The 285,309-nt window shown below is 39.9% G+C and overlaps 3 protein-coding genes, 1 long non-coding RNA gene, 1 other non-coding gene and 5 pseudogenes across 10 annotated transcripts; 5 read left to right on the forward strand and 5 right to left on the reverse strand.

The window, feature by feature from the left end:
- Positions 1-3,164: 3,164 nt before the first annotated feature.
- On the reverse strand, positions 3,165-197,283 carry LAMA4 (laminin subunit alpha 4). 6 transcript variants are annotated; one of them, XM_063724955.1, is made up of 39 exons: positions 197,001-197,283; positions 153,787-154,122; positions 110,335-110,436; positions 101,022-101,146; positions 95,610-95,690; positions 85,613-85,827; positions 83,138-83,233; positions 81,481-81,632; positions 79,245-79,355; positions 72,348-72,459; positions 69,538-69,705; positions 66,844-67,037; positions 59,388-59,504; positions 52,890-53,038; positions 49,691-49,832; positions 48,979-49,075; positions 44,645-44,761; positions 42,320-42,499; positions 38,620-38,759; positions 35,957-36,130; positions 35,195-35,340; positions 34,597-34,759; positions 33,589-33,722; positions 32,957-33,128; positions 29,959-30,090; positions 28,305-28,447; positions 27,201-27,339; positions 26,608-26,745; positions 24,830-24,963; positions 23,748-23,912; positions 22,802-22,955; positions 15,954-16,141; positions 14,259-14,448; positions 13,143-13,298; positions 11,738-11,897; positions 9,861-9,991; positions 8,676-8,769; positions 8,120-8,239; positions 3,165-3,618 (listed from the first exon to the last, which is right to left on the reverse strand). In XM_063724955.1, the coding sequence occupies exons 2-39, from the start codon at positions 153,979-153,981 to the stop codon at positions 3,473-3,475; spliced, it is 5,472 nt and encodes a 1,823-aa protein (XP_063581025.1). In that variant the 5' UTR covers positions 153,982-154,122; positions 197,001-197,283; the 3' UTR covers positions 3,165-3,472. The 6 variants fall into 6 exon arrangements, with proteins under 6 accessions (XP_063581025.1, XP_054414018.2, XP_054414020.2 ...); XM_054558043.2 differs by lacking the exon at positions 197,001-197,283 and adding an exon at positions 154,618-154,765; XM_054558045.2 differs by lacking the exon at positions 197,001-197,283 and adding an exon at positions 154,290-154,583 and having other exon boundaries at positions 81,481-81,638; positions 83,165-83,233.
- LOC112133972 (U6 spliceosomal RNA) lies at positions 90,437-90,543 on the reverse strand. The gene has a single exon (XR_002915569.2). It is a non-coding gene; the product is annotated as a U6 spliceosomal RNA (small nuclear RNA).
- On the forward strand, positions 136,468-204,853 carry LOC129060031 (uncharacterized). The gene is made up of 3 exons (XR_008526366.2): positions 136,468-136,510; positions 136,651-136,788; positions 204,464-204,853. It is a non-coding gene; the product is annotated as an uncharacterized LOC129060031 (long non-coding RNA).
- A 21,015-nt stretch (positions 204,854-225,868) lies between these two features.
- LOC100441910 (PIN2/TERF1-interacting telomerase inhibitor 1-like) lies at positions 225,869-226,865 on the reverse strand (annotated as a pseudogene).
- A 16,233-nt stretch (positions 226,866-243,098) lies between these two features.
- LOC100442278 (ret finger protein-like 4B) lies at positions 243,099-247,071 on the forward strand. Its single transcript, XM_009242168.3, has 3 exons — positions 243,099-243,177; positions 244,967-245,095; positions 245,379-247,071. Exon 3 carries the CDS (start codon positions 245,480-245,482, stop codon positions 246,269-246,271), a length of 792 nt encoding a protein of 263 aa, XP_009240443.3. The 5' UTR covers positions 243,099-243,177; positions 244,967-245,095; positions 245,379-245,479; the 3' UTR covers positions 246,272-247,071.
- On the forward strand, positions 243,100-265,926 carry LOC112133907 (ret finger protein-like 4B). The gene is made up of 3 exons (XM_063724956.1): positions 243,100-243,177; positions 263,822-263,950; positions 264,233-265,926. Exon 3 carries the CDS (start codon positions 264,334-264,336, stop codon positions 265,126-265,128), a length of 795 nt encoding a protein of 264 aa, XP_063581026.1. The 5' UTR covers positions 243,100-243,177; positions 263,822-263,950; positions 264,233-264,333; the 3' UTR covers positions 265,129-265,926.
- LOC129059827 (NADH-ubiquinone oxidoreductase chain 1-like) lies at positions 248,964-250,127 on the forward strand (annotated as a pseudogene).
- On the reverse strand, positions 251,003-253,219 carry LOC129060032 (cytochrome c oxidase subunit 2-like; annotated as a pseudogene).
- A 4,278-nt stretch (positions 265,927-270,204) lies between the features above and the next one.
- LOC129059828 (NADH-ubiquinone oxidoreductase chain 1-like) lies at positions 270,205-271,198 on the forward strand (annotated as a pseudogene).
- Positions 271,199-272,367: 1,169 nt separating this feature from the next.
- LOC129060033 (cytochrome c oxidase subunit 2-like) lies at positions 272,368-273,031 on the reverse strand (annotated as a pseudogene).
- Between the last annotated feature and the right edge of the window lie 12,278 nt (positions 273,032-285,309).

Here is a 285,309-nt window from a genome sequence, read left to right on the forward strand (position 1 = left end):
GGGACTGTAAACTAGTTCAACCCTTGTGGAAGTCAGTGTGGCGATTCCTCAGGGATCTTGAACTAGAAATACCATTTGACCCAGCAATCCCATTACTGGGTATATACCCAAAGGATTCTAAAACATGCTGCTATAAAGACACATGCACATGTATGTTTATTATGGCACTATTCACAATAGCAAAGACTTGGAACCAACCCAAATGTCCAACAATGATAGACTGGATTAAGAAAATGTGGCACATATACACCATGGAATACTATGCAACCATAAAAAATGATGAGTTCACGTCCTTTGTAGGGACATGGATGAAGCTGGAAACCATCATTCTCAGCAATCTATCGCAAGGACAAAAAACCAAACACTGCATGTTCTCACTCATAGGTGGGAATTGAACAATGAGAACACATGGGCACAGGAAGGGGAACATCACACATCGGGGCCTCTTGTGGCGAGGGGGAAGGGGGGAGGGATAGCATTAGGAGATATACCTAATGTTAAATGACGAGTTGATGGGCTCAGCACACCAACATGGCACATGTATACATATGTAACTAACCATGTTGTACCCTAAAACTTAAAGTAAAAAAAAAAAAAAGACATTAAAAGGATAAATAGAGTTTTCAGCAGTATGAATTCTTTAATTCTTTAGTCTTCCAAGGCCTTTACCCTGAATAAATTGCCTTCCCACATTTCTTACATTTCCAGGTGTAAGCTTTCTGTAAGGGAATATTACAAATAGGTCCTAGGGCAACCTGGTGACACCATGCTTTCATAACCTTCCATCTGGCTGACCTCAGCTCATTAATCAACAGTTTTTAGACAGGATCATTTGACAACATGTTCTGTTGAGGTTGCTGGTTTAGCTCTCTGTAAACTATGGTCTGGCTGGGCTGGTGAGGGACTCAAGCCTGAGCAGCCACCATCACTACACTTGAGAAGTTCCTTAAGACATTCAACTGTTTCTTCTGGCTGCTAGGGTCATGCTACATTCCACTTACGTTTCTGCCTTCCTGTCCCATGCTTTGGCAGATCATCAGGCTTTCACCCCTAATCTCATCTACCTTCTGCCCACCTCATCCTGCCCTCTAGCAGTCTTCTCTGGGAATGGTGTCCTTGGGTGCTGTGACGTTTAGAAACTGAGTGGTCCTATTCATGGTAGCCAAACTTCTTACCTACTTTTTCAGGACTTGAAAGGTTGTCAGAGACCTGAGGGAGTGCTTTTTGTCTCTCTGAGGACTTCAGGCTTCTCTCCCACACCTCCCTCTCTCCCTCAGGCTTCTCCCCGCACCCTCAGGCAAGCCAGAGATTTCTGGGGCTCAGTTGAACTCAGATGGAGAAGTCACTGTCCGTTTTTCCCTTTTCTCAGACTTCCAGAAAATTTACAAGTCAAGTGATTGCCTTAGGAGGTGAGATGAGGGGATAACTTTATGGAAACTAGGCTTCCTTTAAATGCACTCATTATGAGCATATATTTACCTGCCAGGCACTGGTCTCAGCTCTTACAACATATCAGTGAATAACACAGATGAAAATTTGTGGTGCTTACATTTTGGACAGGGGCATGTTCAGTTGGCTTTCTATACTCTACATAGACTCTGTGTGTGCATGTGCTGCAGGTTTGTGTGTATGGTGTTGGGGGCATCATGGTGTTGCACTGCCAGTTGTGCTGAAATAGTTTCTCTCACCCAGTCCTAAAGAAGGGATTGGCCCCTAGAAACCTGCTGCTCTTCTAGGTGAGTCAAAACAAGTGCACTTTTGATTTTCCCAGTGAGACCCTGCCGGCTCACTACTTTATGGTACCTCTCTGGCTCTGGTCAGCTGGAAGGCAGATAGTCTTTGGAGGCAGGGAACCAAGGTGACAATCATGCTGCCCCTGGAGGCAGGCAGTCTTGTTTCAACTACCGGCTTCTTCGTCCAGCTGAATGACAGTGAGCAAGTTATCTGAGCTGCAAATATTGCCTCAAAGGATTAGTGGAATGAACAAATAAAAAAATTAACTTTAGTTTATCACGGTGGCTGGCACTTAGTAAGTCCTCTGTGAACAGACATTAGCTATGTTTATCGATATCTTCAACATTATCATTATTTGTATATTTCAGAGAGAAGGGTAGCAGGGGATATATGTAGGTATGGACATATATACCAATATGTAATATATATATAATCATTTCAAGGTAACATTGTTTTATTCCCCTTGGTAATTCCTCAAAATATTTTATATCCTCTCCCCTCAAAAGTTACTCCCTTTATGTATTGTTAATTCTGTTGATATCAGGGCCTATTTTCTCTTTTTCTGTCTTCTGAGTTGAGGTTTTTAGATATAATTCTTTTATTTCATTTCTATATTTTAATATTCTACCAGCTATTCAAGTCCATTTTTTCTAGACTTTATTAATGTAGCTACTTGGAAAAAAATTATAACACTTTAGAAATAAGACTAGTTGTGTTGCAGGTATGTGGGGAGCACACTTTGTTTTTGAAACAGGATCTCACTCTGTTGCCCAGGCTGGAGTGCAGGTGCAGTCAGCAGTCATAGCTCACTGCAGCCTTGAACTCCTGAGCTTAAGCAATCCTCCCATCTCAGCCTCCCAAGTAGCTGGGACTACAGGTGTATGCCCATGTACAAATTTTTTTGTAGAGATGGGATCTCATTATGTTGCCCAGGCTAGGAGCAAACGTTTAATAAAAGGACTTGTGTACTCTTAAATTGAGTTTTATGATTTTGTCCTACTGTTTTTACTGCGATATCCTCAATGATTCCTATAGAACACACAATAATAGTAATAATGACCTACAGAAGCCTCCCCTCATGTACAATTTTATTTTTCTTTGAAGGGGAAAAAGTAGTTTATTTCCTTTGTTTCTTATTTAGAAAAAATTAAATTATACTGCATTTTTTCTAGTATTCTGTTAGAAATTTACTTTATTAAACCTTGATAACTTCAGCTATAAACCTAAAATATTCTTATACTGATAGACCAAACAAAAAGGCTAAAAACAAATCTATCATCTAATTTTAGATTATATGTAAGTTAGTAAGTCTCTTCAAAACAAAGAAAGGTAGTTTTAGGACAGAGATTTTTATATAGATTGAAAGTTATCTTCCCTGGAAGAAAGGTGAATCTGAGAATCTAGCCGCATTTCAAAAATGTGTGCAAGTGTTTATTCGGAATCCCTTCTATTTTATTAGAAACAGAAACAGTAATTTCACCAGTAGGAATTGCTTGTGCTCTCAATACAAGTAAGTTTGCCACTCCTTCAATTGTTGTCCATTGCAGACACTTTGGACTCAAGGTTAAGAATCCAAATGAGAAATAAGAAATATCCAGTCCCTGATGATTCGTTTAAGTCCTGTTCAACTCGATGAAAGCTTCCACCAGAAGGAAGAGTTACTGTTCCTCCTGGCTGGCTTTGTGTTTCTTTCAGTGCTCTAAAGAACTTTGTATTTGGGCAGCTGTGCTCTGTCGTGTCAGGCTGCTGGACAGGAGTTGATGCTTACGGCGCCGCTGACCAGGGCTGCTTTACTGAAGCTCACTGGGTGTCCATCAATCACAAAGTGGCGTATGCAGCCTGTGAAGGGTTTGCTGGGGGCCAAGCGTGGTGTCAGTAGAGATTCTGAAAAGAGCAAGAAATAAAAACAAAGATTGCAATTGAGGTATTCCAAGCCCAAATATTACTTCCTGGTAAAAGTATACATATTTGCTCATATCATCAACATGATTTACATTTCAAAAATAGAACATAGTTATAATTGACTCATTTCTCAGTAACATTATTTGCTTGTGAAGTCCTATGGACATGTGGTAATTTTAATGTTTTACCATGTTTTCCATGATCACATTTCTGTGTATTGTAGCTGTCTTTCAAGGCTGAAATTTACCACTTACATGTAAAGCCTCAGCAGTGAATTTTCATGATCTACCTATGTTTTTTAAAGTTAATTTCACCTGGGCCTCACTTATAATGTGTGCTTTGCTAAGAAGGAGGAAAGAAATTTTAGCTTCCACACTATTTTTGGACTTGGTTAATATTTCTGTTTAATTCATTACCCTTCACCCTTAAGCCTCTACATTTTTGCCTGTTCATAAAATATAATGAGAAAATAATGAATTCGAATAAACTAAAATTCAATTTTTCTGAGCTCAGGGTTTAAGAACTATAAATAGGATAATAATAACTCGCTTAGTCTTTGTGTGGGCACAAGTGCCCTGTGGTATGCCAAGGGAACTTTCTCCTCTTATCTTAATTAGAAATCTAGAAGAAGCCTTATGCTTATTAATTGCACAGACACAATTAAATGTGTTAGGATGATAGAAGCAATATAATTTAAAGCAATTTAGAGAGCTTAGAAATATCATAAAATTAAAATCCATTTAGCCAAAGCTTATTATTATTTACAAACAGCTATGTGAGCAGTAGCAGATAAAGGATGGAAAACACTTAGAAACCAGTAATTCAGGAAAGAACATAGAACAGCAAATGAAACGTCAGCAAGCAGCTGTAATAAGTTTTCTAAGCAATGTAGGGTAAGAATATGCAGAAGCCGTGTACTGAAAATAAATCATGGAAATAGCATTTTATATTTAGAATGATAATCATAAAAGTTTTAGATTTGGAAGGGGCCTGAGAGATCAATTCCCTTTATTGTCTCTAGATTAGTGTGACTATTCTTCAAGCCTGCTCAGTGTACTTCATCATTTGGGTAAGAAATGAGTGAACGGGAATGCTTATGAGAGGTAGAAACATCTAATACTTCTGCTTACTTTGGAGACCAGACTTAGAACATAGGTTTTGATTCTGCCCAAGCTTACCATCCTTTGGCTTATGAGGGAAATCATCTGGAGGTAATAATTCATGTAGCAATTAGTGGTCTGAATAATTCACCACACAATTAATTGTAGGTAGTGACAGTACAGTGCCCTAGGATCCTAAGTAATTGATTAATGAAATTAATGCATAATTTGTAGAGAGAATGTTTCCCAGGTTGAATGCTTGACTATATACAAATAATGCAGGATTTTCAGTGGAGGAATGAATGGTTAGACCCATGGGTGGGCTACATTAACAAAACCTTTTTATTTTATTATTATTATTATTTTGAGACAGAGTCTCACTTTGTGGCCCAGGCTAGAGTGCAGTGGTGTGATCTGTGCTCACTATAGTCTCCAGTTCCTGGGTTCAAGCAATTCCCCTGCCTCAGCCTCCTGAGTAGCTGGAGGGATTACAGGCACTCACCACCACACTTGGCTATTTTTTGTATCTTTAATAGAGACGGGGTTTCACCACGTTGGCCAGGCTGGTCTCCACCTCCTGAGCTCAAGTGATCCACCCACCTTGGTTGGCCTCCCAAAGTGCTAGGATTACAGGTGCGAGCCACCATGGCCAGCAGAAAAAAAATTCTTTGATTTTTAATTTTGATTTTAAAACTATCACACACTAAAGTTGACTTTTTTGGTGTGTAGTTCTAGGAATTTTATGTGTTAGCTTTTTATGGATAGAAATAATGAGTCACCAGAGTTCTGAGTGGTATTCTTGGAGAATTCAGTGCATTTAGGGGTTTTATTTAGCCTAATTTCTTTAGTTATCCTCTTAATGCCTGGTTTCTGATGTGATTTTAGTGGAATTAATCTTGAACAGCTCAAAATGATATAATTAATTACATTTCATCTTAAATTATAGTTGCTTTTATTCTAGGCTTGCTGGCATAATTCTTAGATGGATTTAAAAGCCGCAGTGGTGCAGTGGGCTGGTGGTTATGCCCTTCTGGCCTGCTAGCTCCTGTGCTGGCTCATTAGCTAAAGTTTGGTATTCATTCTATGTTTCAGGCAGGTTGAATTTGGCTTTAGGTACATCTTGCCCGTCCAGTCTGTAAGGCTTAGCAACTCTTGTAGTGAGGGATGATGGCAGTGTGTGAGGCTGGGATCAGACTGTGAAAGCAAACAAACAAACAAAAATCAAAGAGAAATATCTGTTCGAAAGATGTAGTAAGCACGTTGGGTGGCATAGTGAAGGACAAATACTCCAACTTCCATGAGGGAGGGCCATGCTTGTTTTGTCCACCTCCCAAAGCCTAGCATAGTGCTTAATAGACAATCCATGCTGTGTGTTGGATATAGTCATGTTCTCTGCCATCAAGGAATGCACTTCTTAGTTTCAACAATATTCTGTGCTAAGTGCTACAACAGCGGTATGTGTATACATCCTAGGGGGAAAGGGGCGTGTTGTAAGTAAAAGTCTGAGCTGAGTCCTAAAGGTCAATAGGAGTTAGAATGGGGAGGAATAGGAGAAGTTGTTTCTTAACAAAGGCACTAGGGGAGGAAAGGAAGAACATTTCCCAGAAATTGAGGCCCAGTTCCCTTATGCAAAGGCCCGGAGCAAAGAGACCATCGTTGAACATTTAGGAACTGCAAGTCCCAGAAGGTGTGGGGAGATCCCGAAGGCAGGGACAAGGAGGAGACAGATGATCAAGGAGCTTGCATGCTATGGTGAATTTAATCCTGGAGGCCCTTGGGAACCTGTGAAACATTTTAAACTGTGTTGTGATTTCTGGAGGGAAGCAATGTGCAGAAATATGCACTGATGTGAGACTTTTTCATGCTGCACCTGCACGAAGTGCAGTGCTGGCCTTTGCCAGAATCTTTTCAAAGCTGAAGTCAGGAACAGGGAGAGGACTGGGGAATGGAGAGGGGAGTGGAAGTGGGAGACAAAGGAGGAGAAGAGTTGCTTTGCGAGGGTCTCAAATATTTCTTTTCACACCGGGTTACCATTATTGTCAATACTAGTATTTGAAAAATTCAGACAAAGAAAAGTGCTTTGTTGTTACTATTTTTGGAGTACCCAAGGTCAGATGCTTAATTTTATCTGTGCTTTCTTGCTCTCTTCTTTAAAGCATTGTCTGTCTTTATGGGTCAGTCTAAAAATAATCTATTAGAAGATTATTAAAATCCCCACCAAGCCAAGCACTGAAAGACAAATGTCATGTGTCCTCACTCACATATATGAGCTTAAGAAGTAAATCTTAAGAGGTAGAGAGTAGTTGGTAGTTACTAGAGGCTGGGAAGGGAAGGGGGAAGGAGGAGATGAAAAGAACTTGGTTAATGGGTACAAAAATACAGTTAGATAGGAGGAATAATTTCTAGAATTTCATAGTACAATAGGGAAATTATAGTTAAGGATAATTTATTGTACATTTCAAAATAGCTAGAAGAGAAGAATTGTAATGTTACCAACACAAAGAAAAGATAAATGTTTTAGGTGGTGGATGTTGCAATTATCCTGATTTGATCATTACACATTGTATACAGGTATCAAAATATCACATGTACCCCCAAAATATGTACAACTATGATATGTCAATTAAAAACTCCCCACCAAGTTCCAGCTGCAAAAGCTGGGTTCTTTCCCTTTTAAATCCCACTCCCCAGCCGTAGCATTCAGGTTTTCCAAGTTAGTGAAATGTGTAAAAACAAATGCATTCAATATGAGGACATGGTCCTTGCTTCAGAGGTTTAAAACAATTGGGGTGTTTGTGTGTTGTCCATAAGTGTCCTGTCACCATCCTGGATTAACCATTCTTGGCAGATGACAGCAGCAGTGACTGATGATGTTTACAGAATTGCAGCTGGGAACCTCTCTGAGGGAATGTCACTACCAATGGACAACAACTTATGATCTGCAGCTGTTTTTGCAGTTCAGACTAATCATGGACAGAACTGTGCATTTTTTCCTACTGAGGAAGCGGAGCAACTAACAGCAAATTTAATCCTCCAAAGTTCTCAGATCCTACTGTAGTGTTAGTCAATGAGTTTTCTTTGTGTTAGAGATAAAATAAGAGTATTCGTTTCACTGTGTGTATGTGTGTGGCGGGCACTTAGAAGGGAAAGGAAAGAAAAAAATAAGCAAATATGGCAAGGGAGAGTAATAGCCACTGGCTGGAATGCTGGGGTCTAGTTCTTACATGTCACTTTATTGTGCTTTTTCCATTTAAACAACACTGTATATAAAATCCGTTGAGTAACTAGGTGCATCATGAAAACACATGGCTCAATTCTACAATAACAATTATGAGAACTCAGTTTTTTGGATTGGAAACTTTTCCTTTTTAAACAACACTTACCTGGAACACCTCCAACAAACACAGGCTCCCTGTGATCAATTGGTTTTGGATTCAGGGGTCCAACCACGTGGTTCACTTCAGAGTCCACATCCAACTGAACCACATTAGAATCTCTAATAACTGAAATGCAGGGCAAAGACTGGTCATAAGTGGCACTGGAGTGATGAATTTTTAACCTGAGAAAGACTATTTATCACAGCAATTGCTTTTATTTATTCCAGAATAAAACCCACACTTTCTTCTTTGTTATTAAAATCATCAATGATGTCTAACAATGTCTAACCAAGAGATTATTGTAACATTTTCCTTAGAAAGGGAGAATATTTAGAATATTCTTGTGCTACTTTTTTTTTGCCCTATAAGTTATGCATTATTGAAGCAACGCTTTAACATAATTTTGCAGTATTCATATTTTGAAATCACATGTGGATTCAGTATACACATAATAGTATAATAACATGATTTTCTTTTCTTGGATACTTTTAGACTGTCATGCATTACCTATCATATAAGTGATAGCCTAAGTTCTGCCAGGTCATAATCTTAGTTTTCTCACCTGTAATTCTGTGCCATCTGCCATCACAGAGACTCTGCTTGGGTGTTACTGAGGTGGAAAAATCTCTGATGCCATTATTGACTTTCACTATGACCTGCAAAAGATAGGACACATTGTATGATTTAGTTTGTCCTCATTGTGATAAAACTGAATTTCTTAAATAATTTACCACAGTGAAATATTCACACATGGTTAGCTTTGCAATTTGAACACAAGGGGTCACTCTTTGGCAGCCTATAGAAATAGGTCCAACTGGGGGTGCTCTTCGGGGAGAGAACAAAGTGACTTCATAGGGGAGAAAATAGCGAGAGAGGGACAATAAGAAATAGAATAAATCCCTTTAATTTCTAAAGATTGAGTGTGTTATACAAAGCAGGTTGAAGTATTGGTGAAGAACATGGACTTTGAAGCTAGACAGCCAGTCTCCTATTTAACTTACTCTCTGCCCCAGTTTTCTCATTTGTAAATTAAAAGCGATACTGTTACCTACATCATGGAGATAATTGGGAGGATTAAATGAGTTAATCTAGGTAAAGCTTAGAATAGTACCCAACAAATAGTAAACACCAAGTAGGGATATATTTTATTGTGATGGCTCAATATAATTTAATAGAATGTACTAGAACCCAAATAAAAATCTGTTAAGTTAGCAGCATCAATGAAAATATACTTTTTTCTTAATATTTATTTGAATACTTCCATGAATATTCTTTAGTAGTATCTTAGGATGAAAGTGGCATTACAACATAATTTTTTATTTCTATCAATTGAGCATAATATGTATAGTATATATACATATCTAGTACACATACATATATCTGATATACATACATATTATAGATATTTAGAAAGATGTTTTAGTGTTTGTTGATTTTGATAGTTACGTTTGCTGATTCCATTTGGTGAAAAAAAGTGCTTCTCATTCTTCTCTTAAAACTATATTGTTATTAGTGATTTTTTTGATAGTTTTGCCATATTTTCATGACTCTTTCTTTTAACCAAATCAACTTTCAACATAGGAAGCTGAATCCAAATATTGCCCACATTTACATTTCATGTTATAGCTTTCCTATATTTCTTTTCAGTTAGGAAAGATTGATGAAATAATTCTGTGAAATAAATCTGCTTCAGATCTAGAATCCAAGGTCAGATGAGACAAATTGTTAAACATTTTTCAGACACTACCTGTCCATTTTTCATGTGAACATTTAGGTACTCCCCATTGACACTGTGGCCGTGGACCAGGGTTCCGGAACTGCTTCTGGGACGGACTTCAAATGCAATTTCAAACTTCAATCCAATATTGAAAGATTCATCTGTGGAGAGAAACACTATAAACTCCCAAGAACAGCAAGATCATATTTGTAACTATGGTGTGATTTTGTAATTATATATCTTTTTATCTGTTTTTGAAAGTTTGATGCATTTTTTAACAGATAACTAGAAAGTGGCTTTTCCATGTCAAACTCACTGTGGAAATCTCTGTGGGGAACCAAGATAAGTAATGCATCAATCCTGTTGTGGGGTGTGAGGCTGGCAACAGCACACAAAATATGTGTTATGGGAGCTCAGGGGAGGAGAAATTAATTCCAAGTAGCAGCAGCACTACTGAGTATTTCACAAGTGAGGAGGACAGGGCAATCTGCGCAGAGGAAGTAGACTGAACACAGGTACAGAGGCTGGAATGCTTGGAGAGCACTGTGAAGGCCATCGTAGCTGGACTGTCCCTGCCAGGGGAGAAGGAGGCATGGTGAGTGGGAGCCACACTGGGAAGGGCTCTAGTGGTGAAGTATGGAAGTTAGGCTTTATTTTACAGTCACTAAGCAAGACAGCTGTCTTGATTGGACCTGTATTTTAAAATGATTATTAAACAGAAACCTAACTGGTGCCAGTGCTGTACAGCATTTCAGAGGAGAAAGAGCAGAGAAAGTATTTAGGAGCTGTTACTGAGGTGATCCAATAAAATTCTTATTAAGAATAGTTGTGTTTACTCCAAGAGACTCATTGCAAACCAGGGCATCTAAATAGTGTTCATTTAATGTATCCTATAAATCATTTAAAATTTTTTCCTGTTATTAGTTAATGCTCATGGAGTAGTATATAAATTGTGCAGTTTGCTCTGCATTCCCAGCTGTCCAAACCATTAAGAGTTCTTATCACTGAAATTCCATGAAAGGCTGAGAATTGTAAGTGTAGGTGTTTTAGTGTAGGGGTAAAGATGGGTGAGGCAGGAAAGTAAAATCATGAGCTAAACAGAGAGGAAATACTACCTCTGGGTGTTCTGCTGGATATGGTGGTGGTTTAAAAAGTATACTTGGCTGCAGTATAATTTCTTTATTCAGGGGATGTGCAAAGTACCTAAGTGCCTTGAGAGCAGGGAACATGCAGCTTTATACCCTTTCCTATCCCAATTCTGGGCACTTATTCTGGTGTCTTCCTCACACCCAGCAATTGCTCCATAGAATATTCTTGGAATGAATTAGATGATGATTGTGTGTAGTCTGCTAGGATTTTATTTATTTTTAGAACTGTTATGTCCCATCATCTGGCATAGGGACTGCCTTACGGGAGGCATACAACAAAAACTGAATGAGTGAGAGAGTAATGGTCAAGGAGAATAATTAAAAGCCAGAAATAAAAATTTCTGAAGGATAACGTTGTCTGCTGGTGTTGCAAGTCATGGGGAGAAAGTGGGACTTCCTTTAGTAGGACAATGGTTCATGCCAAGAAGGAGCAGAGCAAGACCTTGAGGAGCAAGGTGGCCAAAAACTGACATGGGTCAGGCCACGGAGCAGCATAGACATTCTAAAGGAGCCCAGGTGGTCTTCATCCAGAAGTTTGGCAGCTGTGGAGAAGCCTGGTCAGGGAGAGTATACAGGGATGGGGACTGCATGTATGGTTTGGAGTGCAGGAGGGAGAAAAGGTGGTTCTTGTGGGAAGAGGTCATCTTCTAGGGCTGAGTTTGGCATTCTGAAGTTTTAACTCTGGGCCTGATATTCCCTGTTAGCCATCTCCAGGAAGAAGCATTTCATGACTCGTATCTTTAACATGACTAATGTTACCTAGAACCACGTATCCTCCTTCTGTTGAAAAGTAAGTTCCTGTTTCCATGGGGCCTTCAAAGCAAGGGGTCACACTGAATGTCTGAGAAGCAGAGGTGATGGAGGCCCCATTGAGCTGGAGATTGCTGAGACAGCCACTAAAACTGTAGATGGAGTTAATCTGAGGGAAGAAGATATTTCTTAAAATCAATTTTCTCAACACAGATGCACCAAGGGGAAGCAAAATGAGGGGGTTTGAGTCCTGAAGGAAACCACGTAATTCCTTGTTTTATTTATTTCAGATATCTGAATGATCAGTACTTTCCTGGATAGTTGCTTTTTAACTGGTTGTTTGAAGCTGGAATTTTGTATTTGATAATGTCAACCTGTAGTAATTAAGCTATGGACATTTTTATGTTACACTTTGACACAATAAGTTGCAGCTGTGGTTTTCAAACTGCATATTTAGTAGTATCCTAGTTTTCCCTCAAGAATGACAGCTGTGCCAAGATCACCTAAGGCTGATGAGGGCTAGCAAAGTTCTTTACTTAAATCTACCATAGCCAAATAAACAGCAGAAAGCTTTCATTTCTGGTTTCATGAGCTGTTTTTGTGGTTGAGAATTTATCATATCACAGGACATGAAACTTGGGCCACTTAAGATAACTGATTTTGTACTGCATTTGGACATTTTAAAAAAGAGATTGCCATGGAATTGGGGCTGCTTATCTAAAATCTAATTATAATGTAAACCATCTTTTTTGCTTCATCTACATATATTAATAGGTCTTAGAAATTATTTTTAACATTGCTAAAATCCAACCTATATTTATGTTAAGAAAAATTTAGTCCTTTGATGCATTCCTTTTATTGCTAAATTTTTTTATAAGTGCAATATTTTTAATTTTAAAATTACACAAATGATATTTTTCTACTATATTCTCACTTCTTCCCAGGGTAACCACATTTCCTTATACATTTACAAATTGTGTGTGTGTGTGTGTGTGTGTGTGTGTGTAAGAAAAATGGGATTGTAGTTTGCATAATGACCTGAAACTTTTTTTTCACTCAATAATGTATAATGCAATGATTTGCTTTCTTTTTTGTTATGACTTTACATTAAAAGTGTGGGTACTTCCTGAACAAATAAGATCCCCTTGAGACATAAATTTTCATGATAATTTATGCCTCTGAAACTTTTTCATTTCACATCTACCTTAGAATTGAAAGATTACTTCTGACTTTGTAATGCCACAGGGCAGACAGGCAGCCCATAAGACAGTACTTACTTTGATATCCCATTTCCAGAAAACTACAGTTTTACTGGTGCTAGTCTCCAGTTTCCTAATCTGTGAGACGAGGGCCTCAATTAGATGATCTTCTGGCTCTAATGGTCAGTGGCTCTACCTGGTCATGCCTGGCTTACCTGAACATTTTTCACAGCCTTTCCAGGAGCCACACCTCCCAAATAAATGGGACCCTTGATTTTCCAGGTAGCTTCAGTAGGAGGAAGACTTTCTTCTAGGACTCGAAGACCATCAATTACCAGTCGGCCACTGCTCCTTTCTCGAATAAATATCACCTGGATGAAGAGAAGGAAAATAGCACATCTCAGGTACATTCTAAGATTGGAGAAAAGGCTGTGTTTCCTCTTCTTCCAACTTCGCTATTGCAATGCTGTGGGAAATCTTCAGAAAGTTTATTTTTAAAATGGCCCCATCTCTGAAGGTCAGGAGTTTATCTCTTCTGTTTAGTAGGCTTCTGGCAATGTGGTTTTTGGAATGGCAGAAACTTTATCCCTCATTTGATTCTGTTTTGTTATACAGCATATGCCTTTATTGTGAGTTGTCTCCAGGCCTCTTTGCTTTGTATGCATAGGTGTATTTTTTTCCTGCTCATCTTCCATTTACCACTTCATGTATTAGAGGAAGTGATCCATGTATTTTCTGACCTCTAGATAGAATGATTTAAAGCTTAATTTCTGAATATAGCTTACGTTTTTCCATGTTCTCTATGAAGCTTTTCCCAGTTAACCAGCCAGAACAGGCCATATGTTCTCTCCCACTTAAACTTCTTGTGATTAATTGTAATGCATGTTACATTGCTTACTCCTGACATTACATACCCACCAATTTCTTTCAGTATTTATCTGCTCCCACTGTGGTATCCTATCTTCCTAACTGATTTACTATTCACTTTGTATCTTCCACAGCTTAGCCAATAAAAGACACTCAATAATAATTGTTGAAAAGTAAAAACCTATTGGCAGTAGAAAATAAGTGAGAAATCATTAAAAACCAAATTTCAGTTTATGTTGACCACTGATCCTTTGGTTAAAATAATTACGCTCAGCCTGTGTCTCTTTTTAAATAGTATGCTTCAAGACTTTTATAAGGAATACAATTTTTTGAAATTGAATTCTGAGTGTGCAGCAGCAGAATTTTAAAATGGATATTTCTAGAGAGAGTAATGGAGGCCCATTAGTGTCCATTTGACAATGGTAGCTATTTGCTGATAATGCTGTTCTCTGCCTTCAACTTACATCGTGCCACAGGCCATCATTGTATTTCTCCTGGCTTCTAATCTTCAGTTTCTTGTGACCAACATTAAACATGTAAACCAAGCGGCCATGGGCCAAAAATAGAGTCATGAAGTCATTCTCTTCTTGATCTGAGACATAGAAGATCATGCCATGGGAGGAACGAGTTCTCAGACGAATGGAAAACTGAGATCTGGTAAATGAAAAGAAAGGGATTACCATATGTAAAATGAGACTGAGGATAATCTCTAACTTCTTAAAATAATACAGTGTAAGGAAGAATAAATAAGTAGCCATTTTATCTAATCCCAGGCAACATTATTCCACACTTAGTATTATTAATGAATATTAAATTAGCATGGCTAGTTCAAAAATGTAAATTCTTCTCTACTTCCTTATACAACAAGGATGTATCCCACATTTGAGGAAATGTCGTTTCAGTTAAGGATCTTACTGTGTCTTGCTTTGAAAATATGGTTGCAGGCTGGGTGCCATGGCTCAGGCCTATAATCCCAGCAATTTGGGAGGCCAAGGCAGGAGGATCATTTGAGCCTGGGAGTTCAAGACCAGCTTGGGCAACATAGTGGAACCCCGTCTCTACAAAAAATTTTTAAAAATTAGCCAGGGATGGTGGTGCACACCTGTAGTCCCAGCTACTTGGGAGGCTAAGGTGGGAGGATCACTTGAGCCTGGGAGGTTGAGGCCACAGTGAGCTATGATCATGCCACTGTCCTCCAGCCTGGGTGACAGAGCAAGACCTTGTCTCAAAAAAAAAGGCTGCAATTTAGTAAAAATATGTATGTTAAAGAAGCTTATCCATGTGGACAAAATACTAGTGAGTAATACAAATAATATCAGTTGTGCACTATCTAAAAAAGACTAAAATTTTTTCCCAGTAAAAATTAATTAATGGATACCACATGTAGAAAGCAGCCACCCGAGTGTGTAGAAATTAAACAAAACCTTCTAGAAATTTAGCCCCAGGCTATGGATAAGATACATTTATTAGGTTAACTTCTAGTTTGATTAACTCTAAATTCTTCCTGAAAAATACAAAATACTGATTCTGCCTATTAGGCAGGTAGCAAATTATACGGTATTAGAGATTTCTTATTGAATACTTTGCCTCTATGAATGTTTGACAGAGCTATATAAGATCTATATAAAAATATTTGAGTGCTAAAACTGCAAAAATAATTCTTCAGTAATATCAGATAACCTGGAGATTTGTGAAATACTGGAAAGAGGCGATGGGGTTGGAGATAGCTGGAGGGTCATAGACATACAAGCGTATTTGTATTTTCAATGCCTTTCCTTATTAACCTTCTAGCAGTTCGAATGCACTCCCATTTACAATCTGAAAGCAATTTGTATGGGAGAGGGAGGGGGATATCAAGGTTAGATGATGAGTCATTTGAAACTTGCTCCATCTTCCTTTCCTTGATTGTCTTTTCTTTTTGATCAAATACAGTATCCTGGAAGAATACTGTTTTATGAACCTTACAATTGGAAAGTCACAGAGAATATAATTCTTTTGATAGCATAAATCATGTACTATTTAGTATTTATTTCGATGATAACATAATAGGATTAAGGTGGCACAGAACGGAAAGATGGGAAAAAACGATGACATGTGAAAAACAAAGATGTAGCCCAGCCATGTCATCAGGAGTCTAGGAGTATAGTGTGTTACTTTACTTTGCACCAAAATCTCCTTTTAAGTGTTCAAACTCTTGGCGGCTGTTGGCTGTTCCTCCATATTGATAGGCGTGCTCTATTGCTCTAGGGCTGTTGGAAAGGTGGCAATGAGAGTTTCTTGGAGTATTCCGCTCTGGGAATTTCAGGGCAACAGGATCCCATGAAGGTGCATCTTTACTTTTCCCTCCCTATAAAAGTAAACCAAATTAAGGGAGAAAAGTGACATACTAGCAGCAAAAAATAATTTGTGATGTCCTCATCATTAATAAGGATAAACAAATTGTATATTATTTGTGCATTTTCCATTCATGGAACATTAGGTCCCCTCTTTTCCCTACCTCTAGCACCATGAGCAAATGACAGCAGTAGCTGCAGCAGTAACATCAACAACATAACATGTTAACTAACCCCAAATTCTTCCGCATGGTAGTAAAGCAAAGTTAAACTGAAGCTATAGAGACAACTGCTCTATCATTTAAATTAAGTGCACATCTTAAATAATAGTGAAAAGTGGCAAAGTTGGCAATTAAAATGACCCTGAATCAATCAACAAAATCCTCATATAAGAAACAATATTAATATTACTTTAATACACAGATTATTACTTATGCATGTTGTGTAAAAAGTTAACATAGCAACATCTTCAAAATACTTAAGGATATTTTTGGTGATAGGATATGTAGCAGAATTTTATGTGACAGGATATAGAACAATTTTTAAACATATTGTGCTCTTAAAATTGCATGGCCGATGCTAAAATTTAGAGTTGTGCAAGTATAGGCTAATATTTAATTATTATTTACTTTCAATTTCTGAAGCAAAATAAAAGTAAATGCAAATAAATTCAAGTATGTAGTCATTTATTCAAGCAAATGTTTAGTGACTATTGAATGGGTAGAAGTAAAGGGGAAGGAAATCCATGATTATACATGCCTCCCGTGGGTGGCATGTAGTGGGGAATAGAAAGTGAATGAGAAATGATTCCTGTTTTTTAAGGAACTGAAAATTAATTTGGAGAAACAGTTATAATAGCAAATTGGAAAACAGGTTGGTGCCAGATAGGACCTTAGATGATTGCTGGAAGTTTTGTTTTTTAGGTGATGAGGAGCCACACAGGCTTTGAAAGCAGGGAGGGAGTGGCCTTCTCTGACCCACCTAGGAAGACAGCTTGTAACAAGTAAGGCCTGATAGAAGAGGAAATGTGTAGTAGCAGGGAGGACAGAGGCAGGATTAGATACGAAAATTCAGGATTACTGAATGCGCACTCACAGGCAACAGACAAGATGAGAGAGAGGATTAGATAAGAAAAGTTCTGGTTCAGGATTACTGAATGAGCATAAACCTTTAGTCCCCGACTCCCAAAATCTAGGAGGGTTTTTACTGGCAGAACCAAGCCGTGTGGAATTTCTGGAAGAGATAAAGTAGATTGGAACAGATGGACAATAAAACCCTTAATCTTATAAGGGCAAAAGACAAGACCCCCCCCCACACACAAAAAATAGTGTTTTAGCTAAATCTCAGAATTACTTTCAAAATCTAGATCTGATTTTGGGCAGAGGGCAGGTTAATTCATTAAAGGACAGACCAGCTGTGCCAGTGTCTCTTGCTCTCAGGGCAGCAGCTCGTGCAGTTGGATTTTGGCAGTGGAGGATCTCACAGTGGTGGTTAGGTTGGAGAGAGATGGGAGCTCATAGACTCTCATGTCCTAAAGGAAAGCCCACCTGGTTCCACCATTCCCTCTTCTCTTCTTTATGCAGTTGTCAGGACTCATAACCTGATTTTTACAGCCACAGAAACAAGGTTTCTCTTGGATGGAGGAAATATACCCAGCTACCAATACTTTTTGGTCCAGGCTCTCACCTACAAATAATGGCCATAGCTTCAAGCCGTAGGTGGGCAGAATGGGCTGGAGTAGGGCTGCCAGGAGATTCTTTAACTCTAATGTCTTAGGAAAATTTCCCCAAATCCATGCTCTATTTCAATCCCAGTGGAGTAATGTGCTTTATGATAGGAGACATGATCACCTTTGTCTCAGTGAAAGGCCCAGCTGGAAATACTTTGCACAGGGCCTGTAATGAGGGTGAGAGAACAGAGTGAGAGTGAGGGTAGAGGACTTTCCCCAACTCTGACTGCTTCCTGTTTTCTCCATTTGGATGGAAAGGATCTCACGCTTTCTTAGTCAGTGTATCCACTTAGCTCTAGGTGCTCAGTGCAGCACAGGGTTATTTGAAACAGAACAATCTCAATTTCCCAGCCTTGCCTTACTCTGCTTCAATGTGGGAATACATGACTATGTAGGCTGCGTCACTCATCTGCTGCAAAAATCAATAAACTCGGGTGTCTTTATATATGGCAACCAAATATGCTGATTCTTCTGCAGATATACATTCACACTCTTAGTAATGATAAAATAGCCAAGTTATAACTTAATTACTTTATACCATACAACACTGAGACTCAGTTTATTATCCTAAGATGGGTATGTGTATGGTGATTCTCAATGAACTCCACTAGACTTTGGCTTTACCAGTATAATTTTTTGTTTTCTCTGTGGGCCTATTAGTTGCAATCCCACTGATAGTACCAGTTCAATTTAGCAAGATTCTTTCGTGTCAGATAACAGCCAAGCTAGTTGAGCTACTGAAGAAAAAGACGGCAATGTGTTATAAGGACATAGGGGTATCTTTTTTTTTTTTTTTGAGACAGTTTTGCTCTTGTTGCCCAGGCTGGAGTGCAGTGGCGTGATGTCGGCTCACTGCAAACACTGCCTTCCAGGTTCAAGCGATTCTCCTGCCTCAGCCTCCCAAGTAGCTGGGATTACAGGCATGCGCCACCATGCCCAGCTAATTTTTGTATTTTTAGTAGAGACGGGGTTTCACCATGTTGGCCAGGCTGGTCTCGATCTCCTGACCTCTTGATCCGCCTGCCTTGGCCTCCCAAAGTGCTGGGATTACAGGCATGAGCCACCGCGCCTGGCCAGGGTATCTTAAACAACCTAAGATAAGATAGTATTGTGGGGTCCCAGCAGGGGCTAGAATCAATTGGAAAGCTAGAAAGAATCAAGGCACTCCCTTTCTGGAGGTTTCTGGTTTCTCAGAGCATCTCTTTTCATTTTTCTTTCTCAGCAGGATAGCTTTTTGCCTTTCACTCTATGAAGGAGCTTTTTTTCCTCTGTGTATAATTAACATAATGCCCTTAGGTTTACATGTTTTCTATTCAATGGCCAGCTCAGGCTAATCTCTCTAGGTTCTAAGTTTCCAAGGAAGAGAATCTGATAGCCCAGCTTCGTGCACGTGATCTACCCTGGTCCAGTGATCTATATCCAGGGAAGTGAGGTCGTGCATCTAAAACACAGGGCCTCCCTGCCAGGTCAGAAATCAGTTCTTAGAGAAGAGTGGTTTGCCAGATACCTTAGCATGATGTCTGTTACAATACCTGAAATATTCATTATTAAACACCAAATGAGAAACTTTTCCCAGTTAAATTTGAAACATAAACATTGTTAAAAAAATTTAAGGCTGGAACATAGGTGATAAGACAGGTATTCACAAATACCATAGGGAACTAGAAATCAATGTTACCTTTTTGGAAAGCAATTTGCCTTGATTCAGCAATTCTGCCTCTAGGAATCTATCTTAAGGATTTGTTCAGCCATATACTCAAAGATTTACCTACAAAGATCTTTGGCTATAAAAGGAGAAAACTAGAAGCAACTGAAAGTCTATTAATGGTTAAATGAATATAGTAAGTGAATAAAATGGGATATTAGGAAGTGATTGTGAAAATAAATTATTACAACCCCAATTGCTTTGATGCAGCCTTGGTGAAAATTTAGGTCAGAGGCCACACATTTTTCTTGGTAGCTATTTATGAAGCTGTTGAAACAAGGGTAAATATAAGAAAAGATTAGCAAATGTTGACATTCTAGTTACCATAAAATATAATTGAAATCTATGGTGATTCTGTATCTTGTTATTACAAAGTTAAGTTTCTGTCTAACACTATTTACCGTAAAGGTTAACAAGTTTCCTATAATATGGAAAAGCTTGTGTTAGTAGGGCTGTTGATTATAACCTTGAGATTGAATGTTTGTTGGGAAATCACATTTGATAGACAACTTAATTTAGAAAACTGTGTTTATTTAAAGGGGTAACTGTGTTTGCTTGAGAAGGTTGATGTCCCTCATCAGCCTGTAATGTTAATCTGCTGCCTATGAACCTCTAACCAGTGTTCAAGTGTCAGATAAAAAAATTTGCAGGATAAATCTTTTAGCATCAATGTATGAGGGTAACAGCAAGACTCTATTAGAATTTTATAGTATACTCTGAAAACTCCTTCATAGTATCTTCCAGCAAAATCCTTCATGCGAATCAATGAAATTATCTGTCTTCCATGTCAAACTCAGACAGAGATCCTAAGAAACTACTAAGTTTTAATTATACACACACAAAATTATTTTGTTGACATTGATAAAGCAGTCATGTATGAACAAAAGAGAAGTTTCAAGAGGATTGAAAAAAGTAGTCCACATATGCTCAAATATATGGAAAATGTCAAGATATAATGGTCAGTGAAAAACCATCAGAATGGAGAAGCTGGTGGAGACACTTCCCTCTTGCTGATGGTCCAGAAGCCAGCCTTGGAAGGCAATCAGTTCTTCCCCAGAAAAGATGTTCAACCTCACTAGCATTCAGAGAAATACAAACTAAAACCTCAATTTGTCCATCAGAATTGCAAAATTATAGAAATTTGATTATATTCATTGTTGACAATAGTGGGGGACAATATGTTCTTTCAAATGCTGTTTGTGGGAGTGTAAATTGGTATTGCCTCAATATTGAAAATGCATATTCCCTTGAGCCAAGCAATTTTACTTTTAGGAACCAGTCCTCCAGAATACTCACAAGGCTCTATAGAGATATAACCACTAATATTCACTGAATCTTTACTATATGCCTTGCGCTATGCTAAGTGCATATCATTTCATGCATTAACTCATTTAGTTTTTGTTACAACCCTATGATGCAGATAGCTGTGTATGTATTGAATACCTATTATATGCATTGTTCTGAGTGCTTATTATACGTCAGGGAACAAAATGAATGAGCTTTCATTTTAGTAGAGGAGACGGACAGTAAATAATAAACATAATAAAGAAAGCATGCTAATAAATTAAAATATAAGGACTACGAAAAAAGAATAGAAAGAGGCAAAAGAGCAGTATTACTGGTAGGAGGTAGGAGATAGGCTGCAGTATTCAATAGGGTGTCAGTGTAGGTCATTGAACAGGTGAGAGTCGAGCAATTGTAGAAGGAGGAGAAGTTGTCTGTGCAGGTACTTGGGAGAAGCGTGATCCAAGCAGAAGGGAAGCCTGAATAAAGAACCTAAGGTAGGAGTACACATGGCCCATTCTAGGAATAGTTGGGAGGCCAGTATGGGGAGAAGAGTGAGGGAGGTGGGCAAGTAGGAGGAGATGAACTCAGGGTAAGGCATGGATCGCATAGGGCCTCTTACGAATTGTGGTGCCTTGGGCTTTTACTCTGAGTGTAGTCGGGGGGCCATTTGAGCACAGTAGTGACATGATATGATTTATGTTTATAAGGATCTGACTGTAGGGTTGAGAATAGGCTATCAGGGAACAAGGTGGAAGCAAGGAGACCTGCTGGGAGGTGATGCAGTTACTCAGATGAGAGTTGGTGGCGTGGGCCAGGCTGGGAACACTGACACCTGAGCACACTCTTAAAATTGGATCATGAAAGAGGTGGGGAGGGTTAAACTGATAGAATTAGAAGGGATTAAGGGTCCCACTTGTAATGAAGGCAAATAATGTACACAGTTGAAGTAAATGAATGAGAAAGAATAGTAGTCAGGATGGAATTTTAGAACTCAAGATTTTGATAATGGAGTAGCTTTAGCCGATGTCACAGACCAACTGTGCATGTGACTGGTTGAAGTGAAGGTCCAGGAAGGAGGGGAAAAACCAGGGTAAGATCAGAAACTTGAATAATTTCCATGATTGTGACAAAAGGCTAAAATTGTTACACAAAAGCAAATGATACTAGAGAATTATAGTACTAAATAATATGTATTATTTATACAAACTGTTAAGCACAGGGACGTTTCAACCATTGTAAGGGAAACCATTGTAAGTTGGAAGTATGAATAAATAGCTGATTCAGACTGTTCATTGGAACAAGAACTGATGCAACAAACACGGATGAGCCTGGAGGACATTATGTTAAGTGAAATAAGGCAGGCACAGAAAGACAAATACTGCATGTTATCGTAAGTGGGAGCTAAAAATGTTGAGTTCACAGGAGACTAGAACTGTGGTTATCAGAGGCTGGGAAGGGCAGCGGCGGGAGGAGGATAGGCTGAGGTTGGTTAATGTGTACCAAATTACAGCTAGATAGGAGGAAATTGTTCTGTGTCTCTATAGTATGGTAGAGTGACTATAGGTAACAATAATTTATTGTATATTTCCAAATAGCTAGAAGAGATGATTTTGAATGTTCCCAACACAAAGAAATAATAAATGTTTGAGATAATAGACATGCTATCACTCTGATTTGATTTTTGCACATTATATATATATGTATTGAAAGATCACTCTGTACCCCATACATTTGTGCAATTATTACATGTCAATAAAAAGTAAAAAATGCTTCTATAACAAAGAATTAACGCAACAAATCTGGTAAACTAGAATATATGATACTGCAAGAATCCCATCTTTCCTATGTACGTAGTTGCAAAGTATGAAGTAAATTCTCTAAAACAGCAGTGTCTAGAACTGTGTGCATTGAAAATGATGACAATTAGGAAGTCAGAACGGCATTGTCTTTTACCTTTTTATTCTGACTTGCTTTAGGCTTGGATAAATTTTTTCCTTTTTTATGGAGGAGAAACAATGGTGAAGACTCAATGGGACACTCATAAAGAGAAGTGTGGACCTTTTCAGTATACCGTTGGAAATCTTCAACCTCCACATCTCTATCCACCCTGTGTTCGTAACAGAGGAAAAAATAAATATTAAAAATATTGTTCAGAATTACATGATGAAAATTATGGAAGTCAAACAGCTTTGGCAATTAAAATGTGTGTGTGTGTGTGTGTGTGTGAATGTGTGATGGGTCCTTACCCATCAACCACTCTTAACCAGAACCCTTTAAATTAACATTCAACCTGTCAATAACTATGTGCCTGGCATCACACATTTATAATAATGAACATCTTTTCCCTCAACACACTCTGGATGATTGGAACTACCTCTGTTTCTTAATCTATATTAAATTCCTCCCTTGCTTGTTCTTGTACTCAAGGAACCCCTATTGTCTTTGTTAAGGACCTAGATTAATAGCTTTCTTTAAAATCATGCATTAAATTAAGACTTTTGTAAACCTCTGGGTATGTTACTCTGTCATTAATGATAAGTACAAAAATAATTTCATCTAATATTTATAGCTTGCTGTATTCCAGACCCTGTACAAGTTTCTTTATGTGCATTATCTTCTCATTTACGCCTCATGACAAACCTACCAAGCAGGCACTATTATTATCTGCATTTTCAGGTGAAGAAATGAAGGCTTACTTAGTCAAGGTCATATGGAAATTAAAGGGCAAAGAACCTACACAGAAACCCAAGTATGACAGTTTCTCAAGCACATACAAGCTTTTAATTACTATCCCCTAATGCCTCAGATACATTTCATAGTTCTCAGTTTTAATATTTTTGCTGTTGTCTTGATTTTATTTATCAATCATGCAGATTCATTAATAATAAAAATATTATACCTGGTAAAGTAGGCATTACTTATGCAGCCAGTGAAATTAGCATACTGAGCACTGATTGGTGAGCCACCGAAGTAAAACTTCTTTTCACCTGCTTGTGTCTGTTCTATTTTCCCTTTGGTAGGATTCTTACTCCCAACTCTGCTTTTATCTACTATCAGTTCATATCTGCAAAAGAAAAAGGCTTCTTTACACACCACAGAGCTAGCATTTTACCTTGACCCACTCTAGGCTGGATAAGCAGGTTTTCTCATGAAATTGAAATGGAACATGTGGTTAATGAAAAGACAGAGAGTTGCCAAACTCTTCATGAGGCCCAGGATAAAATGGTTGGATATTTCTGTATGCAAAAAAAGATCCTCCAAACCAAGATTGGAATTTAAACCCGTACGGCAAGAAATTCAGATGACTAGTCATCAGCATTATTTGTGTGTGTGTGTGTGTGTGTGTATAAAACAGAGCATACCTTATGATGATCACTTAATCACATTTGTGGAACACCATTTTCATGGCAAAGCACATTAGATTATTTTGATCCTTACTGGAAGTGGGGCCCAGAAAAAGCCTACTCATGTTTTCTATGTCCACAAAAGTGGACATAGGATAGCAGCAGAGGTTCATTTCTTATTCCAGAGAACTTTTTTATTATGAAAAATAAATTCAGTATTATCTATTTTAAAGATGAAGTTTGAGCTTTTAAAATGTGGCCATAAATGTTGCATTCTCAATTGTTTGACTCAAGGTCTAAACAAGACCAATATTTGCTGAGCTCCTTCTATGTGCAAAATACTGCACTCCGTTCAGTAGGTAATATTAGTAGGCATTTCCCTCAAGGAGATTATAACCTATTGTTTTACTGGAAAAAGAACCCTTATATTTACTTTAAGAAATTTCATAGCGATTTATTTTTTCATGTCTTGGAAACTAATAGCAATATTTTTTTGAGGAAGGTAAGTTGTTCCTTCTAGCATTTTTGTTTTAACATTAGAAAATGTATAGGAGAGCCTATTATTCATAGTGGTTTTTGACATAATCATGTCCCACAAATAGACATGGTGGAAAGAATACGAAGTGAGGAGCTGTACCTTGTGGGTGAGACAGAGGTAATGACGAAGTGGGACAGCCCATCATTGTACTGCTTATCTATTGACTGAACTTTGATTCCCTTTACATCCATGACGACAGTACCGTTATCCAGTGAGATGGAGAACACGTCTGACTGAAATGCAAACACAGGCATGTAAGTAGGGAGTCTAGGGATCCAAAAGATGGAAACGTTTTCAACATTTACTGAATGGTATTGCTTAAAGGCAATATAGTGTGTAGGAAATTTTCTTGTAAAATAATTTCTATAAATAACAACCAAGAATACCTTATTGCTTGTACTGGTATTGCTTATAAAATTAGACACATTCCAGTAGAAGAATGTATCTCCTATATTTCCAACTGAAAATTTTTGATGACTTTGTTATGCTGAGAGTTGTCAACCCAGTCTCAGTTACTTTCCTACTTTCAATCTCACTTTTAATCCCTTCGAATAGATGATATTTGGGTCTCCTTGGGGATGTAGCTAGATGGCTAGGCAAGGGTTAATTTGTTAGTTTGGCTTTTAAAAATCTTTCACTTTTTCATCTAGAGGCAGAAGACACATTTTTAAAAGCAAGTTAGCTCTTCTTATCTGAATTTGCTTATTGCTTGTCTTAAAATATTTGGCAAATGTTAATCTTGCTTCTCTTGTATGGGCACCAACTTCTTAAGTCTGCCCTCAAAATAGACTACTTTTTATGGGCAAAAAGTGTTATTTAACTAACCACGGTAGTCTGAGGCAGGTTTGGGTCAGAAGTTCTACAGAATGCTTTGGGTAAATTCTCACAAATTCTACTGATTCCAATTAAATTGGATATAAATGTGTCAGATGCAGGTAATATATATGAGAAGTGAAAGCTGCTTTCAGAAGTTATATGATGACCTGGCACATCAGTGTATATATTGATGATGACCTTTTCAGAGACCCATCAGTTGGATCTTACAGTCACCAATCCTCTACAGACCTTAGTTTATTCTTGAAATAACATATCTTTATAAGCTGAGCTCAAATGCTCTGTAGCAAATCTAAGAGAAGTATGTATGTTCTTTTTACTCTTTTATAAATTAAATCACAAATGTGTCTGTTCATTGCATACAAACAGGGACTCTTAACAATTTTTGTGCCAGAAACACCTTTGGCATTTTGGTAACACATAGGGACCGCTTCACAAAATAATGTTTTTAAATGTATAAAACAAAACATATAATAATACAAAGGAAACCAATCATATTGAAATACAGTTTTCAAAATCTTAAAATAATCTGTGATATTATTATAACTTTTTTATTAAGGCACTAAATAATAAGATTCCATAGCAGACCTAATAACATTAGAAGTAGCAATGAGCAAAAATGACATTCTGGGATTTCTGTGACAATTGTAATGTGAAACAAAAGAATCTGTGATTTCTATTAATGACAAAGTCACAGGTACTGGTAATACTACTGTGGTGTGTTGCCTAGAGTCATAATCAAAGAAAATGATCAATTTCAGTGAGAGAAAATAAAGATATAATCTTTTGCCATTAAGTCCACAGACCCCCTGAATCTATCCATGAACCCTTGGGGGTGGGTCTATGAATTCCCGGTTAGGAACTTCTGATATACAATACATATAATCTTTTATAAAGTGTTTGAAATGAGGCATTCTGTGTGTCTACGTGCAAGTCAAAATTAATCTGAATAGAAAATCACTTCTAACATGCATTACAAATTATTTTTAACAGGCAAAACAATTATCACAAAGAAGTTTCCTCAGAGAAAAACAAATACTTACCCCTGAAGCATAGTAGAATAGTAACCCATTTGGTTGTAATGTTCGGAAATTAAAACCTCCTTCAAAGCCATCAAAGAAAGATATTTTCTGAATTGAAGAAATGAAGCTCTGTCCATTGAAATATGCTCTGCGAGATATCTGTGTGCCAAAACAAGTAGAGATAGTGTTTTTGAGAATTATCAAATGCTTAAAACTATCAATGTTTCACATACGGAGGGCCTTGCCTGTTAGTTTCTACGTAAATAGTTTATTTTCCCACTTCTGGTCTATGTTGGAATTCAGGCATACACCAGGAGCTCCTCTGAGAGATGGGGTTTCATCTTCTCCACTGACTCCAACCTGAGTGAACAATGATGCTAGCACACCCTCTCTGGGTGTTAGATGCCCCACCCATGGAAAACTGAAGCAAATGAACAAGTCACAGAGGAACCCCATGCACAAGAGCCCTTCTAGCTTAATGGTTCTTTCTGGTGGTGGCAGAAAGGAACCCAAGGTGTACCTAGGATCAGAGAGAAGCTGAAAAGAGCTTTTCCAGCTTTTGAGAGTGATAAGTATTGTGTCTATTAAAAAGCTTTTGACTGAGTGGTTCTTACAAGAGAGTCTTCTGGGCATCCATAACCAACTCCCAGGGTTTCTGTCTGCTCCAGTAAATTGAAATCTTTCTTTTGGAACTGGAAGCCCTTCATGCATCCTCTGAAGTTGATATCTAGGGGAAGGTGTGCTCTGAGGGCCCTGGAAAAGAAAGTCAGCCTCACTGATACAGTCATGATGATGATGTTACCCTGCATATGTAGGCTATGGAATTTGCATTTAATTATAGTCATTTGTAATGGCTTTATAATCACTCATATTCTCATGCTTTCTTTGATAGGCACACAGCAATGTCTAATCTTTGCCTATAGAAGAGTTTTGTTCTGAGTCAAGCCAATTTGTTCTTTATAGTTTTCAAAATGCTTTAACTTATATTATGTCACTTTATAACAATTCAGTGAAATAGATGGAGATGCTATTATTTCCCTTTAGCAGTCGATTATTAGGTTGAATCATAGGGAACTGACATGTTACATGTAAATATAATCAATTCTTAGTAATTTCACAGGGTTTAACCTATAAAATGAAACTAAGAAATAAATTATTCTCTTATGTCACAAGCGATGTTAGGATTTGAACACAGGTCTTCAGACTTTTATTAATCCACGTTGTTAATGAATCCATTTTGGCATTTTTTGCAACAAATCTGTAATCAAGAAAGTTTAGGGGAGTGTCTTAATGTTTCATTATACATAATACACAACCCTTTGGATAACCTTAAAAATCTGTGTAGCTCAGATGCTCTTGGAGAGTTCAAAATGGGTTTAAGGCTAAAGCAAAAGTAAATGGACAAATGCTGTTTTGTCTTCACACAATACACATGTTCCACCGTTCCTATTATTGATGAGAAATATTGCATTAGATCATGTTCTAAGAGTAATACAATAATTGAAGAAATCTGTGATTACATCTATGCGATGCTAATTTCAGGAGGTCCTGAGGACTGACTGCAGAGGGCCTGAAGGTACATGAATGTGTGTGCCTGTGCCTGTCCCTGTGTGTAAAAGTAGCAAGTAAGGGTGCGTACACTGTTACTAGACCTCTCCTGGATGTTGCCAGCCCAGTACATTGCTAGGAACAAACAGCTACTTAACAAAAAGCCTTACCTGGATTGTAAGATTTCTAGGGGAGCTCCTCCAATGTATATATCTGTAAAAGGTATTTTCATCTTTTCATTATCCATGCTCTTGACATGCCTTCTGTCAACTACCAAGATCATTTTCTTATCATTGTGGTAAATGATTGAGATCTGGGAGAGATAATATATAGTAAGCCTTGATTAACTATTTAATATTCAGTTCTTTGATGACTTCTATATATTTTAATTCTCCTGGCTATACTAGCTGTTCTTCCATGCCTTTGTGCTTGTTTGTTCACAAAATGGGGAATAGATAGATTTTCTTTTCTCACAGACTTGAAAACTCTTGCTTCTACAAGCAGCAGTTCACACTTTCTGGGAAAGGAGGTCTGTATGAAGAGGGAGCCAGCCCAAGAAAAATTTTGCGATTAGACCTATTGTTTCCTCCTGCTCCTTCTGAGAGAATTCAGGAAAGAACCATAAACAGGTGCCACCGTTCTCTTCTTTTTTAAAAACAACTTTATTCAAGTCTAGTTGATATACAAAGAACTACACATATTTTATGTATACAATTTGATGAGCTTGGACATATGCAAACACTCATATCATCCCACAATCAAGGTAAGAGACATATCACACATTTCCCAGCATTTCCTTATGTCCCTTTGTGGTGTGTGTGTGTGAGCATGTGTGTTAAGCACACTTAACATGAGATCTATCCTAAATAAATTTTAAATTAGTTTTAACTATAGGCTCCATGCTGTACAGCAGATTTCAAGAACTTACTCACCTAGCACAACTGAAACTTTATACCCATTGAACAGCAATTTCTTATTTCCCCATCTCCTAACCCCTGGTGACCCCTATTGTATTCCCAAGCAGGTGCCTTCTGGAATCTAGATTGCATGTTACCAGGTGTGATTTTTTTTGGTGACACAGTGAGCAGTTCTAATGAATCTGCAAAAATGCTAGTCAGAGAAATAGTTAAAATATTCTTGTATTGTAAACCATTCTCATGAGGCTATGCACTTTTAACTGAAAAGGGAAATACAGTCTCCTACCCTTTGCATTTTGGTTCAACTTACAAGATATTATGCCTTGTATACACTTTATTAAATTGTATATTTAAAATAGTTAATGAAAATGGATGAAATATATTTTCAGTAGTCTGCACATCTGTTTCAAAACTAAAGGGGATTCTTTGTGAGTTCTCTTTATAAGGAAAACTGTGCTAGTATTTTCTAAATTCTGGATAAGTGGTTTAAAAGGAAATTCTGTATTTACTTATATGTATTCTTGTTAAATTTGGTGGGGCTCAAAGGATAAGCAGAAAAAAGGCTATGTATCTACACTCTGGCTCATTCAACAAATGTATAAAAGTATTCTGTAGGAATACCAATTGAGATATTTAAGATTAATAGAAGCCTTCTGGTTAATTAAGCAATTAAAAGGAATCTTTCAGTGATTTTTAAATTGGAACATCAACAGGACAAATACATTCATTGTTTTAAAGCAAATGTTTTCCTGGGGTTGAGAAGATGAGGGTCCTTCAGTTGCTCTTTAGATATGGAAGTTCTCAGTTTATTTACCATCCTGCCTGTCTCATTTGACTGTCTGATTAGATTAACAGATCTAAGTATAAAAAACAAAAACAAAACCAACCAAACTACAATGATTTGTACCTCATGGTATTTTGCATCATTAATTTGAGCTTTCTTTAATGTATCTTCAAGATGCACAGGGCCACTGCTGAATCCAAAATCATAGAACACATGTAGGTAACCATTGCGCATTTCCAGTCTGAAAAACATACTCTGAGGAGAGAAAGAAATTGGAAGATAGGAACATCTGTTATGCGAGTAGAGTCAGATTTAGCTGAATTTGAGAAATAAGACTGTATTCTTTATTATTGGAGCTATTTGAAGACTAAGAAAGTCTCATGAAATTCTTATGAAATAAAAGTGACAATGGCCGGGAGTGGTGGCTCACACCTGTAATCCCAGCACTCTGGGAGGCCGAGGCAGGTGGATCACTTGAGGCCAGGAGTTTGAGACCAGCCTGGCCAACATGGCAAAACTTTATCTCTACTAAAAATACAAAAACTAGCCAGGCATGGTGGTAGGCACCTGTAATCCCAGCTACTTGGGAGGCTGAGGCAAGAGAATCGCTTGAACCCAGGAGGCGGAAGTTACAGTGAGCCAAGATCGTGCCAGTGCACTCCAGCCTGGGCTACAGAACGAGACTCTGTCTCAAAAAAAAAAAAAAAAAAGTGACAACTACTTCCATATCAGCAGCTATTTCTCTTCTTAATACATAAAAGTTAATATTTATACACAGTGTAAAAATTCTTTAGTTTTCATTCTACTTTCTGAATTAATGGATGAAGTTTTAAGTCTACATTATTGCCCTTTAAGAAAATCTTGAAAATAGAGTATAGTATACCATGTTTATTCAACTGCCTTGTCTTTAGGAAACTTTTAAAAATTATAGCAGGCCAACAGATGTGTCTGCATTTATTTTAGGTGAAAATTAGTAAAATTAAAAAATAATTTCAAGGTATTCTGAAAAGAATCTTCCATATTATCAGCAAATATGGATTTAAAAAAAGAAGGTCATTGCTGTATTGTTTTGAAACACTGGATTTATGTAAATAAATATAGAATTATTATGCACTTGGAACACATGATGTTTAAGAATCAAAGAAATTTTGTAACACTCAAATAATTTACTGGAGGTTTGCTTGTTTCAGAAGATAGTTCATAGATACAAGAAGTCAATGGATTTGAAAAATAAAGCATTGTGGCAAAGTCCCTATTCTATAGGAAGTGATCTCCTGAGTGGAGTTTGTACATTCCTGGGAGTGTGGAAAGCAACCTGCTGGAGTTTAGGAAGAAAATATTTCAACTTCTATTTATACTAATTTAAAAAAACCTAAAATAGAGAAGAAAATATTTCAATGTCCATTTATACTCACTAAAAAATCTAAAATAGAGAAAGAAACTAACTTTTAATATTTAATATGTTAACTATTGACTCTGGGCCTTCATTTTATCCTTTTGTCAGACTTTCACAAAATTCACATAGTATGTGTGGCTTCCCAAGAGGGGTTCCACACTTGAAGGGTTGAAGGTAGCTCCTCATCCATTTCTTTGCTTCTAGCCTATTGCAATTTATTGCAGTTTACATGTGGCTAGTTACATGGATTTAAGGGGGATATAACCGAAATAATAGAATATTTACACTCATTTTGTATTGAGATGTAGAGTGATGTAAAAACATTTTGAGACACACAGATATTTGCTGGCTATTTCCTACAAATTTCTGAAAATGCTATCAAGTTTATAGAAGGTTACACATTTTTCTTTGTAACATGAATTATTCTAAATTTGTTGAACTTTATGTGTGATAACAAATGTCTGACAGTAGTATGAATCCTACTAGTTATTTCAAAAAAGAAACATACTGTCACATCAATGTAAGGGTATTATCATGATAATGGATGAGAAAGTAACTTCTTCTCTTTTTTTTTGAGGACAGTTATACTGTGGAGAGATGGTTTTTAAAAAATATGTTTGGGAATTTTTCTATTGTTGCTTTTGTTGATGGGAACAATGTAAATGCAATCCCACAAAAACTCTCCTATCAGCTCTATTAAAACATTTGAGGGAAGAAATTTCTAACCTTTAGAAAAATCTTTCAAATAAAGATTTTCAATAGCTTTGTACCCTTTTATTAAAGTTTACAAAATGATATCTGGTTAGCTTATAAGAACTAATATTAGAAAAAAGGAAATATACCAGTCAAATCTCAAAGACAACCTTTGCCACTTGGTGAATGTGATTGAAAACTATTTGAGTTAGTAGGCACAGCTAATGATATGCTTCTTTCATTTTTTATTTTTGTGAGGTATCTTGTCTAGTTACAACCACCAATAAAATTACTGTTGAAATAAACTGGACTTAGGACAAGACTTTTGAATCACTGTGTCACAAAGAGTTTAAGGATTTTCAAAAATATTTAGCATACTTAATTATATTTTCTCACTAAAAGTATTTTCTTTGAGCTGTACAGTAGATAAAGTACTATTAAAAATAATTTTTAGTGAGAGAAAAACATTTCTGTATCATTAATAAATAAGTCAATTTAATCTTCATTTTAAACATATATAATCTTTTATTTTATCTTTATATAATTTGTCCTTTATTACAAGCTTTGACTCTTTCATACTATATTTATATCTGTTTATAGTACACATATATCATTTATAAACAAAGATATATATGTGTGTGTACATACATATATACTTACATACACACATACGTATATACAAAGCATGCAAGCTTTGCTTTAAAATTGATTAGGGAATATGATTTGGAAAAGTTAGGAGCCCAGTGCAAAATTTCTGCAGACACACTGTTCACCTAGATCTTGGTTCTAATTTCCTCAAAGTTCCCTTAGTTTATTGATATCCAAAAATGTACTGTGGGGAAATGCATCTCAGGGTTGCTTTTATTTATTGGTGTCATTACTTTCCTGAAGAAGAAAATCCAATCTGACTTTCTAAACTAGAATTTCAGTTTGATGGCATGACACACTAGACCTGGGAGGGTTCCTGGAAACATGAGTAGCAGAAAGTAAAGGAAATAAAGGAGAAGTAGTAGGACTTGTATTTTTACTCACTCCATTGACCATCAGGAGAATAAGGCTGTTGTCAGCTGGTGTTCGAACTTCTATGTCAAAGCGAGTCACCTGACCAAATTTCCCTCTCCTTGTGATGTCTCTCACTACGGCATAACCGGAGCCATCGAAGAAGTAACTGGCAGCCCGACTCTGAGTGAAGGCCAGCTTATCTCTGAAATGGAAACACAAGGGTCATTTGAACACTAGAGTTTCTGTAATGCTTTTCAAGTGAAGCCCTTTTAACCCATTCTTCTAACATCTTCTGTGGACCTTACAACATTTAAATGAAGTCCTGATGTCTGAAAGGAAGAGATAAAGAGGTATTTGTAGGTACATTAAATGGATTGTTTTCTTCTCTATCCTGTGTGCTAAGACAACTGAAGTCTCCAGGGACACCCTAGTCTCTGGAATCCTAAATCAAGGCTGCAAACAAGTTGTTTAACACTTGATACTTGGGCATGCTCATCTATGATAGAGGACAGGTGAAGAGTTTTTTGCAGGTATGACTTACGTAGTTTCAAAACTGGTTTCCCCAAAGAAAAGTTTGAGAACCTGAATATTGACTCATACTTGTTCTATCTGCTGCTCTTGCATGAATATCCAAGTCTTTAGTACTCTCAACTGTCTCTTACCGGGCACATGGCACTGATGTGGAGGGGTCCATATTATAGATGTGCTTAAAGTTGTACAAGCTGATCACATCATTATTCAAAGTGGCCAGTTCCAGGCAGCCAACGAAGCCAGGCAGGTTTAAGCTGGCAGGGAGCTATGCAATAGAAAAAGTAAAACCACCTGTCTCATGGTCATATTTTACTCAGACATCACAGAACAGACAATGCAAATAATAGTAGGTCAAGGAGACCTACCCCTTTGTAGAAATATCTTTCTAGATCCGAGTGTGTTTATGCCAAATCATTTAGACATGGAGTAACTTGTCAGTTGTGCAAATCTTAGCAGAGAAAGTGGGATTTACTGAGCATAGATTATGTGCTGGTCATAGGCTGGACAGTGAATTCCTGACAAAAATCAGTCCTTACACCAGCTTTGTGAGGTAGGTATTCTTGTTCTCATATAATGAGAGGGAAAATAATTCTCAGATAAATTCCAATTATGTGCCCATAACTAGTAATAATAGTCCTGAAATTGGAACCCTAGATCAACTTCCCATCTTCTTCGATCTTTCCTTTATCCCCCTTCATCAGATTTCATACTCTCTCCTAGGTCCCACCCCCTCTCTCATCCCGGATACTTTATTTCATACCTGTGTTAGGTGAGATAACTGAATTTTTGAAACCTCCACTGCAAAGCTGAAGATTACATCTAAACTGTGGTGACACCACAAGCTATGGACATTCCTGTGGCAGGTGGGGGTAATATTAATTACATATGCATGTATCAGAATGAATGAACTGATCTTCAGGAGTTAGCTATAACTTGAAAGCCTTTGACATTATGAAAATACGAGTAGCATAGACCAGATTTACACATCAGGTTTGTAGATTCTGGTTCAGAATTCTACTCCCCCATGAACTAAGCTCTTAAAGTGATATCAGCAATCCCCAAGTCATTATAGGTTTATGGATTTATAAAAACAATTACCGTAGATTTGTAATAGGTCAAAATATAGCTGTATGGCTGACCTTGAAGTTGGAAGGCACTCCACCAACATAAAACACCGTGTCCTCAGGGTCCAGGTCCAGCAGAGAGTCATCTCCCGAAAATTCTCCCTTTTTAATGAACTTTTCCTCTGCTGTGCTACTTAGACTCGGGACTGTTAGAAACACCTTTCCATGTTTTCCCACCCTATTGAGATAAATAATTTTCACTTGTTATTATATAATTTATAGAAAATACTTTTTAAATGTCAAAATGTTAATGCTCCCTCATCACAAAATGGGTAATTTTGTGACACTAATAAGCATTTATAAAATACCACAATCAATGAGAAAGAGAAGAAAGACATTCCATTTTGAAATTAGTTCATGGATTGACCAGGTAAAATCTAATAATCAGATTGTGATTTAGAAATGACTTTTTTTTTTCTTTCCTACTAAGGTGTTTGGGAAAGAATACAAGAATAATGGAAGAAAACGGAGCAAGAATAAAGGGAGGAAAATGCTATTTATAACATCCACAGGAAGACTATGTATGTGTGTGCGTGTGTGCATGCACATGTGCACGTTCAACAGGTTTCTTGTGAAATGTGCATATATGCCCTGTGTCATGGATTCACTGTACCTTTCAATCTTGACGATGCTGAAGTAAGCAGGCCAGGAACTGACGGGCTTGGAGTCCAGGGGAATCTCCACATCTTTAGTTCCCAAATTATAGACGTATACCAGGTTATCATTTTTGATTGCAAGACCCATATACTCTTTTTTGGCCTGAAATATCAAGAAGTAAGAAGTCACTTAAATAAAATTCATAGGAATGAACAGCATCTTTTTTAAAGGACAATCAGAAATCCAAATACTTGGGTATATACAAGTGACTTCTGGCCTGAATTATTATCCAAAGCTCCTGTGAGCAGGCAGTGGCTCTTCCTTTCCAGCCTCCCTGTGGCCACATCAGAGTCTGCTGGCCCCATCCTTGCTCAGGCCTGTGGAAATTTGTTGGCTGCCCGGAATGGGCTAATTTTGTGAGGCTAACCCAGGAATATAATACAGCCTGACAGTACCGATCACTATGCATCTCCAAACAGGATTCAGCATCAAACAGAATAGGCTTCTGTCTTTCTGAAAGTCTTTGAGGTGTTCCATTCAGACTCATCAAAGTTAGTAGTGTGATGGTGATAGGAAACAATCCCCACAATATCCCACACAGAGAAGAAATTACTTATCCTTGAGTCATTCTTTTAATTTTGCCATTAAATTGAGATCTTCTGAGTTACCAGAATGGGCATTGTTTTGGTTTGTTTGCCTAGGTGGCTTTATTTTAGGCAAGAGAAAAAGCAGCTTTCCTTGTAAATATTATTCCCTCCTTTCAAACTCATGTGCTTACATTTTTGCTTCCGAGGTACAGGATAAACTGATCTGCAGTCTCGGTCAGTTCTGGCTGCTTCACAGGGGGTTTCATGTACAGACTCAGAGACGTGAAGGCCTTTAAGTCATCCATACTGGTTCTCGAGTGCACTTCCACAGCTGACTGGCCATCAAACATCATGGAGACTTGGATCTGGAGTGACACAATGGTTTCATTAAAAGTGCTTTGCAGAAATGGGCAGAGTGCTTTCCCGTGGTTCCCTCATTCGTGACAGGGGCCTCTAAGCTCTTTCCACCTCCATACCTTTAGTTATTTACAACATCCTCCCCTAGTTGAAGAGAAGACTTAGGGCAGATTGTGACACAGTAGTTTAAAGTGGGGTGAAAGCAAAAAAAAAAAGTGGTGACTAAGTAGATCCAAGAATGAGGATAAATATGAATTCCACCATGAACGGTATACTTGGTTTGGGTGAATTAAACAACTTGCTCAAGTTGTCTGGTCAGTATACAATTCACAAGGCTCATACAATTTATACAAAACTAATTGTTTGGGAGAAGTAGAACTAATTTCAGTTACTAATACAGCTGGGACTTTGTCCCTAGGGTCCTCATAAAAGGGGCATGGGGTGAGGCTGTGAGCAACATCCTTGCCCTTGTCTACACAGTTGGGAGGGGTCTGGACTAGCTTTGCAGTCTCAGACCAGGTGGGCTCTGCCACTTCCTAACTATGTAACTTTGAGCAAGTCACTTAACCTTCAGTTTCCTCATCTGTGAAATGAGGATAATAAATTTGTTGTGAGCATGAAATACAATAACTATAAAGTGCTTTCCAGTGCCTGGTCCTACCATTACAATAACTGTAATAATGAGTTCATAAGGTGCCTCTTACGATGGCTCACAGAAAGGCATCACAACAAAGCACAATTCAGTAAGTGCATTTCCAAGAGGCCCAATATGATATGCTGAACTGGTCTGATTCAGGGGTAATTTTTAGAGTATTTACAAGTGGATGGATTGTGTATACTTATGTCATTTATCTGAATCTTTCCAAATGATTAGGCATCTTTATATTAATTTATTAATGTTGATTTGGCTAATGTGGGTGGTCAGTGAGCTCAAGGCTCTATTTCCAAATGACTGGAGTGCAGCTATCCTATGTTACCAGTTGAGTAAAAACTAATACTTTTTTTTTTTTTGAGACACAGTCTCACTGTCACCCAGGCCGGAGTGCAGTAGCACAATGTCATCTCACTGCAACCTCCGCCTCCCAGGTTCAAACAATGCTCGTGCCTCAGCCTCCTGAGTAACTGGGACTACAGGTGTGCGCCACCATGCCCAGCCAATTTTTGTATTTTTGGTAGAGACAGTGTTTTGCCATGTTGGCCAGGCTGGTCTCAAACTCCTGGACTCAAGAGATCTGCCCACCTTGGCCTCCCAAAGTGCTGAGATTACAGGCATGAGCCACCGCGCCTGGCCAAGACCAAAACATCTGAATAAACAAGAAGTGTGGGGGATTAAAGTCTTACATTAATAAGTGAGAGTCTGAGAATAGTGCATGTCTGCATGAAAACCATCCCACTTGGGGGCACTGAGTGGGCTCCCAACTCCCAAAGGTAAGGCTAAGTCTGTCTTTAGCAAATGGTCTTAGGTGATTAAGGTCCCAAAGTCATACTCTTTATAGAAATAATATTACAAGAAAGCACTCACAAGAACCTAGCTTTTAGAATGCCATTTCTTGAAGTACCTTTAGATAAACCTTTTTTGAAAATGTTCACTGGGGGCATCTAAATAAGGTAATTTGTCACAAGGGACCATTTGTCATCATTTAAAAGTCAGGTCTATTTACCAAGAATAATCTTCTACATTACAAAATGTTGATTTCTAACTCTTCTTTCTGTCAGTAATTAAGACCAGTAGTCTGCTCAGGCAGATTCTTAACTGAGAAAATAAAACCATATACTTTGGTTATAAAAAGTGAGTCTGGTCTATGAATCAATTAAAAAAATTCAAGAGGTCCAAGAACAAGCTCCACTTTGCCACACTGAAAAGTAATTGCTATGTCAGGAGATGTTCCTACAAATGCCGGCTCTAGTTATCTTCTGCTAGGTTGCTTCTGTATGTGTCCCAAAACAGTGTCTTTGTTGAGTTTATTCCTCTTAGCCAGTATGTGATTCCTCAGTCAACCCTGCGGGTGGTCAGTAAAAGCTTCTGCATAATTTGTGTTGTACCAGATAATTTCTTGAAGGGGTAGGACAGATGGGATAGATTATTCCATTATGGTAATTGCACTAAAGCAGCTGTTAAAATAACAAATAAAATATAAGAATGCATTGAGGCTTTTATTGAGGCTTTACTTCTTTTGCTATATTAGCTTTATTGACTAGTTTAACTCTGTGGTTTTTAAACCTGGCTACACATTAGAATAACCTGGGAGCTTTAAAGAACATACAGGTACTGAGCCCTTTCTCTACAGAGTCTGATCTATTGCTTTCAGGTTGGGACCCGGAATTGGTTTTGTTTTCAGTGTTCCTCACGTGTTTCTAATTAGCAAATGGGGCTGAGAACTACTGAGTTGGCGAATACAGCAGAAAGGTCCAGGCTCTGGAAGCTGCTCAAGCAGTTGGAGCTCAGCTTCGTGTTATTATTATCAATGACTGACTGATGAGTCTTTCCATCAGTTACCTTGCTGGCAACACTTCTGGTCTGAGCAATGAGCTCTCGGATCCTCTGGATGCTGGCAGAAACGTTGCTTGCAGGCCGCTTCTGCTCAACCATACGAAGCTGATCCAGGAGCTGAGGGACAACCTCTGTCAGATTTCTTACTGCAGTTAATAAAAATTAATCACTTCAGTAAATATCTCAATATTATATTTCAAGAATCAGATGCAGACAACAAACATGGATTACATATGGTAGAACTATGAGAAATTATTTTTAATCCTGCAAAATTAATAGTAAAGCCTGTAAGGTACACAGATGTGCTTTGATCAGGTAATAGGTTGAGGCAGACATCTGGGCCAGACGGACTCAGCCAGTTTAGGGCACAGATGCATACTCCATTTGTTATATAACCTGTTTGTGTAAGCTCATACTTGGCTCAGAGCCACTATTGTTTGAAAAGGTATAACTGCCCTGTTGATGCCATGCACAGGATGCATGCTCTTGCGCCTAGAGAAAGAGAGAATGCCAAGGCCGCCTGTCTTGCAGACGGACAGAGGGAGAGCCAGGGCTCAACATGGCTCAGGCGTGCTGGTGCCCAAAGAGAGAGTAACGCTACTGACCCCTGTAGGGGAGAGCCAGTTGCCTTGAAGGCAGGCATGGGGGAGCCAGGAACTGGCTTGTGCCTGGAAAGAGAGAAAGTTAAGCTGCTGACCCTGAAGGCAAGGGCGAGCCGACTGCTCAGCTGTGTGTGGGAGCAGCCAGAGCAAGCAGCTGAGACAGAGCAGACAGTGTGAGAGAGCTTCTGATGAGAGAGCTGCTGAATAGAACTACATTTCACCTTTCTACATCCCCCAAGTGTTCTTTCGGCCACCCACCCACTCCACTCAGACCTCAGTATGGGCTCGAACCTGGCCCCGAGCATGACATTTGGCATAGTCGTGGACCTAACAAAGCCCAAAGCACAATTTGTTTCTATTTTTGTGACATTTATAGTACTTACTGATCTAAAAATTGTATCTAGAGCAGGCTAACTTTTTCTAAAGGGCAGGGTCCATGGTATATATACAAATGTTCCTTTAACCATATAGCACAGGTTCTGCTTGCATTTCTAATATAACTGATATAACAGGTCAAGAGGAATACTGGGAAAAAAGGTGGGAAGATTGTTTTCCAGAATGTCCATGCACACATCATGCTGCTACCATCCCAGAAGACAGCACTAGATGGAGGAAACAGGTAGCACCCAGAAAAGTGGCAATTGTGCCAAGGTAGGGGTGGGTGGCCATGGTCTGTGGGCACAGACAAGGGTGATGCTACAAGCAGATCATAGTGACCTTTTATTTCTTTTTACTCTTGGACATCTTGCTGGAGAACAAAACAACCTCTGAGTGTTGGGGGTTGAGGGATACAGCAAAAGAGGAAGTGGACGGAGCGGGAGATGAACACGCCCCTTGACTCAGTCTAGTGCAGCTGTGCCCCTCAAGGCTGCCACTGACTACTTCTTACATCATTTTTTTTTTTTGAATGCATAACTTAAACATAGAAAAGAGCACAAGTCAGATGGGCTTGGTGGCTCATGCCTGTAATCCCAGAACTTCGGGAGGCCAAGGCTGGTGGATCACCTGAGGTCATGAGGTTGAGACCAGCCTGGCCAACATCGCAAAACCCCGTCTCTACTAGAAATACAAAAATTAGCCAGGTGTGGTGGTGCATGCCTGTAATCCCAGCTACTTGGGAGGCTGAGGCAGGAGAGTCGCTTGAACCCGAGAGGCAGAGGTTGCAATGGGCCAAGATCGCACCACTGCACTCCAGCCTGGGCGACAGAGCAAGACTCTGTCTCAAAAAAAATAAAAAGCACCAGTTACAAGAATACAGCTTGATGAGATAAACTCAAAACAAAGAGAACGGCATAAATTTTTCCAGAGTTTCATTGACTGAACAGTGGTTCTTAAAGTGTGGTTCTCAGACAAGCAGCAGCAGCATCAGCAGGAACTTGTCAGAAATGCAAGTTCTTGGCCCTGTCCCGAGCCCACTGAATCAGCAATTCCAGGAGTGGGATCCAGCAGTCTGTTTAACAAGACCTCCAGGTGATTCTAATGCACACTAGTATTTGAGAACCATTGGCTCAGAGACGAAATCCTTTTGAGGTATTCTCTTACCTAAGGGCAGGGCCATGGTCATTAAGCATTAGTAGCTGGGCAAGAGCAAGCCTCTTCCTAGAGAAAAACTAAACTCAGATTCAGGAGACTATGTCAGTGCAGATCAAGGAAACATCCCTTCTCTGTACTTAGGACACACAATGTTTCTCCAGCACAAGGAACAGAATTAAGTAAAATAATAGCAACTATCAGTTTATTATATCGATTAATACAGAGGTAAATATTTATTGTTTGGATCACTGACAACAACATTTATTTTAGAGTATACTAGTCTTTAAAAACTAGAGATAATATACTTATGAATTATGTTAGATATCGATTATGGAAATGTTTATAAGACAGAGTCCCCCTGCTCCCTGCAATCAATTCTCTCAGAGAAAGGGAGCCACCTTATGTTAGAGTACTTATAAAGTTTCTTACATTATGGTATCCTCTTTCATTTACTTTGTTTTGAACCACAAAATGCTATTTGAGGAAAGCACAGTAAACAATTTCAATTTTTTGAAACTTCTGGATGCTTATTGGAATCACTTGATAAGACTGGTGAAAAATGGAAAAAAAAATGTAACACAGATTTGGTACATATTCCCGAGGCAACATCATTATAAATGTAATAGTTGAATTTCAGATAGGCAAATCTTTTAAAGACAAAATTTTAAAAGCACTTCCATGAGTAGTTACATGGAAGAAATGAACATATACTTAAAAGATCATTATAAAAGAGCTATTGTACTGTTATGGGAATGGGTATTTGTAAATTGGAATAAAATTTGTAGTGACAGGTCATATATGGATTTATGACCTTTCTTAATTCAGATACAAGTGAAGGTAATATTGTATGCAAAACCATATTGGAGAACAGAAAGTTCTAGTCATGATTTGTCATGATATTGACAGACATTGCTGTTTAAGAGGTTATGAAGGGGTTGGATAAAAATGTGAAAATGGAAAAAGCGAAATTTCACAAGTACTGCCTGGTTCTAATACCTACAAAATAAGTTAGGTAGACATGAAAATATTTCATTTTCATTTCTATAGAACTGTATATTCAAGTTGGCCAACACGCTGTTCTTAATAGAAAGCTGGAGTTATGTTTGGCCGTATTCAGTACTTGTTGGTAATAACCTGCTTTACTCAGATAAAGAAAAAGCAATGTTGCCTAGTAAAAGCAATGCCATTTAGTAATTTTTTTTTCTAAAAGCTAAACAGTATTTTGTTAAGATTATTTACCCAACATTTGATTAAACTTGTTCCCTAAAGGATAAGTCTTACGTTGATACAATTGCTACCATAATTTCACATAGAAAAAATTATGACTCTTTACCAATTCATCTAGTGTTCATGCAAAATATATGTATGTTTCTCATAAGTATTTAGACAGGTATAGATAGATAGATAGATAGATAGATGAACAGTGCAAAACCTTTTCTTTTTCTAAGATAACTTCTATAATTTTCAAATCCAAAACCCAAATAAAGAAAACTGTTTTTTGACAAAAGATATATAGAGTTTAATGGCCAATTCCTTAATTAGATTCAAATTGTGAAATTTCTAAGTGATACCTGCATCCCTAGCAGAGTTCACTGCAGTGTTGTAAGCAGAAGAGTCAAAATGTTGAAGATTCTGTGACCAGTTGGTTAGATTGTTGGCCATGGGGGCAGTGGCCTGCTGCACCTCCATCGTCGTCCTGTTGGCTTCCTCGGTGATCAGTCTAGACTGCCCCAGGCGCTGCTGGGCATCCCCTTTACACAGAGCACAGGGTCATTCACTTTGCAGAGAAGCCGGACATTTGTTGGGGAACATTAACACCCCTTTAACCCTTGAATGAAACAGATCTCACATTTTGGGCTCTCAAGCAAAAGTAAGATTTTTAGATAACCATGTGGCTCACTGAAAACATTTCCAAATTAAGAGGTAAATTTAAAAAGAAGAGTAATTGTATTTGCTGTAACCTGGTGAGAAAGCCATAGAAAATGCATATGAGATTTTAACTCATAAGAGGTTTGTGTCTGAAATTAATTGCAAATATCACTGTCTTTTATGAAAAAGTAGGCTTGTGGAACACTTTTGCCATAAAAATGATTCTATAGAAGTTAATCAATAAAGAAAGGTATTTTTAATAGGAAAAAAAAGCAAATTCCAAAGAGTTTTAGTAGTGAATTCCCATTTTTGTTAAAAATTACATCTTTAAAATAACCATGATGTAAATTTACAACAAAAAATTTTGTCTAGGGGATGGGATTATAGGTGACTTTCTTCTTTTTTTCTTATCTGCATTTTCTAATATTTCTATAAGAATTATTTATTATTTTTATAAAAATAATTATAATTCATTTAGGTGACTTTATAACTTCAAATTTTATAAATTTGAAGTTATGCCCTAATTTGGTTATTGGATTTCTTTGGCCCCAACTGTAATGTAATTAGAACTGTCAAACAATTATAAATTTGAAGTTATACCATCACCTAAGTGAATTATAATTATTTTTAATATAAAAATAATACTTAATTTAATAATATATAAATAATAAATAATTTATTAAAGGGAGGATATATTTCATTTAGCCTCACATATTCTGGATTCTGATAAATGCTAGTTTCAATCCTGAATCTGCTTCTTACTGGCTGTGCCTGTTGCAGCAAGTTCCCTAACCTTCATGAACCTCAGGGTTCATATCAGCCTGAAGGCAATAGTGGTACTTATCCCCATGACATAAAGTATTAATATGGTTGCCTGTGTTCCCACCCAAATCGAATCTTGAATTGTAATCTCCATAATCCCCATGTGTCATGGGAGGGATGGGTGGGAGATAATTGGATCATGGGGGCAGTTTTCCCCATGCTATTCTTGTGATAGTGAGTTCTCATGAGATCTCATGGCTTTATAAGTGTCTGGCATTTCCCCTTTGCTCAGCAATCATTCTCTCTCCTGCCACCCTGTAAAGAGGTGCTTTCTGCCATGATTGTAGTTTTCCTGAGGCCTCCCCAGCCATGCAGAACTGTTAGTCAATTAAACCTCTTTTCTTATAAATTACCCGGTGTTGGGTATTTCTTCATAGCAGCGTGAGAACGGACTAATACAGCTATGTTGAACACTTAGGACAGTGCCCAGCTCACACTAAGCATCAATAAACAGTCATTCTGATGATGGTGATGATGAGGCTTCTCTGTGAAGGACCACTCTCCTGGCCAGAGCTTTGGTGCACTGTAGCACTGTAGCTAGGATTCGCTCATTCTGGTAAAACACCCATATGCTGCGCTAGTGTTTTAACTTTCACTGCGCCAAGGAAGGCACATCTGCTTCCAATTGCATCTATCTAAGATACCACTGCAGTCCCAGATTAAGCAAAACGTGTGCTTTTGTTTCTCTGTTTGGGCTTGTTGGTCTCCCTGGTTTCTATTTGGTCTCTGGGCCTGTTGTTTATATGATAAGAATGACTTGACATGTAACAGAGGGAAGCTGTTTACAGCTGGGCCAAAGAAATCCAATAACCAAATTAGGGCATATTGTTATGAGGAAGGATGTTCATAAGAAAGCCATTATCAAACACTATAAACAGCATGATCCCATTAAAAGACACACACACATGCACACACACACACACACACAGACACACACACACACAGACACACACAGAGGAAATGCTGGAAAAAAAGGCTCTCAAATCTAAAGGTCACCTCTAGGTGGTGTGATTACAGCATTTATATTTAGTTTCTTCTTTTTATTTTCTAGAACTTTTTTTTGTGATGAACATATTTTGTCATCAGAAAATAACATTTATGTATAAAAACACTGACAAATAAAGAATTACCTAATCCTTCCTTGAAGGTTTACCTTACACTCCAGTGAACCAACAGATGAGACTTCAATTCTCTCTGATGCTTACCTCTCTCTGCTGCTTGTAGTTGCTTAACGGCATCGCTGAGTCTGGTTTTAAGGGCAGTTTTCCTTGCTAGGGCTCCACCCACACGCCTGCTAGTGTCAGCCACTGCTTCATCACTGCCTGTGGAGAAGCAGCAGAAAGAAGTACTAGTGGAGCCAAGATGCCTGGAAAAGGATTCCATTTCAACAAGGAAACTTCTCATTTGTACGATGCAGTCATCTGCAGTATTTGCAGTATTCTGAATACTCTGAACATAGATCAACAATTCTGGAAAGTAGCATTTAAAATTCGAGGTACAGAATTGCAGAACACTTGTAATACTGCTTGTGAGTGACTTAGGATGCCATCATGGTTAATTTCTTTGATTGAAACATATAGCCCCGCCGTGACTAATAACACCAAACAGCACAATTGTTAAAGAGCTGAAAAGAAAAAATCTCTCTCTCTCTACATATTATATGATAATGATTGGTTATAAAAATAATCCTTGTTTTCTTATTTGTTTCAATAAAATTTTAATTGCAATATAACATACATCTAGAAAAAGCCATCCTTTATAAATGCACAGCTTGACAAATGTTCACAAAATGAACACAAAACATAACCAGCATCCAAGTCAAGAAAATAGAAACTTATTACCACCTTTGAAGCTCCCTAGAGCCCCTGTGATGACCCGAAGATAATAACTTTTTTGAATTCTATCTCCATCTGTTTGTGTCTGTTTTTAAACATTATTCAAAAGAGAGGATATGGTATTATAATCTTTTATATCTGTCTTAATTTCTATATAGAGCTATAATACATCTTGATAATGTAGTTTGTCTTCCAGCTTTGTTTTTATTCTTCAAGACAGTCTTGGCTATTCTTGGCTTTCCCCTCTCATTTCCATATAAATTCTAGAATATTCAGTTCAGGTACTTTAATTAATACTGAATTAAATCTGTAGATGAATTTGGGAGAATTGTCATTTTTACACATTTTAACCTTCTACTCAATGAATATGGTATTTATTTATCATTTATATATAAATTCTTGTTTAGATCTTCATTTATTTAGATCTTTATGTGTAGCAACCTTAGCCTCTTTTATCAGATTTATTCCTATGTATTTGATGCTATTGCAAACACTGTTATTTTAAAAAGTTAATTTCCCATTGTTGTATATAAAATTAAACCGGATTTTTACACATTGAATTGGTAATGTAGGGTGTCCTTGTATTGTTTCTAATATTAGTGGAAAAGCATTCAATATTTCCATTTTAATTGCTGAATATTATTTTATTTTTCAGATTATGGAAGTTTCCTTCTATTCTTAGTTTGCTGAAACTCTTTTTTAAAAGTCAAAAATGGCTATCAAGTTTGTTAAATAATTTTTCTGCATGTAGTGAGATGATTGTATGAATTTCTCCTGCATCCTATAAATGTGACAAATTACAATTGATATTTTAGATGTTAAACTATTCTTGAAATCCTAAAATAAACTCAAATTGGACATCATATATTGCACTTTATAGGTGTGCTAGATTTGATTTGCTAATATATTGATTAGAATTTTTGCATCTTTTTTTGTAAGAGAATTTGGCTTATAATTTTCCTTTTTAATAATATCCCTATGTGATTCAAGTAACCAAGTTTTGTTGGCTTCATAAAACAAGTTCGAGAGTGCTTTCTGGTTTTCTATTTTATAGAAGAGTTCATATAAAAGTGGTGTTATTTCTTCTTTAAATGTTTAAGAATTCGCTGGGGCAGCCATCTGAGCCTTGAGATTTCTTTGTGGGTAGGGATCGATTAATGGTTAAATTTATTATACATACGTGTGTACATACAGTTCTATCAGATTTTGTATTTGCATCAGTTTTGAGAGTCTTTTGCTTATAAAATTGTTCTTGAAAGCATACTTGTGGCACAGTCACTAGACTGGGGTTATCTTTGAGCAAATCCCAACAGATCATGATGTAATTACCTCATCATCTGAACTAAAGGATCAACTTTGCCAGTAATTCTTTGTTTCTGTTTGTGCTTTAATTCCAAAGCACTGAGAATTTTGTTTCTTAACAAACAGAAAAATAGTTTTATCACTTCTAATTATACTTTTCTCTTTCTCTCCAATGGGATTGTAAATATACACTCTCTGACGGCGCCCTTTTGCTGTTCTATTAGGTAGTCTTGATGTGATTGGTTTATTGTTATCTTTCCCTCCCAAATATGTGTATAATGAATGGGTGGTGGTGTCATGAAGTACAGTTAACCAAATACAAGCACTTCTTTCATATTTTCTCTGGGTAGTGTGGAGAATTTGCATTGCACCCTGCCTCCTTCCTCTTTCTAATTTCAATTTCCAAACATTATAATACAAACAATGTTTTAGCTCTTATTTTGGGTCTCATGACTGCAAAAACAAAAAAAATACCGCCTGATATACTGAGAAAGAATATATTTAACTCTATATTTGGAGCTTTTGATAAAAAGAGGAGGAAGAAAATCTATTTTGGGCTTGATGTTTATAAGAAGAAATGTTTCATAAGAAGTGTGTTCTATTTGGAATTTACTGACTTGCATAAATATTTTTCATTTTGCAAATGAGTTAAGTAGAAGATTCATTTAAATAGCAGCTTCCTGAGATTATATTGACTATCAACTATTTGATATATAATGAAAAGGAAAATTGGGAAATAAAGATTACTGATCATTGAAAGGAATTTGGAAGGAAGAAAAGGTAATCTGAAATTATAACGTAATTCAGTAGATGACTATGGTTTAATTTGAAAACCTGAATGTACATCACAAATGTGTGTATTATCAAAGGAAGACAGTCCTATAAAATTCTAAGCCACACAGTAATAACTCCCTGTTGTTGTTCCTTTTGCAAATAAATGCAGGAAGGGATTTGGCCAAATGAGATCATGAAATAGGTGAACAGGTCTGCAAAATATTCAAACAGGCTAATGCAGAGAGGTTTATCAGACATAAAATATGGAACTTTGAAGAGATGTGGGTAGGGATCGATTAATGGTTAAATTTAAAATAGAAAAGTTGCTTTTATGAGGTTCAATAACTCAATAATGACAAGACTGAGAGAATATATTACAAGTTATCAAAAAGAATAAAATATTTAAGTCACTGTGTCATGAAGACTGACACATTCTGATCTTCACAACACAAGAAACAAAAGCAATACATAGATATAGCAACATTTATTTAAAAATATTTTACTGTTAATATTGTAATTCTTCACTGCTGATATTCTAATTATTTTCCATAGAGTATGTTCAGGATAGACTTACATAATAAATTAATTAGACATATAATAATTAGACTAGAGAAACAATGACCTTTTTATTGCCTTTGTTTGCCCAGAAAAATAAAATAACAGTTGTTTTATGGGAAATAAATAGTTAAGTATCTGTGTATGAAAAGCAAAGTGCATTTATCTTCTCTATGTAATGGCTCTTTGCAAAAGAGAAAGAAAATGCATGGTTAAATGAGATTAATTACTTTAACAAAATTGGGTGAGGTTTTTAGTTTCAAACTTGGCCTTTGTTTTTAGGTGGTAGGTAGAAGTTCGCTAGATGATGAATTTCCAACCTCATTAGTCGATGTTCAAAAATCCTTAGGAATTAGTTCATTATCTCAGAGATGAATAATGTTTAGTGAATTTCTTAGTCCATTCAATTGTTTTTAAGAGTAACTCACAAGATTCAAAATTGTCTAATGCGATTTTGCTTTTATTTTTCCTTCCCTCCCTCATCCTTGGATGTGCACACTTTAGCAGATGCAAACACTGGCCTTTGGAAATGCTTCTTACCATATGGTTGTTAGGTCTGTCCTAAATACAGTAACCTATGTAGAACACAAACTACAAAAAAAAAAAAGGCAAATAACCAGATGGCTTTGCGGTACCCTGTCATCCTAATTGACTCACAGTGATGACCCGTTCCTTCATGGGAAACATTTTAAAAGGCCTTCGAAATTGTTCAAGAAAGAGGAAATTTTGTGCAATATAGTTTTAGTGTTAAGTGTATTTTACGACATTTTCCCCTAAAAATTGGTATTTATGGTAAGTTTCTATTAATCAGCCTATTTGATTAGCAGGAATAGCCACAGTATGTGAGATAGCTATATGTTTCCATGTAGTTTACTACATAGCAGTTTTTTTTTTTTAAATCACACTTTAAAGTATCAAATCTTTGCTCTTTTGTAACTTGACTCTGAGCAGGAACTACTGATATGTTATTTAGTTATAATACTATTCTTTAATCCTAGATTTGGAAATCTCTCTCTACGTGTATGAAAGGAGGGAAGCAGCTATAAGGGAAATAGCAAAGTGAAGATATTTACTAGACTCTGCCTTTGCTTGCAGTTCTCTGGCTTGATTGAGGAGGTTCTCACTTTCATCTTTATGGTAAATGATTTGAGTGTCAATCCCACTCACTGCCTACAAAGGAATTGAGAGAAGAGGGTAAAAATGACAGCAGAAGAAATCAGCTATTCATAGTTGAAGGATTTAAATGACACAGTTTATCTGCTAAACACCAAGCAAAATTCATTCAGCTTCATTTTCACAGCTTAAAATTAAGGTCAAATATGTGACCAAGAGGAAGTAATGCCTTTGGCATTTTCAAGGTAATGTTTTTTTTGGAAAGATTCAGTGAACCTAGAACAAAGCCCTGGCCAAGGCCCCACCAATGTGCTTGCCACGTAGAAGCCACGCAATAAATAATTTTGAGTTGAAAAAAATCTAAATGAATGCGTAAAGTATCTTCTCTATCAGCAGGAACTAATTTTAAATACATTCTTTTTTTCAGGGACTTTGGCTAAAAAAATAACCTGTCAAAGGAACTGGCATTTGCTGACTGGACTACAGCACATCTCAAAGAATCTGCAGACTGAAACCTTCAAGGCATTCATGAAATGGTCTTTCCTTAGTTCCCCTGCCCTTTCTACTCTTTCTGCCATTTGGATTTCACACTGGAAGTTCAAGAGATGACATCAGAAAACAGAAAAGCCAGTGGGAAAGGCAAGGTATAAAGAACTTTAAGGGAATACTCACATCATAAATTCGGTCAGTGGTGTTCAAAGCAAATTCTGCTGTTTCATTGGCTTCACTAACATAATTAACAATATTTTCATAGACATTTGATGCATCCAAAGCCTTCTGTACCAGCCCGTTCATATCTGAACTGTGCAACTTCCTGTTAACAAACAAACATTATTTCTCCTTCTTACCTTCTTGGGGAATGGGGCCATGTTTAATGCTTGCTTTTTAAATACTTCTAGGATCACAGATGCTTCCTTCCTGTTATTCAAAGTCACCTAGTGTGGCAAGGTTTTCTTGAGGGTCACACCTCCTCTGCATTCTTCTGTCTTTGCTGAACAGCATTTTGGTTCTATGACAGCTGCCTGTCTGGCAGTAGCAGCAGGAAAAGGGAATGATGATTTAAAAACAGCCCTCCGCACCTCTTCTAGCAGGAGTTTGTTTATGTGATGGAGGTCAGGCAGAGGAATGAACCCATTATGATGACTACGTAGTGTTTATCCAAATCAGCATTGTTATTTCCTTTCTGTAGAGGAAGCCAAGGCTCCAGGAGAGTATGCAGAGCTTGGCCAGGGCACATATTGTCAAGGTTTGTTTCACTCCTGAGGCCTGGCTGCATTCTGGGCCTCAGGAGTGAGACAGCCCTAGCCCTTCCTCAGCACACCGCCCCACCTCGGCCCACCCTCACCCCTGCCCTTTCACATCATAGTCTCTGCCTTTGCCCCTCTCTGGCCAGTGTAACGTTCATCCAACATTTACTGAGTACCCATCACGCAGGGTACTTGCACACTTGCACACAGGGGCTAATAATGTGAGATATAACAGGAATAAAATATAGAAATGCTTGGTATACCATGCCTGGCATCTGGTAATCATCAGGGTTTATTATTATACCTACACCATTTCCTGAATTGGGATTTTAAAACTCTACATGTACCTGCATAATTTATTTTATTGACAAATACTTCTACTGCCTCCGTAATATAAACTCTAACCTCCACTTCCGCAGTTCATCTAAATCCTTTGTCTTAATTTTATTCAGTTTTAAATCCACCAATTCTTTATTTTTTTTCTCAGTCCCAAACATCGATGATTAATATCATCACCTCATTTGTCAGTAACTTCCAGAAGGTCCTCTTCTGGACCTTCCAGTATATAATATTGCAGATCTCACACTGGCTCCTATCTTCAAACCGCCTGACCTGTTGAGCTCGGTAATTGTTCCTCAATCTCCTGCATCCAGTTCCAGTCCCTGTGTGCTCCCTTAGAAGGACTTTCTCTATATTTCTTTGGCTACTTCCCTCTCTGTTAACCAAGTCTATCATCACTCTACCTCCTCTACAGAAGGGCTGACTCATCCATTAGGCACAGCGTTTTCATTTTCATTTTTTTCAATCAGAAGAAGAAAATGAGGATAACAATAATAATGGTATTAATCTTTATACCAATGCAGACATGAAATAAAGGTTTTAATTTTTCTATGGAGAAAGGAACCCACCAAGGCAAAAGTGCCTAGGGCCTGTAGAAGTCATGGGGCTCTGCTCTACAGAGGGGAGTCTAATCTAAATACTCACTACCTGTTCCTCCCCACAACCCCTTCTGAGAAAATGGCCTCAGATAGCAAAATCTGGGGAAGGCAAACAAGAAAATATTTTTAAAAAAAGGGACAAAAGAAACAAAATGTTACAAATATTTATTAATATTTTAAAATTTTGCTGGTGAGAGTGGTAAGATGTACCAAAGAGCATGAAACAAAGCCTTTATTACTTTGCTTTTAATTACTAGGCACAGAACAAGTACTACCTCAGTATTCAAATTAAACATGTGCTATTGAAATGGAAGCTTCTTAATGAATTTTGTTTATCTTTGTTCGAGCATAGCACGTAAATCATTGTGTACACCAGACAGATGTGGAAGGATATTCACAATTTGAATGAAGATGTCTCTAAGTTGAAATGCTTTCATGAATATATAGTCAGAAATATTCTAAATACAAAAAGACTTGAGGGTGATTGATATTTTGGATCATGTTTCATGTAAAGCATGTAGTAACTGTCTTAGAATCATGCTGGAACACTGTTTGCTGCAGAGTGGCATTATACACAGAAGTTATATTTTGGAATCCCAATGAATGGGATGTAGTTACAAAACGACAAAAGAATAATGAAGAGAGCCATAAGATGGATCTCAAAAACAACATTCTGCTAATATAGTATATTATCAAAATAGTGTTTTTTCTAAGCTCCATTTTATTGCCTTCATCAAAAGCTCATTTTTCTAGGGCCATGATACCAAGCGGGATATGGCACTGTCTCACCCACTGACACATCAAGATTTTACATGACCTCTCTCTTTCTTTTTTTCTCTCTTCATAGGAGATTTGGAAGAGTGTTTGAAAATTTTGGCAATCAAGAATAAGAAGGTGATTTGTATTTTGAACAGAAGTTAATATTGGTTCTTATTTTATTCATGACCTTTACTGGTCCTTTTTTCCTAGTCTTTCTCTGTAATTATCTCATTATTTGCCTATTATTTCAGGATCATGAATTCCATTCTGATCTTTCAGTACTTTTCAGTTAACATTAATTGAGTGTCCAAGAGGTGTGTGACTCTATTCTAGGTGCTGGGAGGAAAATTGCCAATTGATTTTCTCTTAACAGATGTTGAAATCAAATAGTTCCTGCTGGGCACTGTGAAGTATTTATCAGAAGTCAGTTATATTGCCAATTCCCGACCAGCTTTACTTAAGACACTTGGGTGTGGAAAGATAATGCTGTCTATGAAATAAATAGGTAATGTTAGAATTAGACCTTCTAAAGGGATCTGATTTATTTGATAATGTTTTATACAACATTTATGCCCCTAACCAAAACGTCTTTGGTCATCCTACTAATAATTGTGGAACAGACACCCCCTTCTTTCCAGAACCCAGGCCTTTAATATGACAGATTTTTTTAAAATAAAAAAGACCAGCTCCCCCAAACAATTGCAATGAACGATGATGGACTCTCAGATGGACCAACCAACCAACCAACCAACCAACCAACCAACCAACCAACCAACAAACCAACCAACCAACATACCAACACATAAGCATACCCAACCTTAATCAACCTGGTAAAATTGTATCCCAGTAGCTCTAACATATGGAATTGAATAGTAATATTTTATTCACCCCATGTAGATATTTGCATTTCTAAAACCAGGATATTACCTGCTCAATTCATTAGCTTCTTGTTGAAGTTCCTGTGCATGGTCAATAGCTTCTTGGACTAAATCATGGCTGAGGTTACTTAGGTTAGATAGTTTTACTTGTAGTTCATTTTTGGCTCCATCTATTTCTGCATAAATCCCTGACGCATTCTAAAGAAAAAAAAATTTTAATAAATAAATTGAATTTAGAAGAACTTAAAACGTTTTTCCTAAGCACCAAAGGATAATCTCTATTCTTTCTTATTATGAAGGTCAGTAAATTTCAGTGCAGGACCACATAAGTCTAAAATGCTATAAGTAGATGTCTATTTATCCCTCACTGCCAGCTCTTTCTTCTGTACTGATTGCTTCCCTAGCATTCACAACCCAGAAATGCTCTACCATTTCAGACCTAAAAACTAAACTAAACTAAAACTTTCAGTTATCCACACATGTCCCTAATGTTACTACAATACTTTTCTGCTCTCTTCATAGCAACATATTTCAAAAAATGGTAGTTGTTTATATATGTTGTCTCTATTTTCTCTCACTTTATATTCCCTATTTTGACCTAGTCCTGTCTGATTTCTACTCCATTACTCTACCAAAAGAGAAGTTAACTTAATTACATCTAAGTTACTAAATCTAATGGACATCATTCAGTTTTCATCTGACCTTTCAGCTACCTTTCAGGTGACTGACTACTTCCTGAAAATCACCTTGTAACACAGGCTCTCTTGGTTTTTAATCCAACCACAGACCTACGATTTTGCTTAAAGATCGTGCAACTGTGTAGGCGGATGTTCCTGCAAACCCGTGAGTTTCAGCCTTGGCTGGCCCCTCAATGCTGCAAAGAGATTTGTTCTCCTAGTCACCCAAATAGTGAATCTAAACATTGTCATGATTCCTAAGCCAACACTTCCTTCACCCACCCCCATCTGATTCTAAACAGATCACCTTATTTTCTTTTTTATTTGGAGGTCATAACTGTTAGTGGGGGACACTTCTTCCACACTTCTGATGTCTCCTCTATATGCAGGGAGACCAGTGAGTGAAACTCCAGACCTCTCTACCCCTTTCCTCCCTCTACTCCTGTAAGAGGGGAGTGGTTGATTTGATGGGTAAATTTGGGAAGAATAACTCTATAGGCTCTGCTCAACTCCACCCTTCTTCGTCCTGGGAGCAAGCTGCCAGCAGAAAGCCTGAGTTTTCCTGTGTTCCTCCATGTTAAAACTATTCTGGGCAGAACCCCCATCTAAGCCTTACGGTGTTGCCTGTCTGGGTGGGCACAGCTGCCTAATACTGGGACTGAACGTCAGCTACCCCACTTGGCTAAGAGACCTAAACCATGCCTGCTGCTTAGCTGCTTCAGAAATAAGGCAACCTCCTTGGTCTCTGTATTTACTATTTTATTTATGTTTCCAGCTGTTTAGAACTTGGATTCTGGAAAGGGGCACTATTTATTGGTTAACTCCCTCAGAGACTCCAAAACCAATGAACAGGTATTTCCCCAGCTTTTTGCAACCAGCCCCCAGCCCTTCCCCGCAAACTCTATAGATGTATTTATGGCTACACCTACACATAAATTTTGCTCCAATTTTAAGAGGAAAAGTGTTCATTTTCTGTATAAAGCATGCTGCCCCATTGTCTTGGTAACCCCGTTATTCATTCTTGCTTCCTAGCTACTGACTCTTCTCAGATATAAACATGCTCAAGTATCTCCCATCAAAAAACAAAACAAACAAACAAACAAAAAACCTTATTCTTTCACTTTAGGCTCCCTTCTAGCTTTTTCTCTTGCTTTGACACAGTGCACTTTACAGAAATGTTTCTTGCCAAGATCACCAACACCTGGCCCCAAATCGCCAGATCCACTTGACATTTTCCCATCCTTATTTACTGGATCCATCTGTGGTTTGCTACAGTGTTGGTCACTGTCTTTGCTTAAAACTCTTTTCTTTTCCTAGCTTCTGTGACTATGCTATCTCCTGGGTCTCCTCTTTCCCTGACCAGGAAAGAGACCGTGAAAGTTGGCGTTTGATTCCCAGCACTTTCCTCTCCCCTGAGTGATCTCACTTCCTTCTCTGAGCGAAGTCTTTGAGTATTCTAATCCATTCTTTACTAGCTTGCAGGAAAGGTAATCTTCCTATTAAGAAAATCTGACCATGTTATTTCCCTTCTCAGAATCAGCCAGTTGCTTTGCAGGAATGAGTCCAATTTCTAAGCATGATATCATCAGCTGACCACTCTTCTCTCACCAATTTCATCAATTCTCATGACACCCAACCTGCTATATCCCATGGTCTAACCTTGACCAACTGGTTGTTGTTTTAATGCCCCACAATTTTTTCTGGTCTCTTACCTTTGCATATATTTTCCCTTTCTGGAATAATTTTCTTTTATTTTCTGTCTAATCTACCTGGAAAGCTCTACTCCTCCTTTCAAATTCAGCTCAAATATCACTTCCTTTTTGAGGCCATCCCTAACCTCCTCAGGATGAGTTAAGTGTTGCCATGTGTTTTTATTACTCATTCATGTGTCAAATGATTGTAATAATTTTAAGTGATTATTTAACTCATCATATCATACAATCCTAGGAGGCAGGAACTGAGTTTAACTTATTTTTGTAATCCCAGAATGTAGCACAAAGGGTTTGTAGTACAAAGGGTTTACTTTTATGGAGGCGGTATTAAACCTCTAGCCATTTTGGTTGGTCATCCGGGGAACAATACTTTGAAAAAAATGTTTTTAATTGTATAAGTGGAAAATAGACCATGGACTTACCACTTTTACTCATTCATTCAATCAACAAATATTCCCTGTGTGCCCATTACGGACCAGGCACTCTTTTAGGAGGTAGAATACCTTTGAACACAGTCTCCACTTTCAAGGAATTTACAGTTTAGTGGGAGAGATACAGATAATAAACAAGTGATCAAACAAGCAAACAAGCTAATTTCAGGGAGTAAAAGACATTTTGAATAACATATGACAGGTGGGGTGGGATGAGGAGTGAGTGGGGTAAGGGGTTCATTTGGATGTAAGGGTCATAAGGACACCAGCCATTTGAAGATCTGAGGGCAGCAGGTGCAGAGATCCCGAGGCAGGAAATAAGTATGGTATGTTTGAAAAATAGAGAGGAGTTTGTTGGGCTGGAGTGCAGTGAGTGAGAAGAGAGTTGGGTATGTGGTCAGAGAAGCTGGTCTGAGCTGGGTCATGTAGGGTCTCACGGGCCATGACAAAATGAGCTTGTTTCTTACTTTAAGTGCCACTGGGGAGTGTCTATAGTAGAAATAATGTTGGTTATGTTTTTAAAGGATTGTTCTGCTGCATAGAGAGTATGTCTTGAAGGACAAGAGTGGAGACAGTTGGATCAGCTAGAAGGCTCTGGTGGCAATTTAAACTGTAGATGAGGTGACTTGGACCAAAGAGCAGCAGTAGAGACAAGGAAAGTGTTCAGAAATCAAGATTCAAGGCCCGGTGTGGTGGCTCACGCCTGTAATCCCAGCACTCTGGGAGGCCAAGGCAGGTAGATCATCTGAGGTCAGGAGTTCGAGACTAGCCTGGCCAACATGGTGAAAATCCATCTCTACTAAAAATACAAAAAATTAGCTGGGCATGGTGGTGGACGCCTGTAATCCCAGCTACTCGGGAAGCTGAGGCAAGAGAATTGCTTGAACCCAGGAGGCAGAGGTTGCAGTGAGCCGAGATCACACCATTGCACTCCAGCCTGGGCAACAAGGATGAAGCCACGTCTCAAAAAAAAAAAAAAAAAAAAAAAGAAAGAAAATAAAAAAGAAAGAAATCAAGATTCATTTTAGAGATAAGGAGAAAGGAGAAAGCAGTAGTGACTCGACTCTGGAGTTTTGATTTGAGCAATTGGGTTGTGCCATTTATTGAGATGGGGAAGACTGGGGAAGGAGTGGGTTTTATTTAAGACATGTCAAGTTTGGTATGTCTATTACTAATACATGGTAGATGAGATTGTGACTTTATTACAATTGTACTGAGTTCTGACTTGAAAATGTCAAGTAAGCGCTAGGATATAGGAGATTGGAACTTCGTGGAGGTGTCATAGCTGGAGGTATAATTGTGTAATCATCAGTGTATAATTGTTCTTTAAAGCCAAGGGAGTCAATGAGATCAGCTAGGGAGAGAGTATAGGTAGAAAAGAAGGCCTAGGACCAAGCATAGAGCCATTCATTATCCAGAGCAGAGATCAACATGGCCCAGTGTCAAGTGCAGCTCAAATCTTTTTTTTTCTTTGAGACAGCGTCTCACCTTGTCACCCAGGCTGGAGTGCAGAGGCACCATCACGGCTCACTGCAGCCTCCACTTCCCGGGCTCAGGTGATCCTCCCATCTCAGCCTCCTGAGCAGCCAGGACTGTAGGCATGCACCACCATGCCTAGCTAATTAAAAAAAAATTTTCTTTTTTTGTAGAGATGGGGGTCTCACTATGTTGCCCAGGCTGGTCTTGAACTCCTGGGTTCAAGCACTCTCCCCCAACCCTGGCCTCCCAGAGTGCTGGGATTAGAGGCATGAGCCACTGCACCCAACCAAAGCCTGTTTTTATATAGCCCGGAGCTGAGAATACATCTTACATATTTAAGCGGTTGTAAAAAAAATTTAAAACAAACAAAAACCAGAAAAAAATAAGAGACAGTGGTTGTACGTGGCCTGCAGAGCCTAAAATATTGACCACTTAGAGGGTGTGCAGAGGCGAGGCTAGCAAAGGGGGCTGGGAAGAAACCGCCAGCCAGGGGAGAAGCCGTGAGCCGTACCAGAGCAGCCGGGACAAGGGCGCCACCTGGTGTTTAGAGGAGGGAGGGCTGAGAAAGCCCGGGAGAGACAGGCGACCCCAGTTTTCGCTACAGGCGGGTCGCTGGTGACCTGGACAGGAACAGTCTCAGTGAAGGGGATGGAACCCCCTTCAGAAACGGCCGACTATAGGGGACAGTGGGAGTCTAGGAGGTAGGAACAGCAATGATAAGTCACTCTTGAGACATTTTGCTGTGAAGCTGAGCAGAATGGTAGGGCAAAAGTTAGAGGGGATGCAAGCTTTGTAAAAGATTTTTTTTACAGGGCTTTTTTCTTTTGATATTTAAAAGATAGGAGATAGTACAGCACGTTTGTATGCTGATGGTAATGATTAAGTAAAGAATAAGAACTGGATGATTCAGAAGAAAGAGGGCATAAGTTGAGGAGTGAAACCCTGCAACCTGTTTTCAAGGTGAGGAAGGATGGGGTTCGGAGCACAGGAAGGGGCCGGGCAGGAGAAGGAATGCTTATAACGGAGGGGAGGCAGAGGTTGTGGGTGCAGATGCAGGCTGGCCGGCGGATTCGGGGAAGAAGGATGAAGGGAGTTCTCTTCTGTTTGTTTCTAATTTTTCAGAAAGCAGGAAGCCAAGTCACCAGGCAGAGCTGATAGCATGGGAAGTGGGTTCCCACCAGTCGCATGCAGCTGCTCTGGTATGGCCATGGTGCTGGGGATGAGTCAGAAATCTCAGGTAGGTACAACAGAGGAACAGGCAGATATGGTAGTTAAGGGTATTTTGAAAGAATGATTATGTTGATAATTTGAGCTGCTTAAGGAGGGAAGAAAGCACATGAGAGGGGTAGGGTAAAAAAGGCAGGGAGGTCTCCATGTGGCCAGAGAATTACTGGAGTGGGCATTCTAGAGTGAGTGAGATAGGAGATGGTGCTCCGGGAGGGAGGTGCTTGAAACTAGGGTTTGGGAGGAGGTACTGTTACTGAGGGCAAGATCTGGGTATGGCCATAGGTGGGATAACAGAGGTGGACTGGAGGATAAGCTTGCTGGAAAGGGCAAGTTCAAGGAGCTGGAGGTCAGAGAGTCAGTGACTTCATCCATATGGATTTTGCTGTCACCAAGGATAGTGATGGGAGTCAGCCTGGAGAGAAAGACAGTTTGGTGCTGAAATAGTCAAAGGATGAGATGACAATCAAATGACCTTAAAGTGATATCTTTAGAAAGGTAATAAAAATGAGCTGAGAGTAATTTCATGACAATTCGGTTCACTGCATTTTATTGGAAATTTTCTACTTTTACAAAATGTGACTTTTATTGATTTTGAATGCCAGATTTATCAAACACAACTTTATGAGTGAAGAGTGAGTAGGATGGATCGAGAGCAGCACTTTCAATAGAACTCTCTGCAAGAAGTTCCACTATATTCAGTGGCACAATGCCTGTTTCTGCACAATGCTTGTGCCACTGAATATAGTAGCTGCTAGCTATGTGGCTGCTGAGGACTTGAAATGTGGCTAATGTGACTGAAGAATTAAAATTTTAATTTTATTTAATTTTAAGTAATTTAAATTTAAGTAGTCATATGTGGCTAGTGGCCGTCGTACAGTGCAAGAAACTAAAACATTCAGTCATCTGATCTTTATAATGCCTGCTCACTGGATAGATTTGAATTCATTATTATTCTGTGACACTGAGCTGCTGTTGTAACCTGCCAGAAATACAAACCTGAACAAGTCATGTGCGTCCTTACCTTTATTATATCATCAAGTTCTGAAAGAGTTAGCCGAGGTGTTGTCAGAGAGTCCGCAGATGTGCTCAGAGACACGTTCACCACTTCCAATTGTTCCCTCACTCTTTCCTGTTGTTTCTGCAGGAAGGAAGAGTAAGGGAGAGTGAAGTGAATATGTCTTTAGGGAAAGCGTTGGGGAGAGCAGTAAATGTCAACTTGCTCTCTTTGGACTCAGACAAATCTCGGTTCATATCCCAGCTCCATCTTTGCTGTGTGCCTTCGGGGAATGCTACCTGTTTGATGCTGCTTTCTCATTTATAATACGGAGATAACAACAGTAAGAATCTTGGGAGATTAGACGCAGGGAGGATCATTATAACACCATCATTGCAAAGAGAGCTAGCGCCTTAGAGAGGGCATTTGTCTCTTTTTCCCAGAATATAAAGGAGGACTATGGAGAAAGGATTGAACACAGGCTCTCTGTTTGCAGTGATTGGAATATGAATTAATTCAAAAAGTATTTACCATGTGCCAGCCTTGGGCCTGACACAAACAGCCCATTTGACAGGAACAGAGAATATACAAAAATAATCTTAATTAATGTCCCTTTAAAAATTAAAAATGGCCCTACTATTAAAGCATCAACTTTTAATCTTGCTTCATATCACTCAGAGCTCTTCATTGTAAATGCTCAGATGTTTTGAGAAGGGAAAGTAAATACTAATACATGTTTTGATGAGTACTTTAATTTCTACCTTCACTTTTAGGTTCTAGAGGCAGGGACATTGTGATTCTGAAGAAATATTATGGGGCTTCCAATGAGTTTAGAGTTTGAAAGAAACATAGAAAGAAACTTTAGGAGGGAAAAGTAAAAGACTCATTTTACAATTTGAGTGAAAAGTGAGTTGAAGTTACCTTAGAAACAGTAACTTAAGTTACATTTGAAATATACATTATAGTGTAATCTAGGATATCATAGAAATAATTATAGAAGCCTAGATAGAGAAGGAAATACTTTAAAACTTTTTAAGTTCATCTTAGTGTCCTTTTTTACTCTCTGCAGTCTTTCCTGACTTAGTGAAAAGGAAGAATGGAACCCACCTTCTCCAAATATGTTGCTATGGGGTAGATGTAGGTCTAGAGACAGAAAAGAATCACATTTGAACATCCTCTTAATGCAAGAACATTTTTACAGAATCAATTTCCCCTGAATATCCATCAAGCCTAATACAGTGTGACTATCTCAGATCAATTATCCTTATCTTTACAAAGACTGGGAGTTATATAGCTGTGGACAAAAGCAATACTGTAAAATATGTGTATTAAAGTATGTAAAAGAAGGGAGTTGAAAAAAGTTGGTTATTATTTACCTCTCACAGAACTGTTTTCCTTTTACAGTGTTCTTTACCCCTTCTGTAAGTTCTCTCTGGGTGACTGCGGGAGAACACTGCTAACACCCTGAAGTCAGAGACAAACTTCAAAGCTGTGTGCTAATAGCACTGTATATAAGCTTATTTGCAGTAGATGAAAAACAATATGCTTCAAGTTAATGAGTTTCTCTCACTTACCATATATAGCATTAGACAGAAATGAAAAAATTAGCTTTGAAACAAATATATTTCCACAGAAAAGTGGTCAACTTGAACAAAGTAAAATGTTGAAAACTGATAATTATGAAAATGACATAATTGTCACTATTCAGCATGCTTCATTGTGCATATTACATATGCAAAAAAATAGAAAAAGTTCCATGGTCAAAAACAACGACAGCAACAACAACAACAACAAAAACAACAAAAAACAGTCCTGGGAAGGTAAAGCTTGGGTATATAATAATCCCTAAACAGTGCTTTTGAAGGAGTATTTTACTTACTTTTAAACTATACAATCTCATGTTCATCTGATAAGGTTTTAATCATTCTGTTACCCTTTGGGGTTAGAGGAAAGATGACAAAATAATGTAATTGCTAGTTGTATGGCTACTGTTGGCACATGTCAAAATGATTAAGCTCTGTGGGTACTTTTTTGGTTTTGTATGATAACTGAAATTTGGGGATTATTCTTTTCTAGCCCATGCTGTAGGTATAATAGTGAAATGTAAAATTAAAACAATTAAATTTGGGCCAGGTGTGGTGGCGCATGCCTGTAATCCCAACTACTCGGGAGGCTGAGGCAACAGAATTGCTTGAACCCAGGAGGTGGAGGTTGTGGTGAGCTAAGATTGTGCCACTGTACTCCAGCCTGGGTGACAGAGTAAGACTGTGTCTCAAAACAACAACAACAACAAACCCACTTAAGTTTGTTTTCTAAAACACAGAGTCAAATTCCAGTAAGGTCAGATCCATTCAAATCTATTTGTCGTAGGAAAGACTATAAATAAAACATTGGATTTTAAATTTTGTTGGAAGGAATTAAAATTTCATGATATTTTGCAAAAGTATGCAAAAGAATGGTGAAAGTAGTGTTTAGTAATTTAGAAGTCCAAGTTAATATGAAATAAATGAGTATTTGTAATCATGAAGAACCAGTGTACATAAATCAAATCTGTATTACTTGAGAGTGCTCCAAGCATTTGTCCATCCATCTCTTCATCAACAGATGTAACAAATGCAAGTTATCATGTTTGGTGCTAGGAAGATATAATTTGCGCAAGGCCGGAGTGCCGCCCTTGGATGCTCGCGGTCTAGTGGTGTTAGACTAGATGCATACCATCACACACACACACACACACACACACACACACACACACACACACACACACACACAGTTATGCATTCAGCAATCAAGAGTGACTCCACCGGGCGTGGTGGCTCACGCCTGTAATCCCACCACTTTGGGAGGCCGAGGTGGGAAGACCACAAGGTCAGGAGATGGAGACCATCCTGGCTAACACGGTGAAACCCCATCTCTACTAAAAATACAAAAAATTAGCTGGGCGTGGTGGCGGGTGCCTGTAGTCCCAGCTACTCGGGAGGCTGAGACAGGAGAATGGCGTGAACCCAGGAGGCAGAGCTTGCAGTGAGCTGAGATCGTGCCACTGCACTCCAGCCTGGGCAACAGAGCGAGACTCCATCTCAAAAAAAAAAAAAAAAGAGTGACTCCTAGACAGGAACATAGAAGAATATATGCTTAGTGTGATGAAGCCTGGTGATCATTCCAGTGATACAACCAATGGCTGCACCAGTGGAGAGGAAGGAAGGACTCCTTCTGGCAGCTAGTATTCTTTTTTTTTTTTTTTTGAGGTGGAGTTTCACTCTTGTCACTCAGGCTAGAGTGCAATGGCACAATCTCAGCTCACTGCAACCGCTGCCTCCCGGATTCAAGCAATTCTCCTGTCTCAGCCTCCCAAGTAGCTGGTATGACAGGTGCCCGCCACCATGCCCGGCTAATTTTTGTATTTTTAGTAGAGACAGGGTTTCACCATGTTGACTGGGCTGATCTTGAACTCCTGAACTCAGGTGATCCACCTGCCTTGGCCTCCCAAAGTGCAGTGATTACAGGTGTGAGCCACCGAGCCAGCGTTCTTAACCCAGGGTTAAGGCGGACTACCTGAACTTGCCTGTCAATCTTATACGTGCGAACAATTGCACATTTTTCTCATGGCAGGGATATGTATGTGTGTGTGTGTGCATGTGTGTCTTTGTGTGTGTCTGTGTGCCTGCATATTTCATAGTTTTCACTGAATTCTCAAAAGGATATAAGACTGCAGGAACCACTGGACTCGAATGAGTAGGCGAGGCACTCTACGGAGGGAGACACTTAACCTGGCTTAAAGGCTAGACAGAAGTACTCATGGATGAGAGAGATGAGCAAAGGTGACACCATGAGCAAATGCAATAAGAAGAAAATGTGCATGGTCTCCAGCGGCTAAGAGGCAGAGTTTGTAGGAAAGTCAAGAAATGCCACTGGAACAGTAGATGGACTCAGATCATGGGTGGCTGAGGAAGTTACCTTTCTTAAGTAGGAAGCCATTGAAGGCATTTGTTGAAGGTTGATTACATAGTTTCTTTACATTTAGAGATACCTTGAAATCGAATCTGGCAGTAATCTCAAGGGGAGAGAAGCCGGGAGCCTAGGCAGGGGGCAGACCAAAATATCCACAAGTGAGACACAAAGGAATGGAGAAATCACTGGAGAACCCAGAGCAGGAGGGGCTGACTTAGACCCTGGGGACTTGGAAGGGAGAGGAGAACCCTGGACAAGAATGAGAAAGAATGAGAAAATAGGAAAGCAAATTGGAGGAGAAAAACTGTTGATTTTCAGCAGGTAATAGCAAGGCTAATCCACGTGGCTATTCCTGCAGACAGACACAAATATGAAAGTTGTACTGTGGGGCTCAGTTTTGAATAAGGATGCAGACCCACAGATAAACCCCTTTTAAGGACTGAAGCAGTGAGATTGGGTGAAGCCGCTGAGGGAGGAGATGGGGCAAAAGGGGTGCAACTGTGGCTAATGCCAGATCCAAAGGTCAGGAAGAGGAAGGAGAACCGAGGTGGAGCAGGACTTTCAAATTCCTCAACAGCTATGCTGTTCCCTTCCTGAAATCTTGCTCATGCTGTTCATTTGTACGCAGTAGAAGGGTCTGTTTGGTAAAGTTAAAATGAGCACCACCATCTGTCTCAATCAAAAATGCCAAATTTTTGGTAGCCATATGCATGAAGTTTAAAAAAAACTGTATAAGTTTATTTAAAAGCTATTCTGGCAATCGTTCACTTTTAGAACTGAAGTCTCTTCATATAGGCAACACTGTCCTCTTGCTTGCTACATTTACAAAGTCCACTGTGTTCTGCACACACTCTGACATTTACCAACCACCAGCAAATCGGCTGGTTTGTGCCTATGCAGATACTTTGGTTCTCAGTTCATTGACTGTGTGCTCCCCTTCCTGATTATAAAATTTACAAAGGACTTTTGGAGGTAAGATCTATTCCTAAAAATAAATCAGAAGAGAATTGAACACGTTAACACACAACATATGTGTTCTCTAGCACAAGGCTATGTAGAAGACAAAGCACTTGGCTGAGATCGAGAACTCACAATCTAAAATGAGAACCAAATACAGTTTATCACTATCGGTAGTATTAATAATAGGTCTTGCTTTTTTCTCAGCAATAAACATTACTCCCTGTGGCTAAGGGCACAGCTGTGGTCTGGCTGGGGTCTCCTGCAGGCCATTGCTTGCCTTTGTCCTACCAGGACCGGTCTGGGTTGGCAGGTCCACTTGTCATTTCAGGGCTTGCAGTACTGAACACAGTTCTGGGTCTTCATTGGTGAACCCTGGGAATTGTTGCATGAGGTTGCAGTGTTGTTTCTGTCTTACTTAAATGCTCTTAATCTTCTTTGGGACTAGAATGGTGTTATCCTGCAGACTAGGGGTATGGGCTTAAATCTTTCAGGATGAGAAGAATCACTTATTACTTAGCACTGAAAACGCATCTTCAATAAACGGGCACAATCTGACAAAACTACAGGATCCCCAAAATGGAAAGTCCTTAAGGTTTTCATTACATCAACACATTTTTTACTGAGTTGTTACTTTGTGTCAGGCATTGTGCTAAATGCTCCATGATTCAAAGACAAAGAAGACAGATTCCCTTACTTTTTGGAGTCCTGAGTTCAGTAAGGAAGACAGATTCATTAGCAGATGATCACAATTCAGAAACAGAGCTGTGCAAGACATGTTATGGGATTGGAGTATAGGGTAGGTCTCCTGGAGGAAGTAATGCCCGAGGTAAGACTTAAAAGATGAGTGAGGTTAGCCAGATGAGTAGAAAAGAAAAAGCGGTCTCCATGCCAGGCAGGTGGGATTACTGGTAGTGTGATATTGCCTGAATCTAATGTGTGAGGAAGAGAACAGTAAGAGGTGAGGCTGAGGAGGCTGGTAGGGTCAGATCAGAAGGAGTCCTGAATGACACATGAAAGAGCATAGGCTGTCCACAGGATAGTGTCTTTCAGAAGTTAATAGTGAATTATACGTTGCAACCTGGTACACATACATAAGGCAGAACTGTGATGAAACCACACCTTACTATATATGTGTACTTCGATATTTTCTATTCCCTTGATTTCATTTCCTTTTATCTGTCTCTCTTTTTTTTTTTTTAAAAAAACTACTGGTTACAACCCATGAAGCTTATTTTCTAACCCGCGAAATGGCTCACAAGTTGCAGCGTCAAAAGCACTGTTACAGGTGATGAGGAGAAATGAAAGGATTGATGAGCACATGCAGTTGCGGTCAGACTGTGACTAAGGTGAGCTGCTCTGGCAGGGTGGAGAGGATGGCTTGGAAGGACGCAAGAATGGAGGAGAGAGAAGGGGAGACTGTTTTGGTTGAGAAACAGTGAAAGCCAGAACTAGAGAAGTTGTAGAGGAATGGAAAAGAAAGAAGAGAGCTAAAACATGACAGATAGTAAACCTGGGAGGAACCTGTGGTGGACTGGATGTGGAGGAGGGAAAGGAGGACACTTCAAGGGTAAGGCGAGTCCCAGCGACTATCTTAAAACAGTATTTTGTGTTATACTTTTATTGTATAAGATAATCATGCATTCATTTAACAAAAAAAAATGTTATCCCAACTGTATTATTCTAAAAAATATTGGCTAGGGGTTTGCTCCCATTAGAAAATAGTGGTGATGAGTGTAATTAACTTTTATGGAAGAAATTTTACAAGGATTCTTAGTGAGGGGTAATGATGGCTGAAAATCAGGCTAGAGAGCCTAGTTTAAGTGGCTTTTGTCACAATAGTACATAACTGAATTCGTGAATTTGCTCATAATTGGTTTCTATTTGTTCATAGTATTCTTTTCTCCCTGATCTTTTAAAATATGTTTGAACATGCATGTGTCATCCTATCAAAAGATGGCCCCTCTTGATGCTGGTGGCTGCGAATACATGCATTGCTTGAAGTGGACACATGACCACTACCAGTTCTCAGCTCTGTAGGTGTGGGCATGCACAAATTCTGGCCCCATGAGATGACCATCTTTGCAAGCTATGATCATGTCTGGGAATCCTCCTCACCTTCCTCTTTGCATTTGCATGGCCTTGGCAATTAGTCTCCTTATCCCTGCAGCTGCTGACCAGCTAGACTGTGAGATCTGCTTATTGTGCCTTTCCAAAAATTACACATACCCAGAACACGTGGTTTTGAGATGCTTTGGCCTTCTAGTGCTTTCAGTGTAAAAAAATCTATGCATTGCTTACCCACTTGCAAGAACAGCAGATCATACACAATGGACACAAGCACCAGAACTACTGCATTCTTATCAAAGCAAGAACTAGACAATTATCCTAGTTTCAACTTGATTTTAGGAACACACACGTTAGTAATTTATAGCAGCAAAAAATACACCAATATTTTAAAATATAACTATTTAAATATACTAATATTTTTTAAAAATTTGTATCAACTGCCCTTTCTTGGTGTACCACCACACTGCTGATGCTGAAATGCATTGATGGTGAGTGTCCACTGTACCTCGTGGTCCCGCTGCCTGGCTGCTGTGGCCCTGTTCATGTCTTCGGCATCCCTGACATGGTTAAGGGCCTGGTCAAGTGCTTCCTGGAGATCTGACAACTTAGCATTGTAATCATCCAGCTGCTCCAGGACGACAGGAAACAGAGTGCGGGTCTCATTGTGCAGCCGCTGCCAGCTCTCAGCCTGGCTCAATACTGGGAAGAAATGGAGATAAAGGCTCAGTGTGGCTTTCTCCTGTTTGCTCCCATTCCTCCCAGCATTTTGCAAAGTTGCAAAATTCTCAGGCCATGCTTTCTTTAGCAATGGAGATTGCAGTTATTGTTCACAAAAATAGCTCCACCTTTTGGATTTGAAGCAAAAAATGCTAGTTTTTAGGGTTTGGGAGTCCCTGGTTAACTGTCAGTTGAAAGAAGGGTTTGATTAGTTTTCCTACAGAGGTTGCGCTTTTTGTGAAAACCATGTCATTATACTATGCTTATTATTATCCAGATTATTAATAATTTTACTGTGTAAAGGGGACTTGGGTATAGTATGGTTTTTACTATTAAAAATAACCAAACTTATCTTGTCAGTAATAAGGCAAAATGATGTTCATAACCACTCATTTTCTGTAGTTTCTCTAGGCAACCGTTTTTAGTTAGCCCTACTGGGTCAAATCCAAACCATGATTTTGGTGGAAAAAAGATTAAATGGCAATGACAGGATATTCTTAAACTTTGCATGTGTCTTTTATTCTCTGCTCAAAGGCACGTATGTTGAATATGTTAATTTCTGTTTTCTTCAGGGAATATTAGTTTGTCTTGTTGAGATTTTCTTCCATCACTGTAAGCAGAACACAAAAGTTCCTGGCTGAGTATAGAAAGTGTTGGAAAATGCATTCTAGGTGGAAGGAGGCCGAGTGGGAGACGTGATTGGTCCCACTTCTCCAGGGAAGCCTTGTTAAATTCCACAGGAGGGAACAAGTTTGGAAACATCTGGCATTGACTGACATCTGAGCTCCAGCCTTTCTGAGTCTGACTCAGAACTGGGGCCTGAGATTCTTCTTTGGTTCTTACTGTTTCTAAGACTTTACATATTTGCCACCATAATAAACCTGTATGTCAATAATGTGTTTCTACAGTATCCACAATAATTGTTAGCAGAATTGATAGTGACAGTTGTAGGAAAAGGACCTACTGCCCTTTAACCCTTTTTGTGTCATTAGTCCCCTTGTAATTGAATGAAGCCTTCAGACCACTTCTTACAGTGTGTTCTAAAATGCATAAAATAAAATATATAGAACTTAAAAGGAGATTAATATATTTAAAAACCAAACATAATATAATAATGTATATGCTTCTTTACTAATCCCTTAACTAACAAGATCTAAAGGTGGATCTAATAGTTACCATAATTTTGAGTTATTGGTGAATTTAAACAGTGTTATGAGATATCAGCAGCAGCTAAAATATAATATGCAAATTTGTGATTTCTTCCGTTGATTGTGTAGATTAAACCATTTGTTTGCGGCTCTTCCAATCAAGAGTGGAGTCTGTCTCTCTACTCCTTGAGTCTGGGCTGGTCTTGATCAGTAAAATGGATGTGACATTGCTGAGCTCCAAGCCTAGGCTTAAGAGACCGTGTGCTTTTCATTCTTGCCCTCTTAAAGCTGCTGTTACGTGAACAACCTGGACTAGCCTTGTAGAGTTAAGACCCCACATGGAGGGAGAGGCCCAGCCTTCCCAGCCAGCCCCAGACATCTGAGTGAGCTCAGCCAATACATGTCACATGGAGCAGAGATGAGCTGTCCAGGTTGAGTCCAGCCTGAATTGCCAACCCATGAAAGCATGAGCAATAAATGGTTATTGTTTTAAATGAATACATTTGGGGTGGTTTTTGTTTTGTTTTGTTTTGGGACGGAGTCTCACTCTGTCACCAGGCTGGAGCACAGTGGCGAAATCTCGGCTCACTGCAACCTCCGCCTCCCGGGTTCAAGCGATTCTCCTGCCTCAGCCTCTGAAGTAGCTGGGACTACAGGCACATGCCACCACGCCCAGCTATTTTTTTGTATTTTTAGTAGAGATGGGGTTTCACCACACTGGCCAGGCTGGTCTTGAACTCCTGACCTTGTGATCCGCCCACCTTGGCCTCCCAAAGTGCTGGGATTACAGGCATGAGCCACCGCGCCCGGCCTGGACCTTGTTATAATAGTAATTGATCACTGATACAGTGATCAAGTGATAGATTCAATAATACTGCTGTGGTTTGGTGCCTACACTCATTGCTGAAGGAAATGTTAAATTTCCACTGGAGGCTAGAAGATATTAAAGTCATTCATGGTCTTCACAACATGAATGTTTCTGGGCTTGTAGCATTCCTGCCTTCTCAATAAAATTTCTTTTAATGTAGTTCTGGGAATTGGTTTCCTTTAGCCTTCCTTCTACTGTTTTATATGTTTTTCACCAACTGCTATAGATTCCTTGTGGCATCTCAGCTGTTTCTCAGGGGCTCAAAGTTGGGCCTGAATCTAAAAATCTTGGTTATAAAGTCAAGTTGTCCTGAATGATTCCCTGTGGCCACATGTAGATTCTAAATAGTTCTGAACACTGGAAATTGATTGCTTTGACTATATGTTGCCCTAGGTTTAATGTCTGCTCTTGGACCCACAAAGAGGGCAAACATGTGCTGGGTCAGCTATGAGAGGAATACACCTACATTCGTGAGCCTCATCTGCCTCCTCATCCACGAGCTCCCGTTGGGTGAAAAATGGTTGATGGCGTCTAATCTCCTCAAGCATCTTCTGGGCCAACACCAGCTTCTCAGAGATTTCCTTGGGGCTAAGTTCATGCTCTTCCCCATAATAGAGCATCTTGTTGTTGATCTCTGAAAGGAAGAACATGATGAAACAAGGCAGCAGGGAGAGATGACTGGGCACTAGAAATGCAAGGGAGCGAGCGCTGTGGGCAAAGGGTAGGGCTGATCCTGAAATGGAAAGAGAGACTCATTCAAAGGCAGCGTGCTAGTGTTCATGCTGTGAATCCCAGCGAGCATGGAAGCTCACCACCTATTCCATGAAGGAGAAAGACAGGAGGAAACCACTCTTCTCTGCTTCCCATGCGGGGTCTTCAGAATGGGAACTGGCTAATACAAAGCCTGCTCTGCTCTCATCCTCATCTGGTTTCCACAGTGACTCGAGAATGCTAATATTTAGCATTAAATATTGTAACTTGATATTCAAGGCATCCAAATCTACTGTCTTTGATCAGCCTTTTATATAACATACTTAACTTGGAGAAAATGCTCAGAGATCACTCCTGTCACGGGTGAGATTATTAATGTGTAGGAGTTATTAATTGTATTTTAGACAAAGATTTGATCAAAGCTTTAAGCCAAAATGAGAGCATATTGATAGCTGTCCAAATGCATCTTTCAAATTATTTCACAGGCTAAATATGAAATGGGGGTTTGTTATAATATGATGTGAGCTTTTGCTCATTAATAGTTATTTTTTGGCAGTTGCTGTTTGCCTTCTAGAGTGTGACTACTCTAGGTCATTTTCACCCCACTTTCATAAGTCAGGTGGAGAATTTTAGAACTGGAGGGACCACTGAGGCTCAAAGGGATTAGGTGACCTGTCTAAATATTAGCAGACTGAAATACTTCTTTGAATCCCTCATTCCTACTACATATGATGAGAAGGAAGGTATGTAATTGTCACCTTGTTCTACTGCAGCTTCAAGAGGAAGCATTTTTATCTTGCTGGCATAAATGAAATTGCATGTCTGTGGTTTACTATGATGTATATGGTTGACCAGACAAGATGGGTAAACAAACATTGGTGTCACATAAATCATACCAGGATAAGGGGTTGTATTTTATGTGGATAATAGCTTGAAGGTCACCAGCGGTTATTTTAGAGATGGTTGGGAATAAGGAATGACATATAATTGGTATCGTATAGCATTCCAGAATTATATAAAGGGATTAAACGTCCCCTCCTCAAGTAAAGTCTAAAATATTAACCTGTGAAATAAACTAAATGTGAATATTTTTTTCCTCAGCTCTAGCTCTTGTGATGCTGAATTCTTTGCATTTTGGTGCAAGTCTTATATTTATAATTTTGGCCTGTTTTAGTTTAGCTACTTGTAGTATAGATTAGAAAAGGGAACTACAGACAATAGTATTTTTGCCTTTGGGTTTTGGAGACTATTCACACATTATTTTAAAAATTTAAAAACTGTTAGAAGTTATTGTTTCCCATTTACATTTCCTTTACATTCTTTCATCTTTTCCCATGCTTAAAGGATCAAATAAGAGGGTTCAGATCCTTTGCAAATGAAAGACTTTTGAATCAAAACATGCGTTACAATAGCAAAGGTGAATTATTTTCTCAGAATGGCTTACTAGGGTCCTGGCATTTGCTGCCTAAAGAGGCATTTGTTTCTTAGTTGGATAAGGTCATGTTATCGTCTAGATTCAATGTTACTTTTTGAACAAATCAATAGTAATTCTAAAATGCTGTAGGGAAAGAATATTTTGTCAGGAAATGCAAAAATATGAGCCGTGAGAGAGGATGGGAGTGAGGAGTGTGTGGACTGCATGTCATTTGCTTTTATTGTTTATTATAGGCATCAAAGGAAACATGACAAATGATTAATCTTGCTTTTATATATCCCTTTGCATGCAATATGCCCCAGTATAAAGACATGAATCTTCCACTGTGGGTCCCTTTATTGCCACTGTGCCCTGGGATGCACTTGGTGTTGCCATCCAGCCCTTAATATATAGTATAATAAAAACTATGGAAATGCAGATACTGGATCTTAGCAAACTCTCACCCAAGGAAATCTTCTTTATCCTATAACAAATGAAATCTGCTGTTTTCTGCTGGTAAATTGAAGGCCAATTATTAGCGCACTATTAAAATAGTCTTCAAGATTATCCTGCATTTATTGGAAGTGAGAGCACAAATTAAGCAAACCTCCAAGAGGGAAGATACAATCATTCACAATGCTTTAGGACAAAGAAATCTCCCAAAGCCCCGCTCCTTCCTTTTCTTCTGGGTTGGGGCCCAAGCATGTTGCCCGACTGGCCTTTGGGAAAGCCCATCATAGAAACAGCTTGTGATGACTTGGGTCAACTGACAGTTTACTGGCATTCTAAAGGCAATGTTTTCTCTGCAAATAACTGAGAAAAATCTGTGACTCCTACTCAACTCTTGCATTTTAGAGACACCATAGCGTGCAATCTCCTCTGTCAGAAGGGTATTCTGTGAAATACCTAAAAGGGGAATGATTTTATACATTGATTCTTCAACATCAACAGATAGTAAGTAGGGATTAGTGCTCAGAAATTCCAGATAAACAAACTTGAAATGAAGACCTTATACAAGTTTAAACCTATAATACTGTGCCAACAAGTTCCTGGCACACAGCAAACACTTAACAGTAGCCATTATGCCTACTGATGTTAATAACATAAGTGTTTCCTTGATATTAAACTGAACCAGGAGAGAATATATTTACCTTGGATTTTATCCCTCATATCATGGGCTTGCTCTACCAGCTGACTTGCGTGGTTAATGGTGTCCATGCTTTCCTTCTGAACAAGTTGCCCTTTTCTGGAGGCTTGATTTTCCTACAAATAATCCATATAAAGGCTAGATTAAATGTATGAGAAAAGAATGTTGTATAAGCACAGATAGGGGTGGGTGGGCATAATGTATTTCCTAAACATAAATCTTCCTGGCATGTGAAAGTTCTATAACATATAAAATCATCCCAAAAATAATGCATGAAAGCTAATGTGACGGCCAGTTTTATTTTTAAATTTTTTAAAAATTTTCCATAAGTTATTGGGGTATACGTGGTATTTGGTTACATGAGTAAGTTCTTTAGTGGTGATGTGTGAGACTTTGGTGCACCCATCACCCGAGCAGTATACACTGCACCATATTTGTAGTCTTGTATCCCTCCCCACTCCACTCTTCCCCGCAAGTCCCCAAAGTCCATTGTATCATTCTTATGCCTCTGCGTCCTCATAGCTCAGCTCCCACATATCAGTTAGGACATACAATGTTTGGTTTTCCACTCCTAAGTTACTTCACTTGATGGCCAGTTTTAGAATGACAGAATGCTATAAAATCTGGTGTTATTCCTATATCATCAGTCACAGTTCAGTCCCAACCAACTGCCTTTCATATGTAATTTATTCTTCGAATTTTTACTGTATCTCAAGTTGCTGGACTAGAAAATTGCCCATGTCCGCTGATCATTTTGACATTGTGCTGACTGAAGAGCTTAAAGTTTCAAAGAGAAAATTGTTGAAAAAATAAGCAGACCTTGAAATGCACCACGCTTCCAGTGGCTCCTGGGTGGTCCAACCACTGCTGAAATTGAATTACCACAGAGATTTCAAGGATTATTCTCACCGGGCTAAAATGCTGTTTTCAGTGCTTCATTCCAAATTCCCATCAACATTGATGGCACTTGTGTACAAATAACTGCTCAAGCAGATTTGGCTCAGCGTGAATGGAGCTCTTCTCCGAAAATCTAATTCCATTCTCTCAACTTGGGAGATTCTGTTTCAGAGATGTCACACAGTATTTGTCAAAAATAATGCCCAACTCAAATGTGGCCTCTGAAGAAACGGTTTGTGTGGGCGTCTGTGTGTATGTGTGTGTTTTTGTGTGCGTGGTTAAGGACAGAATGTGATCTAAGAGCACAGAAATGATTCAAGGCCAGAACACCACCCTGTATGCACAGCATGGGCGACACGTACTTACTTTTGGGATTTGAAAGACTGATCTATGGCTTATATTTAAGAGGAAGAAGAGTTCTTTAGTCTGGCATTTGGTCAAATGCCCACTAGCCTTGTCTGGTGCTTTTTTGGCTCAGCTGTTTAAAAACTGCTACAATACCTGAAGGAGCTGTGGGGTGATCTGCCACACAGAGCGCTGGTAGACCCATTATACAGAGTTTCCTGAGGATAGGGAAGTGGTTGTTTTAAACTTCTCTCCTTTCATCCAGTATTCTACCCAGAGGATTATGCCATGATTTTACCAGGAACGTTTTTACTCTCTCCAGGAATAACCCAAGCAAGTGGCCCTCTCAGATGGTCAAGGAAGAGAATGCAGAAATGGTATTATAACACATGCCCAGAGGCTTTTTATTGGAGATGGGTAATCCCCTCCCTACAGAGCAAGGCTCCCGTAGTCACAGAGCCCACTGTGCAGCAGCAATGTGGTCATCAGTCCCTTCATAAACTATGGGCTCTCTGAATGGACACTGTCTTCTGAGTCATTATATTCCTTCCTGCAATTCCAGTCTTCTTCTTGGCTTGTTCCAGTGCTTTCCAGAAAAAGAGTATTTGTGGTAATTTTAAAATTAAATATGCAGAAACTATAATAAATCTTAATATTACTCCTCCCTGCTTTTAAAAATATGGACACAAACATTTAAAATTTTAGAATTTTTAACGAGTTGATCTTTGATCCAGTGTGTTATATTTGCAAAGCATAACACCCCTAGTTTTTACTTTGGCTTGATACTTCAGAGTAAAACTCTGTTGTTATTCCTGTGTCATTAAACTTATTATTTTTTGATATGGAAACTTCAATTGAAGTGATGAGACACAGCTGAAAAATGTCATGCCTATAAGAAAACCTCTTCTTTTTGATAAACGCCAGAGGGCGCTAAGATACAGGTAGATAGAGATATATAGCTATTGATGTACTGTATATATGACTGGATCAGTGGCAAAGAGGAACATCTATTCCTTTACATTGTAAGATTACTGAATCGAACCTATAGTGATGGCTTATTTGAATGTTTATTTTTTTCTGTAACTTTGCCTGTGGAAGGAAAATAATGATACAGGCACATGGGAAAACAGGTGTGCCTCGGTTTAAGAAAAGCTGAAATTAAAAAATTACCTTGCAACTGTAAACTAGTTGGTGGTTTACATTACAAATGTAATAGTCATTTGCTCATCTCAACAGAAAATTCTCCTTGTACATATTTGACATAAAAGTGGCAAGGATGTCTTGGTAATATAGTACATAAAAGGTAGATTACGTGAGGATGATAACCAATATCTAGGGTGATCATGTATTTTATGGTTCAACCTGGGGCATTTTTGCACATGAAAGGGAGAACTTTTAGTAATTACTCTGGGACACAAGCATAAATAGCAACAGTCCTGGACAAACCAATAGTAGGAATATTGGTGTGCTACTTCGGAATTTGTACAGTAATATCTACTTCTGCCTACCTCCTAAACATTAATGACCTCTAAATTCCTTTCCGGCCCTGATTACCCTCTGAGTTGCAGATTCACATCTCTATCTGCCCTCTGTGCCTTCACAGGTATTTCACTTTTAAAATGTCCACAGTAATCCATTCGTGTTCGTAGTCTTAGTCATCCATGTCTCAGGATGGAGCTTCTCTCTTTGCTATTTCTCACCTCCAACTGATCACCAAGTCTGTTTCATTCCACCTGCCACTCTGGCCTCTCTTCCTCTTTTCCATGACCACAGTCTCAGTTCATCCTTGTTCTCTGCAAATTCTTTTCAAATGAAGGCAAGACAGCAACCCACTGCTCTCTTGTCTAGACCACTGTGGTGGTCTCCTAAGCAGTGCCCCTGTTGTCAGTCTTCACTGGCTAGTCTGTCATCCACACTGCAGAGGGACGTTTCTAAAGTGCAAATCTGATCAGCTCATCGTTCTGGGTAAATACCTGAATGACTTCCAGAGTCCACAGGCTGAAGTCCCCATGTTCATGAGCGTGTTTGGGAAGGTTCTTCACAATTGGGCCTCTGACAGCTTCTTCAGCATTATCTCCTGCTCTCTCTGCCTTACAATGAATCTTCCACAAGGCCACAGTTCCAGTCCCAAGAACATAGCACGTTGCTTCACATCTATCTGTTCTCATAGTACTTATCCCTTGCTTGGGAGTATTTGATAAACTCCTACTCATTCTCAATACACAGGCCAATGCTCACCTTCTCTGAGGGGCCTTTCCTAGTGTATCCCTGCCAAAATAGTTCACTATTTCTTCCTTAGAGTTGCCCTTTAGCCTGTACCATGTTTCTCTTATTAAATGCTGTATCATAATTATGTTTTTACATATCTGTTTCCCTGATAGACTGAAGCATCTTGAAAGCAGGGCCTTATTATATTTCAGGATACCTAGCACCTAGCACAATAACTATTATATACAGGCCGGGCGCGATGGCTCACGCCTGTAATTCCAGCACTTTGGGAGGCCGAGGTGGGCGGATCACGAGGTCAGGAATTTGAGACCAACCTGACCAACATGGTGAAACCCCATCTCTACTAAAAATACAAAAAGTAGCCGGACGTGGTGGCACATGCCTGTAATCCCAGCTACTCAGGAGGCTGAGGCAGGAAAATTGCTTGAACTCAGGAGGCAGAGGTTGCAGTGAGCCGAGATTGCGCCACTGCACTCCAGCCTAGATGACAGAGCGAGACTCCGTCTGAAAATAAATAAATAAATAAATAAATAAATAACTATTATATACAGATGTTCAATAATGCTTCCGGAATAGAAATGTAAACAGTTGTCCCTCAGCATCTGTGGGAGATTGGTTCCAGGACCCCACAGATATTAAAATTCATGGTTGTTCAAGTTTCTTACATAGAACGGTGTAGTATTTGCAATACCATAACCTATGCACATCCCCCCATATATGTTATATCTAAATTACCTCTAATATCTAATGCAATGCCTATACATCACTTCATTCATATGGATTCAAAGTAATACTCAGCATATGGTAAATTTGAATTTCGTGTTTTGGAACTTTGTGGAATTTTTCCAAATATTTTTAAGCCATGATTGAATCTATGAATACAGAGGGCCAACTGTACTTAATTTTCTCCTGCCTTTTTGGCAGGACCAGAGATGAGGTTCAGATGCTTTTGATGCTTGGAGATAGCCTATTTTCCTTTTAGTCCTATGGGTCTCTCTGCATGAGTTGTCATTCAGGTAACTTCTGCTGTGGTTCAAGGAGTAGAAGTGGAGGAGATGGTGCAGTACCTCCTGAGCCGCCCTTGGAGACTGTGCTTTGTAACTCTGGGCTCTGCAGTGGACCTTCAAGATCCAGATGGTGAGGGGCAGCAATGAGATTGGGAGAGGGCCACATCTCACCTCTGCTTGTAGCCCAGTGACACTCTGACCTTGAGCACAGTGGCTCTGGGAACATGGAAAAGTAGAATCTTGGCATGATCTTTGGAATTTTCATTGCAGACAAGATCAGCAGCAGCAAAGGTGAGCATCTTTTGAGCACTGGGTATTTATGAACACAGATAGATGGGCATCCTTTAGGGGAATCCCAGACATAAGTGGTGGGAAAGGGCTGTAGGGCTTCCCAGTAGAAGGCTGGAGAATTTAGAAAGGGAAGTTCAGACAAAACCCGTAGCTAGGTGGATGTAACTTGTTAGATTTGGGTCACATGAAATCCATGTGGCAGGTAATTTGCAAAAAGTGGTATTACTTATCAAGTTCAAGGGGCAATATTACTGATTTTTATCACTCTGGGTATACACAATGAAATCCTTTACTCAATTTAAAGCCAAATATTAGTTACTTTCTTGATAGAAGCCTTTCTAAGACACAGCTTTTCTTAAATCTAAGAATCAATCATGGACTTTTCTAGAACAAGGGCTTGAAGAATGCTTAAAAAGTCATTAAGACCAGGCCTGGGCATTTGTTTTGAAATGTTTCAGCAGGTTTTTGCACCATCAGGACTGTGGTCAGAACATTATATTCAATAAAAATAGATGGAAACAGCCGGGTGAAAGTTCCTAGTAGCTTTATCATCAACCTCCTGTGTTGGTGGTCTGCCCTTCTTGTCCGGGAGCCTTTTCTACTGTGATGTTAACTTCCAAGCGTACATTATTTCCTCTCCACGAAAGCCTGCATTTAGCTTACATTAGAAGTGGGGAAATTGTACAACAAAAGGATCAGGAACTCTGCCTGGGCTGTGGGAGGAGCTCATCTTGGTGAAAACATTTCCTCAGATGTTTTCTTGAAAATTCTTTCCTCAAGAAAGAATTAAGGCAGGGCGTGGTGGTTCATGCCTGTAATCCTAGCACTTTGGGAGGCTGAGGTGAGCTGATCACTTGAGGTCAAGAGTTTGAGACCAGCCTGGCTAACATGGTGAAATCCTGTCTTTACTAAAAATACAAAAATTAGCCAGGCTTGGTGGTGTGTGCCTGTAATCCCAGCTACCCAGGAGGCTGAGGCAGGAGAATCACTGGAACCCAGGAGGCAGAGGCTACAGTGAGCCAAGATCCCACCACAGCACTCCAGCCTGGGCAACAAAGCGAGACTCCATCTCAAAAAAAGAAAAAGAAAAAAGAATTAAGATACTTTTAGCAAGTTTCAACCATATCTTATACCAACATGAAGTAACAATGAGTTTCCACAAAGATTTATTTATTGGTATTTCCTTTACTATTTAAGAGATTTCACTGCTCTTCAAGGACTAGTGGTTAGATTAATATGTGCCATTGCCGGGGAACTAGGGACACAATTTTCATGTGCATTTCAAAGTAGATGAATCTTCCAAGGGTACAATTAGAGTAATTTACATTTTTAAAAGCATAGTCTCTTAAAGGGTTTGGGGTACAAGGCCAAAAGAGAATACTATTGTTATTTTATTTTTTTTTAAATTTTGGTTGAACATGAGAATTGTTTATAATGTCAAGTACCAGTTTCTGAAAGCAGCAATTCTGAAGTCCTCTGGCCAGTACTGGTGGAATATCGTTAGAAAAAAAACAAAACAAAACTGTGTTAAACATTCTAATATGCTAAATATGGTGCCTTGTGACTTAGTTTGTAAAATTAGTATCGCACATGGATGGATGTTTTTCCATTAGGCTGTTGTGGAGTGCATTGAATAGCCTTTTACATTGACTCTGCTCATGTTTTAATGTTTTTCCTGTTAATTCCTGACAGCTTTTACAAGTTATATTTTTCTCAATATTTTTAATAAATTTTAATTCTGGATGCTCTGTAGCTCTTAGTCATAAGATGCCAAGGTGTTTGCCTTGGCAAACACCTGAATGACCATCCTAATTAAACAAATCAACCGTATCAACCCGCCGCAAATACATAGAAAATTCTCAAATACATAGAAATTCGCAAATACATAGAAAATTCGCAAATACATAGAAAAACATAGCTTTTCAAGAAAACCAATCAAAACGGGAAAAGACGGTAGAGACTGAGTATGTTAACTTTCTCCACAGGTCTGGTCTTGATTTATTTTAAAGCACGTGGGTCACTGCATTTTTTCTGGACTGTGTTAAGCCTCAGTCGTTGTGACCAGCTTGCCTCACATCAGCTAAATCCTTTCTTTGAAGGCTGTCCCAGAAACTGAATACACACATACATACCTTTTCAACTAATTCCTCTACGTCAGACAGAAGGCTTTTCATCGTGTTCTCAGCATTGTTGATTTGTATCTTTCTTAGGGCGTATTGGTTTTCTCTTTCTGACAATTTTGTCTGCAGAAAAATGTGTTTTGAAAATAATTAGTCAATGTGCACACCAGCTTTTAAAAAATGTACGTAAAACTCTTTCAGTGTAAGAGGACTCAGAGTAGAGCGTGAGGTTCTTTTCTCAAAATAGTGGGGTCCACAGGCTGCTGCAGCCTGGTGTGAAGGGTGGGGTCTGCAGAGGGGACTGAGGCCCTTAGGGGCTAAAATTCTGCAAGCTCCACTCACTAGACCAGGGATGCTGGTCAGGGGCTGGGTTGACCATGGGGAAAGGGCTCCTTTTTCTAATTTGTACAAAGGTACAATATAGGCTGGTGGTGGCCCTGGGTGTCTGAGCTTTAGAATTTTAATTTTGTTAGGTCTGGAAGAACTGACCAACCCAACAGGATTGATGTAAATGGAGTAGAGGAATTAACTTTCTTCATTTTAATGCAAGTCTCTTTATTTCAGACCCCTTGCTTTCTCCTTTTTCATTTTCGAGGAGTTGAATCTAAATGTGGCTTTACTGAGATTTCTTGGGAGTGAGCCCTTCAATCTTGACACTGACTTCCTGTCTGCCGTAATGATTCCTGTCTTGAAGTTGTGCCTTTGAGGAAAGAGAATCTGAGTGGTTTCAGGAGGCCTGGATCTGGGTGACTCCCCTGGGGGGTAGTGTCTTCATGTGTTCCAATAGGTAATTTTGGACAAGAACAATTTCAAAGTTTAGAATAAAATTCACACCAAGATTCTATCCAGGCTACAGTACAATTTTTGTTTTTGTTTACACTTTACATATTTGGCCAACTGCTATGGATATCATTTGCACCTCCAAAAAGCAATGAGTACTTAGTATGCCAGGTACTGTTCTAACTTCTGTACATATATCAATTCACTGATTTCTCTCAACAGCCCATGAGATAGATGCAATAATTATTCTCAATTCTATATGAGGAAACTGAGGAATTATAGAGGTTAAATAACTTACTTACGGTCACACAGCTAGTGGGTGTCAGAGCTGGGATTTGAACACAAGCAACCTCGTTTCAAAGTCCATGCTCTTAATCATTTTCCTAAATTGACTAACAAAGCAAAACAATGTGCTTGTATTAATTCCATTTTCCCTCAGCTAATGATTATTGTTTTAAAAATATCCTTTGGTTGTGATAGAAGCCCATGATTTAGTGGGAAAGAAAACTTGTAAATCTTAGCTATATAAGGACCTTTATATAGTCATCCCTTGGTAGTTGTGGGAGATTGGTCCCAGGACCCCGTGGGGATGCTCCAGTTCCTGATACAAAATGGCCTAGTATTTGCAGATAATGTATGCACATCCTCCAGAATACTTTAAATCATCTCTAGATTACTTATAATACTACTTATAATGCTAACACAATGTCAGTGCTATGTAAATAGTTGTTACACTGTATTTGTCTTTTTTTATTGTTGCATTATTTTTTATTGTTTTTTAAAAAATATTTTCTATCTGTGATTGGTTGAATCTGAGGATGTGGAACCTGTGGATATGGAGGGCCAACTGTATTACTGTTTTTGTTTTTTGTTTTTAATCCGTTGGCTGCTTTTAACTTGTTTACTAGGTATTAACCAGTAGATCTATGAGGAGAAACAAGGTGTGTGTGAATGTCTGCGTTTGACTGTGTGAGTAAGAGAAAATGAGAGACAATGTGTGTAAATAAGAAGGAAAGGTGGGTGGGTGGTGGGGTGAGGAGAGACAGAGAAAAAGAAGGATGCTTCTAGACAAACTCAAAACCTTGCAAATTAAGGCTAAGGAAATGGTAGCCTTGAGGTACCTTTTGTGGTAATAACTTAAACAAGTAATGTATGGCTGCGCCAAGGAAATAAGTGTTTCTCTTTCCTCAGTAGTTTTGTGCATAGATACTAGTCTTTTAGTCATTTCATTTCCCATGTAACCTCTTTTGTAGACAGCAGTTCTTGTTTTGGCCCAAGCTCATAGTTACAATCAACTTTTCATAATTTCCTATGAAATTACTTATGTTTTGTATGTTAGACCTACAGGTCTAACAACCTGTAATATAGGTATGAGACTCAGATACAAAAAGGGGTAGAAGGAATTGCTAGCTGCGGGCCTGCGAAGCCAGGATGAAAGCAGAGTGGAAAGTAGAACACTCCTGCGTACTTTGAGGAGGTAGATGGTGGCGTTGATTTCATTCACGTGCCTATGAGCGGCTGCCCCAGAGGATACGCTCAGCACCCCGGATTTGCCTTCCTCAATGGAGAGCGCTGCTAACCGCAGGTCATCAGTCAGGTCCCAGACGCACTTATCACAGCCTGGAGGTGAAACATTTCTTCAGAATCACAAGTCAAAGGCATGCTAAAGGCAGGCCGTTTTAGCAGAACATAAATCTCTATTTCCTTGGTTAATACCATTTTTATTTTTGTCTCATGAAGGGCTGTAATTCTATTCTTGTCAGGCTTTAGTATCTTGCTTGGCGTTAGCTAGTGAAGATGGCTATTGGCTAGATGCTCCTCCTCTCCTATTAGCTTTTCTCAGTCAGTATTCAGGGGCTAGCACCAGCCTTCTCCCCACCCCAGGGAGGGCACAACTCCTCCTCACAGCCCCACTTCCTGGCAGGATGAACACTTCAGAACCGGGAGGTCTGAGGTTATCGCTGCGAGAGTTGCTTCCTGACATCTGATGAGGGTACCAAAGTTCAGGCTGAACGTGGGCACATGGGCAGGCAGGTCCCAGTTCCTCATCACTTCTCACTTTTCACATTTGAGTTCCTCTGACTACTGTCATCACCTCCAGAACCCAGGGCCCTCCTGTGACACACTCACAAGGATGGTACACTGTGTTTCAGAACTGCCTTGATCACCTTTTGCAACGTGCCTGTTCCCGATCTCTTTCCCTCAGTTGGTGCTCTCTTCTAGAGATGTGATAAAGGGAGACTGGCGTGTTAATGGTTGTTAATATGTTAATTTGTTATTTGAAGTTTAACATGGTTTTACTTATAAGCTCTCTCAAGGGAATGAGTCCCAGCCAGTACTTCAGGCTTGGTGGGGGAGATGCTTAGGACCAGGCAGGCATCTTGATCTTAAATTGGCCTTGTCTAGGGGGCCACCTGTTCAATCAGGGTGTAAACTTGGCATTACTTGTGCCTCACATCCTATGCCATCTTCTAAGATGTAATCCAGTGGTAAGGTTAATCTCTTCTGCTCCGAGGGACTGAGAGACCAAGATACTTCTGTTTGGGGGAGGGGATGCCTACTATTAAAATAGTTTTTAAACCAAAAGTTTTGTTCCTAGTGTAACACCTCATGATTTAATTAACATGAGAGCCAGAGAAAACCAGGAAAGATAAAAGGAGCTCCATTTTGTAAAGCCTGAATATTTACTTCTGCTCCCACTTCAGATTTGAGGTAACTTGGGAGAAGCCACTTAAATCTTTTGGTAGCTCAGTTTCCCCAGGTGTTGTAAATTGTACATCGTATTTTCAGGGACCTGAAGAGAAGATATAGAAAAAGGAGCTGAAAAGAGCTCTGTCATTGGGAGTTGTGTTTCTGACTTTGCCTTTAGCCATTAGGCAAGATTCTGAATGTAAAGACTGGATAAAATAGAGCTATGCAAATGTAAATCACCCATTTGCCCTAGGGAATCAAGTGGACCACCAAGTACTTGGTGCAGGCTCCATTTTCTGAGGTGCAGAAAGGGTTAAGTCCAGGGGTGGGACTCAGCAGTTTCTAGAGAGTGATATTGCGTAGCTTTTCTTAATCCCACACCTGCAGCACATTAGAGAAAGTGGGGTTAGTCAATCATGTACTGTTATTTTTACTTATGGTTGGGCAGTCCATGCCTGTAGGGGGTTCAAAACCTTCTTCCAAACATTCTCCGGTTACACTGTCACATGGGCCTCCCCTGCAGTTGCACACTGTGGGAAACAAAAACAAGAGACGAGAAATGTACTTCTTAATGCTTAAAATATGGCAATATTTTCCTGGTTTCTAGAAACACTAGCTATCAGTGTATAATTCGTCAATAGGGATTAATTACATTCTTCCTTAAGACTGTGTAGAATCTACGATACAGAGATTATGCCCTTTATCCGATTAAGCTCCAGCCCAATGAGATTTTCAAAGGTGACCCTGGGCAAAATTGAATCTAAGTTTTCTAGGATTTCTCTCCCAACTCTTTGGGATTCTGACATAACAGTGCAATTGCTTTAGTCCAAAAATGTCCTGGTAAGTTTCACAAGATACTAAATGACCACAAGCTCATCATTCAACTGGAAATTGAAAGCCATCCCTTCCTTGCAGACTGATACTCCAGTTTAATTTAACTCGGGGGTTGATCATTGCCAGGTGTGAGGGAGGAGCAGTTCAGCAAGGAGTGAGTGAGGAGGCCCAGGAGCAATTCTTGGCTCCCACTGTGCTTGACCCTTGGCAAGACAGACTCCAAACCTCCAAATGACAGCTATGAGTGCAATAAGAATAATGTGCTGCAAGGAATCAGGAACATTTTTACATGAATTTAGAAGACCTGGGAGCCCATTATTCATCTACTGATGATTTTCTGTAATGCCTTTTGGAAAAAGCAAAAACAAAAACTCAATCTCATCAGACTGTTCAATTTCCACAAGTTTCTGTGTGGGAACTAATTTGTAATATTTAAAGAGGAATTCTCTTACCATCTATGCTAGCAATTAACTGGAATAGAATTGTGCATTTCCCCCCACTTCTTAACTGTCTTTACAGAATAATCATAAAAACCAGGCTCATGGGGAGATCTATTTATTACATTTCATCTGTTTAATGTTCCACAAAATGCAGATTTATTAAACCTTTCAGCAAGATCATGCTTTATTGCTTCTAAAATTAGTTTCTCTTCCAAGAGTGACCTGCATCTTTGTAGTTTAAACACAAATTTAGTAAATGTTTTGAGAATCAGGATGTCAACCTTTTAGGCTTTGATTTTGCCAACATTATTTCTGATGTCCGCCTTCTCTCTCTTTAGCCTGACTAGACACAGCGCTCCTTCCTTTCTGCTGTCATTCTCAGTGTTATGCCTCTGTGCACATTGCTTTTTTGTAGACATGTTTACTTTTACTGTGACTTCTGCAGAACATGTATGTTGCATTTTTTGATTTAAAACTCCTTACTCCTTTAATCTTTTCAAGTGGAAATCTGTTTCAGTGAGAGGATTTCTTATAGAGGCATGCCACAGGAGTACAATATCTCCTGCTCTCCCTCCTTTGCCTCAAAGTCACATAAGAGTAAGACGTACTCAATCTCAGCCTTCCTATACTCTTAGAGGAAAGCAATCTCACTTCACTTTTGAAGAGCTTCACTCTATGTGGCAAATGGATGAATAAGATTTGTGCATTTCAGTCTAACTGAAGCCTAACCAGAAAGTTTTCCATGCTATCTTTGAAATATTTGCTCTTATAATTTGAGGAAATTGGAGGGTGGTGGTGATTAAATTGTACCCTTGACTTGCTAATCTATTTCATGAAAATCTTGATTTTACCAAACATAACTGAGAGATATAGCCCTCTGAATAAGAAAACTGATTTGAACCATGCAAGATTCCTTTCTTTCTTTCTTTCTTTCTTTCTTTCTTTCTTTCTTTCTTTCTTTCTTTCTTTCTTTCTTTCTTTCTTTCTTTCTTTCTTTCTTTCTTTCTCTCTTTCAGGGAACAATCCCTCTGTCACACAGGCTGGAGTGCAGTGGCACAATCTTGGCTCACGGCAACCTCTGCCTCCACCTCCTGGGTTCAAGGGATGCTAGGTGGGACTATAGCCACCTACCACCATGCCCAGCTAATTTTTGTAGTTTTAGTAGAGACAAGGTTTTGCCATGTTGGCCAGGCTGGTCTCAAACTCCTGGCCTTAAGCCATCCACCTGCCTCAGCCTCCCAAATTGCTGGTAAAGATTACAGGAGTGACTCACCATGCCTGGCCTGAACCATGCAAGATTTCATTCAGTCTCCTGGTTAATGGCAGGTAATCCATAGAAGTCTGATTTATTACTTTGATTAAAACTGGAAGGATATAAGATGCTAAGACAAAAGTTCATTTGTGTTAGTGTCTCCTAGTTTATTCTACCCATGAGCAAAATTATATTAGTAGCCTTGATAAAAATTTCTATCCCTGGTGGGTTTGGGATGCATATTCCTGAGAATGTACATTGCCCTGGAAAAGTGACAAGGGGGCACTCACAATACTTCCCCAAAAGAAATTCTTCATCTAAATTCAGTATTGGCAGAAGGTCATGCTGGCCAGGCAGCTGGCTTAGTATTTATGATACTGCACCTGCACAGTTCTTGGCTATCCTGGCGTCCCCATAGTACCCAGGAGCGCAACGTTCACACTTGAATCCGGTGGTGTTGCGTAAGCAATTCCTACACTGGCCGGTGACTTCATCACAATCTTCAAAGATCAGGTTGGGATCTGAATTTCCACTGCAGTCACATTTCTTACAGGTGCTTCCAGTGAGTAAGGGGTTTCCATAGTAACCGGGAGCACATCTGAAGAGGAATATCACACATTTAAATATTTAGCATCATAGTTCTTCTTCCTTTTAATCTTCTTTCCTACAAAGAAGAAAGATGTAGTGGATATTTGTTGATTGCCCTCCCAGAATTCATTTGCACTCTCTCATCTTCTTCATAGGACCAGAATTCGTTTTTAAGGAACCACCCCTCCCCATTACGTTATAGATCATTTGGTTCACTTCATCTGTAGGCCATTCAGTTCAGCCAGGCTTCCAGCTATAGGATTGAACTGGTATATCCAGCCAGGGAACTGGTGTACACAAATGATATATGATGGGTGGGACCAGATATGCCAAAGGTACTCCAATGAGATGTATCTGTAGCGTACAGCTGGGAAATGTCCTAGCCACAACGTTAACAGAACCTCTATTGAGAAACATTGATTGGTCTAGTTACAATGAATTGTTTAAGTAACTAAGCTTGAGCCAGTCAGTGCCTGGTATTCTCCTGGCCGAAAGGGATTGACTCAGGAGTGTAGCTTGGGCTCTTGTTTGAGGGTCATGGGGTGGCATTCTCTCCATCTTCAGGTGAAGGAAGAGGCAGCAGGTAGTATGCTTAGCTCCTGGCAGCAACTTGTAACTGAGCAAAGCCAGCCTGGAGTCAAAGCAGATGGCAGAGCTGAGAGTACCACAAATCAATGGAGTTGGAGCCCAGACTGCCATTCTTCTGGATGTTTTAGATATGTGCACCTACAGAGGCCAGGTGCCTACCTGCATTTATTGTGTGGGCAGAGCCAGTGCCTATGGTCAGGCTGGCTGGGCCTTTGATGAGATAGCCCAGCTGAGTTGGAGAATGGAGACTGAAATCCATCCAGCCTTTCCTTGCCTTGCCAAGCTGTGCACTCTAGGTGAGGCTGTCTCTGCCCAGAGGAAGAAATGCCTTTCCCTACTTTTCCCAAAGGTGCCCTGCAGGGCAGCAGGAGGCCCTGCTGTGAATGGTGGGACTGTAGGCCCCATCTAAGGGAACAGCTGTTACTAGGCTCAAGTTGATTGTTGCCAGCCTAGAGCCTTGAGAGGATGAAGAACTTATATTGCCATAGTTTATTTTTGGAGAAAAAAGTGGAAATTTGCATGTTTATGTGAAATTGCAACTTTTAAAAGTTGATTCAAACCTTGTAAGAGTACTGTACAGGTCAAACTACATGCTTGTTGGCTGATTGTGCACTCTCTTTTGCTGTGGACTCTAAACTAGTGTGGAAGATGGGCCAACTGGAGCTGCATACACTTTGAGAGTAGCTGGAAAGAACATGCGGTCACACCATAATGGGATTGAAGGTAGGGTAGAGAAGTTAGTTCTGATGCCTGAGAGGGAAAAAGAAAGAGAGCCAGTAAAGGGTTTTGCGCGTGATGGAAGTGGTCGTGAAGGAAGCTGGTGCTGGCTTCAGCATGCAGGATGGACTTCAGGCTGGAGCAGAGGGATGGGGTGGGGTGTAGAGGGCCTGGGCTGGGGTGTTGGCCTTGGGAGTGGAAAGGCAGGGAGAGCTTTCCAAGGAAATCAACAAGCCCTGGCCAGTAATAATAAAACACTACATTTTTTTTAAAAGGATTCCCTTTAAAGTAAGGGAATCATGATTCAGAACATTTGAAAAACAGATAAATTAACAAAAATCACATCTGTAATCCCAGGACCCTAAAAAAGTAAAAAAAGTCGCTGTCAACATTTTGTGTATGTTCCTTCAGCCTCTGTTCCCACGTCTCAGTTTCTTGATGTAGTTGTAGTGATAGTATATGGTCAGTCTTTAAACTCTTTACCTGCATCGAACCTCATAGCTTCATCTATGTGAGTTTATTTAGTTACCACAGACACCCTGGGAGGGAGGCCACACAGGCCTGGCATTCTGGGAGGCTACTTCAGTTTTCCAGGGTCACATAGCGGGAAATTCACAGTGCAAGGTCCAAATGTTCTGACCCTGGAGTTCTTTCTTTTGCTTCACCCTGGACCACACTGCTGCTGCTGTAAATGAATGAGTGGATTCATCCAACACAAGGACAATTCATGTCCATTTTATGTAAGACATAGAGGGAGACAGGATGAAGAAAAACACATAGCCCACGCTCTGAAAGAACAGGAAATAAATTAAACATAATGATACAGAATATGAACTCTAGAAATCTGGTCTATGAAAAAGATGGGGATGAATGTAAATTCTACACAACCCACAAAGAGACACCCCAAGAGGAAATATTCAGTGAGTGTTGTTATTCACACTTTCTCATGCCTTTGCACCTCAGATTTATAGGCCTGCAGGTCCCTAAGCCAGCATAAATTATTCCTCTATGGAACGTGTGGCTGGATTGAATTTCTGGCCTTTGCTGCAGTTCACCAAACAGAGAATATTAGGCTCTTGGGCCGACTGAAATGAGACTCAGATCTACCAGCTCAATGTGTGGCTGGGAATCTTAAGGTCTGGGAGTGAAGGGGCTTGCCCAAGCTCATAGAGGTCAGATGCCGGTAACTTTCTTTTCATTTAATTCCACTGCATTTGCTCTCCATAGGAGGTCCCCTGGTCTTTTACAGGAGAAAACTCAAATTTTCTATTCTGTAAGTTGGAATCTCAATCACAGTGGAAACCTACTTTGAGTTACTCTGAGTCTCAAGAACATCTTCTGGTGGTAGGTTTAGAGGAAACTCTGAAGTTATAGTCAAAACTCTGGACCCTATGGATTTAACAAAATGAGCATACAAAAGTTTACTTATGATAGTCCCTGACAAACCCCTACTTTTATAGATAAGAAAGCTAGAAGGCAGAGAAGCTAAATGACTTGTTCATTGCTGCATAGCTCAAACCTCTGTGGGACTCCAGGCTTAATGTTCTTTCCACTCCAGCAGTCTAGCATTAAAGAATGAACTAATTAATAAATTAATGATTATAAAAGTGCCCAAGCCTGCCCTCAAAGAACTAACAACAAAGACACAAAAGCACCAGTATTTGAGTTTAGAGTCAGCATTAGAGCCCTGGTGCCCAGTAGCCTGGTCCTATTTTTTCTTCCATAATCTCATTTCTAGTCTATTAATGACTTGATCCATCCAAGGAAAATAGAACTGTTAAGTTTATGGCTCAAATGAAAGATTGTGGCACATGAACTTTGTCATTTTGGTTGGTGATTATATTATTTGGGCAAAATGGAAAAACAAAAGATATGATGTTTAGAAAAAAAGATTATTTTGACCAAAAACTGTTTCAGGAATGCTTGAAGCTCCCCCTGCTCTGCCCGCCCTTTCTCTTTCTCTTGTGCTTCTCCTCCCGGGGCTATACAGCTGGCACTGAAAGTCTTTATCAAGAGTGCCCAAACTCCTGGGCTAGGTGGCTCAGAAACCTTTCTGGGAGGGATGTCACTCTGTAGCTGTCCTTGGGATTAAATAAAATGACCTAAAAAAAAGAACTTGTTGCAAAGTAGGTGTCATGTAAATGCTCTCCACTTCTTTATGAAAGACTGAGAAATAAGGCTAGGAAAACGTATGTAACCTATCCAGGGTCACAGGGCAAGAATTCAGGAGTTGGGCAAGCTAGAGAGTATGGAATCATAAGAACTCTATGCAAATAACAGGGTCTACATGTGAAAAACTTGATGTCTTCAGAGAGAATTAGACTAAACCCCTGCATCACAGTAATCTTCAATAAATGTTAGCTTTCTCTTGTTCTTCTCCCTTATTTTTCTTTTCCATTATCAAGGCCATCATTGAAATCATTATGATTATCATCTTCATCTCTGATGATACTGTGTTCTGCCTTTTCTGTTAGCGGTTTAAGTCACTTTGGGTTTGCTTTAATTTGCCCCATTCTTTTCTTCTGATCCTTAAGCAACAAGATTCATATGTAGTCTTAGCATGTTTCTCATGTAGTCTTAGCATGTTTCTCACTCCACCACCAAATTTAATGCATGAAAGTATACTCTTAAAGCTGCTATGGGAGGCAGTGTGGAATAGTGAGGCATTGAGATCATATGACTGAAAATGGTATTGAACGTTGAGGGTCCTGGGTTTTAGTTTTGGATTTATTGCTAACCCAAATGTGTGATGTTAGATTAAGTCACTTCATGGCTCAGAGTCTCAGGTTCCTCATCTTACTTTTTAAATGAACTAAGTACACACACACACACACACTACACACTGCTATATATTATATATTTGGGGGCAGGTGAAGCTGGTGGGTCCTGAGCAAGGATTTTTTTCCCTTTTATTTTTTACTTGACAGGTAATGATACATATTTATGGGATACAGAGTGATATTCCCATACATGTATACCATGTATAATGACCAAATCAAGGTAATTAATATCTCATCACCTAGAACATTTATCATTTCTGTGTATTGTGAACATTCAGAATCCTCTTTTCTAGCTTTTTGAAAACAGAAACTAAATTTTTAACTATATTCACCCTAGAATGCTGTAGAAAGCTACAAATTATTTCTCCCATCTAGCTGTAAGTTTGTGTCTGTTAACCAGCATTTCCCCATCCTTCCCCCCATCACTTAACCGCCTGCCACCTTTCCCAGCCTCTAATAATCAGAATTATTCTCTCTACTTCTATGAGCTCAATTTTTTTTAGCTCCCTCATATGTGGGAGAACATGCGGGATAAAAAATGTAGGCTGCTTCAGGATTCTGCAAGTCATCATTGCACAGAGGCCATGCTGATCTTCTCTGGGTTGTTCCAATTTTAGTATATATGCTGCCCAAGGGAGCACCTCATCTTCAAAATGTTCTTAGTTGTTCCTACTGGAATGAGAATGAGAATTGCAAAACTCTACAAGGCTTGTGCATTTTACAATTGTTTGCATCAGAAGACAACTTCCATTTGCAATCTCTATTCAGCCAGACTCAGTCAACTCTGGGTCACCCTTTCCATTTTCCTGGAATGGGGTGGGAGGTTGGGGGTAAAACATGGCAAGGAATGACTGACTCCTGTCACTACATAGTACCTTTTTTAAAGGAACATGAAAAGTGCTGTTGCTATTTCTTATTGAGAAAAAATATTTTTACTTAAATAAAAACAACTGAGGCCTTCAACATGCCAGATACTGTGCTGGGGGAAGAATAGACAGAGGAGGGATAAGGGATATGATGCTGTGTCTGTCAAGCAGCTCATAGTTTCACAGACAGATAAAGAAGCCATTGTGTGATTTTGAGCAGGTGACTTAAATTATGTCGCATTTCTTCCCCTGTAAATAAGGATGAAAGTGGTATCCCATAGGATTTTTGGGGCTCTTCTGAGGCTTAAATCATTGTCTGTAAAGTTTTTACAACAGTGCCTGACATACCACCCAGTAAGTACTTAATAAATGTTATTATTTTTATCATCATGATCATGGTCTAAATACAATACAATGTGGAAAGCTTGCCAGCTGATCTGGTGGATTTGGGGAGTAGCATGTCCAACATGGGGAGCTTAAAGTGTGAGGTGGGAGAAGGTCTTTAGGGAGGAAAGACGGGTGGGGCCCAGAGCAGGCCAATATTCATGGACCTAATTGTTAAGACAAGGCAGGTGGGCGTGTTTGAGCTGTTTTTTTACACAGTAGTGTAAGAGGTAGAGTAAAACATGTTTTATGTTTTAGACCAATGTTTCGTGAATTTGCACATAACATGGATCCTTTTAAAAGGAAAAGCATTTTCATATAATACCCCTTCCAGTGTTAGCTTAAATTATCTTTAAATATTTCAAACATGAAGCTAGGTAGAAACTCCTTATGTCTATGGTTTTTACATGTCTTGAAAACCAAAATATATTTTCAAATACAACATAAATAAAACTATGAAACTAATCAATTTCAGATTCACATTAATTCAATAATTGATGTTGTCTTATAACCAAATGCCCACTTGCAAAATGATGTGGTAGAGACTGCGTGCGTTCAGCATACAAATCCAGCCATGTGCCACGTGATGACTCATGTCTCTCACCAATTTTCATTTTGGAATCTTTAGTTTTACAGTTTGCCTTGATGTCATGCCACTTGACCTCCAATTGTTTGTAATGTGTCATTGACAGACTGTCACCTCTGTTATTTTCTCCCAGCACTGAGGGAGATCTTCTCTTATTATAACGTGACACAGCAGAAAGTCCAGAACATGTTTCGATAAATGTTTTCCTTAAAGTTATTATTAAAATTAAACATAAAATTAGGAAAATATTCACTGAGAACTCCCGAACCTTCATTTCTGAGGACAACCAAGGTCCTTAGGTCATGGTTTGAGAAATACTTCTCTAGTATGAGAGTGTGGTATTGAAGGTCAAGGTAGAGCGGTAGTTCACAAAGCAGTGAGAGTCCTGGTGCATGAGAATCCAACGGGAAGTCAAAATACAGGTCCTGGGCCTCAGCCCTGGATATTCTTTTTCAGTGGGTGGTGAAGGGGAGTTGGGGAGGGCTCAGGAATCCAAAGTTTTCCTGGAGACAGTTGGACACAGATTTTAAAACCACCACTTGACTCAATGATCTCTAAAGTGCAAAAAGACCTAGCATGTTCTTGGTTTGGACTAATTATTACCTTTGTTTAAAACAGATATCCACACAAATCAGCTGCATATTTAGAAAAGCTCTTTTGGAGAGGTTCAAGTTCACAAATACATTGAAAACACAGATTAGGCTAAGGTTAACTCAGGCAATTTAAGAGCTTGGCTGTTCAAGCAGAAACCCTCCTCATTCCCAGGGTCAAACAAATCAAAAGCAGCAAAGACCACCACAATTTGGAAGACATAGCTCTTCTGGCTCAGTTTCCTCATCTGCAAGATGACAAAATACAACCTTCTCTAAGGTGGCTGTGAAGATGACAGATGAAGAATGTAAAGCAACAAGGACGTAAGTGATCACTAATCAGTGGCACTATTTAGCTCAGAGCCATAATTTCTAGCTAAGGAAACTGAGACTCAGGGAAATGAGCCAACGTGTCCCAGGAACACATTCGGCAGTGGCAGAAGTTGGACAATGACCACCATGACTCATACTGTCACCTGTTAATTCTTATTGAGCATTTAGTCAGTGCCAGGTCCCACACTAAAAACTTTGCAGTATTATCTGATAACAGTTTTATGAGATGGGTAACTTTATTTTCTCCATTCTGTACAAGTGGAAATTGGCACTTGGAGAGGTCAAAGAGCTTGCCCGGGTGGGTCACAAAGTGGTGGAGCTGAGATTCACACTCAGCCAGGCTGACGCTCAAATCTCTTCTTTTCAACACTCTACTTTCACTTCCCAAACTAGTGCTCTTGTCTGGAGCCTTCCACTCCAGCAGCAGATCTGACCCAGCCTTACTGGGTAATGGCAGAGCTCATGAGCATCCTATGTGGGCTGAGGCATTTATCATCTGTAATTCCTTGTCAGAGGTGGGCGTGCTGTCCTGCTGAGGGTTTGGGATGACAGAACCCTTCTCTGCACCCCTGTGTGATTTTACAGGACTGTGCCCTTAGGGTCCAGGTGATTTCACTTCTGGGAGCTTTGCATTTGGTCAGCAGGGCTCTATCTAAGGCCATTAACTCTCCCCGTGGGGGCCATCAAACACCCATTAGCAATACTGCTTAGTCATTATCAAACTAAATTGAATTTAACCTCAGACACTGAGGAGAAAAAAACTCCATCCTGGCTGATTAACAACCGCCGCAGACCTCCAGTGAGCCAGAAAATGAGTAAATCAGGTGCCTCCTATTCCTGTGTCTCCAAGTAAGGAAATACAGGGTAAGTGTGTCACAAATTTTAATCAACCCAATGTATTCGATCATCTCTGTCAGTCCCTCCTAATAGATGAAATTCATGTGGACCCTAAGCTCACTTTCCCTCTTATGGCAATAAATAAATAAATTTTAAAAATCCACAACCCTTTAGTGAAATAATTATCCACATTTTGCATATTTAATAATCATATTAACAATACCTTCCAAGTGCAAAGATTTTTCTCTGTATCACAGATACTGTGGCTTTTTTTTTTTTTTTTTGAGTTTCAGACCCACTTTTTGAGAGACAGAGGGTGTTTTCTTTGGAAGTGAGATTGCTTATAATTTAAAGTTTACATTTTAAGCCCCAGGTTGACTTTGTGAGCCTGTCTGTGCTGTTGAGGGCCTGCAGGTGAGTGACTGGGTGCTTGACTAGTTCCGCTTGGCTCTTCCTTCCCTGTCTCTAGGGCACTAAATATCATTTAGCTGCCTAAACACAATGGTGAGGCCAATGCTAATGGCATTTCTGTTAAAAACAAGAAAACCTGTCTGAGAGACTGTTTTAGCAAAAGCCATTTTATCTTACAACACTGCGAGCAGCTGGCAGGTGGAGGGAATGGGAAATATCTTACCAGGAGTCATTCAGTGGAAAGCCTCTCGTGCTCTGCGGAGAAGGCCTTTCTTACATGAGCAAAGCCCAGAGCAGTTTAGAAAAAGAGAGAAAAGAGTGTCATGTGCTTTTCAAAAGAAGACATTTATGCGGCCAACAAACATATGAAAAAAAGCTCATCATCACTGGTCATTAGAGAAATGCAAATCAAAACCACAATGAGATACCATCTCACACCAGTTAGAATGGCAATCATTAAAAAGTCAGGTAATAACAGATGCTGGAGAGGATGTGGAGAAATAGGAATGCTTTTACACTGTTGGTGGGAGTGTAAATTAATTCAACCATTGTGGAAGACACTGTGGCGATTCCTCAAGGATCTAGAACCAGAATTACCATTTGACCCAGCAATCCCATTACTGGGTATATACCCAAAAGATTATAAATCATTCTATTATAAAGACACATGCACACGTATGTTTATTGCAGCACTATTCACAATAGCAAAGACTTGGAACCAACCCAAATACCCATCAACGATAGACTGGATAAAGAAAATGTGGCATATATACACCATGGAATACTATGCAGTCATAAAAAAGGATGAGTTTATGTCCTTTGCAGGGACATGGATGAAGCTGGAAACCATCATTCTTAACAAACTAACACAGGAACAGAAAACCAAACACCACATGTTCTCACTCATAAGTGGGAGTTGAACAATGAGAACACATGGGCACAGGGAGGGGAACATCATACACCAGGGCCTGTCAGGGGGTGGGGGGCAAGGGGAGGGAGAGCATTAGGACAAATACCTAATGTGGATGACGGGTTGATGGGTACAGCAAGCTGCCATGGCACATGTATACCTATGTAACAACCCTGCATGTTCTGCACATGTATCCCAGGATTTAAAATATAATTGAAAGAAAAAAGGAAAAAAAGAAAAGAGTGTCATATGTAAATACCAGCCAGAGATTCAGAAAACCCAAACTCCTGTGGAATTTGTTTACTTTTTAGTATCGTATAAAGCTGGTACAAAGAATGGGCGAAATAATAGTTTTGTGGGTTGTTTTTTCTAATTTATTGCTCTATTGACAAAAGGTGACTCACATTTTATTTACTGAGGAAATCTCACTCTTTTTTTGGGGAACACTAATTTTAGTACTATTTCTCAATGATGGAGAGAGAAAAGAGTACTACCAAAACCATCTAGAGAATCTTTTCAAAATACACATCCTCAATTTCCTTTTTCCCTGTGTGCTTATCCTGAGAGGTGGCCCTGGCCTGAAGCCCTAGGAAGCATATTGTTATTTGCTGTATCTGGGGGATGGGATTTGGGAAAAGCTTCCCTAAGGGGTTTTGAAATGCAGTCCCTCAACCACTCGTAAGCATCTCCTTCAGGACTCACTGAACGGGAGTATGGCAGAGCTGTTGAGTGTGAGAAACAGAAAGCTTCCTTTGACCTACACAGAAAATAGAGAATTTTATTGGCTTACCTTTCACAGTTAGGTCCAGCATAATTTTCATTACAAATGCACCGAACAGCTCCATTTTTCCTATAGCAGGATTCTGCAAAACTAAAATTGGAAGCAAATATTAGAAGTCAATTCCATACATCACCGAAGAGACTGTCTTAACTTTTTATCAGATTACCTCTATGTTGGTCCCATTAAAGTTCTAATGGGTGCACTCATTTTCTTTATTTAAGCCTGTACACATTTACCTTGCAGGAAAGGTTAGGCCAGCAGGCCCCAAAAGAAAATGCCACTTGTTGGTGGGACCATTTCCCAGGTCCTATATATATATTTCAAGTACTAGTCCAAAACATGAATCCCAAAGCCGGAAATAAAATAATCAAATTCTAGCTGCAATTTTGGATTTATAGGAGAATCCCCTTTTATTTCCATCACTGTCTATGCAGTCATTTAAAAGTTTCCCCTTTTTTTCTGCACTAGAACTTGTCCAGTTTTAAAGGGAAGGAACCAGTTCTAAACTACATAATCTCCACAGAATTTTAGTTTCTTTCATGTGTACTTTAAATATTGGAAATAAGGTTGCTGAGACTGGCTGAGTTGATGAAAGTCCCAGTCAAGTACTGCAGCAAAACACAGGACCCACCATAAAAGGATTTTATCCCATGGAACCCTCTCTCTTTCTTCTTCTTCCTTTTTTTTAAAGATAATAAAAATTAGGACACAGGACAAAAAAGTAATAAAAATATTGGTTTAGTGGAATAAATAAGTCTCCTCACTATTAAGGCAAGGGAAATGGGGTTATGGTCTCCACGAGTTTGGATAATTCTTCATAGACACATGAATTGTGTGGGGCATAAGGGTGTGTGTGTGTGTGTGTATGTAAAATTTTAAGGACTTTTAAATTAGCTTTGGCTTTGGTACTGTACAACCAATAAAGTGTGACCCGCTGCTCTCTTGTTCCTTTATGTATCAGCATTTCTTACCCTAATGGTGTTTGGAGGAAAGCAAATAGATGTGTTTATTTGTTTGAAGACATTTAAAAAATCAGTCAGAAAACAATATGTGCTTCTCAGTGAAAGGCAACACCCACAATTTATTTTCTCTAACAGTTGGATAAAAACATTCCAACCAAATTACATTTCTTTGGCCTTTTACCCTTTATTTTGCTTGTTCTGATTTCTTAGCCTACTTAAAGAACCACTGTCAATTAAGAGTCCAGAACAGGAACCCCCGCTTCCATCTTTCTTTGAAGGTGTTCCACCCAGCAGCCCGCCCACGCTTGAAGGATGCAACATCTGCTAGGGGCATCTGGAGTCATCCGCCTGTAGCTGGTGTCCTGCTGTTTCAAACAGATGACATTTGCCTTAATTGGAGCGATTTCCATAGCTACTGGTAGAGATGGAGGACGTCTGGCCAACCCCCAAATAAATACATGAACATTATGCAAATGGTCCCTGGGAACAACTGCATGACCACTGGTCTCTGTGGCCAAGGCAGACTCAGCGGCAGGGCCAGCCCTCAAGGGTTCATTTTTGTTTCTCATCAGCATTAACTGTTTATGTTTTGTCTGGTTTTGGCTAGGGAAGTGAAAACACTGCTTCTCTCTCAGCCCACTGTAACCACTGTGGTGCCCATTTCAAGTGGAAGGGTGCCTTTTGCTCTTAGAAAATCCTTAGGAACTTGGAGAAAAATAGACTCGGCCCTTTGTTTGCTTAACCCCCTCAAGCATTGTTTCCTTGCTTTCTTGTAACTGGAAATCCAAATCCTGCGTCTGTGGGCTCAGCTTCATCAATGTTTCAAAATGTAATTCAGAGTCTAAACTAGACGCCTTTCTGAAAAGTCCTGGAACTTTCATTTTTATAGAAAGTAGCAATATGAATTTCTTAAAAAGCTGAAAGAGGCAATGGGCATTTGATTTTTGATAAGATATTTGATTAGTATTTGAGATTAGCTAAGTTAATAATAAGTCCAGATCAAAGGTTAGAACTTTTTAGGACCCAAGAAAATTTGTTCTGTTCCATGGCCACAGACGAACCTCTCCTCTCCTTTTTTGCAGCCAGTTTCCCGAGCAAGGGATTCAAGTAGAGCTGTTGTCACTACAGAGAAAAATCTGTAAAATCCCTTGGTCTCTCACACCCTTACCAATTCCTCCCTACTCCTACATGATATTTACTTATAGGTGACACACTTTTTATTTCATTTTCATTTTCAGTAGGTTTTTCAACCTCGAATCTGTACTATTAGAGACTTGAGTTTTCATATCTGTGAATACGTACCTAAATTTAGAGCACATTCTCTAAGTCCCTTCAGTGCTCCTTTGAACCCTGGATCCACTTACACAGAGAAAAAACATGGGCAGACATGGTGCCTTGATGCCTTTGGAAACTGTTTCCTCTTTCAGGAAAGGAGACTCATTCCACAGTTGGCAACTTTTGACTTCATTTCTTAAAGAGTTAGCAGCATTCAGAAATGCTTCTTGCTCATCTAACATACCGGATAATGTGATTCAAAAGGTAAAGGGTCATTTGCTCTAGGAGTTTCAAAACACTGCTGTATTTTGACCTATCTTAATAAAGGTGAGATTTTTGACTGTTTTATTCACTGCTGTGTCACCAGTGACTAGTGCATGACTGGCATATAGTAAGTACTGACTACCAGTTTTTATACCAGTGTATAATAAGTGCTCAATAAATATCTGATTGCATGTAGACAAGGCTTCTCAGTCCATAGGGAATGATGTTCTAAAGGTCTCATATCCCAAGACCAGGTAATTTAGATAAGAAAGTCTTGTCATGCAAATAGGGTGAAAAGTGCAAAAGTGGAACAGCATAATTAGAAAGAACCATCTGAGATTGCCTGCCTAATTCATCTGCTACTGCCAAAAAAAAAAAAAACAAAAAAAAACAACTGCAGCTCGATGCTTACAAACCTTTTCTGAGCAGATGAGGCTACACAACATCTTTATGAGAGAGTGAGTGAAACCAGCTACGAGGAAGTTGGAGGTAATATATTTAACAATATATACCATGGCAAGAGAACTGTGCTAAATATCTCACCAGATGTGATTAAAACTAATGCTTGAGAGCAGAATATTAATGAACAATGAAAAAGTATACCAAGACGGAGCGAAGGGAGCCCATAAATCAGGACATACTTGAGTGAAAATGACAGAACAGTTAATGTTTGTGTTTTCTACCCTCACTGTGAGTACCATCCATTTTGCACACGTTATTAATACTATCAGACATGAAAAATTACAGAGCAAGGTCTGAGGCAGTTTAACAGTTTCTAAAGAAGGACGGGGCTGAAAAACGTCTGACTACTCTGACTCTTAGACTTGTCGTAGTATTTGAATACATCCCCAGCTATTAGGTGAAATGTTAGTTGATATTGGTGTTCGATTAAGGAAAAAACATTGGGGGAATCTGATTGCCATCTCTCTTTTTCTTTTCTGTTTATCAGTAAGTGTGTGAGTATGAGTGAGTGTGTGTGTGTGTGTAGTAAGCATTCAGATTTTTAAAAGTCATTTTATGCGTATCATTTAATCTTTAAAACAGCTGTCAATTACATAAATATTACATCAAAACACTTAGAACAGTGCCAGGCATAGAGTAAGAAAAATCTAAGTATTAGAAAAAATACAGCAGTATGTGTTCAGTAAAGGCAACTTCTACCTTATACCTTTCCATGTTTAGGGTACCAACCCAAATCCTCCACACATGTTATCCTAGTCCAGTCCTCACAACTCTATGATGCAGATCCTTACTTCCTAGTTTGATTTGCTGTACTAAGAGAAAATCTGAAATACCGGGCTGCTAAATGAATCAAGGAGTAGAGCCAAGATCTGAACCCAGGCTTCTTAACCAAATCCCTTGGAAAGTGAGATCTAGGGAGAAAGTAACTTGTCTGAGATCACATGGGTATTATGTGTCAAAATATGAATATGAACCTAGATTGGCTACCCTTTCCACTTGTGGCATAATAAAAAAAAACAATATTTACCCTTTGGTTCCTGGCACAGAACTCCTGTAATTCTTGGAATTTCCTGAGGGAAAAGACTGTCTTTTGTTATTCATAACAGGCACCTTTCAACCATATCTGAGTTTATGCTAATGAAGTGACTCACAGTGGACCCCTAGATACCTTCAGAGTGGGAGCCTATGACCAGAGGCACCACCGAGGAACCAAACATGTAATTGGACGTTGGGAATTTCAATCCTCCCCACCCCGAACCTCCAGGGAGGAGAGGCTGGAGATCGAGTTCAGTTACCAGTGGCCAATGATTTGACCAATCATACCTACGACATGAAACTTTGATAAAAACTCCTGAGCAACAAGGCTTGGGGGGCTTCTGGTTGGTGACACGTGGATGTGCTGAGAGCGTGGTGCTCCAGCAGAGAGCCTGGAGTCTCTGCACGCACTCCTTCACTCCCACCTCTCCATATCCTGCTCTATGCATCACTGCCATGTAGCTCTTTTGGAGTTGTAACCTTTATAACAAACTGACAGTCATAAGCATAGCACTTTTCTAAACTCTGTGAGTCATCTTAATGAATTGTCAAACCTGAGGAGAGGTTGAGGGATCCTTCTCAAATTTACAGTCTTCTGGGAAGAAGTGTGACTAGCCTGGGGACCCCATTTTTGGCTGGCATTTGTAGTGGGGGAAGTCTTGTGGAACTGATCTCTTAATCTGTGGGATCTGCGCTGACTGTGGAAACTTAGTGTCAGAACCGAATTGATTGTAGGACACCCAGTTGGTGTCAGAGAATTGGTTATTTGGAAAACCATGTATCACTATACCTGCTAAATTCCATATTCTGTCATTTTAAAGAGAATAAAATGGCCAGTGATGACTTAATTACTGGATTTATACATATTCCATTATTTCCATTAAAATGTATGTCTCTTTCCTTTAACTTCTCACTCAGGTCAAAACGTAGCCAGAAAGTGTTCCTGTAAATCTTCTGTGAGCTGATTGGCCTAAAGCATGCATTCTGTTGATCTGTGTTCTAATTCTGACTGAAAAGCCGTATGTAGGGAAATGTTTCCTTTGTGAAAGTCAGAAGAGGCAATACTACTGAAAATATGATATTATAATGAGTCTGTTTGCATTACCAGTTGTGATCACTCTAGGTCAAGAGAAAGTCAAGAAAAGATGAGACTATCCTTGCTTATAAAACATAGGAGACTTTATTGACCTCATGATGCACCCCAATATTTTGGGAACAGAGTCATCATCTATATTGTAAGCGCTTAAGCATTCCAGGTGGTGTATTTAGACTAGAAACCTTTTCTATATCTTTTCCAGTCTCATCTCAATATGAGGTTTTGCTTGTGGAGAAACCTCAGAACTCTGGGATAAGGCAAAACAAAACAAAACAAAACAATACATAGACTGATCATTAGAAGAGACCATCCTCCTTCAGGACTTACTTGGCCAAGTGGGGCAGGGGACAGGGGCACGGCTGGCAGAATCGGGGTGCTCCCCTGATGGAATCTCCGATATAACCATCCAGACACTTTTCACAGTGCTCTCCTGTTGTGTTCCGCTGGCAGTGCTATGAGACAAAGGACAAGAAGATTGACAAGGATGCAAAAGAAATTTTAGAGACAGCACATCTAAGCATCATGCAATACCTTTTCAAGCAAAAGGGATGTCAGGTCAGACAGCACAGACTGTGTGCGGCAGTACGGATTAGCATGAGGAGTCACACTGGCCCCAGTCAATGCCAGAAAGTGTGGGTAAGTGGTGAATGAATTTTTCCTGGGCTTTTGTGTGTGTGTGCTAGCAGCCTGGGGACTCTAGAGTTTGTGTGCAGAGGAGATTATTCGTCCGTTACTCTTTTGAATTCAGAGTGATAATCAGAATGATCAAACCCTGGATGTTCCAGAAATATTGGCTTATTGACTTCGAATGAATATGAAATGAGAAACCAACCAACCAACCAAACAAACAAACAAACATCCCCCTGATACTTATCCATGGTAATGGGAACAATAAGGATTTATGGTCTTGGAAGGATAAAATGTGTCAGACTATAGTATAAATGGAGTAGAAGGTAGATAAAGAACATTCTGCTCATGGGTTGGTATCTTGGATAGTGACATAGAAGAAACAGTAAGGAGGTTTTTTTTTTGGTACGATTTTTCCACTTGTAGTAAAGATTATAAGAGTAAAAGCACAAAGCAGGCTGACCCTTCTGTCTGGAATGCCATTCATCATTCAAGATCACACTAGGCTGCAAAATCTCTTGAAAGTACATCCTAATGCTCCCTTTCAGGATCCTTCCTTCTTTTCCACTACCCATACTGTAGTGCTATTATCTATTCTCAGCTTCATCACCCCTCCCCAACTCTGTGTCTTTCAGCACTGTATTGCCATTAACTCGAATGGAGTAGGCACTCAGTAACTGTCAAACTGATGGATTAATTTCTATAAGGGGCAGTGAGCTAACACACAAACAGCTTTCTTCTATGGGATTATACTAGTGGTACAAGGCAAAGCCATTAGCTCTATTTTTTCATCTTTACATTCATGAGAGTGTATAAAGGTTGAATTGGGGTTGCAGTGAAAAATTATACTGTTAGAATTAGAATGCCATTGAAGAAGCACCCTCCTACTTGAGCAATTGCCTTAGTCACACTGATGCATAAGAGCTTCAACAGGACTACTTTTTTAAAAGAGTGGAGGAGCCTTGGGAAAGCAAGATGGAGTAGCAGTAGACTGAACTCTGAGGTCCTTATTTTGGCCTTTATGCTTTATTTGAGGTTCAGAATAAAAGAATAGCAAGGTCCTGCTCTAAACATTTTGTATGGATTAACTGACTTAATTCTCACAACAATCCTGAAGTAGGTTCCTATTTCCCCTGCCACCCCAACCCCTGCCATTTTACATCTGAAGAGACGGAGGTGCAGAGAGATTAAGTAAATTGCCCAAGGTCACACGGATAGTAGGTGTCAAAAGTGAGATTCAAATTCAGGAAATCTGGCTCCAGAAGTGAACTTGTTAGTTTCCATATTATACTGCTTCTCCAGTATTGTTGAAGAAAAGGCTTAACAAACAGTAGTAAAATGAATGCATTAGAAGGCATCAGTGTTACACTTTGAGCTTCAATTGAAATATAATATTAATTCATTAGTCAAAGGGGAAGAATCTTAATAAGGGCAACTAGCTATCCAGGTTGAATGTTCTTCAGGCATTTGATCAGCCATTAGGTATGAGCAATCTTTAGTCCCTGATTAAAATTATGTCTGCAGAATAGAATTTAGGGGCTAGTTCAGATTGCCTGACAGATCAATGAGAAACTCTGAAAAATAAAGTATGATATGCAGACAACAGGATTTTAACATATTCCCTTACAGTTCTTAATACTGTGTCTTGTGCTAAGTCAGTCTTCGGAAATATTTATTGGGGAAAAATGAAGGAAAAGGGAAAAGCGTGAATTAATGAATTTGTGTCTGGAGCAAATAAAGGAAATTAACATGAACCCAAAGCTAATACAAAGTTGTGGCAATCTCTCATCCCAGGAAAAACCAATGAGCCTTACCCAACTACCATGAAACTAAGCCATAAACAATCTGGCAGGGCTGCTTGTAGGCTGGGGTTAAATTTGTCTGACTTCTTGTTGGATGGATGAAGCCCCTCTCTGCAGAAGAAAACAGGCCCATTGTAAGATGTTAGGCCATTCTTTGTGCCCAAAGTGACTACTGTGCTGCAAAAATGAGCTAATTCCCAGTTCTGTCCCCTTATGGCTTGATAGATGCTTTAGATTCCTTGTCAGGGAATCTAAATTAATTCTGCCATGGCAGCCATGGGAAGCAGTGACCCTCAAAAGCAAAGCCACCAAATTTCTTTTGCCCTCTAAATGCTCAGAATGCAAGTATGAACTTTCCTCATCTGCCTTCTTTCAAAAGGTTTATTATGAAATTCCCTAAAAGGCTTTAATGCACATTCTGGGAGATTGGCAGACACAGTGCTGGAGGCAGGGAGAAAAGGTCCCTAGCTCCTCCACTTTCTAGCTGATCAACTTTGAACAAGTCTCTTGACCTTCCTGGTTTTCTATTCCCTTATCTGCAAAGTGACGATTTATACTAGATGGCCTTTCAGGTTTCTTCTAGCTCTGATAATTTTTTACTTTGAGATTGCAAAATGTCTTCTGTTTTACCTTCAGTGCTCTGGCATTTAAAAAACAGAAAACAAATATGACAACAATAAAAAAAGTATGTTGTTGTGAGGTGGATGGTTTGGCTCTGGGTCCCCACCCAAATCTCATGTTGAATTATAATCCCCAGTGTTGGAGGTGGGGCCTGGTGGGAGGTGATTGGATCATGAGGGTGGTTTCTAATGGCTTAGCGCGATCACCCTAGTGCTGTCTTGTAATAGAGTTCTGAGATCTGGTTGTTTGAAAGTGTGTAGCACCTCCCTCTTTGTGCTCTCTCTCTCTCTCTCTCTCCCTCACCTCCCACCACAGGCCATGTGAAGATGTGCCTGCTTCCCCTTTGTCTTCCATCATGATTGTAAGTTTCCTGAGGCCTCCTCAGAAGCAGAAGCCTGTACAGCCCACAGAAGAGTGAGCCAATTATGCCTCTTTTCTTTATAAATTACCCAGTCTCAGGTACGTCTTTTTTTTTTTTTAATCCAAAGAGTAAAGTGAAAGCAAGTTTATTGGCAAAGTATAGGAATAAAGAATGGCCACTCCATAGACACAGCAGTTAGGTATGACTTTATAGCAGTGTGAGAATGGATTAATACAGGAGGAAAAGTTCATTTTTTAATAAAACTGACTCCACTTAAAAATGAAATTAGCATTCTGAACTTTTAGCCAGTGGTTAAGAAAGCTATATCTAGATAATCGATTGCAGATAAGTGTTGGGAATGCCATTTGGACACCAACTGTGTCTCCCCAACATGAGAAATGATGTCTCTCATGTGCTTGATCACAGGACCAGAATAATGTAGAAAGAAGGCTCAAAAGAATCTGTTTAGCCTTCCTGTGTTTGTCAGCGTGCTTTATGCAAGACTAGATCCATGGATCTCAAAGTATGCCCAGGGAGGTCAAAACTGTTTCTAAATAATACGAGATATTTCTTATATTTTGCATTCTCATTTTCTCATATGTGTAAGGTGAAATTGTGTAGAGGCTACACAACACAAGATATCACACAGATTGATGCAGAAGCAGATGGCAGAATCCATCTTCTTCTATTAAGCCAGACATTAAACATATTTTCAACTTGTAAAATATGTTTGTTTGATAAAAACATATTGTCTTAACATGCAATTGCTATATTATTGCTATTTTCAAATGAATTTATAAGGATTAGAAAATTTTTCAGTTTAAACTTCAAATGCAGTAAATATTGGTATATATAGTCCACATAAAAAAAAGCTCTCTGGTATCTTTAATAATCCTTAACAGTGTAAAGGTTTATGAGATCATAAGGTTTGCAAACTGCTCTCTGTGTAGATCAATACTTATCCAACTTCAATGTGCACGTGAATCCCCTGGAGATCTGGTGAAAATGCAGATTATGAGTCAGGATGTCTGCAACCTGAGGGTCTGGATTTCTAACAAGCTCCCAAATATCATCCATGCAGCTAGTCTGGATTACACTCTGACAAGCAAAGGTCTAAATAAAAATACCTAATATTGGCAGCACTGTTTGCTAGTTACATACAGGGTTGGGCCTGAGCCTGAGTTTCTAGCATAAGACAGTACATCTTACTGCCATAAAGAAGTGACCCAAGTATCTCATAAATTACAAAATTAAAGATTTTTGCATTTAGGGTAGCTTGTTATTTTAGTAACCATTCATTCACTTAACAAACCTGAATTAAGCAGGTATAATAGACAATGAGCCATATCTGTTATTAAAATGAAGAAGGCCTGGTTCCTGCCTTTGAGTAACTCACAGACTTGAGAAGAAAACAGACAGGTCAACAAAGAATAATACAGTGTGTGAAGGCTATGTCTGAGGTATGCAGAAAGTACATACCTGCTATGGGACAAAGATGAGGGAAAGGCAGCTTTTAGCTCTTCCTGAGAAAGTTGGAGAAGGCTTAATGGAGGTGGTGACATTTGAACTAAGCCTTGAAGTTGTCCTTCAAGAAATCGCAGGTAGAAAACAGGGAAACAAGTTCAGGCACAAGAGAGTGAAAGAACAAAGTATGTTTAGGTGGCAGTGTGCTCAGTGTGGCTGGAGGAGAAACTCCTGGAGGATTTTGGAAAGAGGGATGCCTTGATTGGGTTGTGTTTTTGAAAGACGTCTCCATTGCTGTGTGGGAGACAGAGTAGAGGAAGGAGAGTCTGGAGCCAGGGGATGGATGATGAGTTGTTGGGAAGCTGTGTCAGTGGTCAGGGAGGTTGTGGCTGTGAATTAAGGCAGTGGGAAGGGATAGATGAGAGCTCTCTCCTAGTTTGAATTGGTAGGATATGATGTGAAACTGATGTTTGGGGAGGTAAAAAAGGAGGTCAATGGAGCATGGGGGACCAGCAGAGTAATGCTGTCACCAACTCAGGTGGGGAGTATATGGGGAGGACCAAGTTCAGGTTGGGAGAGAAAGGATGAACAATGTGTAGATAACTCATTACTTGCATTCAGTTTCTGTCATTTTTTTTTTTTTTAAACAGAGTCTTGCTCTGTTGCCCAGGCTAGAATGCGGTGGTGCGATCTTGGCTTACTGCAACCTCCACTTCCTGGGTTCAAGTGATTCTCGTGCCTCAGCTTCCCAAGTAGCTGGGATTACAGGTGCCCGCCACAATACCTGGTTAATTTTTGTATTTTTGGTAGAGATGGGGTTTCGCCCTGTTGGCCAGGATGGTCTCGAACACCTGACCTCAGGTGATCCTCCCACCTTGGCCTCCCAAAGTGCTGGGATTATTGGCTTGAGCCACCGTGCCCGGCCAGTTTCTGTCATATTCTTATATTGATGGGCGCACAGCAACAGGGGACTCCATTGAGCTGTCCAACCTTAGAATTCTTTGGACACGAAACTTTCTGACTTCGTTTCAGAACTTCAGTTATCATGGAACCAAACTGATGATGCTTTCCAAAATTTCAAGTTTTTCCAGGTTTGCAACAGATGGAAAACTTGTCAAAGTTTTCATGAAAGGATTATGCACTTGATCTAGATACCAATTTACAATAGCAAGAAAAACAGGAACAAGAAGTCTCTATAATCAGTTTCTTCCTGTTCTTCAACACCTAATGAATATGCTGGTTTATTGATCACATATCCTTAGTCTTACAGGGACTTATATGGTTGGTTTCTGCTTTACACGGTAATAAAATAGAGTTCAAAAATCATGAAAATGCTAGTGTCTGCAGAAACTGAGATGTAATATCTTTGTTTTCCTGAATAGGGTTTTAATTAAGCTCTGAGACTAATAAGAAACCAATTAGCCTTCAATATATTGGATTGCTTCCCTTCTCTTTGTGCCTAGGGTAGGCTGGAAGTTCATTTGGGTGAATTAATTTAATGGACAAATTAATTCTTAATCAAAAGGAAAATGAGGAGCCCTGTGCCTGTGGTGAACTTCAGGTCAGGTTTGTCCCATTCTAGTTCTGGTCATTGGGCTCCTGGCTTTCTCCTAATGACAAAGCACTCATTCTTTAGATGGTAACTAACCTTAGTTAGAGCTCCTTCTGGGTTCTATGTACTTAAGCCTCTAGGGCTGGGATGAAATATGGATTATCTGTGACCAGGCATTTCTGCCACCAGCCACCTATCTGCTTCCACTTGTTTTTTCCCCTCAATTCTTATCTTGTGCCTCCTTCTAGAACCTTCGTAGAGAGCCAGCCATATCCACCAGAGTTGCCTGCCTTTGGGTCCCCACCGAGCTGACTCAGCTGAGAATCCTGTCCAATGTGTTCTAGTTCTCATAAGATGCAAAGTGGCCCATTGGAAAGACACTCAAAACATAGCAGATTTCTAAGCTGTTTTATTTTCATTTAGCCACTATTCTATATTTGAAAGATTAATGTTCCACTAGTAACAAAAAATCTCTTTGCTGGCTTGATATGTGTAAAATGGTAGCATAATTTTGTATACTCTGTATCTTGTGGCTGAATGGCTTAGGTCAGCTTTACCAACAGCTTAGTTAAAATCAGTCTGTAAGTTTTAAGTTCAAATTGACATTGGACATTGGAATTGAGGAAGAATTAGAAGCAGTTGAAGGTGAACAAGCAGATACAGAGGTCTTACATGCCTTCAAGATAAAAGCAAAATAAGACAAAATGAAATAAAAGAAGGCCTTTTATTTTTGGTTGCTTACAGGAAATGAGAGAAATGAGGTAAGTCAGGCAACCTGCAAGAACTGACTGAAACACTGGTGATGACAGTGAGCTACAAGAAGTGTTCATGTTGGAGCCCTGGCTTCTCTGGCTCCCTGAGAGCTGAGAATGAACAATAGGGCAGAAGCTGAAAAACCTGGGTCTTCTCCGTCAGTAGTCTGGGATAGCGGCACCAAAGGAAACAGAAAAAAATGAGTTTGATTCCACTGTGACACCACAGACTTAACATATTTGCAACTAAGTGAAATAAAAAATTCTTTTGATATTCATATACAAGCATTTTCTGCTCCTTCACTTACATTTAATTAAATATAAATATACCTTTTTTCTTTTTTTCTTTTGTTTGTTTATTGTACAGATGGGATCTCATTAGTTGCCCAGGCTGGTCTTGAACTCCTAAACTCAAGTGATCCTCCTGCCTTGGCCTCCCAAAGTGCTGGGATTACAGGTGTGAGCCACCATGCCTAGCCACTATATCTTTTTTCTTTCTAAATTAAATTTATAAGAATATATCTATATGTGTAGCTCTGGGGGATAGGAATGTGGGTGATTTTTACTTTGTACTTCAAGCCATTTATAATTAAAATAATCTGTTTAACAGGGCAATTATACTAATGTATCTATATTTTTTGTCTGTTTTCTTACACTGAACATATATTACATTAATGAGGGAAAAAAGATATTTTTCTCTGGACAGGATGAGGTGGAGAAACCATCATTAAGATGAATAAAATGGCTATTTCTTTTTGTATTCATTTTCTGCATTGGAACAAAGTAATTGCAGGAATGTTGGCAGCTTCGCTGAGTGCACATGTAAATGTGTATATGGTAGTCCATCCCTAAACATTTATTAGAACCTGTTATGTCACAAGACCTTGGAGGCAATCACATGATGTTTGTTCCTCTCACCACTAGGTCAGAGATAAAGCCATGATTGCTCCCATTCTGACATTGTCATTGTAAAAAGAGTGGCTTAGTCATTTCTTTCAATAGACACTAGCAGGAGGAACTTCTCCCCTCTTTATCTCAGTCTTTCATAATATTGACTGCCTAACAGCAGCTGATGTGCTTGACAGTCTCCACTGCTTTATGTTTTAATAAATCAGATAACAAACAACCTTTAATTGGTCAAATTATCAGAGATGTACGTTATTAGTTCAAGTGTATCCATGGGATTTCCCCCCCCCCCAAATGTCACTGGGATTAAAATAACAGGAAACCGGAGATGGAAGCATTAGAAAGGGGTAGACTTTGGCAGCTGCAGATGCCTACACTGAGACAGAGGACATCCTGGTTGTAATGCTTATTTAAGAAGATGGGGGAAGGCAAAACAAATATCAGGACTAAATAAACACTACAAAGAGATAGCAACATTAGTATTTTGTCACTTAATTCTCTGTCCCTAGAAAAATGGCACTTCTAGGGTTAAAGATTAATAAAAACATTCGCATTTGCATCTTAATGTGTGAATAAAATATCACTTTCATGTACACACCTTAGAGGCCATTTAAAATAAAAATTATCTAATAGGGACAATTATGCAAAAGTTGAGTGCATTTAAATAAGTATTCTTATAGTTTATGCAAAAATACTCTTGTAGTTTTGGAAAACCTCTTTTTTGTCAGATAGGAACTTGAAGAATTTTTCTGCTGTATCACACAGCTCACGAAGGAAAACATGCTATTTGAGCATAAGTTCTTATAAATGCCCTCTATGACTTCCACTGAAGCCACTTCTGGTAAATATTTCAAAACCCATTTTCACTTAAGTTGTCAGTCCATTCATTAAAAATGGGAAATATGTAGCAAGTACTTTTCTGCTGGAAGACTTCTCAATCTTCCGCACAAGGCTCTATCATGCTTCAATGAAGAACACTCTGTTGGAGAATTTATTTCAGTTCAGGAAAAAAATAGTCTCCTGGGGGCTTAAACACAGACTTGCAAAGACCACAAGGGCAAAGCTTTCATTTTCATCAGCTATTGGGTTCAAACTTAAATTTCTTTTTTAAAAACTAATTTTGATCTATAGACCTGGTTATTTTAGGTTCTAAAATAGGCTAGGCAACAACTGTTTCATTCTCCTGGTTTACGTGGAATGAAGCCAAACATATGGCAAATTATACGATTACAGAGGAATTTGGATGTTTGGGTTCCTCCTCTGTGTATTATTTTCAATCCCACCACCATTGGTCTACAGCAGGCAACCAGCTGCTGAGGGTGGTGGGGCAGGAGCCTCCGGGCGCATGTGCACACTCATGCATATGCCTTGGTGGATCCTTAAAATCAGAAGTAGTTTATATGAGGTGTTTCACAGGAAAACTTGAAGGGTGAACATAAGCACTTGATTAGCAGTCTGCTCCTATGTAGCTCAAACATCCGAAGTATATTTTATCTTCACCCAAGATGCAAATGCCCAGTGAAGTATGTGAAGTGTTATAGGTGCCCCAACTTACCACACAGAATCCTGAGCCGTCCAAACACTTGTTGGAATTGCCATTACAGTCGCAGGGCACACATTCTCCCGACAGGGTGCGAAAGAATCCAGCATTGCATTTCTGCAACAGACACACCAAACCATTTTGATTATTGAAAAGATTGATTTTGGTCAATATTTTCTAAGAAGAAATCAGAGAAGGTGATTATTAAACAATCTAAACATTTCTAAAATGAATATACTAAATGATATATACAAAACATACTAAAATAAACTATTTATACTACCGTTCAGTGATAGATGATGTATATATAATCTTTGTTACATAACTTTTTCCCTCGTCTTTCACTTTTCAGGAGAACAGAAATGCCTTTAACACTGTCTTATCATTGCAAGGAAGAATAAGAAGGTATTATGTAACAGTAAGGGAGAAGAAAATGCTAATGTTTTCTTCCAGTATAAGCAAAACAAAACAAGACAACAATTAAGTATTAGTCAGGGTAAGGTCATGCTCCCTGTAAATAAAGACTTCTTGTTTCAGAAATCATTAGCTATAGGATAGCAACTTAGCTACAGGATAGCAACTGACTTTTCATGAACTTCAGCTCTTAAAAGCATCTGTTTCTTCAGATGCTAACATGTTAAAAGGAGGGATAAGGCGGTTAATGAGTTCTTACACTTGTCAAGTCCTGTGTGGGTGCTGTTCATATATGTATTTCATTTGTCTTCATAATGCTGCGAGGAACACATGACTTTCCCTTGTCCTAGTGATGAGCTCATGAGATTGAGAGGTGCTAAGTGGCTTTTGGGGATGTTAAACTATCCTGTCATGCACCAATTGACCTGCACAATCATCAGCTGCCCTCCCCAGATGTCATTTGTGTGCCATTTGAGACACATTATGAGATTGTTCCTGGTTTATGCGATTAGGCTGTGGATATGCATTTGATATTTCTTTGGAATGTCTCAGTGATGAAGGGCAGAAATGGCATTATGGGCCTGGAAATCCACTCCCCGCCCATCAGACAAGTTTATGTCTAAAGAATTCCAGACAGATAAGAATCTGCTTTGTTTTCACAGACTTACAGAGTCCAAGATTTCACATCATACACCCCCATTGACCCATTGTAGTTTGCACTTCCCTGGCGACCAGGAAATTTTCATTATATCTGGCTGAAGTCCCTCTGATTGCTATGCAAACCTATTTCCTCTTGCTTTTTACTCTGTAAAGAGTCACTAAACACCATTCATAGTATTAAAAAAAACACACATCAGTTCACACTTTAAAACTAAAATTTAATAAACCCCATTTGGAGGAAGTTTAATAAAGAGTAACAACATTTGTCTATGAAAAAAAGGCAAGGAAATTCCACATTTCCAAGTTAGAGAAATAAGGCTAAGAGAAGATCAATTTATAATTTCTTAATGGAGAGTTGTGGTTGATGGTAAGCTTCTTAGTTTCCACTAGAAAACAAGACAGGGAAAGGCACTAAGATTGCAGTAGGAAGCATTTAATTTAGACCATTTAATTTCACATTTTTAGTCTTTGCCGCAAAGTAAAACATACATGTTTTCATTGTGATGCAGTACACAGATTGGTATCTATATCTATATTGGTATAGATATGGAGATAGATATAGATATCCATATATATGTGTCTCAGAGAAAAGATTCACAAAGTAATAATGTACCTAAAACTTCTCTATTGTATTTAAAAGTACATCCTGGTCATGACCTATAAAATTGATGTGATGACCCATGAATGTGTTGCAGTTTTGCATTACTGCAGGGTTTTCTTTATAAGAGTAGTGGATAAGAGTAGTGAGGGTCTTAATATTAGTTATCTTAGTAGCCTCTTAAATGGTGGTTTCTGAGCTCTCTAAATGACCATATTACAGTCTTCTGGGGAGCTTCTGATTCAGTGAAACCAAAGGATCTGCATTTTAAAAAATAACTTTTGTGTTGTAGAATAACTTTAGATTTACAGAAAAATTGTGAAGGATCTGCATTTTTAAAAAGCTCCCCAAAGACTCTGATATTTGACCAGGTTTGGAAGCATCTCTCACAATGCCTTGTATATATTAATTGCTCAATGAACACTTGGTGATTTGGGTGGTTTGGACAAGGACAGCAAACTGGAGACATATATACTATTGGGAGCCCACAGAATATACTGATAATCCATCCACTGCTCTCGGCTAAGGCTAGATTTCATCTCAACTTTTTGTCAACAGTCCAGCAGCCAGTGCCTAGATTGGACGGCATGCAAGATGAAATCTTTGTGATGTGCCAAGTTTAGGAGGAGAGTTCACTGTGAGAGCCTGTCATTATCCACTTACCACTCCCCAATCTGAGATTATGACCTTGGGTGAAGGATAACTTGGCTCTGATCTCTTATAATGTGGGAGATGGGAAGAAAAGGGAGGTAGGAACAGGGCTGTGTTGAGTCATTTGGCCCCCCACTGAGAGGGCGAGGCGGGCTGGCAGGGAAACCTGGCACACTATGTTCCTGCTGGGCCTTGTCCACCTGAAAGAATTATATTTTTCAATCATCTATCTGGGGGCCCTGGGCACGCCCTGCTAGAGCACATGTCCTGGGTAGCTTGGGTCTGGTGTTGTGGAACTTTGGAGGACTCCCTGGAATGGAGTTGTTAAGTGGTTCAAGAGAAGTTTGAGTGTACTGAAGGATGAGCTGTTTAAGATTGTTTCCTTTAGGTGGAAATATTTCATCATGGCTCCAGTGAGTCCTGTTATTTATTTATTTTTACTGAATCTTTCTTTGAAATTTCGAAGGACCTGGCAAAATTGGCCTTTTTGTAATATCAAAAGGCAGATATTTCCAAGTATGAAAGTAGAATGATATATTTTTAGTTTTCCTCCTGGTTAATGTAATTGTTATCCTTAGTAATTCTAACACCTCTGCTATTTAGAGGCCTGTGAGAGCTGAATGGGTTCTCCACAAATTAGTGTCTATTTTCTTTTGGAAGAGTCTCCACAGTTTACTAAACAAAGATGGTGTTTGTGTGTGTCTGAGAGAGTAAGAGATGAAGCCTTCCAATCAATTTTTTGATACCACACTGAATCCTGTTTTCCACATGAGAAGCCCGTCCTGTACTAGACAACTGTAAAAACACAATCTTAGCATTCAGAGGATCTGTACCTTCTGGGGTGCCATGGCCTTTTTAAAAATTGATAGTAATAACAAGGATAATGATGGTGATAATTATAATATAGTGGCCATCAATGTCATACAATTCCAAGAGTTCAGACTGATCCAAATCTTGTTCTTTCTTTGCTATAACTTGCTGCCCCTCATAAATAAACACATACATAAAGTTTATTTAATTGAACATGAATATCTACCTGTTTAAGTCACTGTGTCAATTATGTTGCACAATTCTCTCACTTGACACCACAGTAGCCCTATGAGGTAGGTTCCCTTGTCTTTGTTTTACTGGTGAGGACTTTGTGACTTACAGGGATGTATTACTGAAGCCGGCTAATACAGATAAGAAATGGTGGACCCAGGATTTAGATCCTTCATTTTTCCCTCAAGTTTTAGCTCTTAACCATCTTGTGTGCCATTAATATATTGAACCAAACCTTTCTTGTTGGACATTTAGGTTATTTCCAAATTTTTGCTGCTATTAACATTTCAAAGCAGGCTGAAATGGATAAAAAATGTAAAATGCCTCCTTTAAATCCCAGAAAAAAATCTTTGCTAATAGATACAATACTTAAAAATACAGTTATTAATATATGAAAACAATTGAATGGGATATTCACTTTTAACAATATTTGTTTTAGCCAAATTTTCTCTTTGACCAATTACCTTCCACTAAGTCACTTGTAGATCTTTTGCAGCTCTTTATTATTAAGAGACTCTTATTATCACAGCTTGCCTCCTGTTCTACCATTAAGACTGAATTAATCAATACCGTTTACTTCTGCCTTTGAAAAATAAGAGTGAAAATTCCCATTTGCTTACTTTGTCATATTTAGTATGAGGTGTGGCTTGGAGTAAAATCATTGTATGTGTACTTGCCTAATGTTACATTTATGGAAATGAGAACTAGATGTAACTTTATGAGGAAATGAGTATGGTGTATCTACATGTGCCAATTACATTTAAAGGAACTGGGATGACAGGACATGTTGTTATCACTGCAGAAGGAATTATTTCCAGAGGTTTATCATATGATCATAATATTATTTATTTCATAAGATATAGTTATAGTGAATTAAGATTGTTTAACAAAGTGGACCAAGTGAATGACCTTTATATGTGTCTGATTATTTTTGTCTTCATTTGAAGAGCCCCTTGAGAGCACTAGAGTCATACCAACAATACTGTCATTGGATATAACATTTTTAAAATTTTCTAGAAATATTTAAATCACTTTCTTTTGGAGGATAGTCCAGTATGCATACTTTGGCTATGGCAAACTTTTAAGTCATTTGCAGCTATTAAATAAAGTGGGTACCAATCTAAGTAATAAAATTTTAGTTAAAAAATTTTCACAAAAATCTCACTGTTTCCCAAACACTATCACAGAGGAGCTAATTAATTGCCCACAAGTCACTACTTTTGCACAGATACAGAATCTCTGAGAACTTCAGAATTTCTGTTGAGAAGCCTGATTTACTAAATCACTTACATACTCGAATAGATCTTCTAGGGATCTAAGGTCTCTAATTACCCATTTAAACAAACCAACAATGGCAAAAATTGATGGGATTTAGGAAGAGCTAGAAGTTGTCATCTGAGAGTATGAGATAAATTCTGAGGTTTCTGAGTCCCAAAGAGGATCAGACCCAAGTCTCTAGCTCCAGCAAATGATGAAGAATTAATTATAACTAAATTCCATCAGAAAGAACACACTCTACAGCCCTAGTGTCTATTCTCATAGGAGCTGATTGGAATAGTTATTTGCATTGTGTTTCCAACCAAAGATCTATGAACATATGACATATATTGAGTCAACTCGCCTTCCTTTCTGAATTAGACTTAGAATTTGATTCAACAACTTTTGCTTCAGTTTATTGAGGCTCCAAATAGAAAGCATAAAAACAAAAACAAACCCAAAATCCCTCTAAATTCATTCACTGGTGTCCAGAATCATTGCTACCATCCAAATTAGTCTTCTTCAAATTTAACGGCCCACATTACATTATCTTTCTGCTTAGGTTTTTGTATGTATTTAATGAATCCACTTTTCTCTTGTTTCCAGACAACAATGATTTTTAGTTCTAGTTTAGTTATAGTGAGTTCCATGTTTTGTTTTAGCAAATAATAAAAGTCAGCTTAAGATAGACTGTTATGCTCAGTCAGGAACTAAAGCTGTGTGCCGTTACTTAAGAGTCTGTGGTTTCTGCACAGTGCTGACTTCCATCTGCCTAAAACTTGGGCAGACTTAAGAATCAGATAGTATTCAAGGATTTTCTAGTGGGGAAAAACATGATTTAATCTATTCAAAAATTTCCAAAATATTCCACCCTTTTCTAAGGAGGAATGACTTCTGAGAACATATGAATATATTAAATGAGTAGGTATTTCGCAAGCCATTTTTTTCTGTGTCAGTGAAAATAAAATATGAAATATCTGAAATGGCAAGCAGTTCTGAATTTAAGCTTTTGCTAACTTTTGGCTCCATATGTTTTTCAGATAGGGCTTAACATGTCCTGATTTTTGGTGTACAAACCTATAAAGTGCCAAAATGAGTTAAATGGATTATGTGTTGCAGTTACCAAGAAGTTGGCTTCTTGATTGATTTTACTTGAATCTGAAGACAATTACTCACGCATCCTCCCTTGGGCATCTCTAAGCTCTTGTTTGCATAATTGAAATTCCCCACATTTTAATAGGCAAAGTTAATTTTTAGATTTTGACAGCGATTTCACCATAACTCAATTAGGAAAGTCGTTTCAACATTCTTCAGAGATTTATGCAATTCAAAGGCATTTTTTCTTAGGATGGCATAATAAAGCTAGGCCAAAAACCAAACACAGACTATGGTGCTGGTTTCCCCTACTTGGCCTAGAGAGTTACCTTTGTGCTTACTGCTCAGGCCCTGTATCCGCCATACCTTGCTCAGCTTACAAAACACTCCAGCTCTCAATTTAACCATCAATAAAATAGAGACTGTGACTTAGAACCTGAGGAATTCCAAGGAGCATAGAGCCATCCTAACCACTCTTAAGCCAAGTCCTTTAATTTTGTAAAGAGTGGAGACAGGGTTATCACATGTTTACATCACATTTCTGTGGCTACTCCTCAGCACTCTTCATGGGCTTCATGGGTGGAAACCAGTGATCCACTCACAGCTCTCAAATAACTGTCCCTGAATCCTGTTCATCAACTATTTGGACTGTAGATACCAACAGCCTTGGCGTGTGTTGAAGTACTTGCTACGCTTGCTAATAAATAGCCCTCTTTATTTGTCTAATTAAAACAATCAACTAAGAAAATCCACAGCCGCTACAGCCATACAGGTTTTCTTTTAGAAATGTTGGGTTTGAGGATGATTCTGTTTATTAATACTAATGAACATTTCTTTAATTTGCTTCTTGAAAATTATTTAAAGTAATTGTCAAGTCACTTGTTTATAGTAGAGATTGTTGCTTATATAACATAACGAGGCTTCAGTGGTGCCTTTTTTCCTTTGGTTTTTCTAGAAATAAATCTCCTGCTAACATCTGGCTTTCTGCTCTGGGTTCATCTCACATCGCCTCCTGTAACTGGCTTGTTCTTTTCACTCCTCGCCTTCCAAGCTATGGTTACACAACATAGCCTCTGAGGCTGCCAGATTTTTTTTTTTTTACATCTGAAAACTGACTCAGTTTTATTTAATTTACTGGGGCAAATGCCTTGGACACATTTCCAAGAAAGGAAGAGATGCGGCACACAACAGTTAGCAATAAGAATGAGTAGACAGAAATGACTTCAGAATTATAGGCATTTAGGGGATTTTGATTTGACTCCTTAGCTACTTAGAAGGAATCAGTGTTGTGAGGTGAAAGACATCTCTGTCATCTTCATCTGGTTTTTATAAATCACAGCTAATAATTTACTGACAGACACCAAGCACTGAGCTAAGTGCTTTTTATGGATGATCCAGTTTGATCATTACCATTTAATGGCCTATAGTCTTGCAAAAGTCTGCCTAAATTACTTTTCTTTTTATAAGAAGTTTGGAGGATGAACTGTCTATAAATGACAACAGCTTCTCTTCAGTGTACTCAGGGAAGGCAGTTGGGGTGTTTCATCAGTGTCCATTGCTGGTAGATGAACCTGCTTCTGTCTTGAGGTCCTGTGGGTATTTCAGTGCTATTCTCACCCTAGATTTCTCAAGATGCAAGGCACAAAGTGAAAGTGACTGGCAGGACATGTCTTTCCTTCCTTTTGCTCTTCCTCACAGGTTTTTGCATCACTGAAGAAATGCTACTGTGAATTAATAGGAAAAAATAAATGTATCCCAAACTTCTGTTGTACTCTCTTACTCTCAGCAGCTAATCCTGCTTCTTTCAATGAAAACACAGAGGCTATTGGATGGGAAATCTCATACTGTCTTTTTTTTTTCTAAGTTCCCCTTTGTCTTGACTAATCCTTGTGTCTTCTGCCCATCTCAGAAGCAGTACTCTTTTCACTGTAGGAAAGGGAAGCCCTGTATCTGTGCTCTGGGATCCACACATCTCTGGCCATCACACCCAGCCCCATCATCTGGCCTTCCTCTCACATACCATGCACTTTCACATCCGCAAGGATGAGGGGAGGCAAAAAGAACACTTAGGTGCTGCATCCTGTGTTGGATGAGCCTTGACATATTTACCTGGGCCCAGATCCAAGAATATCCTCCCTCAACTCTGCCTCCCCTTTATTTCCTCCTTCTTGTCCAGCAGATCTTGAGTGAGAACTTAATCGCACTGGCTCTGCTTCCTTCATGCTATGCTGATCCATGCCTCCATCCATCGTCTGGCTCTGCTTCCACTGCACACTGAAATTGCCCTCACAAAGATGGAGTTCAAGTACTTAACATTGTTGATGGCTGGGTGTGGTGGCTCACGCCTGTAATCCCAGCACTTTGGGAGGCTGAGGCATGCAGATCACTTGAGGTCAGGAGTTTGAGACCAGCCTGGCCAACATGGTGAAACCCCAACTCTATCAAAAATATAAAAAGTAGCCAGTTGTGGTAGCGTGCACCTGTAATCCCAGCTACTTGGGAGGCTGAGGCAGGGGAATCACTTGAACCCAGGAGGCGGAGGTTGCAGTGAGCCGAGATTGCGCCATTGCACTCCAGCCTGGGCGACAGAGCAAGACTGTCTCAAAAAAAAAAAAAAAAAGCAAACATTGTTGAAATTTCTTCCCTCCTTGAAGTTATCTCTTCTCCTGATTTCCAGGACAACTCTTTCTTCTGGCTTTTCCCCTGCCTACCTTTCTTTCTCACTTGTTTTTTTTTTAATTTAATTTTTTTTTTGGCAGGGGACAGGGGAAGGGGTGGAGGCAAGTGGTTCATCTTCTGCTGCTTCTACATTGCTGGTGTTCTCCAGGGTAACCTCCTTAGCCCTCTTTTCTATCTATATACTTTTATGTATGGATGAAATTTGTGGATGATGTTAATCCCTCCCCCAATTTTATCCTCCAGCTGTATTTTGGTAATTCCTAAGTCTCTCTACATATCCCTGATCTTACTTTTTTATGCCACCCCCTTGTTTCTAAGTGCCTGTTAGACAAGTCCATCTCCAGTTTTATAGGCACCTGAAGTTGAGTGTGTCCCACACTGACTTTATCATAGCCTCTCCCAAATCTTTTTTTCTCCTTATATTATGTTTATATTATGTCTCAGTTAAAGATAAAGACTATATAACATAAAAAGAAAAGGTAATGGGTTAACACTTTTAAATTACATTAATGTATTTTGCATTAAAGTAATTTTTGGAAATACTTCCAGAAGAGGGAATTCCTCAAGGATCAGAGGATGGTTTGCACATAGAATGACACAATGTAAGCACTCAAGTTGTCTTACCTTTTAGAGTCACTGTGCTATTACTGTTTATTTCAAATCTGAGGTTTAAATGCAGATATATGAAGTACCACAGAGATTAGAGTCTCAAGTGAGATTGACCTTACACAGTTCTGAACTGTTATAAACTTACTCTCTAAACTGATACCCCTACCTGTGCTGGGGTGGGCTGCAGGACTAGGAGTTCTCCAAATTTAGTAAACAATGTTTACTAAAGGTTAAGAAATTGGAATGTGCTAATTTGAAGTTTACATATTTGTTATATTATCAAAACTCAACAGTAACCACAGCAACTGCTTAGACCTTAAACAACAAAAGAGTTCTCAGGGAGGATAATTTTGTCATTGACATTGTTTAGAATTGCTGGCACATGGTGATAATAAAAAGCAGACTGAGTTTTAGTAAGTTTTATTGTTGTTTTTAAATTCTCTACACATAATGCACACCCTTGCGTCCTCCTGGGTTAGGCTGTTCCTAACTCCTGCCTCCCTTTGTAGGCTGCTGCCTTGTAGAGTTTATGCTCTGCCTCTGAAATACTACCAGGGAGATTCTTCCTGCTTGTTCCCAATACCACTATTTAGTTCAGGATCTTGGTGTTTCTCTCTCAGATGATTATAATTCCCTCCACTCTACTCTCTCCATCATCAGAAGTTCTTCCTTCCAGTTCATTCTTCATTACCAGAATTAATTAAAAACCCTTATCATACTACTGTTCTACATTGAACCTCTCAGTGGCTCTTCATTCATTACCTACATGAATACGTAAAATTCCTTAGCAGGACATATAAGGATCCAACCTTAAACTATTTCTTTAGGATCAACCTTGGCTCCCTCTGCTCTAATGAAATCACATACCCCACCACCCTCATAAATATCATGCTCTGGCCCGCCTTGCCTTTGCATATACTATTACATATGCTACAGAGGCCTGGGATGTCTTTCCCTACTTCATCTCACCTGGGAACTACTTCCCTAGACTTTCAGACTCAGTCACTCACACGGCACCTTGCACAGACTTCATCAGAGCACACGGAACATGACATTATAAATTTTAATTTATACTCTTGCCTCCCTGAAATCACTGTGAGCTCCTTCAGAACAGGGATAGTGTCTTACTCATTTTTGTGTCCTCATCACCTATCGTAGTCATTCGCAAATAGCAAGTCAATGCTGAAAATACAGTAGCAGAAAAATGGGTTTGAATTGGTAAAGAATGAGGCAAGTGAGGGCAAATCGTACCAACACTTTGGAGAGCAACTTGGCAAATTTCACAAGTGAAGATATCTCTAACTACGAATGAATCTTTTAAATACAATATTGAGGGAAAAGTCAGTTGCAAAGGAGAAACAGTATGATGTTTATACTGTATTTTAAAACATGCAAAATAATACGATGTAATATATTGTGTAGGGATACACATATATAAAGAAAAGTATGAAGAAAGAAATAGGAATCTGAGAAATCAGGCCAGTTAAGGGTAAAGGAGTGGGGATGAGACTGAGAAAGAGTCTCAGGGCTTCGACTATTTTATTTATTTATTTACTTATTTATTTATTTATATTGAGACGGAGTCTCGCTCTGTTGCCCAGGCTGGAGTGCAGTGGCATGATCTCCGCTCACTGCAACCTCTGCCTTCCAGATTCAAGCAATTGTCTGTCTCAGCCTCCTGAGCAGCTGGGATTACAGGCACCTGCCACCATGCCAGGCTAATTTTTGTATTTTTAGTAGAGATAGAGTTTCACCATCTTGGCCAGGCTGGTCTTGAACTCCTGACCTCGTGATCCACCCGCCTCAGCCTCCCAAAGTGCTGGGATTACAGGGGTGAGCCACCGTGCCCCGCCTGACTATATTATTTCTTAAAATACATGGAGGACATACACGTTCTCATGAAAGAATGAAAGAAAGAGGAAAAGGAGCAAATGAGGAAAGAAAAAGAAAAGAAAGGAAAACAAAAGATCCTACTTAGGTTGTCTGGATATAGGATTTCCATGTCTATACCCGGTGAGATCTCTAAAACATCGTCTCTAGGAAGTGACTAATGTGATCTTGACAATAGATTGAGATGCTTGTGTATAATTTCCCCAACTTCCTGGTTATTCACTTTATGTATCATTATTATTAACACAGTTAAAAAATAAGCAAAATAACATTCCTTACTTAATTTATCCTTCCTTTGTTTTTCTCCTTACGGCTAGCAGCTGCGTCATCCCATGTGGCACATTTCACACATATCCGTCTTAGTTAGAGCATACATCAGCCTTTACGTTCTTCTATAATATTTGAGGGGCTACTAAATCTGATTTCCACTAATTATTTTATTCTAGCAGTAAAGCTACATGTCCCAGGCTACCTGTGCAACTCAAAGGACTTTTAGGGTGCTTATTTATCCTAGTTGGGCCTTACTATTTAAGGCAGAGGTAAAAGATCCTCAAAATAGTGCACAATACTCCCATTTTCCAGTTGACTGAGAAATTACAATATTAAAATTTAAGTAAGAGGGTTTACAGGCCAGTTTTCTGTCCTAAGGAAGGATCTATGACCCAAACTCAGACAGTCTTGCTTCCTTAGGGATCAAGAGAGCTAATAATGGGAGCCCTAACCATCTGTGGCCTTAGATTGGCAGAACATGACAAGAGTAACCCACAAGCTGAGGTCAAAGGTTGCCCTGTCCAGCTGGCCTGGAGTTGAAATGGGGGAACCAGGAGAAGATTGTGCAATAATTCAAATGAAGCTGAACTACGGAATTTAGATTATGTTCTTATAGTTTGCTAAAATTTTTTTATATAATCTCTTCCTTTATGTGAAGGTAAAATAATTTGTCAATCAAAGCAGATGGTAGTAGATGCTTTTGGGAAGGTTTCCTCTAGACAAAAGGAAATGGAAAAAGCCAAGAATTGCAGGAGGGGGCTTGTCGCTGAGGTAGTCAGGCCCAGCAGGAATAATCAAAATTCACCTAAGAGAGTTTAAATGAAGAGAAAGAAGAGAATTAGAGTTTACTGAATTGTGGGCAGGTTAAGGAAGCAAGGAATGGAGAGGCCATAAAAGCTAGAAACAGTAAAATTTGCAAAGATCTGCTCCCTCTAGGGCCCAAGGGGATAAAGAAAGCCTGTTACACAAAGCCACGGAAAGCTGGAAAGCTGGAATTGTGGAGGAGCGGAACTTGCCGGTCGGAGCTGCCATCTTGGGGGTCATGGCTTCTGCCTGAACAGCAGTGCTGAGGCAGAGAGGAAGTGGAGCAGAATGGCCCCAACTTTCCCTTCTCCTATTACTTTCCCTGAAATGCAAGGGAGCTTGCATGCTGTAGCCTTTGGGCATCAGTCTCTTGAGGCAGGGGCAGATCCTGGATCTGGGGGGACAGGTGCAGAGTCACCAGCACATCCTCGTTCTCAGGGTGCTCAAGCAGTGGTAGGAAAGACCAGCTGGCTCTTGATCTGGGGACTATTCAGTGGTCCAGCAGATGTGCGAAGTGATATCTGATTCACTTTCTTTCTCAGACAGTCCAAGGTCAAGGACTCTTTCAAATAATCAAGTTGCCTTTACCAAATTTCAAAGGCTCATTGAAAAATGTTAATTTACCGGGGGGGAGGAGCCAAGATGGCCGAATAGGAACAGCTCCGGTCTACGGCTCCCAGCGCGAGCGACGCAGAAGACGGGTGATTTCTGCATTTCCATCTGAGGTACCGTGTTCATCTCACTAGGGAGTGCCAGACAGTGGGCGCAGGTCAGTGGGTGAGCGCACCGTGCGCCAGCCGAAGCAGGGGCGAGGCATTGCCTCACTCGGGAAGCACAAGGGGTCAGGGAGTTCCCCTTCCAGGGGTGACAGACGGCACCTGGAAAATCGGGCCACTCCCACCCGAATACTGTGCTTTTCCGACGGGCTTAGGAAACGGTGCCCCAGGAGAGTATAGCCCGCACCTGGCTCAGAGGGTCCTACGCCCACGGAGTCTCGCTGATTGCTAGCACAGCAGTCTGAGATCAAACAGCAAGTCGGCAGCGAGGCTGGGTGAGGGGCGCCCGCCATTGCCCAGGCTTGCTTAGGTAAACAAAGCAGCCTGGAAGCTTGAACTGGGTGGAGCCCACCACAGTTCAAGGAGGCCTGCCTGCCTCTGTAGGCTCCACCTCTGGGGGCAGGACACAGACAAACAAAAAGACAGCAGTAACCTCTGCAGACTTAAATGTCCCTGTCTGACAGCTGTGAGGAGAGCAGTGGTTCTCCCAGCATGCAGCTGGAGATCTGAGAACGGGCTGACTGCCTCCTCAAGTGGGTCCCTGACCCCTGACCCCCCAGCAGCCTAACTGGGAGGCACTCCCCAGCAGGGGCAGACTGAAACCTCACACGGCCGGCCAGGTACTCCAACAGACCTGCAGCTGAGGGTTCTGTCTGTTAGAAGGAAAACTAACAGAAAGGACATCCACACCAAAAACCCATCTGTACATCACCATCATCAAAGACCAAAAGTAGATAAAACCACAAAGATGGGGAAAAAACAGAGCAGAAAAACTGGAAACTCTAAAAACCAGAGTACCTCTCCTCCTCCAAAGGAACGCAGTTCCTCACCAGCAACGGAACAAAGCTGGATGGAGAATGACTTTGACGAGCTGAGAGAAGAAGGCTTCAGACGATCAAATTACTCTGAGCTACGGGAGGATATTCAAACCAAAGGCAAAGAAGTTGAAAACTTTGAAAAAAATTTAGAAGAATGTATAACTAGAATAACCAATACAGAGAAGTGCTTAAAGGAGCTGATGGAGCTGAAAACCAAGGCTCGAGAACTACGTGAAGAATGCAGAAGCCTCAGGAGCCGATGCAATCAAATGGAAGAAAGGGTATCAGCCCTGGAAGACGAAATGAATGAAATGAAGCGAGAAGGGAAGTTTAGAGAAAAAAGAATAAAAAGAAACGAGCAAAGCCTCCAAGAAATGTGGGACTATGTGAAAAGACCAAATCTACGTCTGATTGGTGTACCTGAAAGTGACGGGGAGAATGGAAACAAGTTGGAAAACACTCTGCAGGATATTATCCAGGAGAACTTCCCCAATCTAGCAAGGCAGGCCAACATTCAGATTCAGGAAATACAGAGAACGCCACAAAGATACTCCTCGAGAAGAGCAACTCCAAGACACATAATTGTCAGATTCACCAAAGTTGAAATGAAGGAAAAAATGTTAAGGGCAGCCAGAGAGAAAGGTCGGGTTACCATCAAAGGGAAGCCCATCAGACTAACAACGGATCTCTCGGCAGAAACCCTACAAGCCAGAAGAGAGTGGGGGCCAATATTCAACATTCTTAAAGAAAAGAATTTTCAACCCAGAATTTCATATCCTGCCAAACTAAGCTTCATAAGTGAAGGAGAAATAAAATACTTTACAGACAAGCAAATGCTGAGAGATTTTGTCACCACCAGGCCTGCCCTAAAAGAGCTCCTGAAGGAAGCACTAAATATGGAAAGGCACAACCGGTACCAGCCACTGCAAAATCATACCGAAATGTAAAGAACATCAAGACTAGGAAGAGACTGCATCAACTAACGAGCAAAATATCCAGCTAACATCATAATGACAGGATCAAATTCACACATAACAATATTAACTTTAAATGTAAATGGACTAAATGCTCCAATTAAAAGACACAGACTGGCAAACTGGATAAAGACTCAAGACCCATCAGTGTGCTGTATTCAGGAAACCCATCTCACATGCAGAGACACACATAGGCTCAAAATAAAAGGATGGAAGAAGATCTACCAAGCAAATGGAAAACAAAAAAAGGCAGGGGTTGCAATCCTAGTCTCTGATAAAACAGACTTTAAACCAACAAAGATCAAAAGAGACAAAGAAGGCCATTACATAATGGTAAAGGGATTAATTCAACAAGAAGAGCTAACTATCCTAAATATATATGCACCCAATACAGGAGCACCCAGATTCATAAAGCAAGTCCTGAGTGACCTACAAAGAGACTTAGACTCCCACACATTAATATTGGGAGACTTTAACACCCCACTATCAACATTAGACAGATCAACGAGACAGAAAGTCAACAAGGATACCCAGGAATTGAACTCAGCTCTGCACCAAGCGGACCTAATAGACATCTACAGAACTCTCCACCCCAAATCAACAGAATATACATTTTTTTCAGCACCACACCACACTTATTCCAAAATTGACCATATACTTGGAAGTAAAGCTGTCCTCAATAAATGTAAAAGAACAGAAATTGTAACAAACTTTCTCTCAGATCACAGTGCAATCAAGCTAGAACTCAGGATTAAGAATCTCACTCAAAACCACTCAACTACGTGGAAACTGAACAACCTGCTCCTGAATGACTACTGGGTACATAACGAAATGAAGGCAGAAATAAAGATGTTCTTTGAAACCAACGAGAACCAAGATACAACATACCAGAATCTCTGGGATGCATTCAAAGCAGTGTGTAGAGGGAAATTTATAGCACTAAATGCCCACAAGAGAAAGCAGGAAAGATCCAAAATTGACACCCTAACATCACAATTAAAAGAACTAGAAAAGCAAGAGCAAACACATTCAAAAGCTAGCAGAAGGCAAGAAATAACTAAAATCAGAGCAGAACTGAAGGAAATAGAGACACAAAAAACCCTTCAAAAAATAAATGAATCCAGGAGCTGGTTTTTTGAAAGGATCAACAAAATTGATAGACCGCTAGCAAGATTAATAAAGAAAAAAAGAGAGAAGAATCAAATAGATGCAATAAAAAATGATAAAGGGGATATCACCACCGATCCCACAGAAATACAAACTACCATCAGAGAATATTACAAACACCTCTATGCAAATAAACTAGAAAATCTAGAAGAAATGGATAAATTCCTCAACACATACACCCTCCCAAGACTAAACCAGGAAGAAGTTGAATCTCTGAATAGACCAATAACAGGAGCTGAAATTGTGGCAATAATCAATAGCTTACCAACCAAAAAAAGTCCAGGTCCAGATGGATTCACAGCCGAATTCTACCAGAGGTACAAGGAGGAACTGGTACCATTCCTTCTGAAACTATTCCAATCAATAGAAAAAGAGGGAATCCTCCCTAACTCATTTTATGAGGCCAGCATCATCCTGATACCAAAGCCTGGCAGAGACACAACAAAAAAAGAGAATTTTAGACCAATATCCTTGATGAACATTGATGCAAAAATCCTCAATAAAATACTGGCAAACAGAATCCAGCAGCACATCAAAAAGCTTATCCACCATGATCAAGTGGGCTTCATCCCTGGGATGCAAGGCTGGTTCAATATACGCAAATCCATAAATGTAATCCAGCATATAAACAGAACGAAAGACAAAAACCACATGATTATCTCAATAGATGCAGAAAAGGCCTTTGACAAAATTCAACAACCCTTCATGCTAAAAACTCTCAATAAATTAGGAATTGATGGGACGTATCTCAAAATAATAAGAGCTATTTATGACAAACCCACAGCCAATATCATACTGAATGGGCAAAAACTGGAAGCATTCCCTTTGAAAACCGGCACAAGACAGGGATGCCCTCTCTCACCACTTCTATTCAACATAGTGTTGGAAGTTCTGGCCAGGGCAATTAGGCAGGAGAAGGAAATCAAGGGTATTCAATTAGGAAAAGAGGAAGTCAAATTGTCCCTGTTTGCAGATGACATGATAGTATATCTAGAAAACCCCATTGTCTCAGCCCAAAATCTCCTTAAGCTGATAAGCAACTTCAGCAAAGTCTCAGGATACAAAATCAATGTGCAAAAATCACAAGCATTCTTATACATCAATAACAGACAAACAGAGAGCCAAATCATGAGTGAACTCCCATTCACAATTGCTTCAAAGAGAATAAAATACCTAGGAATCCAACTTACAAGGGATGTGAAAGACCTCTTCAAGGAGAACTACAAACCACTGCTCAAGGAAATAAAAGAGGATACAAACAAATGGAAGAACATTCCATGCTCATGGGTAGGAAGAATCAATATCATGAAAATGGCCATCCTTCCCAAGGTAATTTACAGATTCAATGCCATCCCCATCAAGCTACCAATGACTTTCTTCACAGAATTGGAAAAAACTACTTTAAAGTTCATATGGAACCAAAAAAGAGCCCGCATCGCCAAGTCAATCCTAAGCCAAAAGAACAAAGCTGGAGGCATCACACTACCTGACTTCAAACTATACTACAAGGCTACAGTAACCAAAACAGCATGGTACTGGTACCAAAACAGAGATATAGATCAATGGAACAGAACAGAGCCGTCAGAAATAATGCCACATATCTACAAGTATCTGATCTTTGACAAACCTGACAAAAACAAGAAATGGGGAAAGGATTCCCTATTTAATAAATGGTGCTGGGAAAACTGGCTAGCCATATGTAGAAAGCTGAAACTGGATCCCTTCCTTACACCTTATACAAAAATCAATTCAAGATGGATTAAAGACTTAAATGTTAGACCTAAAACCATAAAAACCCTAGAAGAAAACCTAGGCATTACCATTCAGGACATAGGCATGGGCAAGGACTTCATGTCTAAAACACCAAAAGCAATGGCAACAAAAGCCAAAATTGACAAATGGGATCTAATTAAACTCAAGAGCTTCTGCACAGCAAAAGAAACTACCATCAGAGTGAACAGGCAACCTACAAAATGGGAGAAAATTTTCGCAACCTACTCATCTGACAAAGGGCTAATATCCAGAATCTACAATGAACTCCAACAAATTTACAAGAAAAAAACAAACAACCCCATCAAAAAGTGGGCGAAGGACATGAACAGACACTTCTCAAAAGAAGACATTTATGCAGCCAAAAAACACATGAAAAAATGCTCACCATCACTGGCCATCAGAGAAATGCAAATCAAAACCACAATGAGATACCATCTCACACCAGTTAGAATGGCAATCATTAAAAAGTCAGGAAACAACAGGTGCTGGAGAGGATGTGGAGAAATAGGAACACTTTTACACTGTTGGTGGGACTGTAAACTAGTTCAACCCTTGTGGAAGTCAGTGTGGTGATTCCTCAGGGATCTAGAACTAGAAATTCCATTCGACCCAGCCATCCCATTACTGGGTATATACCCAAAGGACTATAAATCATGCTGCTATAAAGACACATGCACACGTATGTTTATTGCGGCCTTATTCACAATAGCAAAGACTTGGAACCAACCCAAATGTCCAACAATGATAGATTGGATTAAGAAAATGTGGCACATATACACCATGGAATACTATGCAGCCATAAAAAATGATGAGTTCACGTCCTTTGTAGGGACATGGATGAAATTGGAAATCATCATTCTCAGTAAACTATCGCAAGAACAAAAAACCAAACACCGCATATTCTCACTCATAGGTGGGAATTGAACAATGAGAACACATGGACACAGGAAGGGGAACATCACACTTCAGGGACTGTTGTGGGGTGGGGGGAGGGGGGAGGGATAGCATTGGGAGATATACCTAATGCTAGATGACGAGTTGGTGGGTGCAGCGCACCAGCATGGCACATGTATACATATGTAACTTACCTGCACATTGCGCACATGTACCATAAAACCTAAAGTATAATAATAATAATAATAATAATAATAATAATAAAAGAAAAAAAAAAAGAAAAATGTTAATTTACCAATTAGGATGGTTTTAAACCCTAAAACAAAAGCACAGTCAGCTTTTGTTAGAAAATTATTAAATACGACACCAGAAATCCCTGTGGCTCATAGACTGAGCTAGAAATAGACCAAAAGTTTAGGATTACTTATATTCAGCTTCTTTCAATCATGTCTTCCTCATGGCCCCATTTCTCACTTTCTTTGTTGGTGGAGAGCAGCCCATCTCCCTTGCTTTCCCCTCCTCCTCTTTAAATAACCTTAATCCTCCTCAGCCTTCTTCAGGCACAAGTCTCTGAAAACAGCCAAAACCATACCAACACCCATTATCTCCTCCAACATCCTGAACTCAACTTTCCATTTCAAAAAGTTGAGTTCAACTCTTTGAAGTCATCTCTTGCAAGATAATTGTTCTTTGTTGAAATGGGAAGATCTTTTTAGCTGTAACTATTCTAAGCCTTCATTTAGTGGTGACAACAAAATTTCTCGTGGTCTCACTGGGGGCCATAGGTAGGAAACGGCATGGACATAAGTGCTTCTTACAAGGCATATTTCTGGAATAGCTAGTAGAAGACTGAAAAGAACTAACAAATGGAATTCTATCCATCTGGGGATTGAAGTTGCACTATCTAAAGAAAGATGGATTGCACTATCTAAAGAAAGATGGATTTCACTCCAGTATCATAATTCCTCTATCATAATTTATAACAACTTGAGCAAAATGACATTTTCCCCTGTTCAATTGATGGAGCACATTTTCAGAAAATCAAAATAGATAATGGTTTGTATTCAAAGGTGGGATCCATGTCAACTAGTCAATTTTGATAGGTTTCTCAATACAATTGTAGTGAATTAAATGTTAAATGAAAGAATCAAGAACATTTCATATGTGGGGAACAAATTCCTTTAAAATTCTTTGTCCTTTTTTTTTCTTATGCTTCTAATAGCTCTGTAACCACTTCTATTTCCCCAGGAACATGCACATTTAGGTGTTACTTCTTTAGCATTTACATACAAAATGGCTAGGATATGATAAATCTACTTTTTGCCATTTTAAGAAATGTCCATGTATATCTGTGTTCAGTCCCCATTTGTTCACCATGCACCTGGCAGCTGTGCAGTAAATGCTTGTCGAGTGAATGAATGAATTTCTCCTCCAAATATGCTTACATTTAAGATAGCACAGCCTCTAGACCTAACTGATTGATCTGCCATGGGCATGACATGACACACTGCAATCTATTCCTTGCAGTGGATGTAATTTCCTATAGTTAAGTCCTTTGGAGAAGCCTGAGGCAGCAGAAAGCCTGAGATCATCAGTATTTCAGTTCCAGCTCTACCTGGGTGACCTTGCCCAGATTATTTAACTCTAGGCTTCGGTTTCCCTTTCTGAAAAAATGGGGCTGCTCACCTTATTACCTTCTAGAATGGTTGTGAGGATCAACTAATATTTAATGCATTTAATGTCCAATATAAAGGCATAGAAATTGTTCAGTAACTATTAGTTTCTTCTCTTCTTTTTGGACTTGTCTGTACCAGGGTTATTTGTTTTAACTGGTTCTCCTGAGTGAGCTGCAATTATTTTTTTCTTTAGGGCACACAGCTTAGCAATGTTTAAGTTAGTGGTTCCTTGTCTTTCTTCCTTGGAAGACTTAACTCCCTGAGCACAGAAACTGGATTCGCCTGTTTTGTTGCTGAATCCTCAGTGCCTTCATAGAGCAGATGCTTAATCAATATGTATTGGATGCATCTTGGCATTACAGAAACACAGAATGCCAGAGCTGGGAAGGACTGTATCTAATTCTTAATTTTAAATTTGGGAAAACTGAGGCCTAGCGAAGAAGGAACTTATTGAAAGCTGTTTACATAGAGCAAGGTGATGCACCATTAGTGCTCTACTCGCTCAACCACGCTTCCTGATGAGGATGATGATGAAGAAGAAAATGATGCTGGAAAACTGTGGTGTTATTGCTGAAGCTCACACCTCTTCTGGGGCTGCAAACAAACTTATACTGTCCATCTCTGCCTTTCCCTGGGATATCCGGGATAAAAGTCAACTCTGTTCAAGTTTATCAGATTTATCAAGAGTCTCATAGAAGATATCCCCTTTTTTCTCAGGAAAGTGCCATTGTCATCAGAAGGTCTCAATACCACTCCCCAGTCATCTTGGAGGGGAGAATGCAGGTGATGGATGGGGTAAGGTGGAGTGACCTCTCTTAAGCAAACTCAGGTTTGCTCCATGAGTGTGTGTGGCTGAGTCCAGATGGACACTCCAGACTATCAGATAGTCCTCAGAGACTGCCCATCAGCCCTCTCTTATTACTTGGTTTGACATATGGCAATTATTCTTAATTTAAATACAATAATTTATAACTGATGTTTTAGTTTTTAACAGTTTTTATATAGTGTAGATAGAAATAGACCATGAAGCAAATAATGTAGATCCCTCATTAGCAAAGTCAACCTCGATAGAAGCCCGTCATATGACATCCAGCTGTATCCCTGACACCTCCTTTGTTCCATTTGAGGGATCTGACAATGGCCCTGGAAAAGGATGCGTCTCCGTGTAATATACACCAGCATGTGTGCAGGTGTTTCCCTCATGAATCAGAGGCAGATGTCTGCTCAGGCAGAATATGTGGCAGCTTGACATATGTCTGGCCCCACCTAACAGGAAAACTGTGGCCCATAAATTGTACTAATAAAATACCATCACTGCAATTCTGACTGAGCCATGAAACCAACACCTTTATCCTTCAACACTAAGGAAGGCTATACACCACAGAGGGTTTGTAACCGGTTCCAAACTAAGGATTGTGTGTTGAACTCCCACTCTGTCATGTGTTTTATGAGTTAAGTTTTATGAGACAAATGATAATGAAATTCTACTCCAAGTGCTCTTATTTGTAAAATGTGAGCAGTAGAACCCATTTAGCAGATATTTTACATCTGTACTATGTGTCAAACACCTAAAAAGCCTCAGAAGAATGGATCTTTAGGCTAAAATCCCAGTATTTCAGAGTGGCAGTCAGCTCAGGGACACTGGTAACAAGGCCATTTTCAAATAATTCATTAATAAACAAATACACCAAGCACCAACTGCTTACAGAAAGCAAGGCAGATGGATTACCATCCTGAACACTCAGCTCCTTAATTTGGGGAGCTTATTTAAAAAACAGATTTTGCAACAGGTGGTAAATATACAGGAATATAATTTTAACTACAGTATCATGAACCATTCATAAGCTACTTCTATTCTTTTTAAAGCATGAATGGTATTCAAAATTGCTACAGAATTTCCACCCTTTTCATGTTATTTAAGGGTATTTTGTATTATTTCTTCCCCTAATTTCCCTTCCCTAAGATTTCATTTTTAGATTTTTGTGAAATACTATTTAATGTAAACATGTATTTTCTTTAACTTTTCATTTTATAAATGGCATAATGTGTACATTTCTTTTGAGTAAAAATTTTGGAGGATAGTTTCAGAATTGCTTTACAATACACCATCATTTTGTAGCTTTGAAATTTTGCCCCCAGATAACTGTTGTGATCGAGATAGCTATTCTGTTACAGCACGTTTCTAAAAGTGAACGTAAAGAACACAAACTAAAGTGAAAAGAAAATGACTGCAAAGGGAATGGCAATGTCTGGGGTGCAACAAATCTAGTCTTCACACTGCCATTTTAATGACAACAAAATAATACACATTTATGAAAGGAAATGAATGGGGAAGGCTGAGAGTGTTTGATTTAAAGCAACTCTGTTATCTGTCATTTGAGGAAAAAAATTGTGCTGATTTTAAAACAACACTTTCATTACAGATGTTTCCAGACCCCTTCCCTGATCCAAGGAAACAAAATACCATTCAGCAACAAGCCCAGATTTAGAGATGGGGCTTGTTCCAATATAAACATTTCTTAGCTAGACCTTCTCCATGAAAGTGCATAGTCAATTTTTCCATATACAGTGGGAAAGACAAAGCTTTTAGCTTAAAAGGCAGTCTCACTCGCAGCACGGAGCTCCTGGAATGGGCAGCCAGGGACACTGTGGTTGACTATTGATGTCACGCCGAATGCTATCTTGACTTGTTCTTCAGAATTACACAACAGAATTGTATCAGAGCATACACATACCACAAGCAGAAAAGTAGGCACTGTTTTGGCTTTCAGTATTTGGTATGGTCATTTATTCATTTTGTCTCTGCTTCATGTACCACTGGCTATCCAGGGCCCAGCCCAGGGGCTGGCACAAAATGGGTTTTCAACAAATAATTGTGGAAAGCATAAACAATTTTTTTTGAGCACCAATTTTAAAAGGAACTTGCACAGGCAATTTGGGGAATCAGAAGATGAATCATAGACCTTTCTGGCCTTCAGGGGTTCAATGGGGGAAATTTAAGTTGTATCTGTAACTTACTAGTATATTTGGAAGAAAGTGCTAAGAATTATAATATCATGAGAGGTACAAAGAAATGCTGAGTGAGCTAAGAGGAGCAAGAAATTACTTTTAACATAGGGAAGAGCGGGAATCAAAAATGGTTCTTTGGTAGATGTGGGGTTTGTGAAGGATTTCCTGAAAGAAGGAAAGCTGAGGCTGAAAGAAATCATAGGGCAGTTTTTAGTTTACTCCTCATAAGGTAGACAGGCTAAACTTATAGTCTGTCTGTTGTTTCTTTGCTTCAAACAGGCATCTTTCACTCCTGGTAATCTCTCTCAATAAAAACACCAATGAACTTACTTTTTTCTACTTGCTGGGAATTTCTTTGGAAGGATTAGTTTAATATCAGCAATTAAATTTTGTGACATCTTCAGCAAACTTCCGGCTGACAGTAGTATACTCACATGGACAAACCACCCTCTCTCCACACATTGTAGATAATATTGGAGACTTGCCCTAGTTCCTGAAATCAGTGTAAGGCACATCTGGAAGCCTTGTTAATCCTTTGTGGCCACCAGGATCCCATGAGTCACTCTCATGTGGCCTGAAAGTTAGGAATCTTGGAAGCAGTAATAATTTTCAAGTTATAACTTATACATAGGGAGAATGTCATTCAACTATAAAAACAAATTTATTTTAAATTTTTCATTCTGCCATTTGATGCATTTTACCCAAAATGAGCTAAGCAAGATAACAAGAGGAACACTTGGTTTTGTGGATCTCTGAGTAACTGCAAGACTGGTTTAATGAACTTAGAACCTATCAAGAATGAAAACAAGAACCGGGTGCACCTGGTTTTTCAATACTGTACTGTCATCGGTATATGACAGTAGGTTTATGTCATAGGTTTATGTCATAGGTTTATGACAGCTACTCAGTGACTAGCTGAGATACAGCAAATAAAGTATTCTCATAAAGCTTTGACTACATTTTAGTATATTTTTTCTTTTTTGAAATTTGTTAATTTCTAGATAATTTGAACTAACTCAAAGGAAATTCATGCGATTCATGACTTTGAGGAGAAAGCGCATTTTCTAGATAAACATGAGCTTGTGTTAGCAGATTAAAAAAAAGGAGATTATAATCAAAAGAAAACCAAACTAGTTTAGATAATCTCAGATGAAGATCTAATGTCATAACTAAAAAACAGATCCAACATGTAGCTTTCAACATAACTGAATGGAAGAGAAGACAAAAAATGTGCTAAGAAAAAAATGACAGAATGCTTATTTCCACTGAACACTTTGATATACTGCATGTCCAAAAACATAGGGCACGGGAAAAATGTGCTTCATCTGCCAAAGTAACCACAAATACTGTTTGAGACCAGGAAGAGCCCAACCCTTTAATAAAAACCTAGAGGTTTTGAGAACCTTACAAAGATCTTTGGATATCCAAATATCTTCAGATAATACTCATAAAGATGATTACTCTGACCTTACACAGACATCAGCTTCATCTGAAATACAGTATTATTCTCACCATACTGAGGATCCTCCTGACATCAAAGACTAGGGTGAGAATGAGGCATGAAAGTGCCTGCCATTTTAAAAATGGACCATGGAATGGGCAGGGTTAGAACTGTCCTGCCTCCCAGAAACATTCCTATTTTGCAGACCACGTGGGGCTGCCCCAAACCCCTGAAATACCCCTTTTTCCTTGTCCTCTGTTAGGTTCAGGGCACATCTCAGCAGATGCTGTTCATAGCAAAGTCCCTGGATTATATCATAAAGTTCTATAGTTCTGTTGGGAATTGGCAGATTTTCTCGAGAAACAGGTATTATATATATATATTTTTTGCTGTTAGAAGACTAGGGTGATTTGCCTGTGACATTGACAGTAGAAAAATTTTACATATAAAAATGGAGCTGCTGAAACTCAGAATTGTTATAAAGCAGGTTGAGAAGGTCATGGAGGGGTACAAGTGCCAGAGTGGACCACTTTGGTGCTATCAACATTTCATTTTCTTCATTAATTTCTCACATTTCAATTGTTTTGGTACATGATAGGAAAGTTTCATAAGGTCATGTGGAAACCTGACCGATCACTGTGTACGGGAGGAATACCAGACATGATACGGTCTAGGAATTTTAAAAATTAATTCTTCAACTTTTAAAACAAAAATGTTATTGTTCATTTTTGAAATAGATCTTTCTTTCTTCCTTTTAAGATCAAGGATGTTTTGTTTATTTTTATGTGACCACCAGAAAACTCTAGCCGGAAATTCTGAAATCTTAATGCACTCGAATGCTTACTTTCTAAATATAGGTGCTGAGAGCATGGTTTAAGGGGTTGAAAGCATATGGGGCCAAGGCAAAAAATGCTTGAAATGAAAGAAATGGGATGCATGATTTGGTTATAAATTAAATTCAAACTTGACATAAATATAATGACCAAAGGCGAAGAGAACTTTCAATGTTTTAGCAATTAAATTACTTAGTTCTACAACACAGATGGCTACATAAGTTATAAGGCGAAGGTAAACATGGATATATTCTCGTCTGATCCAGCTCACTTCATGTCTCAACACCCTGTGATGGCGTCCCTGCTCTGTGATGCAGTAGAGAAAGACAACTGACCCCAGAGCCAGGAAACGTGGTTGTGGTTCCAGTTCTAGAAACCCTGTGTGGGAACTTGGGGAAGTGACTCAACTTCTGGCTCTGGTTTCTTCCTCTTCAATGATATTAGCAGCATGATGATTTCCAGGCTCTTCACATTCTAACAATCTAGAACTCTGTGAAACTTCCTGCTGTCTCAACAAGGTTCCATGCTAGGAGACTTTGGGCTTACCATTTAACATTTCCATGCTTTCATAAATTAGATGAATAACCTCCGGCCTGCCTGGTTTGTAAGATGGTTGTGAAGATTAAAGGTGGAAACATATAGGAAAACACTTTGTAAATCATGAAAGCTTAATAAGTATCAACACTATTTTTTACCTGAGTCAGTAGTCATTGGAAATTCCAATATTTGGCAGTTGTGAATAACTGCCAAATTTGACAGTTGTTCAATATCAACAGCTTTTTAAAAGCTGAGGTCTTCAAGCTACAGGTAGAAGGAGATAAAAGAAGATTTCCTAATTCATTAGAACATCAGTTCTCCCCAGGTATACTGCAGATATGTTATAAGGCAAATTAAAACAAGCTGCAGTTTGCCTTCATGACACTATGAAATGCTTAGGTTGCCGCTTTTTTAATTCGCATGGAAAACTGAAGTTTTTGATGCTTATTTTCTTGATTTTTATAGACATAATGTTCATCATGGAAGTACTTTTCCCCTTTGGAGATCACTGGAAACAGCTTCTGGACCACAAATGGGGTGAACTACTGTATCGAGAAAGGAGAGAGTAAGACTTGAGAGCTATCTTGTTAGCTCAGGGTGCAGGTAAGAAACTGTGGTTTGTTTCAGAATAAGATGATATTCATTGCGATGGAATAATTGGTTCAGAAGAATAAAAACTGAATGAACATCTGGTCCTTCCTATGAAGATCAAAAGATAGTGGTTATCTGGTCTACCCACTACCATCCTATCCTCTCTCCCAAGCTCCTTTGTTGTTGTCCTCAGTACTCCCAGGTAATGACCGAGACAAAAGTGGAATTTCCTAATGTCCTTGAAAAGGGCCAAAAATACCATCAGACAGGGAACAGGAAGCATAAAAATATCTCTCAGGAGAGCACCAATTGTTTAAAGATTTCTAGCTCATGTTTGGCGCTATTACAGGAGTGCTCTGAGCATCAGCTGCTCAATGCAACCAGTGACACGTACTGGCCCAAGGCAGGCGTGTGTACTGCTGGGAAACTGCCTAGGAGGCACTGATTTGAATAAGATTTTGAGTAACATTTTGGAGACTAGTCTTGATTTAGAATGTCAGCTTGGGAGGCCCCAGCATAGTGGTTCTCAAATATTTTAGAGCAGAGAATCCCTTTTTTAAAAACCAGCAAAATTTCATGTGAAATTCATCTATAAAACAGATTAAAAAAAGAGGCTGCTGTGATTGAAGGAGGTAGGGAGCAGCCTCCTGCTGCTCTGGAGGACTTGAACCCTCAGGCATTTCCGTGGAGCCTCAGTCTGAAAGCCACTGATTTAGTAGGTTTTATGTTAAAAGGTCCCTGCAGAGACTTCTCTGCCATGATTTAATACATTTCTACAAACATCAGCAGCACCTTTGACTTCTCTTTCATCCTTACTCTTCAAACATATGACAAACCATCTTGATAGAACCTTGGCGATGATCCCAGCATCTGTTCTCTCCTTTCCAGACCACAGCCAGCATCCAAATCCAGGCCTCCTTAGGCTCTCCTGGACGGTTACCAATGCACGACATGGGTTATCCTGATTCCAGGCTCTCTGCTGCCTATTGCCCAATCTAGCCAGGAGACTGTTTCCCGATTAATGTTGACAAATCATGATTCTCACTGTGTTTCTCTTTCTGCTGCTATGAAGTCTTTGATGGCTCCCTGTGGTTCAGCCCAACCAACTGAGACTACTTCCCTTTCCAGAAGAAACCCTGTGTCTTTTTATTTACTCATCCTGTCCCCTCAGCTTGTATTCTTTTCCTCAATCTTAAAGATTCAACTCAAATGCCACCTTGCCCATGAAGTCACCTGGGAATGTTCCACCAGGAGTGAATGTTCCTTTTAAATCCTCGAAGAGTTTTTGTAACATAAGAAATTAGTTGTATTGCATTATTAGTGTACTTGTTTCATCTCTGTGTTTTACTCATCTTTGTAGGATACATGGCACTTGCTGAGGTAGTGGGTACCTTTTTGCTAAAAAAAGAGAGTAAAGATATTGATACTGATCAATCGAGTGTCCCTGGATACCTAAGAAATACAATGTGGCAGTACAGAGCCTGACATACTATTTTCCATATTTCAAAATATTGAATTAAAAGTTGGCCGGGCATGGTGGCTCACACCTGTAATTCCAGCACTTTGGGAGGCCGAGACGGTTGGATCACTTGAGGTCAGGAGTTCGAGACCAGCCTGGCCAACATGGTGAAACCCTGTCTCTACTAAAAATACAAAAATTAGTCAGGCGTGGCGGGCACCTGTAGTCCCAGATACTCCGGAGGCTGAGGCAGGAGAATCGCTTGAACCCAGGAGGGAGAGATTGCAGTGAGCCGAGATCACACCACTGCACTCCAGCCTGGGCAGCAGAGCAAGACTCTGTCTAAAAATAAATAAATAAATAAAAGTAACAGTGACATATTTATTAAAAATGTATAATTAAAATGAAATGCTAAATTTGGCTTTTGCTTAAAGTTAAAACAGGGCAATTACACGCACTATCTTATTTTCTCAGAAGCTTTCTTTTGTGGTTATAAATTACTTTGCCTTATTAAGAAATGAGTTACTACCTAATACATTTCACTTGGTAGGTGTGATGAACTGAATTGTGTCCCCTCAAACTTCATGTTGAAACCTAACCCCTAATGTGACTGTATTTGGAGATAGCGCCTATAAAGAGGTAATAAATACAGATAATAAAGATTAAATGGGCTGGGTGCAGTGGCTCACACCTGTAATCCCAGCACTTTGGGCGATCCAGGTGGGTGGATCACTTGAGGTCAGGAGTACAAGACCAGCCTGGCCAACATGGTGAAACCCCGTTTCTATGAAAAATACAAAAATTAGCTGGGTGTGGTGGCAGGCACCTGTAGTCCCAGCTACTTGGGAGGCTGAGGCACGAGAATCGCTTGAACCCAGGAGGTGGAGGTTGCAGCAAGCAGAGATCGTGTGCCACTGCACTCCAGTCAGGCGACAGAGTGAGACTCCATCTCAAAAAAAAAAAAAAAAAAAAAAAAAAAAACCTATAAGAAAAGAAAAAAAGATTAAATGACATTGTAGGGGGAACACCTTAATTTTACAGAACTTTTATCCTTACAAGATGAGGAAGAGATACCAGAGACCTCTCTCCCTCCGCATATACACAAAAGAAAGGCCATGTGAGGACATGGTGAGAATGTGGTCATCTGCAAGTCATGAAGAGAGCCCTCAACTGAAACCAACCTTGACAGCACCTTGATCTTGGACTTTTAGCCTCCAAAACTGTAAGAAAATAAATTTCTATTGTTTAAGCCACTCAGTCTGGAGTATTTTTTATGGCAGCCCCAGCAGGCTAATACAGAAGGAAAAACATTTTAAAACATGAGGCTAGAGGAGGAGGAGAAATAGTAAAGAGATGCCTGCACATGAAAAGTTGGGGTAACGTTTTTCTCACACATTCCGCCATTCAGGTTACAATGCATTTCACAAGTGACTGCCGCTACAGTCCTTCTCTTAGTTCAGAAGGGCGGAAGACTACCTGGGTCTGTTCCAGATCAAGTCACTGCTACCTTGAATGGTACCTTTCAGCACTATGCTTTTATTCCTTGGGGTGCCGAATGGATAACTCACTTATTTCAGACAAATTGTTTTATATAGTGCTTACAGGAGTTAGCAGCCTATGTTTCTTGTAAGTCTGACTTTTGAGGCTGGGCGCGGTGGCTCACGCCTGTAATCCCAGCACTTTGGGAGGCCAAGGCAGGCGAATCATGAGGTCAGGAGATCGAGACCACCCTGGCTAACTAACACAGTGAAACCCCGTCTCTACTAAAAACATAAAATAATTAGGCGGGCATGGTGGTGGGCACCTGTAGTCCCAGGAGGCTGAGGCAGGAGAATGGCGTGAACCCGGGAGGCGGAGCTTGCAGTGAGCCTAGATTGCGCCACTGCACCCCAGCCTGGGCGACAGAGTGAGACTCCGTCTCAAAACAAACAAACAAACAAAAAGTCTGACTTTTGAATCTTCTTCATTGTTAAATTTCCTTTCTTTTTCTATTGTCATTTGTAAAGAAGCATTTTAAAAGGTAAACTGTTTCTAAACCTTCATTAGTTTTCCTGATTGACATACTCTGTCTAATCATTTCCCCTGAGGTCATTTTTTTGTTTAATTGTTTTATTTTTAAACTTTGTATTTTTTTTAAAATTGTTGTGGGTAAATAGTAGGTGTATATATTTATGGGGTATGTGAGATGTTTTGATACAGGTATGCAATGGGAAATAAGCACACCAGAGAGAATGGGGTATCTATCCCCTCAAACATTTATCCTTTGAGTCACAAACAATCCAATTACATCAAGTTATTTTAAAATGTACAATGAAGTTATTATTGACTATAGTCATCCCATGTACTATCAAATAGTAGGTCTTACTCATTCTTTCTATTTTTTGTGTGCCCATTAACAATTCCCACCTCTCTGCCAACCTTCTACTACCCTTCCCAGCTTCTGGTAGCCATCTTTCTATTGTCCATGTCCATGAGTTCAATTGACTTGATTTTTAGATCCCACAAATAAGTGAGAACATGTGACATTCGTCTTTCTATGCCTGGCTTATTTAACTTAACATAAAATTTCATCCATGTTTTTGCAGATGGCTGGATCTCATTCTTTTTATGGTTGAATAGTACTCTATTGTGTATATGTACCACATTTTCTTTATCCATTCATCTGCTGATGGACACTTAGGTTGCCTCCAAATCTTTGCTATTGTAAACAGTGCTGCGACAAATATAGGAGTGCAGATATCTCTTCTATATACTGATTTTCTTTTTTTCAGGTTATATACCCAGCAGTGGAATTGCTGGATCATATTGTAGCTCAATTTTTATTTATTTATTTTTTTTAGGAACTGAGGTCATGATTTTACTACCATGTCAGCTCTTTCCATATCCTTTTCAAGATCTTTTAAGTTGTAGGTCCACAAAGTAGACTCAGGACTTTATTGATAAACCAATGCTCAGCATAGCTGGAGTCACATGAATATATAATATATATATATTATATATATATATACATTCAGAAATTTAATCAACTGTTACTCCTCCTATATTTAAGGGAAGGACTCCCCATTGTTACTGAGATGATACTTAGTTTACTCTATAACTTAAAAACAAGGCCAAAGACTAAACATACCACCAATTTAAATGTTCTTTACAGACTTGTCAACTGCTAAGACTGCTGCGGTAGTATGGGAAACCTTTATTAGCTGGGATATTGCTAAGGCACTCTGAGACTTAGAAACAGATGTCAGAGGGTCATTATAATGTGAAGGTTACGAGCTTAAGGTCAGATTTCCTAGCTATGACCGTAAGTTACTTAACTGCTATCTGGCTCATTTTCGTCATCAGTAAAATGGGGTTAATATTAATGCCTTCCTCATGGGGTTGTTATGAGGAATAAATGAATTTATAATACACATAAGTGCTTAGAACAGTACTTGCAACACAGCAAGTGCTAATCAAGTTCTTAGTAATTATAGCTAAAATGCTGCATCAAGGATAGCTGGAGTCTGCTGGGAGAATGGGGACGTTGGCTCTGATAGAGAAGGAGACACAGACCTGACTCAAAAGCACTTTCCTGCGGATTTCAATCCCTCTAGAAAAGGACCAGCTGGAGGAAGAGCAATTGGCAATTTTCATTTTGGGGAACTGGGTCTTCCCTGTCTCCTAACATTATCTTTCTAGTCTAGGACACAGACTACACTCCTCACTCCCCGAAGAGACATCCTGAATCAGAATGACTCCCTTGTTACCAAGAAAAACATCACAATTCCACTATTCCCTGAAAAGTGTGAGCAACATCCTATTTTTGAGCAGATTCCCCAAGTAAATTCTTCCCCTGCCTCTGCTTTACTTCCTTCAAGGACAGAGAGTCTTCAGTGTTTTGGTATCTGGGCTATGGGTGCTGAGAAGAGTTAGGTGGGAGTAAAAAAACCTGCCATGTCATTTCATGTCTTTTCTCAAAAAATACATTCTGAGCACCCAGTGTGTGTGTGCCATGGTTTCAGGAAGTGACTTTACCTTATCAGCTTCCTTTAGATGCCTCAAAACAGCAGTTTGCTTTGAGGCTTGTGTTTTATTCTGAAGTACACATTTTCAGGTAGCACGGGTCAGCTTGTGAACCCCCTTACTAGACTTAGCCATAATTTATGTTTTTTGGGTCTTCCTCCATAATTATATCAAACATTTTTGACATTTTCTGCATTTGCAATTTCCCCTAAGTCCATTCAAAATTCAAGCCCACCCGTATTTGAGAGCCTAGCATTTCTCATATTTTAATGTGCAGATAAACAGCCTGGGAATATGGTGAAAATCTGGGGTGGAACCTGAGATTCTGCATCTCTAACACATTCCCAGGTGATGCTGATGCTGCCACCTTTGGACCACACTTTCAGTAGCAACGTTTTAGACCCCTTTTCCCCATAGCCGGCAACAATCAGGGCATTTAGACACTAGTGCACATCCCCTCACACATCAACAATTCTGACTTCGAGACAGTTCCTTGAATATTTGCTTCCACATGTTGTGTTCTGCAAGATTCTTCTTTACATTGTCATTAAGATTTAGTGGACAGCTCTACTCTGTATAATATAACGTGAGTATTTCATGTTGATGTTTATAATGATTAATAATCTGTCACTGGCTTTCCCTTCCTTTCTCATTGAGTAAAAATACCTTCTCCTCTCTGGACCCTCTGCCATTTGGCACTGAACTGTTATGTGTTGACATGAGTCTCTGCTCAGTAGGTCTCCAGTCCCTGATCTCTTCCATTGTCTACTTTGCTGTCTGTCTGCAGTGGGGATAGGTTTAGGGTCATTCTGGAGGGTCCAGATAGAGTAGGGGGCAGCACCCTTGGACCCTGGCATGGGAGACCCATGAACATTCATTGACCACATGGAGACATACTTAGGCTGTCTGGGAAGCCTCGTTGTTGTGTCATCTTGGAGAGGCTCATGTCTGTGGCTGGGCTGGTAACCTGTGCTGCAGATCAGCCCCAGCCCCACATCTGGAGTTGTTAGGAACCACCCCTCCCCACCCCCTGTTCCACAGGCCAGGACCCTGTGTTTCCTTCAGGCTCTGGACTCTTAAAGAATTGGGTTCTAACTAGGGCAACAGCTATGACTACGTGATTCAGTATCTTAAGCCAGGTTCCCTTTAACTGGCATAAATTTTAACCTATTTATTAAATAATTGTAGAATTTTGTAGCTAGAAGTAATCATTTTTAATTTTTTTTAGTATAGAGACTGAGGACCCAGCAGGTAGAGGAATTGACCAGGTTTCTTTACCTGGCAAGGGTGATCTGGTTGTTAGTGATGGAGCCAAGAATCAGAATAGTTACAGACTCATAGTCTAGCTCTACTCAGCTCCATGAGAATCTCCTACTGACGATTCAACTTAAGGATAAACAGAAACAATAAAGAGTAAAAGAGTAATAATATATTAGAAATAGATATCTTTTACAAGATATCTAGATATGCTCAGGTAATAATCACTAGTTCTAAAGCTAGGATGAGGCTGGGCACGGTGGCTCATGCCTGTAATCCCAGGACTTTGGGAGGCCCAGGCAGGTGGATTGCCTGAGGTCAGGAGTTCAAGACCAGCCTGGCCAAAATGGTGAAATCCTGTCTCTACTAAAAGTACAAAAATTAGCTGGGCATGGTGGCAGGTGCCTGTAATCCCTGCTATTCAGGAGGCTGAGGCAGGAGAATCACTTGAACCTGGGAGGCGGATGTGGCAGTGAGCAGAGATTGTGCCACTGCACCCCAGCCTGGGCAACAGAGCTCTGTCTCAAAAACACATAAATAAACAAAACAAAGCTAGGATGATTCAGTCCATTAAGACAATTGAAAAGAACATGAGGCAAAAAGTGAGAACCAGCAGGACTGGTTTCACAAGGTAACAGGTCACAAAGACCCCGCTGATAAAACAGGATGCAGTAAAGAAGCTGGGCAAACCATGCCAAAACCAAGATGGTAATAAAAGCCACCTCTGGTCTCCCTCACTGCTCATTACATGCTAATTATAATACATTAGCCTACCAAAAGAAACTCCCACCAGCGCCATGACAGTTTACAAATGCCATGAAATGTCTGGAAGTTACCCTATGAGGCCTGAAAGGGGGAGAAACTCACGGTTCTGAGACTTCCCCATCCCTTTCCTGGAAAACTCATAAATAATCCATCCCTTGTCTAGCATATGATCAAGAAATAACCATAAACACAGACAACCAGCAGCCCTCAGGACTGCTTGTCTATAGAGTACACACCCTTTTATTCCTTTACTTTCTGAATAAACTTGCTTTCATTTTACTCTGTCGGCTGGCTCTTAAATTCCTCCCTGTGTGAAGCCAAGAACCCACGTGGCCTCCCAGGCTGAACTCCAATTTGGGGGTTTACCCTGTGACACGTGTACTACTGTTAATGGGCATCGTGTCCCGGGGTCAAGCACCCACACCTCCCCTCTCTTCTCAGCGTAGGTTTCTCACCTACCAAATGAGAGAGTTGAATCTCGATACTTCCTCTCTAAATCTGACAGTCTATGATTCCTTTGATTTCACGGCTCATGCTGCAAGGTATGATAGATTTATGTAGCCAATAATAACCACCCACCGACTCCGCATTCAAACAAGTCTCCTTTATGCTGAATTGTGTGCTGCAGGAGAAGCTTCAGGTCTCTTATGAATGGAATTTCAGGGTGTCTATTGGCATTAACGGTGGCAGACAACAATTTCAAAGGAACAATATAAAATGAGGCAATTATTCATGTACTTCAATTAAACCGCAGCCCATCTCTAGATATTCAGACTGTTTAATCTCCAAATAGCAGGCATTTAGCACCTCATCTGTGACCTGGGGGTTGACAGAACCACCTAGGACTCAGGATGGATAGCAGGAAAAGAGGTGAGACTTAGGTAACACCTTCAGCTTGTCAAATTGTATCACTGTTCATCAAAGGGAAACACACACATGTAGCCATGAAGCTTGAAAGGCATCCTGGACTACCTCTGCTGTGGAAGAGGCTTGACAGGATTTTCAGACGCCGAATTTGTGCTGTGGCTCTGTGCTGTGATTCTAGAGGGTTCTATAGTCCTAGCATCCCAGGGCCTGAGGCTTACTAGACATTTCTCTTCCCTTTGGCTGGTGTCTATGTTATGTGTTTCTTTGGACTGACATTTGGCTTTCTAGAGCTGCTTAGTTCAGCATGCCATGTTGCATTTCACTTTGTACATAGACAACAGTGTTCCATGTAATAGTTGTGTGTGTGAGGGAAGTTTTAGTGAAGGTACTTTTGATTCCTAGAGTCCTTGATTTCCTTTGAAGCAATCATGCCACACCAAAATAGCATAATTTCAAAATAAATATTAATATGCAAAGTCTTCATCATGCTCAGGGGCCCTTTTAGCTGTAGAATACAGCCTGGATTGCTGGTCTACTCTGCAAAAGACTTGTGCTAATGCAGCTCTTAATGTTACGGGATTTCTCTAACTCATCAGTTCTCGTGAAGTAAAAAATGTGTATACTTCACTCCATTTAGGTAAACACGGATCTCTAGCCTCCCCTGAAACACAACATAAAAACTAAGAAAGTCCTGGGAGTGAAAAGAAGGTCATTTTGCATATTACTCAAATTATATTCGCCCATGTCTCCTCCCGCTTTTAACAGAATTTGTTTATGTATTTTTTTCTTTATGGAGAAGATTTGGGCTGAATATGGAAATTTTCCCATTACCATTCAGCTTCAGAATGTTGTTTCCCCGAAGTTTCTCATGATAAAAAGACTCAGATTCAGAGCCGAACTGCTGGCAGCTGAATTTCATTAAGACTTTGATGGGAAACTTAAGCTGGAATTACAAACATCTGTGGTTAAACTTCCCTTTAGTAAACCATTTCCCAGAATTTAACTTTACCACACCAAGAGCAAAAAAGAAAAACAGTTGAAAAAGAATGCTGCTCTTTTGCAAATATGAGTAGGTATTTAAATATTCTTCTATATGGTCACTATACATCAATAGACTAGGTTTACTTATTTTAGAAAAAAAATGATTGTTTGGAAATGCTAAGGTTTGGACTCAAAGCATATACTAGCAATCTGGTTTTAATGGTTTTTAACCAATCAAAGTTCTTAAAATTATGTCTGGCCATCATTATATTTATGTGGTTACGATAAGCCAGAAAAAACTCTAAAGTAGGGGAGGGTTTTTGGCATTTTAATTCAAGAAACTGTGACAAGTCAGATTTAATAATTTAATTATGAGAGGAAAAAAGGTATCGTCCTTGTCGTATCAAAGCTGTTTTTTTTTTTTTTTGAGATAGAGTCTCGCTCTGTTGCCCAGGCTGGAGTGCAGTGGCATGATCTCCGCTCACTGCAACCTCCGCCTCCCAAGTTCAAGGAATTCTCTGCTTCAGCCTCCCAAGTAGCTGGGATTACAGGCACCTGCCACCATGTCCAGCTAATTTTTTTGTATTTTTAGTAGAGGCAGGGTTTCACCACCTTGGCCAGGCTGGTCTTGAACTCCTGACTTTGTGATCCACCCGTCTTGGCCTCCCAAAGTGTTGGGATTACAGGCATGAGCCACCGTGCCCAGATGCTGTTGGCTTTTTTCTTTAGCTTTTCTAGGAATTTAGCATTCATTTCTCTTAACTGCTCAGATCCTCCTATTGCTGGGGAAAGGCTGTTTAAAGAACCATAAAAGACACAATGATTATAAAAACTAAATGACAGCCTTCTTCTCCAATGTTGGATAATCAGCAAATTTTAAGCAAAAGTTAAAAGTACTCGAATTTATGGAATAAGTAAAGAGTTTGATAACAAAATACTTTTAACAAGATAGTATAAAGCTTTACCTGAAGATAGAGGCAGAGAGTGGAAAAATGAGGGAAAGGAAGGAGGGACAGACTGAGAGAAATGAGGGCTAACTTTGTGTTGGGCAGCTTACATATATTATTTCATTTAAATTTAACAAGAATTTTGCAAGGCAGGTGTATTTCTATTTATTTTACAATCAAAGGAACTGAGTATCTAAAAGATGGTCCAACTTGCCCAAAGTCAAACAGCCAGAAAGTTGTGGAGCTGGATTCACAGTGCATCTGTCTGGTTGTAAGCCCATATTCTGCCTGTAACGAAAGGTGAACTTCAAAATACTGTAAAGCAGAGGCTGCAAATAAATGATCTTTGGGCTGAATCTGGCCCTCAGATGTACTCAGCCTACAGGGCATTAAAAAAATTTGAGTCAGCAATTTCACTTATGAATCCAAATTCTGTCTTCTTTTGAAAAAGACACAAAAACAAAACAAAACCAGAAGACCTGGCAATGCTGAGAGGTGGCTGCCACTCTGTAAGAGGGATTCTTCCATTTCCTGTTATTGAGGCCCACCACTCACAGGATGCGTTTCTTTACTGAGCTAGATTCATTCAGTTCTTTTTACCTGGCCCCTATAAGATTCCAAGTCTTAAAACTTTCTCTGTATCATATGATCCAGCAATTCCACTTCTAGGTATACACCCCCAAAAAACTGAAAGCAAGAACTCAAACAGAGGCTTGTACAGCAATATTCATAGCAGCATTACTCACAGTAGCCAAAAGGTAGAAACAACCCAAATGTCCATCAACAAAATGAATGGACAAAACATAGTGTACATATAAACAGAGTATTATTCAGTTTTAAAAAGGAATGCAATTCTGACACATGCTACAACATGGGTGAGCCTCAAAGACATTATGCTAAATGAAATAAGCCAGGCACAAAAGGATAAGTACTGCATGATTATGTATATGGGGTATTTAGAGTAGTTAAATTCATAGAGACAAAGTAGAATTGTGGTTGCCAGGGGCTGGAGGAAGGAGTTAATTGGAAGTTATTGTTTAATGGGTTTCAGTTTGGGAAAATGAAAAAGTTCTGGAGATTGATGGTGATGGTTTTATAACAACATGAATATAGTCAATGCCACTGAACTGTGCCCTTAAAAATAGTTCAAATGGCCAGGTGCAGTGGCTCATGCCTGTAGTCCCAGCTACTTGGGAGGCTGAGGCAGGAGAATTGCTTGAATCCGGGAGGCAGAGGTTGCAACGAGCCAAGATAGAACCACTGTACTCCAGCCTGGGTGACAGAGGGAGACTCTGTCTCAAAAAAAAAAAAAAGTTCAAATGGCAAAGTTTCTGTTATTTTTATTTTATCATGTTAAAAGAAAAGATTTCCTCTGGTTAAATCAGAGAACTCTGGAACACTAGGGAATGGAATTCTTTATTTTTTAGCAATGTTATAATAAATTCCATAACATAGACCAGGTATTCCATAGGTAATACTGTTATGAATTTCCTACTTATTAATCTAAATCAATAGCTTTTAAGATAGACTGTAGCATCACATGGAGGACACACCCTAGAATATCATTATAAAGAGAAAATAGGATAAGAAGACTCTATAGTTGAAAAAAAAGTGCTCTATCAGGGAGACTCTCTGGTATACAGAAAGCAGACAAAGGAATATGAAAATTTGGTTAAGGTACTTACCACTTTTAAATGTCAATGAACTCATCTGTAAAATGGGTGTAATTTTCACTATTTAGTATTCAGATAATTCATGGAGGTTGATGGGACATAGTAGAAGTCAACAAGTATTAGTTTTTTTCTTTCTTACGTGAGTAGTTTTAAAAAGTAGTTATTAGACTAGATGGGGAAGGGAAGTTATCTCAACTTTTTGTAACTTATGCTACTCATCTAACAAGCACTGCAAAAATGGTCTTTAAATTGCATTTTATATTTCTTCATTTTAAGAAATTCCCGGCAGGGTGCGGTGGCTCACGCCTGTAATCCCAGCACTTTGGGAGGCCGAGGCGGGTGGATCACAAGGTCAGGTGATAGAGACTATCTTGGCCAACATGGTGAAACCCTGTCTCTACTAAAATATGAAAAATTAGTTGGGCGTGGTGGCATGTGCCTGTAATCCTAGCTACTTGGGAGGCTGAGGCAGGGGAATCGCTTGAACCCAGGAGTTAGGGGTTGCAGTGAACTGAGATCAAGCCACTGCACTCCAGCCAGGCAGTAGAGCAAGACTCCGTTTCAAAAAAAAAAAAAAAAGGAATTCCCAAAACTTTGACTAGAAGTATTCCTATATATATTTATATTTATCTAATCACCTCTTCCTAGCTACTTTTGCACAGTTGAACTGCTTTTATAAACTCCTTCCTAGCTGTGCCACTTACAAGTAGGGGCGTGGGCAAATGCTCTGTGCCTCAGTTTCTATGTGTATCAAATGAGATAATAACGATACCAATCACATTGATTTGTCATGAAAGTTACTGGAAATTACTCATGGGAAGTGTTTACGTCAGTATCGGCATGTGGTAAGTACTCAAAGAGTGTCAGCTACGAGCCATACTGTTATTGCTATTACCACCACTGCTATATTCCAGTTCCTCTAAAATAAGGTTTTTGAAGCCTATTTTGGTGTTTGGAAAGTAAGTTTTGTGTCCTACTGGTCTAGCACAGGAATAATACTTTTTTCACATTATCTCCATGGCACTTACCTTGTAGCCACTCTTATAGAATGTTAGTACATTGTTCTGTATATAATGGCCACTTATTTTTTTTCTCTCTTCAATTGCTCACCCCTGAGGGCAAAGATGAGACTATACCTTCTTTCTATTCCTCCTTGTGCCTATTTTATTGCTCTTTCCAGGTAAGGCTCCAAACCAGCTTGTTGGGTGAATAAATGAATGAAATAATGACTGCATGTAAGGGGTTCAGATTACCTAATTGAATTGTTGGAACAGCAATGCAGAGTGATAACCCAGGCTAGCAACTGGAGGTCTTAGTGTGATCTCATGGGACCTTTTTCAAAGCAAGTGACCAAGATAAGAAAAAAGAAAGCAGATGGTTAAAGAGATCTAAAATGTTTTTATTAAACACATTCTGCAATCTTTTAATGGCAGGACCCTAACAATGTGTTGGGACACGGGGTCACGTATCAACAAGGAAAAGAGTCAAGAGGAAAAGTCCCTCAGAGTTAGTCTGCTTTATAGAGTTTCTTTTTTAGCAAGTCAGTTTTTCCAGTGTAGGGTATGTTCATGGGCGCTGATCTTCTTGGAGTGAAGTTAACACAACAATAATGACAACAATAGCAAAACTGAGGTTTCTAGGAGAGAAATTCCTCTTTTCCCCTCTGAGGGGCAACTCAGTGACAACTCAGTGTTGTCAGTTGTATCCCTTATTCTCTCATTTATCTGTGAAAGCCAGTAATAGCACCGTCACCCCCTCCACCACCTTCCACCTTGCCCTGTCAGCAGTGTCCTTGCCTTCTCAATTTCTCAGTCTCTGTGTGGCTTCTCTCCAGCCACACAGTGTAACCTCCAACCTCATGTTCTTGACCTTGTTTAGTTCCTACTTCTTTTTGATGGACAAGAATCTCACTCTTCCCAAGGACATTCTGTTACTGGCTTCTTGTGGGGGTGTTCCCATCTTCATTCCTGCCCCTACACCAGTTCTTTTCCATATCTACCATATCTATATTGGTGAAGAAGACTTTGGCCTAGTTTTTCTTGCTATAGTGTGTATGGTGGAATGAATAGACTTTCTTTTCCTTAATGTGAAATATTAGAATACTGATTATCGTTATTGAAACTGCCCAGTCTTCCCTTTTGAGAATCACCTGTTGAGAATCATGGTTCTCACCATAAACTCAGCAATAATGGACTCAGTAGATTAAGTGTCAAGAAGCAAAGGTGGGAAAATCCTCCCCACAACTAGTAAGGAGTTACCCACAGGTGCTCTTCTTTTCAAATACTTTGCATCTGGGGGGAAGCTTTGGCTTGTTTTACAAGGAAAAGAGGAGACTTCCTTTTTGGTCAGCCAACAATCTCTATCTTTTTATTCTGTGCATATTTCATGTATTTGTTCCCCAGCTCACATGGAGCAATACAGCATGCCAGAGTTTGTGTCTTGGGCCAAGTACTCAGGGATGGAGAGTCCACAAGCTGGGCTATTGAGGAGCTTAGGAGAACCTCAGGAAGGCCTTCAGCCAAGCACCTCCCACTGCTCCATGCTTGCCTTAATATTTTTCTTCCTTCTCTCTGAAGGAGAATTGCAGAATAACCATTCATATAAATCCAAGTAAAGAGAATGTATTTTTAGAATATCTTCCCATCCACACATTGAACCTCTCCCACGAATAATGTGTCCGTGTTCTCTTTCTCTCTCCATATATACACAAATCCTGAGCCAACCCAGTAAAGTGTTTGTACCATGTTATTAAGTCTCCGGAATGTATTTGGTTTAAGGTCTGCTTACTGCTATAAAGAGCATGGGAAACCTAATGGTGGGGCGTTGGGATCGCCATGGGACCGCAGGCTAACTGGAGGCATTATGTGAAACTATGCAGTGGGAACATAATTACCTCAATCTCACCCTTTCTACACCATATACTTTGACCTTCCTGGAATGACTAATATCTTCTTTCTGTTTTTCAAAACTGAAGGCCTCCACTGGCATTCTGAACCTATTAGACTCTGACATTATTAGAAATTTAATTCACTACGTGACTTTTTTTTCCGGTTGGAAGAATACAGATAAACAGATATAATAACATTAAGTAAAAGAAAACCATAAACATAAGGTTCTAAGGAATATTCTCAAATAAGGGTTTCTTTTAATCTGATCATCCGCATTTTTTATAGTAACAATTATAACAACTCTTGGCATATATAAAGCATTTATACTATGTCAAGCACTATGCTAAGCACCTATTTTATCTAATTTCATTACAATAACAGTATGAGGTATGAAGTAGGCATCAATAAATTCTGTCAGTATCAGTTTATCTGCAGTCTGGGGATCTGTAACTTGCCCAAGGTCAAAGAGCTTGAAATTTCAACTTGGGACCATCAGACTGAAAACCTGCAATCTGAAACACTTTGCTGTGCTGCCTTCCTATTATTTCACCAAACATACGAGCACATAAGAAATTTCCTAGGGTCTCAACATTAATTTTAAGGTTCTCTAAAACTCAAAAAATCACTTTCCTAATTTTTTTTGTGGGATGAGAGTTACAAAAAACAGTTGTATATGGCTTGTCTCTTTAGACCTAACAAATACAAATACAGGATGCCCGGATAAATTTGAATTTCAGATGAACAATGAAAACAAATTTTAGTATAAATATGTCCTCTGCAGTATTTGGGATGTGATAAAAATTCATTCATTATTTACCTGAAATTCACATTTGAGTGTCCTGCAATTTATCTGCCAATTTTACTCTTAAGTAATATTAAGCATTTCATTCAGGGACTTTCCGTGCTCAAAGCAACAGGTGGAGATAATGCTTCCCTGGGGTTAATTCCAAGCCTGTAGAGAAGCAAAGCCTTCCCATTGCATGAAGTCCCTCCTGGTCTGGCTTCTCCCCAAGTTTCTGGGTATGAAGTTGACCAGAAGCCATGCTCCCTCTTTTTCATGGCGGCTACGTTTTATACCACAGTGAGAGGTTGGCATATTCTGACCCTGTCCACTCTCTGTCTTTTTTGGGGCAATGTGGGTAGGGCTTACTCTGAAGAAGGACCATGTTCATGCACCTTATTTTTAATCATCAATAATTAATAACTATAATTGTACTAACAACAGAATTCATAGCAATAATCCATGCATCAGTGATGTTAGAAATGGTGTCAATCCACATAACTGTTTTAGTTGTACAGTTGCTGTAACCATAGCTATAGAGTGTGGTGTTTGTTTTGCTAGGTCAATTGCTCCTTCCTTTCCCATGAACTTAGGTGACTTCATTTTCCTCCCTCTTAGCATCTCTCATGCAATGGACATGCTGTTGTCTGTTTCAATTCAGGGGCTCTTAAATCACTTGTTCTGGATTCATTCTCCTTTACCAGATCTCTACATTCTGGTTTTGTTTCCAACTTAAAAGCTATTGTAAGGTATTCAAACAGCAGCTCTTTGAATAAACATATTATCAATAGCATATCCTGAGGCTTGATTTTAATGGAAACATCTTGTTTCTGGAATAGAATGGCTCGTTTCTATTTAAGATACCCTCTCAGCAGTTGCCTAACAGCTCCTTTCATGACCAGCCACTCTCACTCACCCCCTCACCTTCCCTGCTGCAGAAGACTTCTTGTCTAACATGAGACAAAAAGGTCCTGCAGTAGTGTTCCCACTGTCCTAACAGCACAGAGGAGCAGGAAGCCAGTGACAGGGCACACACGTTAAGTGTCGTGGCTTGACAAAATGACTACTGGGACACGCAAGTGGCAGAAGTCTCCGATGTGCTGCTGCAGTCCCCAGTGAGAGTCTAGCAGATGAACTCAGAGCACCAACACACGCACTCTCACCCCTTTGAGCAGACACATTCTGAAGCCTCAGCTTTCAACTCTCAACATCCAAATGTAACTTACAAAAGAAAACTCTTTATTTCAAGTTTCCGAACCGACCTAGCCCAGGTGAAACTCTCAAGGCAATGGGGAGAGGAAAGAGGCGGAGAGAGAGAGAAGGACGAGTGTGGCACAGCCCGCGGGGGCGCAGGTGCCCCAGCAGGGTGGCAATGTCAGGGACACTGTACCTCGGCCGCAGGCGACAGGCGTCCCAGAGCCACGCGGGGCTCGCTCGTCTCAGGCGGGTCTTGCCTGCCAACCGCTGAGCTCCCTTCAATGTCAAAAGGAAAAGCGTTGTCGTCCCCGGACGCGGCGCGGGAGCAGGCAGCGCTCCAGAGGAGCCACAGAGGCAGGACCGAACGCCAGGCTGAGCTCAAAGCCATCTCTCCGCTGACATCCAGCAGGGCTCTTCCAGGGCTCGGGCGCCGCGGGTCTCCGTAGGTCTCCCGCGTGGTGCGGCGGTGCCTCGCTTATTTTCCCTCCTCTCCGTGTGCAGTATCCGGAGGTGGCAGCGCAACCAGCAGCTTAGGCAAAAAAGGGAAAGTGCGAGAGTAAGGGAGAGTCCCCGACTCTCTCTCCCTCTCTCTCTCTCCCCTTCTCTCCCTCTCTCTCCCTCTCCCTCTCCCTCTTTGACTTTTTCTCCTTCCCCCAGAGGTTCTGGCTCAAGAACCTACAGATGGACGGAGCTTACAGTCCGGCATCAAAAGGCAGACGGATTGGGGTGAGCCCCGCCAGCGCCAGGCCACCTCCTCTCCCTGGCCGTTCGGGACTGGGGACTGCGCTGTCCTGGCTTCCTTCTCACATTCATTCTCACCACTCCCTTTTTACCTTCCACTCCCAGGCCCTCCCACTCTAAGCTGGCTTTTCAGACACTGAGGTCCGCCTTTCCCTGCGGCCTTCCCTCCCCTCTCAGTTTGGAGCCCCTCCAAGGGCTCCAGAAGAATATTCAGCTTTTGTGACCGCTTCCTCACCACTCTTATTTATGTAGTCAAGGTACCGGATGTCTTATCTATATTTACATCGATATTTTATGTGGCCCCCGCTAGTCTGCAGGAAAGTGGGTGGAAAAGGGATTCCAGGGGCAGGAACCAGAGGTAGATGATCTCTGAAGGCAGAGGGTCAGGGTGCCCACTTTCTTGAGCAAGGTTTCTCGGGTTTTTCCTGGGGGATAGACTGTTGCACCCTTTGTGCTAATATCTTCTCTTCAGATTCACTGGCCACCCCTCTTCCTCCTTCCAGTCCTCACCCAGAGGGCTTGGGAGAAGAATATCTTTCACTGCAGCGCTGGAAAATGACTTCATTACCCAAATGCATGAACTTTTATTTACAAAGACCATCTTGTTTTCATCCTAAAGAGGTGCTTTGTAAGGGGCCCGGAACAAGGCTTGCAGTGTATGAGCCTGTCAAATATACTGCCCACAGCCCCGGCCTCTTCCTCTTGGCCTGTAATCTCATGCCTACTACATCTGTCTGAATCATGTAACCTTTCCAAGACTTCAGGGTGAAGTTGGGCTACAGCTATGTCAGGGGTGCCCCTGTGGATGGGATAGTGTCTGCAACAGCTGATAGGTACCTTTGTTTACATTGGCTTCATAAGGAGCTCTAAACATTTCCACCAGATCCAACCACGGTTTAAAAATGGTCAGATGAGACAACCATAAAATGACACCCAGGTAAGCTTCCAGGTGAAATAAAGCATTTTAATATAACCTAATCATAAAATAAATAAATAAAGCCTTTCCATAAAACCTAATCATTAGCTCCATTTCATAGAACAAAAGTCATTTTATCTAAGTGTAAGCAAAACCATTTATTTTGCACCTAACATGTGCCAGATACTTGGCATGTGCTATTTGTAAACCTCACAGCATTCCTGCAAAGTAGTACCATTATTTTCCTTTTATAGAAGAAGAAAGTGAGGTTCAGACAGACTAGGACATTTGCCCAAGGTCGCACAGCTGGTGGAAAGCAGAGATGGGGTTTGGATTCGGGCCTCACTGATTCCAAAGCTCTCTTTTACATCTGTATACATGACACTGCAACTTCAAAATAAAGAGTATGAATTCAGAGGTGAAAGAAATGGTCACTTCTATTTTTTGAGCGCCTCCCATGTGCAAAAAAAATCACATAAATTATCTCATTTAGGGCTGGGCGTGGTGGCTCATGCCTGTAATCTCAGCACTTTGGGAGGCCAAGGTGGGTGGATCATGAGGTCAGGAGTTCGATACCAGCCTGGCCAATATGGTGAAACCCCGTCTCTACTAAAAATACAAAATTTAGCCAGGCATGGTGGGAGGTGCCTGTAGTCCCAGCTACTCGAGAGGCTGAGGCAGGAGAATTGCTTGAACCTGGGAGGTAGAGGTTGCAGTGAGCCGAGATTTTACCACCGACTCCAGCCTGGGCGACAGAGCAAGACTCCAGCTCAAAAAAAAAAATTGTCTCATTTAATTTCATCTTTATGATAATCTCATGAAGTAGGGATTGTCATACACATTTGGCCATGGGTAAGTGGTAAAATTGCTACTATAGCCCAGGTAAATCTGATGGTAAGATCTTTGATTTTAAATGATAAAATTGTATGATACAAAAGAACCAAAGCCAAAGGAAGCAAAAATAATTCTTATAGGTTTCAAAGTGATATTTTGATTTGAAAATATTAAAATACTATTGCAAGGAACTATTAAGCTAAATTATGATACTCTTCTTTTACATAGACTTGTTAACCTACTAAATTAAGTGGGAGAAGTTAAAAACATGTTTGGTTTAGTTGAGAGACTGATCTTGGGAAAAAAGATAGCCAGACTCTGAGACAAAACAGATTATGCTCAATTATACTGACCCACTCTCCCTTTAAAAGAACATTAAATAATAATAATATTAATTATATATGATGTATATTAAATATTCTGACTTCAGATACAGATCTCTTCAGCACACCAAAACTCATATATTTGTTTTCTGAAGGATTTCATCTTGTTCTTTACTAGCTGCCAATTAATCACACACTTTTAATTGAATCTGGGCCCTCTTCTGTCTGCCCGCCCAGTGCTGGTAGGAGTGTATTCGTCCAAGACCTATGGACTTCTTATTTTTGGTTAAATATGTGCTCCCAGCTCTTCCTCTTCATCTTCTTTCTGCGGGTACTATTATTATTTTTGAGACAAAATGGCATAATATGCAGGGGGATGGGATTTGTATAAAATAAAACAGGGTTCAAATCCTGGGTCTGCATGTAGTAGTTTTGGGAGCTTGGCATGTAACTTAGTCCCTCTGAAAGTTTCCTTCCCTGTAAAATGGGCATAATGATGCCTTTTTGTCATAGGCATTTCAACTAGAGCAATTCCATCTTGAATAGGGGCTCGGTAAAATAAGACTGAGACCTACTGGGCTGCGTTTGGAGGAGGTTAGGCATTCTAACTCACTGGATGAGACAGGAGATCAGCATAAGATACAGGTCACAAAGACCTTGCTGATAAAACAGCATGCGGTAAAGTAGGCAGTCAAATCCCACCAAAACCAAGGTGGTGACCTTGGTCGGACTCACTGCTCATTATACGTGAATTATATTGCACTAGCATGCTAAAATACACTCCCACCAGCACCATGACAGCTTATAAATGCCATGGCAACATCAGGGAGTTACCCTATATCATCTAAAAAAGGGAGGAACCCTTAGGTTCCCAGAAATTGCCGACTCCTTTCCCGGGAAACTCATGAATAATCCACACCCTGTTTAGCATATAATCAAGAAATAACCATACAGATAGGCAATCAGCAACCCTTAAGGCCGCTCTGCCTGTGGAGTAGCCATTCTTTTATTCCTTTACCTTCTTAATAGACTTGGCTTTACTTAACTCTATGGACTCGCCTGGAATTTTTTGTTGCGTGAGATCCAAGAACCTTCTCTTGGGGTCTGGATTGAAACCCCTTTTTGGTAACATTTTCACTGAATTATTATGGGTAGTAAATGAAAGAATATAAATAAACATTAACACAGACTAGCACGTAGTCAGAGCTCAATAAATACTATTTAATTATACAGTAAGCCCTCATTTAACATTATCTATATGTTCTTGGAAACTGCGACTTTAAGCCAAACAATATATAATGAAGCCAATTTTACCTTAGGCTAATTGACATAAATAAGATGTATTTAAATTCCTGTGACATAGTTCTGGTCACAAAAACATCACCAAACTTCTAAAGAAAGACCAAAATGCTTCTAATGGTAAATATGAAAATAAATGTGAGCTGTACATACATTTCAGGAAGGTTAATAAAAACAAGTGAGAGAATTATTTACCCAATGTTTGGTGAATCAGTGAGTGACAGCAGTCATAGTGGTGGTGGGTTAAAGCAAGGAATAAATGTTTTAAAGCAAAAATTGTTAAGAAGCACCTCCTACCACCATGCGACTCAAAAAAACCCAACAACAAATATGATGGGCTTGCTGGACGCTTCCATGCAGCATCGTTTATTGTCTTATGCCTGTATGATTATTGTAGACTTCATGAATTTTTATTTGATAATAATTTTTGTTCATTATTCAATCATTTTCCAACCTTTTTCCAACTCAGAGTGTTGGGTGGCTGGAGCCCATACTGGCAGCTCAGAGTTCAAGCTGGGGACCTTGGACAGAAGGCCATTCCATTGCCGGACATGCTCACACACACACAGCCACACTCACTAAGACTGGAACCATGCAGACGTACCAAGGAACGAGTACATCTTTGAGATGTGGGAGGAAACTGGAGTACCTGAAGAAAACCCACGTGGGAGAACTTGCAAATTCCAGACAGACAGTGGCTCCAGCCAGGAATTGATTTTTTTTTTTCTTTTTCTCACCAATATTATGACAAAGCAACATTGAAAGAAACAATGTTATTCTGGGACCTGCCTTACTATATTTTCAAATCTTAAAGAAGAACAAAATGACTATTCTAAAAGAGGAAAGGCAACCATTTTATTTATCCTGGTGTAGGTAACCTCCCATGTTTGAGAATAGCCATTCACATTTCTGGCTGCTACTGGGCCCTTCCTTGCATTAACCATGAATGAGGCAGTCACGGGCCACAGAGTCATAGGTCAAGCAGACGAGGAGAAAGCACGGCTGACTAATTTACAGCAAGTTAGAAGGCAGCAGAAAACTTTGGTGAGTTACCTCCTCACCAAAGGGCCACTCCCCGACCACCAAACGCCTGAGTGTAGGAGGATTTTATTCCTGCCACAAGGACAACTGGGAAGCATTTCCAGTGCGGCTGCTTTCTTGGCTCTCCCTTTCTCTCCCTCCTGGGATTGGGGCTTGGTGTTCACCCAGTCCTTTCATGGCTGTCATTGTTTTTGGGACACCTGTCTACCCTGTGATGAAAGGGGTGCTGCTCCATCATCCACAATGCATAGAAGACAGCACGGACATTCAGAGACGCTCACAGTGCCTACAAGGACACTAAGCCGGTTAGTACAAAACGAGGGCCCCCACACCATCCAACTCCCAGACCAACACTTTCCCAACTAGGCCGAGCTATTTTTGGTTCTGGCAGCAGCAGATCTGATGGTTTTGAGGTTTTATCAAAAGAAGCTTCTGGAATTCCCTTTTGAGGGCCCTAGTGCGGTAATCAGCAGATAAATATCAGGGCTGCCTACCCCTTCGGTGCTTGGCTGTAAGACCTGTCCTCAGCATCCAAAGCCCTAAGGAGGGTGTTATTAACACATCCCATGTGCCCTTCTGTAAATAGAAAGTCACGTCAGATGCTATTTTGAACTTGTAGGTGCTAATCTTGACATAACTAGACAGAGGATTGTTGTGGGGACTGTGTACTAGTGACAATAATTTTGTGATGAGATGAGTCAGAGAAGCAAGTATGAACTGAGCTATCCCCCACCATGAGGTCTCTAACTGGCACTCAAGTAGCAGGACCAGAAAGTGTAAGATGGCGTCTCTTTTTTTCTGCTGATCCTGCTGTCCTCTCAGACCAAGATTCCCTTCTATGAACGACTCTGGTGGACGTTCAGGCTCTGTGAGGAGCAGCAGCAGCAAGAGTGCTAGGAGGTGAATAGGGTTTAAAAGTTGTTCTTCCTGGCTGGGCATGGTGGCTCATGCCTGTAATCTCAGCACTCTGGGAGACCTAGGCAGGCGGATCACCTGAGGTCGGGAGTTCGAGACCAGCCTGACAAACATGGAGAAATCCCATCTCTACTAAAAATACGAAATTAGCCAGGTGAGGTGGTGCATGCCTGTAATCCCAGCTACTCGGGAGGCTGAGGCAGGAGAATTGCTGGAACCCAAGAGGCGGAGGTTGCGGTGAGCTGAGGTCCAGCCATTGTGCTCCAGCCTGGGCAACAAGAGTGAGACTCCATTTCAAAACAAAAAACAAAAAACTTGTTGTTTCTTCTATTAGTTTTCTCAGGCTTTTGCCCAGGACATGAATAGTATATGCTATCTATGCTTCCTCTGCAGTCATAGACTCATTTGGCTTTTAGTATATGCTATCAGCATTCTTCATCATTCATTCTTTCATCCATCCATCTATTCATATATTATTTATTTAATCATCATTTATTAAATAGCTCAGTACACCAGGTTTAGATGCTGAGGATAAAATGCTAAAAACATTATTCTGTCAAGGGTTTTAAAAAAATATTTATTTATTTATTTATTTATTTGTTTTGAGACAGAGTCTCACTCTTGCCCAGGCTGGAGTGCAGTGGCACAATCTAGGCTCACTGCAACCTCCACCTCCCAGGCTCAAGAGATTCTCCTGCCTCAGTTTCCCGAGTAGCTGGGATTACAGGCGCATGCCACCACACCCGGCTAAATTTTGCGTTTTTTATTAGAAACAGGGTTTCACCATGTTGTCCAGAGGCTAGGCTCGAACTCCTAACCTCAGGTGATCCTCTTGCCTCTGCCTCCCAAAGTGCTGGGATTATAGGCGTGAGCCACCATGCCCAGCTGACTGTCAAGGAGTTTTTTAAGAGTCTGGTGGGACTCTGTAAGGAATGCAATGATTAACAGGAGTTCAAAGAGAAAGTGCAGAAATGCTTCTGATAAAATATATCGAACAAGCCTTTTACCCAGATGCACTTCAAAGAGGAAGTGCAGAAAGGCTTCTGATAAAATATATCAAACAAGTCTTTTACCCAGGGGAAGTCAGGGAGGCTTGAGAAGAAGAGGGCAACCGGGCTGAGTCTGAACTGATGGGAGAAGGGGAAGGATGGTGCTCCAGGAGTGAAGTGCAGATGCAGAAGGACAGACAAGTCTGGGCACGGTGGCTCATGCCTGTAATTCTAGTATTTTGGGAGGCTTAGGTGGGCGGATCACCTGAGCCCAGAAGTTTGAGACCAGCTTGGGCAACATGGTGAAACCCCATATCTACAAAAACAAAAACCAAAAAAACAAAAAACAAAACCCCCAAGTATTGGCCAGGCATGGTGCTATGTGTCTGTAGTCCCAGCTACACGAGAGACTGAGGTGGGAGGATCACCTGAACCTGGGAAGTCAAGGCCGCTGTGAGATCGCACCACTGTACTACAGCCTGGGTGACAGAGTGAGACCTTATCTTAAAAAACTAAAATAAAATAAACCAGAGAAACAGACACATCAGGGAACATGATGCCGTGGGAGGGTGGGAAAGCCATATGATTTCTAGATGCTCTCTGAGCCCCCCCACCGTTCACAGGGTACCGTCCCTGCTGTCAGGCCCACAGAGCCTGCAGGAAAAGAAAGAACTTCCCCAGCCTCCTACTGCTCTCTCAGCATTGCCCACCAATCCAGGCCCAGTAAGTAACAAAGGATACTTCCCCATTGCAAATCTGAACACTGGGAGCTGTTAGTCTTAGTATTTACACCCTGAACAAGAACCCAATAAAACTGATAGGAGAAAGAACAACTTTTAAAAGGCCTCCATCCCTCTCCTAGCACCCTTGCTGTGCTGTTGCAACTCAAACAGCCTGAACTTCCACCAAAGTCATTCATAAAAGAGAATCTCCATCTGAGAGGAGAATCAGCAGAAAAAGAGACACTGTCCCTCTTAAATGTTTCATTCCCACCACTGGGTACCAGTTAGGGTACAGGGTAGGGGAGAGCTGGTGCTTGCATCTCTGACTGATCTTACCATAAAATTGTCTTCACTGTTTTTTAGGTGAATAAATTTAAGCGTAGGAATGACATGATCATATTTGCATTAACTTTTTTTTTTATTTTGAGACAGAGTCTTGCTCTGTTGCCTGGCGCAATCTCAGCTCACTGTAGCCTCTGCCTCCTAGGTTCTAGTGATTCTCCTGCCTCAGCCTCCCAAGTATCTGGGATTACAGGCACACACCACCATGCCCAGCTAATTTTCTAATATATGTAATTTTTAAGTTTACTATAATTACTTTATCTGGCACATTTAAAATTTTATACAAAAATTAGCTGGGCGTGGTGGCATGCACCTATAGTCCCAGCTACTCAGCGAGGCTGAGGCAGGAGAATCGCTTGAACCTGGGATGTGGAGGCTGCAGTGAGCCAAGATCATGCCACTGCACTCCAGCCTGAGCGACAGAGCGAGACTCCGTCTCAAAAAAAAAAAAAAAAAAAAAAAAGAAAGAAATAAAGGAAAAGAAATTACATGTATCACAAAAGGTGGAAATAATAGTTACCAGAAATCATACTATTCTGGGGCAATAACTTACAACACTGAAAATGCTTTGGTGTAAATACCTTCAGACTTCTGTGACATCTATATTAATGTATCCCATCTATTTTTATATTTTATATATTTTATTTATATTATATATATGTTTTGTACGTATTCATTTTGTCTATTCCATCTATTTTTTTTTTGCAAAAATGAATCCAACCATACATAATATATTTCAACTTTTTCTCCATGTCAATGTAACTCCAGTATGTTACCATGAATAGCTTGCAGTGTTCAGATTTGAATTTTGGGAAGACCTCCTGGTGTGGATGGGGCCTGGAATTGAGGACAGTGCTAAGAGACCAGTTAGGAGGCTGGGAAAGCCCTTACTTCTCATGCAAGCTCTGTTAACCCCAAGGGCAGGGCCTATATTCATGAACTGGGGACTCAGGAAGCATTTGGGGATGATAGTAGCAATGAGTGGATTGGCCTGATGGAGAGTGAAACAAACAGATGAGAGCATGGTCCTAACAAGGATTATTGACCAGCCTCTGCTGTGGCCATTCCTTTAGGTCTGATAGGATAATTACTTCATCAGCGCTAAAGGAAAGTGGTAGATGCTCCCGGTAATGTATTCAATAGAGAACAGCAGGTGTCAACATCAATTAGCTCAGTTGATGAGATCAATATAACATAGGAGCTCCTGGGACCTGTTAATGAAATGATATAATGAAGAAGAAGAAGGGAACAACTTTTAAAAAAGGAGGCCTAAGAAACTGACTTTTGTGTCCATACATCCACCCCCACTCCCAGTACCACAAAGGAACTGTCCATTAAGATCAGGATTGCTGTCAGCATGGTGGGAAGATACACAGAATGAAGTGTTAAAATCTGTTCTAACCTGCTCTGTGTGAGCAGCTTCAGAAACTAGTCTGTGAGATTTTAACTCAAAAGCTCTATAATGGAAAATGCATGCTGGACATGCTCACTTTAGAATATCAACTGACTTCGGAAGAAACTTTGGAAGTAGGGAGGGCACAACCATAGTAGTGCTTCAAATTTTCACAGTGTCTTATGATTTGAAATTGATATATAGTTCTTTCTCCTTCTACAAGTGAGACTGATCTGGCTTTAAATGCCAAGCGTAGACTCAGACTTTTAGGAGAAAGATTCCTATATCACAGTCCACCACATCCCTTATTCCTTGAGTATTTAATAATCGAAATAAGATGTTAAAGTCACCATCTATTCATTCAACATCCATTCACCATCCATTCAACATCCATTCACCATCCATTCATTCAACAAATATTTTTCAAATGTCTACTTTGCAAGCTGCATTTTTCTAGGCTCCATAGCAAAGAAGAAATCAGACAAAAATTCCTGCCTTCATGGAGTTTACATCTAACTGAAGAAAGGTGGAAGACAGCTAAAGAATAAACAATCAGACAAGAGAAATGTATAGTAGGTCACATGGTAAATACTTTGGAGAAAAATAGAGCAGAGCGGGGGTGGGGGTGGTAGAGCATGTAAGCTGAGAAAAGTGGGATGAAAGTATTTTAAACTGGGTCATCAGGGCCAGGTGCAGCGGCTCACACCTGTGTTCCCAGCACTTTGGGAGGCTGAGGTGGGTGGATCACTTGAGGTCAGGAGTTCGAGACCAGCTTGGCCAACATGGCAAAACCTGGTCTCTACTAAAAATACAAAAATTAGCCAGGCATGGTGGCACACACCTATAATCCCAGCTACTCAGGAGGCTGAGACACAAGAATCTCTTGAACCTGGGAGGTGGAGGTTGCAGTAAGCTGAGATGGCACCACTGAACTACAGCCTGGGTGACAGAGCAAGACCAGGTCTAAAAAAAAAAAATTAAAAAAAATTGGGTCATCACGGAGGCCTCACTGACAAGACAATATCTGAGCAGAATCTGGGATATGAGGGGGCAATCTAGGCAGCTATTAATGTAGAATAGCAGGGCAGAGAGAAGAAACAGGAACTGAGTAATAGAAAGGAAGAAGGTGTTTCTCTCATTGAGGAAGAGACTGGAATGAAGTGATGGAAGTAAAACGTAGCTGGAGATAAAGTCAGAAATGTAGGGGCTGTGGGGAGGATGATTATGTAGGACCTTTGGGATCATTATGCACAAAGATTTTGGCTTCTTCCCTGAGTGAGTGGGGAAGAATTTGGAGGGTCTTGTGCAGAGAAGTGACATGATCTGACTTATTCTGTCTGTGATGTGGGGAGTAGATTGTAGGGAAAGAGGTAAGGAAAGAGGCAGGGAGGCTATTTAAAGGCTATTGCAATAATACAGTTGAGCCATGATGATGACTTGGGTTAGGATGCTGGCATTATGTATGAAAAGTAGTTAAATTCTTGATATTGTGAATGTGAAATCAATGGGATTTGCTGGATATGGGGAATGAGAGTAAGAAAGAAATCCAGGCTGATGTACATGTTTTGTCCTGAGCAGGCTGGAATGATGAATTTGCCATTAAGAGAATGTGAAGGTCTATGGGAAGAGCAGGTCAGGGTAATGGAAATGTGAAAAATTTAGTTTTGAACAAGACTTTTTTGAGGCCGTGTGCGGTGGCTCACTCCTGTAATCCCAGCACTTTGGGAGGCCAAGGTGGGGGGATCATGAGGTCAGGACTTCGAGACTAGCCTGGCTAACATAGCGAAACCCCATCTCTACTAAAAATACAAAAAAATTAGCCGGGTATGGTGGTATGTGCCTGTAGTCCCAGCTACTCGGGAGGCTGAGGCAGGAGAATCACTTGAACCCAGGAGGCAGAGGCTGAAGTGAGCTGAGACTGTGCCATTGCACTCCAGCCTGAGTGACAGAGTGAGACTCCACCTCAAAAAAAAAAAAAAAAAGGCTTCTTTTTGAAATCCAACTCAGATCATATTCTTACTAAGAATTCCTTATTGTATTCCTTACTTAAAGATACTTACTTTTAAACATTATATATCCATACTTATTTTAAACATTATATATCCATAATATGTAAGGCATACTTTTTTTTCTGGGATCTATTACGTGCAAGGAACTGTAGATAAAACTATAGGACATCCTTGTAGTCTAGTAAGAAAGATTTGTAGCATGAACTCCATTACCTACAATTCAAATCACCTAGTGCTCAAGATGGGCAAAAGTCCATTGCCTTTGGGAGAGAGAGCAGGAAGGGATCCCTTTGAACTCCATGAGAAGAGAAGGGATTAAAGATTTGAACTGGGGCCAGGTGCAGTGGGTGGCTCATGTCTGTAATCCCAACACTTTGGGAGGCCGAGGCAGGCAGATTGCTTGAGGTCAGGAGTTGAAGACTAGCCTGGGCAACATAGTGAAACTCTGTCTCTATAAAAAACACAAAAGTTAGCTGGATGTGGTGGCAATTTTTAATTAGCCTGTGGTCCCAGCTACTCAAGAGGCTGAGGTGGGAGGATTGCTTGAGCCCAGGAGGTCAAGACTACAGTAAGCCGTACTCCAGCCTGGGAGACAGAGGAGACCCTGTTAAAAAAAAAAAAATTGAGCAGGATCTCTATGTATAGGAATTAGATGTGGGAAGATGGGTGGGGAAGGTGCATGAGGAAAGGAATTTCTGGCAAATGGAACAGCATAGGCTCAGGTGTAGGAATGGAAAAACACATTCATGTTCAGGCAAAGGCAAGTTGATAGATGGCTGAGCGCTGCACAAAGCTGGTTTGGGTGAATAATGGGAGGTAATATAGAATAGGTAGGTATGGCCTGATTATTTTATAGTTTGCTGCTAGAAGAAAGAGAGAAGATCACCAGAGAGTTAAGAAGCGTTCATCGGATAACCATGTGGAGGTTACACTGTAGTGGAGAGAGACGGGAGGCTGGTCCAGCTGGGGGATTGCTGCAGTAATAATGTAGGCCTCAAGCGGGGACAAAGAATAACATTTATGAACTGTCACTGTCCACGAACACAACGTCCCATCCCTGAGTTAATCCAGGTGTAATGCAGACATCTAATTTTGTAAAACTACTATTTCCTTGAAACCGACAAGAATTTTAGCTTGAATGGAATCAGCCAATGGAAGGATAGGCCAGGAAAGAAGGCAATGCTTGATATGGGTGTTTCCCAACCGACACACACTGTGTGGCATCTGCCAAGCCACAGGCTGGCTCCTCTGCCAGAGGAAGGTATTGCCTGACAGCAATTCCTATGAGATAGCTTCTTCCTCTTTTGTTTTTTTTTTTTGAGGGGGCAGGAAGTAGGAGGGGGCAACACAGCGGAAGCCCTTATGAGTGCAGGGGTCTTCTGGAAAGAGAAGTTCTCATTCTTTGGAGAGAGCTTCCAAAGGTGGACAGCTTTTTTTTCCTTTTTATGTGGAAGACAGACTTTGTTGCCCTTAGAGTTGTTGACAGTCCCAGGGGAAGCCAGGTTTAGCAGAAACTGACTCCATAGAAGGCAGAGTGGAAGGAGAAGAGAAAATGGGTCCCAGAAGATGATATTTAGCTGTGGAATCTGAACTTTCCAATTTCACAAGCCCAAACATACCCTTTATTGCCAAGTTGAGTTAGATTTTCTGTTAGAACAAAAAGGTTTCTAACTGATACAAGAACAGTAGGGATTTGAGAAACATATGATTTTGGAAGAGATTGTGATGAGTGAATCAGGGAGAAATAGGAGGTGGCTTGTTGAACAGAAATGTCTTTTAGAGGAAGTCCTCAGGAAAGCAAAACTAATATAGAGATTATCTTGATTTTCCACAATTCATCAATCTGTAGACATTTATTAAAAGATAAGTTAGATGTTAAAAACTCAGCCTATGGATTCAGACCGTGAACCTGTGTATTGTAGTTTGTTTTTATAGCCTTCAATTCTCCAACTTATCAGCTCTGTGAACTTGAGAAATTATTTCATTCTCAAAACCTCAGCTGCCGCATCTGTAAAAAGGGAACTGTATCTATCTCCTAGAGTTTTTGTGAGTGTAAAATAAGGTCATGTATGAAGATTGCCCAGAATAATGCCTGGCACATAGAGAATGCTTAGTAAACTTTAGCTGCTATTATTGTTGTTACTACTACTAATATTAACACTTAGTTAGATGTCTAATTTGTTCTGGAGAAAACTAGAGGACAGAGAGGTAGGTTGATAACTATCAAATTAATAGAATTTTCTGTTACCTGTAGCATAATGCATAAGTATTCTTGTTTTCTTTCAGTTGTTTTAATATTCAGAAGGTATAACAACAATTATAGACGCATTATTATCAACGTGGTGTGTAATATTTGTTAAGGTTACTCAGAGGCTGCTAACCAGGCTGCCACAGGATGACAGTCTCATTAGGGGCCGAAAACAACATCTAGCCCTTGGCTACAGGTCCTATCTCAATTCTTAGCACCATCCAGATAATTCACAGCTTCAGCTACTCTGTCCTTAATTGCTTGGCTCTTTCAGTCCATAGTGATTTTAGTATGAGTTCTCTGTCCTTAATGGACTCAGTTCTGTATTTGAATTTCATTTGTAGGCTCAGACGTAGTAAAACTCCCTAGGAATAAGTGCCTAAAAATGAATAGGCTTTTCTAGGAGACTGGACCGTAATTTGGAGGACAGTTTTCTCTCTGGCATTGTCAGGCACTCAGATTCAGATTCTATAATTACTAAAGGTTTTTCGAATTACGGCATTTTACATTGGTTTTAATTTTTCATCATTTTGAGTATGCAGACTACTATCACGACATTGTCTCAAATAATTCTCCCGACACCTCTGTGAGGTGAGCATAATTATCCAACTTGAAGATGAGAAACAGAGTCATGGGTGAGCAGTGGAAAATGACCCAGTGACTGATCTTCAGGCTCCCAGGCTGATGCGATTTCTTCCCATTCCTCCTGGCTCCTGGAGTTATCAACCTTTGACATTTTAAACTTTACAACCCAACTTAAGTAACAGCTGAGCAGCAAAAACACAAAGACAGCAGCGTTCAAAATTTCTGTCCCTCAGATTTTGAGGAAGAATTCATGTATTGTCATTCTTAAATTAATAATTATTAGAAAACAAGAACACCAATGACAAGAAGTTGATTGTGGGCTAGAGGGAGAGAGGGATCATATGATTGGAAGGAGGCACATTTCACCTTTAAATAACTGAAGAAAAGTGAAGGCTTGTTTTCTCTGTCTTTATTAACTAAGATGTCGGAGCACAGAGAATTTAAAAATTGGGCTTGCCATGGCTCAGGCTTGTAGGGAAGAGACCTTCCCGGTGAATATGCTTATGTATCAAAGCCCTTGAAATGAGCATTTCCTCCAGCCAGCTACTAAAAATGGGCCCGTGGCATTTCTGTGCTTAATTCAGCTGGATAGCCTTTGGGAAAGGGCTGGTGCAATTTTTAATCTGGTGTTAAGATGAGTGATGAAGAACAGTTCCATCGAGGGCATGGGACAGAGCACACGGAGGAGAAAAGGTTCTGGACTGGGGCCTGGAAGCCTGGTATTCTCATCCCAGGGCTGCCTCTTGTGAGCCACAGTCTTGAGCTAGTTTCTTAAGCTCCTTGGCTTTCACTTTCCCTACTGTATGAAAATGAAAAGTGAGACAAGATGAGCCTGGGGTCCCATTCAGCTTGAAAGCCCTGGTGTTCTAGGAAAGCACCTATCCCCAGACACTGACTGTTCTGGCCATGGCCAAGAGCAGATGGATGGTTTAGAAAGCAACACATAGAGGACTATTCCATGGCATTACCTGCTGAAATCATTAAACCCAGGGTCTGGTAATTTGTGCCCAAAGCTATATTTTAGGTGCCAAAAAAAAGCCTGTGGACAGTTCATGTAACAAATTAAATGCAACAAAAGGAAGAGAAATATGAGTTATTACTTTAAACTCTGCCAGATTCAGAACTGTAGGCCAGAAAAGAGATAATGCTGCTTGAGACCACAAAAGGAAAAGAATTAGGAAATACGTCTCCTGTCCCTGATTCACTCCTCTATGATATAGCCCTCCACTGGCATTGTGGTGTGTGCTTCCTAGGACAATGGACCATCAAATCATGTAGTGGCACAGATGGAAAAAGACCAGACAAACTACACAGGACACTGAAACAGGAACTTGTGACTCTACCAGCAGAACAGGGTAGTTTCTCTCAGCCATCAGTTCACCTGCAGGGTCATTAAAAAAAATATTTATTGAGTAACAAGTGTTTCAATGAAGTTGAATTTTATTCTCTGTATTTAACCTCTATTATTCTTAGCTGTGAATAATGTTATTCTTGCTATTTGCAAAGACCATAAATGTATTAAGTTGGTGCAAAAGTAATTGCTGTTTTTGCCATTGAAAGTAATGGCAAAAGCTGCAGTTACGTTTGCACCAACCTAACATAATTACAAATGGTAAAAAGCAAAAGGGAGAACTATGACAAAATGTACGTGAACTCCACAAATCCGAGGCCAAGTGTAGACACAAGCCTGGCTGAACTGTGTAGGATAGGAAGCACCTGCTTGTTGCAGGATGCTGAGGAACATGAAAGATGAGTATGTATGTAATTTTAGCTGTAGATTCCTTGCTTATTCGTTGATTTTATGTAATCTATGACATAGACTAAGTAGAACCCAATCTTTCCTGGGAAATGTTCTTATTTATCCCTGTGAAATAGCTATGAAACCCAGATCATTAAGCAGTTTTGAGTAGCATCTATGTCCCAAGTAGGACACAGGCAAACCCAGCCCTTCTGGTCTACGTGTGACACAGTCATGAGGATAAACCCACAACAAGAAAAGAAATTTAAAAATAAACAAAAAACCACAAGCCAGGAGCGTTAAAACACAAAGCAATCACACGGAGATCAGAGGAACATTGTCTGTGCCTTCCGTCTCCCCACTCCCAGCCCTTTTAATAACTTAAACAGTTGCCTCTGATCCTTCCTTGGATGGTGTACAATACCAAAAGCTGAGATCCACCCTCCACCCTGGCAATTCCATTACTGCATCATGGCTGGACATCTGAAACAGTCTGGGAATAGCCAGCTGGTTTTAGGCAGAAGGCCCAATATCAACAGTGTGTCTGATGGGCAGCTGGAATAAGGCTGGTGAATGACTGAACCTCTATTCCATAAACAACTAGCAGGATGTTTTAGCCTTTATCAGCCACTGCCTTAATGAAGGGCTGAGCTGCTAATAAAACCTACTCAAAATGGTAGGTCAAAGTCCACCCCCAGGATCCTGGGAATTAGCAGACATTTTGATTTTGTGTTTAAATAAGCCAATGGGTACTGCTTTTACAATTGAGGCAACACTTCCATCCGCTTACCTAATCGTAACATTAGCAAAGCTATGATGCTTTGGATGAAAGTGGGGCAAGCCAGTGGCCTATCGTTTGAGTCAGTCAGTCACTTCGACAGCCACTCTGTTGGTCATCAGTGTAACAACCAGCCTCTCAGTTTGCTGCCATTTTCCTAAGCTCGGAATTTTTCTCATTAGCTGACAAGTTTCAGCTTCTCATTCTGTCATTTATTATTATGAAACACTTTTCACCTCCCAGGACTCACCACCAGGCCGTCTCACCATCTTGTCTACTCCCCACTCCCTTTTCCTGCTTCTGCTCTCATTCATAAGCTGCCTGGCATTGCCACAGAATGCCATGGAATAATATGGACTTGATGCCACTGTTCCTTGGTTTTAATCTTATCAGGGTCCTCACAAATGCCTGACAATCCATCTATTCATCTGTTTTGAATTTTATTTTTGCATATTTTTAGAAGCTGTTGTACTGGACTGGCACTGTCACTCACAAATTGTGTTGTTTGGCAAGTCCTTTAACATCCTCTTCTGTAAAGTGGGTGGTTGGACTGAAAGGTCTTCAAAGTCTCCCTGGATGTAAAACAGAGGTCATGTTCTGAACCTTCTCAGTCTTCCTCAGATGTCAGTCCTTCACCACTACCCTTATTCTCATGGACGACCCTGGCTTCTGCTTTACTGAGGCACATGCTTTGGTTCCCTAGTTTTGACTTCTTTCTATATCTTCTCTGTCATTCACTCCTCTCTTTCAGGAAGAGGGCACATGACTCTTGCAAAGGCTAACTTATCCTGCTGCACTCTTTTTCCCTTTTCTTCAGTGATTTTATATATTTTATTGATAGATTGAAATTATGAATGAAATTCATATTTGTAAACATTTAATAATACATAATTAATGAAAAGAATGACTTCCCATCCAATCCTACTTTATAAAGATAATCATTTTAATTTGCTGGGTATTCTTCCAGAATGTTTACATATATGTGTCACGTTTATCCAGTATATATAGTATATATTATATAATGTTTTATATATATAAATGTTTTAAATATGTGTCTATAAAACAAATGTGAATCATGTTATACATGCTATTCTGCAACATATTTTAAAAACTCAACATTCTGTTTCATCCAATAAGTATTTATTGAACACTTACTAACTGTGGGTCAAGCTCTATGCCAGGGCATGGATATACAAGGATGAGAAATACAAGGATGAGAAAGCAGATATGGTCCCTGCCACAGTGGAACTCACAATGCAGTGGAGGGATATTTTGAGCTTCATTCCATTTTAGTACATACACATTTTGCTCATTGTTTCTAATAATTGCACAGTGTTCTGTAGAAGAGGTTTACCATAATTTACTTAAACATTTGTCTATTGAAGGACACTTGGGTTCTCCATTTTTTTCTATTGCAACTAATATTATAATGAATATCCTTGGACATTTGCATGAGTTTTTCTGTGGGACAGAATCATATTAGTGAAATTGCCCAGGTAGAAGGCAATTTAAAATTTTATGCATATTTAAGAATATACATATTTAAAATTTCAATATTTTCACATTACTTTATAAAAAGGCAGTAGCAATGTATCTTCCCTCGTTAGCAGCCAGACTTGTGACCCCAGTCCCCCCATCATCTTTGAAATTTGACTTATCAACTATTCTCCCTTTACTTGCATCCACAATCACTCCATTAACCTATAAAAAAGCTTAGGCAATCCTGCCCCCCTGCCCCTTTTCTTTTCTTTTTTTTTTTTTTTTTGAGATGAAATCTCACTCTGTCACCCAGGCTGGAGTGCAATGGTGTGGTCTTGGCTCATTGCAACTTCTGCTTCCTGGGCTCAAGCAATTCTCCTGCCTCAGCCTCCCAAGTAGCTGGGACTACAGGTGCATGCCATCACACCCGGCTAATTTTTTTTTTTTTTTTGTATTTTTAGTAGAGACGGGGTTTCACTATGTTGGCCAGGCTAGTCTCAAACTCCTGACCTTGTGATCCGCTCGCCTCGGCCTCCCAAAGTGCTGGGATTACAGGCATGGGCTATCACACCCGGCCTGTGATTTCTTAAGTTACCTATCTTTCTCATTTCCTCTTGGCCATTACTTCCCTCAATTCATAATCCTTTCCATAAGGTTTAGGTCCTCATCATAATGCCACAGTGCTCTCAAGGAGCTCCCCAGTCACCTCAAATCACTACGTCCAACGAGGGCTTAGTCTTTTTAACCCCCATGGAACGTTTCTTCCTTCTCAAGACCTTCTCTTTTACAGAAACATTCTTCTGTTTTTCTCTTCTTAGCTTTCTGATGTGGCCCCCTTAATATAGGGAGACATTTGGCCTTTGGCATTCTTTCTTCTCCCTTTATCATTTCCTCCTGATCTAATCTACTGCCCTGGCTTTCCTTATTGCTTCTGTATGTGACTGAACTCTTCATCTCTGGTCAAGGCCTTTCTAATAAGCTCTAGACCTGAATTTCCAACTGCAGAAATGTTATACCCAAAAGACACCCTTACACCAATCTCAGTATGCTCAGAATGGAATTCATTTTCTCCACCTGAAACCTTCCTTATGCTTTTGTGTGTGTGTGTGTGTGTGTGTGTGTGTGTGTGTGTGTGTGTGTGTGTGTGACAGAGTCCGGCTCTGTCGCCAGGCTGGAGTGCAGTGGCACAATCTCAGCTCACTGCAGCCTCTGCCTCCTGGGTTCAAGCAATTCTCCTGCCTCAGCCTCCCGAGTAGCCGGGACTCAGGGGTGTGCCACCACGACTGGCTAATTTGTGTGTGTGTGTGTGTGTGTGTGTTTTAGTAGAGATGGGATTTCACCATGTTGCCCAGGTTGGTCTCGAACTCCTGAGCAGGCAATCCGCCCACCTGGGCCTCCCAGAATGCAAGGATTACAGGCATGAGCCACCGTGTCCGGCTGGCTGGCCTGCCTGCCTGCCTGCCTGCCTGCCTTCCTTCCTTCCTTCCTTCTTTCCTTCCTTCCTTCCCTTCTTCCCTTCTTTTCTTTCCTTTCTTTCTCTTTCTTTCTTTCTTTTTCTTTCTTTCTCTTTCTTTCCCTTTCCTTCCTTCTTTCTTTCTTTCTTTTTCTTTCTTTCTCTCTTTCTCTCTTTCTCTCTTTCTCTCTCTCTTTCTTTCTTTCTCTTTCTTTCTTTCTCCTTCCTTCCTTCCTTCCTTCCTTTCTTTCTTTCTTTCTTTCTTTCTTTCTTTCTTTCTTTCTTTCTTTCTTTCTTTCTTTCTCTTTCTTTCTCTTTCTTGCCTTCTTTTTAACAGAATCACTATTCTTCCAGTCATCTAGGCTCAAAATGCCAGCATATTTTTACTACTATCTTGTTCTTGACTTTCATTTCCCATCCATTGCCAAGTCAATAGATTCTACTAAGGCTGCATTTCACACACCAGCATCTTACAGAATAATGGGTTAAACAAAGTTAAAAAACATTAAACTGCAATACCTCTTATACCTTTGCATCATGAATCCCTAAAAAGGATAGTTCCTATTCATTTCTCCCCTTATAGAGCAAATACATTTTTATTTTCAAGAGAAATCTATTGAAGTTTCTCAGGAAGTTAAGGAATATATCTTGGTAAATGCATGCATAGAAAAAATGTCGTTCTCTAAAACCGCATTTTGATGTATCATTTCACTGAATTTATTCAGAAAGAAGCTATATGAAAGGGCCAGATCTGGTGAAAGCCATGCAGAATGGGTGGTGGGCTTCTTCCTGACATTGTCGCTGATTCCAGACAGTAAACATCCATGCAGTTCATTGCAAGTGAGTTTCATAATTGGTGTAAAAGTAATTACAGATGCACAGGCATTTAGAAATGGGTTAAAACAATTTTGTGCTTACTCAGTATCACTCTGGCTCAAAATTCTTTTAAGTGTTCATCATACATCTCACTCTGTCTATAATGTGGTCCTGCTTGGGTTTTAAAAATAGGTGTCTTTTAAGTGGTATATATTAATTTCCTTTGAGAGCCACTATTTCCATGTATCATCAAGTAAAAAAACACTGTGCTCCAAAATTATTCAAACACACTGATACATTTGGATTCTATAAAAAGTTAAGTACAAGCTGACATAGATAAACAGTATCTTATACTTTCTTTTAGGTCCTAGAACTGACTTTGGTTATATCTACATTAGCCGATATGTAGCTCTAAATTATAGCCTAGAAATGATATTCATTGATACTATGGCATTATTTTATGTTTCTTTTCACATCAGATAATATTCACAAAATGTAATAAGATAAAAATGTATGAAAAGAAGAAAAATAGCTATCTCATTTGTATCTATTTCTCTTAACAAATGATATGAATTTTATGCAACAGCTGTAAAATGTTTAATGCAAGTGACACATTTCTAGCTGCCAGGTGGCATGTTCTGCTGTACAGGAAGTGAGTGCCCAGGGAAGGCAAAGTATCGGTTAGAATGCAAGAAACTGAACACTCCTACTCACACTGGCATGGACGACAGGGAAATTCAGGTTCTCTGTAACAAGAGGCTTGGAAGTGGCATAAGCACAGGATGTTAGAGCTCCAGCTCTGCTCTTCTGAGAATCTTTGGGTTCTTTCCTCTATATGTTGGTTTTATTCTTAGGCTGGGAACAAAATGGCTACAGCAGTTCCAGGTCTCACAGCCAGACTTGACATTATCTAGAAGCAGAGAAGTACCCATTCCTCCAGCAGACCAACCCTCGGATTTCATTGGCCAAAAGGGGTCACTACTCATTACTCACTAAGCAATGATAATAGATCAGTTACAGCCTGTAGCTATCAATGGCTTAGGCAATGTGCCACAAACAAGACAATAGATCGATGGCTTAGATCAATCAAGACTTAGTCTTAGAGAAGGGAATTAGGTCACTATCCTTTGAATTACTTGAATTAATTTGCACTCTGCTAGCAAGAAAGGAGGGAGAATGGATGTTGAATGTATGAGTAATAAACCACCCAAAACATAGTGCTTAAAATAACTACCATTTATTTAGTTCATTTTTCTGGGGTCAGCAATTTAGGCTGGGCTCATCTGGATGGTTCTTTGAATTTGTATGGTCTTTCACGTATGACTGAAGTCAGCTGCGGGTTCACTAGTGGCTCTGCTTTTGTGGGTAGGCTGGCTGTCAGCTGGGGTAGTTGGTTCTCCTTCAGAAGTTCTCTCATTCTCCAGAAGGCTAACATGGACCTCTTCACATGGTTGAGGCAGGTTACAGGAATAAGAGGGCAAGTTTCAATGTGCGAGCAAAGGCAAGGAAGTGGATAAGTCTCTGGGCATATTTGCAATATACCATATTGAGTTTGCCATCATCTGGTATGGCAAAATTTAGTCAAAGATCATTAAAAATATATGCTGCTCTCTTTGTCCTTTTCCTTCATTTTACCCACTTAAACACAATAATACTTTATATAATAGTTTAAGCAAAACTTGGAAGATATCTAGATATCCAATATTTTGGATTTTTTCTCTTCAACCATATATCTGCCTTAGGACCTGTCATGATGTTATTGTACCAGGTGGAATATTTGTTAGGAAAGCCCAGCTTCTTGGCCCCTTGCCTAATGAAAGGCTTAGAAACTTGAGACTTTTTTTCTAGAGATTTCTAAGCAGAGGCCAACATGCCCCAAGATATTCTTAATTCTTTGGGATAATGCTTTGTGGTGGGAAAGGCCTTGCAGTGGAAGATTTAGGTACACGATGATGATCAAGTCTTTAAAAAAAAAAACTTTTATTTCAAGTTCAGGGGATACAAGTTCAGGTTTGTTATGTAGGTAAACTTGTGTCATGACAGTTTGTTGTACAGATTATTTCATCACCTAGGTATTAAGTCTAGTACCCATTAGTTATTTTTCTGATCCTCTCTCTCCTCCCACCCACCACCCTCCAATAGGCCCCAGTGTATGTTGCTCCCCTGTATGTGTCCATGTCTTCTCATTATTTAGCTCCCACTTATAAGTGAGAACATGTGGTATTTGGTTTTCTGTTCTTGTTAGCTAAGGGTAATGGCCTCCAGCTCCGTTACCCTTCAAAAGACATGATCTCATTTTTTTATGGCTGCATAGTATTCCATGGTGTACATGGTATATATGTACCACATTTTCTTGATCCAGTCTATCATTGATGTGCATTTAGGTTGAGTTCACATCTTTGCTATTGTGAATAGTGCTGCAATGAGCATATGCGTGCATGTGTCTTCATAACAGAATGATTTATATACATTACTGGATCAAGGCTTTCTATACCTGAAGAGAGGTGGCTGTTTAATTTCATAGATGCATGAACTGAGAGGTATAAAGGATGACGTAGTTGCTTAGTCATAGCCATCAAACGTCAGAATTGAAACAGAACCTGAACTGTGGCCTAATTCTTCTGCCCAACTATCTTAAATAGTTGGAATTTGGCTGTTTAATAAACTCTCTCACCCAAAACACAACTAGGAACAAAAGCATGAGCAAAAGGAGCCTTTAACCGTAAAAAGTATGTCATAAAGTCCATGAAATTCACTTTACTTGGAAGAAATCCTCTTCAGACTGTCGATCAGAGTCTGTTTACTCTTTTGCTACACACAACTATAACAGTGGCTTCCTTTCTTTCTTTCTTTTTGAGATGGAGTCTTGCTCTGTCACTGAGGCTGGAGTGCAGTAGCACAGTCTCGGCTCATTGCAGCCTCTGCTTCCCGGGTTCAAGCTATTCTCCTCCCTCAGCCTCCTGAGTAGCTGGTGCACACCATCACGCCAGGCGAATTTTTTTTTTTTTTTTCGTATTTTTAGTAGGAACGGGGTTTCACCATGTTGGCCAGGCTGGTCTTGAACTCCTGACCTCAGGCAATCTGTCTGCCTCAGCCTCCCAAAATGCTGGGATTACAGGTGTGAGCCACCATGCCCAGCCATGGCTAGTGGTTTCTAAGTCCACAGTGTATTAGAAGAGTACTTCAAAGGGGGAAAAATAGACATAATTATAAGCGAATGTGAAGTGATATATGATAATTTGACAGGAGGGAGAAGAGAGAAAACTTTTAAAAATAAAATTCAAGGATTAAAAAATACACCATTTGGAGCCTTTCTTGAAAATGAAAATAGCTCCCTCTATTTAACTGGAATGGAGGGGCATCATTATAATTGTGGTTCATGTAACATACACACATAAGTCTATAAGGTAGTATCTATAGACAGTATAATTTATCTAATCGCTGGCTTCAGATACCAGAATTTTGTTACATATGTTAGTGTCCCTCACATCTCTCCCCCAGTTCAAGGATTAACCATAGCAATACTTAGAAAAGTGTTTTAATTTGGAGGTTCATAAAGCAAGAAAAGAATTTATTGAGAATGATTGAGCCTGCACACTATGGAAATAACTTTCCTCAGTTTACGAAATAGCTAACTTAATCATAAAAGACACCACAAAACACAGCTCTTCACCAACGTGCTTCCAATGTTAACTTTGAGCCCCTCCACACCAGAATTAGCAAAGCCCTCTGCTATCTGTGACCTGGGGCCCATCACCATGCTTGGATGGCCACTGTTTAGAGTCTGCACTGGCCACTGACACATCTTCTTTAGGATGGGGTCCCTTTTTGAATGTAAACTAAGGAGCACACTTGCCTGAGAATGTTTGACATTATGTTGTGAGGCTGAACATCCTCACACCCTGTGGCCCAGCTGTTCTACTCCTAAGTATATCCCCAATGGAAACTCTGTCACATGTCTCATAGGACATGTGCATAAGAATATTATACTGCTCATAGCAAAACAAAAACACAAAACAGTCCAAATGCCCTGCCAATGGGATACTGGGTGAAGAAACTGATAATGCTTAGACACAGGAAGATGACCTTCTAAATGAATGATTAATTTTAGCCATATAATATTAAGTTAAAAACATTAAGTCCCCAAAGAATACCTATGGTATGTTATTCTTTTTTAAAGTTAAGAACAAGTGAAATAAAAATATGAATTTTGGAATGTGTATAGATGTAATAAGACAATTTAAAAAAGGAAAGCAAGGGAATGATCAACCCTGTATTCAGGATGAGGTTATTTCATGGGGAGTGGGGGTTGAGATGAGGGGGAGCCATATGGATATAGGTAGGTTATTTCCAAAGCTCTAGACTTTTAGAGGGTAGCGATAGTCTCATAGGCACTTATTAAATTATTTAAAATATTAAATTAAATAGATAACTAGGTAAATAAAAGCAGGACATACATGTATCGCTGATGAGAGTGTGTCAGCAAACAGGATTATAATTAATCTAATTATTTGTATCAGAAGGCCAATGGAAGGTCCAGGAAGAAACTTAGGTAAATTAGCAGCTGAGGTTTCCAAGAGTCAATTTGTGGGAGATCTGTTCTTTAAATTACCTCGCCTCTGCACCACTGAAGGAGGACAGAGAGGGAGGTTTGCAATGGTGCCTTGGTGAAGTGGGAAGGAAAGGGCATGGTATCATAAAGTGGTAAATTCACAGCCATCCCCAAATCTTAGCTCCCCAATAGGTTGCCTTGCTAAGCACAGAGGCTAACTCCATTTCCCCTATTGCACATCAGAAGCTCACCAGCATCCATGCTGTGTGCGATTGTGACCCTGGAACCCAGCCCATTTCAATGTATTTTGCACGTCCTCCTCTGAAGCATGCTGAATGATGAACGAGCAAGAGTAAGTTTAATTAGCACGTGACTTGCAATATTTCCCCACTCTGAGGACTAACCATACTTTTCTGGTTTTGGACAGAATCTTAAATCCAAGTTTTTAAAAGGGTCTTACTTTCTTAATATAGTTTTAGATTAGATTTTAGAATCAGCACATTATGCACGAATCTAAGAAATAGACATTTTGCACAATCCAAGGTGGAGGTTAGTCATCATTTTGCCTCTCTACAGTTTGTGAGAGAGAAATTATAGCAGCCAGAACAGCACTCTAGTCCTCTAGAGAGCAATGTTTCTGCTAAAATAAAAAGGGAATGGACTACAGGATAAAGATAATTACGAACATGCAACCAAGATGCAAACCTTGGCTCCATCTCCTCCTGCTTCCCACCCTGTGCTGGTCTATTCCTTGGAGAAACAGCTAAAGCAAGGCCCTGCCACTTAGCAAGACTCAGCCTGTGGCTCGGCAGCTGTGTTTCTTATACAGCATATTTGCCTTACAGTATTTGTACTAAAGCTGTATCTTTTCCCTTCTCCACCCAAATGAAATCATTTCCTTTTACCATCCTGTAGCTTAATTCTTATGGAAGAGAGGAGTTACATTTGTAAGGGAGACAGGGCGGGATGGACAGGGAAGGAACAGCCAGCTTATAAACATGCCAGGGCTTAATATGGGAGCCAGGGAGAAAGCTCACACTTGCAGAAAGACGATACTGCTTAAGGCCTGCAGCCGCCGTGTTTGTGAGGGATCACTTTTCCCATCTTCACCAAGCGAGACCCTGAAAATGTACCACACCATCCTCTGAAAAGAATTCTTGTTAATTAGCTATGTTTTATTTTTGGAGCTTGACAATATCAAAATCTTTTTGGGAGTTAAGCAATTTTCAGTCATGTTAAAGCACAGGATGGAGAAAGTACTCCCTAATTCTCATAAACTTGCAAGAATGGAAAATGGCAAACTTTGCCTTTTATCTACAGCATATGAAATTTGAAAAATAGCATAAATAAAGACTGTATCCAAGCCCCTTCTCTGCCCTAAAAATGGCATTGCAACCTAGAGAATGAATATATGCATTCACATGTATTGTCAGCTGTCTTGATAAAATGATGTTTTCATAATATAGTGTTATTTCTTTAAACCACATTCAATAATCTTGGCTGCCAGATGACAAGATGGAGAAAACAAAATATGTTTTGGGCAGAGGACAAAGACTTAAGGACTGAGTGGGTCGTGGGAGGGAGTAAAATGATAGTTTGAAATTTGCTGCTTTTCTTGCCTATTCTATTTAATTTTTGAGATGAGTGGGGAAGAGATACATAACACAGGAGATTTGGGGAAGACCAGTTGTCTCAATGTTGGCAATGATTTGTAGGGCATTTTGCATTTATTCTAACAACAAAATCCAAGGGCCAAAGTTGGGTGAGCCTGGACGGATAGCAAGAGAAAAGGACTCTGCTACTTCTAAGCAGCCTTCAAGGAGGTGCCCCGGTGACTGATGTTATAAGGGCTGGCCTCTCCAGAATTTCCTTTCAAATAGGGCAGTCATGAATGGAATGAGTTATTGGCTTAAGATATTTCATAAGGATGTGGTAGAATCTGAGCATTGTATTCCAAGTCTGACCTCTCCTAGTACACACACATATATATACACACACACACATGCATGCACACACACCCCTCTTTAGTTTTAATTCTGTTTAAGAGAGAGTTTTGTTTTTTATCCCTAAATACCATGCTTCATGCCAAATTATTTTCAGTTTTGTTACATACAATGGCAAAATTGAGTAGCTTGAGAAGCTGGCCGGTGGAGGAGCCTTTTGAAGATTCCCTTTTATTGAAGAGTTTAGAAGCTTTGAAGGACTTGAAAATTGTTGACAGTGAAAAAAAAGAAGTTAGTTGAGACTATAAATTCTTAACCCTGTTTATTATATGTTCAAGGAAGATTGTTCCTTTGGCCTCATTTTCATCCATGTCGACACAGTTTGGATTGTAAGTCATTTGGGAGTAGGAGCAGTGACTGTGTGCCCTAGATTTTCTAAGATATCCCTGAGTTCCCATGTTCTGCTCTGTGGTCCTTGAAATGCCCTCAAATTGATGTGAAGATTTTGCCTCCATAGCTACTCTGTTTACATAGTCTCATATTCAGAAAGGGTCTTAAAGCTTTGCCGTGGGCCAGGCGCGGTGGCTCACGCCTGTAATCCCAGCACTTTGGGAGGCCAAGGTGGGCGGATCACGAGGTCAGGAGTTCGAGACCAGCCTGGCCAATATGGTGAAACCCTGTCTCTACTAAAAATACAAAAATTAGCCGGGTGTGGTGGTGTGCACCTGTAATCCCAGCTACTCAGGAGGTTGAGGAAACAGAATTGCTTGAACCAGGAGGCGGAGGTTGCAGTGAGCCAAGATCGTACCTCTGTACTCCAGCCTGGGCAACAAGAGCGAAACTCCATCTCAGAAAACAAACAAACCAAAAACCTTTGCAGTGATGTAGTGGTGTAGAGAGCTTAAACAGCATGTCCTAATTCATAGCTGGTTAGTGGGGACACCCAGGTTAGGGTCTCCTGTTGCAGTGCTGAACTTACAAGTGAACACTTCGGTTTTGTTGCTATCAGTGATCCAGAGGAAGGAGAAAAGTCCCACAAAAGCACCAGAGTTAATTTTATTTGTAAAAAATTGTGAGCCTGAGCAGTTTTTCTTGATAAAGTAAAATTTACTCCAGTGTTGGCAGGGATTGTACAAATGTCTTATTTTCAGGAAATGATCTTTAGCTCATAAATTTTGCCAAAACATAAATATAATTAAAATATATCCCTAAGCGAACTTAAAATCATTCTGGAACAACAAAGTTCCCCAGTGAGATGAGATGTGCCTTTTCTTTTTTTCAGTTAATCATTGAGAATTAAATTTTCCTTATTTTCTTTTCCTCTTTAGTTTTCTTGATAACTTCTTCTGCAGTTCAGTGGAAGAATCATCTTTTTTTAAATTTTTCTTCATTCCAATGGAATACTACAATGATTTAAGAACTTTACTTGCTTCAATTTGGATCTTATGCCTTAATCCACCCCCGGCCTCTCCTCCCCATACACACACACACTGGGAATGCGGCTCTCTGAGTCGCTGACTCAAGCAGCAGAACGACATCTGCTGTGGATGCTCAGCAGCACAGCTGACATGTATTTGAAAAGTGAAGTGTTGGAGTCATTTAGGGAGCAGAGCAATTTCCTCTGTCAGAGATGAACACTTGGATTAACAGAGAGTACTTCATTCCCATACAAGTTGATTCTGAAAGTGCCTGAAGCAAATCTCTTGACCCTGAAGTTGAGGCTAACCACTCCTGGGTAGGGTCAGAAGTTTAAAAAAATGCTGTTTTAGAGTTTAATGGGGTGAGGGCTATTTCCAACTGAGTCTTCAAAAGTGCTTCAGACTGCAATTAGCATTTACTGTTTACTTAAAAAAAAATGACTCCACTCATTCACAGCCATTGATTCTTATTTATGAATATTACTTTTTTAAGAGACATTAAAGTAATATAATTAAAATACTTGATGTTTATCTTTAGTCTTTTCCATTCCTGCTCTAGCCATACCAAAGTTCTTAAAATTTTCTGAATAAGCTATGTCATTTTGTTGTTAACCTTTAAACATGCTGCTTTTTGTTTTAGGAAAACTATATTTTCCCCTGCTTCTTTTTGCCTGGCTAATTCCTACTCATCTTTTAGGTCTTGAGCTTCCAGCTGGGTGGTGTGTTGCTCCTGTGAGCTCCCTGGACCCCTTTCCTTACCCCCCACCCACCTTGTCACATTTTTTCTTGTCTACCAGGACCTTCCACCACTGCACCATAGCTATCCACTTGGCACACATTAAGTACACAACAGATATTTGTTGGATGGATGGATACATGAAGAAAGGAGGAATAGAGGAATGAACAAATGGGTAAATCACTTTCCAATTAGTGGAGGTAGAGTTGCTTTCAAATGTTATTGTGCTTCACAATCACTTGGGGTACTTTGATAAAAATGTGTATTCTCAGGTTCTAACTGCAAGGATTTTTCATGATATATAGGGGTATACGTGGCAAGCCTCAAATAATTCATGACTACAGAACATAATATGTGAGACAGTGGGGAAGAGCCTGCCAATGAGCCTGGGTTAGATCTGCAGTACAGATGATGGGGAGCCAGCAAAGGGTTTCAAGGTTGGTCACATTTCTGGTATCTGTGTAGAAATTAGATTCAGCATTGATCTTCAACCTTGGCTGCATGCTGGAATTACCTGAGGAACTTTAACAAGTAAGTAATGATGCCTGGGTCCACCTCAACAGGTTTGTATTTAATTGGTCTGAGGTGTGGCCTGGGCTCTGGAATGGTGTTAAAGCTTCTCAGGTGATTCTAATAGAACACCAAGATTGAGAACTACCAGACGAGAGGAGAAAATTCATCCATACAATTTGGCAATCAATCAACTCTCTTCTGACATCTTTTAAGTATTGTGTATTGGCAAAAAGCAGTTAAAAACCACAATGCGATATTGCTGTATACCTACCAAAATTTATGTAAGGAAAATACATTTTCCAGATTAATTTGTTATACCTCATTACCAGGATTGATGAAAACATTAATATGCTCCACAAATTTATTTCAGGTTTTAAGCTGTAAGCATGTTTTTGTATATTATTTTACATCAAAAGACATGTGGTGCCTTGAAACCAACACAAAACAGCTTAGACTACCAAATAATATTCTTGGTCTTTTTTTTTTTTTTTTTTTTGAGATGGAGTCTCACTCTGTCGCCCAGGCTGGTGTGCAGTGGCATGATCTCGGCTCACTGCAATCTCTGCCTCCCGGGTTCAAACAATTCTCCTGTCTCAGCCTCCTGAGTAGCTGGGACTACAGTATTCTTGGCCTTTTTTATTTTTATTTTTAACAATCACCAAGCTTAAATTTGTGGGGAGGAGTGCAATTTCCTTAATGTTTTCTACTTGGTTCAACATTCCCAGACAGCAATTACAAGGCAAATATCATTTCAGTAAATGAGAAATTCTTGTTTTCATGTACTGATTGGCTTTATGACACACTAAGGTTAATTGGGAAGCTTCTCAGGCTTATCTGAGTGATAACAAACAGCTGCAATAGATTGCACTCCCTTATCCCCCACATCATTTTGACAGAGCAACATCAAAACAAAACAAAACCTCACGAAATGTGTCATTAAACCGCACTGCAAACCTGGTTGCAATTGTGTCTGAGATAGCATCATAGGAAGCCAGAAGGAAACCAATAGCCTGAGAGAAAACGTTTAAATTAGCAGGGGTAGCCAGCCACCCTAGACCACAGCAGCTATAGGATTTGGTTACTGGAGTTCCAATGTATGGCAATCTAGATATTTCTTTATCTCACATGAATATATAGTGCTATTCCAAGCAAAAATATACTTGTCTAATGCAAATGCCCTAAATGCCAGATTTTTATGTCTCTAATATAAGAATCACATTGCTGGTTTCAGTAGTAAAGTAAAAATGGATATCCTTGACTGCTTTGAAGAGCTTATAAAGGGCTTTACTTGTCATAATTTTTAAGTAACAACAGCCAATCTGAGCACTTATTAGAGCCCAAGCACTGGACTGCTTCTCATGTATCATCTCAGTTAATCCTCCCCATAACCCTAGGATAGAATTATTATGCATACATTACAAATGATGCCTAGCACACATACGAATCTTGTTCAAGGTCACAGAACCAGTAGGTGTTAGAGCCTGGACTTGAGTCCAGGTACCTCTTTTCCCAAAGACTCACTCTTATACTAATGAGTAGGTTAACAGAGAATGTTTTACAGGGAACTCATTGAGAGGAAGTTGCCTGGTAGAGTAGTTTTTAGGTCAGCAGATGTTTTTCCAGTTCAGTTGCCAGTTGGCCAGGTCACCAAGTGGATAACCAGTAGTCTCTCTGGTTATCTATGTGCATATTTGGGATGAGATGTCTTCCACTGTGTGGTGTGATGATGCTGCAGTGTTTTTAGGGAGTGTGTGGGTCAAAGCAACTTGCTCAGTGATGGAAAAAAAAGAGTCTGTAATGCTTTAGTTGGAAGATGGATATGTGCCATTGGTGTCCCTTTACTGGCTTCTGCTCATCCAGAGGCTCCTCTTTCTCACTCCTACCTCTTTGTCCTATTCCACACAGTCTGGTCCAATCATGCTCTTCATTTGGGCCTTGAAGGGGCATATTAACTAGTTGTTCATTCTGCTGTTTGTTTTTCAAATAGCCCCATTTGTGTCTCTTACCTTTCTGGTGTATGAAGCAGGGAAGTGGAGTAATAGCTTAGGAGTGCCGATTTGGAGTCAGACAGACTTAGGTTCAAATCCCAGTATAGGCACTTGCTGACACTTACACATGAATTTTGGTCAAGCCATTTAATTTCCCTGAGCCTCCGTTTCCTCATCTGTAAAATTTAACAACGACAAAATCTTATTGGGTTGTTGTGAGACTTAAATGAGATAATTTATGTAAAGCTGAATTCTTGGTATCGGAAGGGCTCAAATGTTAGTTATAATATGTTAGTTATAAATAATTGTCATCAATAGTTCAACCTCACTTATTTTTAATCCATTATTACTGTTCTTTCCATAATTTGGAATTTCTTTTTGCTTCACTAAACTTTGAACTGCCTTAGCCTCAACATACTACAGTCACACTTCTGTATACATGGGGGATTGGTTCCAGGATACATTCCCCATCCCTCTTCTTGGCTAATACTGTACTTTTGTTAGTGTTTGGTTGAGAAAAATCCCAGTAGAAGCGAACTCTCAAAGTTCAAACCCATGTTGTTCAGTGGTTAACTGTATGTAGCACCAATGAAGCCTTTCAAAACTTACATTGATCTGTATTCTAGTTGTCAAGCATGTAATAATCTTCACTTTCTTAATTTTTCTTTCCCTGATATGCTATTTAGCACCTGTGTAAACCTATGCAGCTGTGCTCAGCTACGTATAAATGTTTGCTTATGTGCTTCTGTTATGTTTATTTATGTGATGCGGTGGAGAGCCAGTTGCTCTATTAAATTATAAGCTCCTCAGAGGCCAAGGACCACACTTTCTGTTTCTGCTCCAAGTCCGGATGTCCTTCCAAGGACAGATTTTAGGAAGGCTGAAACTCAAACATACAGAACAGCTTTAATAAGATGTTAATGACAAATTTTCAAACATTGTGTTCTTTTCCAGGGTATCATTTCTTAAAGTAATTTCAGTCATAGCTTATAGAATTGTTCAACTTGGGGGCCTTTAGTGGGTGACTTTTTATATTTAAAAATTAATAGAATAAGTCTACAATTTGAGAAACAAATGAATAATAAAAAATAAAAAGGGTTTAGTAACTGCTACTCTCCAGAAAATTTCAGGCCACATTTCCTCTGATCGGTTAAGTGATTGGATTAAGAAAAGATCAAGTCATGCATAATGGAAATAATAATAGCTACACTTTTAGAGCACTTAGTAGATACTAGGTGTCTTGCCAGGAGCTTGGTTTGTCTTATTCGATCTTCCTGCCACTATTGTGAGGTAGGTACCATGTTTCTTTCTGTTTCGCTTATAAGGAAACTGAAATTAAAAATGGTGTGACTCCTGTCTGTAATCCCAGCACTTTGGGAGGCCCAAGGATCACTTGAGCCCAGGAGTTCCCGGCTGCAATGAACTATGATTATAGCACTGCACTCCAGCCTGGGTGGAAAAAGAAAAAAGAAAGGCTACCCTTTGTCCAGGATGCAGCTGAAAGTGATGGAGCCAGGCCCAGCACCCAAAACCCATGCTAATCACTAAACTTTGTTGCCTGCCACAAAAGAGAAGGAGTTTTATAGATGTATTATAAAGATAATTATAATATTCTTTTTCTTCTTCTACAACACCATTCCCTCACCCCTCTACCCTAAGGAAAGGAAATTCTATTAGTATATAAAATTTGATTAATGCAGACAAATACACTGCAGAAGTTTTGGATAGTTTGCAAGAACAATTAAAAAAAAATTATCTCACTGGCTGTTTGCCTTCATATGCTTCTCTTCTCCAAAGGCTCAGCTCTTGCTCACTGCCTAACAGTGGAGTCCTCAGGGAGTGTTGTCTCTCTCAGAGTGAAGCCATTAGGGACAATGTCTCATTGCCTTTCAAGAGGACAGACAGGAAATATATTTTGCTTCCCTCTCTCTTACCCCATCCTCTATCTTTTCCCTCCTCAGCTATATTCTTTTGGAATAAATAACAGGCTAACTTCTCCCAGGAGTTCAGTAACTTGAGCCCTCCCCAAGCACTGTCTGAGAAAGCTGGCTCTAAACACACACACACACCACAGGCAGCTGCTTGGGGGCCCTGTTCTTTGGCAGCCTCACAACTCCCGCCTGCTTTTTCTGGATTTCAGGACCCAGCAATTACAAAGCCGGCCTCTGGGCCTGCACGTAGAGCATGCTTTAATAATAAAAGCATCTAGTGGGTCTCTTCCAACTTCAAGCATTCTGGGAGTCTCTCAGCCTTGAGTCTTACAGGGTCCAAGAACCTCTCAGTGGAGTCAGGCTTATGCCGTAGCCAATGTGTAGCAGAATTCTTACATTTGTTCTGTTTTACAGCAAGGGTACCAAGAGAGCTTCCAAGTCACTGCAACGTGCTGTGCGTATAATGTGAAGGAGGAGCGCAGAGGTGGCTGTACCAGGGGGCTGATGATGCCTGGGCTTTGGGCTGCATGAGTGCCTGGATTCTGGCAGGCAGTGGCCCTGTTGCATTCATAATTCATCATTCTGTCTTCAGTTTCTTAAAGATGGCCTCCCCAGTTGTATAATCTTTAAGCCACTTCGAACGTTAACCTGCCCCTGGTTGAGTGTCTTTTTGAGCAGTAGTTCAATCTATGCCATGTTTGACTAACATGTTCCTATTGCAAGACATTGAAGCCATTGAAGATTAAATATAAGAAAGCTAGTGCAAATAATATGGAAAGTTAGTTTTTTGTCTTTTCATGTATGATCATTTTTCTTATATTTATCATTTTCTTGTAAGCATTTTTTCATATTAACTCCTTGAATCCTCACAACAACCCTAAGCAGTAAAATCTATAATTACCTCATTTTTGGGATGGGAATACGAAGTTAAATAACTCACACTAGGGCTCTAGCCTGTAAGTGACAAAGGCTGGATTTGAACTCTGGCAGTGCAGAGCCTACCCTGTTAGCCACAATGTACAATGCTGGTGTTGACTGACAGCTTGTGTTTCATCTCCATTTCTCTTGATGTCTTTGTTCTTTGTACTCAGTCAATAAACTTCTAATTTTTTTTTTTTTTTTTTTGAGATGGAGTCTCACTCCATCACCGAGGCTGGAGTGCAGTGGCATGATCTCGGCTCACTGCAACCTCCACCTCCCAGGTTCAAGCGATTCTTGTGCCTCAGCCTCTCCAATAGCTGGAATGAAAGGCATGCACCACCATGCCTGGCTAATTTTTGTATTTTCGGTAGAGATGGGGTTTCACCATGTTGGCCAGGCTGGTCTCAAACTCCTGTCAGTCAATGAACTTCTTTTTGCCTTAATCTCTGCATTAGAAAATTTTATCTCTCTGCTTCCTGGAAATGAGAATGGATTAACATAATACAGGAGACAGTGTTTAATATAGGAGACAGCAATAAAAAAATCTGCAAAATGTATTTCAACTGAAATCCAGAGAAGGTAGTGGTTTGCCACTTGGCAATGGAACTAGAATTAGACTCAAGTCTCTACCTCTCACTACTCACCATGGAGGCTCTTGTACAGAACATACTTCCATCATAATAAAGTATGGACTCGTATAGTAGAGTAAGTGAGGCGTGTAGAGAAGAATTTCTATTTGTGTTCAGTTGAGGTTTGATTTAAACCAGTGTTTGTACCTTAATTTTAAAAAGTAAATGTAATTTAAATATTTCTTTTTTCTTGTAAATAAATGTATATTTGTTCACATCAAAAGAAATTCCAAGTTGCACTACAAAAGGGAAGAGTAGACTTCTGTAACTCACATCATTGTTTTTTTAAAGAGCCATTTAATAAATAAACAGTCTATATTTCAGTTCAGTATTATTTATGTTTTCAATATGTTCTTCTATAAAGTGTATGAATCAGTTGTTGTTAGTTCAGACAAGATTAAAACCTTTACTCCCACATGAAGAATGAAATGTCAATTTTTCTTTTGATATTTAGATGTTGCTTACAGAATTATAGTGGCTAACTGGAGTTTCATCCATAGTCAAGGTCGTTTCATATTTGAGACCCTCAGGAAACACGTTGTATTATTATTCTTGAACCACTTGAACATTATAGGTTGACTGACTTCAAAAACTGTATCATGGGTAAAAAGCATAAAGTTGTATTCTTATGTTTTTTTTTTTTCAAGTAATCCTAGATTTTAAAATGATAGCTTCAATTTTGTATGACAAAATCTTCCCCAAACACTAAACCTTTTAAATAAATGACATTCTTTATTATTTTCTCTTTTATTCCCTACGTGTAAATTGTGAAAGCTCACAGTATCTTCTGTTAGCTCTGCTTTTGCCGAACCCACAGTAAGAATTTCCTTTTTTTTTTTTTTCTCATTGCACAATTATTCCTCCCTAAGCTTTTGGGCTATAAAGGTAACTTGAAAGTCAAGAGACACAACTGTCCTGGTCAGATTTCTGTCAGCCTTCTGAGCCTTCTCACCTCCAACCCTTTGGCTTCTCAGTCTCCCTGATCCTAATGAGGAAAGAAAGGAAATAATACCTCTTTTCTACCATAACTTCTGCTCAAGATACCACACCATGTTTTTGGTTTCTTTTCACCTTCACATTCTTAGAAGGAGGGGTGACATTTATTACCTTAGTGTCCTCATCTCCTTTGGTCCTTTGGAAATTTTCTTATTTTTTATGACAGCAGCACCCCATTCTCAGAACTGTCTGCTATGTTTACTTTCTAGACACTACACATATCTGGTTCTCTTCTTAGCTCTTGAACTACTTTTTTTCCTCACTGTCTCCTTTGCTAGTACCTCTTTCCCTGCCAAAATCTTAAATGTTATCTGAATTTCCAACATATTTGTTGTTCCTTTCATCAGCTTTGCAAGTCCCCCTGAGTGATGTCACCCAATCGCTTGGCTTGAGCTCCACCATTTTCTCTACAATTCCTGCCTCCAGCTTGATCTTCTCATCTAGGCACCAGACACAGACTTCCAAATAAGTATGGAACTGCTTTAGCTGGAAGACCTGAAGCACCTCAAACTCAGCACAGCCAGAGCTAAAACCGTTATCTTCTTTCTAAAGCCTGTCTTTTCATTTGTGCTTTTCATGGACATTGGTAAATGTTCTCACTGTTGACAGGTCTATTGCATCTTAAAACATCAGAGTCCTTCAAGTCTTCCTTCTACCTCACTCTAATATTTAATCATTTCAGGGATTCTTTTCCCAAATCTTAAGAAAACTTCAGACACACCGAAATTGAGGGATGTTGTACAAAATATCTGACACTCCTAAAGAGTGTCAAGGCCAGTAAAAACAAGAAAGATTGAGGAACTTTCACAGATTGAATGACTAAGGAGGCACGATGAATACATGCAAGGTCATACCCTGGACTAGACCCCTTGAAAGTAAAGGACATTAGTGGTGAAATGTGAACTAAATCTGTAGTTAGTTAATGGTAATGTGCCAATGTTAATTTCAGTTTTTTACAAATATTCTGTGGGTCTAGCAGATATTAAGATTAGGGAAAGCTGGGTGAAAGGCATATGGAAACTCTATGCTATCTTAGCTACATTTCTACAAATCAACAATTTTTCTAAAATAACAACTAAAAAGCAAAACAAAAAGCATGGCTTCCCACTGTTTTTGCGGTGTTTCTCAACTTATCTTGAAAAACTCATCTGGATTTTTTTTTTTTAAATATATGTGGCTGGGCCCCACCTGGGATATTCAGATTCAGCAGGACTGTGGTGGAGCCAAGGAAGCTGCATAATTGTCAGGTGCCACAGGATATTTTTAAATACTCCAGGTATTGCAAAATTACTTGTCTACAGGACAAACAGAGCTTGCCTATGACATTTCCTTGATATAGACTTCTAAATTTTTTTTATAGAGAACATTCCTCAGATACCATAGACAGCCAGAATTATCTTTTATAATAAACAATATACTACTGGCTGGGCATGGTGGCTCACACCTGAAATCCCAGCACTTTGGGAGGCTGAGGCAGGTGGATCACTTGAATTCAGGACTTCAAGACCAGCCTGGCCAACATGCTAAAACCCTGTCTCTACTAAAAATACAGAAATGAGCTGGACATGGTGATGCATGCCTGTAACCCCAGCTACATGGGAGGCTGAGGCAGGAGAATGGCTTGAACCTGGAAGGCAGAGGTTGCAGTGAGATAATGTCACTGTACTCCAGCCTGGGCAACAGAGCAAGACTCCATCTCAAAAAAAAAAAAAAAAAAAAAAAAAAAAAAGAGGAATATACTACTTAATAAGACTGAAGTGATCCTGAGTATAAGGAATAAAATTGATATATTGAATAGTTTTTCACTTAAAGAATTGCATGAAACCCATGTATTTTATTTTTAAACATAGTATATTGTAAGTTTGCCACTTGATTTCAGTGACTCTAAAGGCTTATTAAATATTTATGAGTGAGGGAATTATTTCCACATCATTTTGCCTTCCATTTGCTTTGAAGTGAAAATTTGCACATGATACATTTCCAGCAGGATTTTCATATGGTCAACCTATACTTGCAAGCTTCTTGGGAAGCAGGAACACTGCAAGGTTATTTCAATAAACAGGAAAAAAAGAAAACAAAACACCCAACTTGGAAAAATGTTACAGAGATCTTTAAAAAACATACGAGTAAAGTAAGATTGAAATTAGATAGGCCATGTGTGTATGTGTATGTCTCTGTGAGTGTATGTGTGCATGAAGCCTCTTACTGGGCTCCATGAGATTTATGAAGAGATGTCAGGAGTTCCTTGGACTCTCTGAAATTGAAGGAAAATAGATGTATGTACATATTGTTGAGGATTCTCAATAAGGACAGTTAGCCAAAAAGCAGTTAGAAACACTGACCATGGGGAATCTTTCGAGAAGCAATGGCATAATTTTAGGTGGCCTCAATTATTGTTTTAAATCAAATAAGTAAAAGGTAGAGGCATTGTGATATGATCTTGTAATAAGACCTATTGCTAATGTAGAGCTTATTTACTTTTCCCAATAGAGGATTGAGAAAAGTCTTAGAATGCAATCAACATTTCCTGAAATGATCCAAAATGAAGCCTTGGTATAAGAATAGGTTATTAAAATAGTTTGTCAAGTGTTTATTAAGCCCTTACTATGTACCGAGCGAAGTTCTAGAGCTTTAGTTCACATTAGTGAACAAAACAGACAAATATTGATCTCTAATCAATTTTACATTAAGTTAGGGAAGATAGACCTTAAAGAATAAACAAAATAAGTAAATTGCACAGTATGTTAGAGTGTGATATAAATGCTATGGAAAAAAAGAAAAAAAAAAGAGCAGGGTAAGATGGGTTGGACCAGCCACTTGGGGGTATGGAGAAGTTGCATATTAAATAGGGTGAAAGGGTGGACCCCTCTGAATAGGTAAGATTTGATTCCAAGGAGGTAAGGGATTTAGCTCAGTGGATCCTGAAGTGGGGATGGGGTGGGGTGGTGGGACATTCCAAGTAGAGGGAAAGAGCAATGGTGACATTTGGGGAGCTGTGAGGGGGCCTCACTGTGAGGAATGAAGTGATCAGTAAGCTAGGAGAAGAGTAGGAAAAGAAGCCAGAGGAGTAACTGAGGCAGTGAGGGCTTTGCAGCCACTATAGGACTTGGGCTTTCTCTCTGGATGTGATGGGAACCACTACAGATGTTTTTTGTTTGTTTTATAGATCCACAAGTATAAACTTTAATATACTTTGGTCAGAAGTGGACAAATCAACACAAAATATGTAAATCCAGAGGGAATTTGATAAAATTAACATAACAACCAGCTCTAAAAGTAGACAATGTGGCTGGGTGGCTCATGCCTATAATTCCAGAACTCTGGGAGGCCAAGGTGAAAAGATCACTTCAGGCCAGGAGTTTGAGACCAGCCTATGCAACATAGTGAGACCTCCTGTCTCTACAAAAAAAAAAAAAAAAGAAAAAAAAAAGAAAAAATAGCTGGGCATGGTGGTATGTGCCTTAGTTCCAGCTTCTTGGGAGGCTGAGGTAAGAAGATCACTTGAGCCTAGGAGTTTGAGGCTGCAGTGAGCTATGATTGTACTACTAGCACTCCAGCCTGAGCTACAAAGTGAGACGCCGTCTCTTAAAAAAAAAAAAAAAAAAAGGTTGAGAATGCATTTTCTTTCAAACACACAGGGGCAGTTAATAAACATTGTCCATGTATTAGACCTCGAATAAAATCTCACCATGTTCAAGAAGAGACCATGCACAACATATTATCTTACAACAGTGCAACAAAAGTAGACGTTAACAAGATTTGAGTTTTTTTAAATATAAACATTTAAAGATTTAAAAGCACTCTTTCACATATCTCTTGGTTTAACAGGCATATCAAACCCGAAATTACAAACTATGGAAAAATTAACAACAGAAAAAACATTGGAGTTTGAAAGTAGCCTGGCTAACAAGGTGAAATCCCATCTCTACTAAATGTACAAAAATTAGCTGAGCATGGTGGTGAGCGCCTGTAATTCCCGCTACTTGGGAGGCTTAGGCAGGGGAATCTCTTGAACCTGGGAAGCAGAGGTTGCAGTGAGCTAAGACAGCACCATTACACTCCAGTCTGGGTGTAAAAAAAAAAAACTCTCAAATAATAATAATAATAATAATAATAATAATAATAAAATAAAAACAAAAACATTGCACAGTGAAACCCATATGATATAATTAATATGGTGCCCAGAAGTAGTAAATTGAACTCAAAACCTCTCAGGATATCTTGCGTTGAAATTTCAGCATTATTTGGGAAGCAGTGACCCTGAAAACTGGGATGAGAACATGCAAGTCAACTCTAATGTAGCTGAAGAAATTGAACTTTTGAATTCATCTTACATTACCAGTAGAACTAGATTTTCTTCTTTAACAGAGGAAGCATCTCCCCTGGCTTGAAGAACCTGTACTGGCCTCCCTTGAGGAAAGAATTGTCTTGGTAGGGAATTTGTAGGACTGTAGGTTTTTGTTACTGTTGTTGTTTTAAAAGAGAGAGTCTTGCTCTGTCACACCAGGCTAGAGTACTGTGGCATGATGAGAGCAGAGGATAACAACTTGTTTCAAATGAATCACTGGCTGTTGTGTTGCAAAGGACACTAGGGGGCAACAGTGTGGATGCCAGGAGACTAGGAGGCTATTACAGTAACCCAGATGAGAGAGAACAGCAACTGGGACCGTCCTGGGAGCAGCAGGGGTGGTGGAAAGTAGTCACTCTTGATATATTCTGTATGTAAAGCCAGCATGATCTCCTGATTTGTTGCGAGGGGATGTGGGGGGAAAAGAAGAGTCAAGGATAACTCCAAGGTCTTTGGTCTGAGCAATTAGAAGATGGAATTACCCCACAGAGATGGAGAAGATTGCAGACAGGAGCAGCTTTGGAAGGAAGATTAGGAGCTCAGTTTCAAATGTTAAGTCTGAGAAGTTAAGCTCCAAGTGGAGATACAGAGGAGACAATTGGCTATATGGGCCTAGAAATTTGGAGAGAGATCTGCCTTGGAGATATAAATTTAGGAGCCATCAGCATGTAAATGATGCATAAGGGTCATAGGACTAGAGATCACCAAGGGAGGGAGGGTAGCTGGCAAAGAGAAGAGGCCAAGGACTGGGTCTTGGGGCTCTTTCCAACACTAAGTCATCAGGGAGAAGCAGAAGAACTAATCAAGGAGACTGAAAAGAAGCAGCCTGGTAGGAAGAAGGAAAGCCAGGAATGTGTTGTCCTGGAAACCACACAGAGTAACTGTATTAAGGAAGAGTGAATGACAGGCTTTGGCACATACTGACCTGACAGATCAAGTAAGATAATCAATGAGCACTGACCAATGGATTCAGTAATATGGCTATTACTGATGACTTTGTCAAGAACAGTTCAGTGGAATGGTAAGGGCAAAAGCCTGATTGAGTGGATTCAAGACGGAATTTGAGGAAAGAAACTAGACAGCCAGGTGATTTGCTGCTAAGGGGAGCAAAGGAATGGGGCAGGAGCTGGTGGGAAGGTGAGGCCAAACGAGTGTGTGTAGTTTTTTTTTTTCTATTTAGGTAAGATAAAAAATAGCATGTTTGAGTCCTGGTAGAATGACCCAACAGACAGTGTAAAATGAATGGTGTTGGAGATAGAAAGGAGAATTGGTGGATTGATATTCTCCATTAGGCAAAAGGGATGGGATCTATTACATAAAGGGTGGGTGGGTCTCACAGGAAAACGGAAATTTCATCTATGGAAGAGATGGGAACATGGAGAATGTAGGTAGATACTTTGGTAGAAGCCTGCGGATATTTTCCTCTAACTGCTTCTATTTTCTCCATGAAGGGAGAATTAAGGTGAGCAGCTAAAAGCAAGGGTAGTCCAAAAATTCTACGAAGATATAAATATGTCAGAAACTTATTACTGTGGTGCTCCTTCTATTAAACTGTTTATTTGCCAGAGTGTCACTTGAGTAGAATTAATGAAGGTGTATTAGTCCATTTCACACAGCTATAAAGAAATACCTGAGGCTGGGTAATTTATAAAGAAAAGAGGTTTAATTGACTCACAGTTCCACATGGCTAGGGAGGCCTCAGGACACTTACAATAATGGCAGAAGGCGAAGGAGAAGCAAGTACCTTCTTCGCAAGATGGCAGGAAAGAGAGAGTGTGCAAGGGAAACTTCCACTTATGAACCATCAGATCTCGTGAGAAATCACTCACCATCACAAGAACAGCATGGGAAAAACCGCCCCCATTATCCAATCACCTTCCAATGGGTCCCTCCCTGGACACCTGAGGATTACAGTTCCAGACGAGATTTGGTGGGGACACAGAGCCAAACCATATCAGAAGGGAGAAGAAGTACCATAATAATGTGATACAAAGAACATCTGCCCTGTGGTACTCCTGTCTAGCTGTTTGATATATAACTAAATGCTACTCTTCCCGAACTTAGCATACAGGGAGCGAAATGTCAGGGCCTCCATCCCTGGGAGAATATTCTGAAAGAAGGGTAACCCTTAGCAACTGCACAAACTGCTCCCAGATGACTCACCAGAGAGCTTCTGGGTGGAAATCCAGTGGAAATAATGCAAACAGATTCATCTTGACCCCAGAGGTCTAACTCCACCCAAGGCTTAAGTTTCTTTCCTCTGTTGTACCCTGTGAGTTTCCTGGAGCAAATATTCATGCTTAGCTCCCGTGTCTCTTCCCATTTAGCTGTCAGTTCCACTTAGGTATGCAAAGGCACTCAGTTCTCACTGCTTTTAAAATTTCATGATTTTCCCCTGGCGTTCTCCTGAGATTCCTCACAGTATTGCACCTTCATGCTCGCCTTCATAGGCGAGCAGCATTAACGCCTGGGCTTCCTGAGCATCAGCAGCAGCTTTCAAACAGAGAAGCACATTAGGAAAGCAAATTCACTCAGTCATTTAACTGTTCATTCTTCTATTTAGAACTTAAGAATATACAAGGCACCTCAGACATTAAGGCTTTCTTGAGAAATGAGGCGAATATTTAAAAGCAGTTTTAAAAAAGAAAACATTAGCTCTGCAATTTTTATCTGTGTCTTGGATAGTTAACCTACAGAGAAAATTAATTTGTTACCACATTATATTTCTCTCTCTCTCTCTCTCTCTCTCTGTGTTTGTGTATGTGTGTGCGTGTGTGTAAATGTGGGAAGATCCCATGAACTTTTACTTACTCTGGTAGAATAGGCAGTTTAAGTCACAAGAAGTCTCAAATTTCTAAATGTCTAGTCCAAGGTATGAACCAGCACTCCATTTCCATTCTAGGAGAAGTCCCTTCTCCTCTCCCTCCCAGCCGCAGATCTGTTATGGAAGGGCAGGCTTCTGCTCTCTGCCCCACTCCTTCAGGCTGGCTGATTCCTCAGGGTAGAAGGTGGAAGAGAAGGCATGGGGAAGTGGAGGTGGTTGTGATGTGTGAAAGTATTGCCTCCTGAGAGCCACTTAAATATCAGGAATGTTATAAGCTGGTTGTTAAACTGCTGGTAGCTTGAGATTAGTCATGGTGGGTGTATCTACACCACAGAGACTGGCAAATATTTCAGATCAAGGCTTCCCCCTCCCTGCCCTTGGAGAGCTGTTTTATTAACACATCACTGGCTTAGGGAATAGGAAATTCTTCCTGGGTTTAGGTGGCTTTGAAGTGCTATAGTCTTGGCAGACAGTTCACCTGAGTCTTTCCCTACCTGTGAGTTCTTTGGAGACCACCATCATCAGGTACCTCTCTGCAGCCCCTGGGATACTATGGGCTGTTCATGTTGTCCTTGGGCAGGCTGCTTCCAATTCTCAGTCAGCTTCTGCTTGTAGAAGATGACCAGCCCCACACATTTCCTGCTGTTGGGGCCCCTTTGGGCTCTGGGCAGGATTCACTTTGATACTATCCCAGAGCAACATTCCTTTTATATTAGTTTTCTATTGCTGTATAAAAAGTGACTACAATCTCAGTGGATTAAAACAACACAGATATATTTTTTAATCTCAGTTTCTGTGGGTCAAGAGACTGGGCCTGGCTTAAGCAGGCTCCTCTGCTCAAGTCCTCACAATCCTGCAATCAAGATGTCTGATGGGCTGCATCCTCTCTGGAGCTTGGGGTCCTCTTCCAAGTGCTTGTGGTTCTTGTTGGAATTCAGTTCTGGGCAGTTGTAGGACTGAGGTCCTTGTTTTCTTGCTGGTTGTCAGCTGGGGCCTGCTCTCAGCTCCTGGAGGCCACTTGCAGTTCTTTGCTCTCTTAGCTTCCTCTCTTAGGTCCTTTGATCAGATGTCTTGCAAAGACAGAAAGATAATCTAACTAGTTTACCTATATGGATGTAATGTAATGATGGGAGTGACTATCCTATCACCTTTGCCTAATCAAGGTAGAGACATCCCATTCCTTTTCCACACCATGTAACATAATCAAGGGAGTGACATCCAATTGCCTTTGTCATATGCTATTGACCAGAAGCAAGATACAGGCTCTGCCTACATTAAACAGGAGGGGATTGTACAGAAGAATCATGACTCGTTGGAGGTCATCTTTGTGTATGCCCACCATACCTACTACATCTGGTCCTTCAATTTCACAGACCTGTGATCATCTGTCAGAGGGGAGCCAGTTTCTTCCCACAGAGCCTCAACTTTCTGCCTGTTCTGCCATGAAAGCAGCCTGCTGACCTCTCTCTCTCCTTCTGGATTTCCAGAAGTGCAGCACGTGTCTACTGCGTTCCCGCTGCAGGGGCCTGTGGATCCCTCTGATGGTCACTTTGGAGCCTACTGTCTTTAGACTTGAGGCAAAGCAGGTTGAAACTGACATAGCATTCCTGTCCTTGAGGTGAAAAGGGGGCTAGTTGTCACAGCACCAATTTCTCCAAAGAATGCTCCTGAAATTTTCTTTCCTCTTCACATTCTGAGTTCTTTGTGTAAATTTGATCTTGTAATGGGCTCAAAAGTCAGTAGAATCTCCAACTTCCATATAGGAAATCAATAGAGTACAGTGTAAACTTTATAAACAATGAATAGCAGCGTGTGTAGAATGTTTAAAAATGTGAAGGTGAGTATTAGAAGAAATAGTTAAAAGAATAAAAACTGGTGCCATTGTAAAGCAGGGCAGGATAAGGGTGGGGCAGATATAGTGCTATTTTTCTTTATATTCCTTTTAGCATTACTTAATTTTTTCAGATATCTTCCTGTATTATTTGGATTTTTTAAAATATATGCTCAAAGAGTCACTATTTTCATCTAGTCTTTGTGCTTGTATATCCTACTGCAGGACTAGACATAAGAATTTTTATACTTCAGTTTACTCATCTGCTAAATAAGCACAGTAATGCTTTAAAAATTAAGAGATGAAAACTCTTGATAAAATATTTTGAAATCTCTAAGGAAATATGCTTTAAAATATCAGTTGTGATGAGCCAATTTGCTATCACCAAGTCTTCTAAACATTGAATCAAATAGTCTTTGTCCAAGTTATTTCTGTGCCAAAGTTACCATTCAGTCTCAGCTGAAAATGTATTTACTAAACACAGCTACAACTGTGACTTGTATTTATTATAGCTTAATGGTGAATTGTTGATTGCATGTTTGACATTTTTGGAAGTCAATGCTCACTTTATTGAAACACCTTCTGTCTAAAATGTATACCAATGTTCTTCATCATAGCAAGCTACATTAATGTCTTAGACATATTGATATACAGACATGCTGGGCACATAGACCATGTGGAACAGGAAACCAAAGGAAATGTCAAACTGTTGAAACCAGCATTCAGAGCTGAGAACCAATTGGCCAATGTGGCATGGGGCAGCCTGTTTCAGAGATTACAAGGATTAGACCAAAGTCACAAACAAGGATAGTCCCTGGCATCAGCAGCTAGAATTGTCAGTCAATATCCAGGCATGAGAGGCTGCTGCTCAAGGGAGTCTTTTTTGAGCTGCGCTTTTCAACACTTGAAAGGCAAATTAGAGAGTAGCAGCTCTTCTTATTAAACTTAATTATGTATAGCAAATTGATCCATGCCATTTTAGAAATGCTCAACTCTTCAGTTGTATTTGGCAGAAAATAGGAGATTCCAAGAAGTTCGATGCGAGTAAAGTTTAGTTCTTCTCTCACCACCTTATTAACATCATGTGCTGATTAAATAAAGTCTCACAATTCTGAGTCACAATTCTGAGTGGAGACATTTGTTACCATTGATTACAAAGTGAGGCCAGGCCGGTTCATGCCACCTATTGTTTTTTTCTTTGAATAAATCTTATTGTGTATATTTGAGGTTTATCACATGATGTTATGGGATACAAATAGATAGTAAAATGGTTACTGTAGTGAAGCAAATCAAAACAGTAAAAGCAGCTAAAAATCTACCAAACAGAATTCCCTAATATAATTTTATTAACTGTATTCCTCACATTGTACATGGAATCACTAGACTTGCCCATCGTACATATCTTCTACCTTACATGCCACCTACTGTAAGTCTCAGGAGTTCCTAGGTCTTTTCTTTAGGTGATTCACCCACTTGTTACATGGAAGGTTGATTTACTTGAGGCAGACACACTGATTTCCCAAAAGCAGAATCGTTTTACCCTGAGAGTTGACATCAGAGAAACAGAAGTTTTATGACCTTTCAACAGGATTCAGGACACAAGGGCACAGGCCACAGGCCTTATCAAGTTCTTATTCTAGTGTGAGGAGTATCTTGAAACCATTTCCTTGGCTCATCTGTATATCTAGCATGTCATTAATTCATCATTGAGAGCCTATTTCTGATATTCTTTATGATAATTTCCTAAGCCTCCGTGCAAGAAGACTTGTGCTAGCCTCTGGAGTGCAGACTTCCCAACTAACTGCTGACTAGCTAACTAACCAACCCGAGGGCAGGAATTTCTGCTTCAGACAACAGATAATACCTGAGGCTGTACTTAAACCAACACATGCTGTTTATGCTGAGGTTTTTTTTTTTTTTAAAAGACAGTTTTGTTGGGATGCAATTTACTTTCCTTTAATATAAACTTTATCTATTGTAAGTGTACAATTTAGTAATTTTAGAAAATGTATGGAGTTGTGCACCCATCACAGCAATCCAATTTTATAATATTTTCGTTACTCAGAAAGATTCCTCTTGCCCATTTGCAGCCAATTTCAAATTCCATCTCCAGTTCCAGGCAACCACTAATCTATTATCTATTTCTATAGGTTTGGATTTTCTGAATATTTCATGTAAGTTGAATTATATAATGTGTGGATTTTGTATCTGGCTTATTTCATTTAGCATAATCTTTTGAGGTTCAGCCACATTGTAACATGTATCGGTAGTTCACCCTTTTTGGTTGCTGAATAGTATTTCATTGCATATACACACTGAATTTTGTTATTCATTCACTATGAACATATATATATATAGTGAATGAACATATATATATAGTTGTTTCCCCTTTTTGACTATCGTGAATAATGCTGCTATGAACATATATATAGTTGTTTCCCCTTTTTGACTATTATGAATAATGCTGCTATGAACATATATATATGTCGTATATATATATAGGTCCTTGAGTGAACATATGTTTTCATTCATTTAGGGTAGATAGCTAGGAGTTGGACCTAATGTTAAAGTGAAGTTTAAGCATTTTAAGAAACTGCCAACCTGTTTTCCTAAGTGACTGTACCATTTTTACATTCCATCAACGATGTAGGAAGGTTCCAGTTTCCACACATCTTCACCAGCCTTGTTATTGTTAAAGCAAACTAAACATGGCCTAAGAAGGACTCTGTACTTCCATATTTGAGTCCTTGTGGATGAACAGCAACCTAACTTAATAGTTAGACAAGATTGAAAACCTAACTTAAGAATGTGAGCCTGTAATAATAGCTAGGTCTTGGCCAATCCCAGCGGCCATACTTCAACCATTCATACACTGCTGAGTGTTCAAACTGTATTCAAATAAGGCAAATGCCAACCTATAACCAATCCAGCTGTTCTGTACTTCACTTCCAATTTCTGTACCTCATTTCCTTTTTGTTTGTCTATAAATCTTATTCCACCACTTCACTGTGCTGGAGTCTCTTTGAATCTGCTGTGATTCTGGGGGCTGCCCGATTCGTGAATTGTTCATTGCTCAGTTAAACTCCTTTAAATTTAATTCGGCTGAAGGTTTTCTTTTAACATTATTATTTGTGTTTTTTATTATAGCCATCCTAGTGGGTGTGAAGTAATATCTCATTGTGATGTTGTTTTTATTGTATTTTTAAAAATTTCCTTTTAAATTTAAGATTCAGGGGGTACGTGTGCAGGTTTGTCACAAGGGTATATTGTGTGAGGCTGAGAGTTGGGTGTCTGTTGATCTCATCACCCAGATGGTGAATATAATACCCAATAGGAAGTTTTTCAGCCCTTGCCCCTCCTCTTCCCTCCCTAGTCTAGTAGTCCCCAGTGTCCGTTGTGCCAATGGTTATGTCCATGTGAACCCAAGATTTAGCTCCCACTTATGAGAACATGCGATATTTGGTTTCCTGTTTTTGTGTTAATTCGCTTAGAATAACAGCCTCCAGCTGCATCCATGTTGTTGCAAAAGACATTATTTCATTCTTTTTTTTATGGCTGTACAGTATTCCATGGTGTATGTGTACCACGTTCTTTATCCAGCCCACCACTGATGGGCACTTGAGCTAATTCCATGTCTTAGCTGTTGTGAATAGTGCTCTGATAAACATACTAGTGCAGGTGTCCTTTTGGTAGACCGATTTATTTTCCTTTGAGTATATACCCAGAAATGGTATTGCTGGGTTAAATGGTAGTTCTGTTTTTAGTTGTTTGACAATCTCTAAACTGCTTTCCTCAAGGGCTGAATTAATTTGCATTACCACCAACAGTGTATAAGTGTTCCCTTTTTCTCTGCAACCTCACCAAAATCTGTTATTTTTGACTTTTTAATAATAGCCATTCTGACTGTTGTGAGATGGTATCTCGTTGTGATTTTGATTTTCATCTCTCTGATGATTAGAGATGTTGAGGGTTTTGTCATATGTTTGTTGGCTGTGTGTATGTCTTCTTTTGAGAAATGTCTGTTCATGTCCTTTGCCCACTTTTTAATGGTTGTTTGTTTTTGTTTCTTGCTGGTTTGTTTGAGTTTCTTACATATTCTGGTATGCTGAAGTATTTTAAAGAAAAACACAGACATCATAACAACACCCACTCGATGGATTATATACAGCTGCATTTTCTACTAAACATCAGTTCTCCTGGAGCAGGCAAGCACATTAGAAAACAAAACACTTGAGGGAATGATATTACATTAATCTCCAACACTGGAGCTTGTTTCAGCTATGGACTAAGGGAGAATATAAATTTTGTTGTTGCACTTCATTCTTTTTCCATTTCTGATACAAACTTGGCAAGAAGTCTGTGCACTCCCGATCATCACTAACTAAGGTGCCTTGATCCATTGGAAGTTCTTCATCTTTTCTCAGTGGCATTAGCAGAAAATTGATGTTTCATACATGGCATTAGTTGGAGCATAATGCCATCTCTTAAGCAGAGGCTACTCTTTATTTCATTACTGTACTCCCAGGTTGACTAAAGGAAGAAACTAGTCTCTCTCTTTCTCTTCATCTCTCTTCCTTTCTCTGTTCCCACTTCTTGCTTCTCTTTTCTATATCCTGCATTGTTATAAAATTTTTCTTCTAATAAGATAATTGATAGCTTTGTTCTTTGTAAAAACAAGATTGAGCTATTTTTACAAAGAAAGCTGGTTAAATTTCCATTATTCCATGCCCTAAGAAAGATCTTCCAAGTACAGCAGCTTCTGTTGTTTCTGCTACATGTTTTAAATGTTTTGCATCTACAGGTTACCCCTTGGCCAATAACATGGAATCTGGGTTAGCACCACCCCTCTGCAGCCTTTTCTTTTTTGAGACGGAGTCTCACTCTGTCACCCAGGCTGGAGCGCAGTGGCGCGATCTCAGCTCACTGCAACCTCCACCTTCCGGGTTCAAGTGATTCTCCTGCTTCAGCCTCCCCAGTAGCTGGGACTACAGGCGCCTGCCACCATGCCCGGCTAATTTTTTTGTATTTTTAGTAGAGACAGGGTTTCACCATGTTGGCCAGGATGGTTTCGATCTCCTGAGCTCTTGATCTGCCTGCTTCGGCCTCCCAATGCTGGGATTGTAGGTGTGAGCCACCGCAACCGGCCTGTCCCAGAGATTTTTCTTGGCGCCTTTGTTTCCTTCCACCAGGTGTTATAGAGCATTAGTTCCCACAGGCAGGCACTTAAACAATCAGGTTACCTTTGGTCATTTATTTATTCTTTCACTCATTCATTAAATATTTACTGATCATATCTGCTCAAGACGAAGAGAATACACATATAAATGAGGGAAATACATCATTTAACCACAACGAGAGAGTTATTAACAGCTTTTTAAGAGTAGTGCTTGAATATTTCTCTGGGGCTGTTTCCCCTACAATGTTGAGCATCTAGGGAATGGCAGGCATGTTAATTCTCCTTCAAAAAGCTATGGGTTGAGACAGTAAACCTAGGGACTAGAATTAACCTTAGCCTTTTTTCCTCCTCCCTCCCTCCATCTCTTCTCCTCTTCCTCTTTCTCTTCCTTCCTCTCTGCCATCCATCCTTCTTTCCTTTCTTTTTAAAAAATCTGGTTTTAGGACTGGACTAAGAACTCAGTTAAGTGAAGCAAGCAAGAATTTCCCAAGTGATGCCAACTCAAAATGAATTATATCAAGAAAGGAAAAGCAGCTTTTTCATCTGGAAAGAACTGGAGACCTTGAACCTAGGCAGCATGTGCCTTGAATCTAGGATCAGTAAACAACAAGGATGGAAAAGACAGTAAGAATTTGGTCAGATCACCACATCTTTCCATTGTGCCTTTAGAACAAAAGGAAAGAAAATATCTCTTTGGCTCACAGAGAAAATATGTTGAGAAACGAAGTACAACCCCTCACAGTACTGGGCACAGAGCAGGCGCTTGGTAAATAAATAGTGTATGCGTTTGCTGAGTAACGTTTGACTTGAATTGCCTTTAAGCACTTTGAGTGATCCAGCGGTATTTATGGACCTCCCAGGCACAGCCCTGCACCAGCTTTCTCAGAGTAGTGTCTCCACACAGGCAAGCCTTTTAATCCCCAGTAAAACAAAAAGATGGCGATAAATATTCAGTATCTTAAAAATTTAAGTAAATGTGCAGTGTCCTACCTCTCACTCACATCTGCAAATGATCTTAGTTTGTTCCTTGGAGAGGAACCAAATGCTTTAGTGGATGGTAGCACATTCTCTCTCCCTTTGCTTGTATAGACCTGACCTAACTTAAAAATAAATGTTTAGTTAAGATGATCTCCAACTTAACCTCTCTGAAGGCATAGGAAAATGGATCAGGTGTAGCTGTCCCTGGATATAGGTTGGAGTATCTTGATGTAGGTGAAGCAGTGTTCCTAAAGGGAAGTCCTTCCTTGTTCACCAACTGGTTGTGTTCATGCCTTTTAGTATTTGCCCAAGTGTTCAGCAAGTCAAAGTCTGTGGGGTAATAGGTACATTGAATAATAGGGATTGGATTTTAATTTTTCTCTTAAACTAATGTAACACATTGAGATTCTTGTAACTGATGAGTGAGTTTGGTTCAGCATTCAGTATGGCTAACGATAACAATTTGTAAAAAGCATGTAGGGGTATTCACTGGGATAGACTGATGGCTGTGCTTATAAAATGTGGCTGTTCCCTTTCATTCTCCTGGAGTAATCTAGTTCAAAAGCTTTCAGGTTGTGTATAGGTAAATTGACTTATCAAGAACCAGTGAAAGGAGGATGATATTGGTATTTAAATCCTACCTCTTATTTAATATGTAAACTTAGGGAAACATCTTCCCCTCCTTTAGAATTAATTTCTTAATCTTGTAAAACTGTGACACAAGGGTTTTCCCTGGTGTCCTCGGATTGTCAGTAAGGCTAAAAGTAGAGAATATGCCCCAAATTCTAAGCCCCAATAACTGCAGCTACTGGGACCCACTAGCTCCTTGCAGGGTTTTCTGAGAGGCATTATTCCAACAGGCTTGAACACACTGCTTCACTGTCGCTTGATCCCTGCTGACCTTAGAAAACTGAGAAGAGAGTCATCTGGGGGAAGAAAAGTGTTCATTTCCCCTCTTCATCTCCTCTGTTAGAGGCAAGAAGGGGAAGTCCAAGAGAATCATTTATAAATGTGGGGATGGCCAAAAAGGGCAGGCAGACACTTCATTCCATGGTTGAGTGCCTGCTTAGTTAGCAGAGCCGGTGGCCTGCCTTTGAACTGCTAGGGGTGTGTGTGTGTATGTGTGCGTTCACACATGGGCACGTATGTGTGACCTTGAGTTTAAAAAAAATTAATGGCATCTACGTATAGGATAACTTGAAATCAGGAGAGACTGGGGTAGGATCGAGGTGGTAAGGAAACACAGGGTCACCAACTTGCATGTTGGGAAAAGGACTATCAGGTGGAGAGGTCACCAGGATTTCTCACTGCCCGCCCCCCCGCCCCCATTAACATAGGCCCCTTTTCAAGAGATACTGACGTGGCTCTTCCTTGCAGACTTAGGAACTGGCCACAGGGCATAGATGAGGTTGCGGTGTTAAATAATTAAATGGGGGTCATTAGACTGAAGTGACTCTAATGCCCTGGGTTCCTATGTAAGCAAACCTAAATCTAACTCAGAATTTAAAAGAAAATAAAACTTAAGTTCAGTTAATCACAGGCAGCCAAATGGGCATTAGCTGTATTGTCTTGAACTTCCCACTGGGCTAGTTCAAATAAGGCAGTTGCTCAAACTTCAACCAATCAAACAATTCCTTTGATTCACCTCATAAAAACATCCCCTCATGTCTCTTTGTCAAAGCTCTGAATTACCTCTGGTTTGGAGCTGCCTGATTCATGAATTGCCATGTGCTCTAATAAACTCTTTAAAATTTTAACATGCCAGAGTTTTTCTTGTAACAGGGGCAATTATCTCTAGAGCAATTCCCCAGTGAGGGACAAAGGAATGTGATGCAATAATGACAGCTGGGGTCAGCCAGAGATGTGGCCAAATTTCTCAAGGAGCTTCCAGTGTCGAGAGCTGCTTCATGGAGGGAGCATGTTGGAGAAGGTGAAGCATGGTGGAGCCGCAGACAAGCAGAAGGGGCTGTGCAGGAGAGGTCTGCAACCTCACTGTCCTGCCCCAACACTCAAGGAATAGCTCAGGAAAGAGGGAGGAAAGGGAAAGCATGTGATAAAGACTACATCCCTGGCTAGGGGAAGGGAAAGGAAATTTTGAATGAGATACAACATGCAATCTAAATGAAGCAAAGAGACTAAGAAAACATGGAATAGAGCTCAGGTGTTGTCAGGGAGGGTTTGATCTGGGATTGTTGGGGACAGTTATGGGAAGAAAATAAAATTTGTATTTATAGCTGAATGAATTGAGACTCTTTAATACCACCTCCCTGATTATAGTCCACTGTTCTTTCTGCCATATGGTGCTACTGCTGACATTCTCTAAATGTCTTCACTCACATAACCTCATCCTGTTCATAGCATCTTAAATATTTAATCCCATACCTCAATTTTACAAACTCTTGGAATTTGTGTCAAATCTTGCCTCTTCCCAGAAGTCTTCCTTAATAACCCCAGGTCCACATTCCTCCCTGTCTTTCCCCCATTGCCCTCCACCATTTCAGCATTTTCTAGAATCCATCCTTGCTTTTCATTCCAATCTTCCACACCCTAGTTCAGGATCCCATCCAAACCTCCCCCTGCATGGTTGCCACACGCTGCCTGAGGACAACTGGCTGAGGCCCTGCTGCATTTGGCAAGCCACCTGCTCTGAAACAGGGTGGTGTCAACCCAGAGGGGCACCATTTTCTCAATTGCCCAAGGGCTCTCTTAGTTCACCAGGTGTGCATGGGGTCCTGTAGGCCCAGAGGGAGTGTCTTTTCCTAAGTTGCACGAAGGTGACACTGTATTTCCTAACCACCTCGATCCCACCCCAGTCTCTTCTCATTTCAAGTTGTCCTATACATAGCTGACATTAATTTGTTTTTAAAACTCAAGCAAATCTCCTTTTCTACATAAAAGCCACGCTCTAGGGCATCATCACTATCAAGTGTATTGGGTATTGTCGAAGGGATAAGATGAAACAGCCTGGATGTGGAGTGTGAAGAGAAATAAAAAGCTTCCTAGCACCACGAATCTCAAACCTTCACGTGCACACAAATCACTATTGGATCTCATTAAAATGAAGATTCTGATTCAGAAGGTCTGAGTGAGACCTGAGATTCTGAATTTCTAGCAAGTGCCCAGGTGATGCTGAAGATGTTAGTCCAAGGACAACACTGTAAGTAGCAGTAAGTAACATTTAATTTAATACACTGTGAGTAGCATTTAATTTTCACAAAGATCCCTATAGGGTTATTATTATTATTATTATTATTATTGCAATTTTTTAGAGACAAGTTCTTGCTCTCTCACCCAGGCTGCAATACAGTGGTATGATCCTGGGCTCAAACTATTTGCCCTCCTGAGTAATTGGGACTATGAGTGGGCACCACCATGCCACCATGCCTGGCTAATTTTTTTATTTTTAATTTTTTGTAGAGATGGGGTCTCCCTGTGTTGCCCAGACTGGTCTTGAACTCCTGGGTTCAAGCAATTCTTCTGCCTTGACCTCTCGAAGTGCTGGGATTACGGGAATAGGGATTTAAATTCATGTCTGCCTGATTGAAGACTCCTTTTTAGCCACTATGGTGTATTCCCTCTAGAAGGACTGGAGAGGAGAGAATGGACTTGAGGAAAGAATTTCATTCAGGAAGTAAAACAAGAAAACTTGGGGATGGGTTGGCCTTGGTCTTCTCAGTGGAGTTGGTGAGAAGGTCACTTAGCTCTGGTGGTGGGAATGAAAAGCCTAAGTGATCTGGGGGAATTGGGGCTAGCTGCAGAGGGCCATGTGCTGGAGGAGGAGCAAAAAGGGCTGCCAGTAGAAGGGAGCGCCCAGATGAAGCCGGGAGGATTGAACTTGCCAAAGCACTAAATCAGTGGTTTCCAAACTTCACAGTAGAATCACTTGGGGATCTTTTAAAAGTTCAGGTTATTCCCCAGGCCAATTAAGTCACAATCTCAGGCAAGGACACAAACATCAATAATTTTTGAAGCTACCCAATAATTCCAAAGTACAGATTATTTTGGGAACCAGTGCTGCAGATGATTAGGTTATAGTGCTAAAGGGGCAAATCTTGCATTATTTTAAATAACCCAAGGAGCATTGAATAATGGTTTTGGCATTTTGCATAGTTCGGAGTTTGGCAAACTTTTTCTGTATTAAGTCAAATGAAAAAAAAAATTAAGCTTTGTGGGCCAAGAGGCAAAATTGAGAATATCATGTAAGTACTTACATAACAGGAGAAGAAAACAGATTTCCACAAAATTTTTATTGATGAAATTTGAAACTTTATGAATACTGAACTTGGAATTTTATATAATTTTATGTGTTATATTAGAATCTTTTGATTTTTGCAGTCATTTAAAAATGTAAAAATAATTCTCAGCTTTCAGGCCGTACAAAAACAGGCAGTGGCTGGGTTTGGCCCCCCCTATGTTGTAATTTGCTGACTCCTAGTGTAGTTAGTGATATACCTTGTGATGAATCCAAAGAAGCCATCAAAAATATGCATCTGCATAAAAATAAATCAGCATTCAAATGAGTGCTTGATTGACCTACAACAAAACTGGCCTTTGAAAAAAATCATTGCATTTTCTATGGACAAAGTGCAAATTGAATGACAACATTTTGAGGCAAAGACTACTTTAACTCATATTTCCGTAATAAATAAAAAAAAATAGCTGGTTGAAAACATGGATGACCTACATAGAGTCTACTACATAGAGTACTGTTTTCTGTAAATAACTCAAAATACTTTAAAAATATCTTTTAAAAGTATAAATAGTATTTTGATTTATTTTGAAACCATTTTGATGTTTCACCAGATGTCAGTTCTCCTCAAGGCCTCAAATTGTTAAAGATTCCTAGCTGTTGAGTACAGCTCCCTTGCGTTTGTAATGTCTACATTTGGATACCAGGATTATAGGTCAAAAAAATGGCAGTTTTCTGGAAATGTTGTTTATGTAATCAGGTGGATAATCTGAAATACTTTAGAGAGGCTATAGAAATCCCTCTACTGTCTTTGGGTATTTTACATCCAGAACCTTCTGAATTATTGCATTAATAACTTCAATAGTTTCTGATTAGCAAAAAGCACAGTGAGGAAAACAAAATTAAAGAGAAAAAGGAATCTTAGCACCTGCAGGTCTAAATATTGTATTTGTAATTTATTTACTAATGGATAGTTGTTTTTTTTCCCTTATGTTTAGAAAATTTCGAATGGAACCAGAGGTTACCAGAAACGTGCCCCATTTGTAGTTTCTCTGCTTTGAGAATTCGCCAGGCATTGAGGGGAGCCCTCTGCTGTTAGTTTTATTTATTACAGTAAAATTTGAATTACATTTGTTTTATGCCCTTCCTTGAACCTTCTCAGGTTTTTAATGTTTCTGTTATGATTGTACATTTTACATAACAAAGAAAAACATAAATTCCATGATGCCAACTGGTACAGTTAATAATCCGTCAATTCTGCCCTTTTTGAACTATACCGTAGCATTGAAACATCTGGCGGTTTCCAATTTCCATGTCAGAGTAGGGTTTTGACCTCTATTTCACTTTCAAATGGGTCTCCTCGGCAGAATAACTTGGCTTTCTCGATTAATTTTATGTTCACCCCCTTAACAGTGAATATGGAGGTTTAAACCTAATGCTTTAGAAGGTAACTGTGCAGTTTTCGGAGAGTCAGAGGAAACTGACTCTCCCCTGCTCCTTAATCGCCTTTGTTAAGTTCTCTCATCCACTAACTGTGAATGCTCCTTGAATCTTACTTCTAGGACCTCTAATTTTGTTGTTGTCGTTGTGGTTGTTTTTACATTTGTTGTATCTGTGGACTCATGTATTGTCACAATCCTAGTTATAATGTCCAAATTAGTAACCTCTTAAGTTGTGTCGTCCTGGAGACTAGGCAGGAAACAAGCATTTATTGGGTGCCTGCTACTTGAGCACAGTGGTAACATATATATACACATATATATACACATACATATATATACATATATACATACACATACATATATACACAAATATATACATATATACGTGTATATATACATATATACACAAATATATACAAGTATACATATGTGTGTGTAATATATAGAAAATATATACATAAATATAATATATAAGCATATATATATGTATTTTATCTAGCCCTTTTCTCCAAATTTTTTTCCAAATACTATATGTCCCCACAGTTGTCTTGGTCATTTCCCTTCCTAAGCAAAACTCTCTCTTTGCCCATCTTCTTTTCCTGGCATCAGGGTATCTCTACTTCCTGGTGCTCAACACTTGGGAACAAGATTTTCAGCATTCCTGATTTGGAATTTACCCCTTTTATTGTCTCTCTTTTTTATCCCCACTACCATCATAAAGGCCTCATCACTTCACATCTAGTTGGCTGTTTTCTCATTTTAACTATTTTTTTCTGGCATCTTTTCCTTCTGTCTGTTCAGCATGTACTCATCATACCACTTTTTCTAAAGAACACTCTTTAATCATTTCCCTCTCCCTTGTAAAATACCTGCAATGCATTTCCATTGCTCAAAGGTTCAGTTTGAAAAATTTCACCCTGATATTCTAGGCCCTTCAAATCCTGATTTGATCTATCTAGCCTAATACCCTGCTCCTAACAATGCTTATTCCAATCAGGTCGGCCTCCTTCCTGCCCACACCAGGCTGGCACTCCTACCTCAGTACTTTCTCATCCTCTTCTGTCTGAAATGTTTTCTTTCTCTCTACCTTCCAATATCCAACTCCCATTTGACATACAAATATTTCCATCAAATCTTCTTTAATAATCCAGCCAACATTGGTATAATCCTTTCTCAGTTACCTGTTCGGCATTTATTATTAGTATGATGCATTGTAGTATTTTATTGTATATATGTATTAATCTTATTTGTATTTAATTTGTGTATATTCTCTTGAGTACTCTTAATTGTTCCTTCAGCGTGTCCCATACCACTCAAAAGCCTGACTGTATGTTCCTGATGATAAGAATATAGTCTAGCATTTCACTCTGGGATACCATACTGAGTTTAGTCAATTAAGCTCTCTGAAATTAATTTTCTTCTTTAGTAAGATGGAGATAATACCCCTCTACCTGTCTCATTTTGACACTTGAGGTTAAAAATAGTATGAAGAAATGCTTTAAAGTTTTCAAACTAATTTGTTACCATGGTGGTGATGATGATGATGATGATGATGCAGAATTTATTTTCCCCCTTGAGATACCACCTAATATAGGGTTGTAGGGGTGGAGAGGAGATGATCTCTTTCCTCCTTATCATAAAGGGTCATGACTGATACCCCATAACAACAAAAAACAGGTTAATCAAAGAAAAGCATAACAAGTTTACTATAGTACTATTATGTGCACACATGTGTATGGGAGTCATATAAAATATGAACTCAGGGAGGGACCAGATGGTTTAGGCTTAAGTGCCCTCTTCATAAGGGAGAGGGAAGTAAGAGGTATAGGAGTAAATGATTTTCAGGGGAAACAAAAGGCCCAGGGCTCAGAAAATGGACCACAGAAACAGCCTCTTAGGTAATCTCTTAAAGCTGCCTTCAGATGAATTGATGAAGTCTGTCTGGGTATGGTGATGACTCCCAGTCTTCTCTCTCCTCAAGTAGTTGATCTTTCCTGGTTATTTGATGAGATCTCTAGGGGGTGAGTCTTGAGACAATTGCATTTCTTTTGGAAAGAAGCTTTCTTGGTCAGACAAGAAAATTTCAGAAAGAGTCCCTCATTGACTTGTAGGGTGAGGAAAAGACAAGGTTGAATGCACCTTGATTCTGAGGCAGCTTTTAAGGCCTCCCAGCAGGCCAAAGCACGTCTTTGGGGTATCACATTCTGAGGCCCAAAAGGGTCATAGAGTCCCTTTCTGAGGATAGAGGTTGTAACCAAAGATGGTCACTACCACCATGAGGAAGAAACATCATCTCTCTGAAGGCATATCTGATCTGCCAGAGTTCAAGATCAAAGTCAGTACCTTCACCTTAGCTTTTACTACCACCCGTAGCCTATGATGCTGCCAATTTCCCTTCACACAAAAGCTTGTGAACTATTGGTCTGCACTTATTGCTTATACTCTTGCAATCTGGGGTCAAAGCTCACAAGTACAAGAAATTTCTTCTAAAAGTGCTCAAAGACATTCTAATTGTTTAATCGGGTAGCTGCTTTTTGGTCCTCTTCCTAGACCTTTCTGCAGCATTAGATGTCATTAAGAAGAGTTGTAATATAAGGTTTTAAGGAAAAGAGAGATGTTTCAATGAAAGGGATAACAAAGGAAAAGACAGATTTGATTACATTGCATTTCCCCAAACTTAGAACATATTTACTGTGTGTTTGGCAGCCATATCACTATTTCTAACATTAAAAACTCTGAATAATATAGAAAAGGATAAACACTGTAATAGAAAAATCGGCAAATGTCGTGAACATACAAATCACAGAAAAGACATAAATGCACATACAATATAATGTTCAACTTTAATAATTAAAAAGCATGTGGCCAGTTTTAGGTTTCACTTTTTTCTTTTGTAAATGTTTCAGAAGTATATTAAACTTCTTTTGAATAGTTTTCATAAAAAGTTCTGATTAACCTGCATGGAGTCCTTTTTCTTGAGCCCAAAATGGTGGGTCATCCTCACTATGTTTGCTACAGTATCTCCACTGGGTACGAGTTTTCTTTTTTTTTCCAAGAATGTAATGGACTATGTGTATCCTAGTAACAATCCAGATGATAGCATTATCTTGCAAAGACATGTTTATATCAAGCTATGCTATGAATAAAGTATATATGCTGTCCCTCATCCAACAAAGAATAGAACCTAGGAGAGACGGACAAAATTATGTTAGGTCTTGTTGAAAGAATGAGTAATGGGTTGTTTAGAAAGGCAAAGAATGGAACAATTATTTTCCATCTGAACATTGCTTATGTCAGTATTGCAGGTTTTTATCCTTGGTTCAAGGTTACAAATCTTCCTTGGGATACATCAGCTGCCAGACATAAAGTCATATGCCATGCTGCCAAGAGTTTTTTTACAGCCTTCAACCTGTCTCCTCATCCCACACCCAATATTAAAATATGCCCTTTGGGACACGAGTCTAGAAAAATATCCCTTCTTTTAGAGCTAATCATTTCAAATGGAGCGAATATTGCAAAAATCCTACAAATGATCTCTTCTGCCCTTGCAACCAAGGCACTGTTACTTAGTGTAACATGCCGTGGATGTTACATACACAATTCATTCAACTTTGTGAGGCCTCTTCAGGATAGGATAGGATAGGATAGGTATTTTTTTTTTTCTCACATTTTGCAGAGAAAAACTGGTGCCTCAGATAAAACAAATAACTCACTGAAGTTTATATGCTACTAAGAGGGCTACTCTCAATTGAATTCAGTTATACCTGACTCCAGAAACCCTGATTCTCACCTCATTTTATTCTGTGTGTTTCTTTCAAAATGTAACTTTCATACCATGTTCATTTTAAAATTAATGCAAGGCTTACCATGCTCCTTCAGTGGTATGGATTTGTATCCCATGTAAGATGCTTTGAAACTCTGTATATGGACACCATTCCTGATGGTTTCCACTTACCCTATAAAATGATCTACCTACTGCATCTGGAAGCATCTGGAAGTTCTGATCATGAGAAAGTTGAAGAATTCCCATTCTAAAATGAAAAATAAAACAGGGAGGCTGTTAGACCTCAAAACGCAGTGTGATATTAGAATTATTAATGGTCACAGCTAGATGATCTGATAAACGGGAAATTTATGTTATGTTCTGAGTTCACACAGGAGGCTTTGTGGCAAGGTTCTGTAAACAACTCTTGCTCTGGAATATTTGTGAATGGCCATCCATACAATTGATATTGAATGCTCTTGCTTGACTTTTATTTATTTTTTTTGAGACAGAGTCTCACTCTGTCGCCCAGGCTGGAGAGCAGTGGCGCGATCTCGGCTCACTGCAAGCTCCAACTTCCGGGTTCACACCATTCTCCTGCCTCAGCCTCCCGAGTAGCTGGGACTGCAGGCGCCCACCACCATGCCTGGCTAATTGTTTGTATTTTTAGTAGAGTTGGGGTTTCACCGTGTTAGCCAGGATTGTCTCAGTCTTCTGACCTTGTGATCCGCCCGCCTCTACCTCCCAAAGTGCTGGGATTACAGGCGTGAACCACCGGACCCGGCCGTTTGACTTCTTTTCTGGGGAGCTGTCTTTAGTGTAGAGATTCTAGTGTCATTTGGACACTTTCGATTTATGATTAAGAGATCAGTGTCTTCACCAACCCATGGGTTGCCTAGTGAGGACAAGGGAGGTATTAAGTTAAGTAAGCAGGAGGCCATTAGCCTGAGGCTGACTCCATACTTTGAGTTCCTACATAGCAAACCATAGACCGAATAAATAAACAAGCTAAAACCTAACATAGGAGTATAAAAAAATGACGGAATTTTAGCCAATCCCAGGAAGCCCAGGTTTTAGCCAATCACAGTAGCCAACTCATCACATCATGCCCAAATAAGCCAAATGTCTCATCACACAATGTCCAAATAAGGCAGGTTGAGGTGGAAGGATTGCTTGAGCCCAGGAATTCAAAACTTCAGCAAGCTAGGATTATGCCACTGCACTCCAGACTGTGCAACAGAGCAAGACTCTGTCAAAAAAACAAACTCTCCCTCTCCCTCTCCCTCTCTCCCTCTCTCCCTCTCCCTTTCTCCCTTTTTCCCTTTCTCCGGTCTCCCTTTCCTTTTTTCGGTCTCCCTCTGTTGCCGAAGCTGGACTGTAGTGCCGTGATCTCCGCTCGCTGCAACCTCCCTGCCTCGGGCTCCTGTGACTCTCCTGCCTCGGCCTGCCGAGTGCCTGGGATTGCAGGCCCGCGCCGCGGCGCCTGAATGGTTTTTGTATTTTTGGTGGAGACGGGGTTTCGCCGTGTTGACCGCGCTGGTCTCCAGCTCCTGGCCTCGAGTGATCTGCCCACCTCGGCCTCCCGAGGTGCTGGGATTGCAGACGGAGTCTCGCTCACTCAATGCTCAATGGTGCTCAGGCTGGAGTGCAGTGGTGTGATCTGGGCTCGCTACAACCTCCACCTCCCAGCCGCCTGCCTTGGCCTCCTAAAGTGCTAAGATTACAGCCTCTGCCCCGCCGCCACCCCGTCTAGGAAGTGAGGAGCGTCTCTGCCTGGCTGCCCATCGTCTGGGATGTGAGGAGCCCCTCTGCCCGGCCGCCCCGTCTGGGAGGTGAAGAGCGTCTCTGCCCGGCCGCCCATCGTCTGGGATATGAGGACCGCCTCTACCAGGCCGCCCTGTCTGGGAAGTGAGGAGCGCCTCTGCCCAGTCGCCCCGTCTGGGAAGTGAGGAGCGCCTCTACCTGGCCGCCCCGTCTGGGAGGTGAGGAGCTCCTCTGCACGGCTGCCCGGTCTGGGAAGTGAGGAGCGCCTCTGCCCAGCCGCCCAGTCTGGGAGATGAGGAGCTCCTCTGCCAGGTCGCCCAACGTCTGGGAGATGAGGAGCGCCTCTGCCGGGTCGCCCAACGTCTGGGAGGTGAGGAGTGCCTCTGCCCGACCGCCACTCCGTCTGGGAGGAAGTGAGGAGCACCTCTGCCTGGCCGCCCCGTCTGGGAGATGAGGAGCGCCTCTGCCCGGCCGCCCCGTCTGGGAGGTGAGGAGCACCTCTGCCTGGCCTCCACCCCATCTGGGAGGAAGTGAGGAGCGCCTCTGCCTGGCCACCCCGTCTGGGAAGTGAGGAGCGCCTCTGCCCGGCTGCCCCGTCTGGGAGGAGAGAAGCACCTCTGCCCGGCCACCCCGTCTGGGAGGTGAGGAGCGCCTCTGCCTGGCCACCCCGTCTGGGAGGTGAGGAGCGCCTCTGCCTGGCCACCCCGTCTGGGATGTGAGGAGCGCCTCTGCCCGGCCGCCCCGTCTGGGAAGTGAGGAGCACCTCTGCCCGGCCGCCCTGTCTGGGAGGTGAGGAGCACCTCTGCCTGGCTGCCACCCCGTCTGGGAGGAAGTGAGGAGGGCCTCTGCCTGGCCGCCCCGTCTGGGAGGTGAGGAGCGTCTCTGCCCGGCCGCCCCGTCTGGGAAGTGAGGAGTGCCTCTGCCTGGCCGCCTCGTCTGGGAGGTGAGGAGCACCTCTGCCTGGCTGCCACCCAGTCTGGGAGGAAGTGAGGAGGGCCTCTGCCCGGCCACCCCGTCTGGGAGGTGAGGAGCGCCTCTACCCGGCCACCCATCATCTGGGATGTGAGGAGCACCTCTGCCAGGCCGCCCTGTCTGGGAGGAGAAATTCTTCTGCCTTGGGATGCTGTTGATCTATGGCCTTTCCCCCAGCCCTGTGCTCTCTGAAACATGTGCTGTGTCAACTCAGGATTAAATGGATTAAGGGCGGTGCAAGATGTGCTTTGTTAAACAGATGCTTGAAGGCAGCATGCTCTCTAAGAGTCATCACCAGTCCCTAATCTCAAGTACCCAGGGGCACAAACACTGCAGAAGGCTGCAGGGACCTCTGCCTAGGAAAACCAGAGACCTTTGTTCACATGTTTATCTCCTGACCTTCTCTCCACTATTATCCTATGACCCTGCCATATCCCCCTCTCCGAGAAACACCCAAGAATCATCAATAAATACTTCATAAAAACAAAACAAAACAAAACAAAAAAAAACACAAAACAGCTTACTGCTTACTCTGCTGGGCAGAGTTCTCTGAATCTCTCTTCTGGTTCTCAGTGCTGTCCCATTCATGAATTGTTCTTGCCTCAAATAAACTCTGTTAAATTTAATTTGTCAAAAGTTTTTCTTTTAACATAGGATACAAGGGAAATTGTCTTTCTTCCTTTCCTAGAGCTCATGGTTATGGCAGGGGAGATGCCTCTGCTAGGTTCAAGTTTTGGCTTTGCTACTTGAGAGCATGCTTGGTTCACTTAGTTATCTGATGAGATTTGTTCAGTCAGTAGCAAATTTAATCAAGGTAAATCTTTTCTTTCTTTTTTTTTTTTTTTTTTTTTTGAGACAGGGTCTCACTCTGTTGCCCAGGCTGGAGGCAGTGGCACCATCTCGGCTTACTGCAAGTTCTGCCTCCCGGGTTCACGCCATTCTCCTGCCTCAGCCTCCCGAGTAGCTGGGACTACAGGCGCCCGCCACCACGCCACCACGCCTGGCTAATTGTTTGTATTTTTAGTACAGTTGGGGTTTCACTGTGTTAGTCAGGATGGTCTCGATCTCCTGACCTCGTGATCCGCCCACCTCGGCCTCCCAAAGGGCTGGGATTACAGACGTGAGACACTGCAGCCAGCCTGGCAAATCATTTTTAATTCTCAATTTTTCTAAAATAATTTACTATAGTTTCTGAGGGAATAAATTTGCTCTATGTCCAGAATTTTGCTCTTAGGATCTATGTTGTTTGTAGGCTCCTAACTTAAAAGAAGGTTATCTTCTTAAAAAACAAAGCAAAACAATTCTGTCCATAGCAATTTGTTCACTGGACTGTAATATATTTTTATTTATCTTCTCTCAGTGCATTGCATAGTCTTCAAGGATAAGGAGTTGTGTTTTATTTAAGTTTGAATCTCGTGGGCTTGACACAGTCAGGGCTCAGCAAGGGTTTTATAGAATAATGAATAAGTAAATGAACTCAGAGCACAAGGTGAGCAGAAATACGAACATTTACCTGATAAACTGGGCCACAAAGATGGCCACTCTGATTTGAGTGAATATTACTCAGAGCCGGGTAGGCTGAATGTGGAGGTTTTCAGTATTCACAAGTTATCTTCAAGGGCCCATGGCAAGTATAAATTTGTACTCAATTTGAATTTCACAGGCTTTGACAAAAACACATTTGTGGAGAATTTCTTCTCACATGAGTGCACATAATTGGCCACCTATCAATTACATTTAAAACTGGTGTACAAGTATCCAGTTAGCCTCTCACTGAAGAAAGAGAGGGAAAATAATTTTTTGTGGTAACTGCCTTCCAGAATTCGGAGATGCTAGAAGGTCTCCAGAATCATCCTTTGAGAAGTAGCGATGGTCTACACTATCAAAAATGATTTTTGAAAAAGGTTAATGTAAAGTAAATATAAAATTGGGATTGTGACAAGATTAGGTAGATTAGGAGAAAATGACCTAGACAAGTTGCTATGAGACAGTGAGCAAGCCCCTCCACCTTACAGCCTGTAGTGTGTGTAGGGGTCTCATTGGAATCCACTGTCACTCCAGGTCTTCTTTAGTAAAGGGATCAGTTTGCTTGGACTTTTCCAGCTGTATCACATGCCCGAGGCTGTCACCCATTGTGCCATCTCCACTCGTCCACCACCAGCTGAGAGTGTGTGAGTGAAACTTGGTCCAAATAGGAAAACTGAAAAGGGCTAAATTGCAAAGGCACACACTTCTGGCAGACAAAGGTGCAATTTGTGGGTTGAACTGGCACAGTTCACAGTCCACTGATTCCTGCCTCTCTCCTCTTTTTTATACTTCTACAACAGGACAATTTATCTGGTAGAGGATGCCTTTCTTTTTGTTTTCTGCCACCCGAAAGAGTAACACTTTACTTTTCATCTTTTATTATCTGGCTAGCTGTTCGCTAGTGAGGCCAGTGTCCTGTCATCTTTCTATATTTGCAGAGCATAACCTTGACATACTGATACCTTTGAAGGCCTCCCTAAGCGTACGCACTCATTTCTGAGTTGAAACTGCATTTTTTCTGGCTAATATATCCTGAACCAGATTTTACACACTGACCCAGTAACTTACTTACTTTGGGCATATTGAGGAATTTGAGTTTCTACAACACTATTCTATCATATTATAAACAACTACATTTTCCTGGGATATGACCCAGGCAACATAGTTCTTCTATAATTTTCTTTGTAGTCAAAGCTTCTCCTCATTGGATAGGAAAACTCAAAGTACTAGCTAGGAACCAAGACTTGTTGGATGGAAAAGAAGCAGAGAGAACAATAGCCTCATTCTCTGTGGTTTAAGTGAAGACACCAGGTTTAATCAGCTGAAGTGCCCCTTAGCTAAACTAAAGCTGGGTTGAAGTTCATTGCAAGGGTAGAGCAGAAACTTGGTCTTATTTACTCACTGCTTAACAAGTATTTAATATCTGTTTAGTGACTGGGATTATTAATAGGAGTAAGATTAATTTTTTGCTCTTGAAGTGTTCATGATGCATTGAAGAAGATAGATAAGAATCAACAGTGCCCCTCATGTACTACTGGTGGGAATGCAAATTAGTACAGCCACTATGGAGAACAGTATGGAGGTTCCTTAAAAAACTAAAAATAGAACTACCATGTGACCCGCAATCCCACTGCTAGGTGTACACCCAAAAGAAAAGAAATCAGTAAATCGAAGAGCTATCTGCACTCCCATGTTTGTTGCAGCACTATTCACGACAGCTAAGATTTGGAATTAATCTAAGTGCCCATCAACAGACAAATGAATAAGAACATGTGGTACATATACACAATGGAGTACTATTCAGCCATAAAAGAGAAGGAGATCCTGTCATTTGCAACAACATGGATGGAACTGGAGGTCCTTATGTTAAGTAAAATAAGCCAGACACAGAAAGACAAACTTTGCATGTTCTCACTTATTTGTGGAAGTTAAAAATTAAAACAATTGAATACATGAAGATGGTAGAATGATGGCTACTAGAGGCTGGGAAGGGTAGTGGGGAGTGGGGGAAAATGGGGATGGTTAATGGATAGAAAAATATAGTTAGAATGAATAAGATCTAGTATTAGGTAGCAAAACAGGGTGACTACAGTGAATGTAATTTATCATACACTTTAAAATAACTGAAAGAGTATAATTGAATGTTTATAATACAAAGAAATGATAAATCCTTGAGGTGATGGATACCCTATTTACCCTGATGTGATTATTGCATCATATGCCTGTATCAAAATATCTCATGTACCCCATACATATATGCACCTACCATGTACCATAAAAATAAAAAAGAATCAACGGTGCTGGGTGCTGTGAAAGAGGCAAGCTGTGTGCGCTGACATGGGGCACGGGATGGGGACATCTCACACTCCAGATTGGGAGACTGATGGAGGAGAGACAGGTACATTTAGGGGGCCCTCACCACCATCTGATGGCTAAAGTTTAAACCTTGATGTTCGGAGATGTTAGGAACTTGATGTCCTTGAGTCTTAAATATAAAGAATATGTGCTCAGAGGTGAAGTTTTCCCTGCTGATTCAGAGGAAGCTGACTCTCAGCCCCATGGAATCTTTTGAACTGGGAAGTCATTACTATTTGATTACTCTGTTATCACAGAAAACTTAAGCAAACATTTTTTGGCAACAGTAGCAACAACAATAGCTGTTTTAAAAATATTCTTTCATTTCACCGTCTCTGTTAAGGACATTGCTTATAATTTTTGTAAAAACCGTATAAAATAGTACTAAAATAGTATTACTCTACCTATTTTATGAAAATGAAAATAGACATATAGAGATGTTAACTTAATAATTTAGGCACTCAGGTAGTAAGTTTTAGAGTAAGGGTTTTAGTCCATAATATACTGCCTTTTTGCGAATCTCTGTTTTTAGCTATATTAAATCTGCAAAAATTGCAATCTCTTACTTAGCCCAACTTATCCTTGCCAGAAAATACTTCCTGAATGATGTCTCCGGCTAGCTTCTAAAATGCTTTAAAATGCACATTTTTAAGTGTTTAAGGAATAAGACTCACATAAACAATTTTAGAGAAAGGAAACAAAAGGATTACATTCTAATATGAGAGACAGCAGGATACAAGAGCAGAATTAGATTCTTGTTCTGAACGTTGCTGCAAATTCTTTACCCTCTTGGACTGGAGTTTCTAGAGAGTTTCCTCCTCTAGAAATTAAAGATGTGATCTACCTGATCTTAGCTCTCTCTTCCAACTCTAAAATTCTTTTTAGAATTGTAGATGTCATAAGGAAGTTATGACATTTCTGTCATGATTTGCGAACCAAGGAAGAACTTAGTTTCTTTAGAGAGATTGTCAAAACTGGCCACATTCTTGTTTGTGACAGTCAGGGAAAAATTCCATCTCAGGGCCATACCACAAATACTGTTTTGAATTCAGAGTATGCCCATCCATTTTCTCCATGGGATGTGTAGGGGTTAACACATATTTCTTGGTTTCTAATGTTTTGCTGTAAGGATCTGATTTAAAAGCTCATTTCCTTACACACCAGGAGCAATGTTTGTAGGTCAAGCTCCCACACTGTGAAATACTTGAACTCTCTAGGAAATATCCTGGGCGTATGATTTAACTTCTGGCTCACTTGGTCTTGAATAGGGGCATTGGAAAATATGGAACAGGGAGAAAGAACCTCACTAACACTGGTGCAAGAGCCTCAGTTTATTTCTGGCCTGCAATAATTCTTGCCAGTCACCTTGCATCTTGATTACTACATCGTTTCACTGCTTTCACAAGCAAAACTGAAGGCTGGCTCTATCTGCCTGCTCTGCTTTCCTGCTCAGGAGAGTAATCACTATGGGTGAAAAGACACATCTCCTGACAGAATAGGGAATGCTAAACAACTGACCGCGAGCCTCGAGCCTTTGCAGAGTCCTCAGCAGTTCCTGTCAATGCTTTCACTTGTTCGTAAGTTGTTGAACTCTCCAGTTCCCTCAGAGATTTCCAATGCTCACCACGCTTCTGCCCCCTTTTAGTGCCCTCTTTCTCAGTCTTAGCAGATGATCTTGCTGTTCCTTTAGTGAGGACAGTTAGGTCCCAGGTAAGCCCTCTATCAGCCACCAACTGGTACCTACCTGCTGTCCTTCACATTTAAGTGGGTTCCCACGATCTGTCTTCCTGTCTCAGAGGAGGGCTTGCTCCTTTTTCAAGTCTAAGTCCTCTAGGCCACTGACCTAAATCACGAATCCTCAGGTCACTCTGAACTCTGACATCTCATTCCTATAGTCATTGTCCCTGTCTTGTGTGCCTCCACCCTCTCCTCCACAGGTTCCTAAAAAGGGAAACTGGCTTTGGTGCTATTTGTCCTTCTAGCCACCATCAAGTCTCTCTCCTCTTTTTGAGAACTCAAAATTTCCAAAGGAGTGGACTGTACCCCTGACTCTGCTTTCTTACCTCATACAGGTGTCTGGCTTTTGACTCCACCATTCCTTAACTGCTTTCACTAAGGTCACCAAAATTCCCCTTTCATCAAGATGTGATTGGCCTTTTGTGGTCTAGGCCTTCATGGGTCTGTGTGTGGCACTTGGTTAAGGTGACCAATCCCTCTTCTTTAAAACATGGTGTTCCTTCCTTTTCTTGATGTTATGTACTTCTTTTGGTAGTCTCCATCCCAACCTGGTTGTGCTTCTCTTGCATGCAGGCCCCCTTCCTCTGCCATTATGGAAAAGTTCACCAAAGGCTGGATTGGGTGGTCATTATGAGTGAAGGTTTTTGAGTCAGATTGTCTCCTTTTTTTCCTTTCTTTTTTTGAGACAAGATCTTGCTCTGTTTTGCCCAGGCTGGAGAGCAGTGGCCTGATCACAGCTCATTGCAGCCTTGACCTCCAGGGCTCAAGTGATCCTCTCATCTCAGCCTCTTAAGTAGCTGTGGATACAGGCATGCACCACCGTTCCTGGATAATTTTTTTTTTTTTTTGAAATGGAGCCTCACTGTCGCCCAGGCTGGGGTGTAGTGGCGTGATCTCGGTTCACTGCAACCTCCAGGTTCAAGAGATTTTCCTGCTTCAGCCTCCCAAGTAGCTGGGACTACAGGCATGTGCCACCACACCTGGCTATTTTTCTTTTTTTTAAAATTTTTAGTAGAGATGGGGTTTCACCATGTTGGCCAGGCTGGTCTCGAATTCCTGACCTCAGGTGATAAGCCCGCCTTGGCCTCCCAAAGTGCTGGGATTACAGGTACGAGCCACCATACCTGGCCCAGATCATCTCTTACTATTTGTGCTTCCATAGGTTCTTAGTAAACTCCTCTGCACCCCAGTTTCATCATCTTTTAAAATGGATTTCATAATATTTCACATTGTTAAGAGGATGATTAAATCAGATAATGCAGGAAAAACACTTAATGTGTTCTTTTTTTTCAGAAAGAAAACTTAATCATTATGAGATAATTATATAAAGCAGCAATCAGAAATGAAATATCAGGTTTCCAATTTGCAGTTTTACAATAACAGCACACCGATATTCCATCATGCTTTAGGCTTTTCCAACTGTAAATATTATAGGAACTCTTGGAAAAATAAAAGAAAGGTGCTTTTCCGAATTTGTCATGAAAGAGCCAATTAGAATTTTTAGTTATTGAGGGACATTTTGAGGGATTTTAGAGCATCTAAGACTTAAAATAACAGGACATCCAGTTTTGATGACTACTGGAGATTTTTTAATAACGTTATTACAACTAAAATGAAAATTCAACACCACAGAGAATCTCAAAAGCACCTGCATTATACAATTATAATATGTAATATATAATTATATATAATATAATATATTATATAATTATATATAATATATAATATATTATATAGTATATAATTATATATACCTGGATTATGCAATTAAAGCAAGTCATGATTAGATTAAAAAATAGGTAAGTTCAACCTTTATTTCTGATAAATTAATACAATTACCAGGGATTTTCTGGCTTCTAAATATAGATATGATAATAAAATATACCTGAACCAAATAAGGTTGATTTCAAACTTATGTGTGGAGCCCATCATAAATTTGAGCAAATGACCATTAAAATTCTCATAAAATTATGATACATGAATTTAAAAAATCTTACAATTTTGACTTGATATTTTTGCTATTTCTTATTTGGTTATCCTAAAAAATAAAAAGCCTATGTCAATATTTCAGATTTCTGTTGCACTTTTCCCCCCAAATCTCTATTTAACTATTTTGATTAGAAGTTTACAGAGTCTTCTGAAGGTCATTAATCTTGCAGAATGTTAAGCTATTGCTTACTAAATTTTTTTTACTCACTGAATAATGAGTATTTTGGCTTTCTAATTTTTTCAGTCTGAACATCAATTATAATTTTATGTATCAGTGTGAAATGAAAGATTAAACTTCATAAGTCAACTATACTATTAGATGGCATAACTTTTGATGTAACACCAATAAGGAGACGTAAATTTATCTGTATATATATACCATATATGTGTATATGTATATGTATATAAATACACACAATATCATTTACCTATATAATCAAATGTCATGATTAAGTTATCACTTAGATAATTAGGTAGATATTAGTTTGGTGCAAAAGTAATTACAGTTTTTGCCATCACTTAATGGCAAAACCGCAATTACTTTTGAACCAACCTAATAATTAGCTATGTACGTAAAGACAAAACTATATACAAGAGCCAATAGAACACTGTATTACTTATCAATTATTTCCAGGCTCACTTTAGACCAACTGCCTTCGTACTCAAAGATGTTTAATATTGTTAACATTTATTGTGTGGTTATTGTCTGCAAACCACTGATTCCAACATAACAAGCCAACAAAACAGGTGCTGTTAATAACCTTATTATAGGCAAGAGGAAAGGGAGGCAGAGGGAGAGTAAGTAATTTGCCCAGCATCACATAACTAGATGCTGGTGGAGTCAGCATTAAAAAGAAACCTGCATGGCTCCAGAGACTATTTTTTTTTTTCAGAGTTTACAAAAATGTATTTGTTTATGAAAGCCATGATTTAGAACATTTAAAAAAAGCCCTCCTGGGAACATAACTTGGGGAGAAATGGGGTGAGAGGGCGAGACTCGGCCACCCATGGGCATGTCACAAGATGTGTCCCGGCTCTCTGGGGTGAACTCTGCTCTGACTTCAGGCCAGAGGTGTCTGCCCCGGCAGCGCCCTGACAGCTGAGTGGTCGGAAGGCCCTGGCTGGAGAGAATTCATTTGGAACCTTTCTTCTTTTTCTTATTTTTCATTGGTGTTTCTTTCAGCGTAGCGTCCATTGCTACCTCTACCGGCTTTGCAGCTTTTTTTTTTCCTCTTGTATTTTTGGGCTTCAGGGTGAAATCCTGGCCATTAGGTGGCTGCACACAATTCCCTGCACTCTGAGCAGAGGCCTCAGAACTCTCTTCCCAGCAGGGGCCTCTGCACTGTCCCTCTGTTCGTGCTCTTTTCTCCTTGGATGCCGGCTTCTGGACCTTGTCTCTCTTAGGCTTTCCCTCTTTAGGCCGCTTGGCCTTAGGCTGTGTTGTGGGGTAACTCTCCCTGTTTTTACCTGTTGCCTCTTTGTTTCTTTTCTTTCCCCTTTTGCATTCCACTTGGGTCTTGGAAATGTCAGGCCCTGGAGCTGCGACCTGGGGCTTGTTCTTCAGTGCTGCCATTTGCTTGGCAAAACGCTCCTGGATGGTGAAGGCATGGGTTGTCATCGTGGTTTTGTTCTGTCCGGAGTGGAGGGACTGGAATTACCCTTGGGAGTCTTCTTACTCTGTTTTTTCCCAAAAATGCAGTCAAGATCTGTTTTGCTCTGAGATGATAGATCCTTTTCTTTTGTAAATTTCCTATGATGAACACAGTTTTTGAAGATTTTGGAATTTCTTCAAGACTAAAATATTTCTTTTTCTTGTTGTCTAAGGAGTCTGCTGTTTCCTGCCTCTGACAAGTGTTCAGTTCTGCCAGAAGCCGGTTAAAATCATGTTGATGGGCAATCCAGTTGGCTTCATTATTGATTGTAGCTTGAAGTCCCAGGTCGTTATTTTTAACTTGAACTTTAATATGATCTGGGCCTCCTTGCTCCTGAACCCCTAAACCCCTTCCTTTAGACCATTCCATCTTCTCTAGTATCCTCTGGCCAAATTTAGAATCAGCATTACTCCAGGCAGTGTTTTGAGTATTCACAGCCCACTTCTGCTTCTGCTGCTGCTCAGCCAGCATCAACATGTCGTGGAGACTGTGACACCACGACCTCCAGACCTGAAGGACTTCGGCTACTGGGTAGGCAGCAAGATCTGGGACAATCTGGACAGACGGGACTCCCTTGCCAGGTGGACAGCAGCCCAGAGACTATGTTCTTAATTCCTAGGTGAACTGGTTCCCTTATTTTACTGAATCCTTGTAACAACCTTAGGGGTAGGTGTGCTTTAGGTTGAAGCATATGAAATTGCTAATATTTACCCATTTTAACTTAATACACAAACAGCACTTTCATCTGCTACAACCACATAGCATTCCTATTTTATATTTTATTTCATTTTATTTTATTTGAGACAGGGTCTCGCTCTGTCTCCCAGGCTGGAGCGCAGTGGTGTGATCATAGCTTACTGCAGCCTGGAATGCCTGGGCTCAAGCAATGCTCCTGTCTCAGCATCTTGAGTAAAGGGATTACAGGCTCAAGCCATAGTGCCCAGCTTATCCCCATTTTAATAAGTGGAAACAGTAGCTTACATTGTTAAGTAACTCACCCAAGGTCAAGTTGTGTGGAATGGAGCCAGGATTCAAATCCAGGGCCGGTGGATTTCACAGCCCATCCTTGCCATTACTCTATATCACAGTAGTATGTTTTCTCATTACTCTTGTGATCTAATCTCTTTGTCCTCATTCCTTGCACTCAAACCACTAGGCAACCAGGGTCTTTGTAGTCCCCAGGTTCAAACTCCTTTTGGATAAGTACCTGTTGTTCTACTACCACTTCCAATCATGTTTAGCTTCAAATTTTATTGTCACTTCCTTTTCCATTGACTCTTAGACCTTAATGGCTCATGCTAATAAATTTTGGTTCTCTTCTGCTTCTCAAATTGTTTAATAAATTTTCCTTACAAGTAAAGTATCATATACTATGTGAGCTCTAGATGAAGGTTAATTGGGGTCCTTAGTAATTTCTGCAAGAAGCAGAAGTCCTATTTAAACTTTTAATGAAGAAGACTCAGTATATCCTTATTAACAGGCTATAAGTAGTTTTGCTTTGATATTTTCCTCTATGACTTGTTTGGCTCTCATATAAATTACTGAATAGCTGTCAATATTTCCAATTCCTATTGAACATTTTCCTCAGGGACCCAGCCTCACAATGGATACTAAGCTCTGGCTGAAGTGCAGATTCCTATTCTAATTAGGTTAATGGAGTATATGTTTTGTGAACAGGAAGTTCTTTACTGTAGAATAGCTATCAAAAATTCCCTGTGGGACCCAAGGACAAAGAGATCAATATTTTACTGGCAGAAAATTTCACTAGAGGAAACTTCCTTTCTGTGTCTGTTGGTTTTTCTGTGGTTATTCATTAGAAAGCCTGACCCAATGGGGTTATAGACTTTGGGACAGTTATTGCTCTCAGCATAAAGGAAGAAGTCAAGAAGAAACAAATCTGTTTTAACTTTTCTTAGAAGGAAACATCACAAAACTGCTCTTAGAAAGGACATGGGCATTAGTCTTTTCCACAAGCACATCATGTTAAGTCCTGTCATCTGCATTCATGGACATTCATATTTATACAGAGCTTTCTGCAGTATAAGTCCAATAAATAATATATCTCTTCCATTTCACTAATTCTGAGGTAAGTTTACAATTATAACAACTAGGCAATGGATTCATGTTTTAAGCAAAGGGCACATTTTAGGCTTTCTAGGGTGACCAATTGCAGTAGTTTTTCCATATCCGTCCTGGTTTCAGCACTGAAAGTCCCTTGTCTTGGGAAACTCCTTAGTCCCAGGCGAACTGGGACAGTTGGCCACTGTAGGTGTGGATATCAGGGGAACCAGCCCCCGATATTTCAACATAGGTTCTTTTCTATTTTCTCTAAGTGTCGTCTGGTCTGATAAATAAAGGGAAAGAGTACAAAAGAGAGAAATTTTAAAGCTGGGTGTCTGGGGAAAACATCACATGTTGGCAGGTTCTGTGATGCTCCCTGAGCTGCAAAAACAGCAAGTTTTTATTAGAAATTTTCCAAGGGGAGGGAGTGTATGAATAGGGTGTGGGCCACAGATATCACATGCTTCATAGGCCAATAAAAGATCACAAGGCAGAAGGTCAGAGCGAGATCACAAGGTCAGGGCAAAACTAGAATTGCTAATGAAGGTCCATGTCCTGTTGGGCACACATTGTCATTGATGAACATCTTAGCAGGAAACAAGGTTCAAGAGCAGAGAACCGGTCTGACTAGAATTCGCCAGGCTGGAATTTCCTAATCCTAGCAAGCCTGGGGGCGCTGCAGGAGACTAGGGTATGTTTCATCCCTATAAAGCAGACACTCCCAGAGCAGCCATTTTAGAGACCTACCCCTGGGAATGCATTCTCTTTCTCAGGACTGTTCCTTGCTGAGAAAAAGAATTCAGCAATATTTCTCCTATTCACTTTTGTAAGAAGAGAAATATGACTCTGTTCTGTCCGGCCCCACAGGCAGTCAGGCCCAATGGTTACCTCCCTTGTTCCCTGAAAATCGCAGCCATCCTGTTCCTTTTGGATGCCCAGATTTCATATTGTTCAAACACACATGCTGTAGAAGCAATTTGTGCAGATAATGCAATCATCACAGGATCCTGAGGTGACATGCATCCTCAGTTTATGAAGATGATGGGATTAAGATATTAAAGTAAAGACAGGCATAGGAAATTATAAGAGTATTGATTGGGGAAGTGAAAAATGTCCATGAAATCTTCACAATTTATGTTCAGAGATTGCAGTAAAGACAGGCGTAAGAAATTATAAAAGTATTAATTTGGGGAACTAATAAATGTCCATGAAATCTTCACAACTTATGTTCTTCTGCCATGGCTTCAGCCCGTCCCTCTGTTCGAGGTCCCTGACTTTCCGCAACATTTATACAAATCCACCATGTGGTCTGATCAAAATTTTCTCTTTGTGTCATATAATAACAACAACAACAAAAACCCCACAAAACCCCAGTGCTTTCAACTCATATTTCCTTAATTAGAAACAGTCAAAGACACTGATTTCAAGTTGCAAGGAGCACAGCCAGATTTATTTACATACTTCATGTTTATTTTTCTTGTAACCTGAGGCTGAATGGTAGAAGTAAATATTCTCAGATCAAAATGGATCAAGTTGGGTCTACATTTTGAACATCAGATATCTGAATAGATTCCATATCTGTATCAAGAGATCGTTTATTTTTACCATCTCCTCATTGCTTAGAAATAGGACTTATGACGAAAGACTTAAGCATCTTTACATTTGTAGGACCACAGTACCATGAGAGGAGATTAAACTCTCGGCTTCATTATTCTCATTTTGGTTTATTTCATTTACAGTTTATTGACCCACTGCAGCATGCATCTTTTACTCCACCTCTGAGAAGAAGTAGAAAACTGCATCAGTTTCTAGGACATTCCATATCAAAGAGACACAATGAAAACTGGCAGCAAGTGGCACTGCCATTGAGAGACTTCTCCCTCAACCATCTCTGCTGTGTGGTGCAATTTAAGGTGGATGAATGGCATGCTCTGGGCTCCAGGCCAACTAACCAGCCCTGGGGGAAATCATTCACACCCACGCTGATGCACACACCCTTTAAACTCTCTTTCCTGCCCTGCAGCCCCCCAGATGAAATCCTTATACTCCAGGAAGCAGCAGGTCCTTTCATTGCTGTCTCTGGGCTACAGGAATCAAAGAGCAAAATGAATGTTTTCCTCTGAGAACTGGCACTGAATAGAAGGAAGGAAATGCCTACTCCAATTCAAGCATGTTTTAATCTCTGGAGAAGTGGGTACTGGGGAGGGGCAATATTGGCTGAGGAATCAGTGGGAAAGTCATAAATTTTGTCTCTTATCCCAGCAACTAAAATTCTTCCTTTAGCGTGCCACCCACTCTTTTTTTTCTCCTAAAAGGATTTTGATAATGAACAATCACTTTCTAAATTCTCAAGTTCAAAAATCTCTCAGTGGAGGAAGAAAAGGGAGTTTTTGAGTAAATCTCCAAAGGCTAGATGAATCATTGGAAAACATGCTCAGAGGTTTCAAGATTCACACACACCTCATGAATATATCATCTGAATCTAATCTGAAGAATCTGGCACTAAAACAAATCAACAGTTCCTTACCTCTTCCTCTCTTTGACACTTTTAATATCTAACAAGGACAACTCATTAGATTTTTTTTTTTAGAAACAATTATCTCTCATTCAAAGATACAGATGAATAATAAACACTAGTGTGATCGACTTCTCAAAAGTCTGACCCACAGTCAGACAAAAACAGATTGGTGGTGGTGTGGGGGGGGATTCTACATGTCAAGTGACATGGACTCATCACAATATCAGTGTCCCTGAAAATTTCAAAAAAAAAAGTGGTGGTGGTGGTGGCTGTTCTAAAGTAAATGAGATTTAAGAGACATGACAAGCAAATAGAATGTAGAAACTTGGAGCTTAATTCTTAGTTGTGATAGTGTGATTATAAAGGAGAATGCCTTTTTTCTTAGGTGCTACGTGCTGAAGTATTTAAAGACAAAATGTCTTGACATATCCAGCTTATTTTTAAAAGTTATCATCAATGAGAGACAGAGATACACAGAAAGAAAAGGAGGCAAACATTAAACAAACAAACAAATTCTGGGCTAAATATTGATTTGGAGCTCGCACTGGAAAAATTCCCTGTTGCTTGTTGAAGTCCAGGCAAGTCTATGAGTTCACCAATTGGCTTCAGGGTATAAATTGGACTATTCTGACATGTTCTAAAGATCTATCATTAGCCTGGCCCGCATTCAAGTTTCAGCTAACAGGAAGCACTTGACTCTCTGAAGAGGTGTGCCAGAGCAGAATTTCTTACAGATGTTCCTTACAGACATATTCCAAATTTGTTTCTCTCAATTAATTTTTAAATCAATTTCTACACCCACTTCATTAGATTTTAAATTTAATTTGCAAGTAAAATGGCATTTGCATTTTCTTGAGTAACTGTGTCCCTTCTATTCCCTCCCATTCCCATTTCTAGAATCTCAATTATGTTATGATACGTCCCACAATAATTGCATTATAAAATGTCAGGAACCATGATTATAGGGATGCTATTCAGAAAAAATTCCCTCACTATCTATTCACACTAAAGCCTTGATTCATAAATTTGAAAAAAAACTTCCATGGTTATATGAGCCAGTGGAGAATCTTTGTGTTTTAATAGGTCAGATAGCCCAGGGTATTGGACCTGCTCATATATGAGAGTTTTTGAACATGATTTTAAAGTAAGTCTTTGGGGCCTCTTTTAACAATATCAAAAGTAGTTTGAAGGAAATTTACTTTTTTTAAAAAAAAGAATCCTCATTGCAAATTTGACTATTTTATTCTTTTGTTGGGTCACTGTTTTTGAACATCTGGCAGTCAGCACATGGTTGCAAAAAGCTCATTTTCAGCAGTTCCTTGGCAAGATCAGTAACCTAAAAATTTGGCCCCAATTCTTTGACATCTTTGAAAGACTAACCTCTCTGTCCATTACTTACTCTTTCGTTCCACTTGTACTTGAAGTTTCATTTTTTTTTTTCTCAAAAGCATTCTGTAATTCAAGTCATTCCAATGGAAATTTTAGTAATGCTATGCTGGGCATTGTGTGGGGCAATGCAGGGGAGACATGGAGGAGTAGAATGTGGCCTCCTGGTTTGGAAGGAGAATGTGACCCAGCAGGAAATAGAAGACACATGTACTAATTACTCTTATGTAATGTATGGAATATTCCACATGAGAGCTGTAAACAATGGATTCCTTACCCATGGCTCCAGCACAATTAGAAGCTCTTTCCTCACGATTCAAGTGTCCATCTTCCTCATCTCCCAACATCCAGAGTCAGGCAACTACCTACTCTATTAGGGTTAGTTGGTTTACCAGTCTAGAGTGAATTTCTTGAGTCAAAGTCAGTGACATTCATTTTATACCTTTAGCACCCATCAGCGTTTTTGGTATATAGGAAGGCCTTGAAAATTATTGTAGCACAGAGTGGGTGGCTGGCAGGATGATGAATGGTTATCCCAAAAGCTGATGTCTCTAAATACTTCCATAATCAGACTGATACAAGCTTCAGGGTTTGGAGACCTTTGGTTTCAATCTCTTACCAATATTGCTTTATGAACCCAGGGATGAAATCACCATGGTGAGAAAAATGACAAGGAATTAGATTCTCTCATGTATATATCTGCTATTTTTTCTTTTGTAACAAACTGAAAAAATACAAGAGCATATCTTCATCTCTACTACCACGATCTTAGAAATTAGCTTCTGTACCTCCACTCACTACTTGCTCAATCTCTGGCCCAGTTTCATCATTTTATCACCAATTCTCTCTGAGACCAACTGTATCCTAGGTCAATAATTCAATTCTGAGAGAACAGAGCTCCTTGCTCATCTCTGCAGGTTAATGAGAAGATTGTAACACAGTCACTCATTAGTAAGTAGAAATAAAGTCTAGGTTTAGTGGACAAACTACTTCCAGTGATAAAAAGTAATCCTTGAAATATTTTTAAAATATAAAGAGCTTTGGCTGGGCATGGTGGCTCACGCCTGTAATCCCAGCAGTTTGGGAGGCTGAGGCGGGTGGATCACTAGGTCAGGAGTTCGAGACCAGCCTGACCAACATGGTGAAACCCAGTCTCTACTAAAAATACAAAAATTAGCCAGGTGTGGTGGCGCATGCCTGTAATCCCAGTTACTCAGGAGGCTGAGGCAGGATAATCACTTGAACCCAGGAGGCAGAGGTTGCAGTGAGCTGAGATTGTGCCACTGCACTCCAGCCTGGGCGACAGAGTGAGTTTCCGTCTCAAAAAAACAAACAAACAAAAAACCCCAAATATATATATGTGTGTGTATATATATATATATAAATATATATATTTATAAATATATATATATAAATATATATATAAAAATATATATATAAATATATATATATATATATATATAAATATATATATAAATATATTTATATATATATATAAATATATATATAAATATATTTATATATATATATTTGGGGTTTTTTGTTTGTTTGTTTGTTTTTTTGAGACGGAAATATATACATACATCTTTATATATATACACACCTATATATAAAAATCTTTGAGTCGTCTAATTACTTCCACAGGATGGGAAAGGGTTAACTCACTTTCAAACCACTTGGATTAATAGTAACATTATTTGTATAATATAAAGCCAGCTTCAAATAAATATCAAGAGGTTAATTCTATTAAATAACTTCTAAATTTTGTTACTCAGTACAATTAGTAAATGGTAAACGAAGTAAGGAAAAATACTTTTTCTTGAGTAAATGTTAAGCAAATGGTGGTGTATGTATAAACCCCACTGGTGACTTCTGCCTCTCTTTAGTATTATCATTGTGATAATTTGAGTTGCGACTACATGCCAGAATGATAAGTGCTTTACAAATATTATCTCTAATCCTCACAGTACTATAAATTAGGCTCTATTTTCCCTAATTCACAGATGAGAAAACTAAGTTTCAGAGGTTAAATAACTTGTCTTGGATCACGCATCTAGGAAAAGCCTCCTGGAAACCAAATTTCACTATATGAGTGAATAAAATTAATGTCTGACGTTGACCTAATCAATTTAGTGGTAGTACATTCTTGACAAGTGATAGAGTAGGTTCCATGTAAAACCAGAAAGTAGTTGAGGTCTCACTTCAGCACTTTCAGCCTTTTGATAATGTTCAGTACAGGACTGAGCCACCATACTTTTCCTCTTTCTTCCGCAAGTCTTGTCTTAATGAAAATCACAATAACAGAGCTATATACCTCAGTGAACTTGTTTTGTTATTTCTCTTAGGGAGATCAGAAGTTTTAGCCTCCTTCTAATTGTTAATAAAATGTTTTAACTGTGTTATGAGGATTTCAGGTGTAAGTTAGTAAGAGACAGGTATATTTTGAAGGACCTTCCTTTTGCACATGAAATTCACAGAGATACAAATTTGTGAATTTCATGTGCAAAATTGGCTGCATAGTCATCTGTGTATTAATTATGCTGTAGATAATCATTCATTGAAGATGTATTTATTGAGTACCTTCAGTATGTTGAGCCCTATTCTGGTTGCAAGATAGACTACATAATTTGCAGGTCCAGTTGTAAATTAAAATATGGAGTTCCTTGTTCCAAAATTAAGAATTTTAAGACGGCGACAGCAGAGCATTAAACAAGGCATACAACCCTTCTAAGCTCTTCTATGTAACTGTGTAGTTCACACATCCATGAAGCTGACCCTGGCTGGGTGCTCAGGATATAATGGTGAGTAGAAACTGTTTATCCCCTCATGTAATTCATAGTCTATTAAGGGAGACAGATTGTAAACCAATAATCACATTAAACAATTTGTTTATTTGATAAAAGTAAAAACACACTAGTAATTATATACCAAAATAATTACTCCAAAGGGAAAGAGTGAAGTTCCAGAAGATAGTTGATCAAAGAAAGATATCTAGGTTTATGCTCAGAGAAAGCTTTCAGGAGAAGTAATGTTTAAAGGATAGGGAGAAATAAACTAGGTGATGAGGGGAGAGAGGTGCCCTCCAGGACAAGAGAGTATTTTATCAGAACACGCTCAGGTACTGTGGGGCAGGATGTAGCATGTCATAGAACTGAAGGAAGGATTGTGTATGGAGAATAAAGGGGGAGTGCGGTGGGACCCCAGATCAAAGAGATAGACACACCCAGACACTGAGCAAAACCTGGCCTTGTAGGCTTGTGTAAGGATTTCAGTCTTTATCTCAGGGACAATGGGGATCCGCTAAACAGTTTTAACCAGGGGGCTGAGAGTAAAGGGTCTGAGGCTGAAAGCCGGACAGAGTGCATACAGAGCCACCATTTAGGAGGCTGCTGTGGCAGTTGGGCTAGAGATAATATTGGCTTAGGCTGGGAAAATGGCCAAGGTGGTGGGAGATTTGGGGAGTTCTTTGGGCAGGCACATACAGAAAGGAAGGAAAAACAGAAGGCTTGGAGAATTTCTGGATGAACTTGTATGAGCATGACGCTAGCAGAGGAAGTTTAAAATGAGGGCCCAAATCACATTTTGCTTGGCTTTGCCCATCCTAGAAACTAATTAGAAAAATGAGATAAATAAATATTTTGAAGTATGAGAAAAAGCAAAACACTTTCCTCTTCTACAAACCCATCTCACTTTGAAGAGGAGAAAAATCAGTGATTTTGTTTAGTCCCTTGAGTAATGAGAGCTGTGGATGGTCACAGTTAGAGGTCTGAAGCCTCCTGTAACTCTACAGGAGCTGGATTGTACTAAAATGTCAGATCAGTCTGGAGGGGAAATGAATCAGTAGAAAAGCTGAAACGCAGAATTTTTGCTGTGTTCTCCTTTACCTAAGGGACAGCCATGGCTTTGCAACCATTAACTTTCCTTGAAAAGGAATTCAGACCGCCTCTGAAAGATCTGCAGAGCTGTGAAGGCTGAAAAGCAAGTTAGTCTTGCAAAGGTCTTTAAGTAAAACTGGCTGCTAAAAAACAACAACAACAAAACTACCCTTCCCTTGACATAGTCAACTTAAAAAATTGTAATGGAGCCTTCTTAGCTTTTAAATTGAGGAACAAGTGGGTAAGAACAAACCAGAATCAAATAGTATAGCAGGAGTTCCTTCTTCCTTTTCTTTCAATGCCCTTGCTTTCTCCCCACTATGCTGCCAGAACTCCTACATCTTTTTAGATGCTTTTGTTTTCCAGGGACTGAATTCTTACTTCCCTGCTCAAGGGATCATCTCAACTTGTTATTCTCCTTAGAGTAATTTGTACAAGACCATGTTTATCATATTAGGAACAAATGTGTTTGGAACTGGGGTGTTTTAAGCTCTCTGTTAATGCACAATGCTTTTCGGCAGCTGACTAACTCCTAGCAAACTTGGCCTCACAAGAGGTCACCAGAATTAGGTACTAGGACTATGTACCAACCATGTACTAGGCACAGCTTATAAATACCTATTAAAGTGAAACCCACCCAGTGTTCAGTTAGTAGTATGGGTGATTTGGTGAATTAAATCCATAATGAAATCCTATCAAAATATCTCCCTCCCCACTGATCTATCAGAATTGCTAAAGAGCTCAGCTAACAAGCCTGTGTGTGACAGTTCAGTGTTATGCACAATCTGCTTTCTTTGGTCTTACTGTTGCAGAGAAATGGCAGGAAGTTAGGTATAAGGATTAAAAATAAGAGCATATAGACCAAATGTAGGCTGTTGACCTTTAAAAAAACTGATGTCTAGTCACACTAGAAGAATGTTATACAAGTATTTCTTTTATAAGTGAAACAGATCTGCATGAATGCTTTCTTTTCTTCCACATATACATAATTTAGACATCTTAATTAGAGTTGTATGCTTTGGGGTTTGATTTTATAAAAACCAGGATGTCTTTTTGTCTGTTCTCCCTGATGTCAAAAAATTGATTATAAATTTTATAAACTGGTTTTCCTTAGTGAGGAAATTTCTTGTCTAATTTTAGCTTCCCCCACCATTCCTAAAACCATCATCCCATGGATCTCCATGAATTGAGCTGCATATGTGCACATCTCTCATTTGCATCTTTTCCTGATATTCATAAAACCTCCCACAAGTGAAAGGAAGGAAAGTGATGCTCATGGATTGGTTTCCTGCCCACCATCAAGGTCTGGGATCATAAATAAAGTCTGGGGCTCCACTTGCTGCAGAGACACGGTAGATGGCAGTGTGCAACACAGAAGTATGAGATTCCCGACCGTCTCAGCCTTGGATGGGCAACTGACTGGGAGGAGGTTGAATCTCTGGGCACGGATGCTGTTTTTCCAGCCTAGTCAGAGGGAGAGGTCGTCCTCCTAGGAAATGCTTTTTCTGCATAAACTTGGTTTTGCTGATTGAGTCAACTGCAGTTATTTGGGCTACTTTGGCACCAAAGAATGTTAAGCTTCTTTAAGCCTGAAAAATTTCTGTACTTCAAAACTCTACTTAAATGCATAAAATAATCTTTCACTTATATGATATGCTTCACTTTTCACTTATATGAACCTCCTTGTGCTTCATATTTTATTAATTTTATTAAAACAAGATTACTCTGGATAACCTACAGATAAGCACTCTGGACATTTCATAAGCACATGTTGGATACACCAGGACTTGGTGGTTTGACTTTTCAGCATCATAGGTGGACTAATATGAGTACTCCCATATACTCTCAAAGACCACATTTAATTAGGTCACTGTGTTGGACATTTTAAATCATTTTTATATTTCTGCATTATATGTTCCCCAAAATTTAGTAGTAATTCCTCAATAGACTTAAAATATATTTAAACTTCTTTTTTTATTATAGAAGGTACAGGCGACTGGGGTCATTTTGCTGAATATTAAAATTACTTTCTTAATATAATTACTTTCTTATCATAAGCAAATAAATCATTTCTAGTATGACACTTATTATTAAACATTAGCAAAGGAGATCTTACTCAGCACCAGTAACAGATATTTTTAAAAAGAGAATTTCCCTAGAAGAAGAGGTCTCAGAGGAAAGGAGATATGTTGTATACAAATCATGTACAGCACTTAATTACCTTGAGATTTACTCATTTCAATAGACACACACCCACACACATTTTCTCAAGCCTTCCCTTCCGGCTGGGTTTGTCTTAGGATTAGGGGCTTTGCTCTGATCTCTGTTTTACAGTGTTTGGCCTGCGTAGACTTTCCTACTTGGACTAATGTGCTCCATTGTATTTATCTTTCCAGACCTCTTGTTCATTTAGATTTCAGAGTTCTGTCCAATTCCATGGTCTCTTGGAATTCCCAGCTTTGGCTTTTCCTGGCCTGACTCATTCTGCTGGCACCCAAGGCTGGCCCAGTTAGGCTGAACTACTGGGCATTTTCAGAGTTGCCACCATTTGACTACAGGTCTTGGAATTCCAAACTTGGGTTGTTGACTGCAGGGTTCTCCTTCCTCAGTGTCTGAGACACAGGCTTTTGGCGATTGCCTTTCCCCTTGTGTCAAATGCTGCTGTTTCTCAGGGCTCTGACTCTAGGCCCTCCTTTCTCACTCTGCACAGTTTTCCTGGGCCGTCTCAACCACTTTTCTGGTACCCAGTTGCCATTCCACTTCCGTGCTGATCACTTCCAAGTCGTTGTCTGTAGCCTAGATCCCTTGCCTGACCTTCAGAACTGTAGGCCCTCACATCTATAGAGACACCGACACGTCTCGCTGGCACTTCCGTAAGACCAACATTTCACGCTTTGTTTATCCCACGTATTGTTCTTCCTGCTTATCCCACTGATGTCAGCATCCATATCTGTGTGTAGGCCAGAAATCTCATATTCATTCTTCATTTCTTTTTGTTCCTCCAAAGAATGACTAAGTCCTATTGATTCTGGCTACTAAATATATTGGGAAACTATTGAAATTTTTTTTCACCAGTTTCTTCTGCTGTTTCCTTCTATCAGGCCACCATCATCTTTTACTTGGATCTCTGCAACAGCCTTCTGACTGATCTCCTTGACTTCAGCCTTGCTCCTTTGCAATTCATTTCCCATGCTGCCGCTGAATTATGTCCCTTGAATACTCATTTGACCATGTTTTTTCTTGCTTAAAAAACCCAAAAAACTCTTCTATGGCTTACTTCCCTTGCTCTGACTCCTTCTTCTCAGCAATTAGGCCTCCACCTAGTCCACCTAGATTCCATTTTCTCTCTCTCTCTTTTTTGTTTTTTTGAGACAGAGTCTTGCTCTGTCTTGAGTGCAGTGGCCTGATCTTGATTCACTGCAACCTCCGCCTCCTAGGTTCAAGCGATTCTCCTGCCTCAGCCTCCTGAGTAGCTGGGACTACAGGCGTGCGTCACCATGCCTGGTTAATTTTTGTATTTTTAGTAGAGACGGGGTTTCACCATGTTAGCCAGGCTGGTCTCAAATTCCTGACCTCAGGCAATCCACCCGCCTTGGCCTCCGAAAGTGCTGGAATTACAGGTGTGAGCCACCGTACCTGGCTGATTCCATTTTCTCTTAATACCTATCCTGACCCTTTCAAGCTTGTGTGAATCACTCTTTCATCTGCTCTATAGCACGATGCGCTTTCCCTACCATAATATTTACAGAACATGTTACATTTGCTAGTTTACTTCTCTCTAACACTCACTAGTCTGCAAGTTCAGGAACTATACTTAGCTTGCTCATCTATTTTATATCTATTACTTAGGAAATTGCCCCAAATATTGTAGGGACATGGGATGCAGGGGTATAGTAGTGTATTATTTGTGGTAAGAATACATGAAGAAATAAACTCATTGCAAATTATCAATGCATAATACTTGTTGGACACTTCCTGTAGGACAGTTATGGTGATGGGTAATTGGAATTGTGTTAGGATGGGAGGAAGGCTTGGTTAGAACAGTAAAGCTACAGCAATTATCTTGAATCCATTCATGTAGGATAGGTTCATTAACACTGGTTTGAAAGGTGTTTGATGATTTTAAGAAATAAACATTACTTGTATGGAGGTTCTGGAAAGAGAATGTCTGAAACAAGTCAAAATACATTCTCCTTTGTTATATATCACAACAGGTTCAGCAAAAGTAGATGTAAGAATCCAGATGTCTTTTATTAAGCAAAAATTACAGAGGTTTGCAAACATTCAAAACAATGGAACTCTTCTAAGTCATTGTTTTTGTTTTAGAAAATAGTTATTTGTTTAAATAAAACTATATTATTTATGTTAACATGTAATTGTTTTATTTTAATTAATTAAATAGAGCTTTAAAAAATTCTCAGTTTGAATTTCTAATATTGTAAATGTGAAGAAATATAATTCATATGAACAAAAAGCTTTTTGGAGTTCTCATTTATGTATAAGAGTGCAAATGATATCACCTTACACCTGTAAGAATTTTTTTTTTTTTTTTTTTTTTTTTTTTTTTTTGAGACGGAGGCTTCCTCTGTCGCCCAGGCTGGAGTGCAGTGGCAGTGGCGCGACCTCGGCTCAGTGCAACCTCCGCCTCCTAGGTTCAAGCAATTCTCTGCCTCAGCCTCACGAGTAGCTGGAATTACAGGTGGCTGCCACCACGCCTTGCTAATTTTTTAATTTTTGGTAGAAACGGGGTTTTAGCATCTTGGCCAGGCTTGACTTGAACTCCTAACCTCGTGATTCACCCGCCTTGGCCTCCCAAAGTGCTGGGATTACAGGCATGAGAAAAAATAAATAAATAAAAAAGAGAAGAGATAACAAATGCTGGCAAAGATAGGAAGAAGAGAGAAACCTCGTACACCATTGGTGGGAATGTAAATTAGCACAGCTATTATGAAAACTAGTATGGGGGTTCTTCAAAGAACTAAAAATAGAGCTACTATGTGATCTAGCAATTCTACTTCTGGATATATATCCAAAGAAAAGCAAATCAGTACATTGAAGAGATATCTGCTCTCCTATGTTCCTAACAGCATTATTCACAGTAGCCAAGATATAGAATCAACCTATATTCATCAACTGATGAATGCATAAAGAATCAGGATATTCCTCAATAGATGAATACATAAAGAAAACATGGTACATGTACACGATGGAATGCTATCGAGTCTTAAGAAATTCTATCATTTTCAACAACATGGAACCTGGAGGATATTATGTTGAGTGTTATTAAGCTGGCACCGAAAGGCAAATGCTGCATGATTTCACCTATATGTGGAATGGAAAAAAATAAAAAAAATTGAACTCATGGAAGGATGGAGTAGAATGGTGGCTACCGGGCACAGGGATAGAAAGAAGACTGAAATGGGGAGATATTGGTTAAAAGGTACAAAATTTTCAGGTAGATAGAAGGAATACACTTTGGAGATCCATTGTGCATCATGGTGGATATAACTAATGATAATGTATAGCACACCTAAAAATTGCTCAGATAGTAGGTTTTGAATATGTTCAGGACAAAATGATAAGTATGTGAAGTGACAGGTATGTTAATTGGCTTGATTTAATCATTTCACAGTGTATACACACATCAGACAATTAAAAAACAAATGGTAAATCTGGGTAAAGAATATATCTCTTTTTCCTATTCCTAGAAATTTTCGGTGTCTAAAATTCTTTCAGAATAAAATGAAAGAAAAAATAAAATGACATTTTTGAATAATTAAAAAAGAGAATGTAAGGATTCTTGAGATGAAAATCTCAAGTTTAAAGGGTCTTGAGATTACAATTTAAAAAGTTTGAGCTCCTAACCTTATGTGATCTGCCCACCTTGGCCTCCTGTAATCCCAGCTACCAGGGAGGCTGAGGCACAAGAATCGCTTGAACCTGGGAGGTGGAGGTTGCAATGAGCCGAGATTGAGCCACTGCACTCCGACGTGGGAGGCAGAGCGAGATTGTGTCAAAAAAACAAAACAAAAAAAACCCCAACAACGCTTGAGACCTGCTCCTGCAAGTATTCAACTCACAGAAATGGAGATAGCACCAGGTAAAAATGAAGTAAAAGCTGTGTAAGCTGTGTGTTGGGCCTTGCAGAACAGGAAGCCTGAGAAAGGAGAGGTTATTTAGAATGCAGTCTCTCTTGGGGAAAACGTATATTCCAGCGATCCTCTCTACAATGGGACTTCATTCACTCTCCAAATCCCTTTTTGGAAGTTTTTGTCTTAGCTTTCCTCTCTTGTGACTTTTACTGCTCCTTCTGCTCAGTATACAGACACCATAAAATTTACCGTTCATCCAAGAACACTTTTGAGAGTAAAAAATGGAATTATTAATAATTACAGGACAATAGCCTTGCCTAGCTGCCATCTTTCTTATCCTGTCCAGTAAGTACCCCTAAGAGTAGAATTGTTGAGTCGAAGGACATGAAAACTGTTGTAGATCCTGTCCACTGATGATTCTATCAGGAATGGGAACACCAATGATTACATTAGCCATGAGGTGATTAGGTTTCAACAGTGCATTTCTGTATTTGATCTCCAACACATTTTGCTTTTTAAAGTTGAGTTCTGAATTTAGAGACAAGAGCAGATGGCAGTAGATTCACTCTAATTCAAGGAGTTATTAAGAAATTTTGAATTTTTTTTTACTATATAATTTGAAGCGTGCTTTAATGTCATCATCATAAACGGAAGGGTGGGTTGATGAGTTTACTCAGATTAGGGTGGTACAACCTTTGGGGCGGAGCCTCCGACTCTGATTGGTTGGACAATGTTTTCCAGGCAGTATGAAAACGCCGGTGTCTCTGTGCGGAAACTCTGAGAGGAGCAGAGGTCTGTAGAGGTAGAGACGCAGGCTTCGGATCTTTCAGAATTCTGCTGGAAGTCTCCAAGTCAAGGTAAGTTATACCTTCTGTTTAAGCTATTTCCAATGTCCTATTCTGTGTTTGGCTACAAACTGGTGTTTTCGAATGCCTTTAACTATTTATTTTAGAGGAGAAAGAACTAGTTTTTTCCCCGTGCCAGGGAGCTTTCTTCACCTTTAACTATAACTTTGCCATTTAAAGTTTTACATATGAACCTCAGGTCACTCTCTGCATGAACTTGTATTTGTATGTGTTTTCAACTACAATGGATTTGCTGTTTTAAAATGGTTTCTTTTTATTTTCCAACATTTCCTAAAAGATTTGTGGGTTTTCGGCCGGGCGCCATGGTTCGCGCCTGCGCTTTGGGAGGCTGAGGTGGGTGGATCACGAGGTCAAGAGACCAGCCTGTCCAACATGGTGAAACCCCGTCTCTACTAAAAATACAAAACTTAGCCGGACGTGGTGGCACATGCTTGTAATCCCAGCTACTCAGGAGGCCGAGGCAGGAGAATTGCTTGAACCCGGGAGGCAGAGGTTGCAGTGAGCCGAGATGGAGCCACCGCACCCCCAGCCTGGGAGACAGAGCAAGACTCCGTCTCAAAAAAAAAAAAAAAAAAAGACTTCGCTTCGGGTTTTCACTTAAATATACTTGACCACTTTTAGTAGTTGTGTCATAATTAGCTGAATCATTTTATTATTGTTAGATAATTCGATTGTTCCTGATCATTTGCGATGGTAGTTAACACTGAAATGAATAACTTGTGAATAAGTGTAGCATTTTTTTTTCTTTTGTAAAATTGTTTTCTTAGATACATTCCAAGGTGGGTTAGGCAATTAGATTTCCAGCACCATGTTAAATTTCCCATTAAATTGAAAGAGATAACAATTTAAGAAAGAGGTAATCTCTGGTTGTCCGCCAGCCAGACACCATGAGATTGGAATGCTGATCAGGACTTGGAAGACAAAGTTTTATGTGGGCAGATACCCTGTTTATTCCACACGTTTGTGTTTCCAGAGTCCAGTTGAGGCCAAGAGCACAGAAGGGGCTCAATAAGTATTTGTTGGAAAGAGATTAGAGAATGTGTTCTGGGATGTAGGACAGTTCTAGTAACTCAGTCTTAGGCTGGCCTCAGCGGTGTTCATCACTTCCTCTCTCTGGTAATGTTGATGCTGCTCCTCTTTCTGTCCCTCATTCTGTTACTACTGTCACCACTGAATGTGTGATTTGTGGGTTCTTGGTAAGAAGTTCTGCTAGTTACTGCTCAGTGCAGGCTCTTATTGGAGAACAGTCCTCTGTTCACATCATCTCAAAGGTGCTGTCCAGCTTTGCGAGGCTGTCTTTGGGTCATGGGTCTAGCCTGGTCCAGTATGCTGTGCCCAGCATGTCAGAGATAGCACATTCAAAGAATGACAGCCATGGTGGGAAGTCCTCTGGGAGCACCAGAGGCTCTCAAGCTTTGGGAGCAGTTGGGGTAACTGGAGGGCATCTTCCTTGTCTGGAACATCTTTTTGGTTTGTATTCAGGCATGATTATTTTGGAGAAGTTGATGACTATGATATTTTTATTCACATTAATTCAAGCCTTAATTAGTTTTCTTAGAGTGCTTTAAAGCATTTCATCTAATAACACTTTCTCCTTAAACTTGATTCTTCTATGGGCATCTCATTTTGCAGTGGATTTTGCTGGCTTTACTCACATGTGGTAATTTTCCTGGAAATTCTGAGGATTCCTTAGAGTCACTTTTCTGTGATGATTAATGTAGAATTGGCTTTATTTTCATGATTGAATTTAGACATGAGAATTCTTTTTCCTGCATTGCAGGTGATCTACAAAGAAATACTGAGTGGAGACTATACTGAGATTCTATTAAAGACCCACTTGAATTCAGCCCCCATTAGGAGAAACTTTGGCCAGAGCAGCCAACACATCACCTGGAAGTCTTCAGACTAGGTAAGCTGCACTGTCTGAAAAGAAAGTTTCCACTGTCCTATTTCTGTCTTGTGATTATCTAGAGTTTGAAGAGTTTTGAAATCATTTTTATCACCATGACTACATTACTGTGATTCTCTAGCAATTTAGTGTCACTTTCATACACAAACAACAGAAATATTATTTATTTTTTGTTATTCTTAATTTCTTAGTTAATAAATTTATTATTATTTATTAAATAATATAATTCATTTATGTATGCCAATAACATATATTAATTTGTATTATTTAATCTTGGATTTAGACTATTGAAGAGTGGATTGTGTACTGAGGACTCCCAAGTGCTTCCAGAAGCCAATAAAGGATCATTTCAGTTTCACGGCTAAGGAGTAACCCTTAGGAGCCATGGCCCATTACCTGCAAGCAGAGTTGTCCTGTCCGGTTTGCCTGAATTTTTTCTCCTGTCCTGTTTCTCTCTCATGTGGACACGTTTTCTGCTTTGATTGCATCCAGAATTGGATGCTGGAAAACCATTTTAGAGCGACGTGCCCCTTGTGTCGAGACGTGGTGAAGGCACCTCCTTTGGAAGAATGGCAAGTGAGAGCCATAGTACTTATCACCAAGCACCAGGATAACCGACTTGAGCAACGTCTGCACGTGAGGAAGGAGCTCCGGCATTTTCGGGAGGATGTGACCCTGGATGCAGCCACTGCCAGCTCCGTCCTTGTCTTCTCCAATGATCTAAGAAGCGCTCAGTGTGGGAAGATCCACCACGACCTGACAAAAGATCCCAGGCTGACCTGTGTCCTGGGTACTCCCCGCTTCTCCTCCGGCCAACATTACTGGGAGGTTGAAGTGGGAGAGGTGAAGTCATGGTCCCTGGGCGTCTGCAAGGAGTCGGCTGACAGAAAGAGCAGTGATTTATCCCCTGAGCATGGCTTCTGGATCATTAGCATGAAGGCAGGAGCAATCCATGCTAACACCGATCTGGAGAGAATTCCTGCAAGCCCTGGCCTTCGCCGTGTGGGAATTTTCCTGGATGTTGACTTTGAAGAAATCCAGTTTTTTGATGTTGACAATAATGTCCTCATCTATACACACGATGGTTTCTCCTCTTTGGAGCCTTTGCGTCCATTCTTCTGTCTTGAGCTCTTGGGAGAAGGGGAGAGTGGCAATGTCCTGACCATCTGCCCATGAGAAAATCAACCCTTCCTAGAAGCTTTCTAAGAGGTGAAAGAGAATTTTGGCCTGAGAAAGGTCAGCATGATTGAGGAAGAGATAATGTGCTATAGTGCAAAGAGTTGGTAAATTTTTAAAGTAGATTTTGTAGACTTTGTAGCAAAACAATTTTTGGATTTTTGGGGTAAATTTTGTAGAATTTGTAGCTAGGTCACTGGGGTCTTTAGGGATGTCATTAAGTATTCTAAGCCTCAGTTTTCTAGTCTGTAGATGCAGATAATTGTATCTCAGTCAAACAGCTGTGGTAATCAGAGACAATACTATGCCTTTGTCTTATAGTGAATAACAAATAGAGCAATATTAGATTGTAAGTAAGCTAGATATTAGGTTTTGTGGATAGACGATATCTTTTTCATTATTTCAGGCTGTTTTGTTTAATTCCTGATAACATCTGAGGAGGAAGAAAAATTAAACAGCCAGTGTGAGTTGTTTTGTTGATACGGCATGAAATTTCAGAGAGACAAATTGGTATTGGGAAAGAACTAAGTTTTTCATTTTTATTTTCTTTGAAACACAGCCACATAAGGTCTCTTGAAAGACAAAGAACTTTGACCAAAATGTATTGTTAATGGTGATTCATATTCTTATGGGAAGTGTCATTTGCCCATCTCAATAATTGGACTATTGTGATATATAAGAATTCTTATCAACCATGTTAAGTAACACATATTCATCAAAAATTGTTTTCAAGGTTGCTTTTGGATTTATTTTTTATTTGTAGAATTTATATTTTCTTGCAAATAAATTTATAAAGCATTGGATGTGTTCGTGTTTATGCTGTTTGGTCCGTCTCTCACACACAGTCTGAAGTTGGTACCCCTCTTCCTCCACCACATCTACATGGTCCCAGACTGTGATTTCCAATATGTCATCCTTGTACTCTCATGATGGCTCCTTTTCGAACTATTCAAGTCTCTTAGGATTGTACTTTTTCTGATTTACTGAGTCAGCCACTTCTGAGATTACAACTGCCCCAAAAGGGCTGGGGTCTGAGCATGTTCTGGAATCTGCCTTTGACTTCCTTTCTAGAGAGACCCAGAATTGTCATTTCCCTTCTCTTTCCAACTTCACTGGGAGTAGGGAGATAGCCGTTTTCCGCTCCTTATTCTCTTTTGATGTCTACAACTTTATTTCAGGGGACTCATTGCCCTTCCCTAACACTGGGCAAAATTTCAGGATACGAAATAAATGTACAAAAATCACTAGTATTCTTATATACCAAGAAGAGTCAAGCTGACAGCCAAATCAGGAATGAACTCCCATTCAGAATTGCCACAAAAAGAATAAAATACCTAGGAATATAGCTAACTAAGGGAGGTGAAAGATCTCTACGAGAACTATAAACCACTGTTGAAAGAAATCAGAGATGACAGAAACAAATGGAAAAACATCCCATGCTCATGAAAAGGAAGAATCGATATTGTTAAAATGGCCATACTGTCCAAAGCAATTTATAGTTTCAATGCTATTTCTATTAAACTACCATTGAGACTCCTCACAGAACTAGATAAAACTATTTTGAAATTCATGTGGAACCACGAATATCCCCCTCAGATAGTTGTTTCTCCCTCACCATCCTCCGTGAAATCAATATCCCGCACAAGAGTGCTACTCTCCTCTCTCCGGGCCCATAACAGTTGGGGGTAGCTACAGTGAACTGTATCCGGCATCTGGTTTTTACCTCACGACCATAACACCCAAGATCGCCCACACGTTCCCCTTAAATAAGGCATCACGATGGATCACGGGTCTATCACCCTATTAACCAGTCACGGGAGCTCTCCATGCATCTGGTATTTTTATGTGGGGGGTGGGCACGCGATAGCATTGTGAAACGCTGGCCCCGGAGCACCCTATGTCGCAGTATCTGTCTTTGATTCCTGCCCCATCCCGTTATTAATTGCACCGACGTTCAATATTCTGGACGAGCAAAGGTAGCATAATCACTCATTCCTTAAATAGGGACTTGTTTGAATGGCTTCACGAAGGTTCAGCTGTCTCTTACTTTCAACCAGTGAAATTGACCTGCCCGTGAAGAGGCGGGCATAATAAAACAAGACGAGAAGACCCTATGGAGCTTCAATTTACTAATGCAAACAACACCCAATAAACCCACAGGCTCTAAACCACTAAACCTGCATTAAAAATTTTGGTTGGGGCGACCTCGGAGCATAACCCAACCTCCGAGCAACATATGCTGAGACTTCACCAGTCAAAACGAGTTACCGCGTGAAATTGATCCAATAATTTGACCAACGGAACAAGTTACCCTAGGGATAACAGCGCAATCCTATTCTAGAGTCCATATCAACAAGAGGGTTTACGACCTCGATGTTAGATCAGGTAACATCCCGATGGTGCAGCCTCTATTAAAGATTCGTTTGTTCAACGATTAAAGTCCTACGTGATCTGAGTTCAGACCGGAGCAATCCAGGTCGGTTTCTATCTATTCTACATTCCTCCCTGTACGAAAGGACAAGAGAAATAAGGCCTACTTCACAAAGCGCCTCCCCGCCATAAATGATATTATCTCCATTTAATACTGTGCCTACACTTACTCAAGAACCGAGTTTGTTAAGATGGCAGAGCCCGGCAATTGCATAAAATTTAAAACTTTATAATCAGAGGTTCAATTCCTCTTCTTAACAACATGCCCATAGCCAACCTCCTACTTCTTATTGCACCTATTCTAATTGCCATAGCATTCCCAATGCTAACCGAACGAAAAGTCCTAGGTTATATACAACTACGTAAAGGACCCAACATTGTAGGCCCCTACGGACTACTACAACCTTTTGCTGACGCTATAAAACTCTTCGCCAAAGAACCCCTAAAACCCTCCACATCTACCATCACCCTCTACATCACGGCCCCAACCTTAGCCCTCACCATCGCCCTCCTATTATGAGCCCCCCTCCCTATACCTAACCCCCTGGTTAACCTTAACCTAGGCCTCCTATTTATCCTGGCCACATCCAGCCTAGCCGTCTACTCCATCCTTTGATCAGGATGAGCATCAAACTCAAACTACGCCTTAATCGGTGCATTACGAGCAGTAACCCAAACAATCTCATACAAAGTCACCCTAGCCATCATTCTATTATCAGTACTACTACTAAGCGGTTCATTTAACCTCTGTACTCTCATCACAACACAAGAACATCTCTGATTACTCCTGCCATCATCACCCTTAGCTATAATATGATTTATCTCCACACTAGCGGAAACCAATCGAACCCCCTTCGACCTCACTGAAGGAGAATCTGAAGTAGTCTCAGGTTTTAACATTGAATATGCTGCAGGCCCATTCGCCCTATTCTTCATAGCCGAATATATAAACATTATTATAATAAACGCCCTCACCGCTACAATCTTCCTAGGAACAGTATACAACATTCACTCCCCAGAACTCTACACAACATATTTCATCATTAAAACCCTACTCCTAACATCCCTATTTTTATGAATTCGAACAGCATATCCCCGATTCCGCTATGATCAACTCATACACCTCCCATGAAAAAACCTCCTACCACTTACTCTGACACTACTCATATGACACATCTCTATACCTACTACAATCGCCAGCATTCCCCCCCAAACTTAAGAAATATGTCTGACAAAAGAGTTACTTTGATAGAGTAAATAATAGGGGTTTAAATCCCCTCATTTCTAGGACCATAGGAATTGAACCCATCCCTGAGAATCCAAAATTCTCCGTGCCACCTGTCACACCCTATCCTAAAGTAAGGTCAGCTACATAAGCTATCGGGCCCATACCCCGAAAATGTTGGTTATCTCCTTCCCGTACTAATTAATCCCCTAGCCCAACCCATCATCTACTCCACCGTCTTCGCAGGTACATTCATTGCAACGCTAAGTTCACACTGATTTTTTACCTGAGTAGGTTTAGAAATAAACATACTGGCCTTTATTCCAATCTTAACGAAAAAAAGAAACCCAGCTCTACAGAACCCGTTATTAAATATTTTCTTACACAAGCAACAGCATCCATAATCCTTCTAATAGCCGTCCTCTCCAACAACGTACTCTCTGGACAATGAACCATAACCAACGCCACCAACCAATACTCGTCATTAATAATCACAACAGCCTTAGCAATAAAACTAGGAATAGCCCCTTTCCATTTCTCAGTCCCAGAGGTCACCCAAGGAACCACCCTAATATTTTTGGTTTTAAAGCGGAAGCCTGTGGTCACTGTGCCTGCTCATAGGGGGATTGCCATGGCTAGGTTTATAGATAGTTGGGTAGTTGGTGTAAATGAGTGGGACAAGAGTCCGTGTAGATTGGTTGTGGCAATAAAAATAATCAGGGAAATTAGTATAAGGGACCAGGTTCGTCCCTTAGTGTTATGTATCGTTATTATCTGTTTTAAGATAAGTTGAATTAGTCATTGTTGAGTGGTGATTAGTCGGTTGTTGATGAGGTACTTGGAGGTTGGGATCAATAAGGGGGGAAATAGGGTGATTGGTACTGCGGCGGGTAGACCTAGTACTGTAGGGGTAATGAATGAAGCGAATAAATTTTCGTTCATTATGGTTCTCAGGGCTTATTGTAGTTTTTTATTTTAATAAATTTTGGTGGGGCAGGCAGATGATAATGTGTGTTTAGTATTCTTAGTTAGGTGATGAGAAATAATGTGAGGAGTATTGAGGTGATGATAGTAGGTCATACAGTGGTGTTTAGCTGCGGCATTTCTCTGTAAAGAGATAATGATTCTCTCGGTCTTTAACTTAAAAGGTTAATGCTGGGTTAGCTTTACAGTGAACTCTGGAGAGGGAGTGAAAGGCGGGTTATAAAGTGAATACGGGTCCTATTTCGAAGATTTTTAGGGGAATTAATTCTAGGACGATAGGCATGAAACCGTGGTTAACTCCGCAGATTTCTGACCATTGGCCATAGTATGCTCCTGGCCGTGTAGCAGTAAATGTGGTTTGGATTGCATCTGTTTTTAGGCCTAATGTGGGGACAGTTCATGAGTGTAAAACGTCTTGTGATGTAATTATCATACGAACGGGGCTTCAAGTGGAAGGACTACCTGGCTATCAACGTCAAGGGGTCGAAGGTCACCTGGTTCTAGCAATAGCGGTGGGAGTATGTAGGAATTGAAGATTAATCCGCCATAGTCGGTATATTCGTAGGTTCAATATCATTGATGTCCGATTGATTTAATTGTAAAGGAGGGGTTGTTGATTTCGTCTGTTATATAAAGGATACGTAAGGATGGGAGGGCAATTAGAACTAAGATGATAGCGGGCAGGATTGTTCAGACAGTTTCGATTTCTTGGGCATCTGAGATGTTAGTGTTAGTTTTGTTGTGAGTGTTAGGAAAAGGGCGTATAGGACTAGGAAGCAGATGAGAAAGGTAATTATGAGGGCATGGTCATGAAAGATGATTAATTCTTCTATTACAGGAGATGCAGCGTCTTGCAGACCTACTTGCGCTGCATGTGCCATTAAGATATACGGGGTTTAACCTGTAATTTAACTTCGACAAAGTTATGAAATGGTTTTTCTAATATCTTTTTGAAAAAGTCATGGAGGTTATGGGGCTGGCTTGAAACCAGCTTTAGGAGGTTCGATTCCTTCCTTTTTTGCCTAGGTTTCATGTAGATAGGTTCTTCAAACGTATGGTAGGGTGGAGGGCATCCATATAACCATTCCAGGTTGGTGGAGGGTTGTTCAATTATTAGAACTTTTCGTTTTGAGGTGACGGCTTCCCAAATTATAAAAATTATTAGTATTACTGCTGTTAGGGAGATGAATGAGCCTACAGATGACAGAATATTTCATGTGGTATATGCATCAGGGTAGTGGGAGTAACGTCGGGGTATTCCAGACAGGACAAGAAAGGGCTGTGGGAAGAAGGTTAGATTTACGGCAACAAATATGACAGCAAAATGGATTTTGGCATAGGTTTGGTCTAGAGTATCACCTGAGAATAGGGGGAATCAGTGGATAAAACCCCCTATGATGGCGAATACAGCCCCTATTGATAAAACGTAGTGAAAGTGAGCTACAACGTAGTATGTGTCATGTAGTACAATATCTAATGATGAGTTTGCTAGTACAATACCGGGAAGGCCGCCTACAGTGAAGAGGAGAATAAAACCTAGGGCTCAGAGCCCTGCAGCAGATCGTTTGGTGTTACTTCCGTGGAGTGTAGCGAGCCAACTAAATACTTTGACGCCAGTGGGAATGGCGATAATTATAGTAGCGGAAGTGAAGTAGGCTCGTGTATCTACATCTATCCCTACTGTAAATATATGGTGGGCTCATACAATGAAACCTAGGAAACCAATTGATATTATGGCTCAGACTATACCCATGTAACCGAATGGTTCTTTTTTTCCTGAGTAATATGTTACAATGTGGGAAATCATTCCGAGGCCTGGTAGGATGAGAATATAGACTTTGGGGTGACCAAAGAATCAAAACAGGTGTTGGCACAGGATAGGGTCCCCTCCTCTTGCTTGGTCAAAAAAGGTGGTATTAAGGTTGAGGTCTGTTAATAGTATGGTAATGCCAGCAGCTAGGACTGGAATGGAGAGGAGGAGTAGGACAGCTGTGATTAAGACCGATCAGACGAAGAGGGGTGTTTGGTATTGAGATATGACAGGGGGTTTTATATTAATAATTGTAGTAATAAAGTTAATAACTCCTAGAATAGAGGAGATACCTGCTAAGTGTAAGGAGAAAATGGTTAGGTCTGCAGAGGCCCCTGGATGAGAGTAGTTTCCTGCTAAGGGAGGGTAGACTGTCCAGCCTGTTCCGGCACCGACTTCTACTACAGAGGATGCGAGCAGTAGTAGGAAGGAGGGAGGGAGGAGTCAGAAGCTTATATTATTTATGCGGGGAAATGCTATGTCGGGGGCGCCAATTATTAAGGGGACTAGCCAATTGCCAAAGCCCCCAGTTATAATGGGTATTACCATGAAAAAGATTATTACGAATGCATGGGCTGTGACGATGACGTTATAGATGTGATCATTACCTAGGAGGTTGCCGGGTTGGCCTAAGTCAGCCCGAATAAGGAGACTTAGGGCTGTGCCCAGGACTCCAGCTCATGAGCCGAATAATAAATACAGTGTTCCAATGTCTTTGTGGTTTGTGGAGAACAATCAGCGGTCGGCGAACATCAGTGGGCGGGGGGAGGGGCGGGGTAGAAGGTAGAATGGCTGAGCAAGGCATTAGACTGTAAATCTAAAGACAGAGGCTAAACCTCTTTTTAGCAGCCCTGAGGTGATTATCATGTTGAATTGCAAATTCGAAGAAGCAGCTTCAAATCTGCCGGGGCTTCTCCCGCCTTTTTTTCCTTGCGGCGGGAGAAGTAGATTGAAGCCAATTGATTAGGGTATTCAGCTGTTAACTAAATATTTGTGGGTTCAAGTCCCACTGGTCTAGTAAGGGCTTAGCTTAATTAAAGTGGCTGGTTTGCTTTCAGTTCATGCAGAGTAGGGTTTTGCAGTCCTTAGAGTTGCAGAAATTAAGTCTTGTAACTTACTGAGGGCTTTGAAGGCTCTTGGTCTATGTTTAACCTAAATTTCTATGAGATGGCCAGTATGAGGGGGGAGATGGGTAGAAGTAAGGTGGTGAGGACAATGAGTGCGGGGAGGAGGGCGGTGGGTTTTGTGTTTTCGAATTGTCATTTTATTTTTACGTTATTGGATATGGGGAATAGTGTAATTGAGGTGGAGTAGATTAGGTGCATGTAAAAATAGAGGTTGAGGAGGGTGATAATGGCTATGGCAGTGGGAACAATAAGGCTATTGTTTTTTGTGAATTCTTCGATGATAATTCGTTTGGGTAGGAAGCCGGTTAGTGGGGGTGGGCCTCCCAGGGACAGTACGGTGGATGGGATTATAGGTACTATTCATGTTAGTTTGTTTCAGGTGCGAGATAGCAACAGGATTGTGGTGCTAGAGTTTAAGTTGAGTACTAGGAATGCGGTAGTCGTCAGGATAATGTGAATAGCTAGGTTAAAAATAGTGATGTTTGGATTATATGGTAGTACTGCTATTATTCAGCCTATGTGGGTGATTGAGGAGTATGCGAGGATTTTACGTAATTGGGTCTGGTTTAGTCCACCTCAGCTGCCTGCTATGATAGATAAAATTGAAAGAGTGAGGAGAACATTTACGTCTACTAATGGAGAGATTTGATACATGATTGAATTTGGGGCTAATTTTTGTCATGTAAGGAGGAGCAGGCCTGATTCCATTTTCTCTTAATACCTATCCTGACCCTTTCAAGCTTGTGCGAAGCACTCTTTCATCTGCTCTATAGCACGATGTGTTTTCCCTACCATAACATTTACAGAACACGTTACATTTGCTAGTTTACTTGTGTCTAACATTCACTAGTCTGCAAGTTCAGGAACTATACTTAGCTTGCTCATCTATTTTATATCTATTACTTAGGAAATTGCCCCAAATATTGTAGGGACATGGGATGCAGGGGTATAGTAGTGTATTATTTGTGGTAAGAATACATGAAGAAATAAACTCATTGCAAATTATCAATGCATAATACTTGTTGGACACTTCCTGTAGGACAGTTATGGTGATGGGTAATTGGAATGGTGTTAGGATGGGAGGAAGGCTTGGTTAGAAAAGTAAAGCTACAGCAATTATCTTGAATCCATTCATGTAGGATAGGTTCATTAACACTGGTTTGAAAAGTCTTTGATGATTTTAAGAAATAATCTTTACTTGTATAGAGGTTCTGGAAAGAGAATGTCTGAAACAAGTCAAAATACATTCTCCTTTGTTATATATACATAGACGTGATTAAAAACGTATATATGTAACCAGCAGTCCACTGCAACATACTGTAGACAGTCTTGTGTACTTCACAACATTATTTCCCTTCTCATGTACTGGTCTTATCTCCCTTCATCACGCTATAACATGAAGGGCATCGGTTGTGTCATTCCATGATTTTTTTCTGGAAGGGATCCTAGTACTTAACGGAGTACCTCAAAGATAGTAGACGCTCAGTAGATGTTCAGGTGCTCTTGGGTGTTGCTGGCTTTCCTGGTAACTTCTGAAGAAGAGTATTTATTTTGATTAGTTTATTTTGCCTAACGTCCTGACAATGGGCAGCATGCTACTAAGATCATGTGTTATGTTTAGATGATAGTTAATTGAAACATTTCACTGCATAATTGAAAGATTTGACTCTCTATACTGAGTTCACAGGACTGTGCTGACTCTGCTAATTAGTTATTATCTTTCCTTGTTTTGCAATAATATTATGCTAGGGAACTCACTAATAGAATTTGTTAAAAGCTGAAGACCTAGTCAGGCAGACAAGTACTGACAAGGACATTTAAAAGGAGAGCAAAAGATCAGGCACAGTGGCTCATCGTGCTGTAATCCCAGCACTTTGGGAGGCCAAGGCAGGCAGATTGCTTGAGGCCAGGAGTTTGAGACCAGCCCGGCCAACATGGTGAAACCCTGTCTCTACTAAAAATACAAATATTAGCTGGGTGTGGTGGCACGTGCCTGTAGTCCCAGCTATTTTGGAGGCTGAGGCATGAGAATCACTTGAACCTGAGAGGCAGTGGTGGCAGTGAGCCGAGATTGCGCCACTGCACTCCAGCCTGGGTGACAGAGTGAGACTCTGTCTCAAAAAAGAAAGAAAAGAAAAAAAAAATAGTGGTATGGTAGTTCTAATGAATGGTATCTGTCTCTTCAGTTAGGATGTAAACTATCAGTAAAATACAAGATATGAACCAGGCATGGTGGCTTATGCCTCTAATCCCAGTACCTGGAGAGGCTGAGGTGAGAGGATTGCTTGAGCCTAGGAGTTTGAGACCAGCCTGGGTAAGACTCTGTCTCTACAGAAAATAAGTAAAAACTAGCTGGGTGTTGTGGCACACAACTGTAGTCCCAGCTACTTGGGAGGCTGAGGTGGGGGATCTCTTGAGCCCGGGAGATCGAGGCTGCAGTGAGCTGAGATTGCACCACTGCACTCCAGCCTGGGCAACAGAGAGAGACCCTGTCAAAAAAAAAAAAAAAAAAAAAAAAAAAAAAAAAAAAAAAAAAAGATATAGTGGAAAATGAAGATGGGATTTGTGATTCCGGATTTCCAGGTTCATGGATGAAGTCCGATGAGTTGCTATGACTGTCAAAATAGCATAGATTCATAGTTCCATGAAGGTAAAGGAATTAGGTTAGCACCTGTTTTAATTAAACTTTGATTGGATTGAATGCACACACTAGAAAAAGTATAAAATACACTGGTTTAAGCAAGAGAGAAGTTTATTTCCATCTCATGTGAAAGATGGCCAGAGGTAGGCAATCCAGACAGGTGTTAGTAACACATCAAGATCACACAGACTGGGGGTGGCACAAGCCTTAAATTCATTATCCAAGAGATTAAGATGAGAATAGCACCTACCTCATAGAGCTAAGAGGATTTAATAATAAAAACCATATGAAGTACTTGAATAAAAACCTGGCACATATAACATGCTCAATAGGTGTTATCTATTAATGTGAGGGAGCCACAGATTACTCAAGTGATGAATAAATAGTAACTAACATTCTGATAACTTCCATGGAGGAAGGATGAGGGATCTGGGAGAGGACATCACAGGGGTTTCTCATCTAGTTTGAAGGCTCTGGGAATACTCTTCTGAGGAACTAATGCCCCAGATATATCTGAAAGATGAGTAGGTGTTAGTTGGGTGGCCGGCTGGGGATGGTTCCAATCAGAGAGAATCCACCTGTCCTGGATTAGGAGGGGCACCAGAAAGGAGTGAAAGGAGGCTTTGTGTCTGGATTTCAGAAGACGAGGCTGGAGAGGAGCAGGGCCAAGGTCAGGATACCTGTTAGGGATTTGGGTCCTTATCTGGACAGTAATGGGCAACCACCAATGAGGATCAATCAGTTGAAGGAGGAAGTAACCACGAGGCTGGATCTCTGCTTGTGTCCAGAGCTCCCAAACCCCAGGGGCTGATGCTCCCAGGTGGGACTGACTGTAGACAGCTTGCCTCGATGCATCTTGCATCCTGGAGTAGGGATGGGGCTCCAGCCATTTTGAGAGATTCATAGTTGGTATGAATTTGATAACATATTGAATGCCAGATAACTGGGTGGAAAGGAAGCTTATTTTGATTCACACTTCCTCATTCAAACAAAAATATTCTGAAAGCCCTAAACTAGAGGAGAGAATGTATGCGTAATCTGAAAACACTTATATTTGGCTCTAGAAACCACAAAAGTAAAGAGCTCAAGTGGCATGGTCACCTGTGTGTCCATATTCTTGCACTCCTGAAATTCCCTTGGATTCACACTGTCCCACTCTGGCCCCTGCTTCGGGTCTGGGACCTACCAGTGAAAGAAGGGTGGGCCCACTTGGGGTAACTGAGCACTACTCATTTATTCCACAGTGGCTTATGGTCGTTGAAAGTTACACAGGGACTTAGGTGAGAGCAAACTATTCTTGCAGATAACATGCTGTAGATGTGGAAATCTGTTGTCGGTTCTTATACAGCTATAAGCACACCATGTGCATAAAATGCGCGAACATTATTCAATTTTTTTCTTAATATGTCTGACAAAAATTTTAGAGGAACAAAAATAAAAGGGGTTCATTAATAGAACTAGAGTAGGAACTACATGTTATCAAATATGTAACTATGGAGTCTAATCATCTTATCTCTGGTTTTTACTGTAGTCTGTACTCTAAAACAAGTGTGGAAGTGGAGCGCTCCACATATCCTAAGTGCCAAAAATATTCTCTTCATGAAATTCAGCAGATCTGCAAAACACAGCTCCTTTGGAAGAGAAGAGCCAGGGAACTCCATTAGCAGGCTTTGATGGCATTAATAATTCAGAGAGGTGCCCTGTATCTTCTTTGAGATAGACAGAAGGGTCCCTTTTAATGTACAACCAGGCAGTAGAGAGGAGAGGACATGGGTTGGAGAGAAGACGAGGTTGCAAGCCAGCACCTGTCCCACACCAGGGGATGGAAGCTAATTGTGAAAAGCTGCCCCACTACAGCTGCTGCCTTTTGAAAAATGCAAACTGTGTTTTGTGCAAACATATCATCCACTTGTAAGTATCTTAGATTCCTGATAGATCTGATTATTCCCTCCTCCCCACTAGTGGCTTCATCTTATCTAATTAGCATGTGTGAAAGTTGATTCCTTTTTTAATCACGAAGCTATGGAGACAAAATTAATTTGTGATTTAATCTTAACTCATGGAAGCATTAATGATAATTAAAAATTATTTTAAAAATTAAAAAAATGTTCATGCACATTTTTGATATGTTTCCATGAGAGCATTAAGATATCATAGATAAGCGGCTTCCAATATTTCCAGCACTTGAAAATTTAAAAAAATGGTTCTTCTCTCTGAATTCAGTATTCATGTAGTAATGGAGAATCTGGGAATCAAAGTGAGTATTTCTGGGAAAAAAAATATTTCTCCTGGCAGACGAAAGCTTAGTAGCACGAAGTCAGTGTATGGTCCAGCCACAGTCAGAGCTGGCTGAAAAATGTAAGAGTCAATAAGGAATGATGTTTTTTGTTATTATCAACATTTGTTGAGGGCCGAGTAGGTGTTATTCAGTGATAGAGAAAAACTTGATTTGGAATCATCACTGCAGTTAAGTAAATTAAATGAAAAAGTGAAAAAAGCCTCATCATTATTGGAAAAAGGAGAGAAAATGTTCCATATTTAGCCATATCATATGTATTAGTTTTGAGATGGCAGAAGCCAAACAAAAAGATGGCTGGATGCATCATTAGAGTTTTTGGTTACCAAGGAACTAAGACCTGCTGCTGTCACTTAGAGTTATAGAATTTGTAGTAGGGCAATGATCTTTGAATAGGTTAGAGAGGTCCTGGAAGCCCCTGAGACACTTTTAGTGAGTCTGCAGAATCTTTCCTTTTCCAACTAAACATCTGTGGGGAAGCCACATTTTTTTTCACATATTTAAATCAAAGCAACATATCACAACAGGTTCAGCAAAAGTGGACGTAAGAATCCAGATGTCTTTTATTAAGCAAAAATTACAGAGGTTTGCAAACATTCAAAACAATGGAACTCTTCTAGGTAATTGTTTTTGTTTTAGAAAATAGTTATTTGTTCAAATAAAATTATATTATTTATGTTAACATGTAATGGTTTTATTTTAATTAATTAAATAGAGCTTTAAAAAATTCTCAGTTTGAATTTCTAATATTGTAAATATGAAGAAATATAATTCATATGAACAAAAAGCTTTTTGGAGTTCTCATTTATGTATAAGAGTGCAAATGATATCACCTTACACCTGTAAGAATTTTTTTTTTTTTTTTTTTTTGAGACGGAGTCTTGCTCTGTCGCCCAGGCTGGAGTGCAGTGGCGCGACCTCGGCTCAGTGCAACCTCCGCCTCCTAGGTTCAAGCAATTCTCTGCCTCAGCCTCACGAGTAGCTGGAATTACAGGTGCTTGCCACCACACCTTGCTAATTTTTTAATTTTTAGTAGAAACGGGGTTTTAGTATCTTGGCCATGCTTGTCTTGAACTCCTAACCTCGCGATTCACCCGCCTTGGCCTCCCAAAGTGCTGGGATTACAGGCATGAGAAAAAAATAAATAAATAAAAAAGAGAAGAGATAACAAATGCTGACAAAGACAGGAAGAAAAGAGAAACCTCGTACAACATTGGTGGCAATGTAAATTAGCACAACTATTATGAAAACTAGTATGGGGGTTCTTCAAAGAACTAAAAATAGAGCTACTATGTCATCTAGCAATTCTACTTCTGGATATATATCCAAAGAAAAGAAAATCAGTACATTGAAGAGATATCTGCTCTCCTATGTTCCTAACAGCATTATTCACAGTGGCCAAGATATAGAATCAACCTATATTCATCAACTGATGAATGCATAAAGAATCAGGATATTCCTCAATAGATGAATACATAAAGAAAAAATGGTACATGTACAGGATGGAATACTATCGAGTCTTAAGAAATTCTATCATTTTCAACAACATGGAACCTGGAGGACATTATGTTGAGTGAAATAAGCTGGCACCAAAAGGCAAATGCTGCAGGATTTCACCTATATGTGGAATGGAAAAAAATATAAAAAATTGAACTCATGGAAGCATGGAGTAGAATGGTGGCTACCGGGCACTGGGATAGAAAGAAGACTGAAATGGGGAGATGTTGGTTAAAAGGTACAAAATTTTCAGGTAGATAGAAGGAATACACTTTGGAGATCCATTGTACATCATGGTGGATATAACTAATGATAATGTATAGCACACCTAAAAATTGCTAAGATAATAGATTTTGAATATTTTCATGACCACATGATAAGTATGTGAAGTGACAGGTATGTTAATTGGCTTGATTTAATCATTTCACAGTGTATACATACATCAGACAATTAAAAAACAAATGATAAATCTGGGTAAAGAATATATCTCTTTTTCCTATTTCTACAAATTTTCTGTGTCTAAAATTATTTCAGAATAAAATGAAAGAAAAAATAAAATGACATTTTTGAATAATTAAAAAAGAGAATGTAAGGATTCTTGAGATGAAAATCTCAAGTTTAAAGGGTTTTGAGATTACAATTTAAAAAGTTTGAGCTCCTAACCTTACATGATCTGCCCACCTTGGCCTCCTGTAATCCCAGCCACCAGGGAGTCTGAGGCACAAGAATCGCTTGAACCTGGGAGGTGGAGGTTGCAATGAGCCGAGATCGAGCCACTGCACTCCGACCTGGGAGGCAGAGCGAGATTGTGTCAAAAAAACAAAACAAAAAAACCCCCAACAACGCTTGAGACCTGCTCCTGCAAGTATTTAACTCACAGAAATGGAGATAGCACTAGGTAAAAATGAAGTAAAAGCTGTGTAAGCTGTGTGTTGGGCCTTGCAGAACAGGAAGCCTGAGAAAGGAGGGGTTATTTAGAATGCAGTCTCTCTTGGGGAAAACGTATATTCCAGCGATCCTCTCTACAATGGGACTTCATTCACCCTCCAAATCCCTTTTTGGAAGTTTTTGTCTTAGCTTTCCTCTGTTGTGACTTTTACTGCTCCTTCTGCTCTGGATACAGACACCATAAAATTTACCGTTCATCCAAGAACACTTTTGAGAGTAAAAAATGGAATTATTAATAATTACAGGACAATAGCCTTGCCTAGCTGCCATCTTTCTTATCCTGTCCAGTAAGTACCCCTAAGAGTAGAATTGTTGAGTCGAAGGACATGAAAACTGTTGTAGATCCTGTCCACTCATGATTCTACCAGGAATGGGAACACCAATGATTACATTAGTCATGAGGTGATTAGGTTTCAACAGTGCATTTCTGTATTTGATCTCCAACACATTTTGCTTTTTAAAGTTGAGTTCTGAAATTAGAGACAAGAGCAGATGGCAGGAGATTCACTCTAATTCAAGGAGTTATTAAGAAATTTTGAATTTTTTTACTATATAATTTGAAGCGTGCTTTAATGTCATCATCATAAACGGAAGGGTGGGTTGATGAGTTTACTCAGATTAGGGTGGTACAACCTTTGGGGCGGAGCCTCCGACTCTGATTGGTTGGACAATGTTTTCCAGGCAGTATGAAAACGCCGGTGTCTCTGTGCGGAAACTCTGAGAGGAGCAGAGGTCTGTAGAGGTAGAGACGCAGGCTTCGGATCTTTCAGAATTCTGTTGGAAGTCTCCAGGTCAAGGTAAGTTACACCTTCTGTTTAAGCTATTTCCAATGTCCTATTCTGTGTTTGGCTACAAACTGGTGTTTTCGAATGCCTTTAACTATTTATTTTAGAGGAGAAAGAACTAGTTTTTTCCCCGTGCCAGGGAGCTTTCTTCACCTTTAAATATAACTTTGCCATTTAAAGTTTTACATATGAACCTCAGGTCACTCTCTGCATGAACTTGTATTTGTATGTGTTTTCAACTACAATGGATTTGCTGTTTTAAAATGGTTTCTTTTTATTTTCCAACATTTCTTAAAAGATTTGTGGGTTTTCGGCCGGGCGCCATGGTTCGCGCCTGTGCTTTGGGAGGCTGAGGTGGGTGGATCACGAGGTCAAGAGACCAGCCTGTCCAACATGGTGAAACCCCGTCTCTACTAAAAATACAAAACTTAGCCGGACGTGGTGGCACATGCTTGTAATCCCAGCTACTCAGGAGGCCGAGGCAGGAGAATTGCTTGAACCCGGGAGGCAGAGGTTGCAGTGAGCCGAGATGGAGCCACTGCACCCCCAGCCTGGGCGACAGAGCAAGACTCCGTCTCAAAAAAAAAAAAAAAAAAAAACACTTCGCTTCGGGTTTTCACTTAAATATACTTGACCACTTCTAGTAGTTGTGTCATAATTAGTGGAATCATTTTATTATTGTTAGATAATTCGATTGTTCCTGATCATTTGCGATGGTAGTTAACACTGAAATGAATAACTTGTGAATAAGTGTAGCATTTTTTTTTTTTTTTTGTAAAATTGTTTTCTTAGATACATTCCAAGGTGGGTTAGGCAATTAGATTTCCAGCACCATGTTAAATTTCCCATTAAATTGAAAGAGATAACAGAATTTAAGAAAGAGGTAATCTCTGGTTGTCCGCCAGCCAGACACCATGAGATTGGAATGCTGATCAGGACTTGGAAGACAAAGTTTTATGTGGGCAGATACCCTGTTTATTCCACACGTTGGTGTTTCCAGAGTCCAGTTGAGGCCAAGAGCACAGAAGGGGCTCAATAAGTATTTGTTGGAACGAGATTAGAGAATGTGTTCTGGGATGTAGGACAGTTCTAGTAACTCAGTCTTAGGCTGGACTCAGCTGTGTTCATCACTTCCTCTCTCTGGTAATGTTGATGTTGCTCCTCTTTCTGTCCCTCATTCTGTTACTACTGTCACCAGTAAATGTGTGATTTGTGGGTTCTTGGTAAGAAGTTCTGCTAGTTACTGCTCAGTGCAGTCTCCTATTTGAGAACAGTCCTCTGTTCACATCATCTCAAAGGTGCCGTCCAGCTTTGCGAGGCTGTCTTTGGGTCATGGGTCTAGCCTGGTCCAATATGCTGTGCCCAGCATGTCAGAGACAGCTCACTCAAAGAATGACAGCCATGGTGGGAAGTCCTCTGGGAGTACCAGAGGCTCTCAAGCTTTGGGAGCAGTTGGGGTAACTGGAGGGCATCTTCCTTGTCTGGAACATCTTTTTGGTTTGTATTCAGGCATGATTATTTTGGAGAAGTTGATGACTATGATATTTATATTCACATTAATTCAAGCCTTAATTAGTCTTCTTAGAGTGCTTTAAAGCATTTCATCTAATAACACTTTCTCCTTAAACTTGATTCTTCTATGGACATCTCATATTGCAGTGGATATTGCTGGCTTTACTCACATGTGGTAATTTTGCTGGAAATTCTGAGGATTCCTTAGAGTCACTTTTCTGTGATGAGTAATGTAGAATTGGCTTTATTTTCATGATTGAATTTAGACATGAAAATTCTTTTTCCTGCATTGCAGGTGATCTACAAAGAAATACTGAGTGGAGACTATACTGAGATTCTATTAAAGACCCACTTGAATTCAGCCCCCATTAGGAGAAACTTTGGCCAGAGCAGCCAACACATCACCTGGAAGTCTTCAGACTAGGTAAGCTGCACTGTCTGAAAAGAATGTTTCCACTGTCCTATTTCTGTCTTGTGATTATCTAGAGTTTGAAGAGTTTTGAAATCATTTTTATCACCATGACTACATTACTGTGATTCTCTAGCAATTCAGTGTCACTTTCATACACAAACAGAAATATTATTTATTTTTTGTTATTCTTAATTTCTTAGTTAATAAATTTATTATTATTTATTAAATAATATAATTCATTTATGTATGCCAATAACTTATATATTAATTTGTATTATTTAATCTTGGATTTAGACTATTGAAGAGTGGATTGTGTACTGAGGGCTCCCAAGTGCTTCCAGAAGTCAATAAAGGATCATTTCAGTTTCACGGCTAAGGAGTAACCCTTAGGAGCCATGGCCCAATACCTGCAAGCAGAGTTGTCCTGTCCAGTTTGCCTGAATTTTTTCTCCTGTCCCATTTCTCTCTCTTGTAAACACGTTTTCTGTTTTAATTGCATCCAGAATTGGATGCTAGAAAACCATGATTTTTGCTTGATGTGCCCCTTGTGTCGAGAGGTGGTGAAGGCACCTCCTTTTGAGGAATGGCACGTGAGAGCCCTAGCACTCATCACCAAGCTCCACGGTAACCAATTTGAGGAAAGTGTGGACATGAGGGAGGAGCTCCGGCATTTTCGGGAGGATGTGACCTTGGATGCAGCCACTGCCAGCTCCCTCCTTGTCTTCTCCAGTGATCTAAGAAGCGCTCAGTGTGGGAAGATCCACCACGACCTGACAAAAGATCCCAGGCTGACCTGTGTCCTGGGTACTCCCCACTTCTCCTCTGGCCAACATTACTGGGAGGTTGAAGTGGGAGAGGTGAAGTCATGGTCCCTGGGCGTCTGCAAGGAGTCGGCTGACAGAAAGAGCAGTGATTTATCCCCTGAGCATGGCTTCTGGATCATTAGCATGAAGGCAGGAGCAATCCATGCTAACACCGATCTGGAGAGAATTCCTGCAAGCCCTGGCCTTCGCCGTGTGGGAATTTTCCTGGATGTTGACTTAGAAAAAATCCAGTTTTTTGATGTTGACAATAATGTCCTCATCTATACACATGACGGTTTCTTCTCTTTGGAGCCTTTGCGTCCATTCTTCTGTCTTGAGCTCTTGGGAGAAGGGGAGAGTGGCAACGTCCTGACCATCTGCCCATGAGAAAATCAACCCTTCCTAGAAGCTTTCTAAGAGGTGAAAGAGAATTTTGGCCTGAGAAAGAGTCAGCATGATTGAGGAAGAGATAATGTGCTATAGTGCAAAGACTTGGTAAATTTTTAAAGTAGATTTTGTAGACTTTGTAGCAAAACAATATTTGGATTTTTGGGGTAAATTTTGTAGAATTTGTAGCTAGGTAACTGGGGTCTTTAGGGATGTCATTAAGTACTCTAAGCCTCAGTTTTCTAGTCTGTAGATGCGGATAATTGTATCTCAAACAGCTGTGGTAATTAGAGACAATACTGTGCCTTTGTCTTATAGTAAATAACAATAGAGCAATATTAGACTGTAAGTAAGCTAGATATTAGCTTTTGTGGATAGACAATATCTTTTTCATTATTTCAAGCTATTTTGTGTAATTCCTGATAATGTCTGAGGAGGAAGAAAAATCAAACAGCCAGTGTGAGTTATTTTGTTGATATGGCATGAAATTTCAGAGAGACAAATTGGTATTGGGAAAGAACTAAGTTTTTCATTTTTATTTTCTTTGAAACACAGCCACATGAGGTTTCTTCAAAGACAAAGGACTTTGACCAAAATGTATTGTTAATGGTGATTCATATGCTTATGGGAAGTATCTTTTGCCCATCTCAATAATTGGACTATTGTGATTTATAAGAATTCTTATCAACCATGTTAAGTAACACATATTCATCAAAAATTGTTTTCAAGGTTGCTTTTGGATTTATTTTTTATTTGTAGAATTTATATTTTCTTGCAAATAAATTTATAAAGCATTGGATGTGTTCGTGTTTATGCTGTTTGGTCCGTCTCTCACACACAGTCTGAAGTTGGTACCCCTCTTCCTCCACCACATTTACATGGTCCCAGACTGTGATTTCCAATATGTCATCCTTGTACTCTCATGATGACTCCTTTTCGAACTATTCAGGTCTCTTAGGGTTGTATTTTTTCTGATTTACTGAGTCAGCCACTTCTGAGATTACAACTGCCCCAAAAGGGCTGGGGTCTGAGCATGTTCTGGAATCTGCCTTTGACTTCCTTTCTAGAGAGACCCAGAATTGTCATTTCCCTTCTCTTTCCAACTTCACTGGGAGTAGGGAGATAGCTGTTTTCCGCTCCTTATTCTCTTTTGATGTCTACAACTTTATTTCAGGGGACTCATTGCCCTTCCCTAACACTGGGCAAAATTTCAGGATACAAAATAAATGTACAAAAATCACTAGTATTCTTATATACCAAGAAGAGTCAAGCTGACAGCCAAATCAGGAATGAACTCCCATTCAGAATTGCCACAAAAAGAATAAAATACCTAGGAATATAGCTAACTAAGGGAGGTGAAAGATCTCTACGAGAACTATAAACCACTGTTGAAAGAAATCAGAGATGACAGAAACAAATGGAAAAACATCCCATGCCCATGAAAAGGAAGAATCGATATTGTTAAAATGGCCATACTGTCCAAAGCAATTTATAGTTTCAATGCTATTTTTATTAAACTACCACTGGGACTCCTCACAGAACTAGATAAAACTATTTTGAAATTCATATGGAACCACAGATATCCCCCTCAGATAGTGGTTTCTCGCTCACCATCCTCCGTGAAATCAGTATCCCGCACAAGAGTGCTACTCTCCTCTCTCCGGGCCCATAACACTTGGGGGTAGCTACAGTGAACTGTATCCGGCATCTGGTTTTTACCTCACGACCATAACACCCAAGATTGCCCGCACGTTCCCCTTAAATAAGACATCACGATGGATCACGGGTCTATCACCCTATTAACCAGTCACGGGAGCTCTCCATGCATTTGGTATTTTTATGTGGGGGGTGTGCACGCGATAGCATTGTGAAACGCTGGCCCCGGAGCACCCTATGTCGCAGTATCTGTCTTTGATTCCTGCCCCATCCCATTTTTAATTGCACCTACGTTCAATATTCTGGACCAGCATACTCACAAGGTGTTAATTAATCCATGCTTGTTGGACATAACAATAACCAGTGAGCACACCCACAACCACTTTCCACAGCAATTCTACGACAAAATTCCACAAACCCCCCTCCCCCCACCTCTGGTTACACCACCTAAGAAAGACATCTCTGCCAAACCCCAAAAACAAAGAGCTGTAATCTAATTTGACGAGAATTCAAATTTTCTCTTTTGGCGGTATGCATTTTTAACAGTCACCCCTTAACTAACCCAACATTTTCCCTCAACCTGACTTCATCAGCTCTATCAATTCAATTTCTTCTTCTAGTCACTTTATTCAGCACACATACCGCTACTAATCCCACACCCCAAATTAACTCTACCCCAAAGATACACTCCAACACAGTTTATGTAGCTTATTCACCCAAAGCAATACACTGAAAATGTCTCGATGGGCCCACACTGCCCCATAAACAAATAGGTTTGGTCCTACCCTTTCTGTTGGTTCTTAGTAAGATTACACATGCAAGCATCCCCGCCCCGGTGAAGTCGCCGTCTATATCACCAGGATCAAAAGGAGCAAGTATCAAGCACGCAACAATGCAGCTCAAAACGCTTAGCCTAGCCACACCCCCACGGGAGACAGCAGTGATAAACCTTTAGCAATAAACGAAAGTTCAACTAAGCTATACTAACCTTAGGGTTGGTCAATTTCTTGCCAGCCACCGCGGTCACACGATTAACCCAAGCTAATAGAAACCGGCATAAAGAGTGTTTTAGATCACCCTCCCCAATAAAGCTAAAATTCACCTGAGTTGTAGAAAACTCAGTTGATATAAAATAAACCACGAAAGTGGCTTTAATATTTCTGAACACACAATAGCTAAGACCCAAACTGGGATTAGATACCCCACTATGCTTAGCCCTAAACTTCAACAGTTAAATCAACAAAACTGCTCGCCAGAACACTACGAGCCACAGCTTAAAACTCAAAGGACCTGGCGGTGCTTCATATCCCTCCAGTGGAGCCTGTTCTGTAATCGATAAACCCCGATCAACCTCACCATCTCTTGCTCAGCCTATATACCGCCATCTTCAGCAAACTCTGACAAAGGCTGCAAAGTAAGCGCAAGTATCCACGTAAAGACGTTAGGTCAAGGTGTAGCCCATGAGATGGCAAGAAATGGGCTACATTTTCTACTTCAGAAAACTACGATAACCCTTATGAAACTTAAGGGTCGAAGGTGGATTTAGCAGTAAACTAAGAGTGGAGTGCTTAGTTGAACAGGGCCCTGAAGCGTGTACACACCGCCCGTCACCCTCCTCGACTATATTTCAAGGACTGTCTAACTAAAACCCCTATGCATTTATATAGAGGAGATAAGTCATAACATGGTAAGTGTACTGGGAAGTGCACTTGGACGAACCAGAGTGTAGCTTAATATAAAGCACCCGGCTTACACTTGGGAGATTTCAACTCAACTTGACCACTCTGAGCTAACCCTAGCCCCAAACCCAATCCACCCTACTAGCAAACGACTTTAACCAAATCATTCACTCAAATAAAGTATAGGCGATAGAAATTATAACTCGGCGCGATAGATATAGTACTGCAAGGGAAAGATGAAAACATATAACCAAGCATGACATAGCAAGGACTAACCCCTGTACCTTCTGCATAATGAATTAACTAGAAGTAACTTTGCAAGAAGAACGAAAGCTAAGACCCCCAAAACCAGACGAGCTACGTAAGAACAGCTAAAAGAGCACACCCGTCTATGTAGCAAAATAGTGGGAAGATTCACAGGTAGAGGCGACAAACCTATCGAGCCTGGTGATAGCTGGTTGTCCAAGATAGAATCTTAGTTCAACTTTAAGTTTACCTGCAGATACCCCAATCTCCCTGTAAATTTAACTGTTAGTCTAAAGAGGAACAGCTCTTTAGACACTAGGAAAAAACCTTGTAAAGAGAGTAAAAAATACAACACCCATAGTAGGCCTAAAAGCAGCCATCAATTTAGAAAGGGTTCAAGCTCAACACCCAACCACCCAAAAAATCCCAAACACACAACTGAACTCCTTACACCCCATTGGACCAATCTACTATCCTATAGAAGAAATAATGTTAGTATAAGTAACATGAAAATATTCTCCTCTGCATAAGCCTACATCAGTCCACAATATTACACTGACAGTTAACAGCTCAATATCTACAACCAATCAACAAACCATTATTATCCCTACTGTTAACCCAACACAGACATGCCCATAAGGAAAGGTTAAAAAAAGTAAAAGGAACCCGGCAAACCTTACCCCGCCTGTTTACCAAAAACATCACCTCTAGCATTACCAGTATTAGGGGCACCGCCTGCCCGGTGACATATGTTCAACGGCCGCGGTACCCTAGCTGTGCAAAGGTAGCATAATCACTCATTCCTTAAATAGGGACTTGTACGAATGGCTTCACGAGGGTTCAGCTGTCTCTTACTTTCAACCAGTGAAATTGACCTGCCCGTGAAGAGGCGGGCATAATAAAACAAGACGAGAAGACCCTATGGAGCTTCAATTTACTAATGCAAACAACACCCAATAAACCCACAGGCTCTAAACCACTAAACCTGCATTAAAAATTTTGGTTGGGGCGACCTCGGAGCATAACCCAACCTCCGAGCAACATATGCTGAGACTTCACCAGTCAAAACGAGTTACCGCGTGCAATTGATCCAATAATTTGACCAACGGAACAAGTTACCCTAGGGATAACAGCGCAATCCTATTCTAGAGTCCATATCAACAAGAGGGTTTACGACCTCAATGTTGGATCAGGACATCCCGATGGTGCAGCCTCAATTAAAGGTTCGTTTGTTCAACGATTAAAGTCCTACGTGATCTGAGTTCAGACCGGAGCAATCCAGGTCGGTTTCTATCTATTCTACATTCCCCCCTGTACGAAAGGACAAGAGAAATAAGGCCTACTTCACAAAGCGCCTCCCCCCCATAAATGATATTATCTCCATTTAATACTGTGCCTACACTTACTCAAGAACCGAGTTTGTTAAGATGGCAGAGCCCGGCAATTGCATAAAATTTAAAACTTTATAATCAGAGGTTCAATTCCTCTTAACAACATGCCAATAGACAAACTCCTACTTCTTATTGCACCTATTCTAATTGCCATAGCATTCCCAATGCTAACCGAACGAAAAGTCCTAGGTTATATACAACTACGCAAAGGACCCAACTTTGTAGGCCCCTACGGACTACTACAACCTTTTGCTGACGCTATACAACTCTTCACCAAAGAACCCCTAAAACCCTCCACAACTACCATCACCCTCTACATCACGGCCCCAACCTTAGCCCTCACCATCGCCCTCCTATTATGAGCCCCCCTCCCTATACCTAACCCCCTGGTTAAGCTTAACCTAGGCCTCCTATTTATCCTGGCCACATTCAGCCTAGCCGTCTACTCCATCCTTTGATCAGGATGAGCATCAACTCGAACTACGCCTTAATCGGTGCATTACGAGCAGTAGCCCAAACAATCTCATACGAAGTCACCCTAGCCATCATTCTATTATCAGTACTACTAATAAGCGGTTCATTTAACCTCTGTACTCTCATCACAACACAAGAACATCTCTGATTACTCCTGCCATCATCACCCTTAGCTATAATATGATTTATCTCCACACTAGCGGAAACCAATCGAACCCCCTTCGACCTCACTGAAGGAGAATCTGAAGTAGTCTCAGGTTTTAACATTGAATATGCTGCAGGCCCATTCGCCCTATTCTTCATAGCCGAATATATAAATATTATTATAATAAACGCCCTCACCGCTACAATCTTCCTAGGAACAGTATACAACATTCACTCCCCAGAACTCTACACAACATATTTCATCATTAAAACCCTACTCCTAACATCCCTATTTTTATGAATTTGAACAGCATATCCCCGATTCCGCTATGATCAACTCATACACCTCCTATGAAAAAACTTCCTACCACTTACTCTGGCACTACTCATATGACACATCTCTATACCTACTACAAACGCCAGCATTCCCCCCCAAACTTAAGAAATATGTTTGACAAAAGAGTTACTTTGATAGAGTAAATAATAGGGGTTTAAATCCCCTCATTTCTAGGACCATAGGAATTGAACCCATCCCTGAGAATCCAAAATTCTCCGTGCCACCTGTCACACCCTATCCTAAAGTAAGGTCAGCTACATAAGCTATCGGGCCCATACCCCGAAAATGTTGGTTATCTCCTTCCCGTACTAATTAATCCCCTAGCCCAACCCATCATCTGCTCTACCGTCTTCACAGGTACATTCATTGCAACACTAAGTTCACACTGATTTTTCACCTGAGTAGGTTTAGAAATAAACATACTGGCCTTTATTCCAATCTTAACTGAAAAAATAAACCCCCGCTCTACAGAAGCCGTTGTCAAATATTTTCTTACAGAAGCAAAGCATCCACAATCCTTCTAATAGCCGTCCTCTCCAACAACATACTCTCTGGACAATGAACCATAACCAACGCCACCAACCAATACTCGTCATTAATAATCACAAAAGCCCTAGCAATAAAACTAGGAATAGCCCCTTTGCATTTCTGAGTCCCAGAAGTCACCCAAAGAACCACCCTAATATTTTTGGTTTTAAAGCGGAAGCCTGTGGTCACTGTGCCTGCTCATAGGGGGATTGCCATGGCTAGGTTTATAGATAGTTGGGTAGTTGGTGTAAATGAGTGGGACAAGAGTCCGAGTAGATTGGTTGTGGCAATAAAAATAATCAAGGAAATTAGTATAAGGGACCAGGTTCGTCCCTTAGTGTTATGTATCGTTATTATCTGTTTTAAGATAAGTTGAATTAGTCATTGTTGAGTGGTGATTAGTCGGTTGTTGATGAGGTACTTGGAGGTTGGGATCAATAAGGGGGGAAATAGAGTGATTGGTACTGCGGCGGGTAGACCTAGTGCTGTAGGGGTAATGAATGAAGCAAATAAATTTTCGTTCATTATGGTTCTCAGGGCTTATTGTAGTTTTTTATTTTAATAAATTTTGGTGGGGCAGGCAGATGATAATGTGTGTTTAGTATTTTTAGTTGGGTAATGAGAAATAATTTGAGGAGTATTGAGGTGATGATAGTAGGTCATACAGTGGTATTTACCTGCAGCATTTCACTGTAAAGAGATAATGATTCTCTTGGTCTTTAACTTAAAAGGTTAATGCTGGGTTAGATTTACAGTGAACTCTGGAGAGGGAGTGAAAGGCGGGTTATAAAGTGAATACGCGTCTTATTTCGAAGACTTTTAGGGGAATTAATTCTAGGACGATAGGTATGAAACTGTGGTTAGCTCCGCAGATTTCTGACCATTGGCCATAGTATGCTCCTGGCCGTGTAGCAGTAAATGTGGTTTGGATTGCATCTGTTTTTAGGCCTAATGTGGGGACAGTTCATGAGTGTAAAACGTCTTGTGATGTAATTATCATACGAACGGGGCTTCAACTGGAAGGACTACCCGGTTATCAACGTCAAGGAGTCGAAGGTCACCTGGTTCTAGCAATAGCGGTGGGAGTATGTAGGAATTGAAGATTAATCCGCCATAGTCGGTATATTCGTAGGTTCAGTATCATTGATGTCCGATTGATTTAATTGTAAAGGAGGGGTTGTTGATTTCGTCTGTTATATAAAGGATACGTAAGGATGGGAGGGCAATTAGAACTAAGATGATAGCGGGCAGGATTGTTCAGACAGTTTCGATTTCTTGGGCATCTGAGATGTTAGTGTTAGTTTTGTTGTGAGTGTTAGGAAAAGGGCGTATAGGACTAGGAAGCAGATGAGAAAAATAATTATGAGGGCATGGTCATGAAAGACGATTAATTCTTCTATTACAAGAGATGTAGCGTCTTGCAGACCTACTTGCGCTGCGTGTGCCATTAAGATATACGGGGTTTAACCTGTAATTTAACTTCGACAAAGTTATGAAATGGTTTTTCTAATATCTTTTTGAAAATGTCATGGAGGTTATGGGGCTGGCTTGAAACCAGCTTTAGGAGGTTCGTTTCCTTCCTTTTTTGCCTAGGTTTCATGTAGATAGGTTCTTCAAACGTATGGTAGGGTGGAGGGCATCCATATAACCATTCCAGGTTGGTGGAGGGTTGTTCAATTGTTAGCACTTTTCGTTTTGAGGTGACGGCTTCCCAAATTATAAAAATTATTAGTATTACTGCTGTTAGGGAGATGAATGAGCCTACAGATGACAGAATATTTCATGTGGTATATGCATCGGGGTAGTGGGAGTAACGTCGGGGTATTCCAGACAGGCCAAGAAAGGGCTGTGGGAAGAAGGTTAGATTTACGGCAACAAATATGACAGCAAAATGGATTTTGGCATAGGTTTGGTCTAGAGTATCACCTGAGAATAGGGGGAATCAGTGGATAAAACCCCCTATGATGGCGAATACAGCCCCTATTGATAAAACGTAGTGAAAGTGAGCTACAACGTAGTATGTGTCATGTAGCACAATATCTAATGATGAGTTTGCTAGTACAATACCGGGAAGGCCCCCTACAGTGTAGAGGAGAATAAAACCTAGGGCTCAGAGCCCTGCAGCAGATTGTTTGGTGTTACTTATGTGGAGTGTAGCGAGCCAACTAAATACTTTGACGCCAGTGGGAATGGCGATAATTATAGTAGCGGAAGCGAAGTAGGCTCGTGTATCTACATCTATCCCTACTGTAAATATATGGTGGGCTCATACAATGAAACCTAGGAAACCAATTGATATTATGGCTCAGACTATACCCATGTAACCGAATGGTTCTTTTTTTCCTGAATAATATGTTACAATGTGGGAAATTATTCCGAGGCCTGGTAGGATGAGAATATAGACTCTGGGGTGACCAAAGAATCAAAACAGGTGTCGGTACAGGATCGGGTCCCCTCCTCTTGCTTGGTCAAAAAAGGTGGTATTAAGGTTGAGGTCTGTTAATAGTATGGTAATGCCAGCAGCTAGGACTGGAATGGAGAGGAGGAGTAGGACAGCTGTGATTAAGACCGATCAGACGAAGAGGGGTGTTTGGTATTGAGATATGACAGGGGGTTTTATATTAATAATTGTAGTAATAAAGTTAATAGCTCCTAGAATAGAGGAGATACCTGCTAAGTGTAAGGAGAAAATGGTTAGGTCTACAGAGGCCCCTGGATGAGAGTAGTTTCCTGCTAAGGGAGGGTAGACTGTCCAGCCTGTTCCGGCACCGGCTTCTACTATAGCGGATGCGAGCAGTAGTAGGAAGGAGGGAGGGAGGAGTCAGAAGCTTATATTATTTATGCGGGGAAATGCTATGTCGGGGGCGCCAATTATTAAGGGGACTAGCCAATTGCCAAAGCCCCCAATTATAATGGGTATTACCATGAAAAAGATTATTACGAATGCATGGGCTGTGACGATGACGTTATAGATGTGATCATTACCTAGGAGGTTGCCGGGTTGGCCTAAGTCAGCCCGAATAAGGAGACTTAGGGCTGTGCCCAGGACTCCAGCTCATGAGCCGAATAATAGATACAGTGTTCCAATGTCTTTGTGGTTTGTGGAGAACAATCAGCGGTCGGCGAACATCAGTGGGCGGGGGGAGGGGCGGGGTAGAAGATAGAATGGCTGAGCAAGGCATTAGACTGTAAATCTAAAGACAGAGGCTAAACCTCTTTTTAGCAGCCCTGAGGTGATTATCATGTTGAATTGCAAATTCGAAGAAGCAGCTTCAAATCTGCCGGGGCTTCTCCCGCCTTTTTTTCCTTGCGGCGGGAGAAGTAGATTGAAGCCAATTGATTAGGGTATTCAGCTGTTAACTAAATATTTGTGGGTTCAAGTCCCACTGGTCTAGTAAGGGCTTAGCTTAATTAAAGTGGCTGGTTTGCTTTCAGTTCATGCAGAGTAGGGTTTTGCAGTCCTTAGAGTTGCAGAAATTAAGTCTTATAACTTACTGAGGGCTTTGAAGGCTCTTGGTCTATGTTTAACCTAAATTTCTATGAGATGGCCAGTATGAGGGGGGAGATGGGTAGAAGTAAGGTGGTGAGGACAATGAGTGCGGGGAGGAGGGCGGTGGGTTTTGTGTTTTCGAATTGTCATTTTATTTTTACGTTATTGGATATGGGGAATAGTGTAATTGAGGTGGAGTAGATTAGGCGCATATAAAAATAGAGGTTGAGGAGGGTGATAATGGCTATGGCAGTGGGAACAATAAGGCTATTTTTTTTGTGAATTCTTCGATGGTAATTCATTTGGGTAGGAAGCCGGTTAGTGGGGGTGGGCCTCCCAGGGACAGTACGGTGGATGGGATTATAGGTACTATTCATGTTAGTTTGTTTCAGGTGCGAGATAGCAACAGGATTGTGGTGCTCGAGTTTAAGTTGAGTACTAGGAATGCGGTAGTCGTCAGGATAATGTGAATAGCTAGGTTAAAAATAGTGATGTTTGGATTATACGGTAGTACTGCTATTATTCAGCCTATGTGGGTGATTGAGGAGTATGCGAGGATTTTACATAATTGGGTCTGGTTTAGTCCACCTCAGCTGCCTGCTATGATAGATAAAATTGAAAGAGTGAGGAGAACATTTACGTCTACTAATGGAGAGATTTGATACATGATTGAAATTGGGGCTAATTTTTGTCATGTAAGGAGGAGCAGGCCTGATTCCATTTTCTCTTAATACCTATCCTGACCCTTTCAAGCTTGTGCGAAGCACTCTTTCATCTGCTCTGTCGCACGATGTGCTTTCCCTACCATAACATTTACAGAAGACTTTACATTTGCTAGTTTACTTGTCTCTAACCCTCACTAGTCTGCAAGTTCAGGAACTATACTTAGCTTGTTCATCTATTTTATATCTATTACTTAGGAAATTGCCCCAAATATTGTAGGGACATGGGATACAGGGGTATACTACTGTATTATTTGTGGTAAGAACACATGAAGAAATAAACTCATTGCAAATTATCAATGAATAATACTTGTTGGACATTTCCCGTAGGACAGTTATGGTGATGGGTAATTGCAATTGCGTTAGGATGGGAGGAAAGCTTGGTTAGAAAAGTAAAGCTACAGCAATTATATTGAATCCATTCATGTAGGATAGGTTCATTAACACTGGTTTGAAAAGTCTTTGATGATTTTAAGAAATAAACGTTACTTGTATGGAGGTTCTGGAAAGAGAATGTCTGAAACAAGTCAAAATACATTCTCTTTTGTTATATACACATAGACGTGATTGAAAACCTATATATGTAACCAGCAGTCCATTGCAACATACTGTAGACAGTCTTGTCTACTTCACAACATTATTTCCCTTCTCATGTACTGGTCTTATCTCCCTTCATCATGCTATAACATGAAGGGCATCGGCTGTGTCATTCCATGATTTTTTTCTGGAAGGGATCCTAGTACTTAACGGAGTACCTCAAAGATAGTAGACGCTCAGTAGATGTTCAGGTGCTCTTGGGTGTTGCTGGCTTTCCTGGTAACTTCTGAAGAAGAGTATTTATTTTGATTAGTTTATTTTGCCTAACGTCCTGACAATGGGCAGCATGCTACTAAGATCATGTGTTGTGTTTAGATGATAGTTAATTGAAAAATTTCACTGCATAATTGAAAGATTTGACTCTCTCTACTGAGTTCACAGGACTGTGCTGACTCTGCTAATTAGTTATTATCTTTCCTTGTTTTGCAATACTACCATGCTAGGGAACTCACTAATAGGATTTGTTAAAAGCTGAAGAGCTAGTCAGGCAGACAAGTACTGACAAGGACATTTAAAAGGAGAGCAAAAGATCAGGCACAGTGGCTCATCGTGCTGTAATCCCAGCACTTTGGGAGGCCAAGGCAGGCAGATTGCTTGAGGCCAGGAGTTTGAGACCAGCCCGGCCAACACGGTGAAACCCTGTCTCTACTAAAAATACAAATATTAGCTGGGTGTGGTGGCACGTGCCTGTAGTCCCAGCTATTTTGGAGGCTGAGGCATGAGAATCACTTGAACCTGAGAGGCAGTGGTGGCAGTGAGCCAAGATTGCGCCACTGCACTCCAGGCTGGGTGACAGAGTGAGACTCTGTCTCAAAAAAAAAAAAAAAAGAAAAAAATAATGGTATGGTAGTTCTAATGAATGGTATCTGTCTCTTCAGTCAGGATGTAAACTATCAGTAAAATACAAGATATGAACCAGGCATGGTGGCTTATGCCTCTAATCCCAGTACCTGGAGAGGCTGAGGTGAGAGGATTGCTTGAGCCTAGGAGTTTGAGACCAGCCTGGGTAAGACTCTGTCTCTACAGAAAATAAGTAAAAACTAGCTGGGTGTTGTGGCACACAACTGTAGTCCCAGCTACTTGGGAGGCTGAGGTGGGGGATCTCTTGAGTCCGAGAGATCGAGACTGCAGTGAGCTGAGATTGCACCACTGCACTCCAGCCTGGGCAACAGAGAGAGACCCTGTCAAAAAAAAAAAAAAAAAAAAAAAAAAAGATATAGTAGAAAATGAAGATGGGATTTGTGATTCTGGATTTCCAGGTTCATGGATGAAGTCTGATGAGTTGCTATGACTGTCAAAATAGCATAGATTCATAGTTCCATGAAGGTAAAGGAATTAGGTTAGCACCTGTTTTAATTAAACTTTGATTGGATTGAATGCACACACTAGAAAAAGTATAAAATACACTGGTTTAAGCAAGATAGAAGTTTATTTCCATCTCATATGAAAGATGGCCAGAGGTAGGCAATCCAGACAGGTGTTAGTAACACATCAAGATCACACAGCCTGGGGGTGGCACAAGCCTTAAATTCATTATCCAAGAGGTTAAGATAAGAATAGCACCTACCTCATAGAGCTAAGAGGATTTAATAATAAAAACCATATGAAGTACTTGAATAAACACCTGGCACATATAACATGCTCAATAGGTGTTATTTATTAATGTGAGGGAGCCACAGATTACTCAAGTGATGAATAAATAGTAACTAACATTCTGATAACTTCCATGGAGGAAGGATGAGGGATCTGGGAGAGGACATCACAGGGGTTTCTCATCTAGTTTGGAGGCTCTGGGAATACTGTTCTGAGGAACTAATGCCCCAGATATATCTGAAAGATGAGTAGGTGTTAGTTGGGTGGCCGGCTGGGGATGGTTCCAATCAGAGAGAATCCACCTGTCCTGGATTAGGAGGGGCACCAGAAAGGAGTGAAAGGAGGCTTTGTGTCTGGATTTCAGAAGACGAGGCTGGAGAGGAGCAGGGCCAAGGTCAGGATACCTGTTAGGGATTTGGGTCCTTATCTGGACAGTAATGGACAACTACCAACGAGGATCAATCAGTTGGAGGAGGAAGTAACCACGAGGCTGGATCTCTGCTTGTGTCCAGAGTTCCCAAACCCCAGGGGCTGATGCTCCCAGGTGGGAATGACTGTAGACAGCTTGCCTCAATGTATCTTGCATCCTGGAGTAGGGGTGGGGCTCCAGCCATTTTGAGAGATTCATAGTTGGTATGAATTTGATAACACATTGAATGCCAGATAACTGGGTGGAAAGGAAGCTTATTTTGATTCACACTTCCTCATTCAAACAAAAATATTCTGAAAGCCCTAAACTAGAGGAGGGAATGTATGCATAATCTGAAAACACTTATATTTGGCTCTGGAAACCACAAAAGTAAAGAGCTCAAGTGGCATGGTCACCTGTGTGTCCATATTCTTGCACTCCTGAAATTCCCTTGGATTCACACTGTCCCGCTCTGGCCCCTGCTTGGGGTCTGGGACCTACCAGTGAAAGAAGGGTGGGCCCACTTGGGGTAACTGAGCACTACTCATTTATTCCACAGTGGCTTATGGTCGTTGAAACTTACATAGGGACTCATGTGAGAGCAAACTGTTCTTGCAGATAACATGCTGTAGATGTGGAAATCTGTTGTCGGTTCTTATACAGCTATAAGCACACCATGTGCATAAAATACGCGAACATTATTCAATTTTTTCTTAATATGTTTGACAAAAATTTTAGAGGAACAAAAATAAAGGAGTTCATTAATAGAACTAGAGTAGGAACTACATGTTATCAAATATGTAACTATGGAGTCTAATCATCTCATCTCTGGTTTTTACTGTAGTCTGTACTCTAAAACAAGTGTGGAAGTGGAGCACTCTACATATCCTAAGTGCCAAAAATATTCTCTTCATGAAATTCGCCAGATCTGCAAAACACAGCTCCTTTTGAAGAGAAGAGCCAGGGAACTCCATTAGCAGGCTTTGATGGCATTAATAATTCAGAGAGGTGCTGTGTATCTTCTTTGAGATAGACAGAAGGGTCCCTTTTAATGTACAACCAGGCAGTAGAGAGGAGAGGACACGGGTTGGAGAGAAGAGGAGGTTGCAAGCCAGCACCTGTCCCACACCAGGGGATGGAAGCTAATTGTGAAAAGCTGCCCCATTACAGCTGCTGCCTTTTGAAAAATGCAAACTGTGTTTTGTGCAAACATATCATGCACTTGTAAGTATCTTAGATTCCTGATAGATCTGATTATTCCCTCCTCCCCACTAGTGGCTTCATCTTATCTAATTAGCATGTGTGAAAGTTGATTCCTTTTTTAATCAGGAAGCTATGGAAACAAAATTAATTTGTGATTTAATCTTAACTCATGGAAGCATTAATGATAATTAAAAATTATTTTAAAAATTAAAAAAATGTTCATGCACATTTTTGATATGTTGTCATGAGAGTATTAAGATATCACAGATAAGTGGCTTCCAAAATTTCCAGCACTTGAAAATTTAAAAAAATGGTGCTTCTCTCTGAATTCAGTATTCCTGTAGTAATGGAGAATCTGGGAATCGAAGTGAATATTTCTGGGAAAAAAAATATTTCTCCTGGCAGACGAAAGCTTAGTAGCACGAAGTCAGTGTATGGTCCAGCCACAGTCAGAGCTAGCTGAAAAATGTAAGAGTCAATAAGGAATGATGTCTTTTGTTATTATCAACATCTGTTTAGGGCCAAGTAGGTGTTATTCAGTGATAGAGAAAAACTTGATTTGGAATCGTCACTGCAGTTAAATAAACTAAATGAAAAAGTGAGAAAAGCCCTATCATTATTGGAAAAAGAAGAGAAAATGTTCCATATTTAGCCATATCATATGTATTAGTTTTGAGATGGCAGAAACCAAACAAAAAGATGGCTGGATGCATCATTAGACTTTTTGGTTACCAAGGAACTAAGACCTGCTGCTGTCACTTAGAGTTACAGAATTTGTAGTAGGGCAATGATCTTTGAATAGGTTAGAGAGGTCCTGGAGGTCCCGGAGACACTTTTAGCAAGTCTGCAGAATCTTCCCTTTTCCAACTAAATATCTGTGGGAAGCCACATTTTTTTTCTCATATTTAAATCAAAGCAACATATCACAACAGGTTCAGCAAAAGTGGATGTAAGAATCCAGATGTCTTTTATTAAGCAAAAATTACAGAGGTTTGCAAACATTCAAAACAATGGAACTCTTCTAGGTAATTGTTTTTGTTTTAGAAAATAGTTATTTGTTTAAATAAAACTATATTATTTATGTGAACATGTAATGGTTTTATTTTAATTAATTAAATAGAGCTTTGAAAAATTCTCAGTTGGAATTTTTAATATCATAAAGATGAAGAAATATAATTCATATGAACAAAAAGCTTTTTGGAGTTCTCATTTATGTATAAGAGTGCAAATGATATCACCTTACACCTGTAAGATTTTTTTTTTTTTTTTTTTTTTTTTTTTTTTTTTTTTTTTGAGACGGAGTCTTGCTCTGTCGCCCAGGCTGGAGTGCAGTGGCGCGACCTCGGCTCAGTGCAACCTCCGCCTCCTAGGTTCAAGCAATTCTCTGCCTCAGCTTCACGAGTAGCTGGAATCACAGGTGCCTGCCACCATGCCTTGCTAATTTTTTAATTTTTAGTAGAAACGGGGTTTTAGCATCTTGGCCAGGCTTGTCTTGAACTCCTAACCTCGTGATTCACCCGCCTTGGCCTCCCAAAGTGCTGGGATTACAGGCATGAGAAAAAAAAATAAATAAAAAAATGAAGAGATAAGAAATGCTGGCAAAGATAGGAAGAAAAGAGAAACCTCGTACACCATTGGTGGGAATGTAAATTAGCAGAGCTATTATGAAAACTATTATGGGGGTTCTTCAAAGAACTGAAAATAGAGCTACTATGTGATCTAGCAATTCTACTTCTGGATACAAATCCAAAGAAAAGAAAATCAGTACATTGAAGAGATATCTGCTCTCCTATGTTCCTAACAGCATTATTCACAGTGGCCAAGATATAGAATCAACCTATATTCATCAACTGATGAATGCATAAAGAATCAGGATATTCCTCAATAAATGAATACATAAAGAAAACATGGTACATGTACATGATGGAATACTATCGAGTCTTAAGAAATTCTATCATTTTCAACAACATGGAACCTGGAGGACATTATGTTGAGTGAAATAAGCTGGCACCGAAAGGCAAATGCTGCATGATTTCACCTATATGTGGAATGGAAAAAAATAAAAAAATTTGAACTCATGGAAGCATGGAGTAGAATGGTGGCTACTGGGCACTGGGATAGAAAGAAGACTGAAATGGGGAGATATTGGTTAAAAGGTAAAAAATGTTCAGGTAGATAGAAGGAATACACTTTGGAGATCCATTGTGCATCATGGTGGATATAACTAATGATAATGTATAGCACACCTAAAAATTGCTAAGATAATAGATTTTGAATATGTTCATGACCAAATGATAAGTATGTGAAGTGACAGGTATGTTAATTGGCTTGATTTAATCATTTCACAGTGTATACATACATCAGACAATTAAAAAACAAATGGTAAATCTGGGTAAAGAATATATCTCTTTTTCCTATTCCTACAAATTTTCTGCGTCTAAAATTATTTCAGAATAAAATGAAAGAAAAAATAAAATAACATTTTTGAATAATTAAAAAAGAGAGTGTAAGGATTCTTGAGATGAAAATCTCAAGTTTAAAGGGTTTTGAGATTACAATTTAAAAAGTTTGAGCTCCTAACCTTACGTGATCTGCCCACCTTGGCCTCCTGTAATCCCAGCTACTAGGGAGGCTGAGGCACAAGAATCGCTTGAACCTGGGAGGTGGAGGTTGCAATGAGCCGAGATTGAGCCACTGCACTCCGACCTGGGAGGCAGAGCGAGATTGTGTCAAAAAAACAAAACAAAACAAAACCCCAACAACGCTTGAGACCTGCTCCTGCAAGTATTTAACTCACAGAAATGGAGATAGCACCAGGTAAAAATGAAGTAAAAGCTGTGTAAGCTGTGTGTTGGGCCTTGCAGAACAGGAAGCCTGAGAAAGGAGAGGTTATTTAGAATGCAGTCTCTCTTGGGGAAAACGTATATTCCAGCGATCCTCTCTACAATGGGACTTCATTCACCCTCCAAATCCCTTTTTGGAAGTTTTTGTCTTAGCTTTCCTCTCTTGTGACTTTGACTGCTCCTTCTGCTCTGGATACAGACACCATAAAATTTACCGTTCATCCAAGAACACTTTTGAGAGTAAAAAATGGAATTATTAATAATTACAGGACAATAGCCTTGCCTAGCTGCCATCTTTCTTATCCTGTCCAGTAAGTACCCCTAAGAGTAGAATTGTTGAGTCGAAGGACATGAAAACTGTTGTAGATCCTGTCCACTCATGATTCTATCAGGAATGGGAACACCAATGATTACATTAGCCACGAGGTGATTAGGTTTCAACAATGCATTTCTGTATTTGATCTCCAACACATTTTGCTTTTTAAAGTTGAGTTCTGAAATTAGAGACAAGAGCAGATGGCAGGAGATTCACTCTAATTCAAGGAGTTATTAAGAAATTTTGAATTTTTTTACTATATAATTTGAAGCGTGCTTTAATGTCATCATCATAAACGGAAGGGTGGGTTGATGAGTTTACTCAGATTAGGGTGGTACAACCTTTGGGGCGGAGCCTCCGACTCTGATTGGTTGGACAATGTTTTCCAGGCAGTATGAAAACGCCGGTGTCTCTGTGCGGAAACTCTGAGAGGAGCAGAGGTCTGTAGAGGTAGAGACGCAGGCTTCGGATTTTTCAGAATTCTGCTGGAAGTCTCCAAGTCAAGGTAAGTTATACCTTCTGTTTAAGCTATTTCCAATGTCCTATTCTGTGTTTGGCTACAAACTGGTGTTTTCGAATGTCTTTAACTATTTATTTTAGAGGAGAAAGAACTAGTTTTTTCCCCGTGCCAGCGAGCTTTCTTCACCTTTAGCTATAACTTTGCCATTTAAATTTTTACATATGAACCTCAGGTCACTCTCTGCATGAACTTGTATTTGTATGTGTTTTCAACTACAATGGATTTGCTGTTTTAAAATGGTTTCTTTTTATTTTCCAACATTTCCTAAAAAATTTGTGCGTTTTCGACCGGGCGCCATGGTTCGCGCCTGCGCTTTGGGAGGCTGAGGTGGGTGGATCACGAGGTCAAGAGACCAGCCTGTCCAGCATGGTGAAACCCCGTCTCTACTAAAAATACAAAACTTAGCCGGACGTGGTGGCACATGCTTGTAATCCCAGCTACTCAGGAGGCCGAGGCAGGAGAATTGCTTGAACCCGGGAGGCAGAGGTTGCAGTGAGCCAAGATGGAGCCACCGCACCCCCAGCCTGGGAGACAGAGCAAGACTCCCTCTCAAAAGAAAAAAAAAAAAAGACTTCGCTTCGGGTTTTCACTTAAATATAGTTGACCACTTTTAGTAGTTGTGTCATAATTAGCTGAATCATTTTATTATTGTTAGATAATTCGATTGTTCCTGATCATTTGGGGTGGTAGTTAACACTGAAATGAACAACTTGTGAATAAGTGTAGCATTTTTTTTTCTTTTGTAAAATTGTTTTCTTAGATACATTCCAAGGTGGGTTAGGCAATTAGATTTCCAGCACCATGTTAAATTTCCCATTAAATTGAAAGAGATAACAGAATTTAAGAAAGAGGTAATCTCTGGTTGTCTGCCAGCCAGACACCATGAGATTGGAATGCTGATCAGGACTTGGAAGACAAAGTTTTATGTGAGCAGATACCCTGTTTATTCCACACGTTTGTATTTCCAGAGTCCAGTTGAGGCCAAGAGCACAGAAGGGGCTCAATAAGTATTTGTTGGAAAGAGATTAGAGAATGTGTTCTGGGATGTAGGACAGTTCTAGTAACTCAGTCTTAGGCTGGCCTCAGCGGTGTTCATCACTTCCTCTCTCTGGTAATGTTGATGCTGCTCCTCTTTCTGTCCCTCATTCTGTTACTACTGTCACCACTGAATGTGTGATTTGTGGGTTCTTGGTAAGAAGTTCTGCTAGTTACTGCTCAGTGCAGTCTCCTATTGGAGAACAGTCCTCTGTTCACATCATCTCAAAGGTGCTGTCCAGCTTTGCAAGGCTGTCTTTGGGTCATGGGTCTAGCCTGGTCCAGTAGGCTGTGCCCAGCATGTCAGAGATAGCACCTTCAAAGAATGACAGCCATGGTGGCAAGTCCTCTGGGAGCACCAGAGGCTCTCAAGCTTTGGGAGCAGTTGGGGTAACTGGAGGGCATCTTCCTTGTCTGGAACATCTTTTTGGTTTGTATTCAGGCATGATTATTTTGGAGAAGTTGATGACTATGATATTTTTATTCATATTAATTCAAGCCTTAATTAGTTTTCTTAGAGTGCTTTAAAGCATTTCATCTAATAACACTTTATACTTGATTCTTCTATGGGCATCTCATTTTGCAGTGGATTTTGCTGGCTTTACTCACGTGTGGTAATTTTCCTGGAAATTCTCAGGATTCCTTAGAGTCACTTTTCTGTGATGATTAATGTAGAATTTGCTTTATTTTCATGATTGAATTTAGACATGAAAATTCTTTTTCCTGCATTGCAGGTGATCTACAAAGAAATACTGAGTGGAGACTATACTGAGATTCTATTAAAGACCCACTTGAATTCAGCCCCCATTAGGAGAAACTTTGGCCAGAGCAGCCAACACATCACCTGGAAGTCTTCAGACTAGGTAAGCTGCACTGTCTGAAAAGAAAGTTTCCACTGTCCTATTTCTGTCTTGTGATTATCTAGAGTTTGAAGAGTTTTGAAATCATTTTTATCACCATGACTACATTACTGTGATTCTCTAGCAATTCAGTGTCAC

This window comes from Pongo abelii, chromosome 5, assembly GCF_028885655.2.
Source record: "Pongo abelii isolate AG06213 chromosome 5, NHGRI_mPonAbe1-v2.0_pri, whole genome shotgun sequence".
NCBI classification, from domain to species: domain Eukaryota; kingdom Metazoa; phylum Chordata; class Mammalia; order Primates; family Hominidae; genus Pongo; species Pongo abelii.

Coding starts and splice junctions, on each gene's coding strand:
- LAMA4 (XM_063724955.1), bottom strand. CDS start 153,981: ATGGCTTTGAGCTCAGCCTGGCGTTCGGTCCTGCCTCTGTGGCTCCTC. Junction 59,505..66,843: donor CCAGGCAGCGGGACCACGAG/GTACAGTGGACA, acceptor TCCTTCCTGCAG/AAACAACAGGAAAGAGTGAG. Junction 22,956..23,747: donor AGTAATGCCTACTTTACCAG/GTATAATATTTT, acceptor TTACGAACACAG/GGTGGATAGAGATGTGGAGG.
- LOC100442278 (XM_009242168.3), top strand. CDS start 245,480: ATGGCCCATTACCTGCAAGCAGAGTTGTCCTGTCCGGTTTGCCTGAAT.
- LOC112133907 (XM_063724956.1), top strand. CDS start 264,334: ATGGCCCAATACCTGCAAGCAGAGTTGTCCTGTCCAGTTTGCCTGAAT.